This window comes from Lissotriton vulgaris, chromosome 1_1 (assembly GCF_964263255.1).
Source record: "Lissotriton vulgaris chromosome 1_1, aLisVul1.2, whole genome shotgun sequence".
In the NCBI taxonomy this organism is placed as follows: Eukaryota; Metazoa; Chordata; class Amphibia; order Caudata; family Salamandridae; genus Lissotriton; species Lissotriton vulgaris.
Genome location: NC_141685.1, coordinates 27,704,457 through 27,992,814, shown reverse-complemented (window position 1 = coordinate 27,992,814; position 288,358 = coordinate 27,704,457). Strand labels below are relative to the sequence as shown.

The 288,358-nt window shown below is 47.7% G+C and overlaps 1 protein-coding gene across 4 annotated transcripts; it reads left to right on the top strand.

The window, feature by feature from the left end:
• Positions 1-56,844: 56,844 nt before the first annotated feature.
• Positions 56,845-284,111, top strand: LOC147737034 (uncharacterized). Of its 4 annotated transcripts, XR_015309263.1 has the most exons (7): positions 56,850-56,967; positions 90,323-90,392; positions 216,061-216,130; positions 217,392-217,461; positions 251,922-252,093; positions 282,378-282,465; positions 282,972-284,111. XR_015309263.1 is itself a non-coding variant. In XM_086959998.1 (6 exons), the coding sequence occupies exons 5-6, from the start codon at positions 253,263-253,265 to the stop codon at positions 254,556-254,558; spliced, it is 1,221 nt and encodes a 406-aa protein (XP_086816124.1). In that variant the 5' UTR covers positions 56,845-56,967; positions 90,323-90,392; positions 216,061-216,130; positions 217,392-217,461; positions 251,922-253,262. The 4 variants fall into 4 exon arrangements, 2 of the variants coding, with proteins under 2 accessions (XP_086816124.1, XP_086816208.1); XM_086959998.1 differs by lacking the exons at positions 282,378-282,465; positions 282,972-284,111 and adding an exon at positions 254,165-254,558 and having other exon boundaries at positions 56,845-56,967; positions 251,922-254,089; XR_015309259.1 differs by having other exon boundaries at positions 282,378-284,111.
• Positions 284,112-288,358: the final 4,247 nt, after the last annotated feature.

The window sequence follows — 288,358 nt, the reverse complement described above, 5'->3', positions numbered from 1 at the left end:
AATGGCGGCATTCTACATGATAGCAAGGCGGCTACAGGCAACAGGAGAGAGGGTCTGGAGAAGGGAGGGGCAAGTCTAGAGGCAGAGGATAATGCTTTTTCAGCTCACTGAGCCACAGATATTGCAAAGGTAAAGGCTACACCCTCACACCATCCTGGACTTGATCAGGGACCTGCACCCACTTTTGGAGCACCCAACCCCAAGGGCGCATGCCATCCCACCCCATGTGCAGGAGCTCTGTAGCCTACACCGGCTTGCATCTGGGAGTTACCAGGGAGTCATTGCTGTGGCAGGTGGGGTGTCTCAGAGCTGCCTGTCCCATTTCTTCAGGAAGTTCCTAGAGGCCATGATGCAGAAGATGCATCATTACATCTGCTTCCCTGACACACATGCGGAACTGCTGAAGACCAGACTGACTTTTATCAAATTGCACATTTCCCACACGTCATCGGCTGTATTGATGGCACCCACATCCCTATATGCCCACTGTTGGACCTGGGGTCTCCAAGTCACAAAGGGTAGCTTGGCACTAAGTAGAAAGGCCTAACTCAAAGGTACATGTGTTAAATTTGCGTCTCACCCTTACAGTAACACAGTGCCCATCCACTCAAAAAGGACACTACACCGAAATTTTATAAAAGTAGAAAAGTTTATCTTTTCCTCTTTAGAGTTACTTTCATTTATGGTTGTCTTTACAGTTCATAATATCACATGTAACATTCCAGGTATAAACCTCAACCGCAATCCTACAATACTAGGAGTTATTACTTCTACCTGTCATTGATCAATTATCTAGATGTAGGACAACAGCATGACAACACTTCTGGTTACATGTGTATTCAGCTTGAAAGGGTACTTGTGAATACCTGAACCCTAATCTTCTTGGCAATAATTCAATTGTTACGGTTCCGGCTGACACACCGATTTCTTTAACTTTTAAACATGCCACTCCTGTTTATAGCCAACTACAGTGATCATTCCATGCAACTATCATACACACTGTTTACAAGTAAGATCCTGGAACATACATTGTTAGCACTTTTTTTTTTTTGTAAAACAATTTTTATTGCAGAGTTATGCATAACATACAGGTCCACCATTAGCATCATATAATACAGAGTTGCTGTTCCCTAATCATTTTCCTGAGGCAGTGGACGCAGCCATTCAGCCCAAATCCCGGAGGCAGGGCGGCGTCAATTTACCATGCAGCCCTCTCACTGGACCGTCCTGTTCTCTACCGATAACATTTGACGGTTATCATACTCTGCTTTTATTTGGTCAGTGACCCGTATTGTACTGCTGTCCTAGCGGAGATATATGTGTGCCACTGCGGTGTTCCCCCTAATATGTAACTCCCCTCCCTTCCCACCCCTCCCGGTGCCTGCGTCTGCGTTCGGTGCAAGTGGAAATGTCTAACTCGTGGGAATCCGGAGCTATCATGTTTTATTACGTGTGTGTGTCCTGTGGAAGTGTCGTGGGATTGTCCGCTCTCTCTGGGGTCGAACTGTCCGCTGCCCCCACCTCCCCTTCTTCAAGTGTGGTATCTCTGAGGGCTTGTACCAGCATTTCCCAGACCATCGCTGCTTCCTGCGCTCTATCATCCGAGCTGCGGCGGGCCAGTTGGTAACGAATTACGCTCTCCGCAGTCGCCCATTTCAGGAATTCATTTAGCCACCTTCTATGTGTTGGTCCCACCCTTGACTTCCACCCTTTAGTCAGCTCTCTCTTCGCAGTTATCAAGCCCATGTCTATGAATTTACTCGATAACTTATTCTTTTTCGTGTGAGGGAACCAATGCAAAATAGTGACCGCGCTGTCATAGTTTAACTCCCTATCTGTGACTTCGTTCAGGGTCTCTTCAATGGCCATCCAATATTCTTGTAAACTTGGACACCCTCTCAACATATGTACCAGGTCGGCTCCTATGTGGTCGCATCTAGGGCAAGCCGCATCTAGCACCTGAAAGTATGCTGTAATTTTACTCGGGGTGAGGTAGGCCCTATGTAGGATACAGAGGTGTATGAATTGGAAGCGTGCATTCCTGGTGCTCTTTCTAGCTCTCCGTACTAGTTGTGCCCATGTCGTGTCCGGTATGTCTAAGTGCAAGTCCGCCTCCCATTTATTTTTAAGTGGCGTGAGAGGCAGTAATGTGTCCGAGAGCAGTGTACGGTACAGACATGACACGGCCTTAAATGTTCCCGCTGCCATCATTGTATACTGGCATGCCTGAGTTGTTGCAGGTTCCATCAGCCCTCCCCCCCAGTGCAATTGTATGGCCCTCACCGCTGCCGCGTGCAGCAAATACATTGTTAGCACTTATATTGTATCTTTTTCCACATTAATTCAGTATAGTTTTTAGCTAGTTCCTTTGCAGTCTCTTGGCCTGCTGAAATCTCCTCAGAGGAAAAGGGGCAGTCCCCTCTGCTAATTCTGCCACTAGTGAACTCTTCGCCTAGCCCACTGTCTTTTGTCAAGGCCCGGAAGCCTTGTGTTCCGGCAGGCCCAGTAGAGAGTTCTATGGGTTAAATTAGCCTCCTCCAGCCCCCACAGTCGAAACCCCTGCACACGTTACCTTCGAGCACTGTTCGATCAAACCCGGCCGGTGTCTGCTGGCTGGCAGGCCGGGATTTCCCCCACGGAGGTCTGAAGTCTGTCAGAAGCTAGCCTGAGGGTCGGAACCCGACCTTCCTTGGGAGCTCTCAGTCGTCACTCTCCTCCACCGCCCCTCACACCGCAGGAAGAGCGATTTCCTCCCCCGGCCGCCTCCAGTCACGCCTTCCTTCCTCCAGCGCGCTCCTGCAGACAGCGCCGGGGTGGGGCCTTTCCTCGTCTTCCTTCTGCCTTGCGAACAACACCGCAAGGTAGCTCACCACACACCAGGCGTCCCCGCTTTCCGCACCAGCTATCCCCCGCAGGGCTCGGCCGATGAGCGGCCCCGTAACCCATACTCGCAATGGGTGGTCCGACAGGCGGCAGTGGCCGGCTCCGATCCGCGAGCTCTACAGCCCAGAGGCAGCGCACAACAACAGCGCAGGGAGCGGAGGGAGGTCCGGGGTCCCCAGTACAGGAAGCCGGTAAGCTGTTCTTCTACAAAGGCTAGCCCAGGCGGCTTATCGGGTGACTTACTCCTTTTTAGGGAGAGGGCAGGACAGCCAGGCCAGAGCCTTGTTCTGTCAGCGTCTGACGTCAGTCAGGAAACAGTCTCGGACACCCTCACCTCAGTTCTACTCCAACGTTGTCTGGTCTGCTCCACTCACGTCAGTCACACTCTGGCCCGGGATTAAAGGAACCAATCATCAATGTCCCTGCTGGGCCAGGTCAGTAAGGGAGGCACAACATCCGGAGTGGGGGTCAGCAACCCTTAGGGCAATCAGCTCCCCTCTCAGTGCTCAAATCTTCTCGCCCCACAGCCTTCACTCCAGTCAAGTCAGTCGCGTTTATCATCCTAAAATTGCTGCCTAACATTCCGCCTTATATAGGCTGTCCCTGGAGTGTCCAGAGAGGTCCAGAAGGTTCTGGAATGTCCCTATTCTAACCTATGGGTCTTTCTCCTGAGGTGTCTGTTATGGCAGTTACTGTCCACCATTTTAGGCATCAAGGCTTTACCTCAGAAAAGGAGGGATTTCTGGGTCTGAGAGGAACCATGGGGTCAAGGAGCACCTAACCCCCTGGTCCACACCTGAAAAATTCCCAGTGGACATTAAAAAAAATAAAGGTTATGAGGGGCAAAAAGGGGACAAAATAAATAATGACAGGAGGGACCACTCAAAGGGCTGACAGGTCTAACACCCACCTGCTGCCACAGAGTACATTTACAGAAACAGGAAGTCAACCCACTCCATCAATGTACAAGTAATCTGTGATGCCAACAACATAATCACAGACAATGTGGCCAAGTTCCCAGGAAGTACCCACGACTCCTACATCTTTCAGAACAGTGGGATCTACACACACCTGACAGTAGGGGAATTTGGCGAAGGATGCCTGCTAGGTAAAACACTGTAACACACCCTGATAGATATAGCAGATGTATGTGTATGAGTGATGGTTTTCTCATTTACTTATAGGGGACAGTGCATATGCCATCCGCTCATTCATCCTGACACCCTACCTCAACCCTTCAACCCGCAGCCAGAGACGATGCAACGTGGCACACAAATACACCAGGAATGTTGTGGAGCGCACCTTTGGCCTGTTAAAAAGTACTCACCAATAATCTGCTGTAAGATGATTGTAACTTGTGCAATGTTACACAACCTTGCTACAAAGAGGGGCACAGAGGTGGAATTGAGGGACTATGAGGACCACAATGATGAACATACACTGCCTGAACCAAACACAGCAGGAGTTGCGCCACCAACCGATGGCAGACAGAGACGGGCAGGGATCACACAGAACTTTTATTAAGTAAGTAAATACACACAGTAAATACACACAGACAGGTGGAGTATGCACCCAACGTAGTTTAATATTTAGCACTACGCAGGTACTCAAATGCACAAATGTGCAACACAAATGTCATCCATTCAATAATGGTAGTCCTGTCTCACTTCCCCATTTAAGTTCATGGAGAGTGGGCTTTATAAGTCATTTCCGGGGATGCCTACCAGTGCCAGATGAAAGTGGCTGGCTGTCCTCTCTGGGTGTTTGGGGTGTTGTCTCACCATGGCGCCTGCTGCTCCTCCGTGTCTCAACTACAGGGGGGCTTGTCATGCTACTCCTACTGGTGCTCTCCTCTCTTTCCGGTACATCCAGAGCAGCAGTTTGTGCTGTATGTGCATTAAGCGGCACCTCTACAGCACTGGTCACCCTTGCAAGGCCCCTAGACACCTCATTGATGCTGTGTGTGAGTCCCTCTTGCATGTTGATGCATCGTCTGCATAGAAGGGAAGTGGCTGTGGCCAGGCGGCTCATAGCCTTAGTTTGTTGCTGCGCATGTTGTCTGTCCTTGTGCCTTGCTAACCTGTCCTGGTTCAGTTTACTGCACAGGAGCTGCACTGATTGTGTCATGTCCCGCTCACCTGTGGCCATCCCTGCAGCCATCTCCCTCATACCTGATGCCATGTCTTTATTCTCATCTACCAGTGCACTGAAGCCCTTCCCTATGTTTTCCATATGTGTATTCAGGGTCCTCATCTGGCGTTGCACAGACTGGGTGGCCTTCCCCTGCATTCTTTGAATCTTGACCATGCTACCCTCCAGCCCACGGAAGACACTGGGACCCTCCACATGTTGTGCAGCACTGCTATCTCTGGGCCTGCGGCGTCTGATACCTATACGGCCAACCTCTGCACTGGACTGCTGTGTGGCAGTGCTTCCTTCCCCAGCCAAGGTTTGGGTGTCATCCCCCTCCATTTCACCTGCTGAAGTTTCCATTTCTACCAGTGGAGCAACTGCATGCCTCCTGCTCTTTTGAGGTGCAGGTGTTGTTTGCGGCAGTAATGCAGGCAGTTCAGGTGAGGACAGTAGCAGAGGGCATCCTGAACGTTCTGGGGACGCCTGCAGATGTGGAGACATTTCAAGGTTGTGGGATGGTGGCAGTGGTGTTTGTGCATCAGTGTCCTCTGTGACATTCTCTGCACTTTTTTCTGCCTCCTGGCTGTCATCCCTCTGTGGTGCTGTGCTTTCCTTCTCCCTGGTACGCCTGCGAGATGTCTCGCCTGTGGACATAAAAGCGTACATTAGCTCTGTGCTCCTGTCTCACTGCTTCTGCAATTAAATTTTTTTCACGAGTCAGTGCTGCCTGAAAATACATTGTTGCCTGCAATTGTGCTGTGATTTAGCATCGCGCTCGCCTCCACTGTGCCCCTGTGTTGTTTTGCTATTGCCTGCTTACTGCTGCCATTTTGTTTGTTGTTGACTCCACCCCGCCTCCCTGCAGACCCTCCCTCGCCCCTCCCCTTCCGCTATCCACATATGTCAGATGCTTTTGCGCGCAGCGTTTACGCGCAGCGACCGTGCCCAATCCGCGCCGAAGGTGCGCCAAAGGTAAGCCCGTCTACGCCCGTCCGCGCCTGGACCGCGCCCAGCGCCAGAGCCCCTGGTCCTCGCAATGCCCACCCCTCCCGCATTACTTACGATGCCACCATCCTCCTAGCCCTTAACCCTGGCCGCTCCCCCAACTGCGTCCAAGCCGCTCCTGGACACACCCATGGACCCTTTTCCTGCAAATCCTGCAAGTTTGACGGCACCAAGAACAACTCCTCATCTACGAACACACAAAAGATATCCGACCCCACCCACCTAAAATGCATCCTGCTCAACACTCGCTCAGTCCACAGGCACGCCATCGACCTCTGGAATCTACTAGACACCATCTCTCCGGACGTCGCCTTCCTAACAGAAACATGGATGAACGCCACCTCTGCCCCAGACATCACCATTGCCATCCCGGAAGCCTATAAGATCATTCGCAAGGACCGTACCGGCCACACAGGTGGAGGCATCGCTATCGTCCATAAGACATCCATCCACATCTCAACCAGCTCAGACGTCAATCTCGCCAACACTGAACACCTTCACTTCCAGATCCACACCGACCCCAAGACCACACTCAGAGGCACCCTCCTTTACAGGCCACCAGGACCCTGCGCACAATTTAGTGAAGACATCACGGACTTCATCACTCCACACGCGCTCCCCTCCGAGGATTACATCCTTTTGGGAGACCTCAACTTTCACCTTGAAAAGAACAACGACCGCAACACCACCACCCTTTTGGACAACCTCGCCAACCTCGGACTTAAACAACTTGTCACTACCCCCACCCACATCGCAGGTCACACACTCGACCCTATCTTCACCTCCAGCAAACATGTCTCCTTCAGCCACACCACAGCTCTCCTTTGGACTGACCACAGCTGCGTTCACTTTACCTACAACAAGCCCACATCCAACATCCACCCCCAACCCACTCTGCAAAGAAACTGGAACAAAATCACCATCGACCAGATCTCCTCATCGCTCCTTCAAAACCCCCCAGCCCACTCCTCAAACGCAGACCAAGCAGCCACCAACCTCACCCAATGGTTATCCAACAGCGCCGACATCCTAGCACCACTGAAAAAACGACAAATCAAACTAGGCAGCAAGAAGGCCTCCTGGTTCAACGACGATCTCCAAGAAATCCAAGAAACTCTGCCGCTCCCTTGAGAAGGCCTGGAAAAAAGACCCAACTACCAGCACCAAGGACGCCTTCAAAAACGCCACCCGCATACACCACCAACTGATTCGAAATGCCAAGAAAGCCGCTTTCAAGGACCGACTAGACAACAACGCCCACAACAGCAAGGAATTATTCAACATCGTCAAGGAATTTACCAACCCCTCTGCCAACTCCAACGACATCACCCCCTCTCAAGCCCTCTGCGACTCCCTAGACTCATTCTTCCACAACAAAATTGCAGACATCCACAACAGCTTCGACAATCGACCCGAAGACCAACCCCCCGCAGGACCCCCACTCCCCCTGAACATCCTCAATGACTGGAAGCCAATCTCCACTCAGGACACCATCCGGCTGATGAACTCTATCCACTCAGGATCCCCCACAGACCCATGCCCTCACCACATCTTTAACAAAGCAGACTCCATGATAGCACCGCACCTCCGAGACGTCATCAACTGCTCCCTCAACTCCGCAACCTTCCCGGAAAGTTGGAAACACGCCGAACTCAGCGCCCTCCTGAAGAAACCCACAGCTGACCCCACAGAACTCAAAAACTACCGCCCTATCTCACTCCTTCCATTCCCGGCCAAAGTCATCGAGAAAGCGGTCAACAACCAACTCGCCGAATTCCTCGAAACCAACAAATCCCTCGACTCCTCACAATCCGGCTTCCGAGCCAAGCACAGCACTGAAACTGCCCTCATCGCAGCAACAGACGACATTCGAACTCTACTGGACAATGGAGACACAGTCGCCCTCATCCTCCTCGACCTCTCCGCAGCCTTCCACACGGTCTGTCATAGCACCCTTTTACAACGCCTCAGTAACGTCGGAATCCAAGGAAAAGCACTGGAATGGATCACCTCGTTCCTCACCGGAAGAACCCAGAGAGTCCGCCTGCCACCATTCAAGTCAGAGGCCACTGAAGTCATCTGCGGCGTACCACAAGGATCTTCACTCAGCCCCACCCTCTTCAACGTATACATGAGCCCCCTCGCGGCCATCGCACGCCAACATAACCTCAACATCATCTCCTACGCCGACGACACCCAACTGATCCTCTCACTCACCAAAGACCCGAACACTGCCAAAACAAACCTGCATGAAGGAATGAAGGAAGTAGCCGAATGGATGAAGCATAGCCGTCTGAAGCTGAACTCAGACAAAACAGAAGTCCTCATCCTAGGCACCTCCCCCTCCGCCTGGGATGACTCTTGGTGGCCAGAGGCCCTTGGAAAAGCACCCATCCCGACGGACCACGCACGGAACCTGGGCGTCATCCTGGACTCCTCACTCTCGATGAACAGACAAGTCAACGCCGTCTCTTCATCTTGCTTCAACATTCTTCGCATGCTCAAAAAAACATTTAGTTGGATCCCCACTGAAACTAGAAAAACGGTCACCCACGCTCTGGTCACGAGCCGACTGGACTACGGAAACACCCTTTACGCCGGTACCACCGCAAAACTCCAGAAAAAACTCCAACGCATCCAGAACGCTTCAGCCAGGCTTGTATTAGACATCCCGCGTAAAGAACACATCTCCGGTCACCTGAAAAACCTCCACTGGCTCCCCGTCAATAAGAGGATTACCTTCCGGCTCCTAACCCACGCACACAAAGCACTCTACGAAATCGGACCCGAATGCCTCAACACACGACTGTCCTTCTACACCCCCTCCCGCCAGCTACGATCCTCCAACCAAGCCCTTGCCACTGTACCTCGCATTAACAAAACCACCATGGGAGGTAGATCCTTCTCCTACCTGGCAGCTAAAACCTGGAACTCACTTCCCACTCACCTTCGCCTCACTCAGAACCACCTAGCATTCAGAAAGCAACTTAAAACGTGGATATTCGACAAATAATTCCCCACCCTTCTTCAAGCGCCTTGAGACCCTCTGGGTATGTAGTGCGCTATATAAATTTATTGACTTGACTTGACTTGACACTGTACATATTGCCTCAGCCTCATTATGACTGATATGTTTAGCCTAACTTTTTCATTGCTGTGCTGTACGACATGGTAGGTCTTTCAAATACTACATGTCCCATGATCCATTGCTCCTGTCTAATACTACCTCTACTGCAGTGGGATAAACTTTGCCACATAGGGAAAAGGGAAGGTGATGGGATGGGGATGATTGCTGTGCATGCGTCTTACCTTTTCTGGCGGCAGCTCTGGCTGAGCTGTCTGCATCTCCCAGTCCACAGACGCTCTCTGGTTCAATGGTGGACCCCACCAACTCCTCAAGCTCAGTCAGGGGAGGTGCACGGTTCTTCCCTCCTCCATTTTTGTCTGCCCCTTTGTGGAGCTCTGCTATTTTCTTCTTGGTTATGCTCCTGAGGTCATACCACCTCTTTTCAGGTCGTCTATGTCCCTTGGAGTCACTCCTACAGCATTCACCTTTGTCTGTATTTCCAGCCAAATCTTTCTTTTTGCAGATTCAGCCACAGTCAGGGACTGCTTTCCAAACAATTTCTGGTGTTCTTTAACCACCTCCTCCACGAGGACCTGCAGCTCCATGGTTCTAAATGACATTTTTCTATTCCTCTCTGGATGTTCTTTTTCACTGCCACTTGCCATTTTCAAACTTTAAAAGCACAAAAAAAGTTTTCCTCTGGCTCAGTGACTCAGCTCTGCTTGCTCTCCCTCTCCAGAAGCTTCTAATTACTTCCAGCTGTCTGGATTTAGCCACTTCCTGGTTGGGAGGGGTGGGTGGTAGCACCTGATTGGCTGACTCCTAGGTTTCACTTTCTTGGTATTTACCAATTTCCTATGGGCCATGAATGAATGGTAAATACAGAATCGGTAAATACCGATTAGGTAAATTCCGAATGACAGATACCGAATTTTACAGAATCGGTAAAAATGACCAAATGTTTACCTACATCCCAAATACCGATTCTAAAATACCGAATTGGTAAAATACGGTATTTTAGAATCGGTATTTTTAGATTACCTACATCTAGCCCATGGTTCTCTAAACAGTGCTGCAGTTGTATCTTTGGTCAAACAAGTAATTCCTCATTCTTAGTCCTCTAGGCAGTGCTGCAGCTGTGTCTCTGGTCACAGTGGTAATTCCTCATTCTTAGTCCTCTAGCCAGTGCTGTTAGCTGCTTGTCTGGTTCGGTCTGTAATTCCTCATTCCAAGTCCTCTAGGCTGTGATGCAGCTCTGTCTCTCTTCATACACCCACTACACTCCAAACCAAAAAACATAGGTAAAAGACATTGTCATTTTCAACGCCAATAGCTCTAACTCTCAAAAAATGCGAGACCTATTGCATTGTAAATGCTTGTTATGCTTCTATGCGCATTTCTTGTGATCCTTGATCCAGAATTCACATTGGACAGGCAAGCTTCCTGTGACTCCAGATGAGTTGTGATTCATTCACTACAATATTTAATTACGATCATGTCAAACACAGGACTTAAAATATGTATCTTTTGTATTGCACAGGCTGCACTTGTTTTTAGAACTGAGGAAGACCCAATCTGATGTTTTAAGAAAACACTACTAGCAAGGGTCAAAACCTCAACTATATACATATGTTGTGCCCCATATTTACTCTAAACACAACACAAAGTATGCACTCTAAAACTAGCCGTTGTTATTCATAGACTTAGGGAACAAAATAGGCACTATATCGAATGAATTGTCTTATTATATTTTTTGTTGTGTTCAAAGTCAATTGCTCATACTGAATTGAATGATGACTTCCCTTCAATGTCACTTTCAAAGGCAGCCTTGATAAAGTCTTTTCCTGTAAACCTCTGCATATGAATAACAATATAAGTAGGAAACCAGACTCCGGTGTCTTTGAAATTATTTAGTGATAGGTCAAAGTTGTGAAGCAGAATATAAATATTTGGATGCAACATTTCCTTCCTTCTGACAACCGTTGTAGCCACATATTATGAGCTTAAAGCAAGCAAGGACATTAGAAACTGCTGCCAGAGTGTTTGTTAGTTGTGGAAGATGGTGGGCGTGGGGAGGAAGATGGCGCGTTGAACCGCATCGATGGGGGTGTGTTCTCTGCCATGCACCTCACCACGGCTGTTCTTACCAGCCCTTGGCTCAGCCTAGTCATCCAGCTGGGAGACTTGAGCGTGTGAATTCGTGCTGGTGCCCGGCCCCTTCTCTGTATCTACTCCATTATGGATGGCTGCATGATCCCGCGAGGGTGTGCACTACGCTGCGCTCCAGCCCGCTGCAGATAGAACCTTTGTCTATCTGCTGCTTTGCTGGCCCAGCTCGCGCGGTTGGAGACTGACTGACTGGCTGTTCACGAGGATTTGCTGCCTGCTATCTTCTGGAGCTCTAGTTTATCTAACGTTATGGCACAAAAAAGGAAACTGCTGTGTGGGAGGCGATGAGCCCGCTGAGCTACTAAGGGGAGCAATATGGATGCCCCAGAACAGGAGAGCAATAAGGAGGTGTTGCGGAGGTGTTGAGGTAGACTTGGGACCTCAGTGAATTAGGGTGTATCAAAACTCACCTTAGTACCCAGACCCCCTAGACTAGCATCAGTGACTCATTGGCTCTCGTCCTATAGCAAAAACACCAATGATTAATCAACCCAGAACATGCAACATGATATCTCAGAGGTTGTGGAAAACAAGAGCAGTCTTTCGTTACACTCTCATACCAGTCCAAAACAGGGAGTAAATGAGACACGAGCAAGTTTGAAAGGTTTATTTCTGACGCTGTGTTCTCAAGCGAAGCATCTTAGCTAATACAAGCAAACATATTATTATATACAATATTGTCAGCATAGTTACTATTCCATAAAATACAAAGGGAGAAAGCATGTTGAAATGCTAAATGGAAACAGGTTTAAAATATACCTATATTTCACCCTCCCTTGCTAGTACGGTAATTTATAACTACAGAAGGTCTCATGGGATTACATGGTGTTAGGCAGAAGTGGATCACATTGAGTTCTGCACAAGCGCTCAGCATGCAAATGTTCTCCAAGTGTGTGTTATCATGTCTGAACAGTGTATTATTAAACGCGCCAGTATCAGAGGTGGCCCCAGCTGCATGTGTGTTATTTCTAGAACGTGCGCTGATCATTCCGATTAACAGACAGAGTGTCCAAGATAACCTTGACTAGCGCGGCACTCACTGTGCAGACTAAACTCATGAAACAGTGTAAATGTGTAGAAAAGAAGTTATTTTCATGTGAAGCAAAATACTTAGCTTTCGCTAAACAATAGCGCCAGTGCGTGCCGTGTGCAAAGCAGAGCAGGAAAGCAAAATGGCGTTTAAACTTCTAATAAGCTTATGCTAACTTAACACTGTGTGAATACAAAGCTCACCCCACTCTCCCCTCCCTTGATCGGAGCACGTATAAGAACGTGAGCAATTTATGAACGCAGAGTTCAAGTCCGAGAGGCAGAATCAAGTTCAATATGCCGCAATGGAAATACATTTCGAGAGAACTCCGAATTATGAAATAATACAACAAGTCATTATTCACCTCTGATGTGGACAATCACGGCAGGTGAGGGGAAAAAAAATTTAAAAAGTAAGAACTTCGCTGTTCAACACACAACCTCAGCGGTGAAGATTGAGAGAAAAAAAAAACGATATCACTCCAACAGCGTGTAAGCACAATAAGTTGCAACAGCCTCCAACAGAAAGTCATTGTTCTCATCCGAAAACATTTCAGCCATCCAATTCAATAATGGGAATGAACATACATGCTCTTCAATGACCGGAGCCTCTTGCACTATCAGAGGACAACTCGGGTCTTCCTCAATGTAACTGCGTGCCAAGAAGTCGTGCGCCACTGCAAAACCATTCCAACGTCCCAATATTCCATGTTTTGCTGCATAGGCCATAATCCCGCCGCCAGAACAAAACAATTCATGAGCAACTAAGGGGCTCATCAGTTGATCATAATCCGCGTTGGGAGACACCGTACTGCAGAGACACAAATCCAGGGCCCAGTCAAAATCGCATCTCAGGCAGTGAAAGACAGGCTGCACTCATGTGAAAAAGGAGAATCGAAACGATAATCCATAAGCCGCACTCAATGTAGCCAGAGGCAGGGCTCCATAATAACTAAGCATCCGGTTGCGGAGCAGCAACAGCCGGGACATGTTGTCTTGTGGTACAGGATGTGCATCCATTTTTATATAAACAAATCAACAGAAGCACACCGCCGACTAAAGCGAGCATTAAGGGAAAGCCTCTAAAAAGGCTGGAAAAAATCGAATGAAAAAATGCCGGGAACACACCAAATATAGTTTGAAAGGAAGTTACAAGGCCACTACTATCAACTTTAAAGAAGTGAGCCAGGCCTGTCGTTGAGGACACATTAAAGATAGTGTGAATTAACTCCCCAAAATGTAGTGGGAGGTCTGTATTTAATAATGCATGCACCTCTGCAGATGTAAGAGGGACTTCTTTCTGAGACAAAAGAGCCCGTATTCGACTCATCTTGTTGAACTCTGCTTTCAAGGTCGGAATAGACGGCCAGATGGAAACATCCAGCTTCCCATGTGGAGGAGGAAACAGGACATTTTTACAACAAATTACTCTCTGGGAAACGGTAACTACGTAAGGAATTCCACAGAGCATCCCACTGATTATTTAACATTAAATAACTTCAGTTTGCCAGTAATGTAAATGTCGGTGTAATTGCAGCTGTAGGTGTACCTTTCAAAACACAGGCCAAATTCGGTTCATTTTGATTACATGAGCAATGTAATTCGATGTGCCTACACGCTAATGAGTGATCAGGTGTTCACCATCCAAATAAACCTCTTTACCCTCCCTCGGGCACCTATAGGTAAACGTCAGCGACCAAGCTTCATGGAGATAAGCACTGCCTAAAGGTTCATACCTGCGTATAGAATAATATTTCATGCAAGCTTCAAACTTGAACAGAGGGAAAGGGAGCCTTATTAACCCATGGATGAGCCACACAGCAGAATTGAATTCAGCCACAGAAAATGGTAAACGTTCTAACTTTTCAATATGTAACATAGAAAACGTTGCATCTTTCATTTACATAAACTGTTGCTTTTCAGTCAAATTAAATGGTGCAAATAAGGAAGGAGTACTCATGTAGTCCCAAGGCACTAGACCAGCCTTTAACGTTTGCAAAGTCCATGCAAACTGCATGATGGAACGCAGTTGATTTTGACCGTGAAACAAAACAGACATCTACTTGCACAATATCTACAACAGACCAAACAATATTATCTAGTGTGTAAATGCGGGAAGAAAGCGCTTTAATGCTATTGTCTACCAATGCAAGCACTTTTTCTAAATTAGCTTGATCTATAACCCTAATTCGGGAAGCTGCTTCAATTCGAGACAGTTTCCAAACCTCGTTGTAAATAGCATATATCCAGCGTTTAGATCTGCCTGAAGCGGGCCCCTTGACAAAGTCATTCAGATCAACATCGTCAGGCAGTTTAGATAAATGAAGCTTAACTGACGCTGAAATGGAATGTTTGAGCCAATTCTGACATAGCTTACCTACAGAATAGGAAGTGACAGAATGGTCACTCTCAAAAGGGGGATCCACCCTATCCTGTGTATAGCCAGAGGCCAAACCCAGAAAGCGATGCTGGCATGAATCTGCACTTTTGTGCCAGAGCAACCAACCCTTAGGATCCAAACTGGAAAAGTTAAAAGAAGAATTCAGCATTAGGGTCTGTAATTCATTAATCGATTGATTCGTAAAACTATCCCAGCCTGGATATTCCTCTAACTCAGGAAAAGGACCATTTAATTTTTGGTAGTAGCCAATCCAAAGCAGGTTGTTTGTGAAATTGTCGAATTCAAAAACAACATATGGTTCGGGATAAGACATGCACGGTGCAAAGCCTCAGTGCCCTGCACTTGCCAATTTTTTTAACCCCAAACAGATTTAAGATCAATAGTATCTTTCCACAGTTCTTAGCCCCCATTAGCCAATTGGTCTAGAAAGGACTTGGAATATAAGAATTTAGTGTGTGTAAGTCTAACTTTCGAAGAGGACTTTTCTGTCATCTTAAAATAAAATGCATTAGGATTTGACTGATTGCAATCTGTAAAATATGTGAATTTCTTTAAAAGAGAACTCGAGCTCCCTTCAATAGGAGCGGGAAAATGTTCCCATCGAGTATAATTAACTAGATTCCTTCTTGTATTTGCCTTATGCAGGTAGTGATTGCCATAGTGTTGGTAACAAAACAAATCACCATAATTAGCAGAATCTAAATATAAATCCTTAGCATCAAAGGCAGCATTGTATTTCAAATCTGAAAACAAAGCCTCCACTGCCTGGACATCCCAGTAATCAGAACGTATATTTTGTTTAATTACATCACCCATGGAAACTCTCAGTACCTTTGGGACAATAATGACCTATGTGGGACCATGGATCTGAAATCTAACAGCGTCCCATACAATCACATCTAAAACAGGCCAAGCAGTAATATTAACAAAGGCCAGGTCTCTCTTTATTCTGTGGGATGAGAAGAAGGGCTCCAATGTTCCATTGATTGGATGAATAACAGTTCGTTCCTCAACGTAGTGTCCATTCACAAGACAGAAAAAATTAATCACAAATCCAATTGACATAAACAAAATAATTGAAAAAAGCACCAACCAGACGTAAGTCCAAGGGGGAATCAAAAAATGTGTTTTAAACCATGTAGCAAAAAGAGAAATTTTTGAAGGGGTCTTTGATATGGTAGAGTTAGTATCAAAAGAGAATCGGGACTCATTGGCAATGCATGTTTGTTATTCCGGCATCGATAAGTCAGTTGGATAAGTATAGTCCGTATCATCAAGATGAGCAGCAGGTAAGATATTCAATAAAGGACTCGAAACTGCAGGCATTTCCAAAGCAACATCGGCAGGCCTTTTCCTAGGAGCCGGTGCCAAAACAGAATTCCTCAGCATAGCCGCACAAGAGACCGCAGTTGCCACTCTGTGTAGTTTGACATTGTCAATGGAAATTTACCTTTTTTCTTTACGACCTGGAAGCGGAGGTAAAATGACTGTTCTTGTGCCCTGCACTCCAAGTACAGGAACTGGAGCTCGATGCGAGCGACCAAATTCTTTTTTGTTCTCGATCTTCTCTCGGACCAGTTCTCCAACTCGGGGTAGCCAGCCAACTACCGGAATCTGCAACACAGCATCAGACGTGGCGGGCAAGTGTTCCTTTGCAAGACTGTCTCTCGTCTTTTGTAGATTCTGTAAAACTTTACAATGTTCATCTACGTCAAAGGGGGTAGCAGCCGCCACCCGGTCTAGACCTTCAAGGTCCCGGACAAACATTTTGATACCAAAGAGTATTTCGTACGAGGTTCGCCCACCCAGACACCTTCTAGGGAGATTATAAAGTGCAGGTTGTATGCCATTGAGGTGAGCTAACCAGTTCCTGCCTGTTAGAAAGGGGATCTCTGGTTGGCTAAGGCTTGCGCCAAAGCCAGGCAGAGACCACCACTCTAGTCAGGGCAAGGGAGTTACACGCCAAAGATAACCCCCGCTCACCCCCTTTGCAGCTTGGCACGAGCAGTCAGGCTTTTTCCGGAGACAATGTGTAAAGCGTTTGCGCAACACACACACACAGCAGCAACACACTAGGTACACCACAAAAATGAACTCCACACATGGTTATATATAAAAATAGCCTTTGTATTACCATAAACACATTAGATCATAATCACACAGGTACACTGTGCCAAATGGCACTAGACAGTATTTACAGGGGATTATATACACATGACAGGGCCACGTGGGCCACGGTCAGAATCAGCACTTAGTAGAAATAGCACTTCTAGAACATAGAATAATTGTAGCACCAAATAACAAGTGTCGAACACAACCAGAAACCACTGGTAAAAGGTAGGTACACACTACGCAATAGTAATCTCCTTAAGCATAGATCATGCAGGGACACATAAACTGACTAGTATAAACTAGACTAGGCAAAACAACCTCCTAAGCATAAAAACACAGTTAGAGGTATCACAGGCATAAAGGCATTGCACATTACGCAAAAGACACAGTAGGCAATTATCAGCATAAACACCAATCACCAATTATCTTGCACAGAATCACAGTAGGTACTGACCCCTGGCCAACTGGCTGTCCATGGGGCTCCAACGCCCTTTGTTCAACAGTGTCAGGGCTGGCTGCGCACGCAGCCAAAAGAAGAGTGCGCAAATGTTTAGGGCCTAAACGTAGCAGCTGCCCACTACTTGCTGGGCAGCTGGGTAGGCAGAGATGGGGCAAAGGAGTGCATGTTTAAAGCTTACCACCAGTGCGTCTGCATCGTAGATTGTTTTAAAATAGAACCTCTTGAAGGTGGAGTCCGAGGAGCAATCTGCCGCATTCATGATATCCTCTAGTCTGCCGCCTATCTGGACAGCTTTGGAGGCCATAGCTCCCCTGGTGGAGTGAGCTCCAAAACCCGTGTCATCAATGCTGGCCTTTGCCATAATCCATCTCACCCATCGGGCAATGGTCGGCGAGGACACGGCTTACTAAGGCTTTTTGATGGCAATCAAGAGTTGCCGTTCTCCTGGGGGGGCAAACCTCCAGAGTCATGTCCTAGTATTCCTTAAGGCATCTAACCACGGATAGCTTGGTCTTATCCAGGGAAAGCTGGATAAGATACCTACCTGGCACTCTTGTTTGTTCTCCTGGAGATGTTCAAGGTGACCCCTTCTGTGGTAAAAATTCCATCCGACAGATCTAGAACCCGCACATCCGAACCTCTCTTACACAAGATGAGAGAGAGCAGCATTGCCAGCTTCGCTGATATCTCGTTCCTGAAGAGATATTGATTGTCTTGCCAGGATGTCAGAAAACGTAGGGCCAGGTTGACGTCCCACAAGCCTGCATATCAGGTTTCTGGGGGTCGGGGCGTCCTGATACCCTTGAGGAGTTTACTTACCCATGGATGCTCACCCACTGGAACATTGTTCACTGGAATATGGCCCGCTGAGATAGTCGACCTGAATGAGTTGATGGTGCAGTGTGCGAAACCCTCTTGAAAGAGTTCTGCCAGGAAGTTCACGACGTTGGTAATGCTGGTGCCCACGGGATCCAGGTATTTCTCCAATGAACCCATCACCTCCAAGCCAATGTGTACCTCTTTGCAATTCCTGGGGCCCACGCCTGCTGGATGAGGAATTCAGCTCCATGCGAAAGTCTGACGTCCTGGCAGTGTCGCCTGAAATCCACCATGCCATGAGATGAAGATGGCCCTGGAGGACCAGCAGGTGTGGCTGGCCCAGATGATTTGTCAAGATCTCGGCAATGGTTGGAAAACGTACTGGCGCGCCCCATGCAAGCTCCAGAGAGAAGGGAACCATCCTTGTGCACGCCAAATCAAAGTGATCAGAACCAGAGAGGCCCGTTGATGCCTGGCTTGGACCGCCAATCACTGGATAAATAGGAAAGGAGGTAAGGCATAGGCTAGTGTTGTCGACCTGTCTTGCAGGAAGGCATCCTCCGGATCTGGTCTCCAGCGGACATAGTGCACAAGTTGGGTGTTTCATCTGGAGGCAAAGAGGTCCAGCTGGTAAGGACCCCAAAGTGACATGAGAGCCTGAAATACTCTCGGGCAGAGCCTTCTGTTGCTGGTGTCCCTGAGGTATCTGGAGTTCCAGTCTGCCACCAAGTTCATTGCTCCTGGGAGGTATTCCTCCGTCACCGAGATCTGCCGTTGGAGGCAGTAATGCGAGAAGGCCTTGGCTAATTCTGCCAGAGCCTGTGAACAGGGACAGCCTAACCGATTGATGACGTTGTGTTGTCCATCTTCAACACTACGCTATAGGATATCCTGTTCCTCGTGAGGGCTTAAATAGCAAACAAACCTGCCAGAAGCTCGAGGCAATTGTTGTTGAGGATGAGTTCCTCCTCCGTCCATCTGCCTCCCATGGAGATCAAGCCACATCTGGTTCCCCAACCCAGACGGCGGGTGTCCGAGTATATCACCATTTCTGGACGAGATCCGAAGATTGCCCGCCTGTTCCAGGCCTCCATGTGGTCTATCCACCACTGCATCTCCGTCTTGACTTCCATTGTTAAAGTGACCATCTCTGAATAGGTAAGGCCCCTCCGAAGGAGAGCTGCCATTAGACTCTGGAGAGCCCAGTATTGTAATGGGGCCGGGAAGATAGCTTGTATCAAGGACGATAATCAGCCAACAATCCTGGCCTGTTGATGTCCCGAAATCCTGTCCCTCCGGAGGACCTTCCTCAGGTCTTTTTTGATCTTGTTTATCTTCTGTCCCGGTAAGCTCAGGGTCGCCACCCTGGAGTCTATACAGAATCCTAGAAAGGTCATGGTCTGTTGAGGCGTCAGATCCAACTTCTATTGTGTGGCAGGGGGACAGGGCCAGCGGGAGTAGAGTGGTTGATTGCTGACTCGAATGTCCTACCCTCTTTACACCCCAACCAGACCGACTGGAGATCCGTCGCTGAGGAACTCTGGAATGCATACAGTGAGAAATTGGAGGACGGTCCCTTCAACTACAACAAACTGGAGGAGAAAAACACGCCCCCGGATGACGCAGCTCGGCGGCCATTGGAGAAAAGACAGGAAGAGGAGATCTCGGCGTGTGACATCACCGAGGAGCGTTTAGTGTGCCGAGTAGAGTGTGTGGAGACCGGAGGAGAAGACGGTTTACCGAAGACGGCAAAGGAGACGAGAACCGGAGGAATAGAGGCGCCATATCGAGGAGCTGCAGTGCCTGGAGGCCACCGTCCCCACGAGCCGCCCAGCCACACTCACAGAGGAGGAGTGTGGCTCAGTCAGGTATGAGAGCGGGTGTCTGGCTGGTTGGGGAGGCGGTAGTGACTGGGGAAAACAGCCTAGTGAAGCAGTCACTGTTTTTGCGCCGTTTGTGTAAATATCCCGACCTTGTTACTCCTGCCCCCCCCCACCTGAGCTCTGCACTGAATGTACATAGCCACACTGCATATAGACGTGCACCGGTGATCTTTCCACACCCCCGGGTTTCCTTTTTGGGAATTCTTTACAGAAACAAAACCACTGAAAGTGCCATTTTCTTCCTCACATGTTCCACGCTGGAAATACCAAGCAAAAGCCCGCAGCAGGAGGGATCCTTACAACACCCCAGGAACTTGGAAGACCTACATTCAACAAAGCTCCCACGGATCCTGCCATACTAGCCCGGGAGAGACTTACTGTGAGAAAAAAGAAAACATTAATAAAGCTTAAACCTTACATCCCAAGGCCTTGTCTCCGTGCCCTTCCTTCAACCCCGCCACATATTGGTTTATGCCAAATCCCAGTTCTTGCAGGAATTGTATGGTGGTGTTCAGGTGGGCTAGTAGGCCGTTCTGTGATTGGTCCATCAGCAGGATGTCGTCCAGGTAGATCATTAATCTGATACCCAGAGTCCGGAGGTACTCCACTACTGGCTGGAGGAGCTCGAACTCAAATATTTGCCCTCTTCATTCAAATTGGAAATATCTGCAGTCAGGTAGGCGTCTTTTTTTATTAATAACAAAATGCAGCGGTGCAAGGCATTATACAATCATCTTTGGCAACTCTAGACAAGATCTCAGCATTGTTTCACAACATTTTCAGGATCAGGAATACATAAAGCCGCTATCTTCAAAGGTAATTCCTTCCTCAATAGTTACAGAAGTGTACCTGGGTCAAAACTGCGAGAAAACCAGCAACTGGTTCATTTGCTATAGCATCTTATCCTTGGCTGCCCGGTATGGGGGCTACCATCGACTCACCCACTCTATCCAAAAACGTGCGTCTCTCCCACCTCATTTCCACCGTAGGAGAAATGCAAATTTCACCCCTATATTAGTTCCCGTTTTCGAGGGCACCCCCTCCCCTTAAACACCGTTTTTTCAGCAATCATGGCATAGTCCATGTCTTTCGCCCAGTCCCTTACGGGTGGTGTCATATCCACCCCCCATTTCTGGGCAATATTACGTTTGGCGATAGTCCAACCCATTGTGGCCCACGACTGCACCACCTGTGAGAGGTCAGTGGCCTCCCAGATATTGAGGAGGTAAAGTTTGGGAGATAGTTGAATGGGTTTGTCACACATCCTAACCAGTTGTCAGGTAACGTCCTTCCAATACTGTTTTATGTCAGGGTAGGCCAAGAGAATATGTGTGAATGTGCCAATCTGATTGCACCGTCGGAGGCAGAGTGGCATCAAAATAGACCCTGTGGAGAATCTTGAGCTGGACCAGCCGAAGTCGCTTAGGAATCGCCACCTCTCGTGGAGAGGCCCGTGCCCCTCTCCACTCCTCGTCGGCTATCTCCCCCAGATCAGCCTCCCAGCTCAACCGTAGTATCAGCATTGGGTCAGTTCGGTTGTTCACTAATTTCTTATACGTGAGGGAAATGGCTTTGCGGTCCATTGGGTCTAGCAATAGTTTGTCCTCCAACGGTGAGGAATCCGAACGGGGGTATCCTTCAGGAGGGCCGAATCAATGGCATGGCTAATTTGGAGATATCAAAAAGTTCCAAAGATGCAAGTTGATACGTAGTTTGAAGATCCGCAAACGTTGCCTTCCTCCCTTTCACCCACATGTCCCCCACTGTAGATATCCCAATCATGTCCCATTTATCAAAACCTGGACAGGTACCGAGGCGGCCCAAAATGTCTGGTTCCTCAAAGGCGTTGCCCTTGTCAGGCGCCCATGCCACCCCAGCTTACGCTGGACTCCATGCCACACTTTTACCATATGAGCCGCTTGGCCAGTCAATTGTAGCTTCCGATAGATTATACCTATCAGCCAGTGGTCCGTGCGAAAACTAGGATCATCATGCTGTCCGAACACCCATCTGTTAATGGCCGTCAACTGCGATGCCTGATAGTAGAGGCGCATGTCCGGTAACCCTATACCTCCATTGTACCATCCCATGGTAAGTTTCTTTATGGCCATCTTGGAAGGTCAGCCCTCCCACAGCAATTCCCACACCACCCCTTCAATTTGCAAAAAGTAGGAATCAGGAACAGGACTGGGAGTGTTTTGCAGGGCGTAGAGAAAGCGCGGTAGCGCAAGCATTTTAAACAGGGATGCATGCCCCAAGAGAGTAAGGGGCAGCGATCGCCAATGTGTAACATCCAATCTAAAAAAGTGCAGCGGCCCCAGCAGATTCAGTTTGAAGGAGAGTGTAGCATCAGATGTAATAAAAATGCCCAGATATCGGAAACCCTTACTCGCTACTGGAATGTCATAACCTCGAGGACTATATGGGGGCTCTCCCCAGAGTGCGTACATCTGGGATTTGGACCAATTTATCTGATACCGTGAATGCGCTCCAAATATATAAAAAATGTGTAACACCGGTCGTAGTGAGCGCGCTGGAGAGGCCAGATAGAGCAAAATATCATCTGCATAGAGCGACATACGGTCCTCCAGGTCACTCAACCATTTTTTGCCCCTTATGCGCGGATCTCCCCTGCTCAAACAGCGAGTGGCTCCAGCACCATGGCAAAGAGGAGCGGAGACAGCGAGTGTTTACTGAGACATGCACCTTGGGCTGCGTATATAATATTAATCAAACCAACCTGATCCTAATCTGAATAGGCAATATATTCCTTATCTTCCTCTGTTGACTGGTGTGTGTGGTTATACTTAGCCTTACACCCACTTTACAAGTCACAACAGGGTGTGCCTAACTTTTTGTAAAATATCCTCATAAACTCTCTGTGTGTCTCCTCATGTGTGTCTACATTCCATTCTCTCAATCAAGCTTGTACAGGTCCATGCAGAAAGAGAGAAAAACAAGTAAGGAAAAAATGTGTGGATGGCAGGGAGGAACCTCACGGGAGCAACCGCCAGGGAACTACTGACAGGTTCTCGTCAGTGTGTTCCACTTCTCATCCTTGGCTCCTTCCCACCAAAAATAAACAAACCTACAAAGTAGGAAAAATGTGAAAGTAAATCCTAAACAACTCAAAAGTGTGTATCCCTATCACACTCATGTGCATCTACCCCCTGGGTGTCAACACCGCTAGTCAGTGTGGTACCCTATTCTAAAATGGAGTCAGATATCCCTGGCTATTTGAATCACTTTATTCCATGCTGGGTATCTACTCCCATTAAAACCAAAACTCTACAGTTGAGCTTCGTTTAGAAATATATAATAGCCTGATCCATTTAATCAGTTTGGGTCCAAACCCCGTACGAACCAGAACAGCAAACAGATACTCCCATTCTATAGTATCAAATGCCATAGTGGCATTGAGTGACAGTAAGATCCCTTCCTTCTCAAATGTGTCTATTCGCCCCAGTGCTCCATGTACACGTTGCAGATTCCGATCCGTATTTCTACCCGGCATGAAGCTCGATTGGTCTGGATGAATAAAATCATTGAGATACTGGAGCAGTCGATTGGTCAGGAGTTTGGCCAGGATATTTGCTTCCACCGTACTCGGTGAAATAGGGCGAAACGATTTGCAATCTTCAGCTGGCTTACCACGTTTGTGAATAACTATAATGGCAGCCGTGCGAATATCTGCCGGGAGAAGCCCCGATTCATAGCATTCATTACATAAGTTCAGCAAATGGGACATTGACTTTGTTGCCATTGTTTTAAGAAGCTCGATAGGAAGTCCATTAGGACTCATCGCTTTGCCGGCCCGAACATCCTGTATTGCCTTTTGGACCTCTATTTCAGAGATGTTTGCCTCCAATGCTTCTCTATCCTGATGGGGGATGCATACTACCTCTATAGTGGCCAGGAGATCTGCTGCCATCGAGGCTTGTGAAGCCTGTGGGACTCTATACACTTCTTGAAAATGAGACGCAAAGGCATCAGCTATACCCTGAGGGTTAGTTTTCAAATCATCGTCAGGGCCCTTTACAGCTCGCACCCGTTTCGCTGCTTGTTCCTTGCGTTCCAGCCACACCAGAAGTTTACCCGTAAGCTCACCTTGTTCTGTGGTCGACAGGGGAACACCGAACTATATCCTAAAAAAATGGAATGTGAACTGTGACCGAAGTCAGGACTTGGACCAGGAGACTCAATGGAGGACTTCAGAAAAGATACAGCTGGTGAAGGCTTGGCAATAGTCCGGTGGAATCCAAGGATGGAATCTTGAAGAGGAAAACGTGCAAGCAGAGGGGACAGGAGGCACTGTTGTGCAGTACCCACCAATGTCAGAAGGTTTAGGAGTTGTGACAATGACCTTGTCACTGCAGTTGTGAGGACCAGGTGATACCGAGGAAGATCAGGAGCCTTGCACAAGCTGCCCCACGTCAGAAGTCAAGAACCAGGGGGTCAGTGTCTTGCAGTAGCACTAGCAAGCCTTGGCAGGTGCAACATGCATAGAAAGCGAAGAAGGAGCAACGTTTGGGCCAGCAAGGTCCAAGGAACACAACATACGCAGGCGAGTCATAGCTGGTCCAGAGCAAGCAGGGGAGCCCACTGAAGTAGGAGAAGACTCTCGAAAGGAGCCACAGGCCGAAGGCACAGGAGTCCCAAGAGGACCTCGAGCAGCTTACTAAAGATGGAGGACCGCGGTGAAGAGTATTCGGTGAGGACGCTTTTCTTGGATGAGATGCTGGAGGCTGGCGCTTCTTGTAGCCCGAAGATCTCTGGAGTGCTGAGCCAACAAGCCTTTGCTGAGCCTGTCTGACTCCTATGAAATTTCTGAATATGGAAGCAGCTTCCAACTCCCTGGCGAGCCAACCTTGCCTGAGGTCGCTGGGACCTTATATAGTCTGCTGTTGGTTGGTACATGTGTACACTGTGTGGTGTTTGTATCTGTGTTTCTATTGTATTAGGGTTAGTGTCCTCATTGGTTGGATATTTGAGGGTTCTGATTGGTCTGTTACACAATCAATATAGGGTTGGGACTAGGGCTAGGATTAGGATATCGATTTGAAGTACGAACTAGGGCTCCCTGTGTGATTGGTTGTTGGGACTAGGGCTAGGGTTAGGCTTTTTTTTTACATTTTGCATAATTCTCCAATGTTAGAGTATTTTACATGGCATACAGACAGAGATCCAGTGTTACACATATATACAATCTTTTGTGTCTCACAGTTCAAACCCCGCAGTACCTCCCCCTTCGTATACGTGCTTCTAGGTATTGCTGGTCTTGAGGTATCATTCGACATTAATGGTTCATGCACTAATATCAGATTCGGAGTCTTCTATCGGGGGAGGTTCACATATATTGCCCCGATAGGTGTTCCAGCCCCCCGAGACCTTCTCCCATTTTTTCGGACACCCTCTGTGTATATATACTGACTTTTTCGCCATCATTGCCATATCCATGTCTTTGCACCATGTATTGAGAATGGGACTAACCCTGGATCCCTAGCATTGTGCAATATTTCTTTTTGCTATCGTCATGCCCAAAGTTACCCAATCTTGTGCAATTGTAGTTAGATCCGTCAGCTCCCAAATATTAAGCAGACAACATCTTGGATCTTGCAGTATGGTGACGTGTGACCTGGGAGAGGGTCTGTGTCACCGCTTTCCTGTAGTATACCATCTTGGGACATGACCAAATAGTATGGTAGAACGTACCTCTTGCTCCGCATTGGCGGAGACAGAGCGGTGTTTCTGATGGATACATCTGCCAGTGGATTCTTCACCTTGTGAATATCCCCTGCGTCAGCAACATTCGGAAATTCTTTCGTAGCTCTTCACACTAATGTGGACAGAAGCAGGGCATCGCGTGCGGCTCTGCTGACGTCACTGAATCCATAATAGGACCCCGTTGGCGTGACGACATCAGTTCCCTTTTTTCCGCATCGTCGACGCAAACGTTTTTTCTTGGGATTCACAGTAGCTCGTATGATTTCTTGTTACTGTAACTTGTTTCGAGTTAAACCTTGTTTCCTTGCGATATGTCAATCAATCAATCAATCAATCACTGCATTTTTAAAGCGCGATACATACCCATGAGGGTCTCAAGTAACCCTGGGCGCAAGACTACGCTCCACCCACGGAGTGTACGTAGTGTTGCCTGCTTTGTATTTTGCAAAGGAGGCGTAGTAGGCAACACTACGCACGCTCCGTGGACGGAGCGAAGTTGCCCGCCACCCGCCGGCCGCCCGCGCATGCGCATTTCTCACGTGAAATGCGCAGGTGGTTGCGCATGCACATTGGGATGGAAGACGCGGCGCAAAAGAGAAGAGGGAGCCCCGGGACACTGCGGACCAGGTAAGTGCCTTTAATTTACTTTTCTAGTATATTTAGCTGAAATTAGGTATGTAGGAGAGGGCGGGAGGGGGACGGGAGGGAGGCGGGCCGCACGTAGTGGGGCTACGCGAAGTGTGTGGGTGGGCGTAGCTTCATGCCCGCTTCACGTAGCTTCACGTAGCCCCACTACGCATACTACGGCCGCCCTTAGTCTCAAGGCGCTGGGGGGGGGCTTTACTGGTCGAAGAGCCAGGTCTTGAGGAGTCTTCTGAAAGCCAGCAGGTCCTGAGTCTGTTGTAGGCTGGTAGGAAGAGTGTTCCAGGTTTTGGCGGCGAGGTAGGAGAAGGATCTGCTGCCTGCGGTGGTTTTCCGGATACGAGGGACTGTGGCGAGGGCGAGGTTGGCAGAGCGGAGACTTCGGGCGGGGTGTGGAAGCTGAGTCGGTTTTTGAGGTAAGTAGGTCTGGTGTTGTGTAGTGCTTTGTGTGCGTGGATGAGGAGTTTGAAGGTGTGTGGTAAATATAATTTACCGAATACTTATTTTCCGCATAATTACAAGTAAAAGAACAGCTCAATAAAATGAGAGGCAGAGTCCGGGGTGTCTGAGTCTTTAAGGGCTTTAATTCAGAATGACTCGAGCCATGGAAATCAATTCATCAATACAAGGGTTCGGGGGTATATGCAATGATGGCAAAAAGATGTCAACGATTTATTAACAGTACATGACATATATAGTATAACGAGGCAATAGCAATGCATACAGTAGGTGTGTCAAGTGAATGTGCGTAGCAAAAAGGCGTGTACATAGGCGTGCACGAAGGTGTGTGCTGGAAACGTCACAGAAAAGTGTCATAAGTGGGTGGATACTTAGAAAGATCTGCAGAGTCAGCTGAAAACTATAACTTGGGTGCGAGCGCAGCTGGTATGACGTGTGATTGACGTGTATCTGGAGAAAGCTAAGGGTCTGACTTTTAACACTAGTAGAAGAGACAGAAGTCTGGCATGTCAGACCGACCTGTTCCTATAACATGTCTGATATCTTGTATTTGGGGTAGGCGTAATCTGAAGTAAAAGGTCTCTCGGGCAGAGGCTATTCTATACTGGATGCATACGTGTCTAAGTGCAATGCGCGGGGCCATGGGCCTACCAGGGTAACGGGAGCTATGAATTTCATGAAGGAGACAGGGAGGCTTAGCCCTTTGCTCTGCAGCCGGGGAGCTGTTTACCTATATCACTAGACAGGAATGTGTTTTCGAGGAGGCTGAGCTGACTACACTGATAACTTGAAGGCAAAATACTGTTTGGCAGGCAGGCCAGGCCGAGCCAAGCACCGCTTCGCTTGGCAGGAAGTAAGGCAGAGGTCAGGGATGCACCTCATCTCCACGTTGCAGCTTTCGGAGACAGAGACAGAAAGTGGTTCAATGGCAGGAATCAGGGCCTAACTCGGCAGAGCCAGGAAAACGTGAAAGTGCATTATGTAAAGACGGTGGCACGGCATACTTAGGAACTGAATTATCAAACCATTCATGGTGGATCTGATAGAGGACATGTTAACGTTGGACGCAAATGTATTTGCGTCTTCACATTCGGTTGCGGAGGGAAGTTACATGCACTTTTAACTCGTACATGGAGACGATGGGATACTCGTTAGGGGACATACTTGACCATAAAAATTTCAATTACCTCATTCCCTCCTTGTCCCCTACGGACCCATTAGGATATATCTATTTTCATGAGACCATCTATCTGTTCATATAACATCATCTGTTCTTCTTTCTTTAATCGGGAATGGGAACGTGAACTTGAGCGGGGAATACAAGCTGTGGCGCACAAGCCGCAAATCGCTGGCCCACATTGAAGACATAAACAACAACTGAACACTATGGCCAATATAATCCCTAGGAATGACAATAGCTTCCATCCCCAGGCGGTTATTACACTCCAGAGCCAACCGGACCAAGTCCAGGAGCCTGGGTTCTGGTGTATCTGATGGGCAATTTCGTGAAGTCTGGTGATAGCCTTATAGACTGATGGCGCGTTATTAGGAATAAACACGCAACAACTGGATCCGATGACTCTACAAGCTCCGCCCCTATCGGCCAGGATGATGTCAAGGACAAGGCGATTCTGAAGAACAACAAGTCTCATAGCAGACTGCTCCTCGGTTAAGTTGCCCAAAGCTGAAGTAGTCTCATTCACTACTGCTTCGAGAATTCGGGTTAATTTGCGTATCAGTTTACTGTTGGAGACAGTGCCTAAATAGGGAAAGAATCCTTTATTGAAATCTGTATATTGTTCCCATGCGGTTTCAGTAAAATCAACTAATGGAAGATCTCTTTTGTGCCTAACAAGATTGAGGCAGGAATTCCTGTGATAGTCAGATGGGGCTAGAAAAACTGGTGGCAATAGGAATGCAATGAAACAAGTACCATCCCAGTCTAGAGGTAAACGTACATAAGCTGTATGACCACAAATGAAATAGGAGTGTCGGGAAGCTTTGAATGTAGACTTGCTTCATCACTAAATTCGACCACAGTAGTTCAATCACTATGGCCTAGATGTACTGAACCATTCTTTCTGACGCATAATACACCTTTAGCTGGTAAAACTGATATAGATGGCAAGTCTGGACTAGTTTCTGACTGAACATTTAGAATCATGAGGTTGAGTGTAAAATTGCCTAATCCATACACTTCATTTTCTAGATCGGTCCCTGTCATTTGTGGAAGTCCTTCTTCATCTGGGAAACATGCTTTATTCATGACTGTGTTCAGGTTCCCCCATATCCATTTGCCTTGGGAAACCCTTGATTCAGTGTCTAAAGAAGATATTAAACTAAACCATGCACCACAGGAACCATTATGTGTAAACGGGTAAGGAAAAAGGGGCAGAGCTCCCTTGTAGTTCTGATAGGGAGGGAGTCGGCCACATATCCAACAGTTAGTAGCATTGTTGATCTGGTGAGAATGGTGTAACATACGAATGAATGTATTGTTGCGCAGCGCAAGTCGATAAGACAATTCATGTGGGGGTAGTTCACTTAACGTGTGCTCTGCAGTATCATTAGAAAAAGAATGTGCAATCGGAAAATACATGTACAACATCAAACCGATGCAAATTAACGTAAGACTCAGAAAAAACATAATAATCAGGGTGCAGATGCACCTACTACGGAGATTTTTACAGTAATGATTTCTTTTCAGGATCTCCTGTCTATCTCTCTCTCTATTTGGGTCTAACTTGTACATTGTCAGAAACTGCCTAACCGCTTCACCCAGGAGGGGACTTAAACAATTAAACTGTCTGACTTACTAGACCTCAACTTCATGCGGAACTCCTGCTGAGGAGTTTTCTCTACCAGGGGGAGTTTAGCATCAGTCTTTGGAATGAGGCAGGGCTGGGAATCAGTCTTTGGCGGAAGTCCATAGAAGCGTTTCACGTGACTCGAGTGGAGCCAGGTTTTCCTCCCCTCCAACTTAACGGCAGTCCTGGTTGTTAACAAAACGATCTTCGGCTCCTTCCAGCGGGGCTCCAAAGGACTTGACCGGTCAAAATTCCGGACTAATACCACATCACCGGGGACCAGTTTGTGCGGCTTCACCTCGGTGTTGTCTGGAAAGGCTGCTGCAACCTGTGAACGACATGATTGTAGTGCAGACATCAAGGAAGCAAGGTAATCTGTCAGCATAGTACTTTCAACATCAGTGATTTTCCTCGGCAGAGGCGTCCCCCACATATTAGGAGGTCTACCGAAGACCACCTCATACGGGGATAGCCCTGTCCTAGAATGGGCTACCATTCGCATATAAAAAAGAGCAACAGGTAAAGCTACTATCCAATCTACGCCCTTCTCTTTACACACTTTAGCAAGACGTGTTTTCAGAGTCTGGTTATGTCGCTCCACGAGACCTGCTGCCTCGGGATGTCGGACACAGTGGAATTTCCACTGATATCCCAAAAGAAGGGAGACTTGCTTCATGAGTTCGGACGAGAATGGCTGACCATTGTCCGAGTACACGACACGGGGTAAACCGTACCGCGGGAAGAATTCACGAACCAACTGCTTGGCAGTGGTCGGAGCAGTGTAATCTGGGACGGGATATGCTTCTGTCCATCGGGATAGGGCACATACAACCACAAGGACATATTTAAAACCTCTGCATCTGTCCATCTGGATATAATCCATCTGGAGGACTTCAAAAGGATGGTCGGGAGGATGAAATCCACCTTATCCTACGGGAACACCCTTTCCTGGATTGAACTGACAACAGATCATGCAGGTACGCACTTTCTGTTTTGCTGCTGCTCGTAAATGTTTGTTAAACCAGAGGTTCTGTAAACTGTCTAACATGGCTTTTTCACCTAAATGTGCTGGACTGTGTGCAGTGTTGATAATAACTTGAACCATAGAATCGGGGAGAAACCATGTGGTCTTCCCCCTCGTCATCCAACCCTGTTCAGTCTGGACCCCTCCTTGTTCAGCCCATTTCTTGATTTCGTCTGGAGTAGCATGTGTCTGTATGTCAATGACATCTAGTGCGGGGTCCCTGACTGTCATGCTATGTGTCAGTGATGATACGTCAGTCTTTGTCATATCAGTCGTATGAGTATGAGTCTGTGCTGTATGTTTCGCTGTCCGATCTGCAAAGTCGTTACCCTGGGAAATCTTGTCTGTCACCTTTGTATGTGCTTTACACTTCATGATGGCTATGGCTGTAGGCAAATGTATTGCCTCCAACAGTGCTTGAATGAGGGGACGTGCTGGATTTTGGCTCCGTGAGAGGTCAGAAAACCTCTTTCTTGCCAGAGGACACCGAAGTCGTGTACGACTCCGAATGCATAACGTGAATCTGTGTATATGTTTACTTTAAGGTTCTTGGCTCGTATGCAGGCTTGGGTCAGAGCAATGAGCTCTGCTGCTTGGGCTGACAGGGTGTCAATGCGATGTGTTTCTAAGACTTCAGTTTCAGTGGTCACTGCATATGCGGCCACTAGCTCTCCTGTATCTGTTCTCATGCATGAACCATCCACATAAAGTGTCAGGTCTGGATCGGGTAAGGCCACATCTGTCAAGTCTTGTCTGGGTTTCGTGATTGTATCAATAACCTCCACGCAGTCATGTGGAGCAGGATCTGTACTGCTCAATGGTAAAAGTGTAGCAGGATTCAGTGTATTACAACGTCTGATTTCTATGTGTGGTTGGAATAATGTCAGTTCATAACCTGTCAGTCGCGCTATAGTCAAGTGTTGAGTCTGTGTTCTGTTTAGGAGAACTTCCACAGAGTGTGGAACCTGTACTGTCGATTGGTGTCCCAATACAATGGAATCACTTTGTCTGATTGCTAGAGCTGTTGCTGCAACTGATTTCAAGCACGCAGGCAAGGCCTGGGCTACTGGATCTAACGTGCTCGAAAAATAAGCACACGGTCTGTGTTTGTCTGCTTGAAGCTGAGTGAGAACCGACAACGCTGTGCCATCGCGTTCTGTGACAAAAAGTGTAAAAGGTTTACTGTAACATGGTGTCGCTAAAACTGGTGCTTGACATAAGGCTTTCCTTAATTCGTCAAAAGCTTGTGTATGTTCCTGAGTCCATGGGAGGACAGCCGAAGACGCTGCCTCTTGTGTTGTCAACTGTATAAGTGGTTTAGCTAGAAAAGCATATTGTGGAATCCATTGTCTGCAATAAGAAGTGAGTCCAATAAAGGCTCGTACTTCTTTCTGTGTCTTGGGTTGTGGAAGATGTGCAATTAACTGTATACGATCTGGTGTCAGCTGTCTCCCCTCTTTGGACAGCAAGTGCCCAAGGTACACCACTTGCTGGGCACAGAATTGCAGCTTCGAAGGAGACACCTTGTGTCCCTTGTCCGCCAGGAAGAACAAAACTGTCAGAGACGCTTGTTCACATTCTGGTTCACTTCGGGCGGTGATCAATAAATCATCGACGTACTGGAAAAGGGCAGTATTAGGAGGCATGTGAATATTGTCAAGTTGTCGTTTCAATGCTTGGCTGTAGATGCTGGGGCTTTCTGTGAATCCTTGAGGGGCGCGTGCAAATTTGAAGCTTCGGCCATTTAAACAGAATCCGAAAAGATACTGGCTTTCCGGATCAATGGGGACACTAAAGAAGGCGTTCTTAAGATCGATTACAGTAAAGAACGTCGCCTCTGAATCAATAGCTGTCAATAATGAAGAGTTGTCCGGGACCACAGGATACTGTGGTACAATGCATTTATTCAATTCACGTAAATCAATCACCAGTCGATAAACTGGAGGTGCATTTGGATCAGTGCGTTTAAGAATCAGAATGATAGGGGAATTACAAACATTGGAGTCGGTTTCTACAACCACTCCTTGTGTAATGAGCTCGTCAATGATTTTCAGTAAAGCCACTACAGCATCAGGTGGTAACTTGTATTGTCGGATTCGGTGCAGTATTACTCCTGGCTTGAGTGTGACACGGTATGGTGTAATGTGCATACAACCTACATCAGTGGGGCCTTTAGCCCATAAATGTGCAGGAATATTCTGTAACCTGGGATCAAAATCTCTCAACACATAATGGCCCTTGAAGTCACGAAGGAACAGCCTTACTCCTTCCGGAGAACAACAAATTACAGCTCCTAGAGCTTTCAGAGTTTTTATACCAAGCAAGTTTTCTGGACATGATTTCGTAAGTAGCAAATCAGTAGTACGAGATAACGGACCAACTGCAAGGGGAACAGGTTTTGATACTTCGTTAACCATAGGCTTTCCTGAAAATCCAAGGGAAACATTCTGTGAGCCTGAGAGGGGTGCCCCTGGGACCTCGTCGTGACTGATGGTAGTTCTGCTTGCCCCTGTGTCAATCAAAAACTTTCTATCCTTCCCTAATACCTGACTATGTACATAAGGACCCTCTTGATCTACAGCAACTTCAATAAGAGGCAAGCCAACCTCCCTCTCTAGGCTGTTTCATGTGTACTGCTGATAATCGGGGTAATCAGATTGGGCATACTGGTACAACTGTTGTGTGACATGCTGAGTCGCGGCAATGGGTTGGGGCTGTGGTACCGTTACGGTCTGTTGGGGTACATGCATAGGTTGCACATTTTGTGGAACATGTTGTTGGACCTGGTGTTGGACCTGGTCCTGTCTGGGCGGACATGGTCTCTCTTTAGTTTTACCTGTGGCGAAATTGTGTTTCAGAACTGTATATTCATTTACATAGTGACCTGGCTGTTTACAATAGTTGCATGTCCCTTTAACGGGAGCCGCCGAATTGTTTGACTGTGTCGCGCCCTTTTTCTGACCATCTGCTGGAATTGACTGAGCAACTAACATTTTCATTTTCGTGTCTTTCATACGTCTCTGTTCGTGATCATGTTCCTCTCTAATTCTGTTCTGGTGGTATTGTAACATTTGTAACATTTGGGATGGCGTATTTGCTTGCCATGTGCTCTCGACTTTCAATACACGGTTCTTAACCTGGGGCAAAGAATTCTCAACCAATTTGGTTACGAATAGATGCGGATATGACTCGCTACTTGTTTTCAGGCCACTATTAATGATAAAACATTTCTCGAATCTGGAATAAAAATCACTAGTGTCTTCATCATGTTTCTGTTTACAGGCTGAGATTGCATCCCAATCCTCCTTTTTAGTTGTCAACAATCTTGGCAGGACCTGCACTAATAATCCTGGTAACGCTTTAGTCTTATCCCCAAGACCTAAACCTGGGGTTCGACCAGTTTCTTCGGTTTCGAATTTAGTCCAATTGATCTTTTTACCTCCCACCTCCCATTCTTTTTCTTTGAGTTTCTCGTAAGTACCGGCAGGCAATAACACTTTTAGAATTTTCATAATATCGGGATATGTGTAATCTCCCATGAGTAACATGTCTTTTATTTCACGGTGGAACCCAGCTGGATCTTTTTTATGACTAGGCACTATTATCTTCATTTCCAATAATTCCATTTTAGTTATGGGCGTATATACATGCACGCGTTCGAATGTATTGTCTTGTTTCCGGATGGGGTGTACTTCTCGTAAAGGGTTCTGTCTGTCTAGGTGAAAAGGATTGTTTACTGGGGGTGGAACAGGCACAAAACGTGAGGTCAAGAATGTTCTGTATTTATGGCGTTGTTCGAGAATTACATTAATCAAATCAGTACCTAGGCCTCTCCATCTATGCAGGAGTAAGTCTTGTAATAGATTATACAACGGACCTGGATCAGAATGCTGATTTTCGTACTGTACAATAAGATGTTGGGTCATGTAAACACCTGCTAATCGCTGTTCTTCTGGAGTAAGACTTAAAAACATTTGCACCACTAAGTCATCTTTATAGATACTGTCATCCCCGGCCCATTGGACTGCGGACCGGGCTAGTTCTTGGTCACGCAAGGTAGTGAGTTCATGATAACCTATTCTTTCTTTCAGGCTTCTATCAGTGATTTGGAAAACATGTTCAAGGGAACATTGCTCTGGAATCGGGGATAGGTGACGAATGGGTCTGTCAAAGGGATGTGCAGGAGAATACTGTTTAGGGAGTTTCGCCCTACCTACGTAAGCTATCGTGCCTGGGGGCACTTGGGTTGTTGCTGAATCTTCTGGTTCTTCCTCCTCTGAGGAGGCTTTATCGTCTGACTCGAGAGGCTTGTCAGTCTCTCGTCTGGCATGTATTGCTACAATTTCATTACGGATCTTTCTAGTCATGGCCGCTATACATTTCTCTTTGTCATGTTTGCCTTCGGCAATATTCTGACTCCACCTCGACAAACCCTCCATCTCTTCCTGTGAGAAGCCTGGCTGGTCCAGGACCCTTATCAAACTATTAATCAGAAATCGCATTATCAAACCCTTAGTCTCAACTTTCTCGTGTGCCATAGCTTCGCGAACACATTTTTGTCCTTCACCTGTTCTAACAAAATGATATATGTTGTCTAGATGTTCTGGCATGTCTGGTAATAACATCAGATAATCTGTAACACGACGTAGTCGTAGTGAGGCTAACGCCATGGGTCTTGTCCTGCCAGGTACCGGGTCGTATCTGCAATCTGTCATGGGCTCTTTAAGATAATCGGTTAGGCTTACTTTGGGTGTACGCGACATGGCTATTTCTCTCATTGTTACTCGACGTAAGGGTGGCGGAGTATGATAGGGACCTCCTGAAGCGCCTCCTGAGGCACCCCCTGAGGCGGAACCATGAGCATGACTTGATGTCAATGGGTGCGGGTGTGGGATATCTATCGGGGACGACTGACTTCGAGTTGCATCTGTACCAAAAGGGTTATTAGGACCAAGAGTAATGGGACCAGCAGGGGAAGTGACACTAGGTGCGGGAAGTGGATGACGTGGAGGGGTCGTGGACTGCTCAGCAGGGACCAGCAGTGGCAGTTGTCGGGGCATATTGGCGTATGCGGGAGCTTCACCATCTAAATAGGAAGAAAGGAAACTATCTGCTGCGGTCTGTTTAGGACGTACTTTGGTCGGAACTAGTGGAGGGGGCAGATCGTTCGGTATTTCAGAAGTTGCTTTGGGCCCTCGGCCAGAACTGGATATAGTCCTGTTATAAGAGCATTACTCTGTCTTTCTTGTTGTTCGGTTTTGACTCGCTGTCCCTCTTCTAGTAAATCTTTTTCTTTAGCTTTTTCGGAATCTTCTCTACTCTTTTCTGCTTTTCTGAGTGCTTTCTCTGTCCGTCTATGTGATTCTTTACGCCACAATTCAATGGCATCTTTCTGTGATTGTCTGGCTTTCTTTTTCCATAACGCTTCTTCTACTCTCATGATGCACTCGGCATCCCATGTCCCTGTAACGGGCCATCTCTGATTCTCTGCCAGGTCTTTGGTGTAATCCACCCATAAGTCTAAGTACAGTATGGCATCTAAGCCATGCTTGTGGTACATAAAATGTCCAGGAGTATCCCTGGATGGGATGGGAACTGCTTCTTCAAGTATCCCTTTCCTAGTCCCTATCTGTCGTAACTTCGAGAACAAAGGCATTGCTACCTCTAAATTGGACACAAACACAATGAACACAGTAAAATATGCAAACAATCACTCATACCACGACATTAAACACATTGAAACATTTCGAACAGATATTGACTACCCACTAATTCTATAACGAGAACAAAATTGAACCGTTGAATACAAGAATAACTCGATGTACTGCTAAACAGCACAGATACACTGCTAAAACAGTGCAGACCGGATCTGTGTACCCAAACCCGTCTTGACCGGATACAAATAAATGCACCCGTCTTGATGCGTCCCCAGCAACGGTACTCACCGGGAAGCACGGAACGGAAGGCCTCGGAAACTCGACTGGACTGGACCGCTACGACGTCACTGCTGCTGCGCACTGCGCATGCGCCTCGACGCTTCGGACAGGTGGGCCTCTGGACACCTCGGACACTGTTCTCTCGGCTGGGCTCTGGTCGGGATCCTCCACACTCCTCACCGCCTCGTCTGGATGTCGATCGCAGTCTCCGTCACCTCCGTAGGCCTGAGGGAGATACAGGAAATCCTGCAGATGCACATAGATGTCCGTCACGGCTGTGGCAGGGGGCAAGGCCTGCGACGCATCTCCGGCGCGTGGGGTGGGGGAGGGGTCCCTATTCGGGCGCCAAAATATGTGGTAAATATAATTTACCGAATACTTATTTTCCGCATAATTACAAGTAAAAGAATAGCTCAATAAAATGAGAGGCAGAGTCCGGGGTGTCTGAGTCTTTAAGGGCTTTAATTCAGAATGACTCGAGCCATGGAAATCAATTCCATCAATACAAGGGTTCGGGGGTATATGCAATGATGGCAAAAAGATGTCAACGATTTATTAACAGTACATGACATATATAGTATAACGAGGCAATAGCAATGCGTACAGTAGGTGTGTCAAGTGAATGTGCGTAGCAAAAAGGCGTGTACATAGGCGTGCACGAAGGTGTGTGCTGGAAACGTCACAGAAAAGTGTCATAAGTGGGTGGATACTTAGAAAGATCTGCAGAGTCAGCTGAAAACTATAACTTGGGTGCGCGCGCAGCTGGTATGACGTGTGATTGACGTGTATCTGGAGAAAGCTAAGGGTCTGACTTTTAACACTAGTAGAAGAGACAGAAGTCTGGCATGTCAGACCGACCTGTTCCTATAACATGTCTGATATCTTGTATTTGGGGTAGGCGTAATCTGAAGTAAAAGGTCTCTCGGGCAGAGGCTATTCTATACTGGATGCATACGTGTCTAAGTGCAATGCGCGGGGCCATGGGCCTACCAGGGTAACGGGAGCTATGAATTTCATGAAGGAGACAGGGAGGCTTAGCCCTTTGCTCTGCAGCCGGGGAGCTGTTTACCTATATCACTAGACAGGAATGTGTTTTCGAGGAGGCTGAGCTGACTACACTGATAACTTGAAGGCAAATTACTGTTTGGCAGGCAGGCCAGGCCGAGCCAAGCACCGCTTCGCTTGGCAGGAAGTAAGGCAGAGGTCAGGGATGCACCTCATCTCCACGTTGCAGCTTTCGGAGACAGAGACAGAAAGTGGTTCAATGGCAGGAATCAGGGCCTAACTCGGCAGAGCCAGGAAAACGTGAAAGTGCATCATGTAAAGACGGTGGCACGGCATACTTAGGAACTGAATTATCAATCCATTCATGGTGGATCTGATAGAGGACATGTTAACGTTGGACGCAAAGGTATTTGCGTCTTCACATTCGGTTGCGGAGGGAAGTTACATGCACTTTTAACTCGTACATGGAGACGATAGGGTACTCGTTAGGGGACATACTTGACCATAAAAATTTCAATTACCTCAGGTGATCCTCTTGTTGACGGGGAGCCAGTGCAGGTCTCTCAGGTGTCATCGAGGAAATCAGGGTTCAAGCCCTGTGGGGCATGCAGAAAGTTGATGTCAATCACGGATCCGCACAAGGACTGCGTTTGGTGCCTTTCATCTGACCACGACGTCCAAGGATACTCCAGCTGTAATATAATTAACCCGAAGGTGCTGCGAGAGAGAAAGGCGAAGCTGCTCAGAGCGAAAATGAAGAAGAAGAGAGGTAGGAGGCGTTTGAGATCACGCTCGAGGTCGACTTCGGGACATGCTTCTCGTTGTAAGAAGAAGCACAAGAAAAAGCATGGGTCGTGAGTCGCAATGTCACTCTGGAAAACAGTAAGATCCGAAGTCTAAATCTCCGAGGCTTCAACATCGGAAGGACTATGTCTCTCCTTCTCCTGTTCCATCGAATCGGGAGTCGCAAGGCGAGCCTTCTCCTGTGGCTTCCCCGGAGCATTCCCAGGCGCAGGCTTCGAATCCTTCTCCGGTGCCATTGCACTCTCCATCTCGAGAGGAGGTTGAAGTTCCATTGCTTGAAGTTCTACGACTCCGCTGGATTCGCCCTCGGGTCCAGTTGTCCCGAATCCAACTGTACCTCAACAGGGGCAGCCTATGGGTCCATACCTACCATTTCCAAGCCCGGGACATGACCAGACGCATTATTTGAATACGATGTACGGCCTCTTCTCAAGAGCACCATCTGGTCCCATGGCCTACAATCTGGGTGTCCTGCAGCCTTATGTACAGGCACTGTGTTTATGCCTTTTCTGTTGGCGGCGCCGACCTGGAATTTCCCAGCTCCGAAGTCATCGACGCCGATACCATCTTCACTGACTCCGATCCCGTCTCGACCTCGTACGTTCCAAGCTGTACCTCCGTATCCGAGCACGACGCCGGCATCGGCTCTGTCGGAGTCGGTTGTGGCTCCATCGACGCCGACCCCGAGAATGAGGTCTAGGCGGGAGTCTCAAAGGCTACCGGAAGAGCAAACGTATCGAGCTGAGGAGATGGAGAAGGGAGAACTGCAGGAATCTGAGGACCTGTTTGAAGAGCTCAAAGAGGCAAGTGGCCTGGAGTTATCCTCGGAGTGGGAGCTTTCTTCGGCTCCTGATGTCCCTTTAAAGGATGTAGTTCCATACCATATGGTCATTAAAAAGGCGGCTGAGCTCATGGATTTGAATTTGCCTACTGCAGAGTTTAAATCTAATATTTTAACGGAGGTGCTTCATTCTCCCTCTTCAGTCGTGGAGCCAATGCTGCCATTTAATGACGCTATAACCGAGCCGATAATGGAGATGTGTACCGTAAGCCCTTTTTCGTCTCCTGCGGTATCAAAGGCTGTAGCAAGAAGGTATAGGGTTGCTCCTGGAGATCCGGAATTTTTGTCATCACATCCGTCCCCTGAGAGTCTGTTGGTTCAGGCAGCCTGCTCCAAGAAGTCTACCGGAGCCTTCCCTTAAGTGCCAAATGATAGGGAGTCGTAGATATTAGACCAGTTAGCCAAAAAGGTTTTCTCATTGGCCAGCATGGCATTAAAGTCCACGAATGCGACATGCCTTCAAGGGCATTATATTCATGCACTTATGGACTCAGAGAAGCAGTTGGTTCCAAAGATACCTGAGGAGGACAGGCAGAACTTTAGTGAAGTTCTAGCAGATACACCGGCTGCTGCTCACCAAGTAATCCAAAGCGGCTTGGATACAGCTGACTCTGTGGCAAGGGTGATGGGATCATCTGTTGCCACCAGGGGGGCTGCTTGGCTGAAGACTTCTGAGTTTTCACCTGATCTGCAGGCGACTTTGATAGATCTCCCTTTTGATGGTTCAGGTCTGTTTGGCAAGAAACCAGATGCGGCCTTGGAAAGGTTCAAGGAGAGTAAGGCAACGGCTAGGCCTGCAATCCAGAGGTTCTTTGAATAAGAGATTCAGCGGTTTCGGAAGAACTTCCTTTCGCTCATACAAACAACCACAGCAGCAGCAGCAGGAACAGAATTCCCTGTATAAATCCTACAGGGGCAGAAACAGGGGCCGTGCTCGAGCACGTCAAATCTCCACTTCCTCCTCCTCCTCCTCTTACTCTTCCCACCCCCCTACCATAGCAAAGCAGCCCTAGATCCCCCTTTCCGGATCATGTTGGTCCTGTAGGGGGTCAGCTTACTCATTTTCTACAGGATTGGGAATCTGTCACATCAGACCTTTGGGTTCTCAATCTTGTAGAGAATTGGAATGCTCTTCCCTTTTTGGAATTTCCCCCAAATTACCCTCCTTGTCAAGGATTTTGCATGGAAGACCACCTACTTTTCCTGCAGGAGGAAGTCCTGGCATTTCTGAGAAAAGGTTCGATTGAGGTGGTCCCGGAGCAGGAAAGAGAACAGGGATCCTACGCCCGGTATTTCTTGATACCCAAGCAGGATGGCAGGTTTCGTCCAATCCTGGACCTCAGGATCTTGAACCTCTTTTTTAAGCAAGAGAAGTTCAAGATGCTCACCCTTGCGCAGGTTCTTCAAGCGCTGCAGCAACAAAAGGACTGGATGGTGTTGATCGACATGCAGGATGTGTATTTACACATTCCAATCCTAAAGTCGCACAGGAAGTATCTCCGTTTTATGGTAGGATTGCAACATTACCAGTTTGCGGTTCTTTCGTTTGGTCTTACTACTGCACCTCGAGTCTTCACCAAGGTGATGGCGGTGGTGGCAGCCCATCTCAGAAGTTCGGGGATACCAGTATTCCCTTATCTGGACGATTGGCTGATCAAAGCAGAGTCGCCAGAGAATGTGCTCCATCATCTGCAGATTACAACTCAGTTGTTGTACAGGTTGGGTTCTCGATAAACGTGCCCAAATCTCTCCTGGTGCCTCTCAGCGCAACCTGTTCATAGGTGCGGTGCTGGATACCACTGTGTGTTGGGCATTCCCTCCTCCACAAAGGATTATAATAATAATAATAAAGAGTTTGTAGAGCGCTCAGTAACGCCATCGCCGCGTGTCCCCGCGCTGACGCTGTCCCTGGATCAGCAGACAAACTACCAGAATTTATGAAGAGTATAAATGAGTTTTAAGCAAAGCCCTAAACCGCGTTTCACTGCTCTCCAGTCTCAGTGCAGAGGGAAGTTTATTCCACTGTTGAGCTGCTTGGAGTGCAAAGGAGCGTCCGCCCATTCTGGCCTTCTTAATCCTAGGGACTGTCAGCAGTCTGGCGCCCTCCGAGCAGAGGGTTCTAGTTGGTTCGTATCTGCTGACTAAATCCTTTAGGTAAGTCGGTGACCTGTCCCAGACGATACGGTGACAGAAGAGGAGGCACTTATACCGCACACGCTTCTTCACAGGTAGCCAATGAAGCGCATGCAGCTCCCTTTTCGAATTGGCTCTCCTGGGTCTTCTTAGCACCAGTCTGGCGGCGAAGTTCTGTATAACTTGTAGGCGACCTATGCTGCCATCGGTAGCCCCAAGGAATAAGATGTTGCCATAATCTAATCGCGAGGTCACCAGTGCCTGCGTTAGTGTCCTTCTGGCCGATAGGGGGAGGAGGTCTAAGGTTTTGTTTAGAGTTTTTAGTACTCCAAAACATTTGCCCACAAGACGCCTGATGTGGCCATCTGTCATGGCCGGGTTTTCTGATTAGATGGGATCAGCCCCTAGGGGCCCCTCCAACCCAGCCAGAACGTAACCACATCCCTCCTCAGGACCATCTATCCAGGCACCTGGGTACCTACCTGAGGATGGGGAACTCGCAATATACAAGCTCATATTATCAGAAACACCACTAAATCTATAGGGATACTAAGAATACTCACTGATTACTAAGGATATCCATACCCTACACCACACTCATACATCAGTTAGTCTCGCGGCCACTCCGACCCAGACTGATCTACCCCAGGGCAGATATGACACACAATCCGGTGCGTCTACACATGGGCCTGCAGAACCCAATGCTCTCCTCTCCAAACGGTTCACAATCCGGTAAACCTACACGCCAGTCATCCCCCCTGACGCTCTCACTTACGCAAGCCACAATCCTGTGGGTATCCACGCTGGTAATCCAACCCAACGTTCTCACTAACGCCGTATATCAACAACGACCACATTCCTATGAACACCTTCAGTTTTCTGTCTCTTCACTAAGGGTCTGCTACTACAATAATATTATGGGATAGCCGAATTACTTAGTGTCAACAATTCCCTAGCTCAAGGGCTCCCTGTTCTCCCTATTTATTCAGACTTACCGGATCAGGGGCAGCATCTGTTCTGGCTGTAACATCTGACTCGGAGGAAAAAGGTTACCTATGCTTTGGAACAGAAGACGCTGTTTACAGGATTATGGGAGGGTGTACTAACTTGGTCCCTTAGATGCAGGTCTCCTCTCTCCCTAATTATTCACTATTACTTACCTGATCAGGGGTAGCATCTGTTCAAACAGTAATACCTACCAGGAAAGGAGATTACCCTCACTGTATGGGGACAAAGATATACACACTATGTGATTGAGTTATTTCTTGATTTAAGCGCTCCTACTCCCTTCTGATCTAGAAGCCAGGCTAGCTTTATCATAAAAAAACTCATGCACTGTAGTTATGGGGATGTTTATTGTAACAATAATAAAATACACATATACAGATCTGTAACTGACAAAGACTATAGATAGAACACACCGCTGAAAGGGAAAAGATTAGCAATACAAAAGCCTAGGGAATAAAGATAAGATTAAGATGTAAGTGTGATTAGTTCAGACTACCTCACCTATTAGAAGGAAGATTTCTCTCTGCCTCTGGTGGGATTAGGGCTCTCTCTGTCTCTCCCTCCTTCACCACATCATCACGCCTCTGGTTCAATTGCTCCAGCTGACAGCCTTCTTTGATGCTCTCTGCACTCTATTCTCTCTCCTCATCTTCAGCAATTGTCTGCCTTCTTTCTCCTTTCCAGAACTGCACTCTATTCTGCAGCTCCAGCAGACATCCTGTCCTCTCTCTCTCCAAGCTGAACTGAGCTCCAAGCTGTTCTGAGCTCCAGGCTGAACTGCACACACGCTGGAATGAACACAAAACTGAACTGAACACTCCTCCTCTCCTGTAGCTCGCTAATATGGATTCCTCCCCCTTCATGGAAATTTTCAACAGAGGGCTGTCTTCTACCGAATTCCTGTGCCAGCTCCCAGGCTTCCACGCAACTGCAGTGCGCATCTGCATGTTACGTCTGGGCCCAAGAGAAAAACACATTCCTCGGATAAGAAGCAGTCCTAACTGGATTTTCCTCTAGCACACAACAGCCTTAACTATAAACTTTACCTTTACCCTGAAAAGCCTCTCAGCTCCATCAAGATGGAGTCCCTCTAGTTCTAGGCCTGTAGGCCTGAAAGGAATGAAATACCCCTTAGCTCTGTCAGAATACCTACATAAACCATACCAATGTGTAATATAAAGTCAGGACTATAAGCAAGTATGTCAAAGCCAATAGGCAATAGACAGATTAGAGTCAAGAATAAGGGATCTATCATCATATTAAGCAGCTATCCTCTTCTAGGTCTGGAAAAAGGGCTTAAAAGGGCCAACACAAGCTAAGAATACCTATACTAGATGTGAGCAAGACTAAGATCTATATCACTGCTACATAGAGCCAAAAACTCTGCCATAACACCATCATATGAGAGAGTAGGATTCATCCAGATCCCTAAATTCTTAGCCTCCTGACATGGTATTGGGGTAGGGCCCAGACATGAAGGCCACCACTCATCCGACCAGTTTTCACTTTTTCCCCCTACCACCAGCACCTCTGTTTTAGAGCCATTTAGTTTTAAACAGTGGGCATCCATCCATTCTATCCATCTGTATTCTCGACATACAGGAAATAATTCCTTTATTTTACAATGGAGTGGTTGTTCCAGTCCTGAAGGTCCTTCGTCTGCTCGGTCTGATGGCTTCCTGTATTCTGTTGGTCAACCATGCACCCTGGCACATGAGGACACTCCAGTGGTGTCTCCGCAGGCAGTGGTATCAGCACAACGGAGATCTCAGGGAGTCAGTGAGGTTCTCCAGAGAAGCTGCAGTATATCTGTCTTGGTGGAGCGTGGAGGGCAATCTGTCTAAAGGAAAGCCCTTTCATCTGCCTCCATCGGTGGCCACAGTGATAACAAATGCATCCACCCTAGGGTGGGGTGCTCATCTAGGGGATCTGGAGATCAAGGGTCTTTGGTCTCCAGGGGAAAAGTTGCTTCACATCAACCTTCTAGAGTTGCGGGCGATACGTTTAGCGCTCAAGGCCTTTCTCCCTTCCCTTCACTGTCAGTCAGTTCAAGTCCTAACAGACAACACCTTCACAATGTGGTATGTCAACAAACAGGGAGGAGAGGGATCGCATTGCCTTTGCAGAGAGGCTCTGCATCTCTGGTCCTGGGTTCAGGTCCATCAGATTTGTCTGATGGCAAATCATCTGGCCGGAGTTCTGAATGTACTTGCAGACAGTCTCAGTCGGCAGTTCTCAGCCGACCACGAGTGGAGGCTTCATCCAGAGGTAGTTTGTCACGTCTTTCGGTTGTGGGGAACCCCTCAGTTGGACCTGTTCGCCACTCACGAGAACGCTCACTGCCCGTCATTCTGCAGTCTCCAGTATCCGATGCAGGGAGCTTTGGGGGACCCGTTTCAGTTGAGTTGGAGCTCTCAACTCCTTTACGCGTTTCCTCCCATACCCTTGATTCCTCTGGTTCTAAGGAAGTTTTGCCAAGTTTTGACCAAGTCAAACTGATCGCCCCGGATTGGCCAAGAAGGGTAAGGTACACAGATCTTCTCCACCTCTCCTCGTGCCCACCATTCCGTCTCCCTCTCAGGGCAGACCTCCTCTCACAGTTGGAGGGGCAGGTTCTACACCCCCAACTCCAGAGCTTACACCTTCATGCCTGGAGATTGAACGGGGCAACCTGAATTCTTTTTCTCTCCCACCTCACGTGGTGGATGTTATTTTGTCAGCCAGGCAGCACTACATCAAGTCTATCTATTCTTATAGGTGGTCCAAATTTGTCTCATGGTGTAGAGAGAAGTCCATTAACCCCTTGAAAGCTCGCTAGTCCGACATTCTTCAGTTTGCACTCTGTTTGGCTCAGCAAGGATTTGCTGTAGCGACAGTGAAAGGTTATCTTTCGGTCTTGTCGGCATTCCTTTGTCTGCCGGACCAACCGTTCTTATTTAAGTCACCTGTTGTTTTAAGGTTCTTAATGGGTCTAACAAATACATTTCCTCACACTCCTTTTATTGTGCCTCAATGGGACTTAAATCTTGTCCTTACTTTCTTAATGGGTTCACCTTTCGAGCCCTTGCACAGGTGTCCCTTGAGGTGTTATCTTTTAAAATGGTCTTTTTGATTGGCGATTACCTCTAAGCATGGGTGAATTTTGCGAATCTGGCATTCGCAAATTTGCGTATTTGCGAACTCGCAATCCGCAAAATCCGCGAATTCTCGCGAATTTGCGGATTTTAATTTTTTTTGTGTTCGCAAGTGTTTCTGCCAGTTCGCGAGGATTTTGTACCAGTTCGCAATTGCGAACTTACTTGTCGGCTCGCAACGGTCGCAACTATGTTGCTTCTACGTCTGGTTCATCATCACAGGTTCACAGCACCCTCTGTTTCACCACTGCCACCCTGTTTCACCCATGCCACCCTCTGGTACATCAATGCCACCCTCTGGTTCATCACTGTAGATTATGGGGGGGGGAAGCAAGCACACCTGTCCTGCTTCAACTGACATGAATTAATTTGGGGTTGATTTATTAATGTGTCACTGTTTTAAAATTCCAGTCTGGCACCTGCTTCCTTATCTGTAATTTGCTTTCTGTTGCAGTGCAATTTTTTTCCAGGACCTTTGTGGCCTACTTGTAGCTATTCTATGAGCCTGCTGTGAGGGTCAGAGCAGGGTCATAGAATTGTTGCAACTAGCAACTGAACTCTGGAGGGGCCCCAGTCAGGAAGCACTACTGGGAATGGTTACTAATGACGAGTTTGAACTTTTGCACCTGCTGAGTGCTTTCAGTTTTGCAAAACTCGTTTTTCTGCAATTTCGCGGGATTATATGGGGATTATGTCCAGGTCATCTTTTCCAATACGAGATAAGGTGGTGTACTTGATGTCCCAAAGCTATAACCAAACTGGCAAAAGTATATTGAATAATGGCCAATCTTAATATATGTACCCTTAACATTGGGGGTTTAAACAACTGGAATAAAAGGCAAAGGCTGTCACAGTTTGTAAGGTCAACATGGCTAGACGCCTACAGGAGACACACCTACCATGGGGGAAAAGACACTGGCTGAATATTAAAGGGTTAGAGATCTTAGCCTGCTCCTCTCAGACCTTGACAATTAGAGGAGTTGCAAATTTGGGCAAGACCTCACTAGGGGGCATAAAACGGAATAAGGCTGACTCAATTGGGAGGTGGGCTCTGGCAGAGCTTTCCTGTGGGGTTACTATCTGTGGGATCTATGGCTCTAACCAGGATGACCCCGAGGTCTTTAACACACTAGAGAGTGAATTAACCAACTGGCCTACCCCCATTGTTATTTGTGGAGATCTAAATATCTTGGCTGACTTTGTCAGCAATACTCCGTATACAGGTCGGAAATCTAGGGTCTTTAAAGCACTGAGTTCTCTGATCAGCTCACATGGATTAGGGGACGTATGGGGAAATAAAAAGCCTAACAGTCCAGGGTACACCTATTTCTCATGCCCCTATCAAAGGTACACAAAACTGGACTATTTTTTGATATCCCTGCCTGAGATGAGGAAAGTAAGTATAAGTAAACTACCCAAAGTGATCTCGGATCATAGCCTCTTATACTAAGCTACACCAAGGGTATGATGGCGATAAAACAATCTAGATGAACTTTTGACAGAAAGCTGATAGGGGATAATGGGTACTTAGAACACATAAGGGAGTGGACGGTAGCATTTTTTGATATAAACCGATTTAGCACATCGAGAAACTATGTGTGGGATGCCTTTAAGGCTGCCCTGAGAGGGGAAACAGTGAGCTATACTGCCCGTATGAAGAAACAGGAAAAGTTAGAGAACGATAGGATGCTGGGCTTACTGGTGACTGCTGAGGAGGAACATGGGAGTGACATCCTACATGGAAGGGATGGGAAAGGGAGCCACCAGAAAATAATGTCCATTACAGCGGATATTAATAAACATATGTTGCACCGTTCTTTAGATGCCGGCCCTAGGGACGTATCAGGTTTGGAGGTTTGGCGTCTGATGATATTAAAGAGCTCCTTAGGTCTATTATTTGCGCTATCCAGTGCGGATTGAAAATACGTAGATTTTTTGTTCTTGATATGATTGTTGTATTTCTTCCGGACAGTTCTAAGTTGGTCGCGATGAATGGTAGTGGGCATGGTCCTCCAGCGTCTTTCTGTGGCTCTTAGTTGTCTCCTTTCATCATTGATGTCTGAGTCGAACCATGATCTGGACGGAATAGGACAAATTTTTTTTAGTTTCAGGGGAGCAAGTTGGTCAAGCAAGGTTACCATATTCGAGTTATAAAGCGAGGTGAGATGAGTTGTGGAGAGCTCATTGTCACTAGGAAGGAGCAAATTTAGCCACTCTTCTATGACATCCAGGGGAATCTGGGTGATATTTCTGGACCATTTGGGGGGGTCATGAACAGGAGGAAGGATTAAGAGTTTTTGGTTGACGTGGAATAAGATCATGTGGTGATCAGACCAGTCAACTGGAAGAATGTTGTCGATCGTGATTGCATCCCGGTGGGCAATGATGGCATCTAAGGTTGCTCCTTTGTTGTGAGTTTCTTCCGAACAGTGTTGGGAAAGATTATTGTTGGAGAGGAGATTATTGAGAGATTGAATTAGAGAGTTGTTGGTTTCATTCCAGGGTAGGTTGAGAGCACCCAGGATTAGGTAGTTAGTGTCTTTAAGTGAGCAATGGGCAATCAGGTCGGATAAGTGTTCTCCAAATGTGGGGGTGTTGCCTAGAGGGTGATAGAGAAGGTGACAGACTAAAGGGCTGTTGTCCTTTGTCTTAATGATGACAGAAAGACATTCAAAGTAGCTGTACTTGCAGGAGTCAGAGTTATGTCTATGTCATCCTTATGGATGATGACTACACCTCCACCTCGTTGATCTTTTCTATCTTTGGTGACGATGGTGAAACCTGGGGGCACCAGCATATCTAAACAAGGAGGGGAGATCTCATTTAGCCATGTCTCCGTGATGAATGCAATGTCTAGATCATGAGAGAGGATGGCTTCTGCTAATTCCGTTGCATGTTTTGGAGCTGATCTACAGTTAATGAGCAGGCACTTTGAATAGTTTCTTTTTGCTAGGATACTTTCCTGATGGGGCCCTGGGTATGGAGGAGAGGGAGGGCAGGGGTCTTGTGGCTTTTGAGGGGGGTATTCTCTTCTGAATCCTGTAATCACTTGGATATTGGATTTAGGGGACGTTGTGGGAGGAGAGTCGTATGTAGAGGCTAAGTCTGCTGCTTCCTCCGTGGACATTGCTGCTTTGGTCCTTGAAGGTCTTTGCGTTGGTTTACAGAATCCTTAATTGGGGGTCGGTTTTTGTGGGCCTCTGGAGCCGGTTTTCAAGGGCGGAAGAGGGTCCGGAATGGGGTTTTAGGAGGTTAGAGTTGGTCGGTGGAGAGGGACTAGTATGGGATTGCTGGGGAATGGGCCTGGTATGGGATTGTGGTTGAGTCTTGTCTAGATTGATTAGGATTTCGTCAAGGCCTATGAATATTATTTCTAGCTGACTCTCTAATTGGGTCAGCCAGTGCATTATGTTTTCCGGGGCAGGGGGCATGCAGTTGTGGGTAGGGACAGCCCTTGAGGTGGGGGGCAAGATTGAATTGTGGGGTCCACTGCTAATTGGGTCGCCCAAATTGCCACCGTCCACGACCCTCAGTAGGGAATCGAGTGGAGAGCTCTTCCTCAGTGGGTCTACAGGATTTAAAAGGGGGTCAGTAGACCAAGCTCGTGGGATGGTGATGGGGTGTGAGGGAGGGTGAGTCTGAGGGGGTGAAGGGGTCAGATCTATCTCGAGAGATTGACGGACGCAATTAGTAGGAACGGAGGAGTGGGAGGAGCATCTAGCGGGGGCTGAATGGTCTCACCAGGGGAGTGGAAGTGGGTATTTGTGTCACCTAGTGGTGAAGGATGACCGGGGAACGGGGTTGGTGCAGAGCAGATCGAAGGGAGTGAAGCTGGGCAGACCGGAGAGCAGGGAAGAGGGAGTCGAAGGGCTCAAGGTTCTTGTTGTTAGCCTGTATCAACACTGTGCCGTTTGAGTAAATGGTCACTGTTGTGTTCCCATTGCTAGTCGCCTGGTTAGGGAGCGAGGTCGTCCGTTTACAGCTATGTGTGGTGGTCGACGTTTTAGATATGTGAAGTTGTAATCTTAGTCTAGTGATCCAGTTCTTAGGCCTGTCCGTGTGGAAGATGAGATCCATCTTTACCTGCCCTTTGGAGGGGCAGTGGTAGGTATCCACAAACAGAGCTTCAGAGTATTGTCTGATTAGATTGTGTTTGAGGTTTCTTCTTGCTTTGATGGAGAGCTTGGGGGGAAGGTAATTGCAAAGACGTTCACGCCTAGTGGTTTTGGGTGGATCATGGCTGAGTTGACGGAAATTGGGATGCCCGGTGACATTGTTTTAGTTTTGTGTTGTTGGCAGGCACATGGGGCCTTGTAAGTGTAATTATGAGTGACATTCAACGACTATGAGTGACACTTTCTCACGTGCAAAAATGAAGCAACGAAGATGAGGGAAATTACAGCCATTTCAGCAACGAGAAACTGTTCGAAGATCTTAAAACTATTGCAAAGCACCAGAAATGGAAGGGCACTATTCAACATGAAAACAGACTGCCTAGTTGCCACGTTTCAAGAGTGCTTATGTGTGACATTTCTCAAGGTTTCAGAGTACTTATGAATGACATTCAAATGTTAAATATATGACACTAATAGTGACATTTTTGTTGCGAGCAAAAACAAGAAATTAAGTTCATGTAAACAGATAAACATAAGAATTTACACTCATTTAAGCAAGGACAAGCTATGAAAAGAAAATGAAACTGATACTAATCACCTGATCCTACTGACAAACGATTGTATACCCACAATCTAATCCTACATGATTTTACACTTGTGATCACCAATGCTACTTTCAGAACCACAGAGAAATTGCACTGACAGTATAACATTTCCAGATCATGACTGGGTCACAAAGGGCAAATGCTAGCAGCAGTAGAACTTAAGTTTACACAGTGTCTTTTAAGAACAGCCTCACCGTGATAGAAACCAAGTCGATTCGTTTATTTTGCCTATGCCCTCCCTAAAAGGATTGCAGCAATGACATCCTAAGACCCGGCAGGACTTGTAAAAAAAAAATGCCTGATCCTGTCTGGTATTAGACACATGCAGAGTCATGAGAACACTGAAAGGAGCTTGCCCTGCCAACAATTACCGGCCGCATATCAGCGACTGATTTACAAAACAAAAGCAGAGAATATATTACTTCACTTACTATTTGACTGTGGTCAGACTGTGATCTTGCTCCCAACTTGTCCCCAGCCAACCGTTGTCGGGGTTATCGGCCCTGGCTCACCTTGGGACTGATGGTGACCAAGCAGAATATAGCTCACATATGAAAATCCTAATTGAGTTTGCGGGACTAGAAGAACGACATGGATTGGTGCATGCTAGAAGTGAAGGTGGTATATGAGGGAAGGGGGTGCCCAAATAAATGGTCTAAAATATGGGGTCAGTGGAATGAGTATAGGGGAGGCATCTGTGAACCCCTAGATGGGACTGATGATGTCTAGTAATAAGGATGCTATTGCTTTTACCACAGACCTGTGGAGCACTGCTGTAATGGTTCAACTACGCAATGTGGCTGTCCTTCGCTGTCTTTGTTGATGGCTGCTGCTGTGTTTCCTTACTGAGCTGCAATGTCTAATATCACGGCAGTTTACTTTGTTTAACTGTTCAATAAAAATATATATTTTTTAAATCCCAAAACTCCACCGACTAGTAATCAAGGACTTTATAACAAGGCTGTGAATGTGATTACACAGAATTAAATAAAACTCTGATTATCTTTTGGATGAACTAGAACATGTATCAATGCAGTGAAGAAAATGATCTACATTTTGTAATAAATGTGTTTTTTATTTTCGAGAACAGGTGTAGCAGGCGTTCCTGAGGACGGTTGAGATACTGGTAATGTCAAAGCTTGCACACAAAGCCGACCCTCTGCGAACTGTCAGTTCCACACAACTGGTGCACATCGTGCTTTGAATGCATTCCAATGAAAATAGCTTTGTTGTTTCTACAATGACGGCAGACAGACGTGAATGAGTATTAGCCTTAACGCCGTGCCACCAACAAAATTATTTTTGGAACTCAAGTCATCATTCTATGTTTCAGTCACCCACGTTGCCTCATTTGAGGCTAGAACATAGACAACATATGTGCATATATTTCAGTGAAAGGAGTAGACACACAAAGCGGCAAAAGGCGAGGCGCACCAGTATAGTAATTAGAAATACAGCAACAGCCAGGGTTCAGTGAGCCCTCCCGGGCCTCTGGGCCCGGTGCCACTGCACCTGCTGAACCAATGGAAGCAACACCCGTGTAGGTTTGTATAGAAGGGGCAAGGATAAGCATTTATAGAAGATGTCAGAGTACATATGTATGCTGATGTATGTATGCACATTGACACAGAGGCGCAACTAGAGGCACATTTCGGGGGGGGCTGAACCTTTAATTAGTAAGCAGAGTGGAGCTGCCGGGCCTCCAACAAGGTGTGAAACAACAGCAAGGCCTAATTAACATTCAAATGGTCTTTTAAAGACCAGTGAAACGTTCGGGTGCGGCTCTGTGTGTGCCTGGGATCTGTCTCATCCCGGGCTGCCACACACCACGGGGGGGGCTGAAGCCCGGTCCACTCAGGATCCCCAACTGACCCATGCCCTCACCACATCTTCAACAAAGCAGACTCCATCATAGCTCCACACCTCCGAGACATCATCAACTGCTCCCTCAACTCCGCCACCTTCCCGGAAAGCTGGAAACACGCAGAACTCAGCGCCCTTCTGAAACAACCCACAGCTGACCCCACCGAACTCAAAAACTACCGCCCCATCTCGCTTCTTCCTTTCCCGGCCAAAGTCATCGAGAAAGCTGTCAACAACCAGCTCGCCACCTTCCTCGAAAGCAACAAATCCCTCGACCCCTCACAGTCCGGATTCCGAGCCAAACACAGCACTGAGACCGCACTCATCGCAGCAACAGACGACATCCGAACTCTATTGGATAATGGAGACACAGTCGCTCTCATCCTCCTCGACCTCTCCGCAGCCTTCGACACAGTCTGTCATAGCCACCTATTACAGCGCCTCAGAAACATCGGAATCCAAGGAAAAGCACTGGAATGGATCACCTCGTTCCTTACCGGAAGAACTCAGAGAGTCTGGCTCCCTCCATTCAAGTCAGAGGCCTCTGAAGTCATCTGCGGCGTGCCACAAGGATCCTCACTCAGCCCCACCCTCTTCAACGTATACATGAGCCCCCTCGCAGCCATCGCACGCCAACACAACCTCAACATCATCTCCTACGCTGACGACACTCAACTGATCCTCTCACTCACCAAAGACCCTAACACCGCCAAAAACAACTTACACGAAGGAATGAAAGAAGTAGCCGAGTGGATGAAGCACAGCCGTCTGAAACTTAACTCAGACAAAACAGAAGTGCTCATCTTAGGCACCTCCCCCTCCGCCTGGGATGACTCTTGGTGGCCAGAGGCCCTTGGAAAAGCACCCATCCCGTCGGACCACGCACGGAACCTGGGCGTCATCCTGGACTCCTCACTCTCGATGACCAGACAAGTCAACGCCGTCTCATCATCTTGCTTCAACATTCTTCGCATGCTCAAAAAGACATTTCGCTGGATCCCCACCGAAACTAGAAAAACGGTCACTCACGCACTGGTCACGAGCCGCCTGGACTATGGAAACACCTTATACGCCGGCACCTCTGCAAAACTCCAGAAAAAACTCCAACGCATCTAGAACGCTTCAGCCAGGCTCATTCTAGACATCCCGCGTAAAGAACACATCTCTGGTCACCTGAAAAACCTCCACTGGCTCCCCGTAAATAAGAGGATTACTTTCCGCCTCCTAACCCACGCACACAAAGCACTTTACGAACTTGGACCCGAATGCCTCAACACACGACTGTCCTTCTACACCCCCTCCCGTCAGCTACGATCCTCCAATGCAAATAGAAAAAACGAAAACCCTGCCTTAGGATATAAAGGCCCTAACAAAGGGGTCCAACAGATGTAGGTAAAGGGGTGATTAGCCTAGGGGTTGACATAACACATAACAATCACATGGTCAAATCAAGGATAAGCAAAACAATTCATATTTGAAAATATATTTCTTTTTTTATTATAATTTTTTTCCATATAAAGAATAACAGTGATATAAATATAAAGTTTCTTTTAAAGTCTCATGTGTACAAAATAGATCATCAGTAAAATAGACATGGATAAGCAAGCAATAAATAAGAAAAATTCTATCCTACCCAGTAACGGCCACACAACACACATTCAGGCTCACTCACTTCAATCACCAACTAACCTATTCTGTTTGATCTCATTCACCACTCATGCTACATCCATTCATCTAGTCCTGGCGAATACAACACAAAGATGGTTACACGTATTGTACAGGTCGAGATGTTTTAGTCCAGGGGGGTGGTTCTGACTACAAGTCCTGATGTAAAAGGGACAATAGTCATTTTCCTGGGGACATAAGCCGACGCGCGTTTCGGTGGAAGGCCAATGGGGCCACACCTTCGTCAGGGCAAAGGGCAGTATACTGGGAGGGGGCACAGGAGAGAAGACACAATCTGTATATGTGTCTAATTCGGCCAATTAAAGGATGTCAGGAGGAAATCAGGGATAATTTATAGTGGGTGAGCCTTCAAATCGATCCAAGCCTTTTGTTTACCAGCGCTTCAACGTAATGTTTTCTTCTTTCAGGGCTCACAATTCTCAGGCAGGTTTAGAGTAGGGCAGAACATCCCTCTAGCCAGCGCTTCTGGTTAAGGTAGACAGAACTGTCTTTTCATGTCTTTCCCGTTGTTTCCAGAGGTATGTAGATTTTATAAGCTTCAATGTAACCGAAGTAGATCCTAGACTGGGGTTCTAATGCGCAGGTCTCTAGGTATAATGAGGATTCTTCTTCATGGGGTCAAAATCTATGTGCCGTCCTCCATCGGCGGTAAGTGACCCAGGTGGGTGCTGGCTAATCTTAATTCAAAGATGCTGTCTCCGTGGAGCAGGGGTTCCGCCGTCCAGATATCTCGGCCAAATGACTCACTTGGAAACAACGGGAAAGACATGAAAAGACAGTTCTGTCTACCTTAACCAGAAGCGCTGGCTAGAGGGATGTTCTGCCCTACTCTAAACCTGCCTGAGAATTGTGAGCCCTGAAAGAAGAAAACATTACGTTGAAGCGCTGGTAAACAAAAGGCTTGGATCGATTTGAAGGCTCACCCACTATAAATTATCCCTGATTTCCTCCTGACATCCTTTAATTGGCCGAATTAGACACATATACAGATTGTGTCTTCTCTCCTGTGCCCCCTCCCAGTATACTGCCCTTTGCCCTGACGAAGGTGTGGCCCCATTGGCCTTCCACCGAAACGCGCGTCGGCTTATGTCCCCAGGAAAATGACTATTGTCCCTTTTACATCAGGACTTGTAGTCAGAACCACCCCCCTGGACTAAAACATCTCGACCTGTACAATACGTGTAACCATCTTTGTGTTGTATTCGCCAGGACTAGATGAATGGATGTAGCATGAGTGGTGAATGAGATCAAACAGAATAGGTTAGTTGGTGATTGAAGTGAGTGAGCCTGAATGTGTGTTGTGTGGCCGTTACTGGGTAGGATAGAATTTTTCTTATTTATTGCTTGCTTATCCATGTCTATTTTACTGATGATCTATTTTGTACACATGAGACTTTAAAAGAAACTTTATATTTATATCACTGTTATTCTTTATATGGAAAAAAATTATAATAAAAAAAGAAATATATTTTCAAATATGAATTGTTTTGCTTATCCTTGATTTGACCATGTGATTGTTATGTGTTATGTCAACCCCTAGGCTAATCACCCCTTTACCTACATCTGTTGGACCCCTTTGTTAGGGCCTTTATATCCTAAGGCAGGGTTTTCGTTTTTTCTATTTGCATTGGTTTTTCCCCCCATTACCTGCCTATATCCTAAAGATACCCTTGGGGAACCCCCTTCTGTGTCTAGCTACGATCCTCCAACCAAGCCCTTGCCACTTGCCTCGCATCAACAAAGCCACCATGGGAGGTAGATCCTTCTCCTACCTGGCAGCTAAAACCTGGAACTCTCTTCCCACTCACCTACGTCTTACTCAGAACCACCTAGCATTCAGAAAACAACTTAAAACTTGGATATTCGACAAGTAACTCCCCCCCCCCCCCTCCTCAAGCGCCTTGAGACCCTCTGGGTATGTAGCGCGCTATATAAATCCTGACTTGACTTGACTTGACTTGAATGGGTGTTGCGTGCCTGCATTGACATATGTAACACATGACGGTCAGGATCTATGTAAACATTGCAGGTCTCGGTCCACAACATGCGCATTGCTGCACTCCCTAGAAGACCGCGTTGGCGCATATGAAGGTGGCCAGGGTGCACAAAGGCCAGCGCCAGCCGGAGCCCGTGAGTCATGCGAGCAGCACCCAAGACGGCCCGTCCGTCTCCGCGGTGACCCCTGGACCGGCTGCCCATCCGTGCCAATGCCAGGCTCCCGCGTCCTCCGCCTTCCTCCCTGCAGGATCAGGAACAGTCAGTGCCGCACAGGGCTGTCAATCATTGGCAGCGCTTTCGATTGATAGCCCTTGGGACTCATCGGCCCGTCACACTGCTACCAAGCTAGGTGCAGCACGTGTGTTTGGGGGTAGGAGGGGGGGAACACCTCGTGTCTGTGGTTGAGGCTCATTGCTCACGGGTAGGGTAAGGGTCATGCCAGTCAGGGGGCGTCCTCCAATCATTTCAGCGCGCTCTGCCCACTCATTCGCCAGCCATTGGCCGCCAGCACAGACGCGCCACTGTGATAGGCGGACGGTATCTCGCGCCCACTGGCCTTCACACAGCCCAAAAAGTAGTCACCGCCCTTTCCCACACAATCTGGCTACACTTACTCTCTGTCCGCAGCGCATGCGCATTGTGCACCCATCAAGCTATCTTTAACCCGCGCGCCGCGGTTGGAGGTAGTCTCTGTCCGCAGCGCATGCGCAGTTAATCTATCGGCCCTCTAACCTGCGCGCCGCAGCGGGAGGCAGTGTCTGTCCGCAGCACATGCGCAATGTTCACTTATCAAGCTGTCTTTAGCCCGCGCTCCGGTGAAAGTGTCTGTCCTCAACGCATGCGCAGTTGTTAGCCAACAGGGGCTCCTTAACCCGCGCCCGCGGCGGTCTGTCCTCAGCGCATGCGCAATTGTCAACCCATCAAACCCTCTTTAACCCGCGCTCGTAGTTCGGTCCTGGGGCTTTCCCGTGTTGACGGTCCCGGTTGTATCTCCTCTCGTTCATACTGCTCAATACTCGGTGACACAATCTTACAGTTTCATTGGCTTCACTATTCTCCGCGCATGCGCGGCCATCACGAGCGGACATCCTGCGCATGCGCACTAGTGACACACTGAATGATCCATCAGCGCAGCTCTTCTCCCGCGCGCGCTTTGTTGTCACCTCTACCTCAGGCCGCCCCCCCTCGCCGCCTCTCAGAGCGAACGCACGAGGGAGTAAAGGTGAGAAACGGCCTCAAGGCAGCGGGCGAGAGCATTAAAGTATGAGAACTGCGGGGGGCGGGGCCAGTGGGGTCGGGCCTGTCGGGGGCGGGATCTGTGAATGTGGGGGCGGGGCCTGTGGTGTGAATGCTCCTCCCCTGCTGGGGGCGTGGCCTGTGTGCATTATGTGCTTCTTTGGGGGGCGTGGCCTGTGGGTTGGGCGGGGCCTGTGGTGTGAATGCTCCTCCGCTGCTGGGGCGGGGCCTGTGGGGTGGGGGCGGGGCCTGTGGTGTGAATGCTCCTCCTCTGCCGGGGGCGGGGCCTGTGGGTAGGGCGGGGCCTGTGGTGTGAATGCTCCTCTGCCGGGGGCGGGGCCTGTGGGGCGGGGCCTGTGGTGTGAATGCTCCTCCTCTGCCGGGGGTGGGTCCTGTGGGGTGGGCCTGTGGGTGGGGGCGGGGCCTGTGGGTGGGGGCGAGGCCTGTGGTGTGAATATTCCTCCCCTGCTGGGGGCGTGGCCTGTGTGCATCATGTGTTCCTTTGCGGGGGGGCGTGGCCTGTGGGTTGGGCGGGGCCTGTGGTGTGAATGCTCCTGCTCTGCCGGGGGCAGGGCCTGTGTGCATCATGTGCTCCTTTGCTGGGGGCGGGGCCTGTGGGTTGGGCGGGGCCTGTGGTGTGAATGCTCCTCCTCTGCCGGGGCGGGGCCTGTGGGTGGGGCGGGGCCTGTGGTGTGAATGCTCCTCCTCTGCCGGGGGCGGGGCCTGTCGGTGGGGCGGGGCCTGTGGTGTGAATGCTCCTCCTCTGCCGGGGCGGGTCTGGCCGGGCCCAGCTGCGCTCTCGCTGGCGGCGGCACCGCGGTGTCATTCTTACCCCCCACAACGGGTTAGGTTGTGAGTGCGCGGCCGTATGGTTCTCGTGCGCGCCGCCTGTGCGGCCAGAGTTTGGAACTCGCCCCTTCCGCGCCGCCACTTCCTTCTCGCTGGCAGCGGCACTGTGGCGGCATTCTTACCGTCTTAAAACTCTTCTCTTCCAAAGAGATCAATAACTCTGACTGTTTTGTGTTCCTCACTGGAGACTAGTTTGTTCTTAAGCTTCAACTATGGAATGTGTTTTTCTGGAACACAAATCGCTCCACCTTAGTTTGCAGTGTGTAATTTTTATGGATTTATTATACTCTGTAAATATGTTACCATAATATCTAATCCTATATACTTCGCTCTGTTGTAAACCGCTCTGACACCTCTGGGTAAAGTAAGCGCTATCAAAAATGCCAAAATAAATCCTATGCGCTGCGACCAGGCTGATGGACACTCGTCGTGGCCTTGGAGCTCCCAGTCACACGTCCTCAGGCCTATAGACTAAAGACGGTTGTTTTCAATTATCTCGCTCGCGCTTGTGCTGCAAGATAGGTAGCCCTACATGGGCCCATGGCCTGTAAATTAAGGACCAGCACTGAATGAATGAATTCTTTATTTCTGTGGTTACTTTAAACCATTACAAAAATGCAGTTTATGTAAAAACAGTATAAAGTCTAAAAAATCTTTAAAAAGCAATATACGATACAGTGTTAAGATTCTCTCTACTTAGTTGGGTAAAAACAGCCATGTGTTTATATTAAATCAGTCTTTTGTATTAAACAGACCTTCCAGGATATCGCGATTTCGCGTTTGCCGCGAAATCTGGACTTTTGTAAAAATGCCGCGATTTTTACAGAAGTGCCTGCGAAATCGGCACTTTAGTAGAAATCGCGCCGCATTTTTACAAAAGCCGCCGCTATATTATATCCTGGGGGGTCTGGTTAGTGACTAAGCTCCGTGATCGACTTCCTGGAGTGCAGTCTGGACCTATGCATTGTCCACTAGAATGCATTTACCCGCTCTACGGGACGGGCGATTAGACAGTGCTCGCTAGAAACAAAGAGTCACCTTTGACTTACAGAGGGAGATGTGATCGCTGTAAGTGAAGTCATTAGGGCTGACTGAAAGAATGGATTAGTTAAAGAGAAACGCATGTGCGTGCATCAGCAAAGCGCCGGGGCTTATAGAAGTTCCCTGGCTACATGAGCTCTGGCATGCATCGGATGGCGGCTGACGGTAGTGGCAGGCAGTCAGGATCGATCTCGATCTCTCTCTTTCTCTCTCTCCCCCCCTTCCAGATGCCACGTGATACTCTACAAAGTTTAAACCGCTCCCTACACCCACTGAATGACCATCATGTAATGCCTGTGGTGTCTCTGCCAGCCTTCCCATCTGAGAAGCCTGGGTTTGAAACACAGTTCATGACTGTTCCTCTTTGCTGTGGTTCTGAAGTCTATAGATATGCACTCCTCTCTGTGTGGGCACCCATCCTCTGTTGGCTCTATGCTCTTTCACTCTACCACTTACTGACAGCGTCTGTGTCCAGCCCAATTTCTCCTGCTCTCTCTTTCCTTCCCATACTTTGCCTTTTATGGACTACGTTTATTCGAAATGTAGATATTTTATGTTTTTCACAAACCTGCCCTGCTCACTTATTTGTGATAGGACACTACATGCTCTGAAAAATGCCAACTTTTAAGTGTATATTATAATTGTGCTTCTGTCTGACAGTTAACAAATATATTTAATTACATTGTTAATGTTTGTATTCATACAATTTATAGTAGGTTCTCATTTCTCTTGTTCTCCTGTTCATAGGAATTGTCCGTGCTGAATAGATGCAAACACACATTATTCAGGAAGGAGACTCACGACCGTTAAAGCCAAATGTGACTTTATTTCAGTTGTACCCTGCCTAACATTGCCCTCACTTCAATGTAGGTCAATGGGTAAGATACTTCTCCCCATTTCTTTTTCAAAATCTCCCTCTTTCCTGCTTCCAAATAGTGGCATGCATTTTATACTGTAAATGTCAATGCTGCTCAATTTAAATATCATCTCTTCTCCCTCAGCTATGGTCAGATGTATGTTACTACTCTCCCCTTACTACTAATTACTTGAATCTGTCACTCAGCTGCTGTCTGAGAAGGCACTGGCCACGGCACAGAAAGGCTGAACTGCAACAATGACCTCATTAGTCGGACAGAACCCTAGCCTTGTTCTCTATATTACATGAACTACTCGCACCAAGCCATAGTGTCTTTTTATATGTACTTGCCTTTCTGAAAATCTATATACTTCGCTAAAGGTCAATTTGACTTAAACATTGGCAAAGCCATTTTTAGTAGAAAGTGCAGTCTGGACATACCGCGTAAGTTTATGTGCAGTTTGGCTAGCCTCCCAATGGTTTGGGCTCATGGTTTGGTTGCAGGGGCTGGACACAGAACAGGTACTGTGGCCAATGCGTGGTGCATGCTGCCAAAGGCCAAAAGGAGTATGCATAGTTATTGCTTGATGTGCACATACTCTGTATCCCATATGACACTGGTTCATACAATGACGTCAGCAATGATGCCATTGGTGATTTCATATGTGATCTCGGTGAGGTCATCACGTATTATCTGAGATGTTTAGCCTGGAAATAACATGGGATCAGGGGAAGCCCCCTGCCTCGCTCCGATTAGGGTCGGATAAGTTGTTGTTGGTGAAGACGCAGATTCTTGCCTTTCCAGATGAACCAGTTAATGACGAGATGTAGGTTACGGAGGATCGCTGGCAATGGGGTTAATGGTAGGGTCTGAAATCTAAAAAGAATGCGCAGGAGTATTGTCATTTTGACAGCCGCAATACGGCCGGACCATGACAGCCCTGAGCGGTTCCATGCAGGGAGCGTTGTGTTGGTCTGGGCGAGAAGGGGCCTTAGTTGGCTGCAAGTGTCTTCACCGGTGTGGGGGCCAGTAGGATTCCTAGGTATGGTATAGACAATTGGGCGCTCACCAACTCATGTGTTGGTAGACTGGGAGCTGCCATGTTAAAATCACGTAGTGCACCAGACGTAGTGGCTGCAGTACTAGCTGGAAAAACTCCTGTACAGTTTTGATATTTGATATTTATGTGCATTTGTAAAGCGCTAACGTTCGCTCCCGAGGGAGCATCATGGCGCTGGGCAAGCTGCGGAGAATAGCCGAAAGAGTGGGGTGTGATAAAGGAAAAAGCTAAATGGCAGCCAGGACAGAGGAGTCTAGTTGTTGGTAGACCCATGTCTTGAGAAGTTTTCTAAAGTTGTTCTCATTTTCTGTGGATCTGAGGTTAACAGGTAAATTGTTCCAGGCTTTGGCTGCCAGAACATTGAAGGATTTCCCACCCTTGGTCTTATATTTGAATCTGGGGATTAGAACCAGATTTGTCCCAGAAGATCTCAAGCAGCGCGGGGGGTTATAGCGCGTGAAACGATTTGCGAAGTAGCGGGGCCCTGTATTTTGCATGGTTTTGAAAACTGTAAGGAGCAGTTTAAAGAGGATTCTTTTATGTATTGGCATCCAGTGCAGCGAATTTAGGGCTGCAGACGCTGATGACCTTCTGGGGAGTTGTAAGACCAGTCTAGCTGCAGCATGTTGGATGCTCTGCAGCTTTCTGAGAGTAGATTTTTTCACTCCGGCCATAAGGCTATTGCAGTAGTCAAGTCGGGAGAGTATGAGGGCTACCGCGACTGACTTTCTGGCTGCAATTGGGAGGAAATCGAAAAAAAATTTCAGAGATTTTATTAGTCCAAAGCAGCGACCGGCAGTAATCTTAACGTGGTCATCGAAAGAAAGAGATGAATCGAATTGCACGCCTAGGTTTCTGGCTGATGGAACTGCACTTGGAGGGGCCTCTGATCCTAGGGGCCACCAATCTTTCGGACAGAAAGAAAGATTTTTACCTAATGGGATGATTTCCGTCTTAGCACTGTTGCATCTAAGATGGTTAGTATTTAACCACTCAAAGACATCAGAGAGGCAGTTTTTAAACCGGAGATCTGCGTCAGTCCGCTGTTTGTCAATGGTGACGACCAATTGAGTGTCGTCAGCGTAAGACGTGACAAGAATCCCATGTGATTCTATCACAGCTAAGAGGGGTGCCATGTAGATGTTAAAAAATAAAGGGCTCAATATGGACCCCTGGGGCACTCCAGATGCGATGAATTTTTCGCAGGATAGGTGGGGTCCAAGGGACACAGTCTGAGACCTATTTGATAGAAACGATGAGATCCAGGCCAAGGCTGTGTCTGTCACGCCAATCTCTCGCATTCGGTTAATTAGGATGGCATGCGAGATAGTGTCGAACGCTGCTGTGAGATCCAGCAGGATGAGCACTGCTTGCTTGCCCTCATCCTGCAGGAATTTGATGGAATCAGCAAGTTCGATCAAAGCTGTTTCGGTGGAGTGACCGGAGCGGAAGCCCGATTGCTGAGGGTGTAGGATGTTGTGGGCTTCTACAAAAGTTTTAAGCTCCTCATGCACTAAATGCTCCGTGACTTTGCCAAGAATGGGAAGTAAGGAGATGGGACGCATGTTAGTCAAGTCTGTTGGCGATTTGTTCTGTTTTTTCAACAGGGGTTTTACAGTGGCCTTCTTCCATTCAGCAGGTACAAGTCCGGATTCAAGGGATTCATTAATAATGGCATTAATGTAGGGATTGACTGTGTCGATCAGATGATGTAGAATGATGGGGGGACAGGAATCGGTAGGCGCTCCTGATTTACAGGCCCGGATTGCCTTACTTGTCTGTTGCAGGGAGACAGATTTGAAACTGGAAAGAAGAGGGTAGTTGACTGTTACCTCTAAGGGGGTTGTCAAAGGAAGGGGAAAATCTTTCTGAATGATGACAATTTTGTCAACGAAGAAATCTGCAATTTGATTGCAAAGACTCTCTGAGGGAGGTATATCGGTAGTGAGGGCTTTCGGGTGAGTGAAAGACTTAACTATGGTAAAGATAGTTTTTTGGTTTTGGTGTGCTTCCATTATAAGCTTGGTGTAATATTCCTTTTTTGCTGTTTTTATGTCAGAGAGATATAATTTCCTCTGTTGGACATAACATGTTCTGGAGACTGTATCATATGCTTGTCTCCAGTGTCTTTCTAGTCTCCGACATAGAAGATGACTATCTGCTAGGGTCTGAGTGTACCAGGGGGCATTTGGTTTTTTCTTCTTAGGGCCCTTTTCTTGATGGTTTTTGGGCTCAGTATTAGCCGTGACTATTTGGTTCATCCAGATATGGAAGTTGCAGGAGTCAATTTCGACATCTCCAGTTACAGTGGGGGGTGGGGGCAATGGTTTTGACTCCAGCTTGATTCGTTCGGCCACTTTCTTCCAGTTGACTGTAAAGGTGGCTTGGGCATGCCTAGAACTGGATAGGGTGGGAAGAGGTGTCATAATGTCAAAAGGGATGAAATAATGATCAGTCCAAATTTGGGGTAGCGGAGGGGAAGTGGAGAGGGTTGAGAGATTGGAGCATATGCCATCAATAGTGTGTCCAGCACTGTGAGTGGCAGTGTTGATACGTTGGGAAAGTCCAAAGATGTTCAAGGACTGTAGGAAGGAGATGGTATGGGGGTCTACAAGTGATTCCATATGTAGGTTCATATCGCCAATGAGCGTGAAGTTAGGGTATTGTAACATGAGCGCTCCGAGGGCCTCATCCAAAGAATTAAGGAAGGAAGTAGGATTGCCCGGAGGACGATATAGGAGCCCTCCCGAGAGGGAGAACGAGGCGTGGATTTTAATGGAAAAACCCAAGCTTTCAGTGTCCTTAAGGTGACATAGGTCAAATGTGTGACAGGGAAAAGTTTCCTTAATGATAAGTGCTACCCCGCCACCTCGACCGGAAGGTTTATCCCTTCTGAAGATGGTGAAGCCAGGGGGGAGGGCAATAGCCAAATCAGGGTTGGAGGAGTCATTGAGCCAACTTTCAGTAATGAACAGGGCATCTAGTTCTTGGCTTAATATTAAGTCGTGCACGTCTTGGCAATGGCAGGCTAAGGACCTGGCATTCACAAGACCTCCCTTGAAGTGGGTGGAGCGAATTTTCGAGGAGGCATGCGTGTCGGCGACGTTATTTATAGGCAGAGAGGGAGTCCATTCACAACGAGGGCATACAAGGGGGCAGGAAAGGGGGTCAATATGGGGGCAGTCAGAACAGAGGGGATCGGGCGGGGGGCGTAGGGACAGTAAGTAGTTGGTGTCGTACCTGATGGTGGGTTTCAACCCGACAGCGTGCCCTGCGCCCGGCGCAGTCCGGTCGCGGACGGGTGCAGACGGGCTTGGCTTAGGCGCGGCTTCGGCTTCAGTGAGGAGGTGTTGTTGCAACAACAGGGGAAGGATGGGACGGGGAGCAAGATACAATAAAATATGGACAGGAAAGAAATATTCCTTCCTAGTTGTAGATTTGCTGTGAAACTGCAGCAGCCCATAATTGTGAAGCACACGCTCGAGGGAGACCAAGTGTCTACATTGTAAGTAAACCAAATATACATAGCTTAATGTTGTTAAATAACTAAAAAAACTAAGATATCTGTGTTTGTTGTAGGAAAAATGAGCACATAAAATGCCGCAAAATTGCCGCTAAATTTCCATATTTGTGCCGCTAAATTTCAATTTTTGTGCCGCTAAATTTGCGAATCCATGCCGCTATATCCTGGGGGGTCTGATTAAATCAGTCTATTTTAAGAAGAGGGCCGAGCAGCAGTCCCAGCAGTGCCTACCTAGCAGGCTAGGGCGAAGTGGCCATCAGTTTTAGGCGAGTGAGGTGGACACATTTGCCAAAGTTGGCCATGTGCTTCACTGTGTCCAACGTGTAAAGGCAAAGGACTGCCTCCTGTACAGTGCGAGTGCCCAGTTGGAGCAGAATTGGTCTAAGGTAGAGTCTGCGGGCTAGACGCAGGGCCGGGCAGCAGAGTAGAATATGGCCCAAAGACTCGCGTTTGCAGTTACAAAGGCGGCACTCCGTAATGGCTAGCCTTACTTTCCCAGTTGGATATAGATCTTTGAGAGGGAGGGGATGTAGTCTCGCAGCTAGAATTCTGTTTAGGGCTTCTTTCCCCACAGCCTGCGTAAGATGGAGTTTGAGGCTGGTCAATGTGTGGGGGAGACTTTGAATCTCGTGAAAACCTCTTGCTACTAAGGATTCCATATCCAAGGTCCAAGACCGTAGACATACTTGCATTTTTATTGTTTTTTTAATACTGGAGTATTTGATTATGCTTGGGTCCCAATTCTCTGTTGCAAGTTGAAGCAGATCTTTAGCAGAGGCGAGACAAGCGGACCAAGGATTGCCAGGTTGTTGAAAGATGTGCTTTATGAAGGCTTTCATTGAGTTCTCCGGGGCCGCCATTGTTTGGTAGAAGTATTTACTCAGAGCCGCCATCTCTTCTAGTTTTTGTTGGTTGAGGTTAAACTCTAGACGGATTAAGTTTTTCCTGGTGTAAGCGGTTAGGCAAAATAGCTTTTTGTAGGCAGGACAGTGTATTTTTTCTAGATCATTCCCAAATTTCCCTGGAAAGGCCTGTTGGGCATAATTAACAGATGGTAGTAGTTTCGCCCTCCGTACTCTTTGAATGGCGGTTGTTGTTGGGCTATCTAGGGTGGCGTGTAATTTGCAGAGAGCGTAGGTGACCCTTTTCCCTTTCTCCTGCAGTTTGTTAAGATGAATCCGTGGGCGTCCCGTTTCGCTAAGCCATGCCCCTAGATAGTTATAATGTTGTACACGGTCCAAGGTCAACGGACCCAGCCTCCACATGGCCCCCTTTTTTTCGGATAGTGGCCAAAAATCACAATTTTAGATTTGGTTGGGTTAGCAGCCAACTTGTTTTTGTCATTATAGACTGCGAGGGCTGTAAGTGCTTTTTGTAATCCAATTTTGGTATGATCCAAAAGAGCCAGGTCGTCTGCGTATTGCATCAGTTGGATCTTTGTGTGCCCGATCCTGGGGGTGGCTACAGTGGCTCCATACAGGGCTTGAACCATGTCACCTGTATATAAATTGAATAGCATCTGGGCCAGGACGAAGCCCTGTTTTAGCCCACAATCTGTGGAGATTTTCTCTGTGGCGAACTCACTCGCGAGTTTGACTGTAACCCAACTTTGTGAATACAGTGATCTAATTGCTTGTAGTAAAGGCGGACTGATGTTCCAACCTGCCAATTTCTGCCAGAGGATGGTATGATCTACCCCATCGAAGGCTGCTGAATAGTCGATGAAGCAGGGAAAGAGTGGCAGGGTTCGATGGGTCACCGCTTGTTGGGCTAGCTATGACAGGGCAATGATGTTATCCACAGTGGAGCACCCTGGTCTGAACCCGGTCTGAAAAAAGGGCAGAAGGCCTTCATTGCCAGCCCAGTCTGCTAGTTCCGCTAGGAGAGTGCTTGCATAAGCTTTGCCCTCAATGTCCAGCAGGGCGATCAGGCGGTAGTTCTTTGGATCGGTGCTGAGCCCTTTTTTAAATATTGGGTGCAGCAATGATCCCCTTCACGAATCTGGAACATCCCTCAAGAGCCTGCATTCGGCATATAGCTGTGTGAAATTTTCCGTCCAGAAGATTATGTCTTCCCTGAAGAGGGAGCCGGGCGGCCCGTTGGGGCCAGGTACTCCGTTCTGTTGAATCTTCTTTAGGGTAGTGCAGACTAATCCTTTACTTGGGAGGGTTGAATCATCAAGCGAAAGAGTATATTCAGGGGTAAAATTGCCTGTTCCCTCCCCTGGTGTTAATAGGCTGGTTGGAGGAGTTGAGTTAGAATCGTCCAAGTACAAGCTTTTCACATTTGCTACCCAAGTGCTTGCGTCAATTAGATTCTCTCTATTAGTGGCCTCGTGGGTAAGGTTGTTGAAGTAATGCCAACATTCTTGGGATTTACTCGGTGCCAACAGCTCAAAGATCTTAAGCCATTTTGCCTCAGTGCATTCTCGTCTTGTTTTCCAGACCAGTTTTGAGTGAATTTTTGCAGCTGATTTAAATTGCATTTTGGCAGACTCTGATCCGGTTTTCTGGTAAGCTCTGCGTTTAGTATTTAATTGTTTGCCACTTTCCTTGATTGGTGGGACGTGTCCTAGGGAGTGTGCTGGGTCTGTGGGAGTTCTGTGTGTGGTGCTCCCCAAAACAATGAGGCTAGTTCGTAGGCGAGAGACTCCCATTCGCCTATGATGTCCCCATTGATTGAGCTGGTTTGCCAGCCTACAAACGTTTGTTTCCAAGAATCAAATGTATTTATTGGCATCGGCCCCATTTGATTCTTTTAAGAAGTTTATGCTGTTCTTTCCCTTTGGATGCCCCAATGCAACGCAGAGAGTGGCAAATGTCTGCTGTGATGGTTAACTGGACAGTTAAGGCGGCATGGTTGCTTTCTGTCCATGGGTGCACACTATAGTTTGACATGAGTTTTCTTATTTTCTCACTTAAAAAATATAATCTATTGTGGTTTGATGATTATAAGTGGGTGCAAAAAAGGCCCCAGGGTTATGTTTTGTGAATAAAGAGTGCACTGTTGCCAGATTGTACACCCGTATAAGGGCGTTGAAGATCCTGGTGCTCCCTGAGTTGTGATTTTGTGGTGCATGGTCCCCTATTTTGTGAGTATTGAAATCTTCTAGAATAATGGGCCTTGTTACAAGAGGAGAAACCAATTAAATTGAAATATTTGATCTTACAACTTCTTGAATTCTGTTTGGAAAACAGTTACTGCATGTGGCAGAATGTTTTTTACCTCCAACTGAATGGTACAGCTAAGGGGTTTCCAGGAGCATGCGTATACGCCAATATCTTCATGGCCAAGTTTGAGAATAGCTATATTATGACAGATCCAACAGGGCAAGAAGGCCTTATTTACTACAAAAGATACATCGATGACGTATTCCTAATTTGGAACAAGACTGAAGTGTCACTCATTGGCCTCATCAAAACCTTGAATCAGGTGGACCCAAGAATTCAGTTTACTTTTCATATGGACACACGGGAGTGGCCATTTTTGGATGTAATGGTCTCGCTAAAAAACAACACAATCCACACAAAAGTATTCAGAAAACCAACGGACAGAAACACAGCTTTACTAGACACTAGCTTTCATCCAATGTCTCTAATCAACAATCTACCTATATCTCAGTTCATGAGAATTAAAAGAATCTCTACAGATCCAACCGCTTGCAATGAGGCACTTGATGAGCAAAGACAAAGATACATTGAGAGAGGATATTATCCCGAACGCCTTGATGCACAAATCAAAAAAGTCAAGGAAATGTCAAGACCAGTTCTCTTACAGAAAAAAACCAAGACATCAAATAAGCGTATGGTCTTTGTGTCTAAATACTCTTCAGCTTCATGTGACATCAAAAAAATCATTCTGAAACGTTGGGAGATACTAGAAATTGAAGAAGACAAACCCATTTTTGCCTATAAACGGGCGCAGAACCTAAAAGAACTTCTGACAAAAAACACTAGAACACAAATCGATGCAGGTCAAAAGGTACACAAAGGTACAGGCAAATGTTGGAATTGTAAGAATTGCAATAATGCAATCATTGGAAATATTTTGCTGCACCCCAGGACAGGTGAGAAGATCAAACTAAGGCACACATCTACATGGGATTCCGAACATCTAATTTACATGATTAAATGCCCATGTGGACTTCTATACGTGGGAAAAACCGAGCGTAAACTCAAGATCAGGTTATCTGAACACAAGAGCAGGATAAGGAATAAATCTGTAACCTCACCGTTAGCCCTTCACTGGATGGAACATCGTCATACGATAGGGCAGATCAAATTTCAAATCATTGAAGAGGTACCACAGAAACTTGGCCAAGACAATTTAAAGATTTTACTACAAAGGGAAGTCTTCTGGATAAGAAAATTGCAAACTCTGACTCCTTTTGGTCTTAATAACAAACTTGAGATGGCATGCTTTCTCTAAGTTAGGCCCATGTCGCATTGTTTATAACATCACTGAGCACAGCACAACATGGACAAAGTTGTTAATCAATCATGTTATAATTTGCCATAGGTTAGACAATGATGGATTGTTTATATCTTGTTACCAAGTAAATGACGGTTTGTTGATATTCAGCATGCACTGATCTAGGCAATGTATTATGTGATTTAGATCCCGTGAGATTACAAACACATTTCTATATATCGAATGCAAATATTGAGATCTCTGCCGTTTTTACACGCAAAATTTAAACCACACACGTTACATCTGTCTACATCCTAGAGTATTTAGTTAAACTCCCTCGCCCCCTTCTTCTCGCCACCAATATCCTTTTTATTCTTGAGATATTCATTTTTGAGATACTTATTCTCAATATACTATTTAAACTATCCTTGATAATTGTCTATCTTTTACCTCTACGTAAGGAATCAATATTCGTATTTTGAATATCAAGCACATTACAATATGCCGTATTTTTGCAGTCCAATAAGCTGACTAATAGTCCCCTTTTGAGCTCGGTGATTTGAGCACGTATTAACATAGCAGACGGACTTTTCGTCAAGGCATCGTCTTGGCGTGAGGAATCCTGTTTTGTTGGAATTTCAAAAACGAGCGGGTAAGATAAACCGGACTCACTAACTAAAAGTATCGCTGTTAGAACAAATTGATACGCATTAGTGAATATGCTTTTGTTTTATTCGCAGTTCACTGCTCGGGAGTTACATCAGAATATATTGTGCGGCTCGACTAAGCATCCCGCACTCGCGGGTAAGTTTGAACGCCATAGGTTGTTTTCACGGATTTATTAAACGCAAAGTCATAGATCGTAATTATTTCAAATATATTCTTCACTTGCAGCCATCGTTTGGACTGAGTTCCAAGCGCTTAAATCCTACACCCTTCTCCAGTTATACGCAGGTCAGTCACATATTGATATAGAAAAGGTTTTTTCCTTTAATATTGAATATCTCTAAAGGCCTCATTTTTGCAAGCCTGAATAGGTTTCATTTATATTCTTAGGTTGCCAATGCCCTTACCCAACCAGCTGTGGATAGAGGTAAGCTAGATACATTCTGGCAGTATACCGAGAGTTAATCATGGTTTTATACAGTCCACAAAAAACTATTTCTCATGTCTTTTATATGTAGATCCCAGCAATTAGCAGTGGCATTTCGTGTACCTTAGCGTTCTCAATACTTTACAAATCGGTAAGACTGCGTCATCTCTCATTTATTCCAAGTGTTGACCGACACAACATTGTGCTAAAGTTATAACAAATACAGGATAGGCATCAATAGTAATATGTTTCCTTTATTTTTGTGTTTCAACAGAACCCCCGACGAAGGAACACATAGTTCCGAAATGTATTGGGTTATGATTTGAAGTGCATTGTTTAAATTTATGTACATCATTTGTAATTTTGAACTAACAGTGTTTATGAACTGTATGGAATGTAAATGCAAATTTGTTCAAAAGAAAATGTTTATCATTGATTAAAGCAAATAATGGAATACCGCTTTAAGTTGTTGCATGTCAGAGTCCTAGCTGCTCATAGGGTCTAGGCCATTTTCAGATATTTTCACGTATGTTAGCAGACATCAATCTGACATTGCACACATATCACACCATTGTACTAAGCAGCGATTACTGAGTGCGATTTTTACACACATTCATACATTCTGAAAAGGAGCATCCAGTTATAACTAGATTCCTTCATGAATTATGCTCAAGCATGTAATTAAACCTAATTTCATTTGCAAACTATACAAAATATTATAAGATCTACCAAATCAGAAAATACAGCGCAAAGCGTCTTGAGATTTCTTTTTTCAATGTATTCTTTATTAGCAGTCAAATGCATCAGCCCGGTTAAAGCGTTTCGTCCAACATGGACTTCATCAGGTTTGGAATAGTCTTTTATCTTTTATAGCAGCTCACCAAGGTGCTATTTCTGTAGTCACATACACACAACCACACACACAACCACGCATAAGATGAAATGAAGAGCTTACCACCTTCCTGAGTGGCTAAAGACTGCTGTGTGCAGAACCTATAGCTGGCAGCACCCTGGAGTATGTATGTATGTATAAATCAGATTATGTTGGATGTAACTTGCAATATTGTGGCAGGCAGCACCCTGCCAACAAGTAGGATTTCTCATAGTATTCTATTTCCTGGCGAATTAATGGCGATAGTCTTTTAACTGGCAGAAGAACAACACTGACCATACATTTTCCAAGGTTTGTCTTTAAAATGACGTACACATTAGGAATGGCATTTCGTTCTGCTGGAATAATAACACAAGTTATCTTGCACTCTGCTATGATGTTGCATAGATTGTTGGCTGCAATGCATTCCATGTTTCATTCAAACGTGCTTTCTACAGGGCACATACATGATTTGCTGCTGTAGAGAAATAATGCTCCTGTGTGCTGTGGCAGACTCCGAAATATTGAAAAACATCATGATTTCTCTTTCAGCATTTCCTAGTAAAATCTTTCACTTTTTGAATCCTACATTTAGCAGAAACATAACTTAGTACCATTAAAATAGTTGTGATGGGGAACATTCATATGGGGTTAGGACTGGCTCGACCAGAGTGCTTGCTGACTTGGAGGAGTATGGAGTTGACCACCTTGCCTGGTCCGGTGTGGAACCAAGCCAGCAATGCTTTGCTACAGGCTCATTTGCCCTGATAGCTGGTCAACAGTTTGAGGAGGAGGAGGTGAAGAGCTGGCTAAGTGTTCCATGAACCTGGCAGTTCAGTACATCCCTGAGAAGTGAGCTTTAAGTCATGTAGTGTTCCTCTTATACCACGTGCAATTCATCCTCTCCAAAGCCTCAAGAATTCCTGGGTGTGAAGGGGGCTGATTCTGATTGGGTGCTTGATAGTTTTCCAGAAACTCATGTTCTTGATTGTTCATGTTTGTCAGTAGTTGATTAAACACGCCCAGGGATTTTATCTCTTCAGTTGACACAAGCTGCAATAAAAGTTTATTTCTCGTTTCAAAGAAATATGAACGGCTGCTGAGCCTCTGTCTGTCAAAGAATGGAAGGGCCGAGGAACTGTCATTCATCTCACTGCTAAGCAGAGCAGTGTCATGCTTCACCCTTACTCAGGCCTCTGATTTTAACTAACATCGCTTAGCACACTGGACTTTAGAGCCCATCCTTTTAATGAGAAAAACAAAACTACAAGTCCGATAAGCAATAGTGGTGGAGGGTGTCACGCATGACCTGGGGCAACATCAATTCAAAACATCCAGTTCCATTTTTTAAGTATTTGATATAATATTGAATTTATAACCTTTGTTTTTATGGTCATAAGTCAATAGAATACTAACAAGCATTTACAATGCAATGGTCTTGGCATTATTAAAGGTAGAGCTATTGGCATTGTTGATGCCTTTAAAAAAAAAATGTAATCATAAATAAATGGCATTGTCATTTACATTGCCAATAACTTAATCGTTTGCATATGCGAGACCTATTGCATTAGCACCCACACACAGAGTAAGTAGGAGAGTAGTAGAGTGAGTAGTTGATAGTGAGTAGGAGAGAGTTATTAGTAAAGAGAGTATTAGAGAGCGAGTAGGACAAAGTGAAAGAGTGAGTAGTATATAGTGTGAGAGTGAGTAGTAAAGAGTCCTAGAGCCACACACATTTACATGCACAGCCACACCCGTACATATACAAAGTGTATTTTTAGTTTCAGTAGTAAAGAGTGAGTAGTATAGTGACTAATTATTAGTGAGTAATGTTGAGTAGTAGAGAGTGTAGCAGAGTGTGTAGTACAGTATTACAGTAAGTACTATACACTAGATGTTATTAATTCAGTGAGTAGTAGCGAGTAGTTGATATTGAGTATTACAGTGAGTAGAGAGTGTTATGGAGTCGTATAGTAAGTATTCGAGTGAGTATTGATAATATTTGATAGTGAGTATTATAGAGTGAGTATTTGTGAGTAGTATAGAGTGTAGTTTAGAGTGTGTAGTAGAGTGTGTAATAGAGCGTTATAGTGAGCACTGTAGAGTATTTATTTGTGTACTAAAGTGAGTAGGGAGTATTACAGAGTTGCTGAGTAAGTACTTTAGTAGTAGAGTGAGTAGTAGTGAGTAGATGATATTGAGTAGTACAGTGAGTATAGAGTATTAGATATTTGTCGTGTAACTAGTACAGTGAGTAGTGAGAATATTAGAGAGTGAGTAGTAAAGAGTGAGTAGTAGTGTGTAGTAAGTTGTGTGTAGTAGACAGTTTATTGTAGAGTATTAGAGTTAGTACCTTACTGCATTTCTTCTCATTACTAAATAGTACAGTACTAGAGTGAGTAGTAGAGAGTGATTAGTAGAGAGTATTAGATAGCGAATAGTCTAAAGTGTAATATTTAGTATTAAGGAGTGAAAGAGTAAGTAGTAAAGAGTCTTAGAGTTACAAACATTTACATGCACAGCCACACTCTTACATATACAAAGTGTGTTTTTTCTTTTAGTAGTAAAGAGTGAGTAGTATATAGTGACTAATTATGAGTGAGTAACGTTCAGTAGTAGAGAGTGTAGCAGAGTGTGTAGTACAGTCTCAAAGTAAGTACTATACATTAGATGCTATTTAGTAGAGTGCGTAGTAGTGAGTAGTTGATATTGAGTATTACAGTGAGTAGAGTGTTATGAAGTTGTATAGTAAGTATGTAGTGATAATATTTGAGAGTGAGTAGTAAAGAGTCAGTGAGTATTTGTGAGTTGTATAGAGTGTAGTAAAGGGTGTTATAGTAGAGTGTGTAAGAGTGTGTAATAGAGTATTATAGTGAGTACTGTAGAGTATTTTTTGTGTAGTAAAGTCAGTAGGGAGTATTAGAGAGTTGTAGAGTAAGTATTTTAGTAGTAGAGTGAGTAGTAGTGAGTAGTTGATATTTAGTAGTAGTACAGTGAGTATAGAGTATTAGATATTTGTAGAGTAAGTAGTAGAGTGAGTAGTGAGAATATCGGAGTGAGTAGTAAAGAGTGATTAGTAGCGCGTTGTAAATTGTGTGTAGTAGAGTGTTTTGCAGAGTATTATAGTGAGTACCTCAGAGTATTTTTTTCATTACTAAATCCATTAGGTAGTATCAAAGAGTTGTAGAGTAAGTAGTAAAGTATTAGAGTGAGTAGTAGAGAGTGTTTAGTAGCTCATGACATTATTTTTATTTATGTTTTTGTTTTTAAAACATATAAACAAATGGCATTGTCATTTACAATGCCAATAGCTTAATCGCTCGCAAATGAGAGACCTATTGCATTTGCACCCATACACAGAGCCACACACACAAAGCCGCACACACACACAGAGCCACGCACACACACAGACAGATCCGCGCACACACACACACAGACAGAGCCACGCACACACAGACAGAGCCATGCACACACACACAGATAGAGCCACGCACACACAGACAGAGCCATGCACACACACACAGAGCCACGCACACACACAGAGCCACCCACACACACACACAGAGCCCCACACACACTCACACCAAGCCCCACACACACACACACATACACCAAGCCCCCCTCACACACACACAGAGCCACACATACACACACAGAGCCACACACACACACAGAGCCACACACACACACACACACACACACAGCCTCACACACACACACACATAGCCTCACACACACAGAGCCACACACACAATGCCACACACACACAGAGCCACACACACACAGAGCCACACACACACACAGAACCACACACACACACACACACAGAGCCACACACACACACACACACAGGCAGGCGAGCATGCATTTTATTTGGCAAAAATTACACTTTCACTAGCACTCTTTAATGCCTACCCAAACAACTTCGATTTAATTGAAAATATATCAGTGACATTAAGGTGACAGGTCGCATCCTACCATGTGGACTTAAAGGGAATTGTAAAAAAAAAATTATATCCTTCAGCTCATTAAAAAGAATATATCACATAAAAATTCAAAGCAGTGAGAGCTGGGACACGTGGGCACACTTACAGGTAGTAAACACAATACATGCATTCCTAAGCGCTAGATGGTCCAAGAGAAACTCACACAAACAAACAGTACCAAGTGTGAGTAAAGATGCTCCAGCAATGCTCTGTTTCAGGCACTTTCTGATAATAGTATACTTGAAGTATGCAGTAACACAAAAGCACTGTTTTAAAATGCAGACTGGAAAAAAATGTCACACGGTGTCTGTGTGATGGGAGCCAAAATCGTGTCCCGGTCTCCCGGTGAGGAGCCGATATCACACGGTGGGGAAAACGAGCTGAGAACCACTGTGCCACTGTGAATAGTGGCTTTCCCTAGCTTTGAACTGCAGACGCCCATTAAGGGGTGTGAAAACACCCCAAAACGTCGGCACCAGCAAGCGTTTTTCTTTTGGGAGGGGGGGCGGGGTTTAAAGTGCCTCGCATCTACTTCTCGGCACAAGTCCTGCAGACATACCTGCCAACTCAAAGAAGGAAAAACTGAACTGAAATAAAGCGTCAGAAAGGTAGAATCATTTGGTTACCATAACTTACTAAACCACTTATTATTAAAAAAGGCAAAGGGGTTGCAATATGCAGAGTACAAATTGCCTAAGACACAAACGCAACGCAAAGAGGGCAAAAACGATACATATCGCAGGGCATGGTTTAGGGGCTAGCAGTAAGAGACTGCCGAGTTACAGTACGGCAAGAAAGATTACATAAAACACTCGCCCAGTACAACCGGGCGAAAAACCATAGCGCCACACACACAAGGAGCAGATATAGGCACAAGTAGGAAACAAGAGTACATGGTAGGGTGCACATACGCAAGCATAAGTATGGGCACCTGCTAATGCATATGTGTCTGTCACACGGGTACCAACCTCGCTTGACCCCGGGGTTCTTGCCCTTCTTGTTCTGTCTAGAAGGCATGGTCTGCTTTGCTCGCTTGCTCCTCTGCTTTGTGGGATCCGTAGTCGGTGCAACCTTCATGCTGCCTGTGGAGGTCTCGTAGCATGGTGGACAGTCTTAATGGATATGTGGAAAGGAAACCACTGTGCCTAGCTGTGCCCCTTGCTGCTACTTCCCCTGGTTTAATGCCAGGTACGGTGGTTGGCACTCCTCGTCTGCGCATGCTCAGTCGTGTCACGCCGCTCCCAATCCAAGGTGGAGGCAATCCTCCTACCGCCCCGTTCCAGGACTGGGTAGCTTCGCCACGCAGCAAGGCCTCCTATCCCCGCCCCCAACTGACCGCGACCAATCGGGAGAGATAGTGGGTCTGGGACGCAGTCCGCGAAGGAAAGTAAATCCAGGTTTTGAAAGCCCTGTGCTGCCTGTCAGAACATTGAGCCCTCTGTGATTGGTCAACTATCCCCCTCGCCCCCCCTTCTCCTCTCCATTCTCTTTCTCCATTGTGTTTATTTTCTTCCCAGACGCCGAAGCTGTAGAGAACTTTTTGAACGTGGCACAATCAAACCGCGCAGCCTCTCGCAAGCTTTCAATGAGCTTTGGGAGGGGGCGAGAGGCGTAAAACCCCCAGTTTCAAAAGGAGAGCGCTAAGAGCTGGTTTCTCCTGAAAATAGTGGTTACTCCCCATAGTTTTATAACGAAGTACCCTGCCAACGCGTTGTATTGCAGCATTTTATATAACTATTACTACTCATACTTGGGGGTACTGAAGCGCTTGCCAACATGGGCAGATAGCTGCGTTTTGTAGGTGGTGTGGGTGGGAGTGTGCTTGCTTTGCGTTTTGATCCTATGTGGAAAGTGTCGTATGTGAAAAGTGTTTCAATGTTGTGCGTTTTGACTCCAAAAGTGCGGGTTATTCTTTTAGGCGACACAGCACATAGCAGTGTGGTGGATCGCTAACATTAATTCAAAAGAAAAGAACAAAAATACATCAATAATAAATCCTGTGGCTGAGAGGCGGGCGGGAAACCAAGCAGCACGACCATGTTTCTCCGAGGCGAGGAAGAAATGCCTCGGACAAAGCATCGTCATTTTGGGATTCTGGCGCAGTTTTCGTTCTCTCCTCTTCCCATTGGCTGGAAGGTAAAATTCCAGCCAATGGGAGGAGGAGAGAACGAAAACAAGAAAGAAGAAAAAAAACACGTCCCCGAATCTGGAAAAGACGGGGCTTGAACCGAGTGACGCCCCTCTCCTCCAATGGCTGGCCTCCATTTAGGAAGTCAGCCAATGGAGAAGAGGGGCGGGTTCAAGCCCCCATACTAAAAAACATTAAATGTCGGCTGCGCGCTAGTCCGAGACCTAAAAACGTCTTTTATTTTCAGGGTCAATTAAGTAATGGTCTCCAGCTTAGAAGGTCTGTTCATTCTTCAGTATTTGTCATTGATCTCCATGTGTGGCTGGTTTGGGTCTGCCCCCTGCATCGTTCCCGATAACTCACACAGGTAAAGAACTTGTAGCAGCAACATGATAACCCCATACTCGTCTGTAATGAGCCTCACAATTTGTGACCCCAACCTAGTGTTGGTAGACAGCAGCAACCATCGCTCGCTACCGTGGTGGAACCCTCAAACCTTAGCAAAAGGGCGGCCTTTCATAGACCCGATTCCACAGTAACCGGTTGGGGTGCCCATCTTTAAACTTACAAAGTCCAAGGGATGCGGTCGGACAAACACAAACGTCTCCACATCAACTACCTGGAACTTCTAGCAGTGTTCCTAGCACTCAGCTTTTCTCACCCAACTTGTAGGCAAGACTGTCTTAGTTCGCACGGACAACATGACAGCAATGTACTACCTACAGAAATAGGGAGGGACTCACTCTCTCCAGCTGTCGCACTGTGAAAAGCGATTTACAAAAGGGGGTGGTGATGAACAGAGTGTCTGAATTGAGCAGACCACTCTTACCCAGTCCAAAGATCAGGGCTTGATCCATCACCGTTATTTATCTCACTGCCCCATCCCAGCTCAGAACCTGGCTATATGCAAATCAGTCTGTCCCTGGCCCAGTGCATCATGGGAACAGGGCAGACTAAACTACCAAGCCAATTCTTTACCAGAAAGGAGACAAGCTACCGGGGACCGGTTTCTGGCATTTCAGCCGTCTTCGGCCCGGCTTGCTTGAATCCTGATGGAGCAGTGAGAAAGGGACTCATGTCTGAGTATACCCTGCCACACCTATAGTGGCCAAAATCGATTCACAAAAGGGGGTGGTGATGAACAGAGTGTCTGAATTGAGCAGACCACTCTTACCCAGTCCAAAGATCAGGGCTTGATCCATCACCGTTATTTATCTCACTGCCCCATCCCAGCTCAGAACCTGGCTATATGCAAATCAGTCTGTCCCTGGCCCAGTGCATCATGGGAACAGGGCAGACTAAACTACCAAGCCAATTCTTTACCAGAAAGGAGACAAGCTACCGGGGACCGGTTTCTGGCATTTCAGCCGTCTTCGGCCCGGCTTGCTTGAATCCTGATGGAGCAGTGAGAAAGGGACTCATGTCTGAGTATACCCTGCCACACCTATAGTGGCCAAAATCGATTCACAAAAGGGGGTGGTGATGAACAGAGTGTCTGAATTGAGCAGACCACTCTTACCCAGTCCAAAGATCAGGGCTTGATCCATCACCGTTATTTATCTCACTGCCCCATCCCAGCTCAGAACCTGGCTATATGCAAATCAGTCTGTCCCTGGCCCAGTGCATCATGGGAACAGGGCAGACTAAACTACCATCATGCACTGGGACAGGAACAGACTAATTTGCATACAGCCAGGTTCTGAAACTGGAATGGTGCAGTGAGCTAAAAAACGGTGTTGGATCTAGCCCTGATCTTTTGACTGGGTGAGAGCTTTCTGCTTAATTCAGAGACTCTGTCCCTCACCACCCCTTGTTGTAAATATTTTTGTCCACCCTAAGCGTGGAAGGGTATTCTCAGATGTGAGACCCTTGCTCATTGCACCATCAGGATTCAAGCAAACCGGGCCGAAGACGGCTGTAATGCCAGAAACCGGTCCCCGGGAGCTTGTTTCCTTCCCAGTGAAAGAATTGGCTTTTGTAGTTTGGTTTGCCCTGTTCCCATCATGCACTGGGACAGGAACAGACTAATTTGCATACAGCCAGGTTCTGAAACTGGGATGGTGCAGTGAGCTAAAAAACGGTGTTGGATCTAGCCCTGATCTCTTGACTGGGTGAGAGCTTTCTGCTTAATTCAGAGACTCTGTCCCTCACCACCCCTTGTTGTAAATATTTTTGTCCACCCTAAGCGTGGAAGGGTATTCTCAGATGTGAGACCCTTGCTCATTGCACCATCAGGATTCAAGCAAACCGGGCCGAAGACGGCTGTAATGCCAGAAACCGGTCCCCGGGAGCTTGTTTCCTTCCCAGTGTAAGAATTGGCTTTTGTAGTTTGGTTTGCCCTGTTCCCATCATGCACTGGGACAGGAACAGACTAATTTGCATACAGCCAGGTTCTGAAACTGGGATGGTGCAGTGAGCTAAAAAACGGTGTTGGATCTAGCCCTGATCTTTTGACTGGGTGAGAGCTTTCTGCTTAATTCAGAGACTCTGTCCCTCACCACCCCTTGTTGTAAATATCTTTGTCCACCCTAAGCGTGGAAGGGTATTCTCAGATGTGAGACCCTTGCTCATTGCACCATCAGGATTCAAGCAAACCGGGCCGAAGACGGCTGTAATGCCAGAAACCGGTCCCCGGGAGCTTGTTTCCTTCCCAGTGTAAGAATTGGCTTTTGTAGTTTGGTTTGCCCTGTTCCCATCATGCACTGGGACAGGAACAGACTAATTTGCATACAGCCAGGTTCTGAAACTGGGATGGTGCAGTGAGCTAAAAAACGGTGTTGGATCTAGCCCTGATCTTTTGACTGGGTGAGAGCTTTCTGCTTAATTCAGAGACTCTGTCCCTCACCACCCCTTGTTGTAAATATTTTTGTCCACCCTAAGCGTGGAAGGGTATTCTCAGATGTGAGACCCTTGCTCATTGCACCATCAGGATTCAAGCAAACCGGGCCGAAGACGGCTGTAATGCCAGAAACCGGTCCCCGGGAGCTTGTTTCCTTCCCAGTGTAAGAATTGGCTTTTGTAGTTTGGTTTGCCCTGTTCCCATCATGCACTGGGACAGGAACAGACTAATTTGCATACAGCCAGGTTCTGAAACTGGGATGGTGCAGTGAGCTAAAAAACGGTGTTGGATCTAGCCCTGATCTTTTGACTGGGTGAGCGCTTTCTGCTTAATTCAGAGACTCTGTCCCTCACCACCCCTTGTTGTAAATATATAGCACTGTGAAAAGCAGCAACTCTCCTAAGGCCACCAAAGCTGCTCGGCGCAAAACACTGATTCACTATCTTTCTCTATCCAAATAACGAGGCAGGTGCTGGAACTTGGAAGGCAAGAAACAGGTTTATTTCTCCAGAGGAGAGCACATCAACTCGGACACCAGAATGTCTTTGGGAGGTGCTCTAACTGCATCTCCGTGGCTCGGCCTTTTATACACACTTACATCAGTTTATTGGTAGGTCAAACATCCTTGGAATTCCCACCGCCCCAAAAATGTTCCCCTTTAAACCCAGCAGCAATCGTCACCCACCCAGATCTAACAGTTGATCGCTATCTCGCAGCTGGATATGTCGGCAGGATCAAAATGAATGTGGGATCGGTCAGGTCTAAGGGTTCGCGCCATTGATTAAATCAGGCCTCTTTGTCAGTGCAACAAGTCCTGCTGTGTGTGGGCAATAAACTATGTCTGCAAGGGTCGGTTAGGGACTGAGACCGGATTGAGCAGCCAAGTGCGGTGAGGGAGGTTATCAGAAGGGCCTGCCCGTGTACGGAGGATGAAAGGACGGACAGGTGTAGGGCGGAAAGGGGAAACATCCTTTACAACGCAACTTTTACCACGCAGTGCTTTTACATCGCAACTTTTACAATGCAAACCATTACAACGCATTGCGCTGGGGGGCGCTCTAGGATAGGGAATAGATTTAATTTACTATCAAACACCTTCCCGATTATCCACGGGTAGTATATAGTGACTAATTATGAGTGAGTAACGTTCAGTAGTAGAGAGTGTAGCAGAGTGTGTAGTACAGTCTCAAAGTAAGTACTATACATTAGATGCTATTTAGTAGAGTGCGTAGTAGTGAGTAGTTGATATTGAGTATTACAGTGAGTAGAGTGTTATGAAGTTGTATAGTAAGTATGTAGTGATAATATTTGAGAGTGAGTAGTAAAGAGTCAGTGAGTATTTGTGAGTTGTATAGAGTGTAGTAAAGGGTGTTATAGTAGAGTGTGTAAGAGTGTGTAATAGAGTATTATAGTGAGTACTGTAGAGTATTTTTTGTGTAGTAAAGTCAGTAGGGAGTATTAGAGAGTTGTAGAGTAAGTATTTTAGTAGTAGAGTGAGTAGTAGTGAGTAGTTGATATTTAGTAGTAGTACAGTGAGTATAGAGTATTAGATATTTGTAGAGTAAGTAGTAGAGTGAGTAGTGAGAATATCGGAGTGAGTAGTAAAGAGTGATTAGTAGCGCGTTGTAAATTGTGTGTAGTAGAGTGTTTTGCAGAGTATTATAGTGAGTACCTCAGAGTATTTTTTTCATTACTAAATCCATTAGGTAGTATCAAAGAGTTGTAGAGTAAGTAGTAAAGTATTAGAGTGAGTAGTAGAGAGTGTTTAGTAGCTCATGACATTATTTTTATTTATGTTTTTGTTTTTAAAACATATAAACAAATGGCATTGTCATTTACAATGCCAATAGCTTAATCGCTCGCAAATGAGAGACCTATTGCATTTGCACCCATACACAGAGCCACACACACAAAGCCGCACACACACACAGAGCCACGCACACACACAGACAGATCCGCGCACACACACACACAGACAGAGCCACGCACACACAGACAGAGCCATGCACACACACACAGATAGAGCCACGCACACACAGACAGAGCCATGCACACACACACAGAGCCACGCACACACACAGAGCCACCCACACACACACACAGAGCCCCACACACACTCACACCAAGCCCCACACACACACACACATACACCAAGCCCCCCTCACACACACACAGAGCCACACATACACACACAGAGCCACACACACACACAGAGCCACACACACACACACACACACACACAGCCTCACACACACACACACATAGCCTCACACACACAGAGCCACACACACAATGCCACACACACACAGAGCCACACACACACAGAGCCACACACACACACAGAACCACACACACACACACACACAGAGCCACACACACACACACACACAGGCAGGCGAGCATGCATTTTATTTGGCAAAAATTACACTTTCACTAGCACTCTTTAATGCCTACCCAAACAACTTCGATTTAATTGAAAATATATCAGTGACATTAAGGTGACAGGTCGCATCCTACCATGTGGACTTAAAGGGAATTGTAAAAAAAAAATTATATCCTTCAGCTCATTAAAAAGAATATATCACATAAAAATTCAAAGCAGTGAGAGCTGGGACACGTGGGCACACTTACAGGTAGTAAACACAATACATGCATTCCTAAGCGCTAGATGGTCCAAGAGAAACTCACACAAACAAACAGTACCAAGTGTGAGTAAAGATGCTCCAGCAATGCTCTGTTTCAGGCACTTTCTGATAATAGTATACTTGAAGTATGCAGTAACACAAAAGCACTGTTTTAAAATGCAGACTGGAAAAAAATGTCACACGGTGTCTGTGTGATGGGAGCCAAAATCGTGTCCCGGTCTCCCGGTGAGGAGCCGATATCACACGGTGGGGAAAACGAGCTGAGAACCACTGTGCCACTGTGAATAGTGGCTTTCCCTAGCTTTGAACTGCAGACGCCCATTAAGGGGTGTGAAAACACCCCAAAACGTCGGCACCAGCAAGCGTTTTTCTTTTGGGAGGGGGGGCGGGGTTTAAAGTGCCTCGCATCTACTTCTCGGCACAAGTCCTGCAGACATACCTGCCAACTCAAAGAAGGAAAAACTGAACTGAAATAAAGCGTCAGAAAGGTAGAATCATTTGGTTACCATAACTTACTAAACCACTTATTATTAAAAAAGGCAAAGGGGTTGCAATATGCAGAGTACAAATTGCCTAAGACACAAACGCAACGCAAAGAGGGCAAAAACGATACATATCGCAGGGCATGGTTTAGGGGCTAGCAGTAAGAGACTGCCGAGTTACAGTACGGCAAGAAAGATTACATAAAACACTCGCCCAGTACAACCGGGCGAAAAACCATAGCGCCACACACACAAGGAGCAGATATAGGCACAAGTAGGAAACAAGAGTACATGGTAGGGTGCACATACGCAAGCATAAGTATGGGCACCTGCTAATGCATATGTGTCTGTCACACGGGTACCAACCTCGCTTGACCCCGGGGTTCTTGCCCTTCTTGTTCTGTCTAGAAGGCATGGTCTGCTTTGCTCGCTTGCTCCTCTGCTTTGTGGGATCCGTAGTCGGTGCAACCTTCATGCTGCCTGTGGAGGTCTCGTAGCATGGTGGACAGTCTTAATGGATATGTGGAAAGGAAACCACTGTGCCTAGCTGTGCCCCTTGCTGCTACTTCCCCTGGTTTAATGCCAGGTACGGTGGTTGGCACTCCTCGTCTGCGCATGCTCAGTCGTGTCACGCCGCTCCCAATCCAAGGTGGAGGCAATCCTCCTACCGCCCCGTTCCAGGACTGGGTAGCTTCGCCACGCAGCAAGGCCTCCTATCCCCGCCCCCAACTGACCGCGACCAATCGGGAGAGATAGTGGGTCTGGGACGCAGTCCGCGAAGGAAAGTAAATCCAGGTTTTGAAAGCCCTGTGCTGCCTGTCAGAACATTGAGCCCTCTGTGATTGGTCAACTATCCCCCTGGCCCCCCCTTCTCCTCTCCATTCTCTTTCTCCATTGTGTTTATTTTCTTCCCAGACGCCGAAGCTGTAGAGAACTTTTTGAACGTGGCACAATCAAACCGCGCAGCCTCTCGCAAGCTTTCAATGAGCTTTGGGAGGGGGCGAGAGGCGTAAAACCCCCAGTTTCAAAAGGAGAGCGCTAAGAGCTGGTTTCTCCTGAAAATAGTGGTTACTCCCCATAGTTTTATAACGAAGTACCCTGCCAACGCGTTGTATTGCAGCATTTTATATAACTATTACTACTCATACTTGGGGGTACTGAAGCGCTTGCCAACATGGGCAGATAGCTGCGTTTTGTAGGTGGTGTGGGTGGGAGTGTGCTTGCTTTGCGTTTTGATCCTATGTGGAAAGTGTCGTATGTGAAAAGTGTTTCAATGTTGTGCGTTTTGACTCCAAAAGTGCGGGTTATTCTTTTAGGCGACACAGCACATAGCAGTGTGGTGGATCGCTAACATTAATTCAAAAGAAAAGAACAAAAATACATCAATAATAAATCCTGTGGCTGAGAGGCGGGCGGGAAACCAAGCAGCACGACCATGTTTCTCCGAGGCGAGGAAGAAATGCCTCGGACAAAGCATCGTCATTTTGGGATTCTGGCGCAGTTTTCGTTCTCTCCTCTTCCCATTGGCTGGAAGGTAAAATTCCAGCCAATGGGAGGAGGAGAGAACGAAAACAAGAAAGAAGAAAAAAAACACGTCCCCGAATCTGGAAAAGACGGGGCTTGAACCGAGTGACGCCCCTCTCCTCCAATGGCTGGCCTCCATTTAGGAAGTCAGCCAATGGAGAAGAGGGGCGGGTTCAAGCCCCCATACTAAAAAACATTAAATGTCGGCTGCGCGCTAGTCCGAGACCTAAAAACGTCTTTTATTTTCAGGGTCAATTAAGTAATGGTCTCCAGCTTAGAAGGTCTGTTCATTCTTCAGTATTTGTCATTGATCTCCATGTGTGGCTGGTTTGGGTCTGCCCCCTGCATCGTTCCCGATAACTCACACAGGTAAAGAACTTGTAGCAGCAACATGATAACCCCATACTCGTCTGTAATGAGCCTCACAATTTGTGACCCCAACCTAGTGTTGGTAGACAGCAGCAACCATCGCTCGCTACCGTGGTGGAACCCTCAAACCTTAGCAAAAGGGCGGCCTTTCATAGACCCGATTCCACAGTAACCGGTTGGGGTGCCCATCTTTAAACTTACAAAGTCCAAGGGATGCGGTCGGACAAACACAAACGTCTCCACATCAACTACCTGGAACTTCTAGCAGTGTTCCTAGCACTCAGCTTTTCTCACCCAACTTGTAGGCAAGACTGTCTTAGTTCGCACGGACAACATGACAGCAATGTACTACCTACAGAAATAGGGAGGGACTCACTCTCTCCAGCTGTCGCACTGTGAAAAGCGATTTACAAAAGGGGGTGGTGATGAACAGAGTGTCTGAATTGAGCAGACCACTCTTACCCAGTCCAAAGATCAGGGCTTGATCCATCACCGTTATTTATCTCACTGCCCCATCCCAGCTCAGAACCTGGCTATATGCAAATCAGTCTGTCCCTGGCCCAGTGCATCATGGGAACAGGGCAGACTAAACTACCAAGCCAATTCTTTACCAGAAAGGAGACAAGCTACCGGGGACCGGTTTCTGGCATTTCAGCCGTCTTCGGCCCGGCTTGCTTGAATCCTGATGGAGCAGTGAGAAAGGGACTCATGTCTGAGTATACCCTGCCACACCTATAGTGGCCAAAATCGATTCACAAAAGGGGGTGGTGATGAACAGAGTGTCTGAATTGAGCAGACCACTCTTACCCAGTCCAAAGATCAGGGCTTGATCCATCACCGTTATTTATCTCACTGCCCCATCCCAGCTCAGAACCTGGCTATATGCAAATCAGTCTGTCCTTGGCCCAGTGCATCATGGGAACAGGGCAGACTAAACTACCAAGCCAATTCTTTACCAGAAAGGAGACAAGCTACCGGGGACCGGTTTCTGGCATTTCAGCCGTCTTCGGCCCGGCTTGCTTGAATCCTGATGGAGCAGTGAGAAAGGGACTCATGTCTGAGTATACCCTGCCACACCTATAGTGGCCAAAATCGATTCACAAAAGGGGGTGGTGATGAACAGAGTGTCTGAATTGAGCAGACCACTCTTACCCAGTCCAAAGATCAGGGCTTGATCCATCACCGTTATTTATCTCACTGCCCCATCCCAGCTCAGAACCTGGCTATATGCAAATCAGTCTGTCCCTGGCCCAGTGCATCATGGGAACAGGGCAGACTAAACTACCATCATGCACTGGGACAGGAACAGACTAATTTGCATACAGCCAGGTTCTGAAACTGGAATGGTGCAGTGAGCTAAAAAACGGTGTTGGATCTAGCCCTGATCTTTTGACTGGGTGAGAGCTTTCTGCTTAATTCAGAGACTCTGTCCCTCACCACCCCTTGTTGTAAATATTTTTGTCCACCCTAAGCGTGGAAGGGTATTCTCAGATGTGAGACCCTTGCTCATTGCACCATCAGGATTCAAGCAAACCGGGCCGAAGACGGCTGTAATGCCAGAAACCGGTCCCCGGGAGCTTGTTTCCTTCCCAGTGAAAGAATTGGCTTTTGTAGTTTGGTTTGCCCTGTTCCCATCATGCACTGGGACAGGAACAGACTAATTTGCATACAGCCAGGTTCTGAAACTGGGATGGTGCAGTGAGCTAAAAAACGGTGTTGGATCTAGCCCTGATCTCTTGACTGGGTGAGAGCTTTCTGCTTAATTCAGAGACTCTGTCCCTCACCACCCCTTGTTGTAAATATTTTTGTCCACCCTAAGCGTGGAAGGGTATTCTCAGATGTGAGACCCTTGCTCATTGCACCATCAGGATTCAAGCAAACCGGGCCGAAGACGGCTGTAATGCCAGAAACCGGTCCCCGGGAGCTTGTTTCCTTCCCAGTGTAAGAATTGGCTTTTGTAGTTTGGTTTGCCCTGTTCCCATCATGCACTGGGACAGGAACAGACTAATTTGCATACAGCCAGGTTCTGAAACTGGGATGGTGCAGTGAGCTAAAAAACGGTGTTGGATCTAGCCCTGATCTTTTGACTGGGTGAGAGCTTTCTGCTTAATTCAGAGACTCTGTCCCTCACCACCCCTTGTTGTAAATATCTTTGTCCACCCTAAGCGTGGAAGGGTATTCTCAGATGTGAGACCCTTGCTCATTGCACCATCAGGATTCAAGCAAACCGGGCCGAAGACGGCTGTAATGCCAGAAACCGGTCCCCGGGAGCTTGTTTCCTTCCCAGTGTAAGAATTGGCTTTTGTAGTTTGGTTTGCCCTGTTCCCATCATGCACTGGGACAGGAACAGACTAATTTGCATACAGCCAGGTTCTGAAACTGGGATGGTGCAGTGAGCTAAAAAACGGTGTTGGATCTAGCCCTGATCTTTTGACTGGGTGAGAGCTTTCTGCTTAATTCAGAGACTCTGTCCCTCACCACCCCTTGTTGTAAATATTTTTGTCCACCCTAAGCGTGGAAGGGTATTCTCAGATGTGAGACCCTTGCTCATTGCACCATCAGGATTCAAGCAAACCGGGCCGAAGACGGCTGTAATGCCAGAAACCGGTCCCCGGGAGCTTGTTTCCTTCCCAGTGTAAGAATTGGCTTTTGTAGTTTGGTTTGCCCTGTTCCCATCATGCACTGGGACAGGAACAGACTAATTTGCATACAGCCAGGTTCTGAAACTGGGATGGTGCAGTGAGCTAAAAAACGGTGTTGGATCTAGCCCTGATCTTTTGACTGGGTGAGAGCTTTCTGCTTAATTCAGAGACTCTGTCCCTCACCACCCCTTGTTGTAAATATATAGCACTGTGAAAAGCAGCAACTCTCCTAAGGCCACCAAAGCTGCTCGGCGCAAAACACTGATTCACTATCTTTCTCTATCCAAATAACGAGGCAGGTGCTGGAACTTGGAAGGCAAGAAACAGGTTTATTTCTCCAGAGGAGAGCACATCAACTCGGACACCAGAATGTCTTTGGGAGGTGCTCTAACTGCATCTCCGTGGCTCGGCCTTTTATACACACTTACATCAGTTTATTGGTAGGTCAAACATCCTTGGAATTCCCACCGCCCCAAAAATGTTCCCCTTTAAACCCAGCAGCAATCGTCACCCACCCAGATCTAACAGTTGATCGCTATCTCGCAGCTGGATATGTCGGCAGGATCAAAATGAATGTGGGATCGGTCAGGTCTAAGGGTTCGCGCCATTGATTAAATCAGGCCTCTTTGTCAGTGCAACAAGTCCTGCTGTGTGTGGGCAATAAACTATGTCTGCAAGGGTCGGTTAGGGACTGAGACCGGATTGAGCAGCCAAGTGCGGTGAGGGAGGTTATCAGAAGGGCCTGCCCGTGTACGGAGGATGAAAGGACGGACAGGTGTAGGGCGGAAAGGGGAAACATCCTTTACAACGCAACTTTTACCACGCAGTGCTTTTACATCGCAACTTTTACAATGCAAACCATTACAACGCATTGCGCTGGGGGGCGCTCTAGGATAGGGAATAGATTTAATTTACTATCAAACACCTTCCCGATTATCCACGGGGACTGGAGTTGGAATAGTAAATTAAACTATTCACTATCCAGCAGCCCTCAACACAATGCGTTGTAAAGGCATGCGTTGTAAAACTTGCGATGTAAAAGCATGCGTTGTGATGTCATACATCCACGGAAAGTGACTACGGGACCATGTCATGATAACAAAGTTTTACAACCCCAGTACATTTGCGCGCGCTTAGTCAGGGTGTAGGGGATGACAGCGAGGTCGGGGTGAAACATAGGTGACCAGCAGAGTATGAAATGGCCGCGATGTCTAAGATGGTTGCCGCTAATGCGCACGCAGAGGCTCTCGCTAAGCAAGATGGCGCTGGTAATGTTCATGTATGAAGTTTTACATTTTCACAGCACCTTGCACAAAGCATTTGGGATTGGGCGATTCGCCAGAAAATCTATCTCCTAGCAGAACACCTCCCAGGAGTAGACCATCAGATTGCAGACCTGCTCAGCAGACACAGGTAGCATGTACACGAGTGGGAACTTCATCCCCAAGTTCTTCTTCCCTACGTTCAAAACTGAGGTTTTCCACAGATAGATCTGTTTGCCACAGTGCACAGCGCAAAATGCCCAAACTCTGCATCCAGGTTCCCAAACCCAGCATCCGAAGGCAATGCCCTATGGATGATTTGGTCAGGGATATTTGGTTACGCTTTTCCGCCTCTCCTGCTAATTCCATTACTAGTTCAGAAGTTCAGACAAATGTCCCTCACTGTTCCTAATAGCCCCCACATGTTTTCGTCAACCGTGGTACTCTCAACCTTAGAACTCTGGTTCCACATCAAAAGCTACATCTCACACCTTGTCTCCTCACTCAGAGCCATTGAGAAATCAGACATCCAATTCACAGAGAACTCAACCTAGCGATTGGGCTCCTGAAGTCATAGAGTTTGGTTATTTACAACTACAACCAGACTGTATGAGTATTCTCAAGGAAGCTCGAAAGCCTACTACTAGAGCATGTTATGCAGCAAATGGAAACGTTTTGTTACCTATTGTAACAACAACATCAATCATCTTGATGCGTTTGTGCAGAACATCATTTGTTATCTGTTGCATTTACAGCAATGTGGATTCACTTACACATTCATTTGTTTACACCTGGGAGTCGTAGCTGCATACTTGCAAAATAGACAACACCTATCTCTCTTCAGAGTACCAGTGATGTAAGTCTTCATGGAAGGATTTAAAAGGGTTATACCGCCAAGTATTCCCCTGCTCCAGAGTGGAACTTAAACATAGTTCTTCCAAGGCTAATGGGCCCGCCTTTTGAACCAATGCACAAATGTCCGTTACAATTCTTATCATGGAAAGTTGCTTTCCCCATAACGATAACCTCACTAAAAAGAGTTGATGAACTTCAGGCATTACCTATACAAGAGCCTTTCTTTTAACTTCACAAAGATAGAGTGGTTCTACGTACTAATCCTAAATTTCTCCTTAAAGTAGTTTCTGCTTAGGGGTAATTCATGTGCAATATCAAATTAAAATAACGTATCATTAGTATTTTCATTATTAATTTAACCATCGTAATTCTTGTATAGAATTAATGTGCTGCAATGAAAATAGAGCAAAAGACACACAATTGATGGATGGAATGCAGAACAAATCAAAACATTCACCCCCAGTCAAGAGATCTGGGTTTAATCCATCATTATTTTGCTCACCATGCCACCCCAGTTTAGACGTGGCCATATGCAAATCATTCTTGACCCTGTGCCTCATGGGAACAGTCCAGCCCAAACTGCAATGATAATAGAAGCAGATAAAAGTAATTAGCAAAATAAGCACATTGACCAGAATAAATAGTTCCACCATCTTTCTAAAACAATGTACATATGCAAGCTTATAAAAACTGTATATAGCACTTTCCTACTATGCTTTCCCGTGTGTGTGTGTCTGTGTGTCTGTCTCCCATTCCCTGTAGGGAGAGTATGTAGCTCCCCGTTGTAGAAGAGTCGGTCAAGAAGGAGCACAATGCATTGAATAGTTTCTTGGTATGCACTTTTTATTAGTATTGCAGGAAATCACAGTGATTGATTGTCTCTTTTATATTCTTCTTTCCCACAGGGTCTTCCACTTCAGTCCCTTAGGTGAGCCTCGGCCGCCGTCGTCCCTCGGACAGAAGGAAAAGACTCAGGTAAGTGTTTTTGCTTCATGGTTTAGTCAAGGGAGGATGTGAGGGATAAATAATAGCTATGCATAAATGTAAAGGGAGGGTGTAGAGGTTGGAGCAACCAAAAGAAAAAGAGTAGCCGATGATTTTTGCTCTTGTCTTTCTTTTCCGTCTCACTTATTTCCTTTTCCCTGGGTCCCTTGCACCCCTCAGCCTCCCCTCCCGTCCCTCTCTGACTCAGCCCCTTTCCAAAAGCCCCATAGACGCCCACGCACCTGGAAGAGCCACGTCCCTCCAGGGCCATGGCGTGGTGACTCCGCGTCCTTCAGTGAGGTCTGGTCATCTGCTTTGGCTTTCCCTCCTCCGCCAGGTTCGGGTGTTCTGCTTGTCGACAAGCTGTGACCTCCCCTGGGCTCCGGTTCTCTCTCTCGTAAGGCTGTTAGTCCTTCTCTGTCTTTCCGGTCATCCCCCGCTGGTTTCTCCGCCTCGCGTTCCCATGCAGCGTGTAGCTGTACCAACTACTGACCAACCTGACGTGCTCTCTGCCCCCGCCTTCTTCAAGTGTGTATCCTCTGATGTCCATCCTCAGCTCCGGCTTAAAGGGGCCACCTGCCGATTCCCCTCTCTCCACTTCTTGATGACAGCAAAGCGGACAAGTGGTAAAAGGGGACTGTGTCTACTACTGCTATTACCTCACCAATCCTGTCAACTAGGATTTCTATCGTCACTACAAAGACCATCGTCGACGAGTCATCGACGAGAACATCGTTGTCAAAGCATTCATCGAAGAGAGCACCGTTGACGACAACCGTCGAGCCCTCCGTCGACGACGATCCTGTCGACGATGCCTCCGTCGACGTCGAGTCCATCGACGATGCCTTAGTCGACGATGCCTCCGTCGACGGTGCCGTCGACGACGAAAAAGAAGAGTCCAGTACCATCCACAGCATTGGCAACAGTTTCAACAGCGTCTACACCAGCAATGCAGGCATTTTCAACGCCTATTGCCTCCAAGAGCTTTCAACTTCGCTCTTTCCAGAGAGAGGAGTATTCTTATATTTCGCCACTTACACCTTCTCACCTCCTCAATACTTATGATCCGGACGAGGAAGGAGACTATGAGGATGATGACAATGAGGGAGCCTTCGGAGTTGCCCGCCATCCTTCTGACTTGATTATAAAATGTCAGGATGACGATGAAGAGGATTATGTTACACACTACTATCAGGAGGATATTATGGTTCCTCATCATGCAAGTTATCCAAGGACATCAGATACAAGCCACTTACCTCCTACCCTCATTCAAGACCTGCAAGCCATGTTAGCTGACTACAGACAGCGATTTCCATCGCAGGAGGTCATTACTCCACCGGCTTCTGCAGCAGGAACAGAACCTGTATCACAGCCTCAGCCTTCCATACCCAGGTCTCCAATCATAGATCGGCCTGCACCACCTCCTCGTACTCCTGATACGTCCTCGGACAAAGAGGTAGAAGAAGGAGAGCTTCCTGAAAATCCTCCTTCTGATCCGTGGGATTCATATATAATTCCATTGCCTTCTCCGCCAACTCCGCAACCATCTGATTCTCCACCTGAAGATATAGATAGATTTCACAATCTCATCCAAAGAGCTTCCACCAGATTCAAACTTCCGGTCACTGTGGAGCAGTCTGAGTGTTTTCTCCATGTCTTTAAAGAAGGCACCAGAAACATTTCTAGAGCAATCCCGATAATTGACTACATCTGGAAGGAAGGCATAAAGATCATGAAGAATCCTGCTTCGGTGCCAGCCGTCCTGCCAAGGATTGACAAGAAGTACCGAGCTACATCTGACAGTCCATCCTGCCTTATAGGTCACCCGAGGCCAGACTCTTTTATTTCTCAGGCGGCACAACAACGCTCAAAGAACCCAGCTACGCCCGTCACGACTCCTCCGGATAAAGAGGGACGTCGCCTTGACCTTATTGGGAAACAATTCTCAACTATGGCTGCCGCCTCTATCAGAGTGGCCAATTCGTTGGCGATCATAGGGCGCTATGATCGCCAAATGAGGTTGGATATGTCAGCTTTCATCGAGTTCATACCAGAAGACCACAGAGCAGAAGCTTGTAAGATCCTGACAGAAGGTGAACGTGCAGCCTCAGAAATGATTGACTGTGCCCTGGATATGGCCAACACAAATTTCAGGCAATTGGCTGGAGCAGCCGTCCTCAGGCGGCAAGGCTGGCTTAAAGCCACCCCCTTCAGACCAGAGGTTCAATTAAAGATTTTAGATATGACTTATGACGGCGAGTCATTATTCGGCAAACACATTGATGATGCTTTAAAAGCTATCAAGACTGACACAGATACCGCTAGATCGCTTGGCTCCCTGAAATTCAAGCGAGGTTCTTACCGAGGCTCTAGAGGACGTGGAGGAGGTTACCAACAGCAGGGCAGGCAGTATCAATCCCACTATCGTCAGGACTACAACTCATCTTACCGTCAATCAAACACGGCTGGTTTCTCTCGCCAAGGAGGCCGCAGACGCTCCAATAATCAAGGGCGAGATACTCGCAAAAACAAGTGAGATCAACCGGGCGCCATCCGCATCCTTACACCTTCCCGTGGGCGCGAAGATATCTGTATTCCATCAACAGTGGCAAAAAATTACCACCGACCAGTGGGTGTTAGATTTGGTACAACATGGTCACACCCTGGAATTCTTTACCAAACCGCCAACTGTTCCGCCCAAGGGACCCCCTCCCCCTCGTCTTCACTTATTGTTCAAGGAGGTTCAAATAATTCTCCTCAAGAATGCCATAGAAAAAGTCCCGTTTCAACAAAGAGGACAAGGGTTCTACTCCTGTTTCTTCCTTATAAAAAAGAAATCGGGAGAGTGGCGGCCAATTTTAGATCTGCGCAGCCTCAACAAATTCCTCAAGAAGCAGGGCTTTTGCATGGTCACTCTTTCAGAAATCCTAAACTGCCTGATGAAGGAGATTTTTTAGCTTCCTTAGACATTGAGGACGCATACGTCCACATCCCCATCCATCCCAAACATCGCAAATATCTCAGGTTCAGTGTGGCTGGCGCCCATTATCAGTTCAAAGTTCTACCGTTCAGCCTCAAGTCGGCACCAAGGATATTCACAAAGTGCATGGCCCCGATAGCAGCAACACTACGATCTTGGGGAATCCAAGTTTTCCCGTACTTGGACGATTGGTTGCTCAAGGGCCCTTCAACAAACAGGGTACAGGACGCCATGACAAGTTGTCGTGCGCTCTTTGCTTCTCTGGGCCTGACGGTAAATCTAAGCAAATCCCAACTGCAAGTCCTACCCTTCTCAAGTGCACGCCTGGACACTATCCAATGCAAAGTGTTCCTATCACAAGAGAGGCAATTCCGGTTACAGCAATTGGCAATTCAAATCTCAAAAAGAAAGTCACTTTCGGTCCGACTATTTGCTTCCCTCCTGGGAATGTGTTAGTCAGCCATAAATCTCATCCCATTGGCACGCCTCAAGATGCGACCTCTGCAAGAGGAACTGCATCAGCGATGGACACAGGCAACAGGTTCCTTCGAGGACATTATCAAAGTCACTCCGCACATGGTAAATGCTCTGCGGTGGTGGTCACAGTTGCACAATCTAAAGCAGGGACTGTCATTCATACAAACGCCTCCAGACTTTATACTTACAACGGATGCGTCCATGGAAGGATGGGGAGGCCATCTTCAAGATCTGCAAGTCCAGGGCAGGTGGACTCAAGATTACAGAAAGCGACACATCAACAGTCTGGAGTTGAGAGCCATCTTCCTCTCATTACAAGCATTTCTCCCCAGAATAGCGGGATCTTCAGTGTTGGTACGAACCGACAATACCACCAGCATGTTCTATGTGAACAAACAAGGAGGAACAAGATCTGTGACGTTGTCACAGGAAGCTCAAGAGCTATGGGACTGGGTCACACTTCACAACATAACTCTCAGAGCGGAGCATGTCAAGGGCCTCCAGAATACGCAAGCAGACAAGCTCAGCAGATCCCTGTCAGACTGCCACGAGTGGGAGTTAGATCAAGCTCAATTGCGCAAGGTCTTTCAGACTTGGGGCAAACCACAGTTGGATTTGTTCGCAACACAGCAGAACAAAACATGCCGGTTTTACGCCAGCAGATACCCTCAACAGGGGTCAAGGGGGAATGCCCTGTCCATGCGATGGTCAGGGATTTATGCTTACGCTTTTCCCCCGATTCCGTTGATACCGAAGGTATTGCGCAAGACGAAGGTCGAGAGTTGCCGCTTGATTCTAATTGCTCCAAGATGGCCACGCCAGTATTGGTTTCAAGAGCTCATGTTGTTGTCTCAGGATCACCCAATTCGCCTCCTTCCGTCTCCAACACTACTGTCACGGAATGAGGGACAGATTCTTCACCCAGATCCTCAATCTCTAAAATTGCACGCATGGCTCCTGATTTCCTAGAGTTTGAATACCTTAAAATTCCGCAGGACTGCAGAGATATTTTAAAGAGGTCTCGAGCTCAGAGTACTTCGAAAACTTACAGCCTAAAATGGAAAAGATTCTGGTACTGGTGTGCATCCAACAATGTCCACCCGATTAGTGCACCGGCAGAAGAAGTTCTTCTCTACCTGTTACACTTAGCTCGCTCTGGCCTCTCTTTTCCATCAATAAAAATTCACCTAGCAGCTCTGTCCAGATTCAGGAAGGTGTCTAATGTTCCTTCACTGTGTTCGTCATCCTTAATCAAACAGTTCATGAAAGGACTCTCTTGAGTTTTTCCTCCAGTTAGGCATCCCCCACCGGAGTGGGAACTTAATACAGTTCTTTCCCAACTTATGAATACCCATTCGAGCCTATTCATAAGTCTGAGACCAAATACCTTACATGGAAGGTTGCCTTAATCCTAGCTTTGACATCAGCTAGAAGAGTGAGTGAGATACAAGCGTTCACCATAAAGGAACCCTTTCTGCATTTCTCACAGGATTGCGTTACTTTCAGAATGAACCCTTCATTTATACCCAAGGTGCCATCTCAGTTTCATTTAAATGAACCAGTTCGACTTAAATTTTTCTTTCCAAATCCGGCTACACCGGCAGAAAAGACACTGCATTCCTTAGACATCAAAAGATGTCTGAAATTTTACTTACAAAGGACAAAGAACTTCAGAAAATCTGATCAACTGTTTGTAGCTTATGGGCAGACCATGTTGGGAACAGCTGTCACCAAGGCGACAATTTCCAGATGGATAGCTTCAGCGATCCAGTTCTGCCATACCAAAGCCAACAGACCACTGACCAGAAATGTCAGAGCGCATTCTACACGCTATTCGCAGGGGTGAAGATCGAGGACATCTGTCGTGCTGCGACATGGAAAAATGTCCACACATTCACCAGACACTACTGCCTGCAATCAGCAAGTCAGCGAGATGCAGCAGTTGGATAAGCTGTCTTACGACACCTGTTTGTTTAAAGAAAATCTCAGGTAACAGATATATTGTTTTCATTGGTATTCTTTTGCAAAAAGTGCTATTAATATGATTACAGTAAGATTCATATTATGTATGTATGTACTAATGTTTCAAATGCATTTTACAAGCTTTGTCTTCATCTTTCTATGACATTAAGATGTAGAACATTGGTGGTTTGTTTAATAATTGTTTATTGGGAGTGTCTTAGTACATGTCTCCCACCATCCGCAACCGACTATTACGTAGGTTTACTGCTTGCTATTCTGATTCAGGCATGTGAATCTATGAAAGATACCCCAATACTGGATAAGAAAACAAGTTACTTACCTGTAACTTCAGTTATCCAGTATTGGTATCTTTCATAGATTCAAATGCACCCACCATCCTCCCCGGAGAGTCAGTTCTTATAGATTTGGGGTTACTTATTTCCCACTTGTGCTACGAAAATCTGAGGAGAACTGGCTCTGCAGAGAGGGTTCTAGAGGGTGCTAACAGCTGATTGGCTGTGACAAAGACTTGGGTCTTTTCAGCATAATGAGGTAGATAGGCTACTGCAATATAGGCCTCGCCTGTATTTAGGGCCTACTACTGTAATTTACTTTTGGCACTGCTTTTTTATGTACCGTGGGACTCCCACCTCGGCGACTGGGAATGATTCAGGCATGTGAATCTATGAAAGATACCAATACTGGATAACTGAAGTTACAGGTAAGTAACTTGTTTTCTTCTCGCTCCCAACGTCTCTGACCCGCAGAGCGTGAGGTAGGAGGGGGGGGGGCTAAGCATTTTGTATAGGTCTGTGATCGCCTGCCTGTCTGTCTTTTTCGTGACAAGCCATTTCTCATACGCCGTGAGGTGCCATTGGTAACATATCCCTACTTGTAAGCCAGTGACAAATCTGGAAATATTGAAAACGCTGTGGCTTTTCTAGGGTATACAGCTCCTGCATGGTGTTTAATTGCAGAAAGCCCTCCGAATCAAAGAGGTGACCAGCCGACCTACACTCTGAAGGCCGTCATTGAGGAAACGATCCGGGAATCATCCCCGGTGCAAAGACCAGATTGTCGAGCAGAGGTGTCATTGGCGACAGGAATGTAGTGAGGCCTCTGGAGACCGCTACCGCTTCCCACACGTGAAGCAACGTGCGGGTGATAGGTGATTTCTTGATGTAGGCTGGTCTGTCAGGGCGTTTCAAGAAGGGGACCCTCCACATGACATTTGGGCCATTGCGCGGTCTTGAAATAACCAACGTTTTTCTGATTCCCGGCGGTTCCATTCCAGGATATCGGAGCTGGGACGCTTGGAAGTATCTAAGAAGGTCTGGATGCCCAGGCCGCCCTCTGCAGGAGCCCGTCTAGCCAGGTCTCTGCGAAGTCGCGGACGTTTTCCAGCCCAGATAAACTGCCGTATTGCGTCCTGTAATTTCTTAAGCATCCCTATCTGTGGTGTTACCGGGATGGTCTGGAATAAGTGCAAAACTTAAGGCAGCAGGGACATCTTTATCACTGCTATGCGCCCTAACCAGGAGAGTGGTTGTTGTCGCCACCTCTTCAGGTCCCCTTGGAGTTGAGTAAGGAGGGCTGTGTAGTTCTGTTCGATTGTTTGGGTGGTATTGTGTGTCAGGGTAATACCTAGGTTTGGCAGTGACATGCTAGAGGATAGACCCCCAAATTGTCACGGCCCTCCGCCGGTTTAGCGAGCGTTACACCCCAGAGGCAGAATCAAGGACTTCCCAACGTTCGTCTTAAATCCAGACACTTTCCCGAATGTCTCCATTTCCGCTAGGAACGCCGGTATTGACCTCGTGGGGTCATCTACGGCCGCGAGAATGTCATCTGTGTAGAGACTTATGGTCTGTGGCTCTCCTCCGAATTTGACTCTGGTAATAACCGGGTTGTCCCGGATCCTTTGCGCAAATGGCTCTATGTAGAGGACGAACAACAGGGGCGAGAGTGGGCACCCCTGTCTGGTGCCACGTTGGATGTCAAAGGGCAGCGAGCCCACTCCATTAACCCAAATTATCACCCGAGGGGCATCATAGCAACTAGCGACCCATGTTCGGAATCGCTCCCCTATGCCAAACCGCGCCAGGGTTTTATCTAAATACCTCCAATCCACCCTGTTGAACGCTTTTTTTGGCGTCGACTGATAGGAGGGCCGCGTCCGAGTCATTAAAGTGGGCTTTGTCAATGACATGTAGCAATCGCTTGGTATTATCGCTACATTGCCTATTAGGGATAAAGCCCGCTTGGTCAGGCTCTATAATACCCGGTAGGCAGGGTCCCAGTCGCACCGCCAATATCCCAATGAATAATTTGAGGTCCAAGTTGAGCAGGGAAATAGGGCGGTATGCAGCACACTGTGAGGTGTCTTTGCCTGGCTTGGGCAGGACAATAATATCCACCACCAACATGTCCTGAGGAATGCTGCCCGGTCCTTGGAAGGAATTGAATAGTCTGGCAAGTATCTGTGCCAGCAGGGGGCAACACGTTTTATAAAAGCCCACCGAAAAGCCGTCGGGCCCTGGTGCTTTCAGAGGCTTAAGTCGTGCTATCGCCGAGGCCACCTTCTCCGTCCGTATCGGGGCCTCTAGAGAGAGCGCGTTGGCCTCGTTAAAGGCCGTGATCGACGTCTCATTTAGGTAGGCATCTCCAGCCCCCGGGTCGAGGATTGAGTCCGCCAAGTAGAGTGAGGCGTAAAATGCCCTAAAGTCTTCTGCAATCTGCTCATCCTCCCGGAAGTCCAGGCTCGCAATTGGGCCCTGACCGCTTTGAGCTTACGCCATATTCTGGGGGCCCCTGTTCTGCGATGGACCTGTTCAAGTTCTAGCACCTGATCAGATAGCGTCTGACGTCTATCCCTCCGTTCCCGGGCTTCCGCTGCAGCTATCGCGATCAGTTCCCCGCATACCACCGCTTTAAGCGCCCCCCAAACCGCTGTCATCGGAACGCCTGTGGTGTCATTAATGCTCAAGTATTCTGTGATGCGTGTGGTGAGCTATTGCACAACCCCTTTGCGTTGTAATAGTGTTTCTCGTAGGTGCCATCTGAATGAATGAATGACTACTCATTTATATAGCGCATGGTTACCCGGAGGCATCCCAGCGCTGCAGTGGTCCCATTCATCCCCAGAGAGATTACGGAAATAAGAAGGTTTTTAGCATATTCCTAAACCTAGGATGGTTCTCCTCCATCCGAATAGGGTCCGGCAGGTTGTTCCAAAGTTTGGCTGACTGAACAGAAAAACTTCTGCCACCCATGCGGCTTCTCCTTATTCGTGGGACTGCCAGAAAGTTCTTACTGCTAGATCTAAGGGTCCTATTGGTTTGGTAATGGCAGAACAAAGGTTGAATTAGATCAGGTCCTGTCTTAGTTAAGGCTTTATGGACAATAGTCATAGCCTTGAATTCGACCCTTTGTTGTATCGGCAGCCAATGAAGTTGCCGGAGAGCTGGTTTGGCAGAAGTTCTACGTGATGTCTGTAAAAGCATCCGGGCTGCACAATTCTGTACAGTCTTTAGAACCCTGAGTGTCCCTAGTGGTGCCCCTAAATATACTGCGTTTGAATAGTCCAGGCGCGTTAAAATCAGGGCCTGGGCTAATATCCGCCTTGCTTCAAACGGAAGCAGTCCAATGATTTTTCTAAGAGATCTCATCAGGGCGTAACAGGTCACTGCTACCTTCTGCGCTTCCACCAAAAAATTAAGTGCTGGGTCCAGCCAAACCCCTAGACTTTTAATTTTCTCTTTGGGGGAAGGAGGATGACCCAAAGTAGTAGGCCACTATCCGTCCACCGCGAAGGGAGCATCATGCCCAAGCATCATGATCTCCGTCTTTGTTCCGTTAAGTTTCAGGAAAGAATCATCCATCCACTCACGAACCTTACTAAGGCAGGAGGAAAGTTTGTCATAAGTTGACATCTGGCCAGAGAGGGTGATGATAAGCTGCGAATCATCAGCATACGTCACTAGTTGCACCCCCCAAGGTAACACCACCTCAGCCAGAGGCCTCATATAAATATTAAATAAGGTCGGGCTGAGGGATGACCCCTGGGGAACGCCACAGTGAAGATGTAAAGGTGGGGAGGAGATGTCGTCCTCAAATACTGTGAAAGTCCGATTGGAGAGGAAGGATTGCAGCCATTTCAATGCGGTCCCAGTGACACCCACATCACCCATCCTTTGAATCAGAATAGAGTGATTAACGGTGTCAAAGGCCGCACTGAGATCTAATAACGGTATGGCTGCACAACTACCTCCATCCACAATCTTTCTTGCTTCCTCAATAACTGCTACCAGGGCCATTTCAGTGCCTTGTTTGCACCTGAATCCGGTCTGGGTTGGATGTAATAAGTTCTGGGTTTCTAGATGTCTGGAAATCAGAGAATTTACATATTTTTCAGTAAGTTTACTAATTGTAGGCAGCAAAGAGATAGGGCGATAGTTAGCCCAATCGTCAGGGTTGAGATTGGGCTTCTTCAATAGCACCTTTACTCTTGCCTGTTTCCAATGGAGAGGGACTGCCCCAGCTGAGAGAGAGGTATTAATAACCTCCTTGATCACTGGGGCCACAATATCTGAGACCAGATTGAGAATGGTGGAAGGTGCTACATCAGCCGGTGAACCTGATTTAAGGTTACTCAGAAGTGATTGAACCTTAAGGCAGTCAAGAAGGGGAAATGTCTCAAGGAGAGTCAGTTCTGAACTAGGGGGCGAGGATTGCCAACGAAGTACCCCGTAAAGTGGAGTAAATATGTTATTTTTGATACAAAAAAATTAGCTAATTCCCTACATCGTGTGTAAGCAAGACAAGGGTCAGCGGTGGGGGTAGGGGGAGTGACTAAGGACTTAAATATTTTAAAGATTTCCCTGGAAGAGCTGGAGGCAGAGGTAGTTTTTTATTGATAATAATTGGACTGAGTAGTTTTTATGGCCTTTTTGTAATTAGGTAGAGCAGTCCTATAGATATCTTTACTGGCTTTAAGGTAGTCTTTTCTCCAGAGCCTCTCTTTCTGTTTACAGAGTTGTTTAAGGGTTCTAAGCTCTGGAGTATACCAGGCTTTTTTGTTTGCCCCAGTACGATGGGAGAGTTCAACCTTAGGTAGAATCAAGTCCAGTGATTCCTTTAGCCAATGGTTATAACGATCGTTCGCATCTGAGGGTTCATTACTAATTTCAGGAAGAGTTTCTAAAAGATTGAGTGTCCATTTCTCAATTGCTAATTTAGACCATGGTCGCATAGTTTTTTTTAAAAAACAAGCCTGGCCTGTCTGTTCCTGGCGAGTAAGGGAAAAAGACAGAAGAGAAAGATCAGACCAGGGAATTAAAGTAGAATTTGTGAACTCGAGCGTGCTTAGATTAGTGTAGCAATGATCCAGTGTATGTCCTGCTTTGTGTGTGGGCCCTTTGATAATTTGTCTAAGTTGAACTGTGTTTAACGCCGTCAACAGACTCTGACAAATCGGGGTGTCGGATTTATCTAACTGGATATTGAAGTCTCCCAATACCGTAAAATTGGGGGCGTTACAGGATAGATTAATAACTGAACTTAACAGATCTTCACAAAACTGTCCGGTCGCCCCTGGAGGCCTATATACCAAAAGCCCCGAAAGCGAGCATGTAGGGGAAAGAGTAGCTGAGAACATCATACACTCCGCCCCAGGGATGAGGACTTTCTCTATTCTACAGCTTGTAGATTTATGCACTATGGCAATCCCACCTCCTCGTCCATCCGTCCGATCTTGCCTTAAAATAACATAATTCGAGGGGAGGGCCCGGACAATATCAGGGTTGGAACCGTCATTAGTCCAAGTTTCTGTGAGGAAAAGAACCTCAATGTCCGATTCCTCCAGTAACAGGGAAATCTCTAGGGCATGTTTAGGTAGGGAATGACAGTTAAGCAAAGCAAATGAGAAAGGATGTTGCTCAGGGGCCATTATATCTGGGGTGAAGTGATATTGACAGCCCGAACAGGACTCATGATCCTTATAAGTATCTAACAGGATACAGTTCGGTCCGACCTTACCTCTTAGTTGCAGGAGTAGATTCCTGTCATATGAAATCAGAGGTATGTTAGCAGGCAGAGGAGCAGGGGGACTGGCCCCTGGACCCGGCGTGGCCCGGACGGGCCCAGAGGGGCTTGCCTTTGGCGCGCCCGCTTCGCCCGCCCGTTGCGCGGACGAGATCCTCCGTTCATTTTATAAGGAATAAAAGGGCGGGAGGGTGGCCTGGCAGCTGGTGCGGTGAGCTAACTTCCCTCACTTAAGATGGTGTGACTCTGTCTTTTTACCGCCCCAGAACCTCAATCGTTCTGGGCGGGGACCAGAGTTCGAGCCCAGTAAGTGCCAGTAAAATTCCTTAGTTCTAAAAACAAATTATATCACACAGTAAAAGTCACTAAGGATTTGTGAGTATTTCAAGCAGATTTTTAAGCATCTAACCCCCGGCTTTCCGCCTCAGGGGACATGAATAAAAGCGCACTTGTCTGTACTGGCGCGCAGGCGAGGCTTAAATACCCCGACCAGGAAGGCGGCCCGACAGCTGGTGCGGTGAGCTAACTTCCCTCACCTAAGATGGCGTGACTCCGTCTTTTTACCGCCCCAGAACGTCAATCGTTCTGGGCGGGGACCAGAGTTCGAGCCCAGTAAGTGCCAGGAAAATTCCTTAGTTCTAAAAACAAATTATATCACACAGTAAAAGTCACTAAGGATTTGTGAGTATTTCAAGCAGATTTTTAAGCATCTAACCCACGGCTTTCCGCCTCAGGGGACATGAATAAAAGCGCACAGACATTGAGGTTCTCCCAGCAGCACTTTGCTTTTGTGTGCAGTCGTGCGTGGGACCGCCAGATGAATTTTGACTGCGTCATGGTCTGAAAGTGCTGCTGGGAGAACCTCAATGTCTTTGACCAAGGGGGCCAGATCAGAAGACCCAAAAACGTGATGTGCAGTGTACATGAGAGTAAAATCTATATCCCGGGGTGTTAGGGTGAGCACCCCTACATAGATCCAAAAATCCCCTGCTTGCCAGCCACTGCCTGCCTTCCCTGGAAATCGCCCCCGTAAAGCCAAACCGCTGACCTGTCCTTTTAGGGGTCTATCACTAAGTTAGTATCACCCCCCACCAGTGTGTACTTTGTGTGGGACGCTAGAACATCCGCCAGAGCACCTGTGAGAAAGGATTCCTGTTTAGAGTTAGGAGCGTATATTGACCCTATAACCACCGACATCCCCCCTATCTGGACATTGTACGCTAGGAGCCTGCCCTTGGTTTCTGCAATCTTATCCCCCACCTGGCCTTTAAAGTGCCTAGCAAAAAGAAAAGCGACCCAAGCCTTTTTCTCCGTAGTGGAGGAAAAGTATTGTAATGGGAAAGCCCTGGAGCGCATGCGATGCCAGTCCTTGGAGAGTAAATGTGTTTCTTGTAACAGGCATATAGCGGCCCCGGAATGCTCTAGGTAGGACAGGACAGCCCTCCGCTTGATGGGGTTGTTAAGCCCCTTTACATTTAAGGTGAGAACCTTTAGAGCAGCGTCAGCCATGGGTGGAGTCAGTTTGTGTCTCGCCTTGCACTGTGCAGTCACAGTCCCCCAGTGCCCTGCTCGTGGCTCCGTTTGGTAGAACACACCGGAGCCCACCCCCCTTGCCCTGTGCCCGCCCTCCCGGAACCCATCCACCAACCAACTCCCCCCTTGAGCCCCAACTCCCACCACCCCTCCACCCCCCTCCCTAACCCCAACTCCCATACCCCAACCAACGAGCATTGTCCCAGTCCTGCCATCCCTTGCACAGGTCTGTGGTAGTGGTACCTGGTGGAGCGATCTCCCGTGGCGACCTCCGTGGCCCCCCGCCCTCACCCCCGTCTTGGAATGCAAGGTTGCTGTGTTGTCCCCCCCCCCGCGCATTTAGGACGCATTCGGAAGGTGTAGTGTCTCTGGCAACCTCCTGGATGGCGTTGGTCCTTTCCTGCGTGATGGTATGGGCATCCGGTTTCGAATGCACCGTGGGGGAGCGTTTTCGTTTGACCCGTTGGCAGCCTCCCCTGGACGAGCCCTGGGAATGTTTCGGTGGTGTGGACTCCTCCATCCTTTCTATGCCTAGCAATGCACAGGTGTCTTGGAGTGACCGTAGTTGGTGCAGGGCCCCGTTCCACTTAAAGATCAGGCGAAATGGGTGGCCCCAAGAATAAGGTATCTCTTTCTCACGTAGGAAGTCTGTGGCCACCTTAAATGCCTTCCTTTTTTGGAGTGTAATAGCTGAGAGGTCTTGGTATAGGGCTATGGGTTGGCCTCGAAATTGGGGGGGGTTGCTTACGTCGAGCCTCTCGGAGGATTCGTTCTTTTAGCAGAAAGTCAGGCAGAAATGCTAGAATGTCTGGGGGGTAGGTGAGCGCCTCCGGAGCCCCACCCTGTGGACCCTGTCAATTCTGATATCAAAGTCCGCCGCCTCCCCCAGGATCTCCGGAAACAGGGCCTGCAGGTATCCTGTGATGTCCGCCCCTTCTTCCTTAAGAGGGACCCCTCGGATCCTAACATTGTTCCGTCAGGACCTGTTTTCTAAGTCCTCCGCATGTGTCTGCAGGTCCAGTTGCTGATCCTTCAGGCGTATGACCTCTTGTTGGAGCTGTTCAATCTCGTCGCTCCTGGCCTGATCTACCTCTTCAATAGAGACAACCCGCTCTCCCAGGCCGTCCACTGCCCTTCTGATCTCTCTGACCTCCCCTGCAACCTCCTGCTTCAGCGTCTGGAAATCTTCCCGGAGGGAGTTAAACAGGGTCTCCAGGAAGGATTTGGTAATGGGCACCTCGCCTCCGGTGGAGTCAGTGTTTGGTTTCAACGCTTTTTGGCGGGCCCTTAGTGAGCATCTCAGGGAGTGTACAATCCCCTTTCCTCCGCTGGCTGGCCATTTTGCGCCCCTCGGGGACGTAAGTGTGTCCCACGCTTCAGTCACTGCCCAGTTTTGGGCGCCCGGTGGTCCCCTTGTGCAGTCGGGGGGGAGCGTGTCTCTTCTTTGGCCGTGGGGGCCACCGCGGCCCGATCACCCATCTAGGGTCCCCTCCTCCTTTGTCTTGGATCCAAGGGCTCCTCTGCCTCTCCCCCTCAAGTGTGGGTCCGTGGGCGTCCCGGGTAGCCTGTTCCTCACCCCCTAGGGAGGCCTAATCAAGAGTACTTGTCCTTCTGGGCTTCCGCGCCTCGGCCTCCGCCGCTCCTACCTCCTCCTGGGGTGTTATGACTGTGGCCCCTAGGTCAATACTCGGGCCGCCAGGCGCCCGCGGGGAATGCCAGATATATAGTCCGATCGCTGGAGTGCACCGCGACCCCAAGGCCCCGCAGGTCTTGCTCGAGGTCTGCTTCTCTATCGCTGCACAAGATGGTGCCTATCACCGTGTCTGGGGCTTCCTCCCCTCCTCGGGCGCCCCCTCGGCTCCTCACCTCGTCGTTGGGCACAGTGTGCTGCCAGGGAGGGGGTGCTCCACTTCTCAAGGGTGCTGGAGGGGGAGAGCGCCCTGGGTGTAGGCCTCTTGACCCTGCTCTGAATTTTGGCAGTTCTATCTTTGGTGTGAAGCTTCAAATTTAAATTCTTCAGTTTAACTCTGAGAAGACAGAGATTCTACACTATGCAGTAGGTAGAATCCCTCCTAAACTTCCGCTTGAGTTTTGGCCAACATCCCCTGCTACTCCATTGGCTCCCAGTAGCGTGGTACGTAATTTGGGAGTCATGGTTGGCAAATTGACATTAGAAAACTGTCAACAAAACAGCTGGAAGTTGTTTTACTCTGATCAGAGCATTTCGAAGAGTCCTTCCGATGTTATCTTAACAGGACAGAGCGCTAATAGTCCGGAGCACCATCCTCAGTAAGCTGGACTAGTGTAATGCCCTGTTACTAGAATCCCCGCAATATCTGATTGAGAGATTGCAGAGAGTACAGACCATTGTGGCCAAACTGGTACTAGTGCAACTACGCCGCTCCTCCGCCTCCCCGGCACTCTCACATTTACACTGGCTGCCAGTCTCTCAGAGGATACGATTTAAGGCACTATGTATGGTATTTAAGGCTCCACATGGTCACGGGCCCAAATCTCTGCAGGAGAAACTGACATGGTATGTCCCTCCACGAGCACTGCGCTTCTCATCGGTTAATATGGTGAGGGTGCCTAGAGTTAGGAAAGTCAAATCAGGAGGTAGGGCCTTCAGTGCCGCAGCGTCCCGCCTTTGGAATACTCTTCCATTTGATACGAGACAAATAGACAACATCCTGCCGTTTAGAAAAAGGTCAAAAACCTGGCTCTACCCTTGAGTATGCTCTTTGGCATCCTGCTAACTTCTTCCTTGCAAGGGACACAGTCTCTCGCCCCTAAGCTAGTCGCCTGTATCACAGCGCCAGGTTACCCGTCAGTTGCGCTTTACAAATAATGATAAATTAAATAAATAAATAAATGTTCACCCTGTTCACTCTACGCCAGAGCAGCTTCTGTTTCTTTCTTACAATTAGCAAAATCCGGCCTCTCTCACTCTACCCTTAAGGTTTTTCTGGCTGCAATTTCCAGATTCCGGCAGGATGGCGCCAATTCTTTTTATTCTTCAAGAATTATTCAACAATTTTTCAAAGGCTTATTTCAGATGTTCCCTCCAATTCGACGCCCGCCTCCTCCTTGGCATCTGGACATTGTGTTGGCACAACTCTTGAAGTCCCCATTTGAGCCCATTCGTAGGGTTGATCTTAAATTCATCTCCTGGCTCTTACTTCGAGTCAGCGAGATACAAGCTTTTACTATCAAACCACCTTTTCTTCAATTCACCATAGACGCTGTGGTGCTCCGCACTAATCCGGCCTTAATTCCTAAAGTTCCATCTGATTTCCACCTGAATGAGCCTGTCATCTTGAAGACTTTTTTCCCTAATACACAGTTGCCAGCAGAAAAGACTTTACATTCTCTAGATGTTAAGAGATGTTTGACATTTTATTTGCAAAGAACAACCAGTATCCGTAAAACTGATCAGCTCTTCATAGCCTACGGCAGGATGCGTAAAGAACCTCCAGTTGCTAAACGGACTATTGCACGTTGGATATCTAGAGCAATTTCCTTTTGCAATCAGCAAGCAGGCAAGACACTTCATGCAAAGATTAAAGCACACTCTACTAGAGCAGTCTCCTCTTCTACTTCTCTCTTTGCTGGTCTGCCTCTTCAACAGATTTGCAGAGTTGCGACCAAGCACTACTGTCTGGAAGCTGCCAACAATGCTGACACAACTGTGGGGCAAGCAGTGCTACGTAATCTTTTTAAGTAAGTTGATCCTCTGTTTCTTACCTCCTCCTGCACACATTGTATATATGTATATATATTTTCGAGGCATATGAGCTGCAGAATACACACTGTGCATAGATGGCCACTTAGTGTTGGGCCTGGATGTTTGCAGTTTGTTTTTGTTGTAGAAATGTCTGTGGAAGTCACGGGATAGGTGACTCCTCCTTAGGATCATACTGCGCATGGGCATCGGCTCCATCCCCAGATTGTTTTTTTCCACCACCGGGCTCGAATGTATTTCGAGCGCTCCGTCTTGTAACCGATTTCCTTCGGCGCGCAATCCTCACCGATTTCCGGAATCTAGTTTTGAACGCTTTTCCAGTCGACGCTCCTCTTCTACACCGAAGATTCCGATTCCGCACGTCGTCGTCGGCCTTCGGGCCTAACTAGGCCTCGACTCCAGCTGATGGAAAGGACGCCATTTAAAAAGTGTCCTCAATGTGGGTCGAAGTTTCCCCACACCGACCTTCATTAGGTGTGTAACCTTTGCCTCTCTCCAGAGCACGAGGACAGAGACTGTTCAGCTTGTGCCTCTTTCCGCTCCAAAAAGACTATCCGGGACCGAAGAGCGAGGAGAACTATGGCTCGATCTTCAGCTCCGATTCCGAACGACATTTTTGAAGAAGGCGTCGACGTCCCAGAACAACATGGCGTCGACAGCGACCTCGAGGAAGAAGATTCCGATGTCGAGGACATCACTCCAGCGCAGCGGGTCGTAAGTAAGACCGTCGACCCCGACCCTTCCTCGACACACCCAAAGAAGGCCCCGGTAACACCCTCGCCCTCGGGTGCACACCGACACACAGCTTCTACTGCCTCACCTTTGGGCCCGGCTAAGAAGCCAACTAAGCCTTCGGACGACTCAAGCTCAAGTCGACCCTCTCACGGTGCCGGCGCACAACCATCAGCACCGAAAAAGACAATGTTACCGGCCACGCCCACGTCCAAACCTTCGGCACCGAAGCATACCATTACTCCTTCGGCACCGAAACACAGGTCGGAACCGAGCAAACCCGCTTCGGATTCCAAAAAGACACTGAAACCGAAGAAACCATCGGATCCAACAAATTTACCAGACCCGAAAAACCTCTCGGAGCCGAAAAAGACTCCTTCTCTGATTAAAGACATTGCCATCAAAGCAAAAGACACTACTTCGGTACCGAGACCTTCCTCCGCGCCAAAAGATTGGCCTCCTGCAGAGGGTTTATTTCAGCCAAACCCTGCACAAAAGACTCTAGCTAAAGATCCAATTACAAAAAGAGACCCCTGGATACACCAGCTGCAGCACCTCAAGCAAAGAAAAAGGACATAGCTACCTCTCCTTTAAGACTTCCTTTCCCTTCTTATCCGACCTATGCCATCACCACCAACTCCCCAGCCACAACATTCCCCTGCATCCTCTATCATACCAGATGATGACAACAGGGATGATAGCTCTGATGATATAGGGGGTAACATAGACGATCCATCTATTCCCCCAGGCTCACCTGACCTGTGGGATGATTATAACACCCCAGATGTCCCAAATGTCCCTCAGGATGAGATATACCCCTCAAGGCCTTCCCCACCAGAAGACACTATGGGCTGGGGCGAGGCCTCCGACTGAAGCTCCGCTGATCGGGCTGCCAATAATCAATTTTTAATGCAATAACGCAACTTTTAGCCCTGCAGCACACTTCCATCCTGCAGCTGAGGCGGCTCGCTGCCATCCGGTGCCCGAGCGGTGATTGGGGAAGGCACGAGTGACAAGATCGGCGGAGGGGATCGAGGGCCTCGCTTCCCTCCTCGGTGAGAACCCTTACTGCGCCCGGCCGACTGGTGAGTGCTGCGGCTGCGGGCCCCTGCTTTGTACCGCGCTCGCTTGTGGTGCCCGGTGCGCCCTCCCTTGCTCCCCGGTCCTGTTTGGGGTGGGGCTGAGCTGGTCCCGGTCTCTGGGGCGCGCTTGCGGCTCTAGGGCCTGGGGCGTGGTCCCGGGCCGGGTCCTTGATTTGCGGCCCTGCCCGGCGGGCTGGGGGGTTTGTGCTGGGTGTTCTGGGGGCCGCGGTGGGGCGTGTTGGCGGCGGTGGGCGCTGCGAGCGTGTGTGCCCCCCCACCTAGTGGCGGCCCCGCCCTATCTCGAAGTTTTCACCCTGACTGCGGTTAGGGACTACTTTCAGACCATCACAGGCCTTCCCCACCCCATATTATCTGACGGTGCCTGGGGGCAATATCGGACAGGCGTGACGACCGAGCCTGCTACTCTCCCAGATCATACCACCCTGGCAGCCTTGGAACAGTAACACTGCCTTTGGCCAATACCCATTACTGGTGGTGCCTGGTTTGGGGCCAATTTGGGTTGGGCGGGTGCCCCTCCCCCACCGGTGTGCCATTTTAGAGACACGTGCTGTTTCACCGCTGGGTCTGACACAAATTCAATCTGCCATCCTTAGCCCTCTGACCCTGGGGCCCTATGCCATAGCACATTCCGGCCAGATTGGAGGTTGGATCACAGATTTTGGTACGATTCTGGTGTGCCTGGGCGCTGGTGCCCCTTGATGCCTTGCTGCTCGCCTATGCCTCTGTCTATGCCTCTGCCAACTCGTTCATAGGGGTAGTGGGAGATCCCTCGCTGGCCGCGGCCTTCCCTCTGTTGTACCCGATCGTCGTCCCTCGCTGCATTGCTGTCTTGTCGCTGCTCCCTGCCCTCCAACTTCCATCATGGGGAAGAGGGACCCGAATCAACGAAAGCTCGGCTTTAATAAGGCCTCTCTGCTAACTACTGATGCCCCTCCTGGCTCTTCCACAGGCGCAATGGAGTCCTCTGATCGTGAAGATACTACCTCTCTGGTCACTGCCATGATGAGTGAGATGAGGGCCGGCTTCAAGTCGCTAGACAGCCGATTTGATAGTCTCGAGCAAAAACTGGCCGACATGGGGTCTAAGGTGCAGGCTCATGACCGGCGTTTGGACGTTGTGGAGTCCTGGGTTTCGGACATAGAAGATAGCGCAACCAAATCATTGAAACGACTAGAACGTGCCGAAAAAATCCTCAAGGAAGTAGCCATCAAGAACGAGGACCTTGAAGTGCGTGGTAGACGCAACAACATCTGCATTATGGCCGTGGCGGAGTCTACACCAACCGGACGTATGGATATTTTCGTTGAAAACCTCCTTATCGAACTGTTCGGCAGAGAGTCATTCACACAGGGATTTGAGGTGGAGCGTGCCCATAGATCCTTGGGGCCCCGTCTTCGTCCTGGCCTGCCCCCACGCCCCATAATGGCGAGACTTATGAACTTCCTCAACCGCGACGCGGCTCTTCGTGCTGCACGTGAAAAAGGAGAGGTCCGGTGGCAGGGTAGCGCATTGTCTTTCTTTCCGGACTTCACCCTCATGGTCCAGGAAGCACAACGTAAATATAACGGTGTCAAGGCAACCCTCAGGAACCTGGGCCTTAAATACGGTATGTAAATGTAAATGTAAATGTGGCGTATTTGTATAGCGCGAACAGTGACCCGGAGGCATCCCGGCGCTTGTACTCCTACCACAAGGGAACCCCTCCTGGCTTTTCCTTGTGGGGTGTCCACTCCTGGGCATCCCATGGTGAAACCAGGCATCGCTTGTGTATCAGGGGGCCTTTGTGGAGACTAAGCAAGCTATTGCCCAGAGTTGCAGCGTGGGACCCATGCTTAGAATCGGCACTGAGGCGAGAATATCCGGTCAGAGGAATTTAAGCCCGAAACCCGCCGAGGCGGGAATCGAACCCTGGTCCCTGGCCAGCGTCTGCCGCTCCAAGCATTGAGCCACACTTCTCCACTCAGCACGCCTCAAGGTTGAAGTTGCCGGCAGGTTCCGCATTTTTTACACCCCCACAGAGACGCAGGAGTTCTGCCAGAACTACAAAAAACATGGGTCTCCTTCAAGTGCCGCTTCCAGATTGCCTTCCCCGGAGCAAAGTGATTCACAAAACAGCGTTGAACTGTTTACGGACCCGGTAACTGGCTGACAGACCACCATGTCCTATTCTTTTCTTACGATGGTGTTGCTTGATTAAGTACAGTACTTATTATTTCATGCTTAGTCACATTGGTTTGCCCGATTGTCGAGGCGTTGCTGCCCCCCATAGCAGATGCCTCCGTCTTCTTGTTTTTTGCAGGAATTTTTGATATAGTGGATTGTTTTCATTGTATTTCAATGCCATGTATCCTGTTACGTTCCACTAAAAGATTGCAATGGGTATGCCTCTTGGGGGTCAACACGAGGCTGGGTGGTGGGTGGGTTTTGTTTTGTTCTGTTTCATTTTTGATTGTTGCATTATTTATCATGTCGTTGAGCGGGAAGAGAGCTACGCACAGTTCAAATTATTTTTGACATTGACGTCCAAATGGCCAAGTTAGGTCTTCAACTCAGTCATTCCGAGTTATCGTTGATATCCTGGAATGTTCGGGGGCTGAATAATTCTAAAAAATGTAAGCAGGTCCTCAACTATATAACTAGGCACAAGGTTGACATTGCCTTTTTGCAGGAGACGTATTTGTCTCCCTCTGACTCCTCACATATTGCCAGAAGCTGGGGCCTTCTCCGGTTTTTCTCCTATTACAGCAGATATTCCAGAGGGGTAGCCATACTTATTCATAAACGTGTACCGTTTGCTCTCTCCAATAGCATCATTGACAAGGAGGGCAGATTATATGTCACAGGGACCCTTATGGGACACAAGGTCAAATTAGTTGGGATTTATGGTCCTAATGCAGACTCCCCTTCTTTCTTCCTAGATTTACAGGTGCATCTTTTTAAGCTTGAACCAGGATTGTTAATTGTTGGAGGGGACTTTAATTTGTTATTGAATCCCACTAGGGACAGCACGTTCTCTTTCCCAGATTCTAAAGCCCGATCACGCCCGGTGCTGCTTGACATATGCTCACACTTCTCCTTAATTGACATCGAAGCAACCATACACTTGTTATCGCCTGCTTATACCCATTATTCCGGGTATCACAATACCTGGACCAGTGTTCCCTCTAACGCGCGCGCTTGCGCGGCCGCCCACTTAGTGACCCCCTAGCGCGCAGTGTCCCTATTGAAGCGCGCACACATCACAGGAGAATGTTCGCGCCGCCCGTTTTTAATGGCGAGTGGCGCGAAAAATGCTACTTTCCTGATTTCGGGGACGACCTCAATAGAAAGTGGCTCTTGCTACATTTGTTCCTCAATAGGAAACGGCTGCAGGCTGTTTATGGGTCTTTGTGGAAATATGTGTTAATTGCAGCACGGTCATGCGCTGCAATTAACATAAATATTTTCACACTGGCCACTCAGTCACAATCAGCCCCCAGCCGCGCTCTAACAAAAGATAGCATCAAGGTAATAAAAACGGTCATTGGAAGGGTTGGGGGGGGGGGTGTTCTATAGGTGTTGCAATCATTCAGTTGCCTCCTGACGATTGCCCTGGTACTGTTTTGTGTGCAAAATAAGCACTGCGTGCTCAATTGTGCGCTCTTTTTATAGTGGGCTGGGGCATTTCTTGCCTTAATCGGACTGAGTACATACTGTTTTGGCTATTCATGTTGGCATGCTTTCAATCAATCTATGCAAATGGAATGGGCGAGTCACAATCAGCCCCTAGCCTCGCTCAAACAAAAGACAGTATCTAGGTAAAAACTTTAATTTGCTCCGTGATAGAAGTAAAAATGTAAATGTAAAATGTCTTGCTGTAGTGCTCATCCTGTGTCTTTCCCTGTAGTGTACATCCTGTGTCTCTATCGGTAGGGCACTCCTGTGTCTTGCTCTACTGTAAGTGCAAAAGCACTCGATTGCACTGCATTAAAGGAGTATCGACATTACTTGTGTAATTAGACACATATGATGCCAGAAGGGCTTCTAACCCAGGCCCCTCTAATCCAGATGGGAGCATGCCCCCCTTAGAGGGAACCCTTGGTGATCTTGACCTTAACCTCCATGGAGCAGAGAGTGAAGAGGAGGAAGAGGAGGAGGAATTATCAGGGGATGAGGCAGTCAAAGGTCCAGTAGTAGTCAGTAGGCTCACCAGGACCAACTTAAGCATACATGAGAATGGAGCTGGGGGACCCCCAGGCCCACTCTCAGGCAGGCTTAACCTTGGGAATAGACAAGTTAGGTCTCACCCCACAGGCCCTAACAGATCTATTCACACCCATGTGTCACGACTGTAGCCACATAGAGCACTACATATCTCAGAATGCCTGACGTAGTCCCTTGTCTCTGTCCTTGCCTGCTGAAGTCCGTTTTCTATATACTTTCTTTCCGCGTTTGCAATGGTGCTTGTCACCTGAATTTCCTCGTATCTTGTATCGAGCCTTGGATCTGTGCTTGCCGTGGATTGTGTTTTTCTGATGCGGAAACCTTTTTCCGCGCTCGTGTTACAGTTTATTTGGAGCACACTGGGATCAGTGGAGAGCAGCGTCGGGGAGCCGCGCTGAGAGCTGGAGAGAGACAGGAGCCGCGCTGAGAGCTGGAGAGAGACGGGAGCCGCGCTGTCAGGAACCGCGCTGGAAGTAAGGAACGCGGTATACGGACATCGGCTGCTGAGCCGTGGGGTGAGCTGGGGTTCCAGTGGAGCCTTGATTAGACATTAAATTGACTCAGCAGTTTGACAATTGAACAGTTACTAGCAGTTGCTAGATAGAAGAGTGTTGTTGTAACTCTTCCTCTTATTTTTTTTGCGCAAACATTTATGGACGTTCTTTTTGTGGCAAAGGTACCTTGCTGAACATTTTGTGGATTCACAGTGAGCTGTTGAGTGGCTCGGATTCTGGATTTTGTAACCTTGTGTTTACTTGAACCTTCCTTTTTGAAACTGCTTTGGATCCATGTGATCTGTTTGGTGTTATTCACCGGCTGGTGACATTACTGAAGAGAACTGTAGAAGTCGTGTACTTCTTACCTGATATAAGGATTCTGGGCAAATCCTTTCTTCTTTTCTTTTCTTTATTTTTACCATTTTGCCTTCTTTTCTGTTTGGTTGAGTGGAAGCCTCATCGAGTAAGTGCCCTTTCCTACTATCTCATACACAATAAGACAGGGAGTGGGAGGGCCAAGGGTAACTGTCTTGCTCTTGTGTTCCTCTGCAGGTCCTTATTTACAACCTCTACGTTTGGCGTTTCTCCTGCTGTCAAGTCCGGTAGATGGTTTCTGGCTGCCACAACTTTATATTTTATTTATCCATTTTTTCCCCTTCCCGGGGTGGGGTCCTATATGCGAGTGCACGTTTGCATTCGACTGTAGTACCGTATCCAGGGAGGAAGGAAGTTTGCTTCGACCTCGCTCCTGCTGTACCGGATATCCAGGTTAGTCAATCTGGCTGATCGTGACAGAGTGACAAGCCCACGTTGGAGTACAGCCTGAGCGATGGAGACTGAGAATATTCTAGCTTCTATGTTAGAGACCCTTAACGCTCTACGGGTGGAAGTAAATGCCGTTAGAGGAGAAAACCAGGAACTTAGAAAGGAGATGGGTACCCTACGTCAGGAGGTAGCAGGAATGGCACGTACCAGTCCTACTGGTTTAAGAGGAGCCCATTACATTAAAGAAGCTACTTTCCAACCTCCGACACACACTCAGAACCCCACTATCCAGGGAGCAGGGCAAGGGTCTCCCACTATTCAAGTAGTACAACCGATTCAGCTGCCTCTTGCGCCTCCAGAAAGGTTTATGGGGGACCCTAAGAAATTCGGTACCTTCCTGGGTCAGTGTAGGTTACATTTTTTATGTAAGCCAACGGTATTCCCTGATGACCACTCAAAAACAGCCTTTATGTTGTCCTATTTGGGGGGTAACGCAGCTAGTTGGTCGTTCCCGCTCATTGAAAAGAAGGATCCCGTATTAGACGACTTTGAGGGGTTTTGTGACGAGATGCGTAAACTGTTTGATCGTAAGGCACATATGTTGACTTTAGATAGGGAACTGATTACCCTAAAACAAGGATCTCAAGACTTGCTGTCTTATATAACCAATTTTAACCGTCTTGTTGTTGAAACTGATTGGCCAACCTCAAAGAGAATCTCCTTGTTCTATCAAGGGTTGCGAGGTGAATTAAAGGATGTGTTGGCGCAGGTAGTCACATTGCCTCCCACCTGCGAAGAATTAATTGACCTCACAGTACAGCTTGACCATCGATTACAAGAACGCAGGGGCGACAAACATCGTTATGATTTCCGGTTCCCCATGGTAAAACCTAAGGCCGTTGCAGAAAGCGTTTCAACCTCCGATACCCCTGAACCCATGCAAATCGGAGGTGTAAGAGGACCATTATCTCCAGATGAACGTAATCGAAGACGCAATCTCAAACTCTGCATGTACTGTGGGAAATCTGGACACTTCATTAGAGAATGCAGAGCAAAGACTAAAGGTACCCGTTCTCTTTCCGTGGTGGAACATCCTCTCAATGTGGCGGGAAACGAGAATGCTCAAGCGAGTCACAGACCCCTTGCTTGAGCTTAGACACCGAATCAGAGGTCTACCATGCCATCGCCAATACGATGCAACCAGCCGTACCCCACATGAATGTCTGTGTTACAATACAATGGCCAGGGGGTCAACCTGTGATGGTACATGCCATGTTGGACAGTGGAGCAACAGGAAACTTCATCGATCTGCAATACGCCAAAAGACTTGGAATTCCTTGTATCCAAAAAGAGACCCCTGAAGCTGTGAAGGCCGTGGATGGGTCTGACTTAACTTCCGGGCCAGTGTGTTATCATACAAGTCAGTTGGTGATGCAAGTAGGACAAAACCATCATGAATATATATCATTCGATTTAATTGATGCCCCGCAGTTCAAACTAATTTTGGGAATGCCCTGGTTGACTTTGCATGATCCTGTTGTTAAGTGGGCTGATCGAACTATCACCTTGAGTTCTGCGTACTGCAAGGATCATTGTTCCCTCCCTTGTATCCATGAGACCATCCGCGTAGAATCTCCAGCAAGCACTCTGGCAGGAGTAGGAATACATCTCGAGGTGAATGCCATCTCTTTTCTTCCTGAGGTGTATAGCCAATACCGTGACGTCTTCGATGAAAAAGAAGCCAGCAAACTACCCCCTCATCGGGATTACGATTGTGTGATCGAGTTAGAGCCTGGGGCCAACATTCCATGTAGCAGAATATATGCTCTCACAGAATCAGAAAATGTTTACCTTCAAGAGTACCTGAAGAAACTCCTAGCCTCAGGTTTCATACGACCCTCCACTTCTCCAGCCTCATCTCCTCTGTTTTTTATTCCTAAAAAGGAAGGGGGTTTGCGAACCTGTATTGACTACAGAGCCATCAACAGAGTAACCAGGAAGAACAGATATCCTCTTCCTTTAATACCTGTGCTATTGGATCAGCTGAAGGATGCGACGATCTTCACTAAACTTGATTTGCGGGGGGCATACCATTTAGTGCGGGTTCGTCGCGGAGACGAATGGAAGACTGCTTTCCGCACTAAATACGGGCTCTACGAATATCAAGTGATGCCCTTTGGCCTGTGCAATGCCCCGGCGGCTTTTCAATACTTTATGGATGAGGTGCTGAGGGGATTATTGGACGTATCCTGCATAGTTTACATCAACGACATCCTTATCTACTCCGCCACACAGGAGGAACACGTTACGCATGTAATGGAAGTACTGGAAAGGCTCCAAAGGCATGAACTATACGCCAAACTAGAGAAATGCTTGTTCCATGCCACTGAGGTAGAATTCCTCGGGTACATCATCGGCCCTAAGGGATTACAAATGGATCATAAAAAGATTCAAGCCATCACCCAATGGGAGTCACCAGGGACTGTAAAAGCTTTGCAGAGCTTCATCGGTTTTGCCAATTTTTATCGGCGATTTATACAAGGATTCTCCATGATTATCCAGCCGTTAACTCACCTTTTGAAGAAAGGAGCTACGTTCAAATGGACTGAGGCTGCTGAACAGGCTTTCCAAACCCTGAAGACGTGTTTCATTACGGCACCCATCTTACGCCATCCAGATGCCAGACAGCCTTTCGTATTGGAAACTGATGCATCGCATTTTGCTATCGGAGGTGTACTATCCCAGCGGAATCCAGATACCGGCCAGCTGCACCCAGTGGCCTATTTCTCCAGAAAACTGTCTGCTAGCGAGGTGAATTATAGCATAACTGATAAGGAGTTATTGGCTATCAAGCGAGCGTGCGAAGAATGGAGACATCATTTGTTGGGGGCAAGACATACCGTGGAAATCTTTACAGACCATAGAAACCTTCTTTTCCTGAAGAGTGCAAAGGCTTTAACACCTCGTCAATTGCGGTGGTCGTTATTTTTCTCCGATTTTGATTTCGTAATCAAGTATCGTCCGGGCACACAAAATGGCAAAGCAGATGCCTTATCCAGACCGGAATCAGTACTCAAGAATCAGTCTACTGCGATGGAAGATCCCCCCTTCCTTCTTCACAGAGCATCTTTCCATCAAACAGTAGCGGCAGTGGTTGGTCCTGCAGACTTCTTGAAACTAGTAAAGGACAAAAGCAGCCTTGTAGATACACAAGCCTGGGTAACCAAGGAGCCTCTGCAAAGGCAGAAGAAAGATGGACTTCTCTTCAGAAACAATCAGTTGTTCCTACCGGACCATGAAGTACAGGAGTTAGTTCTTCAATGGACCCATGACTCATCTTTGAGTGGGCATCCAGGTATCCTCAAGACTTTCCAGTCCACCTCCCGGTATTTTTGGTGGGAAACCATGAGAAAAGACATTGAAGAATATGTTACTAAGTGTCCCATATGTATCCAGGCTAAAGCACAACATCAAAGAGGTACTGGATTGTTGCGTCCTATCCCTGTCCCTCCCTATCCATGGCATACAGTTTCTATGGACTTTATAGTGGAGATGCCTATCAGTTTCGGCAACAACACCATTTTAGTAGTGGTCGACCACCTCACCAAAATGGGTCATTTTATTGCTTTACCCAAATTGCCCACCTCTGGTGAATTAGCTATAGTTTTTCTGCAGAATGTTGTGCGGTTGCATGGGCTTCCTTCTGTTCTAATAACGGATAGAGGCACTCAGTTCACTTCAAAGTTTTGGAAAGCGCTATGTGAAGTGATGAAAATAGATGCCAGACTATCCACAAGTTACCATCCTCAGACGGATGGTAAAACAGAAAGACTGAATCAAACATTAGAGCAGTATTTGAGGTGCTTTACATTACAACAGGAGGAAGAGTGGAGGACGTTGTTGTGGATGGCTGAGTTCGCCTATAATAACACCACTCACTCATCATTAGGGTGTTCTCCTTTCTTTTGCCTCACTGGATATCACCCCAATTCCTTGCCGTTTGACCAGTTATGCCCTTCTTCTCATCCCTCCATACAACAACATCATGCCCATCTTCAATCTGTTTTGAAGTCAGCTAAAGAACAATTGGAGGCAGCCAGAAACCGTGACAAACTGCAGACAGACAGAAAGAGAACCCCAGAACCTTGTTATGTAGTGGGAGACAAGGTATGGTTGAGTACGAAACACTTGAGAGTGAAAGGCAACACCCGTTTACAACCTAAGTTTGTGGGTCCCTATCCCATTGTGGCTGTGATTAATCCAGTAGCCATGAAATTAAAGCTTCCTTCTTCCTGGCACATACATCCCGTATTCCATGTGTCCTTGCTGAAACCCTATATCCAAGGGACAAGAGCTGTAGGGAAACCCCAGCCAGTTAGGGTGGAAGGGGATGTGGAATATGAAGTTAAGGCTGTGCTGGATTCTAGAAGGGTGAGGGGGGCCTTGCAGTATCTGATTGATTGGAAGGGGTATGGTCCTGAGGAGCGTTCTTGGGAACCTCTCGGTAACTTACACTGTCCTGGTTTGTTACGGCGGTTTCACGCTACGTTCCCAACGAAGCCTGGTGGACCGCCGAGACGTCGGTCATTGAGAGGGGGTTCTGTCACGACTGTAGCCACATAGAGCACTACATATCCCAGAATGCCTGATGTAGTCCCTTGTCTCTGTCCTTGCCTGCTGAAGTCCGTTTTCTATATACTTTCTTTCCGCGTTTGCAATGGTGCTTGTCACCTGAATTTCCTCGTATCTTGTATCGAGCCTTGGATCTGTGCTTGCCGTGGATTGTGTTTTTCTGATGCGGAAACCTTTTTCCGCGCTCGTGTTACAGTTTATTTGGAGCACACTGGGATCAGTGGAGAGCAGCGTCGGGGAGCCGCGCTGAGAGCTGGAGAGAGACAGGAGCCGCGCTGAGAGCTGGAGAGAGACGGGAGCCGCGCTGTCAGGAACCGCACTGGAAGTAAGGAACGCGGTATACGGACATCGGCTGCTGAGCCGTGGGGTGAGCTGGGGTTCCAGTGGAGCCTTGATTAGACATTAAATTGACTCAGCAGTTTGACAATTGAACAGTTACTAGCAGTTGCTAGATAGAAGAGTGTTGTTGTAACTCTTCCTCTTATTTTTTTTGCGCAAACATTTATGGACGTTCTTTTTGTGGCAAAGGTACCTTGCTGAACATTTTGTGGATTCACAGTGAGCTGTTGAGTGGCTCGGATTCTGGATTTTGTAACCTTGCGTTTACTTGAACCTTCCTTTTTGAAACTGCTTTGGATCCATGTGATCTGTTTGGTGTTATTCACCGGCTGGTGACATTACTGAAGAGAACTGTAGAAGTCGTGTACTTCTTACCTGATATAAGGATTCTGGGCAAATCCTTTCTTCTTTTCTTTTCTTTATTTTTACCATTTTGCCTTCTTTTCTGTTTGGTTGAGTGGAAGCCTCATCGAGTAAGTGCCCTTTCCTACTATCTCATACACAATAAGACAGGGAGTGGGAGGGCCAAGGGTAACTGTCTTGCTCTTGTGTTCCTCTGCAGGTCCTTATTTACAACCTCTACATTTGGCGTTTCTCCTGCTGTCAAGTCCGGTAGATGGTTTCTGGCTGCCACAACTTTATATTTTATTTATCCATTTTTTCCCCTTCCCGGGGTGGGGTCCTATATGCGAGTGCACGTTTGCATTCGACTGTAGTACCGTATCCAGGGAGGAAGGAAGTTTGCTTCGACCTCGCTCCTGCTGTACCGGATATCCAGGTTAGTCAATCTGGCTGATCGTGACACCATGTCTCTCAGGCATCTTCTCAGAGAGGGATGACATCCCCTCAGAGAAGAGAACATGAAGCTAAGATGAGGGAAATCAATCTGAGGATTGAGAGGGAAGAACTTGCCCTTGCCAAAGAAAGACTTGCCTTTGCCAGAGAGCAGAAATTGAGTGGGGCAGACCCCACTTGTGGCAGCATTATCCCTAGAGATAAAGACAGGAGTTTTGATACTAGACACCTGAGTAAAATAGTGCCCCCCTTTAAACAAGGGGATGACATCCACAAATCGATGACTGCTTTGGAGAGGGCCTGCACTGTCCAGTGCATCCCCCAGAGTCAGTGGGCAGCTATATTGTGGCTCTCCTTTGAAGGTAAAGGTAGAGATGAGCTCCTCACTACTAGAGCTGAGGATGCTAACAATTACCAAGTCCTGAAGAATACACTGATTGATGGGTTTGGCTTAACAACTGAGCAGTACAGGTTGCTGTTCAGAGACACCCAGAAAACTCAGTCTCAGGATTGGACTGACTTTGTTGATTGTGCCACTAAGGCTCTAGAAGGCTGGCTACTGGGTAGTAAAGTTACTGACTTCACAGGATTGTATAATCTTATTATGAGAGAGCAAGTCTTAAATAATTGTCAGAACCAGTTATTACACCAGCACCTGGTAGACTCTGATCTGACCTCTCCACAAGAATTGGGTAAGAGGGCAGACAAATGGGTCAGAACCAGGATTAGGCCTAAGAACCAGGGTGGTGCTGTGTTTGGCTCGGAAGCCGGACTGTGAGGGGTCGAGGGATTTGTTGGTTTCGAGGAAGGCAGCGAGCTGGCTGTTGACGGCTTTCTCAATGACTTTGGCAGGGAATGGGAGGAGCGAGATGGGGCGGTAGTTTTTGAGTTCGGTGGGGTCTGCTGTTGGTTTTTTCAGAAGGGCGGTGAGTTCGGCGTGTTTCCAGCTTTCCGGGAAGGTGGCGGAGTTGAGGGAGCAGTTGATGACGTTTCGGAGATGGGATGCGATAATGGAGTCTGCTTTGTTGAAGATGTGGTGGGGACATGGGTCTGTTGGGGATCCTGAGTGGATTGAGTTCATCAGGCGAATGGTGTCATCAGTGGTGATTGGGTCCCAGTTGTAGAGGTTGTTCGGGGGGGATTTTGGTTCGGAGGTGGGAGGGGTGGACTGGTCTCTGGGTTGGTTGCCAAAGCTGTTATGAATGTCGGCGATTTTGTCGTGGAAGAAAGAGGCTAGGGAGTCGCAGAGGGCTTGGGAGGGAGTGATGTCGTTAGTGCCGGCGGTGGGGTTGGTAAATTCTTTGACGATGTTGAATAGTTCCTTGCTGTTGTGGGCGTTGTTGTCTAGTCGGTCTTTGAATGCTGATTTCTTGGTTGTCCGGATTAGTTGGTGGTGTTTGCGGGTGGCGTTTTTGATAGTGTTTGGGTCTTTTTTCCAGGCTTTCTCAAGGGTACGACAAAGCTTCTTGGATTTCTTAAGGTCATCGTTGAACCAGGGGGCGTTTTTGCTGCCTTGCTTGATTTGATGGTTCTTCAAGGGTGCTAATTCGTCGGCGCTGTGGGTGATCCATTGTGTGAGGTTGATGGCTGCTTGGTTTGGGTCCGATGAATTGGCTGGAGGGTTTTGAAGAAGCGATGTGAAGATCTGGTCGGTGGTGATTTTGTTCCAGTTTCTTCGCAGAATTCGTTGAGGGTGGTTTTGGATCGTGGTCTTTTTGTAGTTGAAGTGAACGCAGCTGTGGTCCGTCCAATGGAGAGCTGTGGTATGATTGAAGGAGATGTGCTTGCTGGAGGTGAAGATAGGGTCGAGCGTGTGTCCTGCATAGTGGGTGGGGGTGTTTACAAGTTGTTTGAGTCCGAGATTGGCGAGATTGTCCAGAAGGGCGGTTGTGTTGCTGTCATTGCTCTTTTCCAGGTGGAAATTGAGGTCTCCCAGTAGAATGTAGTCCTCGGAGAGGAGGGCGTGTGGGGTGATGAAGTCAGTGATGTCTTCGCTGAATTGTGTGCGGGGTCCTGGTGGCCTGTAGAGGAGGGTGCCTCTGAGTGTGGTCTTGGGGTCTGTGTGGATCTGGAAGGGAAGGTGTTCGGCGATAGCGAGGTTATCGTCTGAACTGGTCGTGACGCGGATGGAGTTCTTGTGGACGATGGCGATTCCTCCGGTCGCTCTGACACCGGGGAATAGACTGCCTGGAAGTGCTCCGCAAAACATTGGGCGATCTCATCAGGGTTGGTCACCCGTTCACCACTTACTCTCTCGATCACCGGCACAACACGACTCACCCTATCTCTTTTATCCAGCCATGCAATCAATTTACCAGCCTTGTCTCCAACATCGTACAAACGACCCTGCTGCTCCCTATTCATATTCTTAGCCGCATCCGTAACCAATGCCTTGTATTCCAATTGCTTAAGATGCAAAACATGCAGCTTCGCACGGGTGATCCCTCGCTCGAGGTCACACTCTAGATCCACAATCTCAGACTCAATCTTTACAACTTCTTCATTTCTTCATTTTTTCGCACCCGCAATCAAAGACAACGCCTGGCCTCTAATGACAGTCTTGAACGCCTCCCAAAGCGTCACAGCGGACGATACAGACCCCTCATTTTCCATGAAATACTGGTCAAGAGACTTAACCAGGGTAGCACGGGTTATAGGATTCCGAAAGTACCAGGGGTTGATTGGGGCCACCCGGCCCTCAGCACCCGCCTGTAACTCCATCTGAAGCCACACTGGGAAGTGGTCGGATACACCCCGCGCCAGATGCCTAACCTCCGTGACAGAGATGGCCTGTGCAGCGGGCATTAGCACATAATCGATCCTGGAAAGGCTACCATTTTTTTGGGAAAATATATTTCTATTGCAGGTGGCCGTTACACTTTGAATCCGGTCAAGAATTATACAATTATCATTTAGGTTCAATGACATGAAGAAGTTTGGTATACACAGCATTTAGCCCACACCCCGGAGGACGGGCGGCAGCAATCATAGTCGCAGTAAGTATGTGCACTTCATAATATCATATCCACATCTGGCCAACGATGGTCCCACATCTGCTTTTCTTTTTCTCCCAATACCCCAACAAACAAGCTGAACTAACCCCCGGGACTATCAACAAAGTATCTACTTAGCGGTATCCACTATCTCCCCGTCCCACTCAATGCCCACTAAAAGCTAGTTGTTGATGTCAGAAGAGATCTCGGTCAGCGGGATGCTATTCCGTAAAGGGCTGTCTCATCTAGGCCACTGTGCCCTTAGTGAATAGAGGAATAGAATAGTCCCCGCCATCGGTGCAGCGTCGTTAGTATAGTCAATGTTGGATTGGAACATTGGGGTCGCCTGATGGGAAACATGCATTAAACCTGTCGTGGTGCGGGGGAAATAGTCCGGTCATTGCATTAGTCTTCTGAGTCGCTCCTCATGTCCTCATGTCATAATCGCGCAAAGCTTGCACCAAGGCCTCCCACGCCTACGCAGTCTCTAAAGCTCTGTCGTTCTGTTGCCGCCGTGCTAGTTGGAATCTCAATGTGCTCTCCCCCCCAGCCCATTTAAGGAATTCATTGCGCCACTTAGCATCTACTGGACCCGTTCGTGCTTTCCAGTGCCGTGTGATTTCACGTTTCGCTAGGATGAGTCCCATATCTATAAATTTGCTAGAGACTTTGTTTTTGGGGGTATGTGGGAACCAGTGGAGTACCCCAACAGCCATGTCAAACTGTAACGCACGCTCTGTTACTCTATTAAGAGTATCTCCCACCGATTGCCAGTAGAAGGTCAAGCTGGGGCAGGTCCATAACATGTGGTCAAGCTCCGCTCCAGGTGCCTGACATCTAGGGCAAGCCGCGTTGTCCATAGCAAAGTATTGTCGTATCTTCCCCGGGGTCAAGTATGCCCGGTGCAGAATATAAAAGTGGACTAATTGGAACCGCGCATTACGCGTACTCTTCCAGGCCCGGCGCATCAACTGAGCCCATGTTGTCTCAGGGATTTCCTTCCCTATGTCCGCTTCCCATTTACCTCTAAGCGCTTCCAGCGGAGGAAGTCCCTCGTTAAGCATTCTAGTGTATTAGCATGTGACTGCTTTAACCGTCCCAGCTGCCATCATGGTATATTGGCATGCCATTGTTGTCTTTGGTTCTTCAAGCCCCCCTTCCAGTGCGCTTGTATCGCTCGCGTGAGCTCCGCGTGCAGTAGGAAGTCACCTCTAGGTATGTCAAAGCGATCTAAGAGCGCCGGGAACGATAATAACATCCAGTCCTCATAGAGGTCACCCAGGACCTGGATCCCCGCCTCCTCCCAGTTCTGCAGCTGCGACCAGTCTCCCCCATGCGGCAATGCTGTGAGCATTCCCAGCGGGATTTCAGGGGCATAGGGGTGGTTCACTCCCGCTTTGCGCTGTGATCAGTTCCAGCAGAGCCGAATCGTACGCTCTTCTTGAGTGAGGTCCTTAAGAACCAATCTCTGCTGCATTGCTATGTAGGAGAGCACGTGTCTAGGTATTCCCAGGCCCCGTGTTTCCTCTGGACCTCGGAACTCTCTCGCTATTTCCTGAGTGTATGTCTGCAATTGAGCTGCTAAGTAATACGTTTCGAAATCGGGTACAGCTAGCCCCCCCCTCTGATTTAGGTCTCATCAGAGTTGCAAGTGCCACCCTGTGTCGGCCCGTTCCCCAAAGGAAGGACACGATCAATGTTTTCAGATGTGGAAATACAGCTGGCGGAATCCAAATCGGGAGCGTCCTAAAATAGTACAGCAGTCGAGGTAGCGCCACCATCTTGAGCAGCGCTATACGACCCGCCACCGACATTGCGAGGGTGGCCCAAAAGGTCATACTACCCTTAAGCGCTCTGATGCTGCGAGAGATCACCTGATCTCTCGCTTCTCCAGTATTAGGGGTGTCTTTCATAGATTCACATGCTTGAATATTCCCCGTCGTCGAAGTGGGAATCCCACGGTACATAAAAATAGCAATAATGCTAAAATATATATGTAATAACATAATACATAATAAAAATAGAGATAATACACACTGAAAAACCTCTACAATGGTTCCCTCATAGGAATGCATTATAAAGAGAAAAACTCATTTGTAACATATCAGTGTCATTATGTTAGTCCAAACTGCAGCCAATCAGGCTCAAGCACCCTCTAGAACCTTCTCCTCAGAAGCTCCAGTCCTCAGATTTTCTACCGCACGTCGTGTGAAGGGAGTCTCCCTTAGCTCTGCTCAGTTTTCTCCATTCAACTCTTCTACTTCTGTTGTTTCTCAAGATGTCATGTAAGAAGTCTTTGTTTAGGCCTTGCTCTTCCTGTGGGAAACTGCGTTTGTTTGAGAAGGACCCCCACCATAAGTGTATTTACTGTCTATATCCAGAGCACAAGGTGGCTGACTGCAAGTTCTGTAGAACTTTTCCTGCTAAGACTCTCAGAGACAGGGAGGGTCGTCTTCTTCTGTGGTTGAAGCGCCTTCAGGACAAAGAAGCAGTTTTGTCAAACGCAGAGAGTTTCCAGTCAGGTCCTTCTACTGCTGCTTCCAAGCGTGGCAGTGTTCAGGAGTTACCATCTCCTTTTCTGAAGAAGAAAAAGCTGGCCTTAACTGTAGCCCAAGTAAAACCTGCTGCTACTATGACTTCTGTGTCTACGCCCATGAGACCTGGCTCTCAGGCGTCTTTCCCAGCCTCTATAAGTGTTGTTACACTTCTGACACCGAGGTCGTCGACGGGCTCGTCGACTACCATTCCAACGACGAAATTAGCTGCTGTGGCTTCGTCGATGATTACAGTGACGACTATGTCTGCTTCTTCGTCGTCGACGATTGTCTCGTCGACGGCTCTCACATTGACGAGAGCCTCAATCTCCTCAATCTCGTCGACGATCCCTATTATCTCGTCGGCGAAGAAGCTTCCGTCGACGAGAAAATCTCCGTAGACGCTACATGTCCCGTCGACGAGTTCAACGACGACGAAGGTCCCGTCGACGATAAAAGTTCCATCGACCAGCTCGTCGACGACTATTATCCCGTCGACAAAGAAAATAACACCCAAGGATTCGTCGACGAAGCTCCCGTCGACGAAGGCTCCGTCGACGGCTGTGGCAAGACACTCGTCGACGAATACATCTAAAAAATCACCGTCTCCGACAGTTGTGTCTACTTCAACATCGTCGACGGCTGCTCCAGGTAAAACATCTGCGTCGACTAAGTCATCGACGGCAACGGCTACGTCGACAGCAGCTTTGCCTTTAGATTCTGCAGCGCAGCAGGATGACGCAGCATCAACTTCAGGATCAATGTCTTTCGCCACTATGCCTCTAGTGCCTTTGGACACTTCAAGTACTCCGGTCATTACTGAGCCTTCCATGGGCAATTTCAAGGAATCTACACTCCAGTTGCCACCTCCTACTCTCCCGCCTCCCTCACCAATGTTGGCTAATGACCAGGAAACAGAGTCCGTTGCGGATGACAATGTTTTTGGTGATGCCCACAGTCCATCGGACTTGATTATTAAGTGTCAGGACACAAGTTCTGAGGACTGTAGGAAGGTGGATACCTGAGTATGGTTGCCCCCAACTTTTTGCCTGGTGTTTTGCTGGTTTTCCGACTTAGTTGACCTGGGGCCCTGCCAATCAGGACCCCAGGCCTACTGCTCTCTCTCTAAAATGGATTCCAGGTACCTTAGGTATATTTCCAATTGGTACTGGGCCCCCTTATCAGACCCTGTAACTCAGGGCATAGGTGTACCCAGGGCCTACCAGGGGCTGAAGCATGTATTATGCCACCCTGGATGGCCATCTAAATCTGACACAACTGGCTGCACGACAGCTGGGGCAAGGTGGTGTAATCACCCTTTGCTTTAGATATAGTATACCTATATCTAACCCTAAAAATGGACACACAGATTCCTATCAGTCACTCCTATGGCAGGCCTTGACAATCCTGAAGGCAGAGTGCTTGGAATCGTGTGAGATGGTGCTCTGGCATGAGCTGAGCCCGTTTGCAGCTTGCGGAACCAAGTCCTAATAGCTGTTCCATGATAACGCATACCATATACTCTTAAGTGCATTATAATCCTCGCGGTTAAATGCTATCTTTGGTATCGCTTTATCAAAACATGTCGAGTAAGGTGTCATACGAATTGGAATACTAACCCCTCGCCAATTCTGGCGACGGGGTTAGCATTCCACCCTTCTAGAGGGACACGACATGTACGTAACTGTGAACCCCGGTTAAAGTTAACTGAAGCCTCAGCTCCACAAAATGGATGCTGCCACCACAGACACGAGTCTGACCTCCTGCTGCTGGGAGTCCTTCCAGCGAGGAGAGCTTGGACAAAGGGTTTCCTGTCCGGGGCGGTGCTAGCACCATCCCAGACAGGGTTTTGTGTATCCTGGGTAGGCAGGGCTTTACAGGAAGGTGACTGCGGAGTGGCACCCCGGTGCTCACTACGCATCTGCCGGCTAGAACCAGTTCCAGGGGCACACCAGCCCCTAGCCTGGGGAAAGCCCGGCATGGGAGAGGGGTGTAACCACCCCCCTTCCTGGTCCCACCCCTAGGGCAGGACCTAGTCGCGTACCCACCCCTTTCTTTAGGATAAAGGCAGGAGCGGGGACCCTTCCAAATTAGATCATCTTTGAATCAAGAAACTACTTTCTACGAAAGGATCTCTCGACTCTTCTCAAGATTTCTCCCTTGTGACTAAGGAGTAGTCACCCTGCATCCGCAGGCACCATCTAAGAACTCTGCGGTTTGCTGCACGTCCTTCCTCCGGAATCCGACTGCCCAGCTCAACGAGACCCGGCTTCCCTGGCACCTCTGACCTCTACCTACCTCTACAGCTAAGCTGAGAACCGTAGGTGCGACGAGACCTCGAGGGACCGGCCATCATCAGAACTGCACGACTTCTATCCAGCACGACCGCCGAGGGATCCTCTGGTGAGTGCTTTGGGGTCCGAGAAGCCCCGACCCTGAGCAGCTCCAGCACCGAAGTCCAGCCTCCCAGCATCTCCACGATCTGCGTGGGGCCCTTCTGCTTTTTTGCTGCTCACCGCGTTGTCTGGCTACTAGCCCGCTGGCTTGTGGCCTTCTCGACGACGCCCGACGACAACAACGCTGCTGGTCTGGTTGCTCCAGACTGGCCCTTGCTCCCTTCCAAAAGAGGAGTACCCCGGACCCTCCTGGTCCACTCAAGACGCCATTTTAGGTCCACCACGTGGGCCTGAATTTGCCAAGGCTTGTTGCCCCAATCCTGGGCCCAGCGACGCCGACAGCATCAACCTTCGTGGGACAGCTCGCACCTCCATCCTGGTCGCCGACAACGCCTCCTGGTCCGTGAGACTGCAGAGCCTAGCGTCGCCTACTCACCTAGTCGAGGTGACTACCATCCGGTGCCCTCCTGGTGCCCTCTGACTACTGGCTAGTAGTTACGAACTTGGTCCCCTCTGCTTTCAGGTGTCATCCATCTTCGATCCAGGCTTGGATCTCTTCGAACTATCTTCACTGGTCGCCTACCAGCAACTCCTTTCTTCAGGCTCCCGGTTCGTCAGCGAGGATTCCTGACGTCTGTAAAAGACCTATGCAGCCGCAGCCCCTGGGCTAGGTAACTTCGGCATTTCGGTGCCCCAGCATAGCCTCATTATCTAAGGGTCCAGAGTCACTGTCGTTTTCGACTTACCTTATCGGGTTCGCCCGAGAACACTAACTTTCCGTGCCATCGGGCATTTGTGTAGATTGTGCACTTGAAGTATTTTCATAAGAGTTTTGTTGTGTGCTTAGTACCCTGTCCTCATAAAGAGTACAGGGCTGTTGTGATCTAAATAAATACACTGTTTATTTTCATAACACTTGTGTGGTGTCCTTTCACTTGGTGTTCAAGGGGTATATGTGATGGTATAACAGCTGGCTTAACACGCCCTCTAGAGTTTAGCCCGAAGACTGCTCGTATCCACGCTACTAGGATAGCTGGTCTAAGGTTGACTTACAACCAATCACCATAAGGGTCGTTTGGACTGATGCATAGTGATCACTAGAATAGTGAGCACTGCATATCGGGCCAACTTCTCACATTGGTGAGCAGCGGTTGGGATTTGAGCTTGCTGTTGTTTTACCACACGTATCCTAAGAATATCTTGTGAAAGATCACATAAGTACTCCAGGTACATATAACTTAGCTTAGAATACTCTGAGTTCTACTGAACCAGCTGTTGTAGCTCCTCAAGGCTTAGCACACCTTGGCTACAACTCTTAGCAAGGGATCAGTAGGTAAACAAATAGTGTAGGTAGGTGCATCACTTACACCACACTAGCATGTCAGACAAAGGAGGAAACTCTGAGTCTCCCCTTGTGTCAGTCGACCCTCCACAGGTCATGTCCAGATATGCTGCACTTAGCTTCCAGGAGATGAGACAAATCTGTACATCCAGGAAGCTAAAACAGGGTGCAAACCCTACGATTCCTTTTCTGATTGGTCTCTTAGAGACTTATGATGCTAGGAGGGCTGGTAACACAGAACCTTCCCATCCAGATGGGAATATGCCTCCCCTCGAGGGAACCTTGGGTGACCCTGACCTTATCCATCTCTCTGCAGAAGGTGAAGAGGAGGATGAGGATCTAGAGCCATCTGAGGATGAGGCAGACAAAGGTCCAGAAGTAGTTAGCCAGCTAACTAGGGACAACTTAAGCAGGCACGTGAATGGTACTAGGAGACCCCTGGGGCCCCTCTCCGGCCAGCTTAACATTGGGAATGGACGAGTTAGGTCTCTATCGAGAGGCTCTAACAGATCCGTTCGAACCAATGGCTCTCAGGGCTCTTCTCAAAGAGGGATGACATCCCCTCAGAGGAGAGTGTACAAAGCCAAAGTAAGGGAAGTCAATCTGAGGATTAAAAGGGAAGAACTTGCCCTGGCCAAAGAAAGACTTGCCTTTGCTAGAGAGCAAAAGTTAAGTGGGTTAGATCTCACTGGTGGCAGCATTCCCCCGAGGGAAAACAGGAGTTTAGATACTAGACACCTGAGTAAGATAGTGCCCCCCTTTAAACAAGGGGATGATATCCACAAATGGATCACTGCTTTGGAGAGGGCCTGCACTGTACAGTGTGTCCCCCAGAGTCAGTGGGCAGCTATCTTGTGGCTCTCCTTTGAAGGCAAAGGTAGAGATAAGCTCCTCACTACTAGAGCTGAGGATGCTAACAATTACCAAGTCCTGAAGAATACACTGGTTGATGGGTTTGGTTTAACCACTGAACAGTACAGGTTGATGTTCAGAGATACCCAGAAAACTCAGTCTCAGGATTGGACTGACTTTGTTGATTGTGCCACTAAGGCTTTTGAAGGCTGGCTACTGGGAAGTAAGGTTACTGATTTTAAAGGATTGTACAATCTAATTATGAGAGAGCAAATCTTAAGTAATTGTCAGAACCAGTTATTACACCAACACCTGGTAGACTCTGATCTGACCTCTCCACAAGAATTGGGTAAGAGGGCAGACAAATGGGTCAGAACCAGGGTCAGGCCTAAGAACCAGGGTGGTGACCAAAAGAAGGAATCAACCAAGCCTCAAGAGAAGGGTGGGAATAAATCCTCTGATCAAACCACAGGGCCCCAAAATTCCTCTGAAAAGGGTGGGTCCCAAACTTCTCCCAAAACCCAAAAGAAACCTTATTGTCATACCTGCAAACAGGTAGGCCATTACAAAAGTGACAACAGTTGTCCCAAGGCCAACAACAATAAGGAGAACATACCCCCAAATAAAGCTTCCCAGCCTCCTGTTACTACTAGTCGTAATCCCCCAGGTGGTGGGAGTGCCCCCAAGAATCTGGGTGCATTTTCTTTGGGGATGCCTGGGGACTCTGGCCTAACCAGGTCCCCTGACTTAGATACTCTTGTCTGTGAGACTGGCATGGGGTTTGCCAACTTCACAACCTGTCCCAACACTTTGGGCAGGTACAGACAGGAGCCCCTCATCAATGGTTCAAAAGTTGAGGCCTACAGAGACACAGGGGCTAGCATCACCATGGTGGCTGAGAGCCTGGTCCCCTCAAGGCAACTTATGCCTGGTGCCACATACCAGGTAGTGAACATTGATGGAGTGCAGAGAGATCATCCCATAGCAGTGGTAAATCTCAGCTGGGGAGGTGCCACTGGTCACAAGAGAGTGGCAGTGTCACCAAACTTACCTGTAGATTGCCTACTGGGGAATGATTTAGAGACCTCGGCCTGGGCTGAGGTAGAGCAAGAAACCCATTTTAAAATGGTAAACCTCCATGGTAAGGTTAGTGGGGCAGTGATAGCCACAGCCCCAGTCCAAGATGTCCTCCCTGAACAGGTCAGGAGGGCTGTGCCAGTCACAGCCCTATCCCAGAAAGATGCCTTTCCTGAACAGGTTGGCAAGGCTGTGATGGTCACAGCCCAAACCCAAACTGAGTCCCTTCCTGAAAAGGTTGGTGGAGTTGTGATGGCCACAGCTCAAACTCAGACAGATAATAGTGTTGTGAAGCCTGAGACAATGGATCACTCCACTCAAACTGAGAGCATTGAGGAGGAAGAAAAGTCTTCCCCCTCCCAGACACTAGGTGAGAGCCAACCTCCTCAGGGAACTGACTCTACCCCTGGTGAAGGAACTGCCCCAGAGGAAGTCAGGCCTAGCCTGGCAGAGCCCCTGATGGCAGTGGACCCTTCCCAGGTGGGACCCAGTCTGGAGCAGGTAACCTGCCCCTCTCTACCATGCCTCATTCAGCCCAGGACTGTAGAGGTCAGGGAGGCCAGTGGTGGACCCCAAAGGGCCCCTGTCCAAAAATCCCCAATCAGCAGATTAGGTTCACTGAAGCTAGTAGTCCTAGCCAAGTGAAAATAAAACAAACTCCTGAGGGATCCCCCTTAAACTTAGTTATGGAACTCCCACAGCTGGACACTGTTGGGCACAGCCAAACCTGGGGCCTAAAAACCCCAAACCTGACCTGTCCCTCCAGTAAGCCAAACAGAGGGACTCAGCCTCCAGCTTTAGGTAGCCAGAGGTTGACCCTGAGAGCTCATAGCAACTCAGTACTGGAAAGAAAGGCACATATGGTGGATAGTGATTGGAGGAAGTTGAGCCCAACAGTAGTGGAGTCTCACTTCAGTACTCCATTCCCACACCAGCCTTTTACTTTGCCAAAGCACACCACAGGTAGTGATTCCCTATGGTGGAGACCCTCAGATACCCTTAGGGTGAGGGGTTGCTTAGTGGACCATGATACAGGGGGTAACCATGCCAGGGCATGTACCACCTCATATGGCCACTCAGGCAATATAGGCTTACCTGGTCAAGGATAGCCTTATCTCCTTTCGTTTGGGGGGGGGGTTGTGTAGGAAGGTGGATACCTGACTATGGTTGCCCCCAACTTTTTGCCTGGTGTTTTGCTGGTTTTCCGACTTAGTTGACCTGGGGTCCTGCCAATCAGGACCCCAGGCCTACTGCTCTCTCTCTAAAATGGATTCCATGTACCTTAGGTACATTTCCAATTGGTACTGGACCCCCTTATCAGACCCTGTAACTCAGGGCATAGGTGTACCCAGGGCCTACCAGGGGCTGAAGCATGTATTATGCCACCCCTGGATGGCCATCTAAATCTGACACAACTGGCTGCACGACAGCTGGGGCAAGGTGGTGTAATCACCCTTTGCTTTAGATGTAGTATACCTATATCTAACCCTAAAAATGGACACACAGATTCCTATCAGTTACTCCTATGGCAGGCCTTGACAATCCTGAAGGCAGAGTGCTTGGAATCGTGTGAGATGGTGTTCTGGCATGAGCTGAGCCCGTTTGCAGCTTGCGGAACCAAGTCCTAATAGCTGTTCCATGATAACGCATACCATATACTCTTAAGTGCATTATAATCCTCGCGGATCTTTGGTATCGCTTTATCAAAACATGTCGAGTAAGGTGTCATACGAATTGGAATACTAACCCCTCGCCAATTCTGGCGACGGGGTTAGCATTCCACCCTTCTAGAGGGACACGACATGTACGTAACTGTGAACCCCGGTTAAAGTTAACTGAAGCCTCAGCTCCACAAAATGGATGCTGCCACCACAGACACGAGTCTGACCTCCTGCTGCTGGGAGTCCTTCCAGCGAGGAGAGCTTGGACAAAGGGTTTCCTGTCCGGGGCGGTGCTAGCACCATCCCAGACAGGGTTTTGTGTATCCTGGGTAGGCAGGGCTTTACAGGAAGGTGACTGCGGAGTGGCACCCCGGTGCTCACTACGCATCTGCCGGCTAGAACCAGTTCCAGGGGCACACCAATCCCTAGCCTGGGGAAAGCCCGGCATGGGAGAGGGGTGTAACCACCCCCCTTCCTGGTCCCACCCCTAGGGCAGGACCTAGTCGCGTACCCACCCCTTTCTTTAGGATAAAGGCAGGAGCGGGGACCCTTCCAAATTAGGTCATCTTTGAATCAAGAAACTACTTTCTACGAAAGGAACTCTCGACTCTTCTCAAGATTTCTCCCTTGTGACTAAGGAGTAGTCACCCTGCATCCGCAGGCACCATCTAAGAACTCTGCGGTTTGCTGCACGTCCTTCCTCCGGAATCCGACTGCCCAGCTCGACGAGACCCGGCTTCCCTGGCACCTCTGACCTCTACCTACCTCTACAGCTAAGCTGAGAACCGTAGGTGCGACGAGACCTCGAGGGACCGGCCATCATCAGAACTGCACGACTTCTATCCAGCACGACCGCCGAGGGATCCTCTGGTGAGTGCTTTGGGGTCCGAGAAGCCCCGACCCTGAGCAGCTCCAGCACCGAAGTCCAGCCTCCCAGCATCTCCACGATCTGCGTGGGGCCCTTCTGCTTTTTGCTGCTCACCGCGTTGTCTGGCTACTAGCCCGCTGGCTTGTGGCCTTCTCGACGACGCCCGACGACAACAACGCTGCTGGTCTGGTTGCTCCAAACTGTCCCTTGCTCCCTTCCAAAAGAGGAGTACCCAGGACCCTCCTGGTCCACTCAAGACGCCATTTTAGGTCCACCACGTGGGCCTGAATTTGCCAAGGCTTGTTGCCCCAATCCTGGGCCCAGCGACGCCGACAGCATCAACCCTCGTGGGACAGCTCGCACCTCCATCCTGGTCGCCGACAACGCCTCCTGGTCCGTGAGACTGCAGAGCCTAGCGTCGGCTACTCACCTAGTCGAGGTGACTACCATCCGGTGCCCTCCTGGTGCCCTCTGACTACTGGCTAGTTGTTACGAACTTGGTCCCCTCTGCTTTCAGGTGTCATCCATCTTCGATCCAGGCTTGGATCTCTTCGAACTATCTTCACTGGTCGCCTACCAGCAACTCCTTTCTTCAGGCTCCCGGTTCGTCAGCGAGGATTCCCGACGTCTGTAAAAGACCTATGCAGCCGCAGCCCCTGGGCTAGGTAACTTCGGCATTTTGGTGCCCCAGCATGGCCTCATTATCTAAGGGTCCAGAGTCACTGTTGTTTTTGACTTACCTTATCGGGTTCGCCCGAGAACACTAACTTTCCGTGCCCTCGGGCATTTGTGTATTTATTTATTTATTTATTTTTTACACTTATAGAGCGCACTGATACCAGTCGGCGTCCTGGCGCTGAAGTGATAGTTCCAGAGAAGCGAAAGTCTAGGTACTTATTGGGAGAAAAGCCATGTTTTTAGATCCTTCCTGAATGCCAGGAGATTTGTATTGAGTTTGAGGGAGAGAGGGAGGGAGTTCCACGCCATCGCAGCTCCCCTGACAAAGCTCCTTCCACCCCAGCGTGCCCTCTTGATTCGGGTGGTTTTAACCAGCCCCAGACTGGTGTAGATTGTGCACTTGAAGTATTTTCATAAGAGTTTTGTTGTGTGCTTAGTACCCTGTCCTCATAAAGAGTACAGGGCTGTTGTGATCTAAATAAATACACTGTTTATTTTCATAACACTTGTGTGGTGTCCTTTCACTTGGTGTTCAAGGGGTATATGTGATGGTATAACAGCTGGCTTAACACGCCCTCTAGAGTTTAGCCCGAAGACTGCTCGTATCCACGCTACTAGGATAGCTGGTCTAAGGTTGACTTACAACCAATCACCATAAGGGTCGTTTGGACTGATGCATAGTGATCACTAGAATAGTGAGCACTGCATATCGGGCCAACTTCTCACAAGGACGACGAGGAGGAGGACGATGACCAGCAGGGGGAACAATATGTACAGGTTCCAATGGCAACATTTCCAGTATCTCTGTTTTCCAACCTCCAGCATCTGCTGGATGATTACAACAGGAGATTTCCACCAACACCTCCGGGTACTCCGAGCCATGCTACAGCTGAGATAACGGAGCCTACTCAACATCAGCAGCAGCCTTCAAAGCAGGCTGCTCTTCCAGAAAGGCCCCGTCAAGCTATCCCCACTAATTCTCAACAAGAGGTAGTGGATGTGACAGAGCCGGAAAGGGAGGAAGGAGAAGTTCCTCAGGATACGGATGATGAACAAGTCCCGTATATGGCAGAATTCGATGACTATCGAATGCAAACGCCCTCTCCTCAGCCGGGCGACTCCGGTGATTCACCTCCGATTGATATTGCTAGCTTCCATATATTGATGGATAAGACGGCAGACCGCTTCAAATTACCAAGAGCGCAGCGAGAGGAAGACTGCTTTCTCTATGACTTTAAGAACCAGCCTTACAAACAGGTCCACACCATACCTATTATCAAATTTGTGTGGAAGGAGGGAATAAAAATCATGCAGGCTCCTAACTCCTTACCTGCTCAACTCCCTCGGCTGGAGAAGAAATATAGGGCCCTGACTTGGTCGCCCGCTTGCTTGATCTCGCATCCTAAGCCGGATTCAGTTGTGACCCAGGCAGCGCAACGAAGAGCACGTAACCCTGCAACTCCTATCACTACTCCTGCGCTAGTCTCGTTGATTCCGGAGACATCCAGAGCGGAAGCGTACCAGATCCTTCAAGATGGCATGAGGGCATCAGAAGAGATAATTGACTGTGCTGTGGACGTTGCGGGTACTGGTTTTCGTATCCTTGCCAGTGCTGCGGCTCTCCGGCGTCAGGGTTGGCTAAAATCCACATAGTTTCGCGAGGAGGTCCAGTCGAAGATACTTAACATGCCGTATGACGGTGAATCTCTCTTCAGCTCTCAGATCGATGAGGCACTAGAATCGATAAAAAAGGATACCGATACGGCAAAGTCGCTTGGATCCTTACAATTCAAGAAGCAGCCCTTTCCTGGTGCGCGTGGACGAGGCACATCTTCAAGCACTTTTCGAGGAGGGCAGTCCCAGTACCGCCAGTACAATCAAGGAAACCAGCGTTACTCCACCCAGCAGTCCAATCGTCAGCAGCAGCCAAAGCCCTATAGAGGAAAATCTAACTATAGGGGTGCCAACAACAAACGTCAATGACTTTCTAGTTCCACAGAGTTGGAGGGCGAATCTCGCAGTTTTATTCCCAGTGGTCTATGATAACATCGGACCAATGGGTATTAGACATTGTACACAGGGGTCATCCCTTGGAGTTCACAGAGATTCCTCCAACTTCTCCACCATCAGGCCCGCCACCTTCCCATCTCGAGGAGCTACAACATCAGGTTCGTCTTCTGATAGAAAAGGGTGCAGTCGAAGTGGTTCCTGTATCTCAGCGAGGGAAAGGTTTCTAGTCACGGTTTTTCCTCATTCTCAAAAAGACGGGGGAGTGGCGGCCCATTCTGGATTTGAGAGCTCTCAATTTGTTCCTAAAACAACAATCTTTCCGCATGCTGACATTATCGGAAGTCTTGCGACTTCTCTGCAGCGGAGATTTTCTAACAACAATAGACCTGCAAGACGCCTATTTTCATGTGCCAATACTCCATCTGCATCGCCAGTTCTTGAGGTTCAAAGTAGGTCCAATACACTATCAGTTCAAGGTGCTACCTTTTGGCCTACGTTCAGCACCTCGTGTCTTCACGAAAGTTTTGGCTCCGGTCATGGCTCATCTGCGTCTTCAGGGAGTTCAGATTTTTCCTTATCTGGACGATTGTCTTCTAAAATCCCAATCTCCTCAACAGCTGATTCACGACGCACGTCTATGTCAGCAGACGTTCGAATCACTGGGGTTAACCATCAATATGGAGAAGTCACACTTTGCACCGCTGCAACGAAGAAACTTCCTGGGAGCAATTCTAGACACGGACCTGTCAAAAGCCTTCATCTCCCTCGAACGTCTTCAAAAGATAATTCGTCTGGTCTCTCTCATCCGGTCAAAGCAGTCAGTTTCTGTGCGGATGTTAAAGTCGTTTCTGGGGATGGCATCGTCCTGTATCGCACTGATCCCAAATTGCAGGTTGCGCACTCGTCCTATACAGGAAGAATTAGACCTGCAATGGCGCCAGGTGTCGGGGTCTTTCAACGACCTGGTGAGGGTAACATCCCGCATGAAGAACAGTTTGCTTTGGTGGGAACAACCATCCAATCTGGACGAAGGAACTTCGTTTCTAGCCCAGGCTCCGGATCTGACGTTGACTACAGATGCGTCCATGGAGGGTTGGGGCGCTCATCTCCAGGACCTTTCCATCAAAGGCAAATGAACGGCGACCCAACGAACCTGGCATATCAACCGGCTGGAGTTGATGGCGATCTTTCTAGCGCTCAGATCATTCTTGTCCGTAGTGCAAGGGGAGTCGGTGCTGGTTCAGACGGACAACACCACCAGCATGCACTACATGAACAAACAGGGTGGCACAATATCTCAGCCACTGTCTCGACTGGCTCAAAGGATTTGGGACTGGGCTCTTCGTCATCAAATTTCTTTAACTGCGGTCCATCTGCCGGGGGTATCCAACATCCTTGCGAACTCCCTGAGCAGGTCCACGTCATCCACTCACCAGTGGGAGTTACATCAGCCGACTCTAGACCTGGTGTTCCGCCGTTGGGGTCGTCCCATGATAGACCTCTTTGCAACCCCAGTAAATCGGAAGTGCCGATCCTTCGCAAGCTGGCATCCCCACCCAGAATCCAGCGGGAATGCCCTCCTCATGGATTGGAATGGGCTGTTTGCTTATGCGTTTCCACCGATCCCGTTGGTGCCAAGGACATTGTGGAAGATGCGCAGGCACCCCTGCCACTTGATACTGATCGCCCCTCGTTGGCCCAGACAGGCATGGTTCTCAGAACTGCTTCTGTTATCCCAATGCACACCCATTCATCTGCATCCACGTCCAGACCTCCTGATGATGGACGAAGGTCAAATTTGCCATCCAGACCCATCCACGCTTCAATTATCAGCATGGAACCTGAATACGTTGAATTTGCAAATTTAGATATGCCCCAAGAATGCAGAGACATTCTAGCATCTGCTAGAGCTCCATCAACCGTCAAGACATACAAATTAAAATGGAAACGTTTTTGTCATTGGTGCGCTGCATCCAATATCCATCCAGTCAATTCCACTCCGGAACAGCTCTTGCCTTTCTTTCTGAGCCTCGCTCAATCTGGTCTCTCTCATGCCACCTTGAGAGTTTTTCTGGCAGCTATTTCACGCTTTCGACACGATGGTTCAACGTCTCTCTGCTCATCCAGAATAATCCGACAATTCTTTAAAGGTCTCTTCAGGAAGTTTCCTCCTATTAGGCGCCCTCCTCCAGCATGGCACCTCAACGTGGTGTTGTCACAGTTTATGAAGCCTCCTTTTGAGCCAATTCACAGAGCAGACATCAAGTACCTTACCTGGAAGGTTGCATTACTTTTGGCCTTAACATCTTCTTGTCGTGTAAGTGACCTTCACGCTTTCACGATCAAGCCTCCGTATTTGCAATTTAAGCCCGATGGAGTGTCACTTCATACCAATCCTTCTTTTTTACCTAAAGTACCTACTGATTTCCATTTGAACTAACCTGTCTTCTTAAAGACTTTTTTCCCGGATCCAAGATCTCCGGCAGAACAACAATTACATTCTTTAGACATCAAACGTTGCCTAAAATTTTACATTTCAAGGACTACCCCTTTCCATAAATCCGATCAGCTGTTTGTAGCATATGGACGGATGCGGAGGGGACATTCAGTGACAAAACAAACAGTTGCAAGATGGCTCTCAGCAGCCATATCTTTTTGTCACCAGCAGGCTGGCAAGCCTTTACAGTGTTCAGTGAAGGCACATTCGACAAGAGCGATGGCATCTTCCACCGCTTTGTTTGCTGGGGTGCCTCTACACCAGATTTGCCGGGCAGCGACATGGTCCATCAGGCACACCTTTACCAGACATTACTGTTTGGAGGCCATCAACAAAGCAGATACCGCAGTGGGGCAAGCAGTGCTTCGTCATCTTTTTAAATAAGGTGAGCCTCTGTTCCCTCCTCCATTTCTTTCTGTGATTGCTATATGCTTTTAAGCTGTATAATATTGTCTTCAAGTTTGGAGAATGTATTTAGCAATCCCAGCTCTAAGGAGGTTTACTGCTATCTATTCTATTCAAGCATGTGAATCTATGAAAGACACCCCTAATACTGGAGAAGAACAATTGTTACTGTTACCTGTTGTAGTTCAGGGCGTCCAGGCCGCAAGATCTCCATCTCTCGGAGTTTCTTATCTGCTTTGCTGAGGTCGTCCAACAGCACCCTACGCATCCCTACCTTTTTAGCTATACAGTATCCTCTTACAACTACCTTAAAGGCATCCCATTCCGTCGCTTTCTACCTAGCCGTGCCCTCATTCACTGCAAAGTAGTCAGTGATCTTCTCTCCCAGATCTTTGAGGAAAAGTGGGTCCTCTAGCATCTCAGGGCGTAATCTCCAGGTGGGGACACAGGAAGCACCCGGAAACCACCGCACGTCAGCTAGTAGAGGATTGTGATCTGAGATCGTCCTCGTCAGATATTCAGTGCTGGTAATTATGGGTGCTAGCAATGTAGAACACAGGAGCGCATGCAGCCTCACATGGAGCTCGTGCATACCCGAGAAGTAGGATTAATCCCGGGTATGCGGGTGTTGGGCTCGCCAAATGTCAGTCAGGCCCCACTTTGCCTGCCACTCTAGTCTACCCTTTGCTATTCGGTATGTTGGAGAGTCCGCCAATGGGGGGGTGGGATCGATCTAGGGCGACGTCTACCACCGAGTTAAAGTCACCTCCCATCAGTAGTGGTCCCACTAAGTAGTGGGCCAGGGAGCCCGACAGTGTCGCGAAAAAGGTCAACTGGTCCACGTTAGGTGCGTAGATGCTGCAAATGTTTATATCTCTGCCACCCAATTTACCGGCTATGGCCACAAACCGCCCCTCAGGGTCCACTATGTGTCTAGTCATCTGCAAAGGGACTCCAGCCCTAATCCAAATCAGCGCGCCCCTAGCATAAGCTGAATATGTGGTGTTGTAAACTTGACCTCTCCACCTGCGTTGTAATGCTAACCCTTCCGTCTTAGTTAAATGTGTTTCCTGCAGTAACGCTATCTGAACTCCTCTGCGTATTAAGTAAGCATGCACTTTGTGTCGTCTTGTCATAGTGTGTAATCCCCACACGTTCCAGATAAAACATTTCAAGTTAGATACTTCACCCATTATCCCACAATGCCCTGTGCTCCCTCCAGAACTCACATTCCACTTGGTATAAACATACAAATCCCCTTGCACCGATGGCCTACCACCCCTTAACAAAATACCATTCCCAAACCCCTCCTCCCCCCCCAGAACAGGACCCAAAGATCGCAATCTAGTTCTCATCCAAACTCACCCAGAGAACAAACAGATAAACCCGACGGTAGTCACCGCAGGTGTGCCTTAGGGGCAATGTGGGGGGTCGAGCGCCGACGGGAAGCCGCCCTCTGCCCGAACTTGTTGAATTGTAACATCCACCTTGTAGGTACTGCTATTTGTATCAGGTCCATATTGTAGGCAGACTCAAACGCCGAAATTGTGCACTATTTATATTAAGTATAATGTAGGTGAGCAGATGACCGTATCCACTGTACAAACTGTATTAGTAGAGTGACATAGAGGGCAATAAACACTCCACTAACTCTGTCACTCGCTTAGTGCACCCTCTTTCTGCGTCCCATGGGCATTTTGGCTTTTGTTCTACAGAAGAGGTTGCAGACACTTCCATAGCCCTTTATGTAGTGTGGATCACGTAGGAGAGATACTAAGCGGGCATGCTTTCCTTTGTATTGTGTGAGAAGGTGGCCTGATATGCAGTGCTCACTATTCTAGTGAACACTATCTATCAGTCCAGCAACCCTTATTGATGATTGGTTGTAAGTCAACCTTATAGACCAGCTATCCTAGTAGCGTGGATACGAGCAGTCTTCGGGCTAATCTCTAGAGGGCGTGTTAAGCCAGCTGTTATACCACACATATACCCCTTGAACACCAAGTGAAAGGACACCACACAAGTGTTATGAAAATAAACAGTGTATTTATTAGAATCACAACAGCCCTGTACTCTTTATGAGGACAGGGTACTAAGCACAAAACAAAACTCTTACGAAAATACTTAAGTTAGCACAGTATATACAAATGCCCGAGGGGCACGGAAAACCATATACTCTGAAAGTGGAATGCGAAATTACTAGCAGGTAAGTACAGTACTAATAGGCTTTGGAATCGCTAGGACTTGACTATAGAATCGGTAGATTACTTCTAGGAGGCCCAGGGGACTCGGGTGCAGAGTGTGCACTCTCACGCGTGATGCGGGACAAAGTCTATGGTAGCTAGTAAAGACAAAGTTAGTGTTCTCGGGCGAACCCGACCTGGTAGGAGGAAAACGAAAGTGGATTCTGACCCTTGGATAGTGAGGCTATGCTGGGGCACCGAAATGCTGAAGTTACCTAGCCCAGGGGCTGCAGCTGCATAGGTCTCAAAAGACGTCGGGAATCCTCGTAGCCGGACCAGGAGCCTGGAAGAAAGATGCTGGCAGGCGACCAGTGAAGAGAGTTCGAAGTGATCCAAGCCTGGATCTTGAAGATGGATGACACCTGAAAGCAGAGGGGACCAAGTTCGTGACTACTAGCCAGTAGTCAGGTGGCACCAGGAGGGCACCGGATGGTAGTCACCTCGGCTAGGTGAGTGGGCAACGCTGTGCTCTGCAGATCTCACGGACCAGGAGGCGTTGTCGGCGACCAGGATGGAGGAGCGAGCTGTCCCACGATGGATGAAGCTGTCGGCGTCGCTGGACCCAGGATTGGGCAACAAGGCCTTGGCTAATTCAAGCCCACGCGGTGGACCTAAAATGGCGTCTTGAGTGGACCAGGAGGGTCCGGGGTGCTCCTCTTTTGGAAGGGAGCAAGGGCCAGTCTGGAGCAACCAGACCAGCAGCAGTGATGTCGTCGGGCGTCGTTAGGAAGGCCACAAGCCAGCGGGCTAGTAGCCAAACAACGCGGTGAGCAGCAAAAAGCAGAAGGGCCCCACGCAGATCGTGGAGATGCTGGGAGGCTGAACTTCGGTGCTGCAGCTGCTCAGGGTCGGGGCTTCTCGGACCCCAAAGCACTCACCAGAGGATCCCTCGGCGGTCGTGCTGGAAAGAAGTCGTGCAGTCTTGAAGATGGCCGGTCCCTCGAGGTCTCGTCGCACTCACGGTTCTCAGCTTTGCTGTAGAGGTGAGTAGAGGTCAGAGGTGCCAGGGAAGCCGGTTCTCGTCGAGCTGGGCAGTCGGATTCCGGAGGAAGGACTTGCAGCAGACCGCAGTGTTCTTAAGATGGTGCCTGCGGATGTAGGGTGACTACTCCTTAGTCACAAGGGAGAATCTTGAAGAAGAAATCTTGAAGTCCTTTCGCAGAAAGTCGTGTCTTGATTCCAAAGATGATCTAATTTGGAAGGGGGCCCGCTCCTAACTTTATACTAGGAAAAGGGGCTGACCCGGTGACTAGGTCCTGCCTATGGGTGGGACCAGGAGGGGGGTGGTTACACCCCTCTCCCATGCCGGACTTTCCCCAGGCCAGGGGCTGGTGTGCCCCTGGAACTGGTTCTGACCGGCCTATGCGTAGTGAGCACCGGGGTGCCACTCAGCAGTCACCTTTCTGTAAAGCCCTGCCTACCCAGGATACACAAAACCCTGTCTGGGATGGTGCTAGCACCGCCCCGGACAGGAAACCCTTTGTCCAAGCTCTCCTCGCTGGAAGGACTCCCAGCAGCAGGAGGTCAGACTCGTGTCTGTGGTGGCAGCATCCATTTTGTGGAGCTGAGGCTTCGTTTAACTTTAACCGGGGTTCACAGTTACATACATGTCGTGTCCCTCTAGAAGGGTGGAATGCTAACCCCGTCGCCAGAATTGGCGAGGGGTTAGTATTCCAATTCGAATGACACCTTACTCGACATGTTTTGATAAAGCAATACCAGAGATAGCATTTAACCGCGAGAATTATAATGCACTTAAGAGTATATGGTATGCGTTATCATGGAACAGCTATTAGGACTTGGTTTCGCAAGCTGCAAACGGGCTCAGCTCATGCCAGAGCACCATTTCACACGATTCCATGCACTCTGCCTTCAGGATTGTTAAGGCCTGCCATAGGAGTGACTGATAGGAATCTGTGTGTCCATTTTTAGGGTTAGATATAGGTATACTATATCTACAGCAAAGGGTGATTACACGACTTTGCACCAGCTGTCATGCAGCCAGTTGTGTCAGATTTAGGAGGCCAGCCAGGGGTGGCATAATACATGCTTCAGCCCCTGGTAGGCCCTGGGTACACCTATGCCCTGAGTTACAGGGTCTGACAAGGTGACCCAGTACCAATTGGTAAATGCACCTAGGGTACATGTCGTAATTTAGAGAGAGAACAGCTAGGCTGTGGGTCTGATTGGCAGGCCCACAGCCAGAGAAAGTCGTAAACCAGTGAAACAAAAGCAAAAAATCTGGGTGATCATAGGATTGCAGACCCTACTCTCCTACATGACCCCCCCCCCAAACTTTGGGACAATAAACTAACCTTGACCAGGTGAGTCTTCTTGTTCTAAGTGGAAATATCTGGAGAGCCCATCGGCATTGCCATGATCAGTACCAGGTATATGTTCCACTGTAAAGTCCATCCCCTGTAGGGAAATGGACCACCTAAGCAGTTTGGGGTTTTCACCCTTCATCTGATTTAGCCACAAGAGGGGCTTATGGTCGGTCTGAATCTTGAAGTGAGTGCCAAACAAGTATGGCCTCAGCTTCTTCAGGGCCCAAACCACAGCAAAGGCCTCCCTCTCAATAGCTGACCAATTCTTCTCTCTGGGGGTCAGCCTTCTGCTTATAAAAGCAATGGGCTGGTCTTGACCATCAAAATTCAGTTGAGATAGAACAGCTCCCACACCCAACTCAGAAGCATCTGTTTGGACAATGAATGGTTTGGAGTAGTCTGGACTCTTGAGGATAGGTGCTGTGCACATGGCCTGCTTTAGGTCATCGAATGCTTTTTGACAGCCTGCTGTCCGCTGAACCTTTTTTGGCATTTTCTTACTTGTCAGTTCATTTAATGGAGTCACAATTGATCCATAGTTCCTGACAAACTTTCTGTAGTAACCAGTCAGGCCCAAGAAAGCTCGAACCTGAGTCTGGGTGGTTGGAGGAGCCCAGTCCCTGATTGACTGTATTTTGCTCTCCAGTGGTTGAACTTGGCCTCCACCTACAAGGTGGCCCAAGTACACAACCTGTGTCTGTCCTATCTGGCACTTGGTGGCCTTGATAGTGAGGCCTGCTGCTTGCAGAGCCTCTAACACTTTCCTCAGGTGGACCAGGTGATCCTCCCAGGTGGAGCTAAAGACAGCAATATCATCAAGATATGCTGCACAGAAGTCATCCAGCCCAGTGAGAACATGATTCACCAACCTTTGGAAGGTGGCAGGTGCATTTTTCAGACCAAAGGGCATTACCACAAACTGATAATGTCCACCAGGGGTTGAAAATGCTGTCTTGGGCTTGGCATCCTCAGCTAACCTGATTTGCCAATACCCAGCTGTCAGGTCAAATGTACTTAAGTAGTTGGCAGAAGCCAATCTATCTATAAGCTCATCTGCCCTTGGTATTGGGTGGGCATCAGTCTTAGTGACTGCATTGAGACCCCTGTAGTCTACGCAGAACCTCATCTCTTTCTTACCACCCTGGGTGTGAGGTTTTGGCACTAGAACTACTGGACTAGCCCAAGGGCTATCTGAGGGTTCAATTACTCCCAACTCCAACATTTTCTGCACTTCAGTTTTGATGCAGTCTCTAACATGATCAGGCTGCCTGTAGATTTTACTCTTGACTGGCAAGCTGTCACCAGTGTCAACCTCATGGGTACACCAATTGGTCTGACTGGGTGTCAGAGAGAACATATGTCTGAAAGACTGAAGAACCTGTTTACAGTCTTTCTGTTGATGTTCAGAGAGGCTGCCACAAAAGACAACACCATATACTGATCCATCATCAGGATTCTGAGTGAGCAGGTCTGGGAGAGGGTCACTCTCTTCCTCCTGTCCCTCATCTATGGCCATGAGCAAGCTCATGTCCTTCCTGTCGACATATGCTTTGAGCCTGTTGACATGGAGCACCCTGTGGGGGCTCCTGGGAGTTCCAAGGTCCACCAGGTAGGTGACCTCTCCCTTTTGCTCAAGAATTGTGTGGGGCCCAGACCATTTGTCTGTGAGTGCTGCTGGGGCCACTGGCTCCAACACCCACACCTTCTGTCCAGGCTGATAAACAGTCAGGACAGCCTTTTGGTCATGCCAAGCTTTTTGGAGTTCTTGACTGGCCTTAAGGTTTTCAGATGCCTTCTCCATATACTCAGCCATCCTGGAGCGGAGACCAAGTACATAGTCCACTATGCTGGTTGCAGGCTTTTTGAGAGGTCTCTCCCATCCTTCCTTCACCAAGCACAGGGGTCCTCTTATAGGATGCCCATACAAAAGTTCAAAAGGGCTGAAGCCAACCCCCTTCTGTGGGACCTCTCTGTAAGCAAACAGAAGGCAGGGAATCAGGACATCCCATCTACGCCTGAGCTTTTCAGGTAGTCCATGAATCATCCCTTTTAGGGTCCTGTTGAACCTTTCAACAAGCCCATTGCACTGTGGGTGATAGGGTGTGGTGAACTTGTAGTTGACACCACATTCCTTCCACATAGCAGTTAAGTAGCTTGACATGAAGTTTGCACCTCTGTCAGAGACAACCTCCTTAGGGAAGCCCACTCTGGAGAACACTCCAACTAGGGCCCTTGCCACTACAGGTGCTGTAGTGGTCCTAAGTGGAATAGCTTCAGGATACCATGTGGCATGATCCACTACCACCAGTATAAACTTGTGCCCTGATGCTGTCTGGGGTTCCATTGGACCAACAATGTCAATCCCCACTCTTTCAAAGGGCACCCCCACCACAGGCATTGGTATAAGGGGGGCCTTTGTTGTGCCACCTGACTTACCACTGGCTTGGCAAGTGACACCGGAGCGACAAAACTCCTTGGTATCCTCATTCATGTGAGGCCAGTGAAAGTGTGAGACAAGCCTGTCCCAAGTCTTTGTCTGGCCTAAGTGACCTGCTAAGGGAATCTCATGGGCCAAAGTAAGAAGGAAACCTCTCTGAGACAAGGGGATAACCAGCCTCCTGGTCATGCCAGGCTTGGGGTCTCTTGCCTCAGTGTACAGGAGTCCATCTTCCCAGTATACCTTGTGGGTACCTGTGGCGTTCCTAGCAGCCTCAGCAGCAGCCTGCTGTCTGAGGGGTTCAAGGGAAGGGCAGTCTAACTGGTCCTTCCCCAGGTCTTCCCTTGAGGGGCCACCTGAACCCAGAAATTCAACTTGATCAAGTTCGAACTCTTTAGGCTCAGTTTCCCTCAATTCCTGTAGGTCAGCCTCCTCTGAGACTTGATCCACAACCTGGGGCAAGGGGGAAGGCAATGCCTTAACCCTACTGCTCTTCTTCTTGGAAGGTGTCTGGTCCATTGTTCCAGGATCCAGCACCTGTTCAGTGGGGCATCTTCTGGCCTGTGACCTAGTCACAGCAAGCACATCTGCTGGCAAGCCTAACATCTCCATGTGAGTCCTATGCTCCACTTCTGTCCACTGTGATGACTCCAAATCATTGCCCAACAAACAATCCACTGGGAGGTCTGAACTAATTACAACCTTCTTTTGGCCAGTTACCCCTCCCCAGGAGAAAGCTACAATTGCCATACTATGACTGGTAGTGACATTGCTTGCATTGGTCACCAGGAAATCTGTACCTGGCATGATCTGTCCAGGGTCCACAAAGTTAGGTGTCACCATTGTGACACTGGCACTAGTGTCCCTATAGGCCTGAGCCATTTTTCCATTTATTAAAGGCGTCTGTCTGTATTTGCCCAAAGTATTGGGACTGACATCAGGGGATATATCCACATCCCCTGTACAGACAAGGACAGCCTGAGTGAGTGTGCCAACTAAGTTGTCATACCCCTCAGAACCCAAGGTTAACCCAACTAAACCCTTGGGAGGTGCACTACCACTGCTGACTGTACTAGGGGGCACAGGTGCCTTAGGGGCTGCAGTGGCAGGAGTCTGCCCTCCTCCTTTCTTGGTGCACTCACTAAACCAGTGAGTTTTACTTTTGCAGTATTGGCACCACCTTTTAGATTGGCCTTCTTGATTCTTCTTTTTCTGGGAAGCCTGACCCCCACCCTCTTTGGGTTGTTGGGGACCTGTTGAAGACTTCTGGTCATTTTCACCTTTAGAATCTTTACCCTTCTGGTCTGCTTTCTTCTGACCACCCTGGTTCTGGCCCTGGTTTTGCTTAACTCTTGTTCTGACCCATCTGTCTGCCTTCTTTCCCAATTCTTGGGGAGAGGTCAGATCTGAGTCAACAAGATGCTGATGCAACAACTGGTTCTGACAATTGTTTAAAATTTGTTCTCTCATGATCAAATTGTACAATCCTGTATAATCAGTAACCTTACTGCCCAGCAACCAGCCCTCCAAAGCCTTAGTGGCACAATCTACAAAATCAGACCAATCCTGAGACTGAGTTTTCTGGGTATCCCTGAACAGCACCCTGTACTGCTCAGTGGTTAGGCCAAACCCATCAATCAGTGTGTTCTTCAGGACTTGGTAATTGTTAGCATCCTCAGCCCTTGTGGTGAGGAGCTTATCTCTACCTTTACCTTCAAAGGAGAGCCACAAGATAGCTGCCCACTGACTTTGGGGAACACCCTGCACAGTGCAGGCCCTCTCCAAAGCAGTAATCCATTTGTGGATGTCATCCCCTTGTTTAAAGGGGGGCACTATCTTACTTAGGTGTCTTGTATCAAAACTCCTGTCCCTATTGCTAGGTATAATGCTGCCACCAGTGGGTTTTGACCCACTCAATTCTTGCTCTCTAGCAAAGGCAAGTCTTTCTTTGACCAGGGCAAGTTCTTCCCTTTCAATCCTCAGATTGACTTCCCTTTCCTTGGCTTCATATACTCTCCTCTGAGGGGAGGTCATCCTCCTCAGAGCAGAGCCCTGAGAGCCATTGGTTTGAATGGATCTGTTAGAGCCTCTTGATAGAGACCTAACTCGTCCACTCCCAATGTTAAGCTGGCCTGAGAGGGGTCCCAGGGGTCTCCTAGTACCATTCTCATGCCTGCTTAAGTTGTCCCTAGTTAGCTGGCTAACTATTTCTGGACCTTTGTCTGCCTCATTATCAGATGGCTCCAGATCCTCATCCTCCTCTTCACCTTCTGCAGAGAGATGGATAAGGTCTGGGTCACCTGAGGTTCCCTCTAGGGGAGGCATGTTCCCATCTGGATTAGAAGGGTCTGGGTTACCAGCCCTCCTGGCATCATAAGTCTCTAAGAGACCAATCAGAAAGGGAATTGTGGGGTTAGACCCCTGTTTTAGTTTCCTGGAGGTACACACTTGTCTCATCTCCTGGAAGCTAAGAGCAGCATATCTGGAAGTAGTGACCTGTGGAGGGTCCACTGACACAAGGGGAGACTCAGATTTTCCACCTTTGTCTGACATGCTGATTCTAGTGTGGTGTAAGTGATGCACCTACCTTCCCTATGTGTTTGCCTACTGATCCCTTGCTAAGAGTTGCAGCTAAGGTGTGCTAAGCCTTGAGGAGCTACAACAGCTGGTTCAGTAGAACTCAGAGTATTCTAAGCTAAGTTATATGTACCTGAAGTACTTATGTGATCTTTCACAAGATATTCTTAGTATACGTGTGGTAAAACAACAGCAAGCTCAAATCCCAACCGCTGCTCACCAATGTGAGAAGGTGGCCTGATATGCAGTGCTCACTATTCTAGTGATCACTATGTATCAGTCCAACAACCCTTATTGATGATTGGTTGTAAGTCAACCTTATAGACCAGCTATCCTAGTAGCGTGGATACGAGCAGTCTAAGGCTAAAGACTCGAGAGGGCGTGTTAAGCCAGCTGTTATACCACACATATACCCCTTGAACACCAAGTGAAAGGACACCACACAAGTGTTATGAAAATAAACAGTGTATTTATTAGAATCACAACAGCCCTGTACTCTTTATGAGGACAGGGTACTAAGCACAAAACAAAACTCTTACGAAAATACTTAAGTTAGCACAGTATATACAAATGCCCGAGGGGCACGGAAAACATATACTCTGAAAGTGGAATGCGAAATTACTAGCAGGTAAGTACAGTACTAATAGGCTTTGGAATCGCTAGGACTTGACTATAGAATCGGTAGATTACTTCTAGGAGGCCCAGGGGACTCGGGTGCAGAGTGTGCACTCTCACGCGTGATGCGGGACAAAGTCTATGGTAGCTAGTAAAGACAAAGTTAGTGTTCTTGGGCGAACCCGACCTGGTAGGAGGAAAACGAAAGTGGATTCTGACCCTTGGATAGTGAGGCTATGCTGGGGCACCGAAATGCCGAAGTTACCTAGCCCAGGGCCTGCAGCTGCATAGGTCTCAAAAGACGTCGGGAATCCTCGTAGCCGGACCAGGAGCCTGGAAGAAAGATGCTGGCAGGCGGCCAGTGAAGAGAGTTCGAAGTGATCCAAGCCTGGATCTTGAAGATGGATGACACCTGAAAGCAGAGGGGACCAAGTTTGTGACTACTAGCCAGTAGTCAGGTGGCACCAGGAGGGCACCGGATGGTAGTCACCTCGGCTAGGTGAGTGGGCGACGCTGCGCTCTGCAGATCTCACGGACCAGGAGGCGTTGTCGGCGCCCAGGATGGAGGAGCGAGCTGTCCCACGATGGATGAAGCTGTCGGCGTCGCTGGACCCAGGATTGGGCAACAAAGCCTTGGCTAATTCAAGCCCACGCGGTGGACCTAAAATGGCGTCTTGAGTGGACCAGGAGGGTCCGGGGTGCTCCTCTTTTGGAAGGGAGCAAGGGCCAGTCTGGAGCAACCAGACCAGCAGCAGTGATGTCGTCGGGTGTCGTTAAGAAGGCCACAAGCCAGCGGGCTAGTAGCCAAACAACGCGGTGAGCAGCAAAAAGCAGAAGGGCCCCACGCAGATCGTGGAGATGCTGGGAGGCTTAACTTCGGTGCTGGAGCTGCTCAGGGTCGGGGCTTCTCGGACCCCAAAGCACTCACCAGAGGATCCCTCGGCGGTCGTGCTGGAAAAAAGTCGTGCAGTCTTGAAGATGGCCGGTCCCTCTAGGTCTCGTCGCACTCACGGTTCTCAGCTTTGCTGTAGAGGTGAGTAGAGGTCAGAGGTGCCAGGGAAGCCGGTTCTCGTCGAGCTGGGCAGTCAGATTCCGGAGGAAGGACTTGCAGCAGACCGCAGTGTTCTTAAGATGGTGCCTGCGGATGCAGGGTGACTACTCCTTAGTCACAAGGGAGAATCTTGAAGAAGAAATCTTGAAGTCCTTTCGCAGAAAGTCATGTCTTGACTCCAAAGATGATCTAATTTGGAAGGGGGCCCGCTCCTAACTTTATACTAGGAAAGGGGGATGACCCGGTGACTAGGTCCTGCCTATGGGTGGGACCAGGAGGGGGGTGGTTAGACCCCTCTCCCATGCCGAACTTTCCCCAGGCCAGGGGCTGGTGTGCCCCTGGAACTGGTTCTGACCGGCCTATGCGTAGTGAGCACTGGGGTGCCACTCAGCAGTCACCTTTCTGTAAAGCCCTGCCTACCCAGGATACACAAAACCCTGTCTGGGATGGTGCTAGCACCGCCCCGGACAGGAAACCCTTTGTCCAAGCTCTCCTCGCTGGAAGGACTCCCAGCAGCAGGAGGTCAGACTCGTGTCTGTGGTGGCAGCATCCATTTTGTGGAGCTGAGGCTTCGTTTAACTTTAAACGGGGTTCACAGTTACATACATGTCGTGTCCCTCTAGAAGGGTGGAATGCTAACCCCGTCGCCAGAATTGGCGAGGGGTTAGTATTCCAATTCGTATGACACCTTACTCGACATGTTTTGATAAAGCAATACCAGAGATAGCATTTAACCGCGAGGATTATAATGCACTTAAGAGTATATGGTATGCGTTATCATGGAACAGCTATTAGGACTTGGTTCCGCAAGCTGCAAACGGGCTCAGCTCATGCCAGAGCACCATTTCACACGATTCCATGCACTCTGCCTTCAGGATTGTTAAGGCCTGCCATAGGAGTGACTGATAGGAATCTGTGTGTCCATTTTTAGGGTTAGATATAGGTATACTATATCTACAGCAAAGGGTGATTACACGACTTTGCCCCAGCTGTCATGCAGCCAGTTGTGTCAGATTTAGGAGGCCAGCCAGGGGTGGCATAATACATGCTTCAGCCCCTGGTAGGCCCTGGGTACACCTATGCCCTGAGTTACAGGGTCTGACAAGGTGACCCAGTACCAATTGGTAAATGCACCTAGGGTACATGTCGTAATTTAGAGAGAGAACAGCTAGGCTGTGGGTCTGATTGGTAGGCCAACTGCCAGAGAAAGTCGTAAACCAGTGAAACAAAAGCAAAAAATCTGGGTGATCATAGGATTGCAGACCCTACTCTCCTACATATTGGGCATGGCCACGTTCAAATGTGGGAAAACCTTTTGTCTTGCAACTGCACTGTATTATTGACACGGGTGAAAGGGCAAACAAGCAGTCAGGAGGTGCACTGATTGTATACCCCGACCTGACAGGATGGTGACAGACCCCACCCACCTGCAGGGGAAACAGGCCACCTCGTTTAATAGCTCCCAAACGCTTTACTTTGTAAGCAGACTGGTGGTGTACAACTGTACCTTTGTTGGGGCACATCATGCTTTTTCCAGCATCATTTGGTGTACTCCCGCTGTGTGGGATGATAGCACCCACTAAAGACTGCCCCGTTGTTTAGTCTTGGACATTGCACCTTCCCTGTAATTCTGAACTGGGCCTTTTAATACGGTACTATTTTGTGTGCCTATTTAATTCAGGTATACAAAGAATGTGGTACTACTTGTATACTAAGGTACATAATGAGATTACGTAGATTACACCCCTGTGTGCCTAATGCTGCCATTTGCATTTCAAGACCAGTGATTAATGTGGCTTTATGAAGTTCAACGCCATTGGGCGTTCCCGACCTGTCTGATACTTGCATATGGAAAAGATGGGCCATTTCGAACCTAAAGATAGATAAACATATTCATAGGTCACGATTTAAATCTGCATCTAAAATAAAACTGTAAATTAGGAGAGGTGATAAGTGAGATGTTAAAAGGCAGCCATGTATCGAGCTACATTTGTAAGTAGGCCTCCCTATATTATGAGCTCTATTCCTGCTTCAGTCCTTAATTGCAATGAATACTTTAATACCCAGGCATGAAGTCATTGACGAGCTGTTTAAATAATCCACTTGTCTCCCCACCTCTTCCCCAATGCATCCTTAACCAGTGGCCTAGCCAGTGTGGCCTGGGCCCTAAGGCAGGAAAGGAAATGTGACCCCTGCCCTCTGTTTGGACTGTGGAAAACAGCAATAATCATTGTTCTGTGGGCCCCTCAGGCCTCTGTTTGAACTGTGACAAACAGCAGTTATCAGGGTTTAGTGGGCCTTTAAGGCATCTGGGACCTGGTGCCACTGCACCTGCTGCTCCAATGGGAAGCTAAGCCCCTGCCCTTAACAGCTTCTATTCTAGCCCCACTGGAGAACCGAAACAGCCAAGTACTGATCTGGCCATATATGCAGGCATGCAGCCGCCTCTTCCACTGAAGGGATTTAAGTCGCATGAAAGCAGCATGCGGGAAACAACTATTTTCTGAGGCAAAGCCAACCAACACCTCGTCTGTTCCAACCTGAATCCATTTAAAACCAGGGATGAAAAAACGGTTTATCGTCAACTCTTGCTTATCAAAAGGGTAAAACAGATTCATCTAACATTACAGTGTACAACATACAAAAATTGTGATTCTGTGTACAAATTAAAACTAGCATGCATGTAGAAAGGGGAGCCTTTGGCCAAAATAGCCATTTTCCCTACCCATAATTCTAACACATCTTATACATAAAAATGCTAACTACATTGTCATCCGGAAATAGTCATTAGCACCTACTCATAAGCAAATGACATTTAGAATTCTCTTTCACTTCAAGCTTTCAAAAGTAAATTGATATAAAATCAGTATTGAATTTTGACATTGTGTACTCTTACCAAAATTTAGAGCATCAATTTCATATGACATGCCATAAAAAAAGGAGTTCTTTATATATACTAAACCTCCAGAAACATTCGGTTAACCCGTTATAAAGTCACATCTAGCTTAGTTAGTTTATAGTCTTCTTTTTTAAGAGAAATTATTTCACATTGTTACTGGATCTGCATGGCTAAACCCTTATAAGGTCCCAAAGGCGAGACCTATTGGCTATGCCAATGCTTGTTATTGATTGAATACAATGAGTAGCAGCACTCTTGATTAGGTCCTAAAGAAATCCGCAATCACCTCTTTGAAGGGTTAATAGGCTGAAACATGTTGACCTCTTAGTAACTTTCACTCTTTTGCCCCCACTACCCTGAGCTCATTTTTGTGGTATTCAGTATACCGTTCTCTATAACAAAACATGCCTGAACTCCTCCCTCTCAGTGAGGGGGCTGTACCCCGTACCATGACTAGGTATAACGGTGGGAGGAGATTCTGAATGAGGAAGCATGCCAACTATGGTGGGCGAGGGAAATCTTCCTTTTAAAGGGATATTTTTTCTTAGCTAAGTCTTCATGTGCAACAGTAATCCTCATAGACCCAAGGGTTTTTTGATTGTGGTAGAAATACATTTTTACCCCTTCATTGTACGTTTAAGCACAGACCATTGCTTGAAATGTTGTGATCAATGTAGGAAAAATACTCTGTGCACTGAGATAATGTGTTAAAATATCGGAAAGTTGATAATCACATTTAATACCTTCTCATACCTGGATTTATCTAGAAGAGAAGTCTGTTAATTCTAGCAGATTTTTGATACCACAAGGTATAAGAAATTAGGGGATCTCTATCTGAAATCTTTATCAATAAATTATCTGAAATTATTGAACATAAACGTTTGCAAGTATTATTTCTAAAGATAAAGGAAGTGCTATATTAGTCTTTTCTAAGCTAACCCCAGTGCGTATGACTACAATAACCATCTCTCTCAAATAAATATTGTGCTTGGTTTAGTGAGAAAGCTAAATGATCTAGGAGAAACCAGGACTGCGCGTCAGTATTGTTCTTAGGAAGCTTTAAGTTAAAGAGTGAAAACACTTTTTAAAATGCCCCAAAAATTGTGATAAAGATATTTCAATATGTTTGACAAAAAGAATAGGTACATTTCATGACAATATTGAAATGGGAAATAAAATAACAGAAACAAATATTTACACCACATGACAAAAATATTAGAGACTACATTTCAGCAATATAGGAAATACTGAGGTTCATGTATTAATAATCCATTTGGTAAAAAGTGGTTGCTTGTGGAGTCAGCACACTACTGTGTCTGTGATTGCTTTTAAATAAAGGCATTTTTAATGCACCCCATTTTACTTTCAGATTCACAAATGCCCCTTTGGGTTACTACCTCCTGTTACTGTTTTTCAGCCCAAGTATGGGTTCACAGCTTAATACATACCTTAAGGATGTATTACGTATTCAGAAGGGACACTATTAACATTCCCTTTCCAAATTCTTAATTGTTAAATGGGCTTAGTACATTTCAAAAAGGGGATTAGCATTTGCACTCTGTGAATTACCGAACCAGTGGATTTTTGAACAATAAAACCCTTGGTACATGAGGCAATTTTTCTCAATTCCCTCCAAATTAAGTTTGCTAATAATGTTAGTTGAATGATAACATGTGCATGTACCTATTTAGTGTTAGTGTTGCTTCAGATCAAATAAAAACCATCACACATAACTCTTAAACAATACTTAAAGTCAGAATTTCTGACATCCAGCTTTAATGTTTTGTTAAATATATTTGCAAATGTTGTCACTTAAACAGGACCCTTCCTGCAAAGAAGCGCTGTTCCTGTGTTGTTGCTGTCTGGCCACTTCGCCACTTCGCTCGTAGGCTTAGACTCTCTCTGGGGAACACTTCGCCACTTCGCTCGTAGGCTTAGACTCTCTCTGGGGAACATCCTTTCTGCCTCCCTTCACGTGCTTTGAGCACCAACGCGCCCCTTGCAAGCTGTCATCTGGTCAACAGGGGTAGAGGCGGGACTGCGAGGACCAGCATTCCTAGCGGCGTGGATCGGCCGCAGCTGGTCCTCTTCCCGCCCCCTCCTCCTCCTCTTTAAAATCTGTGTGGAGTGAGTGAGCCTTGGGACCCTTCCTGCAAAGAAGCGCTGTTCCTGTGTTGTTGCTGTCTGGCCACTTCGCCACGCCTCGCGGCCCCCGCTTCGCGGGAGCCGCTCGTAGGCTTAGACTCTCTCTGGGGAACATCCTTTCTGCCTCCCTTCACGTGCTTTGAGCACCAACGCGCCCCTTGCAAGCTGTCATCTGGTCAACAGGGGTAGAGGCGGGACTGCGAGGACCAGCATTCCTAGCGGCGTGGATCGGCCGCAGCTGGTCCTCTTCCCGCCCCCTCCTCCTCCTCTTTAAAATCTGTGTGGAGTGAGTGAGCCTTGGGACCCTTCCTGCAAAGAAGCGCTGTTCCTGTGTTGTTGCTGTCTGGCCACTTCGCCACGCCTCGCGGCCCCCGCTTCGCGGGAGCCGCTCGTAGGCTTAGACTCTCTCTGGGGAACATCCTTTCTGCCTCCCTTCACGTGCTTTGAGCACCAACGCGCCCCTTGCAAGCTGTCATCTGGTCAACAGGGGTAGAGGCGGGACTGCGAGGACCAGCATTCCTAGCGGCGTGGATCGGCCGCAGCTGGTCCTCTTCCCGCCCCTTCCTCTTGTTTTTCCTTCATAGCTTGTGTGGACAACGCGCACGCGGGACGCGCGCGGGGCAACGGCCGGGGCGAAGACCGGGCTAAGAGCGGGCCGTTTGAGGCCGTTCGAGGACGGCAGAGGACGGCCCTGGCCCACCCCCCTTATTGCTCCTAACCTGCTTGTTATTGTATCATCGTGCTGAGACAGGTTAGCTTAAACTGAAGCTCCCTAGTTAGTAAGTCGAGTGACGACCCTGATCTCATCGTAAGCACCATGGGTACTAGGATGACACGTAGCAAAGCCTCCAAAGGTGGTTCACAAATCTGTGGCCCTATGGACGACTTCATCACCCGCACAAATATAGCCATCGATGAAGAAATATCTAAACTTCAAACCCGGGTATCCCTAGAATTGGTAGCTGCACGTAGGCTGTCCGAGGTAATTGCCCTCTCGAAAAAATCATCCCTAGGCCATATAGCCTCTGCTGTCACGCCAGCACGCCCCGCCCGTCCAAATAGTATTACCACCCAGGTTGATTTACACCAGCCCCCGATTACTTTCACCCTCACTCCGCCCTTAGAACAATCACGCATTACAGAAGAGCTAAGTTTCGCTGCACCTTCTCACGCCCAGACCCCCACCCCTAATCCCCTTCCCCAAGTCCCAATTACTTTCCGTGTTAGTTGTGCACAACCCAAAAGAAAACGCCAATCACGCTCAGCCTATTCTCGTAAAAAGGCAAAGGTCGCAGTCTCCCACCAGCTCACAATGACCAACGCTCAGGCATGTAATGCTTTACCTGAGGGTTCCTCAAGCACACAGTCAGTATGCCAAAGTATGGGAGAGGGTCCAGCCAACACCACCCCAGTAGACGAGGGGGCGCAGGTACAAGACCAGGGAAGGAATGATAAGGAATTTATAGATCAAGTCTGGGAAACATTAAAAAAACTTCTCTCACCACTCGACTTAAGATTGTCTAGGATAGAAAACAATCTACTCGAGATGGAGAAGAGCATTATTGCTCTGGCCACTCTTGGCCTGAGAAGTCTCGAAAACCAGGGCGTGTCCTTATCTGACCCACTTTCGCCAGCCCCTGTTTTGCAAGCTGAGCAGCACCCCCCACCAGTACCTGTTGCTGTAAGGCCTGTTCCTAAGCCGAGGACTGTGGCTGTGGATCAAGTTTCCATAACCGCTAAACCTCAGGCTACCAAACCGCAGATTCCCACACGGAACTCTAAGCCTGGAAAAGTAAATCCAAACCTGGTAGCATCCGCCAGACCCCAGCCTGCCGAAACCCAGGGTCCTCGTCCAAAAGAAAATTTTAGAGGAGGCTATATAGACCTTCCACCAGAGGCCAATGACTATGTGGTCGTGTTGACAGGCGTCCCTGTGATTGGCACTGACCAACACGAAAACCACTGGTCATTGAAAAATAAAACTATGCACTGGCTTAACGTCAACAGACCGATTCCCAATGGCAAAAGAAGCCGAGTAATGATGGTCCGTAGAATACCCTGGGTGGGCCCAACCAAGAAATCTAAGCAAGGGGACTGTGTAGTTGTAACTTTTGAAGACCCACATACGGCGCACCATATCTGTTCCTGGCCAACTAGTGAAGATTCTTTAGTCATACCAAGGCCGCTATCCTATTTTTACCCCCCACGCCAAGTGCATACCCAAGCGGATAACTGGTCCTTGGTGCAGCACCACCCATGGAACACCCATCACATGAGGCAAAAGAATACTCTTTTACACTGGAATGGCCTTTCAACCTACAATAGATTTGGAGGCCTGGAGGAGGTCGATTGACTTTTTATGTTCCCAGCATGCCCACAACTAGAAAAAGCATCGTCTCCACATGTTACAGACATAATTGGAAACCCAACCAACGGCCCTCCAACTAGCCAAGCCGGGCTTCTGACTCTCTTGCCCCGGGCCATGGAACCGATCAAAATGGCCATTTTAGATTGCAAAAGAGTGGAAACGAGGCCAGACAGCCCCTGTCCGATCCCCCCTCCTCCAGTACAATCTAATCCAATGGAGATCGACCTGCCTGATAGAGTTGCCTCCCCAGGCGATTCTTCACTGAGGGTCTTAAGCTGGAATGTGGCTGGCCTTGCACGTAATTTTGATAACCCGGAATGGAACACCTTCCTGGCACCCTATGACATTTGCTTGCTACAGGAAACATGGTGCCAGGAACCTAGACATAGAGTGGGGTTTTCGACCTTCTATGTTCCGGCTGTATGTCACCAAGGTTCTAAAGGACGCCCATCCGGTGGTCTTCTCATCTGGATCAACATAGCACTAGACCTCAGTGTTTCTCAAAGGACCACCGAAACACCTGACCTTCAATGGCTAACAGTTCACTACAAAGGGGGAAGGAAACTAGAACTATTTAATCTCTACTTAAGGGGCAATAGGAACGGAGGATCTCTAAACTCTTTAGGCTTAAGTAACTACCTGTCTGCCTGTGACGCCGACTCTCTCGTCCTGCTGGCAGGCGATTTTAATTGCTGTTTTGAGCCTTTAGCCAAAGAAGATATTCTGGATACCAACGATGAGGATAACAGGAGGGGCATCCCTATTTTGAACCTCGAACCGATCCCTAAATGGACACAAAAGGCGATCGATATAAATGCTCTTTGCATGGAGTATAACTTGAGAGCAACGAATGGGCGTTCTAAATCAGATCCCATGGGTGCCCATACATACAATAGGACGGGCCACTCATCCAGAATTGACTTTGTTATGCTCAACTATAACCTCTGGCCATATCATCAAGACATAGAGGTTATAGAGACCTGTGACAGCGACCACAACCCTCTCGCTTTAACCATTTCTGTCCCCTGGCAAACTGGGTCTCAAGAAACCACTAATCAGTTATGGAAAGCTTCACATGAGATTCTTCCCTCAAACTGTGGCAGACGTCTTAAATGGGCAAGAGTCTCAGCGGATGAGGCTAGGATGTCACAAGCTGAAACCATCTTACTAGAGGCTGAATCTAGGCTTGATAGCACGAATAGCGATAGCAAGATGTTTTTATCGTTATTTACGGAGACTGTAACGGCACTAAGTGGGCTGTTCATCATTCCCAAACCCAGCTCCAGAACTGCTTCAAAGGGGGCCCTGAGAACAAGTGAAAAGTGGTTCACAGCCAAGTTTCGACTTGCTAAGGGTGATCTTGTTGCTGCAGTAAAAGGAAAAGACCAAGCTACCATCAGGTCTGCAAGGAAACTTTATAGGAAAACTGTGACTGAGGCCAAGCGGACATATGATTTCAACTTTTGGCGTGACCTAACGGAGGCGAGCACAAGGAAAGATGCTAAGGGGTTCTGGGACTTGCTAAGATCAAGAGACAAGCCCATTGATCAACAACTGACTTGTAATATCCCTGGTGTTGCCTGGTTTGCCCACTTTTCGAAATTGTATTCGGCTCAGACAGGGCCTCCGCAACCAGACCCGCTCCCAAGGCTCAGTTCCACAGATCTCCCACCAAATGAAGTCCTATTTACCACCTTGGAAGTAGAGAAGGCAATCAGGTGTACTGTTTCTAACAAAGCGGCAGGACCTGATGGGATCCCGGGCGACCTGATAAAAAATAATCCCCCATTTTGGAGCAGATTAATTGCTGCTCTTCTTAATGAGGTTATGTTGGGGGGGTCTTTCCCTGACTCTTGGAGGGGCGCTGAAGTAGTCCCCATTTTCAAGAAGGGTAGCAGGGAAGACCCAGCCAATTACCGCCCCATCAGTTTGCTGGATTCGACGCAAAAGGTAGCGGGGAAAGTGGTATTGGGCAGGATTCTGGAGTGGGTGGATGAAAATCAGATATTGTCTGATTTCCAAGCGGGTTTTAGATCAGGGACAGGCACCGTCGAGCAGACATTCCGCCTTTTAATGCTCTATTGGAAGGTAGTGGTGCTAGGAGGGGGCAGCTTATACTTAGTCTTCATAGACTTAAAAACAGCCTTCGACCTGGTTCCAAGAGCATTATTGTGGAAGGTCCTTGACGAGTTAGGTCTACCTCCCTATTTGTTGGCCTTGCTGATAAAATTCCACGAAAACAACTTTGCCCAAATCAGATGGGGTGCCCAGGGAGAAAAAACCCAGTGTATTCCAGTAGACAGGGGCGTCCGCCAGGGGTGTGTGCTTGCCCCCACTCTGTTTTCGCTTTACGTCAATGGAGTGGTCGAGCACCTTCTTCAACATCCTGCAGATGCACCATCCCTGGCTGGAAGGAAAATCCCGACGCTCCTGTTTGCGGACGACACCCTCCTGATTTCGAAATCACCTGCAGGCATACAGTCACTACTTTCTAGCTTCAAGGCCTTCTGTGACACCAAGGGACTGGCCATAAATATTGGCAAGACCAAATTTCTTGTCCTCAACCCCCCTAAGAAATCTGTTAAACCCCCCACTCTAGACTCTGTCACATTGGAACGGGTCAAAGAATTTGACTATCTAGGCATACGTCTTTGTGATAGTATGAGCTGGAAGGCCCATCACCAAAAAGTGTTTCTAACCCATAAGAGGGTTGTTGGTGCTTTACTTAAAGAGCAGCGTGCTTCCTCCATAAAACCTATTGGGGCACTTCTTGATATTTATAGGGGTAGGGTTGTGAGTGCAGCACTGTATGGCGCAGAACTTTGGGGTACCCAGAGAGTGGATACTTTGGCCCACCTAGAAAATAAATTTCACAAAGATCTGATGAGGCTACCCCAGAGCACCCCCACAATCCCCCTCTTGCTGGACGCAGGTACTCGTCCAATCTGCGAGCAAGCTAAATTACGCCCCTTACTACTATGGTCTAGAATTTGGAACGTCCCCGAACTCCACAGCTATGCAGACGCCCTAAAAGATGTACTGTCCTTACCTGGCTGGCATAAGATCGCCTGGCTCAGAGAGGTCAAGAGGGCATTATACAAGCTCGGTCTGGGAGCTGCGTGGGAAAATAAAACAGCACCTCCTAAACAAGAACTGAAGAAGGCTTACTGGTCTTGGGTGGATAACGAGAGACTTGGTAAATCAAATCACCCAAGATCTGTTGCCAACTTCTTGATGGTTAAAGATATCCCCTCCAGAGAACCATATTTGGACTTGATTCACAGTTCACATGATAGGGCATTATATTTTAAATTCAGGGTTGGGGTCTTACCTTTATGTCAGTTTACCTCTACCTGGAAACCACCACTGCAAACTGTACCCTATTGCCCATTCTGCGAGCTAAAAATTGAATCTGTCGCACACTTTCTATTTGAGTGTCGAGTCTATATGGCCCCTAGACGGAGGTGGTTGAAGCCTCTTTGTAGGAGCCTGGGAACTCGCTCACATCTGGAAGCTATAAGAATATTGCTCTCAGATACAAGACCCTTTTTTGCCATTTGTTTGGCTAAATTCCTAGGCTGGGCTTGGCGCATAAGATCTGCTAAACAACTGACGATACAGTAAAGTGTCCCTTTTTCATTTTTTCATAAATTTTAAGATTATCTCGTGTAAATATGAAATGTTTTTAATGGTAATATGAATTGTAAATTGCTTTGTTTCGACCATTGTTTTTATGCTGTCATGTTTTGCTTTTATGATATGTTTCTATATCGAAATAAAGCTTTACTACTACTACTTAAACAGGAACGCATTCAAACCGGTTCCCTGGACATAAATAGGATGTAATCATAATCTTTAGATACATTTTCTGAGTTTCAGGAACAATTTGTGTCATCTGGGTTTACTCTAAACCCCTATAATAAACATATTCATTCCTTTTAGATTTGATCTGTTTGTACGGGTTTCTATTACAGACAGTAATCTAGATTTAGACCAAGGATCAATTCCACCCATGGCTTTTAAAACCTATTTATCATTGATCTCTTTTAGTGTTATCGCAAATAAAACTGTAATAGAACTGATCTGAGAGATGGACTTTCAAGTATTATGCCTAGTCACTTTATTGAACGAACTATGGAGTTAAAATCTGAATAGATTAGATCCACAAGCATTGCCTGACCACTGTATTTTACATCAATAGATTTTTTTATCAGCACATTTTCTTTAAGTACAATTCACTCATCTTCAATTTTTCACTTAAATGTCATTTCATTTAAATGTCCAAATGTTCAGGAATTCTAGTTTCAAGCCTGGTTAAACCTTAATGAATGCTATACCTAAAGATACCCTTCTGTTCCTACATTTTCATGTGTACCATGATTCAGAAATGGCATGTTTTTGCTTTTGGAGCTAAAATTCTAAACATATTTATTGTTGTTGCCAGCTGAAACATTATCACTAATTGGGAAGATAACCACAAGTGGTCCTGTGATGCTTGCTGGAATGGGAAGTGTTTAATCAAAAGGTGGATTGAATTCAAGTTTCGGTGACAATTTTGCAAAAGTGAATGGATTTTGTATATATTTAAAATTGTTGATCTCCAAAAAGGCCTAAATCAATAAATGGAATTGAAATTCAAGATTATCATTTTAATCCTATTGGAAAAGATGTGATTTTGAACCCCATAAGGCGGTTCTTTTCCCGAAAGCATTCAGGTTGTAATCATGAATCAAATAATACTGAGGAGGTTAAAATATTCAAATTGAATTCTAATTACATATGAAATGTTCATTGTTCAATATATTTCTCTTAGAATTGTAGTGTGAGAAATGTATTGCTTAAGGAAAATAATTAGTATTTGTTTTTCTATATGTAGGAAGCATTCCATTAATGAAATCACTGTATCCCACCTTCTTTCTTTCCTTTCCTGTTCTTTATGAACATTTCTATTGTTGAACTTTAAAGATTCCCGAAATTAAGAATTGTGCTCTACATAACTTTACTTTGTTACAGTATGTTGATTTTTATGTACAACTTTTGTCTCTTATGTGTATGGCAAATTATTTTTTGTTTTGCTTTAATTATCAGCTTATGTTTATTAGGTTTTATTATTCAATAAAATGTTTCAAACACAAGAAATGGTAGTGATATGTATTTACAACTGCAGCATTTTTATTGTATGGGCACTTTCAAAGGGGCCAAAAATATGGTCTGCGGGTTGACGGAGTACCACATTGGCATCAGCAGGGAGAGGTTTGGGCAGGTGATTGGGGATACATGTAAGGTTGGAAGTAGGGGGAACAAAGCATGTACATTGTGTGGACTGTGACTCCTGGAGTTAGTGTGAGGGATACTATGCTACCCTGTAAATGATTTTCCTACTGATTATTATCATCAAACTTTATTCGCTTTTATAAAAGAAAACCATAAAAGTCATACATAAAATGATAAAACATTTTCCAAGTTACAGATTGACAAATATAATATGTTCAAGTTAATCAAAACACAAGATAAATATTCATGAATTACAGTACAGAAGTTAATCGCAGCTTGACCTGAGTCTATCAGCGAACCGTAAAAAGTAAAGCGTATGCAAAACAGTGTCTTTAGACACCTTTTTGGTATGCGTGCGCTTTTATAAATTTTATTAACATAACATTAACAGAGAGGAGTTGCAAAAAGATAAGAGCAGTCTCACCCTCCTAAAACCTGCTTTTTTGAGAATGGGAATAATAAATAACTTTCTAGGGACAGCAAAAAAACTACAAAACATTATAAAGTGCATCATGTCCTGAGGAGACTCACTGTTGCAGCTACATTGCATGAGGCACTGGCCTCTGTGGAAGCCGTGAGGGTGTGCCATGAGGTAATGGAAGAGGTTGAGCCGAAACTGGGTCATTGAAAATGATTATGGATGCTTTTAAGCCCTAGAAGATAAGGTTCGCTGGTTGGTACGGTTTTTAACACAATGTACATACGCACACTAGGCTTACACAGCTCATTTCCCTCTCTATCACAGTGGCTCATTCCTAAAAAACACTCTTTGACCAGAAAATGGTCACTCTTACATCTGCGCTCAGGGTTAGCGAATAGTTCCTCCCTACCCTGGAGAGGCCAACACCTATATACTGGAGCCATCAGATGCGTGAGACACAGTCAAGTGAAAGGCATTCCCGTAGGATGTCTTTGCTAAGTGTATTTTCTTGCTTAGCCCAAATATTAAGCCACAAATCCAGGGGACGGAAAGCCAGTACATCTGAGAGGAAAGGCATTCCCAACTCTTCATGCACGACATGAAACGAAGTGCTTTGTGGGACAGAAAGGGCCCTTCGCAGGAAAGAGTTTTTAGCACTTTGCACTGCTCCTACCCCAATGTCACCCAAAATCTCACTCCCATAACTAACCTTTGAGATATATTTGTCTTCATATGTCTTCAAAAGAGCCCCTATTGGCTTCCCTCTCACTCTGCTGGCAAAGTTAAAACAGCTGCAAAAGCTTTCCCTAGGTCCCCTTTCTTCCAAGTAAGTAAAGGGCACCAACTCAAGAAATCGTCAAACACAACTCCCACATAGGAGAAAAGATTGGTCTTCAGCATTGACGAAAGTCCGAGTTTAAAAGTGAACTGCTTAGCTTTACGACGTCCCACCTGCATAATGAACAACTTGGAATGATGAAACAACGGGTCCAAGTCCTCCATAAAAAGGGCAAAAGAATTCAGAAGAAGTTGTTGGCCCCTAGCTGTCCTCTCCAAGAGGACTGCGTCGTCCATGTATAGGAGGACTGGCAGGCTATGCTTGCCTACCTGGGGACAATCCGCATTTGTAGTCAAAAGGGCCTTCTCTAAGGAATTAATATATAGGTTAAAAAGAAAGGGTGCTAAAATGCACCCCTCTCTTGATGTCAAGCTGACTGGACACTTTCTGGTCCTTTGAATAGCGGACAACCGCGGTTGAATCACGGTGAAGATCCCTCAGAAATAAAAGGATGTTACTGTCAATGCCAATGGAGGACATCAACTGCCACAGCTTGGACCTATTAACACAGTTGAATGCTGAGGACAGGTCCATGAAGGCTAGGTACATGGGGCTGGAGCGAGCCGCAGTGTATTTGTTCAGAAACATGTACAGGTTTAAATACTGTTCCACAGTGGAACGACCTGGGCGAATGCCGTTTTGGATATCGGATGAAAAGTTGTTATCATCAACCCATGATACAAGTGTGTCAAGTACCATGCGGCCCACCACCTTCACAACAGAGTCCAGCAGAGAAATGGGCCTATAACAATAGGTACTGTCCCGTTATGCCTTTTTAAATACCAGGACTATAATCGATAAAGCCCAAGAATCTGTGCGGCCAATCTGGACTGCAGCATTGATGACAGCTGTGAGGTCAGGCACCCAGGTTTTAAGTGGGCGATGTAGAAATCTGGTGGGATCCCATCTGGTGTGGGGTCGTTTTTTTTAGATAGACCCAGAATACCGGCACTCACCTCTTGCGTGGTGAAAATAAGTTCCGACCTGCCTTCCACCCTTTCCTGCCCCTCAGTTGGCGGGGTACCCGACTGGAAGATACCCCCGAAATGATGTACCTAATCGTCCTCTGTGATTTTGGGCATCCAGTAAATTAACATTATTTCCAGATAAAAATGGGCTGTTAATAATGCCCCAGAACTTTCAATCAATCAATCAATCAAAGACATTTATAGAGCGCACTACTTACCCGTAGGGTCTCAAGGCGCTGGGGGGAGAGGGGTGCCGTTACTGCTCGAACAGCCAGGTCTTCAGCTTCTTCCTGAAGGAGAGGTGGTCTTGGGTCAGGCGCAGGTCGGTCGGGAGGGAGTTCCAGGTCTTGGCGGCCAGGTAGGAGAAGGACCTTCCACCTGTTGTCGCTCTTCGGATGCGGGGGACGGCGGCGAGGGCGTGGTTGGCTGATCGGAGGTGGCGTTTGGGAGCGTAGAAGTTGATTTGGTTGTTGAGGTAGCTCGGGCCTTGGTCGTGTAGGGCTTTGTGTGCGTGGGTGAGGAGGCGGAAGGTGATTCTTTTGTTGACGGGGAGCCAATGCAGGTCTCTCAGATGTCCGGAGATGTGGCTGGTTCGTGGGATGTCGAGGATGAGTCTGGCTGAGGCGTTCTGGATCCGCTGGAGTCTCTTCTGGAGCTTGGCGGTGGTACCGGCGTAGAGGGCGTTGCCGTAGTCCAGTCGGCTGGTGATGAGGACCTGGGTGACGGTCTTCCTGGTCTCGGTGGGGATCCACCAGAAGATCTTCCGTAGCATGCGTAGGATGTTGAAGCATGCAGAGGAGACGTTGTTGACTTGCCTGGTCATGGAGAGGGAGGAGTCCAGGATGAAGCCCAGGTTGCGTGCATGGTCTGTCGGTTTGGGTGCGGTGCCCAGGGCTGGAGGCCACCAGGAGTCGTCCCAGGCGGAGGGGGAAGAGCCCAGAATGAGGACCTCCGTCTTGTCTGAGTTCAGTTTCAGGCGGCTGGTCGTCATCCACTCGGCTACCTCTTTCATCCCTTCGTGCAGGTTGGCTCTGGCGGCGGCGGGGTCGTTGGTCAGGGAGAGGATCAGCTGGGTGTCGTCGGCGTAGGAGATTATGTTCAGGTTGTGTTGGCGTGCGATGGCCGCGAGGGGGCTCATGTAGACGTTGAAGAGGGTGGGGCTCAGCGAGGATCCTTGAGGGACGCCGCAGATGACTTCGGTGGCCTCTGACTTGTACGGTGGTAGGCGGACTCTCTGTGTTCTTCCGTCGAGGAAGGAGATGATCCATTCCAGAGCCTTCTCCTGGATTCCGACGTTGCTGAGGCGCTGTACCAGGGTGCAGTGGCAGACAGTGTCGAATGCCGCGGAGAGGTCTAGGAGGATGAGGGCCGCTGTTTCTCCGTTGTCCATCAGGGCTCGGATGTCATCGGTGGCGGCGATGAGGGCGGTCTCGGTGCTGTGGTTGGCTCGGAAGCCAGACTGTGAGGGGTCGAGGGATCCATTCGTCTCAAGGAAGGCGGCCAGCTGCTTGTTGACGGTCTTCTCGATGACTTTGGCTGGATACGGGAGGAGCGAGATGGGGCGGTAATTCTTGAGTTCGGTGGGGTCCGCTGTGGGTTTCTTGAGTAGAGCGCTGAGTTCGGCGTGCTTCCAGCTCTCAGGGAAGGTGGCGGTGTCGAAGGAGGTGTTGATGATGTCTCGCAGGTGGGGTGCGATGACAGCGTCGGCCTTGTTGAAGACGTGGTGAGGGCAGGGGTCGGTCGGAGATCCGGAGTGGACGGGGTTCATCGTGCGGATGGTGTCTTCGGTGCTGATCGGAGTCCAGGCGCGGAGGGTGGTGGTGGGGGGTGGTGGTACGGTTGTGGTGTGCGTTGGTTGGTTGTTGAAGCTGTTGTGTATGTCCGCGATCTTGTTGTGGAAGTATGAGGCGAGGGAGTTGCAGAGGTCTTGCGATGGGGTGATGTCGTTGTTTCCTGCGCTGGGGTTGGATAGCTCTTTCACGATGTTGAAGAGTTCCTTGCAGTTGTGTGCGTTGTTGTCCAGCCGGTTCTTGAATGCAGTTTTCTTGGCGGCGCGGATCAGCTGGTGGTGCTTCCGGGTGGCAAGCTTGAAGGTGGTCATGTTGTCCGGTGTTGGTTCCCTTCTCCAGACTTTCTCGAGGGCTCGGCAGTTCTTCTTGGAGCTCTTGAGTTCGTCGGTGAACCATGGAGCTTTCTTGCTGCCGGGTCTGCTGGGCGGGGTCCTCAGTGGGGCAAGCTCATCCGCGCAGTTGCTGATCCACTTCGTGAGGTTGTCGGCGGCCTGGCTGGGGTTCGCTGAGCTGGCAGGAGGGTGCTGGCTCAGGGAGGTGGCGAGCTGGTCGGCTGTGATCTTGTTCCAGCTTCTGCGGGCAGCCTGTTGCTGGTGGTGGTGGGTCGTCGTTCTTTTGAAGGTGAAGTGGACGCAGCTGTGGTCCGTCCATTGAAGCTCTGTGGCGTGGCTGAAGGCGATGTCTGTGCTGGATGAGAAGACTGCGTCGAGTGTGTGTCCGGCGAGGTGGGTGGTGGTGGACACCAGCTGCTTGAGTCCAAGATTGGCGAGGTTGTCGAGCAGGGTGCTGGTGTTGCGGTCGTTGTTGTTCTCCAGGTGGAAGTTGAGGTCTCCCAGGAGGATGTAGTCAGCGGAGGGGAGGGCATGCGGGCTGACGAAGTCGGCGATGTCCTCGCTGAATTGGGTGCGTGGTCCCGGAGGTCGGTAGATCAGAGTGCCTCTGAGGGTGGTCTTCGGGTCGGTGTGGATCTGGAAGTGCAGGTGTTCGGCGGTGGTAAGGGTGTTGTCGGTGCTGGTCGTGATACGGATGGTGTTCCTGTGGACGATGGCGATGCCTCCTCCCATCTGGTTGGCGGTGCGGTCCCTCCGGGTGATCTTGTAGCCCTCTGGGATGGCGATGGCGATGTCGGGAGCTGAAGAGGCGTTCATCCAGGTCTCCGTGAGGAAGGCAACGTCAGGGGCTGTGGTGTCGAGGAGGTTCCAGAGTTCGATGGCGTGTCTGTGGACGGAGCGGGTGTTGAGCAGGATGCACTTGAGGTGGGAGCTGCTGGGGTTCGACTTGGCGGGTGCTGGTGCGATGCAGGTCCGGATGCAGGTGAACTTGCAGGCGTGGCAGCTGAAGGGTCCGTGGGTGCGTCGTGGTGTGGCGTGGTAGCACCCTGGGAGTCGACCGGCGTTGAGTGGGCTGAGGTTGGCGGCGGTGTACGTCAGGCGGGTCGGCCGGGGTCTTCGGGGGCCAGGGGTCCTGGCACTAGGCGCGGTCCAGGCGCAGACGGGCTTACCTTTGGCGCGCCTTCGGCGCACAATCGTTCGCACGGTCGCCATATATGGCCAAGTGCGCGGGGGGCGGAGCAGCTGGGAGGCGGGAGCGGGGAGGGTACAGAAGGCAAAAGGGGCGGGGTTAGCGGCGGTGGCGGGAAGCGGGGAGCGGGGAGGGATACAGAGGGACGAAAATACAATTATATGCCAATCTAAACAAAAATGACAATAATACAAAATAATACAATAATACAATTCTAAGCAAAGCTAACAATACTGACAGCAGGGCACAGGGAGAGAAGCGGCGCCCAGGAGCGAGCACGGACCACGCCGCTCGAAGGAGGGGGCGTGGTCACGCGGCGGCAGCCGGACAGCGAGGCAGTAAGGCAGAGGGGGCACACGCAGCAGCTGGTGGCCGTGCGGCGCGGGGGTGTCCTACAAGTAGGTAGCTATTACGCAGTTTACAAGTCTTCACAAAATCGTTCTAGGCCTCCTCCTTCAGGGCAGACTTGCGAGTTGTCTAGAGCAGCCTTATATGCTCTTCGTAGGCCTTTGACCGCCACCCAGTCTCGGGGCTTAACACCCAAGGCCTGTCTCAAGTTTCTGGAAGCCTGGGAGCACGCCGAGTCAAACCATTGTGGACCTGGTTGCTAACGGCCCCTCCCGGGGGCCCGTAGTAACTTCCTTATGACAGTAGACATGGATCCAAATGCACCCTTGATGTCCGGAGCACTTGCCTCATCGTCGAGACAGGTGGCAAACTCGCTGCGACACTGAGTTAAAAGGGACTCGTGGAGTAGCTCTGGGACAATACACTCCCACTTTACCCTCCTTCCCGCTTCCACCACTTTAAGGGGAACACCATCCCCCCAGCCCACCTTGGTGTGTCCGAGTGTTCGGGTCCAGCCTGTTAAGACACAAATGGGGTTGTGGTCACTACATTCACTCGCCGAAACAGAGAAATCGGGTAAATACAAAGGTGAAATCACTAAAGGTCTCACATCCTCTACCAATAAAGGTGGGAGTAATGTATTTTTTCCCTGGAGGCAGCGTATTCATTACAGATGCTAGATCAAATTCAAGCAAGATGGAGTTAAGCTCAATACCCTGGGGAGTATGTTCCATGTGTAAGCCTGCTTGTCGTGCACAGCCCATAGCTTCCACTCCTCCTTGCCTTATGTCCCCACACATATGAGTGTTAAAATCCCCTGCTAAAAATGTTTTGTTATAACTCTGACCTTTCAAGATACTATGCTGAAGTACAGACCCCAGCAGAGTTATATTGCCCTCATCTGGGTGTGTAACTCCTGCATTGTAAATGTTTAGCAGAAGTAGCTTGCTCTTTCCACTGGACAATAACATCACATGTAAATAAACAAAGATGATAAGCCCCCCCTTAGCTCTCCCTGACTTGGACGGGGTAGCTGGAACAAAGAGGGTTTTATAGCCATCCGGGTGGTAATTATTGTCTATGGCCCATGTTTCCTGGAGGCATATCACATCAAAACTCTTAACAAGGGCCTACCATTAGTTGTTCTCGATCTTGCTCTCCAGCCCATTATATTCCAAGAAAGAAATGTACACCCTTTGTTCACACTCAATACCTGTTCCGGGGGTGATACATTTCCCTGGGATGCGGGTGCCACAGGTTCTGAGGGACCCACACATTGTCAATCGCAATCTTCCACTGAGCTCAGAGGAGTAAACCTATTTGCTGTTCTTACCCCTATCACCCCCTCTGCACAACTCTTATGGCCCATCTCTTTTTTTTTTAAATATATTTTTATTGCGAAAATATAAAGGAGGCACAAAGTATATGGTCAGCAAGAACGCTTACAAGCAATCGGTGATAACACGCTGTTCTAAGGATAATACACAGCCATATACGGCCCACATCCCGGAGGCTGGGCGGTGTAGGAGGAAAGCATGTATAAGAGAAGAGGAAATTGCATTCATGCTCTAAGGATATGAAACTATCAGTACATTCACTAGTTTTCTTATATTGCACTCGTATTCTACGTAACAATTTAACAATAACCAACTACCCCATGAATGGCATCACTAGTACAGATCCGAACGAAGTAGGACATTTACGTGAGGGCCAGCTAAGGCACAGCCATTATAATGTAGTATGGACCCATGGGAATCACAGCTATGTACAGGCATACATATCAAGGAATTTCGGCGTGGCTACGTGGGGCCCCTACACCGGACCCAGCCTCCCCACACCAGCCTCCTCCCCAGCACAGTCAGACTCTGAGTCAGCGGGAGTAAATAGCTCAGCGCTGGTGGCATCTTAATCATCCTCTGCCAGCGCCTCCATGCACAACGTCCTCCAAGCAAGCAAATCATCCTGCAGCTTCCCATCTCTGCCAGTGCGTTGCATGTGCGTCTCTTCAGCTAAGGCCCATTCCCTTGCATCTCTCAACCAAGGAGAAATCTCGGGCGCTCTGTGACCCATCCAAGTGATAGCCACGCGCCTCCGCGCTAGAACTAGCAGGAGTTGCAGGAATTTATAAGACAGCTTCTTTTTTCTGGGCTTGGGCACCAGCGCCAGTAGACAGTGGAGTGGGTCTAAAAGAAGCTCAATTTGTGTGGCTCGAGCAATATGGGCCACCACTCCCCGCCAAAAGTCCTGAACCTGAGGGCATACCCACGCCAAGTGCAGGAAACCCGCCCTCTGTGCCCCACACCTAGGACAATTTTGACGTCTATCCGCTGATATACGATGTAGGGAGACAGGTGTCATATAGGTTCGATGGACAAAGTTAAAATGTATAAGTTTAAAACGTGCGTTGCAGGAGACCTTACGGGTCAAAAGCCCGATCCGTTTCCGTTGATCAGGTTCCAGTTCCACCCCCAAGTCTGCCTCCCAAGCCGCCCAAGCCGGTGCCATCGGGGGGGTCGAGTCTCGGCGCATGGCCGAATAGAGAAGGGAGATCCACCGTTTGCCTCTCCCACAGGATAAGATGATGTCGAGAGTGTTGGTGAGAGGAGGCGCCGCTGGATATTGGGGCCACGTTTTCCTGGCCACGTCTTGAAGACTTCTGTAGTGGAGGTATTGCCCCACGCCTAGCTCAAAGGACTCCATGGCATGTTCAAAGGACACGAAGGAGTCGTTCGGGTAGAGGTCCGCAAGAGTCTCGCATCCGCCAGAACGCCACTCCCGATAGGACATATGCTCTTCCAACCGGAGTACCAGGGCCAAGATCCAAAGTGGGAGCTCCCTATGAAACGGCGCGCGTCTCAACAGCCTTTCGACAAACCGCTGCCAAACTCCGGCTGTGTGACGCACCACATATGGTAGAGTGTTATCGGCGCCTTGACCCTGCATCAAGGCCTCTTGTAGGTCCTTGTCATTCGCCGTACCAGCCAGCAGTGCCAGTTCCCAATTCTCATCCTCGGCGAACCATCTTACGGCCGGGAGGAGCTGCGCTGCATAATAATACAGGTCATATCTCGGGGCCTCGAGGCCTCCTTCGTCCCAACACCTCGTGACGGTGCGTAAAGCTATCCTGCTGCGCCCACCTGCCCAAAGTAGGGAGGTGAGGAGCGAGTCCAACGTGCGAAACACTCGGGTAGGTATCGGACAGAGGGTGTTCTGTAAGACATATAGGATCCTAGGGAGCATCACCATTTTGGCAATTGCCAATCGCCCCATGAGAGAGAGAGAAAGCGTGTTCCAGAAGGTAACAGATTTGTGGAGGGCTTTGAGTATTCTGTCAACATTACGAGTCAGTAGAGTCTCTTCAGATGTAGCCACCTGAACGCCAAGATATCGGAACGCCACTCGCTCACAACGGAGGCCCAAATAGTGGAGATCCGTGTCTGGGACGGAGCCCGTCAGTGGGAAAACCAGAGATTTGTTAAGATTAATACGCAACCCAGAGGCTGCACCAAATCGGTCCAGGAGCCGCAACAAGGCGGGGAGGGCCTCAGAGGGGGAGGTCAGATAGAAGAGCGCATCATCTGCGTAGAGGGAGACTACATAGGTAGTGTCACCCACCACTATTCCCCATTCCTGTAGTTCAGTGCGGGCGGAGATGGCAAGGGGCTCAATTGCAAGAGCAATCAGGAGAGGGGGGAGAGGACAACCCTGGCGGGTGCCTCTCTCCAGCGACCACTCCTCCGAGCGGGCCGATCCTAAGCGCACTCTGGCCCAGGGCGCTCCATAGAGCACCCGGATCCAACTGCGAAATCCAGGTCCAAACCCCATCTTCTGAAGCACCTGCATTAAATTTCCCCAATGTACCGTATCGAAGGCTTTACCCAAATCAACTGACACCAACACCTGAGGACCCTCTCTTCCCTGTACCTCATGCAGGACATGATTTAGGCGGCGCAAATTCATCGCCGTGTTACGACCCGGGATAAATCCGCACTGGTCGGAGTGGATCAGCCGAGACATGAGAGGGGCCAGGCGAGTGGCCAACAACTTAGTAAGGATTTTAGCATCCGTATTAATCAAGGTGATAGGGCGGTATGCAGCGGAATAAGTACCATCACCGCCTGGCTTCAAAATCATGCACACCTCTCCCTGACTCATGGTGGGTGGAAGGGCGCCAGTATGCAGAGCCTCAGTGTAAACTTGCAACAGGAGGGGAGCCAGGACGTGCCCGAAGGAATGATAGAACTCGGCTGGATATCCGTCCCCACCAGGGGTCTTAGCACGAGGGAGGGCAGCTATCGCCGCACTAATTTCACCCAGCGTCAGCTTCGTATCAAGTTCTTTTACCGCAGCCTCCGGCAGAGTCTGGAGGTTCAGGCCCTCAAGGTACGAGTGATAGGCATCCTCCGTAATCAATGGGTCAGCCTCATACACAGCCTGTAGATGGCACCGGAGATCCTCAAGGATATCGGACTCAGAGTGGACCATAATACCATTAGAGCCTCGCAGGGCAACTATCCTGTCAGGTGCGAATTCACGGCGAAGTATCCAGGCCAACAAGCGGCCAGATTTATCCCCCTCTCGGTGAAGACGTTGCCTGTACTGGCCCAACATATATTTGTCAAGCCGGGTGAGTATGTCGTGTATCGACACCAAAGCATCCTTCTCCGCTTGCTGATCCAATGCATCCGGATCAGGGCGAGATTGGGCGCGTTTAAGCACGACTTCTGCATCCTGCAACTCAGACAACAATTGTTTCCGGACCCCATATGTAAGGCCCATAAACGCGCCACGCACCACTGCCTTCAAGGCTTCCCACTTAGTAGAGTAGGGTAGCTCATCTCCCCCCCACTTGAGTTCCAGATAATCTGACAGCGATGTCGCCACATGTTCTCTGCCCACCTGATCCTGGAGGAGGTCAGCGGGCAGTCTCCACGTTCGTGGACGTGCAGTTCGATCAGGCCACTGCGCCATGCATGTCACTGGGGCATGGTCCGAAAGGTATCGGGCCTGATGAGTAACTGTCAAGGTGAGAGACGGAGTGAGGTTAGCCGCAAGAACGCGGTCTAGCCTGCTATGGGTACCGTGTGTTGGAGTGTAGCACGTGTAGAGCTTCTGGGCAGGGTAACAAGTTCGCCATACGTCTATTGCCCCAAGATTGTGCATCACTTCCCGCAAGAGCGCCGTCATACGGGGCTTAGTGCCCGACCTGGGTGGATGACGGTCCAATTCAGGGTGCAACACACAATTAAAATCCCCAAACCAAAGGAGAGGTGCATCTAAATCTGAAGCCGCAAGATCTTGGATTCGAGAGAAGGCCGGATCATCAGTGTTCGGGGCATAAGTGTTAAGGAGCATGAGTTCCTTGTCATCCAATCTAAGCCTCACTAATAAATACCTGCCGTCCACATCCGCATCAATATACTGGACAGCGCAAGGTATCCCCGGGGCCACCCAAATGAGAACCCCCCTAGCATATGTGGAGAAGGAGGAATGGAAAACCCGGCCCCTCCACTTCATGGACAGCCGCTGTGCGCCGTCGTCGTTTAGATGGGTCTCCTGTAGACAAGCAACCGAGACCCCATGTCGTTTAAGGAAGGTGAGGACTCTGTGTCTCTTGGTGCAAGTACCCAAACCACGCACATTCCACGTTAAAAATTTGAAACCCATGGCCAATGATTACGCCCATTCAGGCCACAGTATAGGTACAATACGACCTGCCACAACGTGCCCCCCACTGAAGTTAAATTTGGAGGAGTAGCCCTGTCAGTGAGCCACCCACAAATCGGAATCGATGTACATGATGCCAGTAATACCTTTTTCACGAACCCCAACCCACCCCCCATAAACCCCAAAACACGGAACTTTTGCAAAAACAGGTTCCCCACCCCCACCCACGAGCAAGAGGATAGCAACAAATGAAAACGCCACCCCGCCCTTCCCCTGCCAGTGCCAGGACGTACTCAGCCACCCCATACAACACACCCAACACACACTCACCCACAACAAGTCAACTCCACCCACCCTCCCCCCAGCTCCCTGAAAGCCCCAACAATCCTAAGACATTACCAGGGCACGTCTTCTCACCCCCATCAGTAGTGTGGACACGTTGTTATCCAAGTCGAAATCCGGCCCCACCCTCCCCCCACGCACCCCAAGCCCTAAGGGCGCCATTCCTCTGGTATGATCCATTATCCAACAGTTCCAACTACAGAGAGGAGCCGCGGTATCCTACCAAAGTGTCAGTATGAGGTCCCCCAATCGGAGGACATCCGCATCGAGAGGAATATTCAACCCAAGTCAAAAGTTTATTCCAACCTTGGCTCAGAGAGGGCCGTCTCCGGGACCACTGGGGCTGTAGAGTCTGTGACCAGTGGTGTGTCCTGGAGAGTGTCCGGTACCAAAATGTCACCAGGGGCAGGAGCCACGGCTGAACTCGGACCCGCTCTCATCGGTGAGGTTTCCATATGAATAGCTCCATCCGCCCCCACTGTACGGCGAGTCTCAGGAGATCCACGGGAGCCAGAACGGCGTCCTCTTCTACCTCGGCGCTTCTTCTGTGGTCTGGTCCCCCAAGTTTCACGTGAGCGACCCCGCTCACCCGGGGGCAGGTCATCTCCCCTGATCTCAAGCCACTCCCACACCTCCGCCGGTGTCTCAAAGAAGTGCGCACGGCCCTGGGAGAGCACCTTGAGTTTGGCAGGATATAAAAGCATCTACTGAAGCTTCATTTCACAGAGTTTTTGTTTAACTCCCAAGTAGGATTTCCTTTGTTCCTGCACTTGTTGGGTGTAGTCAGGGTAAATTGACACACGGCTGTTCTCAATCATGAGGGACCCCGTCTCCCTTGCAGCCCTTAAAATACAGTCACGGTCCTTATAGTTCAGAATCTTTGCGATGAGGGCTTTAGCAGCTTCGCCCGCTCCACAATGAATACGCTGAACAAACCAGTCGGGCACAGATGCGTGCGGATCCAAGTTTCTAGGAAGCGTTCAGAGTTTCCCGCCTCCAATCGTTCCGGCACTCTAAGGACCCTTATGTTGCTTCGACGGGCCCTCCCTTCCGCGTCCTCGGCACGTCTCTCCAATGCGCGGGTGGTGGACGTAAGCTGGGCCACTGATTTTTGTAGAGAGGCCACCTCACCTTGTAACTGTGTAATATTGCCCTCCGCATCCAAAACTTTGTCTGCCACTTTGCGGAGATCGGTCCTGAGTAGGTTCACATCTATGGAAACAGTCTCTATCTGTCGCTCCAGGGCAGAGTGGGAACCCTGTATAGCTTTCAATATTTCGTCCCTAGATGGTTCCGCAGGGCTCTCACCACCGTCCTCGGTCCCTGTCTGACGCGTGATCCTCAGCGATGGCAGTCGTGGGGTAGTATATTGCATAATAGTGTTAGGCTGGGAGCCCTTTGAGGACCGACCACCACGAGCCGCCATCTTACAAGGTAGATGTTGCACCAATCCAGCGTGTGCTATAGGGCACTCCCCAGGTCCCACCGATCCAAGAAAGCAAGTGCAAGGAGGCCAGGCCAGGGCCAGGCAGCAATATGGGCGCGATAAGACTCACGACAATCAGATCATGGGCAGCGTTCAATGCAAGCCAGGCGATCCCACAGCCAGGATAGCACGGTGGTAGAGGACTTCCCACTTCCTCACAATGTGAAGAGTCCAGCAGTGACCAGAGACCAGCGCCTGTCAAAGGAGCGAAGAGGGGGCGGCCGATCTGCCCATTACGCCACTCCAAGAAGATCCCCACACCGGCAGTCTGCAATAGGCTGGTCACCGGGGCTCCAGGGGTACCCCCCCGGACGGGCACTTAGCTGCCACACAAGCTGTGACGGATGTATGACGTTACAACGCATACTTTTACTCCGTATACCATTACAACGCGGTATTCAGAACGCATACCATTACAACGCATAGCGCTTTGGGGTGCTGGATAGTGGTAAGTATAATTTACTATTCTAACTCCAGTCCCCATGGACCCTAGGGAAGGTGTTGGATAGTAAATTAAACTTACCTCTTATCCTAGAGCGCCCCCCAGCGCAATGCGTTGTAATGGTATGCGTTGTAATGCCTGCGTTGTAGTGGTAGTGCGTTGTAAAAAATGCGTTGTAACAGGTGCATACCGCTGTGACAAGGAGCTCCCCTCCTGTAGGTACCTCACAGCATCATCCAGGAAGCGCCTAATCATGCGGGGAAAGATGGCGGACAAATGCGGGCCTGATGTCAATGCTACCGCCACTCCCAAGGTGCCTCGTCTCACGTCCCCCCCCCCCCCCCCCCCCGGGAACCGGAGCACCAGTAACGCTCAGCGGGGGGGGCAGAGTTCAGTCTTCAGCGCGGGAGGGGGGGAGCAGGGCTGCAGCTCCCACGTGGCTCAGCCAAGGGGTAGGATAAAGCAGGCCGTGCAACAGTCCAGGAGGCGCTGCGTGCGATGTATAGACCCAGCAGGGGTCAGGGCCAGAGCACTCACAGTTTCCTCTGCATCCAGTAGGGCCTCCTGGGCCTCCGGGGACAGGCAGCCGATCTCCGGCAGTATGAGCGCTCGGTCAGGAGCTCCGCAGCCGGGGCAGCGCCTGGGAAGGCCGGCGCCGAGATCTCCTCACTCCGGCCAGCGGATTTCTCCGGGGTCCCGTGGGCGCCGATCGCCACCTCCAGGAGCACCCCCGTGGTGTAATGTAAAGCGCTGGGGTTTGCTGAGGAGTCGCCTGACTCAGGATCTTCCGCGCACCTCTACCGGGCGGGCCGCTCGCAGTCTGGCCCACGTCTCAGGCCCAGACCGCGGCGTCGCGTAGTTTAAAGCGGCGCCGCAGACGCCTACAGTGCCATCGCCTCCGCCCACGGCAGAGCTCCGAGTCTCTCTTCCGGTTCAGGAATCCCACTCGAGTCGGGAAGGCGTCCGGGACCGTTTTCAAGGACTCAGACAGCCCGGGCAGGATGTTTAAACAGGATTCGTGGGTCTTCGGGACGGAGCTGGGGGAGCTCACGTCCTGTCGGCCATGCTGCTTGGCCCCTATGGCCCATCTCTTGGAGCCGCTAGCGCTTGGACCGTAGTTGTTCATAATTGGGTCTGTAGAAGTATCCCGGCTGGAGTGTCGAGATTGCTGAGTTCCAACACCTGCAGTTAGACTGGGCAACCGTGCTTAAGATTAGGTTTACCATGACTGGATTGTTAAAATTGATGATAAAGCAGTCCCCTAGCCTTGATTTCATGGCGCTACCAACCCACTGTGTCTGGCGCACCAGGGGCAATGTTGGAATTGAGCCAGTGCACCACCTTATTGTTCAGCTGGTAAAAGTCTTCCTTGCTCCCGGGGTTGAGGCATGTTACTCTAGCTAACACCACAACAAACGGAGTGGACTCAGGTAGGAGATGAAGAGAGCCCAAACTAGGAGAATAGTTATTCAAGTCCCCGGGGGCATGGCTTCCAGCCCTTCCCACCTATCATCAGAACTGTACAACCGGCCACTTTGAAACCCTTAGATTGCCGAGACTTAGGAGAAACTGGGTTCAGGGTCCACCCCCCCTCCGGTTAGCTGGACGGTGCTGAGGGTCAGTCCTGGGCATAATAGGTGCCGTTGTATCTCCTATCATCTGACTAGGCTTTTTCTTGATAGACACTGCTCTGTCTCCTGCCCCAGTGCCACTACCACTGGGACTGGAAATGGTGGTCGACATCGTAGGCCTTGTAGGAGGGATGCTTGTGGCTAGAAGGGCACGATCCCCCTGCAAGTAGCTATCAGTTCAGAAAGGTTGCTTTCCAATGCAGAAAGTCTGAGTTAGATGGGGTCCATTTTAGTTCCAAATGCTGACAGCAAGGCTGCTTTACGCATGTCTAACCAAATAGCATCAAGGTTAGGCACTACTGGGTGGACTGCTGAAGATGACTGTGATCCAATGTACCTTCTGCGTTTACAAGGGCCCCCAACCGAGAGGCGCTTCCTCTTAGTGCCTCCTGGGCCCAACCCATTGCCAGGGGTTATGTCAGGGGCTGACCTAAAAATTGGCGACTGGGCATCCCATGCATGACTTTTATGGTTTATTTCTTTTATGAAACCAAATAAAGCTTGTTGAATCCCCTAGTATTTAGAAGAAACATGGATTAGACAGTACTGGACCTTAAAGTAACACGGGTAACACAGGAAGTAACTTGATTGGTATGAAATGTCTCTTATCTGTAAACACTTTGTGTGCTTGTTAACGGCCTCTGTTAAAGTACAGAGTGCTTTAAAAAATCCTTGTGAACCCCCCAACAAGGTGTTTAGTTCACTGAGTTGGGCAGCCACAAACCTCGCTCCTTTATTCCTGGCTTGACCTCTGTGCCAAAATATTGTGGTTGAGAACACTCTATTAAAGGTCTGGGCAGCTCGCACTCAGTGGCATTTCCAAGATAAGAACAGTCCCGGTTTCACCATCACAGACAGTGACATCCGCGTTGTGTAACAAACAAGATGGAAGCTATAAAACCAGGAGATTTGTTTTTCTTAATTCTCAGCCTCCCCTTGTGATAAAGTCTGTTCTCAAGATCTATCTCTTCATTTTTAACAGTTACAGGAATAACTTAAATCAAACTAAACATTTGAAGTAAGTTTGTAATAGAAAAACAGGACTGTAACCTTGGGTAGTCTAAAATGCATACTCTGTATCATCCCACTTCTACCATACAGTTAGCAGCAGCTAAATCGCCACCCAACTGATTGGCCATCTTACACGAGGCCTTTGAACACTGTACAAACGTGCATGTACACTCTGCGGCTGCAGCTGCATCCCGCTTATGTTGTAGGTCTTCTCTGCCGTGTTCCGTTAACCAGAAGCGCGGAGAGAAGCCACAATGATTTCATTGTTCTTCAGAAATCGAACGTGGAGCATTTACATTTCAAATGAATATATGAATCTTTTACTTATACTTTAAGATCTTTGACTCTAAGTTCCCTGACTGATTGTAACAAAATGTACATTTTAGCAAGGACAAGTGGATACTGTCCTTATAGAATCCCTTTGGGATAGTAAAGAAGTGCCACACTCAGCGCAACTTCCGGCAAAATTGTTTTTCTACTGCCCTGCACTGAAAAACTAGAAAAGATTGCATCAAAGATGGCATTATAAACTTTGGCACCATATCTTGTATAGCGATCCTAATCTAATTAATTTTTCTAATTCGGTTACCTTGCCCCGTGGACAGAACATTGATCCACAGTTTTCATCTTATCCCGGCTGGGAAGTGCGTCTTAACATGCTTTCTACATTTGACTAGACTCCAGATTTAGATAACATTAGGCTAACAAGGGCTTTTATTCCCATTCAGGGGCCTTTTTAGGTCTCACCTAGGTAGCGCTTGTGCTGTGCTTTTGAGACATGCTGTATTCAGGATATGGGAGTGAAGCTCCACCCACTTTCTGCCCATCTTTTTAATTGTCTCCTGTTACTGTCATTTGTAAATGGTGGCTTTTCATTGGTCAGTAGAATGCACCCGGTATATGGAATGCACTCCCTAGAGACCTCCGATGCCACCGCTCCTTCTACTGCTTCAAAGGGAACCTGAAACTCCTCTTCAACAAATACCTCACCACAAACGCCAACTGAACTAGGCTCCAATAGCTCACTCTCTCCATGACTCGACCGTTTGGGATAGTTAGTTATTTGATTGTTTCAGGTGTCTTGTATGCCATTCACTTCTATAATTTATGATCTTCTAATTAGTCTGCACACTGTAAACACACCTTTTTTTTGCCTGATTCTCTTTATCTCTATTCATGCTTGGTCGTTAATCTAAGTGTATGGCATCCTACGCAGAACTACATTATTCTATTTCTCATTTTATGCATCCTATGTAAAGCTGCGTTAGGCTATTTCTTTTTATGTAAAGCGCTCTGATACCTTTGCGTCTAGCTTATGCTATATAAAATCTATAAATAAATAGGCTTAGTTCTCCCTTAGAGCCACCTTTTCTCATGTTGTAACCTCCCATTGTAATTGCCTCCTTACATGTGTTGCTGCGCTGTATGTTTTATTTACAATCTGGAGCACTATTTTCTTAAAAGACTTTCCCCAACCTGGTGTTGCAGGTACGACACGCTCACCCACAACGTAATGACTTTTTTTTTTGGCAATGCAGCATGCCCTGTTTGGACTTCAATAATGGGCTCTCGACTTTTCTTTTGTTGTGCGTGTCTCGTCCAACTTTATTTTTGAAACATTGTGTGTTTTTTTCTCCCAGCGTGACATGATGCTAATGGAGCCCGTGTGTCTTCTTTTTAAAATGTGCATCTCTATTGACTTGCCCTTCTCATGAAACATGATACTTGTATAAATTTCCAAATGCATGTGACGCTCTGAGGATGTCCTGTCTGGTGGACCAGGGCTCTTTACGCGGGCGTCGTCCGTATCATATATTCCAAAAGCGACAGCCTCTGCTCCTCGAGGCAAATAGAGCCCACCAGCAGGTGTAGTTGTTTAAAATCCTTTATTAATTCGTTGGAAGGTTCAGCATAACACATTTCATATGCATCATGTGATGTGGTCAGTTGATCTGTTGTTAAACCCCACAGGTCAACACTAAAGATGGACAACGAGTGAAATTTGTTTAAATTCTAAAGTAGTAGCTTTAGTGGTACTCGGGTACAATTTTGAAAAGTAAGAATATTTATATCTTATATCCAAGCCAATAGTTGGCATCTAAATCAAGGCTTATTAGCAAACCATGTGTCAGTTTGTTTTGTCAAAACAACAGTAATTCATCAATTTCCACATTATTACTGGTCTGTTCTATCACTTTCTTATGGTAGCCTCTTTCTCTGAATCTCACTTTCATCTTATTCATTTCATCGTAGAAGGCTTCCTCGGAGCTACAGTTCTTTCTTGCCCAAAGAAGTTCTACGTATGGTATGCCGTTAATTAAATTCTTGGGGTGGCAGCTATCAGCATGCAGGAAACTGTTACCAGAAGTGTTATTGCGAAATAATGTGCTTTCCAATTTGTTGATAACAACCCTTATTTTTACTTCTAGAAATTCAATTTCATTTGCATGTACTTCGCTAGTAAATCAAAGATTAAGTTCATTCCTATTCAGGGTTTCCACAAAGTCATTAGCATCCATTTCTGTTCCCCTCCAAATACAAAATATATCATCGATATACCTTACCCAGAGGATGACATGTTGGTCAAAGGCCTTGATGTTATTGGCCACCTGCTCTTCCCACCAGCCAAGGTACAACCCTGCATTTGTTGTCGTGTAGTTCCTTAATTGCCTTCTGCTGTTCTAAAGTTAGGTTATTGTATTTAAAGTTTTTACATTTGTCCAGTTTTTTAAATTAATTTTATACACCTCTTTCAAAAACTTCTATTGCATCATTGTGTATTTGGGGTAAAAAAGATTGGATATACACTGGCTCGATCTATTTCAAGATCTTCTCTTGCTTGACTTAACATAGGGTTATCAATCCAATCCCTCACTGCCTTCTAATTCTTTCATTGTATGGCAAATTTCTATATCACCTATTGTAAGATTGAATGCATCACTGCTTATTGATGGTCCAGCTGTCTGCCCTCTGTGCCAGGCCACCCCTTCTCTCCAGGTGTCTACACTCTGTGCCAGGCCACCCCTCCCCTCCTTTCAGGCTGTCTACCCTCTGTGCCAGGCTGCCCCTCCCTCCTTTAGGTTGTCTACCCTCTGTGCCAGGCTGTTCCTCCATCTCCATGTTGAAAGTGAGCCCATATTGCTATCGATATCCGGGCGGCTGGCGCAAGACGCCTCTTAGTTCCCATTCTGAATAGTTACCAAATAAAGAGACGGGCGCTGGGAGCAGGAATCACAAGAACAGGATTTATTACTCATGAGGAGAGCCTGTCATTTCGGACACGAAACACAGTGTCTTTCGGGAGGTGCTCTAACAAGTTCTCTGACACATCGTCTTTTATACCTTACAAAACACTCCTTATTACAATAACGACATTGTGAAACAAGGAAAAGACATCCCCGTAATCCTCGTGTCAATCCCACCCCACATATATCCACAATAGAGGCCCTTAACCTTCCGATAAGAGGAGGGGGCAATCACGCAGCTGAGTGTTCCGCCGATTCTTAGGATGTGTGCGCCTGATCGTACCCCAGGGGGTGGGGAGGCCAGGATCAATAGTGGGTCCTTTGAAGAGGAGTGACTCCATACAATAAAGGGCAGTAAACAGTATCTCCTGGCTTAGGCGATGGCCTCGGACCTGTGTGGACAGTCAATCGCGGAGGGAGGGTTTACCAACAGAGGGGTTATTCATGAAAGGAAAGGAGGTGTTGGTCAGGCGCGGCCGTGACTCCCAAGGACAGGGTCATGCGGACCTGTGCATGTGAGGGAGGGGCAGCCAGGGTGCGCGGAGGGAGAGGGTCATTTGAGAGTGGGGGGGGGTGTTCAAATGCGCGCAGGAGGGAAGCCGGGGATTTCAATGAGCGGGCAAAGAGGCCATGGTGTCTAAAATGGCTGTCAGGTACATGCGGGCATGGGCCTTTACTGGCGGAGTGATGCGGTCAACGTCTCACGACATTCGTGGTGCGTAGGGAGGGGAATGGGAAAAGACAAATGAACGCGCTTATGTACATCAATTTTGTGAATTTCCACAGTCGCCGCTTTTTACATAACAAAGTTCATTTCCTAATTGATGGGCGTACATATAAACATGTGTGGTTGATGAAATAGCATTTGTCAATACTAACATATTGCATATAACCATGAACAGTCGATGCGATTGGCAGAATGCAGCACATAGGAAATTGCATTTGTTGGGTTCCTAACGTTCAAACGTACTACATAGCATAAACGCTTCTGACTTTCTCAAAAAGGTGACCAATGAACATTTTGACCAAGCAGTTGAGGGCGGAATTCAGTCCAATACATAAGATCTCTTCGTCACAGTGTCTTTTTAGCAGTGAGCCATCACTGGTAGGCTCTAGTCCGTGTCCTTTCGTTGGCGCTGTTGAGCACCGGCGGTGGAGCTATAGGTCCAGCTCGGATTTAACCTTTCGCGTGGCAAGGTGCGGTCTGTCCTCTGCTGTTAGACCACAGTCCTGTTCCCTAACCAATCCTTTTAGTGATGCCTTATGCTCGGCACCTATATTTCCGGGGCATAACCCCATTTCCACCTAAATGCTGTCCTTCCTTTCGGCAAAAAGTCACGTGGAAAAGAGGGTGTGTGGTTCAATAGTCGATGGGAGAGAGAGCGGAGTGGGGTCAGATTTCCTGGGACACACCAAAGGGACCAAGGGAGCAACGAATAACAAGCAAGCAGGCCCATCAATCGGGCTTGAAAAAGGGGGGACGGAGGCTTCAGGCACACCTGGGTTAGCGGACAGAGAGCTTCAGGACAGCCCTTCATCCTTTCGTTTACCGCGTTTGAGAGTGCTGCCTCGTCCCGTATCTTGTTGCGCTGCGGCTCCTCCTTTGGTCGAGGTCGCATGTGTCTCATGATCTGCAGCCAGGCTGTGCGTCACGTCCGACCCTTCTCCTCCGGTGATCATATATCTTTGAATGGGTAAAAACAAGTTTTAGAGAACTGACAGGAGAAGAGATTTTTGCATTTGAATTCCACTCGCAAACCTAGCACCTGGGGGTTATGCTCATTGGTCATAGTCAGAAGTCTATTACCATGAAGTAAGTATGTGGGTATTTCTACTGTGTTCGCACCAAGTCTAATCGGCGTTCATTCATGACACATAGGGATAGAGGTCAGACTCCTATCACTTGCGTATTTCATAAAAAACTCCAAAATTGGCAACATTCAGGGGAGACTCGTCCTTCTAACCCGAGCCTTAACAGTCTTACATTTCCCTTCAGGGCTGGCTAACTCTTTCAAACAGAGCGGGGGTGCAATCATCGAAAGATAGGGTTAAACAGGTTTTTCTCGAGGGGCGACAGTTACTCATGGTCATCATATATATCGGGGACAGCAGCTGGGGTCAATCAAGTGGGGCGGGGACGCTTCGGGCATTCGCGCTTGAGTGCAAAGGGGGTGGGACAATCTGGGCATTGGGGGTCAATCTGGACGTTGGCGCTTGTCTCTAACGAACTGAAAAATAGGGTGCCATTGACATATAGTTCCCCTATAAAAGGCCAGATTAGGGGACCTTAGTCGTCTTACCTGTCCTTTCTTTCTTAGCCAATTCGAGTTCATTCATTTTGCAGAAAGGAGAGGTAGTAATATGGCGAGTTACAATCGTTTTAGTTTCTGTCAATTTCGCTGAACACCTTCGTGTTCAATAAGTATCCAATCAGGCTGGTGCCAGCGGGGCACAATTTTACCACAAAAAGGAAGATGGAACAGGGGGACTCTCGTAGAGAGTGAGAGTCGTCCGCAACCTAAACAAGCCATTCGGTACACGTATGACATGTAGAGAGAGAGAGAGACAGAGAGATAGATAGAGGGGGAGAGAGAGAGAAAGAGAAAGAGAGACGTGTACGAAAATAGGTCATTTAGTGCGCTCACAACACAGAACAGCAGGGGTCAGGTAACAAAGAGACGCGAACAGAGGGGAGACATAAACCCATACAGTACATACGCACAAAGGAAGACAGTACATGTATTACATACAAAGATATTCACGACAAAACATAGAACAGTTATTGGCCAAAAAAGATCTCTGTTTGCATGCTGCGTATCTTTAATATCCTATTTATCTACGGGCTGAGCTCTTTTTACCTTTTTCCTCCTTTTTCCTCTCGCTTGCTATCTTTTCGAGCGTTCTCGATGGCTAATACTTACACCTCGGTCAGCCGGTCAGAAATTAACCCGGTCGGGCTATTGCCCACGGTTGGATCCTAAATCACTTTTGAGTTTCTTCTTTTGGTGAGAAGTTCTCCAGGCTGAGGCAACGGAGGGTATTGATCGGGAGAACAGTCGGACAGCTTGGTTATATCTATAAGAGTGCGAGAAGGAGGTGGTACATTTTGAACATCAACAACATTCCTACTTTCCCAGACGGGTGGTACCTAGGTAAACTTTACCCCGGGACTTTTCCTTGTCCTTTCCCTATCTAGTTAAAACGTCATAGTTGCACTATCTGGCGTGCTGGTTCGAGTCAAATTCCGTCATACAGTACTAACCCGTCAAGTTTCTATGTCAGTCCATCCTCCCAGTCGCTACGTTCTAAGGAGGAATAGTCATATCTAAGTCTATGTCTTTAAAAAACTTGTCAGCATACGTACTATGCTCAGATCCCCTCCTTCCCCTTTCGTCGGTCGTTCGATCATCACTCCTCCATACTTCAGCCGATGTTCCGGCGCAACCTGCAGAAGGGAGGAGAAAGAAGGGGGTGGGGGCAGCATTCAGAACACATCAACGCGCATAAATCCGAAAATGTTTTTACCTACCACATACTCGACCTATCTTCCACGCGCTGCATTCTCTACCATCTCGGCGTTTAAGCCCAGAGGGACCAGTAGCGTTAGATAGATAATCGTCGATGGTCTGCGTATCTACATAAATCACTTGATCGTGCCCTTTTAGGTCAGGTGCAAAGGTGGTGGTCAAGTGGCATTTCTTTGGTATCGCTTAGGGGCGTCTAAAACACTTCTCCGGCTGCCTGTGACACATAATGTAGCTGCTAAGTATCGGGCCTTTTTACCCTTCAACCTTAATGAGGCTGCTTATTTTTCGCTTATGTTAGAGACAGTAGTAACACATTCGAGACTTATTAATGCAATCGCTACAATTATACTATCCTTTTCAATAAACTTTTAATTAAAAAAAATGTTGGCGCACAAATACGGGCCTACAACCCAGTGGGCCGGCCACGGAGCAGACTGGAACCGTGCGTAAGAGGAACAAAGTCGGTGACCATTCATTTCATAAAGTGCAGCAGTGCAATAAAATCATATCGAACTTTCTTAAGGGGCGAGTATAATGCGTGTCCAACTATTTACTCAAGACCTAACGTCTATCAATTCATTGTCCAAATGCTCAATCGGTGCTTATTTCATACCAATTCATTGCTTCCAACACATAATTAGTACCCACCCTAAATCAGTTCACTGTCCCAACACTTAATCAATATCCATCTTATATCGCTTTCTTTTCCAAGCACATAATCAATATCCATCTTATCTACTTTCATTATCCAAAACTGCATACATATCTCGGAGCATCAAGGTTGAGCAATCAGGGTGCAACAAGGAGTTTGAAAGTTTCATTTTGTATCGGCGCCATTTTGGGCGAGGTCAGGCAGGTCCCAGTATAGTCAGAATGCCTCCACTGACTCGTGGTTGGACCAGAACCTCTTTTGGCAGTTCAAAAAGTTTTTCGCAATAGGGTAACAGACTAGCAATATGGACCATCAGTCAAAAGTGGGGAGGGAGGCAACAATCTTTCCTACCGGGTCATTCTGGTGTTCCACCGGAACTGAACAAATCTGTATCTTTGCAGGATTTTAGTCATTTCCAAACTGAGGCTGGCGCTGGCAGGAGTGCGCCGATGTCTCGTGGCTCCATCGGAGGACGGGGGCGGGGGGCGCCTTGTGGAGAGGTCGGCCCCCCCGGCTCTTTTAGAATCTTCAAGGTTGAGGAGCACAGGGCGTGTGCCCGTCCGGGGCAAGAAAACACGCTTTTTGATACGGACCCTCTTCAAGCAGGAGCGTTGGGGTGTCGCTGGAAGCCTCCACCTGGAGGGAGGTGGGGGAGGCTTGTTCGCGCCGCCTCCCCCTTCCAGCGACCCCGCGCCGTTCTTCGGCTCCAGCGCTTTGGTATGGCCGTGCCAGGCAATGAAGATGGGGGGGGGGGTCGGAGGCAGCAAGACATCCCCCCCCCCGTCATGTGGCGGGACTACCTGCAACTCAAGTGTTGCCGCTGAAGGGGCTACCTGCAACTGTCTTGTGTTATCGACGCAGGGCGCTGCCAACCTCGGCTCCGGTTTCGTTTTTCTGACGGCCGGAGCAGGCGATAGAGAGGGGGGGGGGGGTCGGAGGCTGAGGCAAGACATCCCCCCCCCCCGTGGCCCGCAGGGCAGAAGGAAAGAAGGGAATGGGGAGACCATAACAACCTTCGGGCCGTCCGCCCCACGGTCTCCCCTTCCGATGGCGGCCAGCCGAGCCCTGCTCTGCACGCATCGAGGCCTCGCCTTCCGGATGGGCGTAACCGCGGACCTGTTGCACTTCGGGAGCTTCCGGAATGGGGGTAGGTGTCTATTGATTTGTATCTATTTCATGTTACCGTTATTTGGGCGTGGTGGGCAATGAGGCAGACATGTTTGGAGCAGGAATAGGCAGCGGAGCCTAGCTACCTCGTGGCTGTCTTGCTGTCAAGCTTTCGCCTTTTTATATTTCTTATTACGAACTATTCCTAATGTTTCTTATTTTTAGTGAAGTCGAAAACTCATCAGGGGGTTACTGACTTAGCCCGATTTCTTTTATTTTTCCTTCCTTTCCTTAGCGTGTTTCAAGCTAAAGTTTCTGTTAACAGGGTACGGTGATCACTTCATATTTTTATATGTCCTTTTCATTAGGGGTACTCCTGGACGGACCAGATGAGTTACCTCCAATAAATGGTCCGGGGTGGAACTAGATTATCAATCAGTGGGGAACACATGTCCCTTCATTAGGGTATCATCCTGGACGGACCAAATGATGTACCTCCAATTACTAGGGTAGCCTCCTGGACGGACCAGATGGCCTACCTCTAATAAATGGTCAATGAGTGGGGAGCATATGTCCCTCCTTTAGGGTAGCCTCCTGGGCGGACCAGGTGAGCTACCCCCAATAAATAGTCAATCAGTGGGGAGTGGGTAGGCCTGACGAATCATAAAGGGGCATAACCTACCCTTTACTACTTGCAAAGACTAGACAGAATATTTCTATTCCACGTTATTTGCAAACAGAAAATACCTCAAACAAACAATTCCTTGGACAACAATGTCCAGTCAATCAATCAATCAGTGGGGAGAAAAACAGGCATGACGGATTACAACGGGGACAAACGTCTGCATTACCTGCCCTTCGCTATCTGCAAAGGGAGACAGAATATTCCTATTCGTCTCTGTTTGTGGACAGGGAAGATCTCAAAGAGCAACAATCGATTATTAATCGATATCAAACAATCAGTGGGGAGAAAGGTAGGCATGACGAATCATAAAGGGGCATTACCTACCCTTCTCTGCTTGCAAAGGGAGATGGAATATTCCTATTCCTCTTTGTTTGCAGACAGAGAATATCTCAAAGAGCAACAATCGATGAAAATCGATAACAAACAATCAGTGGGGAGAAAGGTAGGCATGACGAATCATAAAGGGGCATTACCTACCCTTCTCCATCTGCAAAGAGAGACGAACGTTCCTATTCGCCGCTGTTTGCAAACAGAGAATGTCTCGTTCTCAAGAAGAGAAACAATATTTCAAGAAGCAACCAAAGCTAAATGAACCAATAACAACAATATCAGTATTTAAATACCGATTCCAATACAATCAATCAATCAATCAGATGGAAAAAAAAACCATCCTACCAATCAGGCGTAAAAACGCCCTACTTAATCTTACCCGGACCGGACCATGCGGACAGTTCTTCGTCTTCCCCCTCCAGCGCCCGATCGTTCTCTTACTCTGTGCAGCATTCCTGTGGGATTCCAGTCAGGACAATAGGTCACTCGAGAGAGGTCCGTTCAGAATCGGTGAAGTTCATTCGATCGGCAGCCGGACGAGGGCCCTCTCAAGGCAGGTATACTCCAATCATTTAGATGTTCACCTCATCGTCTGGATCTCTCTTACTGGACCTGAAGAAAAGTAGGAAATGACTCACTCTCCCCACCAGGGATCTATCCAGCAGTTTGCATAATAAAGCAGCAAAGGAATTAACAGCCAATCTGTAAAATTAAAAGACATCTTTATTATAATTAATTATGAGGCTTCGTCGTCCAACCGTAGTTTTACAATTGAAAGAGGGAGCCTGCCTGAGCTTTCTCAGGCAGGCCTTTTATACAAAAAGTTTGGCCCTAGGCTCACATTCTTGTTGTGACACACATCATTGTAGGTCGCTCCCATGGTACCATAACAAAGCAGGCTATAATTATGAATTCCATTCTACTTGCCCAAACTGACCAACCCATCTTCCATCATGAACATATGTCAAACTTCACATATTTTCCTGTGCAGGCCGGAGAAGCTTACAATAGAACTGGTTTCCTCCCCATCATATAAACAGTCACCTCCCCATTGTAAAAGCCCAGAAGCAGAGAAACAGAGCCAGGTGTGGAAGATAGAAATGTAGGATAAGGGATGCTTGTGGGTCATAAACAGGCATGGCTACTGTATTCGGCCTTCTAATCTTGCTCAGGCCAATGTACACAACAAGTTGCTCAGATCTTTAATATAGATTGACTAGAGGGCATGGACTGGTTTGGTGAGGCCAACATCACGTAGGCAGATTCAGCCTGTTCAGGTCATGGAGAAGTCAGAGAAAGGTGGACGTGTCCTTTGGATCAATATTCAGCCTTTAATCAATTGACTATTATGAGGGCAAGACACAAGATGGATGCCGTGGGCTCAGGACAAGAACAGTGATTTAAGGGTGATAGCATCACTCAATCGTGACGAAAATACACAGGCATAATGTCCTGATCATTACCGGTCTATTGATACCAAATTCGTCGTGGTATGATGATATTTTCTGCACGAGTGTTTAGGCCTTGGTACACCATTATGGCAGGGTCCGGAATTTTCAGAACCACAGACGCCCCTTTTGCCCTTATATAGGCAATAACCTAAACCCATGTCAGTCTGAATCTAGGTCTATACTTATCAGATCATCAAAGGGGTTGCTGTAGTATTATCTTACTACTTAGCAACTCTCTCGGGACAAGTCTTCATACACACGTAGTGGTACAAAGGCCATATCTGGCAGGACCAAATAGTGAACACCTCTATCTGTAGTATGTGGTATAAGATCACCCACCCAACAATTAGTGATGTTCTAGTGTTGATGTAGAAGCTGTACAGAAGGGTCTATCAGTAAACTCTGTCCTAACCAATGTATGTTCAGGTAAAATATGAAAGTCATGTGAAGAAACAGTAAAGAAAGAAAGAGTATGTTGGGAAGTTGGTGCAGACGTCAATTGTGTAGGAGAAATAAACCAGAATATAGTAACCAATAGAATACATAAAAGTATTAAAAAGATAAAGCTATACCACACTTAGAGAACAATATTCTATAATTTCGGTTTTTCATCTCTTGCGTTTTTATCGTCATTCCTCAATACAATCTCCATTTTCTAATGTCGCTCACGCGATCTTGATAGAGTACTTCAGCTGTGATTATTAGCAGGTCATAGGGACACTGCAAGTCCTGCAGGCCTACTGCCACTACTCAGGTCACAAACTGAACCGTTGGTACTCCTACGTGACCCTGCAACTGGCAAATGGTAACCAATCAAAAATTTAACAAAAAACCATAATACAATTTTAGAAAAAGCAAGAGAAAAGGAAAAGCAAAAGTCAAATGCAAAGAAGTAATAGTAGGAAGAGACATAGGTTGGAAGGTGGGTACAGATGTCAATTTGGGTAGCAACAAGAACAATCCCACCCACAAAAGACAATGTCATTTTAGAATGACACTAGTAAACACGTTGTTGAGAACATATAGACCACGGGAGGATGTAGTGACCATTATTACGAATGAAATCATAATTTTCCACAATCCTAAACAGAGGGCAAATCCTAGAATTATCTAATAACATTCTATATAGCTTCCTATGCATTTCAGTAATCTATTATATGTTCAAGTGAAACAGTGGCGTTCCTGATCAATGCTCTCAGATGAAAAAGGGATACACTTCCACAGAGAGACTTCATTCTGCTTTTACTAAACAGAATAGTACTTTAAAACAAATGCCAGCAAAGCAGCAAAAATTAGTTTCCAAACTCCAATTCTATGCAAGCTCACAGAAAATACCCAGAGTCCGTCAAAGCCTCTCCTGGCAGGCTTCTATTATCCATCAAATCCGCTTCCAGTGTCTTCTTCGCGTTGGGCCTCTTCAATTCAGGCTTTTCATGAGAAAACAATACTGTTTAGTTGGAGTGCTCTCCGGGCAGAACACTCACAGCTCACTCGAAAGTCTCAATGTCTTAAAACAAACGCACCAGTGTCTCTTCTCTGTGACACCTCAGAAAATGTGCTCTTCATTGATCAAGGGCACAAAACATCTTGTGCAGAAACAAGCACCACTGAGAATCAACCTCTCAAGATCAGTAGCTCCTTTCAGACTCCAACACTCATCATTTAGTGTCAGAGGACGATCAAGCTGCTCTTCTCATGGGCACCGGAATGTAGTGCCTTTTCCAAACTTGGATTCTCAGGTGCACTGCCTTTCTGCTGGAGCAAAGGGAAAAGAGGTGTGTGTGGGGAAAGGCCAAAAACTCAGGCCAAGGGGGTCAGGGGACCGCGCGCTGCCAGAGGTTCAAGCACATGACAGTTTGAACAAATTGCACAAAGTGGATGACAGTCCTGCCATCAAAAGCAGGGATCCTTCGCATCTTTGCACTGAACTTCTGAGGCAAAACAGAAAATCAGCTCCTTTTTTCTTTTCTTTTCACAACGCCTTCTGATGAAACAAATGGCTTGCTTAGGAGGTACCACTGGAGGCACGCTGATGATCGCTGTCCATGCTGATGACCGCTGCCCACGCTGCTGATTGCTGTTCACGCTGCTGATTGCTGTTCACGCTGCTGATTGCTGTTCATGCTGCTGATTGCTGTCAGGAATTGCAAGGCCAAGAAGTCTGTAGTCGTCTGCCATGTTTACTGATGGGGACCAGGCTTTTTTGATTACCGGTCTGCAGGGTAACATTCTTCCTTTTTTGACTCTGGAAGATTCCCGCAGAATCTAGTGGTATAGGAAGTGTAACACAATTGTTAGTTTCCTTCAAGTCAGATATAAAAACAGTTCATGGGTTGGCTTTTTGACAAGAGGGCTGCAAGCAAGTGGCCTGCAATCTGCAAAGGAGTGGCAATTCGTCATGGGAACCTAAATGGATGCCCTCATACAGTGGCATTATCTAATAGGATACATTATTTAATGGGGTAAATACATATTCTCCTTAATGATGAAGCCTAGGTGTTCCTAAACTCCTTATCTAGAACATCTCAAATAGAGCAATGGCATAATACACATTATCAAGGACATGAAGAAAAGTCCCTTTTTAAAACAATGTGCATCAAGTGCGCTATGTAATACAAAGGCTAATGATCAACTGTGCAGACAAGAGGACAAGAACTAGAGAGTCCTGGTATCTGCATGATTAGAACACATCTTATTAAAAAATTGAAACAGCAGAAACAGAAGGGAACTGAAAAATTAAAAATAGACATAAAAATATGCCGTACTAAAAAGAATGTAAACTTGAGATATCTCCTATTGAGATGGAAAATCTCCTATTGAGATGGAAAACTTGTATTGGGTCAATTTAACCAGGCTATCACTATCCTGACAGTCAGTCTGAAAAGACATTTGAAGTGGGCCTAAGGAAAATTCTTGAGAACCAGTCTGGTCACACAAAAGGGAATGGTATGTAGCATAAGGGAGGTTCCTAATACCTCACTGCAGTCTAAAAGTGTGAACATGAACAATACACCCATAATAATAAATGGGCTGACTGGTGAAAGGAAGATGGAGAAGGGAAAATGGAAGTAGGACACAACTAAAATCTTCAACAACTAAACATGATGCAACATTGGTCAGGGAAGGAGCAAAAAGAAAAATCTATAGGAAGGACAAGAGTTCGCTTGGGTGGCCTAAAGCATGTGACAGAGTACCAAGAGCACGGGGATACATGAAAGACCAATGTTACAGAAATTTAGCTCTACCGCTGACAATCTGTACCCTACACGGTAATTCTAACTAATGTTCAGTTGTCTCTTCAGGGAAAAAAATGAATCAATAAACTTATTCAGGAATCAAAAAATGCGATCAAAAAAATGCGATATTGAAATTAGGCCACCTTTAGTCACGGATTTATAATTCCATCCTTAGGCCCAATCAAGTATACATAAATGCAGAGCTGCCTGTCCTTAAGGAAAAAGGCAGTTAAGTGACTAACAACGGATGGCAATCTATGATCCAGTATATCATTTTAGTTTTCTTAAAAAAATGATTACAGCCAAATTTAGGCGTGCACTGGAAAAACTGCTGCCTTACTGCTCACAGTATGAGATCCATATCTGTGAAATTTATCTTAATACAAATTCATCCAATTTATTGTGAAACAGTGCATATCGTCATATGCGTTCCTTCACAACACAGGGGAACTTGTAATTCAAAGTAGCACCATAGAACAGAACATACACACAAAAATTAAAAAAAATACACATATCAGGCCATCTCAAGCCATAAGATATACTTGCTGTATATCAGACACAAGGAAAAACAGCCCAGACAAACAAACAGCATATATGAATAAACGGTCATGCATAATACCATGGCACATGCCCTTCTTTTGACAGCAGGGCATCAGGTAATTGATACCCTGCAGTCAACTATAATGTCGCTGTGTCAAATAACGCGTTTCAGTGGACCAAATGTACAAATGAAACATAAACACACACATTTTTTCTTAAAGAAATTACGCAAAAAAAACATTTCTCTTCAACCAGCCAACTCACGTGTCTTGTGAATTAATCCATGAATTATCTGTAGGAAGAAGCAGAAAAGATACACAACACACACATTTCTCATAATACAACATAAATTTTAACCCTTTTTATCAGACTACAGAACATGGCACAACGTGACATACAAAAACTTTTCATTACTTACCTGTAACCTATTTTCCATGTACCTTGCAAAAACGCCCATTCTCACTCAGGCCTAAGGCCTTTAAGTTGCAGAATTTTGGGGAAGGGCTTCTACTTATTGCCTATCTAAAACTCAATGTAACACTTCGTTTTTCTTTTTGTCAAATAAACTTAACTAAAAAAAATTCGTTCCTAGCATGGAGACACACATATACCAGTTCTACAGATCATTTAGCAGAATGTTTTATATTTGTCTTCTCAAAGAAATCACTTTTGCATTTGCCCTTTTTAAATCATGTTCCTTCATTTTACACAGTGCTTAATTTGTAAGACATGAAGTGCAGGTGCTACAATTTTGCATGAGGAATACCTTTCCTATTTGTTTATTATCTCAGATGTGCGCTTTTAACGCAGATGTAATGTGAATGCGGCAAATGAGAACAAGCCAGCCTGCAATGAATGAAGGTTACAGATTTAAATCATATACAATCAACTACATCTCATATAAAGCGCTTGTGTGCAGCATTTTGAAAGCAACTGGGAGCTATGCAAACCACGTGTGGTGTTCCTTTTATTATTATTAGCGGGATGCAATGCTGTGTCAGCACATATCTAATTGAAAATGAATGTGTTGGTGACATAATTTACCAAACAACAAGCGTTTTGTGGGAACATGCTGGAGCTATTATTTATTCTTTGGCTAAAATGCAATCATCATTGCTGTACATATGCCTTGCATCCTCTGCTCATTTTAGTTAAAAAAAAACAAAAACCCCAACCCAGCTAATGTCAAATTTGTAACGCTTTAAGAAGATACTTTTAAATTATGTCAGGCTTGTGACCTCAGGTCAGGACCGTGGCAGGGGCAGGGATTTAAATATAAAGAGGCAGCTGAAGTTAGCATCAGATGCACGTTTAACCATGTCATGCTGCATTCCACAGGCGAGGCCCTAATTAAAAGGTCACAAATGTCAACAAGACAGCCTTGCAAGATAACATCTCGGCCGCTACTGCTAGAACACATTATACAGGTTCTGCCAGTCCCCTGCTTGTGGTAACTGAAGCTGACAAGGCCAGTAGGTTTAACCACTTCCACATAACCTGCAATATTTCACTATATTTAAAACAATTTCTATGACACATTGACTCGCTGAATCATAAGAAGGCACAACCTGCAAACATATATATTAAGATCTAAATGTATGCATTTACTAAAGAGACACTTTAAACAGGGGCCCTGAAACCATTTAAAACAGTCTATTTATCTGAAAATCGACTTTTGCATTCTAGATACTAAGAAATAAAAAATCCTACAATTTATTGCACAATGGGTATTACTAGAATGTCTAATACCTAATTTATGAATCATACTTTTGAAAATACTAAGTTATACCTTATAGAAATGAGCTTGTTTGCGCCTAGGGTAAGGGAAATTGCGCACAGAGGTGTTTGGTCATTTTCGTGGTACAACATAACTTAAATCAAACATTTTAATGCTAGGGGGTCATAGTATGAGTGTTAAGCTTCACAAATATTAAAAAACGATTTTTGTAGCACTTTGTTTTTAATAATTATTTTTCATAATTAATAATTTTTTTTCTCCTAATGAAGCCTAATTATTGCTATTTGTGACTGTTCTACATGTAAAACGCTCACTACATCCCTAGCCTATTATTTAGATACATATTAACACACAAGCCTAGGCGCAGCGGCCTAACTGGGAATGCGTGAGATTACTGCGCCACAATTTTTTAAAAAGGACTGTTTGCAAAATTCCACCACCCGTGTTTAACTAGAGAGGTGCTAGCTGAAAGAACATTCTTATTAGATATACTACAGCTGAAAAGACTTGGCTGCGAACATCTAACACCGTGCGTCTAAAGAACACACAATTTCGTTTTTTCATTTTTTTTTTCTTGGAGCTTTATTTACATCTATTGAACGTGACCCATACACATACATACATTGAGCTCATTCCAGACACAAAACAGAAGGGGGGTCAAACACTCAGGACACACAAAACAGCGCACTCTAACCATTTCTTGTACATAGCGCCGTTCTTGTACATAGCGCCGTCGCAATTTACAACAAAACCCACAAACAACATAGACATTTAAACACACATTTTAACCCATAGGTCAACACTTAGGACAGGAACAAGGAACAGCCTACAGACTGTCTTAAAAAATAACCTGCCAAAACTAGTTGTAAACCATATTTACAACAAAAACGTTTTAGTTCCTATTTTTCTTGTTTTTTTTTAATTCTTCAACAGATTTCCAGAAGGCTGCAAAAGAGACAGCCTCACAAACCTTTAAAGAGAGCTCATAAATTGGAGTTCCAACCGGAGGTATCAGACGCGAATCCTCCAACCGGGAATCCTTTGTTGCAACCTAGTCAATACTAATACAAAACCAAAATACCGCGACCAGGCATCTGCGCTCACTAGTCGGGTTTCAAACTTCATGGGGCTATCTCCAACGATATACACGCAAATGTACGTGACCCACGGTTTTTGAATACTGCAGTGTTCAAATAAAACTAAGGAACCAATACTGAGGAAGATTATCCAACGATAATCTGAACCACAGCAACCAAAGGCCTACCAAATGAACCAAATGTACCGGTACCCAAACCAAAACGTCACATTTCTGCGACCAATAAATAACCAAGGACTGCGTCACATTTCTGCGACCAATAAATAACCAAGGACTGGGAGCGACCCATTTTTATTCTTCAACTAAAACAGATGGAGAAAATATCTCTTCAACTGCCTATACAAATTGCAATTTGCATATACACAAATATTTGTCCAGATTATAACTGTCAATTCCCCATTGCACTAACAGTCTGTTAAAAAATACTGACAGCAAAAAAAAAGAATGGGTTCCTTAGTCAGGAGTGACATCTTTAGGAGAGTTTTAAGTCATAAAAATCGAAAAACATACTGGGCCACAAAGACAGATAATCCCCCAGAAAACCCTGTGCCCAGAGTACCTCTTTTTGGTAGAATTCTGTCTTGTATTCCCCAGCAGTTCCTCCATCCTTTGACAAAATACTCCTGTAGATAACCACTCCATGATAAGGCCCCGAGTTGGGCAGCCAACTGAAGAAAAGTAGGAAATGACTCACTCTCCCCACCAGGGATCTATCCAGCAGTTTGCATAATAAAGCAGCAAAGGAATTAACAGCCAATCTGTAAAATTAAAAGACATCTTTATTATAATTAATTATGAGGCTTCGTCGTCCAACCGTAGTTTTACAATTGAAAGAGGGAGCCTGCCTGAGCTTTCTCAGGCAGGCCTTTTATACAAAAAGTTTGGCCCTAGGCTCACATTCTTGTTGTGACACACATCATTGTAGGTCGCTCCCATGGTACCATAACAAAGCAGGCTATAATTATGAATTCCATTCTACTTGCCCAAACTGACCAACCCATCTTCCATCATGAACATATGTCAAACTTCACATATTTTCCTGTGCAGGCCGGAGAAGCTTACAATAGAACTGGTTTCCTCCCCATCATATAAACAGTCACCTCCCCATTGTAAAAGCCCAGAAGCATAGAAACAGAGCCAGGTGTGGAAGATAGAAATGTAGGATAAGGGATGCTTGTGGGTCATAAACAGGCATGGCTACTGTATTCGGCCTTCTAATCTTGCTCAGGCCAATGTACACAACAAGTTGCTCAGATCTTTAATATAGATTGACTAGAGGGCATGGACTGGTTTGGTGAGGCCAACATCACGTAGGCAGATTCAGCCTGTTCAGGTCATGGAGAAGTCAGAGAAAGGTGGACGTGTCCTTTGGATCAATATTCAGCCTTTAATCAATTGACTATTATGAGGGCAAGACACAAGATGGATGCCGTGGGCTCAGGACAAGAACAGTGATTTAAGGGTGATAGCATCACTCAATCGTGACGAAAATACACAGGCATAATGTCCTGATCATTACCGGTCTATTGATACCAAATTCGTCGTGGTATGATGATATTTTCTGCACGAGTGTTTAGGCCTTGGTACACCATTATGGCAGGGTCCGGAATTTTCAGAACCACAGACCTTATGTCACTGATGGACCCCGCGTTGGGACGCCAATTGTTGAAAGTGAGCCCATATTGCTATCGATGCCTGGGCGGCTGGCGCAAGACGCCTCTTAGTTCCCATTCTGAATAGTTACCAAATAAAGAGACGGGCGCTGGAAGCAGGAATCACAAGAACAGGATTTATTACTCATGAGGAGAGCCTGTCATTTCGTACACGAAACACAGTGTCTTTCGGGAGGTGCTCTAACAAGTTCTCTGAGACATCGTCTTTTATACCTTACAAAACACTCCTTATTACAATAACGACATTGTGAAACAAGGAAAAGACATCCCCGTAATCCTCGTGTCAATCCCACCCCACATATATCCACAATAGAGGCCCTTAACCTTCCGATAAGAGGAGGGGGCAATCGCGCAGCTGAGTGTTCCGCCGATTCTTAGGATGTGTGCGCCTGATCGTACCCCAGGGGGTGGGGAGGCCAGGATCAATAGTGGGTCCTTTGAAGAGGAGTGACTCCATACAATAAAGGGCAGTAAACAGTATCTCCCGGCTTAGGCGATGGCCTCGGACCTGTGTGGACAGTCAATCGCGGAGGGAGGGTTTACCAACAGAGGGGTTATTCATGAAAGGAAATGAGGTGTTGGTCAGGCGCGGCCGTGACTCCCAAGGACAGGGTCATGCGGACCTGTGCATGTGAGGGAGGGGCAGCCAGGGTGCGCGGAGGGAGAGGGTCATTTGAGAGTGGGGGGGTGTTCAAATGCGCGCAGGAGGGAAGCCGGGGATTTCAATGAGCGGGCAAAGAGGCCATGGTGTCTAAAATGGCTGTCAGGTACATGCGGGCATGGGCCTTTACTGGCGGAGTGATGCGGTCAACGTCTCACGACATTCGTGGTGCGTAGGGAGGGGAATGGGAAAAGACAAATGAACGCGCTTATGTACATCAATTTTGTGAATTTCCACATCCACCCGCTGTTCACCATCACTCTCTGCCTCTCACAAACCGGATGCACAAGGAGAGCAACCCTTGTGGTGATTTTAGTGGTCTAAGACAACCACGGAAAGCTCTCTTAAGTGGTAGCTGTGGAGAGCAGCCTTCAGGCCTATCGTGAAGGAGTGTTAAGAAGCTTATTTTGCCAGATCTAATCATGTAGTGTAGGTTAAATGAAAAATAACCACAAAGTGTATATATAAAAGTGTTTATTTACCACACAACACTAACTAACACTAACTACCCACAAATGCACAACAATACTTTATTGCAAATAAGGTAAGTAGCACAAAATACAGTGGTCTCCAGGGGAACACCGAACCATATCCTAAAAAAGTGGGATGCAAACTGTGACCGAAATCCGGACTTGGACCAGGATACTCAATGGAGGACTTCAGAAAAGATGCCGCTGGCGAAGGCTTGGCAATAGTCCGATGGAATCCAAGGGTGGGTTCTTGAAGAGGAGAACTTGCAAGCAGAGGGGACAGGAGCAGTAGCGGCCGGTGGTGGGAGTGCTGCTGGGCGCTGACGTGGGGTTGGGAAGGGGCAGATTGGGCTCCCTGACACGTGCTCAGGCCGGGCTCAGAAAGTTCCCATGACCCTCATTGCAGCCTTCGTGCACATTGCGAACTCTGATTCAGTGCACGTTCTGAAACTTTCGGGTTTCCCCAGAGGCTATTTTTTTCCTCATAAAGAGAAACCGTGGTAGTCACAAGAACAGCATAGCGCAGAACTGATGCCTCATATGCCCCCTGGCCATTGCTCATACATCCTATAATCAGTCTTTTTCTTTTCTCTCCTCTTTCAGCTGCCTGCTTTTTTCCCCGCCATTTCTTGCTTTTTCCTCTTGTTCACCCCTTTTCCTCCAGTTCATCCCCTTCTTACTGCTCTATTATTATTTACCCTTATCCAAGCCTCTACATTCTTTCATTTCATTTACAGCCCCCCTGTCTCCTTATCCTGTGCTTACTTTGTTGTACATATTTGTTGCCAATGCTTGTTACTTTGTGCTGCGTCAGTCCCTCCTAAGTATCCCCTCCCTATTTTGTTCCATCACTCCATCCCACGTTTCCTCTGGTTGCCTCAGTCCCTCCCACTGTTGCCCGTCGAACCGTCTGAAATGAATCACAAAACAGGGTGCCAGAATTTTCGGCTGAGCGACTATCCTGGGCTCTGCAGTGAGAACTGCGTAACTCACACCTCTGTCACACGTTAATGGCCTAGGGAGTTTGGTGGCAAACATACAGGAGGAGTGTCCTGATGGCTCAGCATCCGTGCCAGCAGCCTCTCCGGCCAACGCCGTTCCCTGTACCGCTCCCCGACCCATCTGGGCTCCCCCAGGATAGCAGTGACAAAAGGAAGCACCAACGAGGCAGCCGGGATCTGCCATTCCAAGATGTCTGTCCGGTTAGCTATCTGCAGTAGTTGTGCTGTATTATTGTCCTGCTTCCCTTTCCATGCTGTGGGTACCCGGTGTGGCCTGGGAGAGAAGGGTGGAACATCAGCTGTATCCAGCCGTAGCCTCTCTACCTTAGCAGCATGTATTACTGCAATGGGGACAACTGTAACCAAACTGACAACGCCAAGGTAGGAGACCCTGGATGCAAAATGCTTCACTGGCTTTCTCTGAACCATGCATGGTTGCTCTACACGACCCACTGGTGGGTCAGTAGGAAGTTGGTGTGGAGAGCTTGGACTGGGTGTCGTATTCTCAGGGTGATGATATGCTGAGCCTTAAAGTCCCTTTCATGTTAATGCCACACGTATCCACTGCTTCAATGGAGAGGCGATACGGGGCACACGTTTTCCATTGACCCTGATTTTGCAGTGAAACTCCAGCCAAAATACTTATAAAGGCGGCTGTGTGTTAAGTGGAAGTTATTTGTGGAGCTCTGTGTGTGTGTGTGACTCTGTGTATGTGTGTGATCCGGTTTTTTGTGCCTCTGTTCCCTGCTTGTGATCCAGTTTTCGTGCCTCTGTTCCCGGTTTTCGTGCCTCTGTTCCCTGTTTGTGATCCGGTTTTCGTGCCTCTGTTTCATGCTTGTGATCCGGTTTTCGTGCCTCTGTTCCCTGCTTGTGCCTCTGTTCCCTGCTTGTGATCCGGTTTTCGTGCCTCTGTTCCCTGCTTGTGATCCTGTTTTCGTGCTTGTGATCCGGTTTTCGTGCTTGTGATCCGGTTTTTGTGCCTCTGTTCCTTGCTTGTGCCTCTGTTCCCTGCTTGTGATCCGGTTTTCGTGCTTGTAATCTGGTTTTTGTGCCTCTGTTCCCTGCTTGTGCCTCTGTTCCCTGCTTGTGATCCGGTTTTTGTGCCTCTGTTCCCTGCTTGTGCCTCTGTTCCCTGCTTGTGATCCGGTTTTTGTGCCTCTGTTCCCTGCTTGTGCCTCTGTTCACTGCTTGTGATCCGGTTTTCGTGCCTCTGTTCCCTGCTTGTGATCCGGTTTTTGTTCTTGTGATCCGGTTTTCGTGCCTCTGTTCCCTGATTGTGCCTCTGTTCCCTGATTGTGCCTCTGTTCCCTGCTTGTGCCTCTGTTACCTGTTTGTGATCCAGTTTTTGTTCCTCTGTTCCCTGCTGGTGCCTCTGTTCCCTGCTTGTGCCTTTGTTCCCAGCTTGTGATCCGGTTTTCGTGCCGCTGTTCCCTGCTTGTGATCTGGTTTTCGTGCTTGTGATCCGGTTTTCATGCCTCTGTTCCCTGCTTGTGGCTCTGTTCCCTGCTTGTGCCTCTGTTCCCTGCTTGTGATCTGGTTTTCATGCCTCTGTTCCCTGCTTGTGATCCGGTTTTCGTGCCTCTGTTCCCTAATTGTGCCTCTGTTCCCTGCTTGTGATCCGCTTTTTGTGCCTCTGTTCCCAGCTTGTGATCCGCTTTTTGTGCCTCTGTTCCCTGCTTGTGATCCGCTTTTTGTGCCTCTGTTCCCTGCTTGTGATCCGCTTTTTTGTGCCTCTGTTCCCTGGGGCGTTACTGGGCAGAGACCTGTGTGTATGTGTGGCTCTCTGTGTGTGTGTGTGTGTGTGTGTGTGTGTGACTGACTCTGTGGGGCTCTGTGTGTGTGACTCTGTGTGTGGGACTCTGTGTGTGTGTGTGGCTCTGTGTGTGTGTGGCTCTGTCTGTGTGTGTGTGTGGCTCTGTCTGTGTGTGTGTGGCTCTGTCTGTGTGTGTGTGTGGCTTGTCGTGTTCTAATCTAGGACCCCGATCAATATTGTGACCTTATGCCCCTATACGGCTATAATCAATTCATACCCCAATAATGGCAAACGATCAGAGCCATATTTCAGACATATTTTAGAAACTCGCCTCTGCAGCTCATTACAGTACATGACACAGCAGAAGCCACTATCTTAGATTCCTAGATTACACTCTGAGTTCTTCAACAGATAAAACTTCCAGCAACCTGGGAAATCCCCGCTTGCTTTGTTTTTATTAGTAATAGAACTCTAATGAGCACTGTAAGAACGACCAGTTCTTAGTGACATCTTTATTGACGTCTTATGTCCAAAAACTTACGTCAAACAAGGCACCTTTCAGGTATAAATAATACCAACGTTGCCTTAAGCAAGGTCGATGGTGGTGGTGAATACAGGAGCAGATCAGCTGTCCCTTGCAGAGCCCAGCAGATGCGAGAAGCCCACGGACGCTGCCCCTCCTCCTCCTTGATGCGCTGAGAGAGATGCTGTCTTTTCTCCTGCCGAGAAAATCCAGCTCCGGCGTTTCCAGCCTACCCTTGCGGGTGACTGGAATATCGAGTCCTGAGAGGAGATACCAGCCCTCCAACATTCTATTCCAGAGGTATGGTGTTGACTAAACCCTTAGAGAGAATTCTTGAAGCAAATCCTTGGCAAAACCAACTTAACTTAAACTGCTACTTACTCCCTCCCAAGTATTAGGCTTAGGTCAGGTTTCCGGGGTAGGCGTAGTTAGAAGCACCAGTTGAGGACGTTAGCCAAATGTATATATGAATGTATACATTTTATTCATTTTAACTATCGTATGGCTAAGAAACCATATCAATGCTTTTACAGTATTATTTCACAATACTCCTTTTACTGTACGCACTTTTTATAATAACGAGTCTTGCAATTGTGGCAATTCATTTCTCTTGTATGAGAAGAAAGACTGTTCAATAAATAATACCTTTTATTGAAAACGCCCGTCTCTCTATTCTCTGCATCCTGGTGAAAGTAATTCTTGCACAACTGACTGAGTGAAATAGCTGTCTATTGTTTCACACGACTCTAGAGATTGACTCTTATTCTAAGGAGCAAAGTTGTCATGTTTATGTGGTTGTTGGAAAACTGAATCCCTTCTTGTCTGAGCCAGGGAAGCTGATCACTTCCTATTCAGTCAAGAAAGTTTCCAGTGACCTCTGAGCTAGTTGGTACAAACCCAATTAAGTCTAACATAGTCAGTAGAGACCTGGAAGACCGCACTTCTTCGTCTACTGCTGTTTATGTTATTCCAATGCGCAGGGCCTATAGGGAAAATCGGAACTACACTACATGGCGCCCAACGTTTGGTAAGGCGATAAAACTAATGCAAGACGTTAGAGTAACTCAGTCGTGCTTTTTCACACAGACCCTTTCTCCCGTAAATACTCCAATAGACGTCTGGAGTGGGTGAAAGTTTAAAATCCGCACAAACTTAGTAGGAAGAGATTCCTATGTAAAGCTCTGGTTTATTCAACGTTGAAGGATACTGTGTTCCAAAATATTGTGCACCTAATCTTTGTCTCCTTGGAGACCTGCTCTGTGTAAAACTTTCATTTATACAATGTCAGACTTGGAAAACAACGGAACCACTGACACCGCAGTAAATGCAACTCAGCAAGGTCCCGATGTTACAGGGATTAATGAACCGGGTGCGATTATCATCCCGGTCAACATAAGAAAAACTATAACGTTAAAACTTATAGAAAACGGACTGACCACACAAGGTGGCACAGTCGTCTTCGTGATAGAGGCACACGAATATCGGCAGACAGAGGTATTCTATTCATGGATAAAATTTCCAGCGGCAAACGCTGCAACAAACGAGTTCCACTATTACAAAATAGAGGATCCACCGGATGAGTACGCTCCTTTCGAGGAGATTGACATCCCATTAAAATACCAAGAGCGTTTGCTCTGGTTTAAAGGCGCCTTAAAACACAATGATTACATCACCAGGCTCGGTCCACTAGGTAGACCAGGAGCAACGTGGCCGGTTCTAGCCAGCTACACACCACATCCGGACATTGCAAAAATGTCTCACAAAAAACTTTTAGCACAGCTAAAAACGTTAATTAAAATATATAGACAATTAGTCCAATATGTAATGCGGACTGCAACAGTCCAAACAGGTGTTAATGTTCCACAGCTGACCCCTCATCAGGGGAACACAAATAAAATTACACCACAGAACATACAATCATGTCTTGGTAAAACACCTGTAAAACGGGAACAAATTCCTTTCTGGTTAGCGCAGAATATTACTCAGAGGCAGTATTCCCGAATACTACCCCTATTGAGAAACACAGAATTCTGACAATCTGCCTTCCAATGGGGGTCGCACCACATGTGGAGGACTGTGACACTTGGGGTACAGTTTTTGCTTCCATTTACACAAAAACACATGGTGTTCCGTATCTGGCGGTAATACCAGATGTGCTAAAACAGATTCAGAATGAATACGGTCCAGAACCTGCTTTAACTCTTGGTATGAAATTACTGAAAGACTTCAAGCAGGTCTCGGCTATATTACTAGCCAATATAAAAGGAGAAGCAGCATCTGTGGCGATCCGCCAGAAATTGAAGGAAACAGATATAACAGATCAACCAATTGAGCTTGCCAGAATCATAGAAAAATCTTATGAAGAATTAGGTAGAGACAGTTTGGGTGGGAAACCAGTAAAACCCTAACTACTTGAAAATCCTGAAAAATTATTTATTAGAAATAATTCAAACGCTCCTAAAAAGAACTGGGATGGAAATAAACAATCCACTCCCAAGGAAAAAGTTTTCCAGTCCAGAGAAAGGTCTCCTCGACGGAGGGAAAGAACTCCGACTCGAGAATACCAGTCTCCCCAGAGGGAGCCCTCTGAGAAAAGATACAACCTTAGAAATAGGGATAACTTGAAGAAGCCTGATAGATATCAAAGTATTGATACACGTCCCTCTCGATCTTTTTCTCAGAAATCGGAAAGAAGAGGACGGTCAGACCCAGGAGAGCACACCAAGTCCAAAGACAAGGAACCTGCTCAAAGTAAAAAATTACAATTTCCAAAAAAGAAGGTAGCCAGTATTAGAGTAATTGAACATGCCGAGAATACTGAGGACACAACTGAAAAACGGGGAGTGGACACAGACAATGCTAGACAGTGCAGCAGAAATCACCATAGCTCGCAAGATCCTGATGAGTCATCTGGAGACAGTGGACACGAATGAATACATTCAAGTAGAAACTGCCGACACCAGAGTTAGCAAACCTCATAAGATATACGAAATAACACTGCGTATAGAGGGAGATAAGACTAGGAAAATAAGGGATCTATTTTGGGATAACCTCTCAAAAGGCTATGACATCCTGTTAGCTGAGAAAGATTGGCCCCCAGAGTTTGTCAGGGAGTGCCCTCATGGCGAAGAAATGATTATGCCTGCCTTCTCAAATCACATTCCAATTTACACAAAATATATATATGCGAGGAAATGGGCAGTAGCCCAGGCACCAGCATTATATAAAAATCATTTAGAATGGGATGAGGACTCTCCTCCTCACAAAATCCAGTTAAAAAGCCAACCGACTGCACAATGGCAGTATCCAATTAAGCAAGAAGCTAAAAAACAGGTCAGGGAGATTTTAGATCAACTTGAATGTGAATGTACAGGAATTTAAATGTACAGGAATTTATATAGCGCAAATCACCAAGCGGTTTCTATGCGCTTGCTTAGGGAACCCGTCCTGGTATTCCCCTGTGAGATAACCACCGCGGGGAATCCACAAGGTGAAAGCCAGGCATCCCGCCGCGAGGGGCCATTGTGGAGATTAAGCAAGCTATTGCCCAGAGTCGCAGAGTGTGAACCCGTGAATCGAGTAGGCACCGAAGCGAGAATAGTCGAGTCCATGGACATTTTAGGACTCAAGACCCCGCCGAGCCGGGAATTGAACCCTGGTCCCGGGCTGACCTCTGCTTCTAGGTCTGCCTCCTCTGCCTCCTCTAACCAGTGAGCCACACTTCTCTGAATATCAGGGGGTGATTGAAACATGCACCTCTCAAATGTACAATCCTTTGTTTCCTGTTTCCAAACCGGACGACTCATATTGTCTAGTCTTGGACTACAGACACCTTAACTCATGTTGCAAAACATTTGCAGTACAAAATTCGCATAGTGCTGCACTAATGAATAACATAGTTCGCAAAAAATATAAAACAACATTAGACATATCTAATGGGTTCTTTTGTCAAAATATTGCAGAAGAAAGCAGATACTTGAACGCTTTCTCAGTAATGGGGTCACAGAAAAATTTCTGTAGGCTCCCACAGGGATTCAAGAACAGCCCAGGTCTATTCTCAGCCAGAGTAACAGAGTTACTACAAATATTTGATGATGAAGCATTATCTTATGTCGATGACATCTATCTAACAGACGATGACTTGGATACTCACTTGAAAAGGGTGAACACCATAATACTTGGGTTCGCTGCAGAGGGTTACAAATTCAACTTTAAAAAGTCAAGAATTGCCCATCTGACAGTATTATTTTTAGGATACGAATTATCAAGTGAAGGAAAAAGCCTAGCGGACAACTTCTTAGAGAAGTGCGCTGTACTCCAAGCACCAAAAACTCTGAAAAACTTACAATCGATTCTAGGTTTCCTGAATTTCGGAAAAACTTACATACTAAATTATGCGGAGAGGGTTAAACCTCTCTACGAATTAATTAAACCTGATTTTAAACCAATCAACTGGACTCAAAAACACACAGAAATTTTGAGATCACTACAAACAGACATGTTAGGAAAAACAAAATTAGACACACGTGACAATACACGAAATCTTGTAATCCGAGTCATCCCAGGAAGATGCGGATTCACGTACCTGACTTCTAATGAGGCGGAAACGGTACCAATAGCTTACAAATCACATTTGTACACACAAGCAGAAAAAACATTCAGTCTCACAGAAAATACTGTGAAAGCAGTGCAAACTGCAATAGCTAATGAACGAGAAATAGCACACGGCAAAAGGATCACTGTTCTCACAGCGGGATCGGCATTTGAGGCACTATTTAGCCCAGTAAACCTGCCCACAGTGTCACTGGATCCGAAATGGATACAGTGGGTAAATTATCTTGCTGCAGAAGACGTGAAATACTATTTCGCTCCGCGCATGAAAAAACTGAATGATTTAACATATGAAAAAGAATATCCTCTGCCAATCGAAATTCTTCCTCTACAACAGTACTCCTGTATAATATATACAGATAGATTTGTACAGCACTACAATGTAGAAAACAAATCCTACGATGCAGCCTGCGCGATTGTTAAAGGTCGCTGGCTCTGCGGTAAATTCAGACCGAAAATAACAAAAACTGAATCACTGAGAAAATGTTCGGCTCAGCGAGCTGAAATTAGATCTTTAAAGATGGCGCTGGAAAATGCAGAACGTGAATTCCCGACACTAATCTGTGCGATTCGCATTTTTGCGTCAACTCTTACAATAATGAGTTGCAGAGCTGGGTTCAAAATGATTACAAAGATGACACAGGTGCCACAATTAAGCATAACATGCTTTGGAAACAAGTAGTTCTTTTTCAGAAAGAACTACAAAAGACTCACGTGATACACGCACAGAGTCTTCAACATGTTGGCGTTCACGTTGCAGGGAATTCATTGGCTATTACAGCCACAGCGGAAGCAACTAAACCGGCTTCCGTAGCCACAAAAAAGCGTTCAGAAAAATACATCGACGGGGAAACCATGCTGGCAGTATAAACGTCTTTAATAGGCAACTGTGCAGCACTACCCGTGAACTATCCACTCAATTATGCATACGTAATTGATGCAAACTCCGTTCCTTTTGCTTGAATCCCTGGAGTGGGGGATAGGGTAATTCCAAGCATGAACCGGAGAAAGTTATTAATAGCAGACGCACACTTTGGAGAAGGTGCAAGGCACAACCAGATGAAAGATTCTCTGAAAGAATTACAGTCAGAGTACTGGTGGCCAGGAATGAGCATACAACATTACAAATTTGTAAAGAACTGTCCGGACTGCGACAGAGATCGCAGTAGTGAACCGGTCCAGTCTGTTGCCCAGTTACCGTTTGTGGACAGGGTAATGCTGTCTATATGCAATCCAGCGTCCTATTAATTGTTAAAGGCTAAATTCACTTAAAAAATGTGGCCCCAACGCTCGGCTGACGCCAATACTGTTGTGAAAGATCTGCGACTCTTTATCGGCACATACGCAATTGCCATGTTCCATTCTGACCAGGGTCCTGCTTTCAGCTCTCGAGCTTATAAGGAGGCCATGGCCAGTATGGGTGTTGGGTTGCAATACTCTTGTCCATTTCACCCCGAAGGGAAAAGTGTAGTGGAAAGAAAAAACCGAGACATAAAGCAATCTATAACGGCAAAGGTATTAGGTTCGGGTGATGGGTGGGTCAAACATTTAATAAGTGTCCAACTTAGTCTAAATAATTTGCCAATAAATTCTCTAAAAGATTTCAGCCCGTACGAACTATTGTTCGGAACTAGAATCCATATTCAGGATCTTGATAGTCAGGCTTCAGTGGTAAAAGATAAGAATAAAGACTATGACATCAAAGATCGTTTGGCTGTTTTACAGGACTTGAATGAAACAAGAAAATTCTTAAGCAACATAAAAATAAAGCAACAGCCAACTACCACTGAAGACACATCACCAGCCCCAGCAAGACCTGTCTGGATTCCAAGGATTGGGGATCTGGTCAGAGAGAAAATAGCGGTGAAGAAGGAATTTGGGCCTTCTTACAGAAAAGCAGTACCTGTCTTAGCAATCAACGGAACAAGATCAGTAGTACTACCGCCTCTTGCTGGTAAAAAGGAGAACAGAGTTGTATCAATCGACCTGGTAAAACCACAATCATGTGGCCTATAATCAACAGTAGGCCAAGTGGACTCCCAAGAAACAACAGAATACCCAAATTTGCAACAATCCAAGAGGTGCAAACTGAAAGACTAATCACATTTGATAAACCTGCAGTGCGCAGAGAGGGACTATGCAATAATTCCATGGAACTCGTGCCTCTTGAAACACAGATTGAAACAGTTCGTCATGAAACACCAGTCTACAATGATGTAGCATCAGAATGTGCTAATGAAAGACAAATTGAGAAAACAATTCCAACAATTGACAGAACTGCCTCTGGCTACTTCATCAACTTCGATAACTTTTCTGAAGATCAAAACGACCCTGAAGTGATGCCAGAAATAAAGACTCTTAAAGAAAAGGCAACAGAACTCTTTCATCAACTCAAGGAAACTTATCTTATTTCTCCATGGTTAGAGTTCTGGTTTGGGCTAGGTGTATTTTTTCTCCTACTTTGGCTCATCATGATACTTTGTTTGGGAAAATTCATTGAGGGGAAATACAGTTCAATGGACACAGCAAGTCAGAACATCAACTTAGTCCTGAAACCACACTAATCATCTCACGTCAAGAAAAGAGGACTATCATCAGTAAATGTCACAGCCATTCCAATACCCGGCGGGGTAGTATGGGACAAGTATAAATAATATGATGTCAGATTTAGTGTTGTCAGCAAAATTTACAGAACATGATTATTTACAAGGTTCATCTAATTATGAACAGATGTATTGCTTCTCGCATTTTGGGTACCATTACTTGCATAAATCTGCACAACCTAGAAATGTTTTTAAATATAATCAATGGGAACATTGTGCTACTCCACCTAAAAGTAGTTCGAAAACATTCCATGAGAGATTCCAATACTTCTCAGGGTTTAACACCAGTGATGCAGAAACGTTTTATTATAAACTTTTGGATAAAACAGGGTCGAAAACAATGCTGACAAATACTAAATTGATATATTCGGAAGCATTTTATGAAAAAATGAACACATTTGGTTTTGATTTTTGGAAAAACAACATTGAAACAAAAACCATCTGGGGTATAAAAGACTGGCAGGTACAAGGCCTAGAAGCATTATTTCGAGCCTGCATGATTCCAGAACAAATAATGATCTTAAATGACACAATACACCAAACATCCTGTCTTGGCCTAGCTAAGATTAAAGACCTTAACAAACCGTCTATTCCAAAGCCAATACCTGATAATGCAACCACAGATATTGAAATAGACGTATCAAAAATTTTACATCTAAACAGAACACATCCTGATTGGAAAAAGTGGTTAATCTGGCCTACTGACACGAATAACTGTCAAGATAGATTCCTGAACAAAACACAGGGGTTAAAAATGACCAGACCAGACCCTAGATATTCCCAGAGACAACATCCAGGGATAGTAACAACATACAGTGTAGGGAAACTGTGCCTTGAATGGCTAGAAACATCCACACTGGCAGAAATTAAGCAACACTTATCTTTACTTAAAGATGGTGCTGATTTGCGCGATTTCATTATGGGACCACGCAAACAGCGTCAAAAACGTTTCATAGCGGCAAGTGTATATGCGGCTTACAACGAGGCATGGAAAGTAATGCAAATTGAAACAGCTGAAAAATACGAGTAATTGATCGTATTAATTTGGAAAAATCACTTTCTGTTGTGGACAATGGGTTAATGACTCTGTCCTTCAGAATATATTCACTGGACAGTATTGTATCATCTGCCATAGATATAATAGACAAAGACTTGCTAATGTTACAGCATGGCCAGTCGCAATTACGTTCTATTGTACAGCTAGGCTGGACGCTGCAAAATCTTCGTTCAGGTTATGTGCCATGGCGTTTAATAAACACAACGTCATTGTTTTCCATCTTTAACCTTACTGATAAACAAATCAGCTTGGCACAGAAAGGAGCAGACTATACAGACTATACAATCCTGAGCATCGAAAAACTAGAAAGATTACCATTGACAATGTCAGAAAGACCTGTCATTGAATGGATAATACACGGGATTATCACAATTCCGATAACGACTTTCCGATTTAAAAATTGCCTTGAGTATATACTGACTGGTGAAAATTGCAAACATTCACTAAGCGGTATACTTTTGTGCCAGGGTATTAATTTACACGGGGCCTGTGAAGGAACTTCAAATAACCTTTCATGGCACCAACATGTAACACCTGCAACACAGATAGAGCCTATCTCGTAAGCGTAACTTCCACGGTCACTTGCTGTATGCAAGTATTGTTTCCAAACGGCCCTGGAGGCTCCGAGACTCCCATTTGGCCTCGTTTGAATGTCTCTTGTATACGAATTGATACTTTAAGCAGAATGAAGTCTGTGCTTTTACAGACAACAGTGCCCATCACGTCATCAAAAGAGACGTATGATCTCCAAGTTGCAAGGACAGCTTCAGAGATACATGACCTTTTATCAACAAATTGCCCTGTGCATTTCACAGAAATGCTTAGCCAAATCCTAAATATGTCGGATGCCGTAGGTATCTCAAACGTATTTAAGACCATTTTTTCGGGACTGTTAACACCATTCAAAAGAATCCTGGGAATTATTCCTAATTTTGTCCATTCAGTCTTTGGCAGCATACCCCTGATTTTGGGACTTGTAGCAGGCATTTTATTTTTGACCCTCCTGCTCCGATATGGCAAGCCAAAACACAGACATGACTCCGGCAAGGATGGAAGAAACGATCCTAGCAGTACGCTACCGGGACCGCATAACTAGAGTCCTTGGATTGGCCAGGCTGAGAGATCTGAACATGACCTGGTTTCTTTCATTCAGACCTATATGACCTATATGGCAGACCTGCATCTTACCTGTGCTTCGATGTATGCTATGCGTAGAAGAATGCGTGTTAGACACCTGTCTTGCACTACCATCAGCAGTACCAATGGATATCGATACTTTGCTAAGTCCTGTAACGTCTCATGCATTGTGTTGTCCCCAGCGGCTACCAATCCTGATGACGGCATTCGTTGAGACTCCTGTGCTACGACTAGGTGGCGACAGTAGAGCGAGAAATAAAAGCAACATCACCCAGGTACGACTTTCTGTGAGCATTGCTGATCCAGACACCGATGATAGCAATCATTCTCACACCTGCCAAGTTACAGCATTATCGAACTTGGTCGAACTGTCATCTGATTTTGTAGACCAATTCTTTGAGAGCCTGTCTGATATGATGTTCTCCCCTGAACAGAAACAATAATTTTTGAAAAGCATTCCGGCGCACAGCGTTCCCATGAACTCTAAATTCGGCCTTCAGTTTTGATCAACAAAAACTACTGAAAAGCGTTGGAACTCTATTCCCCTGTTCACCATGAACATTTTTTTTTTTTTTTTTTTAATTGAACATTTTTTCAAAATATTTACCTTTTTCTGGCACAAATACTCTTGCTTAAAGTAGAACTATTCATACAGAACAGAACATCTATTTTTAGTAGATCTAGAGTAGATAACTTTATCTCAGCCTCTAGCACATTTTACAGCAAAGGCATTTTTATGTGATGAAATAGTCTCGCCCTTCTTTTCTGTACTAAGAGACATTTCATGTGTAATTTTTTAGCAAAATCGTTCAACTGATTATATATGTAATAATTTTGAATGATTTCTATGCTTAATGACGTACAGTACTATATTTTCATGTATTTCAAATACGCCATTTCAAACACGCAAACACACGCATCTTATTGCTTTCGTTTTTAGTAATTTGATGGACATAAATTTGTGGAGTGGGTGTCATGTTCTAATCTAGGACCCCAATCAATATTGTGACCTTATGCCCCTATATGGCTATAATCAATTCATATCCCTATAATTGCAAACGATCAGAGCCATATTTCAGCCATATTTTAGGAACTCTCCTCTGCAGCTCATTACAGTACATGACATAGCAGAAACCACTATCTTAGATTCCTAGATTACACTCCGAGTTCTTCAACAGATAAAACTTCCAGCATCCTGGGAAATCCCCGCTTGCTTTGTTTTGATTAGTAATAGAACTCTAATGAGCACTGTAAGAACGACCAGTTCTTAGTGACATCTTTATTGACGTCTTATGTCCAAAAACTTACGTCAAACAAGGCACCTTTCAGGTATAAATAATACCAACGTTGCCTTAAGCAAGCACGATGGTGGTGGTGAATACAGGAGCAGATCTGCTGTCCCTTGCAGAGCCCAGCAGATGCGAGAAGCCCATGGATGCTGCCCCTCCTCCTCCTTGACGCGCTGAGAGAGACGCTGTCTTTTCTCCTGCCGAGAAAATCCAGCTCCGGCGTTTCCAGCCTACCCTTGCGGGTGACTGGAATATCGAGCCCTGAGAGGAGATACCAGCCCTCCAACATTCTATTCCAGAGGTATGGTGTTGACTAAACCCTTAGAGAGAATTCTTGAAGCAAACCCTTGGCAAAACCAACTTAACTTAAACTGCTACTTACTCCCTCCCAAGTATTAGGCTTAGGTCAGGTACACCGGGGTAGGCGTAGTTAGAAGCACCAGTTGAGGACGTTAGCCAAATGTATATATGAATGTATATATCTTTTTCATTTTTATTTTATGGCTAAGAAACCATATCAATGCTTTTACAGTATTATTTCACAATACTCCTTTTACTGTACGCACTTTTTATAATTACGAGTCTTGCAATTGTGGAAATTCATTTCTCTTGCATGAGAAGAAAGACTGTTCAATAAATAATACCTTTTATTGAAAACGCCGTCTCTCTATTCTCTGCATCCTGGTGAAAGTAATTCTTGCACAACTGACTGAGTGAAATAGCGGTCTATTGTTTCACACGACTCTAGAGATTGACTCTTATTCTAAGGAGCAAAGTTGTCATGTTTATGCGGTTGTTGGAAAACTGAATCCCTTCTTGCCTGAGCCAGGAAAGCTGATCACTTCCTATTCGGTCAAGAAAGTTTCCAGTGACCTCTGAGCTAGTTGGTACACACCCAATTAAGTCTAACACAGTCAGTAGAGACCTGGAAGACCGCACTTCTACGTCTATACTGCTGTTTATGTTATTCCAATGCGCAGGGCCTATAGGGAAAATAGGAACTACACTACAGGCTCTGTCTGTGTGTTTGTGGCTCTGTCTGTGTGTGTGTGGCTCTGTGTGTGTGTGGTCTGGCTGTGTGTGTGTGGCTATGTCTGTGTGTCTGTGGCTCTGTCTGTGTGTGTGGCTCTGTCTGTGTGTGTGTGGCTCTGTCTGTGTGTGTGTGTGTGTGGCTCTGTCTGTGTGTGTGTGTGTGTGTGGCTCTGTCTGTGTGTGGCTCTGTCTGTGTGTGTGTGGCTCTGTGTGTGTGTGTGTGTGTGTGTGTGGCTCTGTGTGTGTATGTGTGTGTGGCTCTGTGTGTGTGTGGCTCTGTGTGTGTGTGGCTCTGTGTGTGTGGCTCTGTCTGTGTGTGTGTGTGACTGTCTGTGTGTGTGTGGCTCTGTCTGTGTGTGTAAGTGTGGCTCTGTGTGTGTGGCTCTGTGTGTGTGGCTCTGTGTGTGTGGCTCTGTGTGTGTGGCTCTCTGTGTGTGGCTCTCTGTGTGTGTGTGTGTGGCTCTCTGTGTGTGTGTGGCTCTCTGTGTGTGTGGCCCTTGTGTCTCGCTCTGGGTCCGCTAATACTCTACTACTCTCTAATGCTCACCTATTGCCATTGTAAATTACAATACCATTTATTTCTGTTTTAAAAAAAAAATGCCATTTGCAATGCCAATTGCTCTAACTTTAACAAAGCCGAGACCATTGCATTGTAAATGCTTGTTTATTAGTATTACAGGAAATCACAATGATTGATTGTCTCAGTTATATTCTTCTTTCCCACAGGGTCTTCCTCTTCAGTCCCTTAGGTGAGCCTCGGCCTCCGTCGTCTTTCGGATAGAAGTAAAAGACTCAGGTAAGTGTTTTTGCTTTATGGATTAGTCAAGGGAGGATGTGAGGGATCAATAATAGCTAATCATAAATGTGAAGGGAGGGGGTAGAGGTTGGAGCACCCAAAAGATAAAGAGTAGGCGATGATTTCTGCTCTTGTCTTTCTTTTCCGTCTCACTTATTTCCTTTTCCCTGGGTCCATTTCACCCCTCAGCCTCCCCTCCCGTCCCTCTCTGACTCAGCCCCTTTCCAAAAGCCCCATATACGCACAGGCACCTGGAAGAGCCACGTCCCTCCGGGGCCGTGGCGTGGTGACTCTGCGTCCTTCAGTGAGGTCTGGTCTCCTTCTGTTTCGGCTTTCCCTCCTCCGCCATGTTCGGGTGTTCTGCTCACCGAAAAGCTGTGACCTCCCCTGGGCTCCGGTTTTCTCTCTCGGAAGGCTATTAGGTCTTCTCCGTCTTTCCGGTCTTCCCCTGCTGGTTTCTCCACCTCGCGTTCCCGTGGTGTTTGTAGCTGGACCAACTACTGACCAACCTGACGCACTCTCCACCCCGCCTTCTTGAAGCGTGTATCCTCTGATGTCCGTCCTCAGCTTCGGCTTTAAGGGGCCGCCTGCCGATTCCCCTCTCTCCACTTCTTGATGACAGCAAGGCTAATGGGTCCGCCTTTTCATCAATGCACAAATGTCAGTTACAATTCCTATCATGAAAAGTTGCTTTCCCCATAACGATAACCTCACTAAGGAGAGTTGATGAACTTCAGGCATTAACTATACAAGAGCCTTTCTTTCAATTTCACAAAGATAGAGTGGTACTACATACCAATCCTAAATTTCTCCTTGATGTAGTTTCTGCTTAGGCGTAATTCTTGTGCAATATCAAATTAAAATAATATAACATTAGCATTTTCATTATTTAATGAACGATCGTAATTCTTGTATAGAATTTATGTGCCGCAATGATAATAGAATCAGATAAAAGTAATTAGCAGTATAAGCACATTGAACAAAATAAATAGTTCCCCCATATTTCTAAAACAATGTACATATGCAAGCATATAAAAACAGTATGTAGCGTTTTCCTACTATGCTTTCCGGTGTGTGTCTCTGTTGGTCTCTGTGTGTCTGTCTCCCATTCCCTGCAGGCAAAGTATGTAGCTCTCCGTTGTAGAAAAGTCGGTCAAGAAGGAGCACACTGCATTGAATAATTTCTTGGTATGCACTTTTTATTAGTATTACAGGAAATCACAGTGATTGATGGTCTCTGTTATATTCGTCTTTCCCACAGGGTCTTCCTCTTCAGTCCCTTAGGTGAGCCTCGGCCACCGTCGACCCTCGGACGGAAGGAAAAGACTCAGGTAAGTGTTTTTGCTTTATGGTTTAGTCAAGGAAGGATGTGAGGGATAAATAATAGCTATGCATAAATGTCAAGGGAGGGGGTAGAGGTTGGAGCAACCAAAAGAAAAAGAGTAGCCGATGATTTCTGCTCTTGTCTTTCTTTTCCGTCTCACTTATTTCCTTTTCCCTGGATCCTTTCCCCCCCCCAGCCTCCCCTCCCTCTTTGATCAGCCCCTTTCCAAAAGCCCCGTAGACGCACACGCACCTGGAAGAACCACGTCCCTCCGGGGCCATGGCGTGGCACGAGATCCACTTTGCTATCCCTACAAGCTCAAGAAATTTGCGATTGGGCGATTCAACATCAGATCACTTTAACAGCAGTCCATGTTCCGGGGGTGTCCAACCTTCTAGCGGACTCCCTGAGCAGGTCGGTCTCGTCAAAGCACAAGTGGGAAATTCATCTGCCGATGCTGGACCGCATCTTTCAGCTTTGCGGACACCCCAATCTGGATTTTTTTTTTTTGTTAAATTTGTACTTTATTACACCTTCAAAATATGCACACAGCCGTTATCGCCTACAACCCGGAGGCCGGCGGCATCAGTAGTTCAAACCCAGATCCCTGAGTAGAGGTCACACACACAGCCACTACGCCAACATCCCGGAGGCCTGGCGGCGCACCGAAAGGAAAGAAAGAAATGTGAGACAATATCGAAGTATGAAAGCAGCTGATGCCTGACCTCAGGATAGCAAAAAAAGAAAAAGAAAAAAAAAAAAAGAAAAGGAAACCCAGCTAGCAGCGTTGGTGGTGACACTCCATATCGCAATTCGGTGTGCAAAGGAAATGCAGTCTGTATACATATATTAAACCAACTTCTCGAAAACCTGAGGATAAAGTCTCCTGGTGGGGAGAAATGGAAAGGTGTAGTAAACCACAAAAAACCCACCCAAAAAAACAAAACCCCACCCTACTAACTAGCCAGCCTACCTATACCCGTGTCCACTCGCCCATCCGCACCAACTACCACGTCTATAGTCGAACTCAGGACCCATAGCAACTGACCCAAGGGCCCAATGGAACGGAGCAAAGTCCGAGAGGGACCATGCGAACCACCACCCAATACAGCCGTCACAGGTGTCCACCCAGCACACTGCACATGCAAGACTCAGGCGGGATCCCCCACCCACCGTCAGCCTGGAAACACTCAACCACAATTCTCATCAAAGTCGACCATCGCCACCCCACCTTCCTGCAGGTCATCCAACTCCACCCCCTCAGGATCTGACTCACTGTCCCCTTGCGCGCTCTGGAATTCCTTAAATAACCCCCAGAAGTTCTTGGGGCGGCTTTTAGGGGGAAGCAGTTCACTGTACACCTCCGACTGCGTGCAGCAGAAAAGCAAATCCGCCTCCCAGCGCTTCTTAGTAGGGACTGGCCCCTCATCCAGCACAACGCAACCAAACGCTTGGCCGTCAGCAACGCCATGTCAGCAAGTCGCCTCAATGCCACTGGCAACAGTTTAGAGAAACCCAGCAGTGCCAGCGCCGGGCAGGGCAAAATCTCCACACCCAGGATAGAGCTAAGTGCCGTGAAGACCTCTCCCCAAAACTTATGGATAACAGGGCAAGTCCAGGACATATGTAGAAAATCAGCCACAGGGAAATGGCAACGTTCGCACTCCGCTGACTCCCGCAGCCCATACCTGTGTAGCCTATCCGGCGTGTAATATACCCGCTGCAGGTACTTAAAGTGAATTAGGCGGTGCCTGCTATTAAGAGAAATTTTCCTAGTGTTCGCGCAGCAATAATGCCACATCTCGTCCGAGATGGGAGACTGAAGGTCGGCCTGCCAGGCCAATCGGGCCTTGGAGGGGGGGCACTGCCGGTGCCCATCACCAAGTTTCTTAAGAGCAGTGATCAATTTACGGGAAGAGGGGGTCTTAATGACATACGTGAGCTCAGGCACTTCCTGCGGCTCTGCCAATTCCGGGCCCAGTGATACCAGCGCCGCTTTACGAACCCTATGGTATTGAAGCTATGCAATAGCGTCGCCCCAGGGTAGGACTGGAGAGCCTGCTGCGACGTCTTCATAGTGCCATTTAAGAAGAGATCCCCCATCGTGACGATGCCCAACTCCCGCAACGCCTTCAGTACGCCCTTTTCCGTTAGCGGGGCCAACCATACTGCCCACTCCACTCGCAGTAGGGGAGAGTACAACAGCTCACTCTCTCGGGAGCGGACCATTGCATGCCAAGCGTGGTTTGTGGCAGCAATGGAATCCAGGTTACCGACCCTTCGATCGGCTGGATGGCATATCGTGGCCGGGAGAGGTGTAGGGTCAGCAAAGAGGCGTTCCAATTTCACATGTGGGATGCCTGGATCCCCGTGGATCCATGTATGAAGATGTGCCCCCTGCGCTATCCTATAGTACCGTTCCAGGTCCGGTGCCCCAAGACCCCCATGTTCATAGGGAAGAAGGAGCGTTTGCCATTGAACCCTTGGCTGTTTGCCCCCCCACGCCAGTCGTGTAAGCGTTTGGGTAAGCTGCCGGAAAAAGGCCTTAGAAAGGACCACAGGAATATTTGTGAAGAGAAAGAGGAATCTGGGGAGCCCCACCATTTTCATGAGCGCTATCCTACCCATAAGGGCCACCGTGCCACGACAGCCCCCGAGGCGTCCCAGGTGGAGGCGTCCGCCAACAAATGTCTTCGGGAGGATATAGCTTCCCGCCGAGGGGTTTCCGCGCCTCGCCGGCGCACCTCCAGGCAACAGCAGTTAGGCCACGGCTAACGCACCCCTGTGGGCAGTGCGACCAAGCCCACTCTCCAAAGCGCAGGTTAATGTCACCCAGAAGAAACCACAGGATAGTCGCCAGCCCGGTAGACCGAGTCCACTTCGGCACCTCACGCCGCACGCAGCGTGACGCAGGCCAGGCAGCCCCTCTGGATAGTCCGTGGATTGAGGCCTAGTCCGCCACCTCGCCCTCCGCCGACCAGCAGAGCGAAACCACAACCGATTTCGACCGGGGAAGGTGCCCCCACTAGCACCGGGGGCAACTGAAGCGATACCCACAGTTTCTAGGGCCAGCTAGGTGCCAAAAGGATAGCTTTGTCGGATATTAAAGGGGCGCAGGCGAGGAGCTCAGCGCTCACACAACTTTCATGGACGCCGGCAAGCTCCGCCCCTCCCAATCTGGATTTATTTGCGACCAACCTGAACCGCAAATGCCATTCTATGCAAGTTGGCTTCCCCACCCAGAATCGTTTTTGATGAACTGGTCAAAAATGTATGCTTACGCTTTTCCACCGATTCCTCTAGTCCCAAGGGTACTTTTGAAAATGTGGAAAGAACCCTGCTGCATTCTTCTCATAGCCCCCAGATGGCTTCACTAGTTCTGGTTTACAGAGCTCCTCCTTCTGTCAGAGTGCAATCTAATTTGGCTGCGCCCAATTTCCAATCTCCTTACTATGAACCACAGCCTGATCTGCCATCCGGATCCAACTTCTCTGCGATTGGCAGCCTCGCGCCTGAACACTATGAGTTTGCTAATTTGATTATTCCTCCGGACTGCAGGGAGGTCCTCACTAACGCTAGAGCACCCTCCACTATCAAAACCTACAAACTCAAGTGGAAACGGTTCTATCTTTGGTGTGAACCTTCAAATTCTTCAGTTTAACTCTGATGAGAAGATAGAGATTCTACACTGTGCAGTAGGTAAAATCCCTCCTACACTTCCGGTTGAGTTTTGGCCAACATCCCCTACTACTCCATTGGCTCCCAGTTGCGTGGTACATAATCTGGGAGTCATGGTTGACAATAAATCGACATTAGAAAACTGTCAACAAAACAGCTGGAAGTTGTTTTACTCTGATCAGAGCATCTCCGAAAATCCTTCCGATGTTCTCTTAATAGAACAGAGCGCAGATAGTCCGGAGCACCCTGTTACTAGAATCCCCGCAATATATGATTGAGAAATTGGAGAGAGTACAGACCATGGCAGCCAAACTGGTACTAGTGCAACCATGCCGCTCCTCCGCCTCCCAGGCACTCTCAGATTTACACTGGCTGCCAGTCTCGCAGAGGATACCTCTGGCAGCACCCTGCAGCTGGTGATCACCCCATACTCTGAGGTGAGTCCCAGGAGATCCCCCTTCCATCCCAGTCTACTTCTGGCAGCACCCTGCAGCTGGTGATCACCCATACTCTGAGGTGAACCCCAGGAGATCCCCCTTCCATCCGAGTCTACCTCTGGCAGCACCCTGCAGCTGGTGATCACCCCATACTCTGAGGTGAGTCCCAGGAGATCCCCCTTCCATCCCAGTCTACCTCAGGCAGCACCCTGCAGCTGGTGATCACCCATACTCTGAGGTGAACCCCAGGAGATCCCCCTTCCATCCCAGTCTACCTCTGGCAGCACCCTGCAGCTGGTGATCACCCCATACTCTGAGGTGAGTCCCAGGAGATCCCCCTTCCATCCCAGTCTACCTCTGACAGCACCCTGCAGCTGGTGATCACCCCATACTCTGAGGTGAGTCCCAGGAGATCCCCCTTCTATCCCAGTCTACTTCAGGCAGCACCTGCAGCTGGTGATCACCCCATACTCTGAGGTGAGTCCCAGGAGATCCCCCTTCCATCCCAGTCTACCTCAGACAGCACCCTGCAGCTGGTGATCACCCCATACTTTGAGGTGAGTCCCAGGAGATCCCCCTTCCATCCCAGTCTACCTCTGGCAGCACCCTGCAGCTGGTGATCACCCATACTCTGAGGTGAACCCCAGGAGATCCCCCTTCCATCCCAGTTTACCTCAGGCAGCATCCTGCAGCTGGTGATCACCCCATACTCTGAGGTGAACCCCAGGAGATCCCCTTTCCATCCCAGTCTACCTCTGGCAGCACCCTGCAGCTGGTGATCACCCCATACACTCTGAGGTGAGTCCCAGGAGATCCCCCTTCCATCCCATTCTACCTCTGGCAGCACCCTGCAGCTGGTGATCACCCCATACTCTGAGGTGAACCCGAGGAGATCCCCCTTCCATCCCAGTCTACTTCAGGCAGCACCCTGCAGCTGGTGATCACCCCATACTCTGAGGTGAGTCCCAGGAGATCCCCCTTCCATCTCAGTCTACCTCAGGCAGCACCCTGCAGCTGGTGATCACCCCATACTCTGAGGTGAGTCCCAGGAGATCCCCCTTCCATCTCAGTCTACCTCTGGCAGCACCCTGCAGCTGGTGATCACCCCATACTCTGAGGTGAGTCCCAGGAGATCTCCCTTCCATCCCAGTCTACCTCAGGCAGCACCCTGCAGCTGGTGATCACCCATACTCTGAGGTGAACCCCAGGAGATCCCCCTTCCATCCCAGTCTACCTCTGGCAGCACCCTGCAGCTGGTGATCACCCCATACTCTGAGGTGAGTCCCAGGAGATCCCCCTTCCATCCCAGTCTACCTCTGGCAGCACCCTGCAGCTGGTGATCACCCCATACTCTGAGATGAGTCCCAGGAGATCCCCCTTCCATCCCAGTCTACCTCTGGCAGCACCCTGCAGCTGGTGATCACCCCATATTCTGAGGTGAGTCCCAGGAGATCCCCCTTCCATCCCAGTCTAGCTCAGGCAGCACCCTGCAGCTGGTGATCACCCCATACTCTGAGGTGAGTCCCAGGAGATCCCCCTTCTATCCCAGTCTACTTCAGGCAGCACCTGCAGCTGGTGATCACCCCATACTCTGAGGTGAGTCCCAGGAGATCCCCCTTCCATCCCAGTCTACCTCAGGCAGCACCCTGCAGCTGGTGATCACCCCATACTCTGAGGTGAGTCCCAGGAGATCCCCCTTCCATCCCAGTCTACCTCTGGCAGCACCCTGCAGCTGGTGATCACCCCATACTCTGAGGTGAGTCCCAGGAGATCCCCCTTCCATCCCAGTCTACCTCAGGCAGCACCCTGCAGCTGGTGATCACCCCATACTCTGAGGTGAGTCCCAGGAGATCCCCCTTCCATCCCAGTCTACCTCAGGCAGCACCCTGCAGCTGGTGATCACCCCATACTCTGAGGTGAACCCGAGGAGATCCCCCTTCCATCCCAGTATACCTCCGGCAGCACCCTGCAGCTGGTGATCAACCCATACTCTGAGGTGAGTCCCAGGAGATCCCCCTTCCATCCCAGTCTACTTCAGGCAGCACCCTGCAGCTGGTGATCGCCCCATACTCTGAGGTGAACCCCAGGAGATCCCCCTTCCATCCCAGTCTACCTCAGGCAGCACCCTGCAGCTGGTGATCACCCCATACTCTGAGGTGAGTCCCAGGAGATCACCCTTCAATCCCAGTCTACCTCAGGCAGCACCCTGCAGCTGGTGATCACCCATACTCTGAGGTGAACCCCAGGAGATCCCCCTTCCATCCCAGTCTACCTCAGGCAGCACCCTGCAGCTTGTGATCACCCCATACTCTGAGGTGAGTCCCAGGAGATCCCCCTTCCATCCCAGTCTACCTCAGGCAGCACCCTGCAGCTGGTGATCACCCCATACTCTGAGGTGAGTCCCAGGAGAACCCCCTTCCATTCCTGTCTACTTTAGGCAGCACCCTGCAGCTGGTGATCACCCCATACTCTGAGGTGAACCCGAGGAGATCCCCCTTCCATCCCAGTCTACCTCAGGCAGCACCCTGCAGCTGGTGATCACCCCATACTCTGAGGTGAGTCCCAGGAGATCACCCTTCCATCCCAGTCTACCTCAGGCAGCACCCTGCAGCTGGTGATCACCCCATACTCTAAGGTGAGTCCCAGGAGATCCCCCTTCCATCCCAGTCTACCTCTGGCAGCACCCTGCAGCTGGTGATCACCCCATACTCTGAGGTGAGTCCCAGGAGATCCCCCTTCTATCCCAGTCTACTTCAGGCAGCACCTGCAGCTGGTGATCACCCCATACTCTGAGGTGAGTCCCAGGAGATCCCCCTTCCATCCCAGTCTACCTCTGGCAGCACCCTGCAGCTGGTGATTACCAATACACTGAGGTGAACCCCAGGAGATCCCCCTTCCATCCCAGTCTACCTCAGGCAGCACCCTGCAGCTGGTGATCACCCCATACTCTGAGGTGAACCCCAGGAGATCCCCCTTCCATCCCAGTCTACCTCAGGCAGCACCCTGCAGCTGGTGATCACCCCATACTCTGAGGTGAGTCCCAGGAGATCCCCCTTCCATCCCAGTCTACCTCTGGCAGCACCCTGCAGCTTGTGATCGCCCCATACTCTGAGGTGAACCCCAGGAGATCCCCCTTCCATCCCAGTCTACCTCAGGCAGCACCCTGCAGCTGGTGATCACCCCATACTCTGAGGTGAGTCCCAGGAGATCCCCCTTCCATCCCAGTCTACCTCTGGCAGCACCCTCCAACTGATGATCACCCCATACTCTGAGGTGAGTCCCAGGAGATCCCCCTTCCATCCCAGTCTACCTCAGGCAGCACCCTGCAGCTGGTGATCACCCCATACTCTGAGGTGAGTCCCAGGAGATCCCCCTTCCATCCCAGTCTACCTCTGGCAGCACCCTGCAGCTGGTGATCACCCATGCTCTGAGGTGAGTCCCAGGAGATCCCCCTTCCATCCCAGTCTACCTCAGGCAGCACCCTCCAACTGATGATCACCCCATACTCTGAGGTGAGTCCCAGGAGATCCCCCTTCCATCCCAGTCTACCTCAGGCAGCACCCTGCAGCTGGTGATCACCCCATACTCTGAGGTGAGTCCCAGGAGATCCCCCTTCCATCCCAGTCTACCTCTGGCAGCACCCTGCAGCTGGTGATCACCCCATACTCTGAGGTGAGTCCCAGGAGATCCCCCTTCCATCCCAGTCTACCTCTGGCAGCACCCTCCAACTGATGATCACCCCATACTCTGAGGTGAGTCCCAGGAGATCCCCCTTCCATCCCAGTCTACCTCAGGCAGCACCCTGCAGCTGGTGATCACCCCATACTCTGAGGTGAGTCCCAGGAGATCCCCCTTCCATCCCAGTCTACCTCTGACAGCACCCTGCAGCTGGTGATCACCCCATACTCTGAGGTGAACCCCAGGAGATCCCCCTTCCATCCCAGTCTACCTCTGGCAGCACCCTCCAACTGGTGATCACCCCATACTCTGAGGTGAGTCCCAGGAGATCCCCCTACCATCCCAGTATACCTCAGGCAGCAACCTGCAGCTGGTGATCACCCCATACTCTGAGGTGAACCCCAGGAGATCCCCCTTCCATCCCAGTCTACCTCTGGCAGCACCCTGCAGCTGGTGATCACCCCATACTCTGAGGTGAGTCCCAGGAGATCCCCCTTCCATCCCAGTCTACCTCTGGCAGCACCCTGCAGCTGGTGATCACCCCATACTCTGAGGTGAGTCCCAGGAGATCCCCCTTCCATCCCAGTCTACGTCAGGCAGCACCCTCCAACTGGTGATCACCCCATACTCTGAGGTGAGTCCCAGGAGATCCCCCTTCTATCCCAGTCTACTTCAGGCAGCACCTGCAGCTGGTGATCACCCCATACTCTAAGGTGAGTCCCAGGAGATCCCCCTTCCATCCCAGTCTACCTCAGGCAGCACCCTGCAGCTGGTGATCGCCCCATACTCTGAGATGAGTCCCAGGAGATCCCCCTTCCATCCCTGTCTACTTTAGGCAGCACCCTGCAGCTGGTGATCACCCCATACTCTGAGGTGAGTCCCAGGAGATCCCCCTTCCATCCCAGTCTACCTCTGGCAGCACCCTGCAGCTGGTGATCACCCCATACTCTAAGGTGAGTCCCAGGAGATCCCCCTTCCATCCCAGTCTACCTCAGGCAGCACCCTGCAGCTGGTGATTGCCCCATACTCTGAGGTGAGTCCCAGGAGATCCCCCTTCCATCCCAGTCTACCTCTGGCAGCACCCTGCAGCTGGTGATCACCCCATACTCTAAGGTGAGTCCCAGGAGATCCCCCTTCCATCCCAGTCTACCTCAGGCAGCACCCTGCAGCTGGTGATTGCCCCATACTCTGAGGTGAGTCCCAGGAGATCCCCCTTCCATCCCAGTCTACCTCTGGCAGCACCCTCCAACTGATGATCACCCCATACTCTGAGGTGAGTCCCAGGAGATCCCCCTTCCATCCCAGTCTACCTCAGGCAGCACCCTGCAGCTGGTGATCACCCCATACTCTGAGGTGAACCCCAGGAGATCCCCCTTCCATCCCAGTCTACCTCTGGCAGCACCCTCCAACTGGTGATCACCCCATACTCTGAGGTGAGTCCCAGGAGATCCCCCTTCCATCCCAGTCTACCTCTGGCTGCACCCTGCAGGTGGTGATCACCCCATACTCTGAGGTGAGTCCCAGGAGATCCCCCTTCCATCCCAGTCGACCTCAGGCAGCACCCTGCAGCTGGTGATCACCCCATACTCTGAGGTGAACCCCAGGAGATCCCCCTTCCATCCTAGTCTACCTCTGGCAGCGCCCTGCAGCTGGTGATCACCCATACTCTGAGGTGAGTCCCAGGAGATCCCTCTTCCATCTCAGTCTACCTCTGGCAGCACCCTTCAGCTTGTGATCACCCCATACTCTGAGGTGAGTCCCAGGAGATACCCCTTCCATCCCAGTCTACCTCAGGCAGCACCCTGCAGCTGGTGATCACCCCATACTCTGAGGTGAGTCCCAGGAGATCCCCCTTCCATCCCAGTCTACCTCTGGCAGCACCCTGCAGCTGGTGATCACCCATACTCTGAGGTGAACCCCAGGAGATCCCCCTTCCATCCCAGTCTACCTCTGGCAGCGCCCTGCAGCTGGTGATCACCCCATACTCTGAAGTGAGTCCCAGGAGATCCCCCTTCCATCCCAGTCTACCTCTGGCAGCCCCTTCCAACTGGTGATCACCCCATACTCTGAGGTGAGTCCCAGGAGATCCCCCTTCCATCCCAGTCTACCTCAGGCAGCACCCTGCAGCTGGTGATCACCCATACTCTGAGGTGAACCCCAGGAGATCCCCCTTCTATCCCAGTCTACCTCAGGCAGCACCCTGCAGCTGGTGATCACCCCATACTCTGAGATGAGTCCCATGAGATCCCCCTTCCATTCCAGTCTACCTCAGGCAGCACCCTGCAGCTGGTGATCACCCCATACTCTGAGGTGAACCCCAGGAGATCCCCCTTCAATCCCAGTCTACCTCTGGCAGCACCCTGCAGCTGGTGATCACCCCATTCTCTGAGGTGAGTCCCAGGAGATCTATTCTCCATCCCAACCGACCTTTGTCAGCATCCCATAGCTGGAGGTCACTCCTTACCCCAGAAAATCTCTTTTCTATCCCAACCTAGCTGTGGTAGTGTCCCACAGCTGGTGGTCACCTCATACTCTGAGGTGTACCTCAGGAGATCCCCCTTCCATCCATACTACCTCTGGCAGCACCCCGCAGCTGGTGGTCACCCCATACTCTGAGGTGAACCCCAGGAGATCCCCCTTCCATTCCAGCTTACCTCTGGCAGCGTCCCACAGCTGGAGGTCACTCCATACTCAATGACTGCCACTTGCTGGCGCTGCTCGTCGCGGCCGGCCTTGGTGGAGCACAGCGTCCTGGCCTTCTCCAGCTGGCATCCACCTGCTCCAGGCTGAAGGCGCACATGGCCGTGTCCTGGGTGGCGCTTGGCGTGGAGGCCACCCCAGCGGCGAAGAGCGTGGCTGCCCCCCCCCTCCTGGGCTTGCAGATGGCCGGCCTGCGCCAGGTTGTAGTTCTTGCCGTTGGAGTCCTGACAGACCAGCTGCATCGCCACGTATGAGTAAAGCCGCAGGTCCTGGTCGCACACTCTGGCCACGTAGCTAGCGTACTTCAGCTGCGTCTTAGGCCCGCGCCTGAAGAAGAGGAAGTAGACGTGGCCGGCGTGGCCGAAGGCCCCCATGAAGTGGTTGTTGTAGTCTGAGAAGTCGCTGACCACCAGCTTACCCAGGCCCTCGTTGGAGAAGACAGGCGCTCGGTTGAGCTGGCGCACGGTGATGGGAGGGATGCCGGCGGACAGCCTGGCAGTCAGGCCGCGCCCCACGAACATCAGCTGGGGTCCATCCGTGGTGCTGCCCGCCAGGCCACCGTCGTCACCCGCGCGTCATTGGCGGCCACAAACTGGTTGTCCCCGGGGTCCACCGGGTAGTAGAGCACCTCGGCCACCGAGTCCAGGCTGCGCTTCTCACAGATGCCCTGGAAGACCTGTCTGCACACGACCAGCTCCCGGCCGCGCCCGTTTACCACCAGCAGCTTGTTTGCGTTGCCGGGCCTGCGGCACTCTCGCACGTCCTTGAAGGGCAGGCAGTCGGGGCTGTCATCCACCGGGCCGGTCTTGTCCTCGCCCACCAGCTCCAGGTCTGGCTAGAGCTGGAAGAGGCGGTTCACAGCGCCGACATACAGCGTGCTGGATGGTAGGGTGGGCCGTGGCATGCCAGGGGCACAGCAGGAGTGCCAGCAGGGTGATGGGCGGCAGGGCTCTAATCACGCACACCTGAGGAGAGAAAGACGGGGTTATTAGGTGGGTCTGAAATGGACCGTTGTGACGCGCGCACACACACACACACACACACACACACGCACTCAGAGCTGTACACGCACACTCCTCAGAGCTGGACACACACACACAGAGTGGGACACACACACACTCCTCAGAGCTGGACACGCGCACACACACTCAGAGCTGGACACGCGCACACACACTCAGAGCTGTACACGCGCACACACAGAGCTGGACACGCGCACACTCAGAGCTGGACACGCGCACACTCAGAGCTGGAGGCGCGCACACTTAGAGCTGGACACGCGCACACTCAGAGCTGGACACGCGCACACTCAGAGCTGGACACGTGCACTCTCAGAGCTGGACACGTGCACTCTCAGAGCTGGACACGTGCACACTCAGAGCTGGACACGTGCACACTCAGAGCTGGACATGTGCACACTCTGAGCGGGACATACGCACACTCAGGGCTGGACACACACACACTCAGAGCTGGACACAGGCACACTCAGAGCTGGACACATGAACACTCAGAGCTGGACACACGCACACTCAGAGCTGGACAGCCAAAAACTCAGAGCTGGATACACACACACACTCCGAGCTGGACACACACACACTCAGAGCTGGGCACACTCAGACCTGGACACACGCACACTCAGAGCTGGACACACACACACTCAGAGCTGTGCACACTCAGAGCTGGACACACACACTCAGAGCTGGACACAGAAGCAGAACTAACAAAAGACTCATATAACTGCGTTACAAATACAGCTGCTTGTGTCTAATGCTTGCATGTTACAGGTACATGAGACACTGCAGGCGCGCAACTGTAGTGCAAGCAGATGTATGTTTGTGACAGATAACGTCAAGATGCAATGATAGTGACTGCGGACACCTGCCTTTTAAATGCACACAAAACTTTACTCGTTTCCATAAAAATGTAATACAGATAACTTTATTACAAAGACACACAAGTAAGCTGTAACAAACACACAGGTCAGCTGTCGCAGACACACAGATCAGCTGTCACAGACACACAGACAAGCTGTGGCAGACACACAGATAAGCTGTCGCAGACACACAGACAAGCTGTTGCCTGTCGCAGACACACAGACAAGCTGTCGCAGACACACAGACAAGCTGTCGCAGACACACAGATCAGCTGTCGCAGACACACAGACAAGCTGTCACAGACACACAGACAAGTTGTCACAGACACACAGACAAGCTGTCGCAGAAACACAGACAAGCTGTCGCAGGCAAACGGACAAGCTGTCGCAGACAAACAGACAAGCTGTTGCCTGTCGCAGACACACAGACAAGCTGTCCCAGACACAAAGACAAGCTGTCGCCAACCGAGGGGCGAGACCAGCTCTGGGGAGGACAGTGCACCCAGGGAGGACAGTGCGCCCAGCAGAGGGCTGACAAATACAGAGGCAGTGCCCACAGTGCCAACCGAGGGGCGAGACCAGCTCTGGGGAGGACAGTGTGCCCAGCAGAGGGCTGCCAACCACAGAGGCAGGGCCCACAGTGCCAACCAAGGGGTGAAACCAGCTCTGGGGAGGACAGTGCGCCCAGCAGAGGGCTGCCAACCACAGAGGCAGTGCCCACAGTGCCAACCGAGGGGTGAGACCAGCTCTGGGGAGGTCAATGCGCCCAGCAGAGGGCTGCCAACCACAGAGGCAGTGCCCTCAGTGCCAACCAAGGGGTGAGACCAGCTCTGGGGAGGACAGTGCGCCCAGCAGAGGGCTGCCAACGACAACCAACGGGTGAGATCAGCTCTGGGGAGGACAGTGCGCCCGGCACAGGGCTGCCAACCACAGAGGCAGTGCCCACAGTGCCAACCAAGGGGTGAGACCAGCTCTGGGGAAGACAGTGCGCCCAGCAGAGGGCTGCCAACCACAGAGGCAGTGCCCACAGTGCCAACCAACGGGTGAGACCAGCTCTGGGGAGGACAGTGCACCCAGCAGAGGGCTGCCAACCACAGAGGCAGTGTCCACAGTGCCAACCGAGGGTTGAGACCAGCTCTGTGGCTGGCAGTGTCCCCAGCAGAGTGCTGTCAACCACAGAGGCAGTGCCCACAGTGCCAACCGAGGGGTGAGACCACCTCTGGGGAGGACAGTGCGCCCAGCAAAGGGCTGCCAACCACAGAGGCAGTGCCCACAGTGCCAACCGAGGGGTGAGACAAGCTCTGGGGAGGACAGTGCGCCCAGCAGACGGCTGGAACAGTGACTGAGAGCCATAATTACGAGGGGGCGCCACCACAGGAGGGTGGTAAGAGATAATGGGTATGGAAAGCCTTGCTCCGGGAGGGGGTGGGCAGTGCGGTGCTGCAGCGCAGGAAGCGATAGGCACCTGTGGGATTGGGCGGCAGGGCACAGCTGGTGCGCCCCCCCACCCCCTAGATTAAACCCGGCTAACTGCGTTATCCAAGGGAAAGTAGGGTTCGAGGCATGTGGGCTGCTAAATTCATATCTTAGCATTAGATCGCCGCCTAGTGTTGGGTCCGGATGATCGCACATTGTTGTCCTGGAAGAGTCTTCGAAGTGTCCTGAGATAGGTGGCTCCTCCCCTGGACTACAGTGCGCATGGGCATCGGCTCCATCCCCAGATTGTTTTTTTCCGCCATTGGGTTCGGATGCGGTCTCGACGTCTCTCTGTCGGAACCGAGAAAACATAACTTTATTCGGCCAAAAGGCCTTGTATTTCTTACGTCAGTATTGTTTGCGTGCGGTCTCGAGTTCTTCCGTCTCTCGGAGCCGGAATCAGCGGAGTTTTTGCTCTTCGGACTTCGAGGCCTTCTCATCGCGACTCGACAGCAACTTTTCCGGCATGGAGCGGAGTCCTTTTAAACTCTGTCCGCTCTGTGGGGCCAAATACCCACATATAGACGCGCACCCGGTCTGTAACAAATGCCTTTCACCAGACCATAACGAAGGAAACTGCAGAGCCTGTGCAAGTTTCAGGTCCAAGAAGACACTCAAGATTCGGCGCGCAGTGCGCCTGGAGGCCCACCAAACGGCCCCGGAACCGGACGACATCTTCGACGACCAAGAAGAAGAGGACCTGAGCCGTCATCTTCAAATCTCCCCGCCCGAGACGGAGGTCGAGGCGGATCCGGAGGACGACGACGGAGTCGTGGATCAAGGCCTTGAAAACGTCGACGAGGTAGGGGACGTCGAACAAGTTTATGGGGCCGTGGAAGATAGCTCAGGGGATGAGCTATGCCCCGAAGTTTACGGACATATGGAACGGGTCACGGGATCGCCGGTCGGCCTTACCCAAGACCCCGTCGCGCAAGCCACGGCCCCGCCTTTAGGCCCGGCCACGGACTTACTTGCTGCACAGACGGTATCGAAACCGAAACTGAAACATACGGTATCGACTACACCTAAGATGGCCGAACCGAAACCGAAACTGAAACTTAAGGACTCCAGCGTCCCTAAGATGGCGGCCGTACCACCTAAATCAAATAAAAACGCTGCCTCATCGACTCCCTCGACCTCCGGTCCACAGAGATCGAAGAAATCTGTCGATTCCACCGTGTCAAAATCGGTGCCAGAGGAGGGATCCTCTAAAAAGGGCGGAACGCACAGGTCAACCGCTACGACGCCGGCAAAGCCCGCCAAGGACAGCGGCACGGCTCCGAAGCCAACTGGGACGTTGGTCGGACGCGTGGTAGAAACGGACCCATCGAAATCGCACGGATCCAAAGCTGCCACATCTGCGCATCGATCCAGGGCCTCTGGGGCGGCGGACGCAGCATCATCGTCCAAGACTCAAAAGGGCCAACAGAACGTCGGATCCGAAGACAAGATCAAGGATTCCTCGTCGGTGCCAAAGGCAACTGCGAATCAAACGTCCCTCGTCGCTGCTTCACTACAGAGAATTAGGGAGAAAGCCGCTGCTTCGTCGGCGCCGACGCCATCGCCACAGAAGGCGATAGACGTTCCGGTCAAATCTGCCAGTAAACTCCTCTACCTTCTGCTGCCAAAAGAGGCGCCGAAGGCCTTCGCAACAAAATCGGCACCGAAGAAGTCGGATTCTTCAACGGCGGGGGCACTTTCAGGTCGAGTAATCGACTCAGAAGAGGATTCGGAGTGTTTTATCGACGCTAATACAGGCAAATTGACCCTTTACAAAAGGAAGATAACTTCGCAGCCGGTGGACTCCTATGTCATCCCCCTGAAGAAGAAAAAGTATCCACAGGACGCCTCAGGCCTCATGGAACCTATCCAGTCCCCTCCAAGAGGGAGCCCAACTCCGTCTCCAGACCCCTCTGACGTTGAGGGATATGGTGAAGATGACCAATACACTTTCCCAGCTAATGAACCAGATGCACAGCCGGATTCATTTGATGACTTTGGGGACCAAGACACCCATAATGTGGGACAAGACCCACAGCCTTTCAGTATACGTGCATCCCCAACTGAGGATTCTGCAGGTTTCCATGCACTCATTGAAAGGGCAGCTGCTAATCATGATGTGGACATGCATGCTGACCCTATTGAAGAGGATTTTCTATTTGACACTTTTGCAGTTTCAGAGAGAAATGTAAAGACACTGCCTATGCTCAAGGGGGTCCTCAAGCATGCGGCGGACATCTTTAAAGAACCTACCAGGGCGAGGGTGGTCAATCCACGTATTGAAAAAAAGTACAGACCAGCACCTGCAGACCCTGCATACATTCGGGGACAGTTGCCTCTTGACTCCCTGGTGGTCGCAAATGCCCGAAAGAGGGCCAACTCCCAAACAACGGGTGAAGCTCCTCCCCCGGATAAAGAGTCCAAGGTGCTAGAGGCAGGAGGCAAAAGGGTAGCTGCGCAGGCTGCCAATTTCTGGCGTATTGCAAATACACAGGCACTATTGGCACGTTATGATAGGTCGCATTACGACACCCTAGAGCAAATTGTGCAACACCTGCCTCCACAGTTTCAAGAGGGCACCAAAATGATTATACAGGAGGGACAACTGATCTCCAACGCAGCCATAAAGTGTGCACTGGATGCCGCGGACACAGCCGCTAGGACCATTAACACTAGCGTCATGCTGAGACGACAGGCGTGGCTCCGCATATCGGGGTTTAAACCTGACATTCAGACAACCATACTTAATCAACCAGCCAATCCTGATAGACTGTTTGGTCCAGATGTTGACACCACCTTAGAAAAAATTAAAAAAGACACCGAAACTGCCAAATCTATGGGGGCCCTTCAATCACAACAGTTTCGTGGCAATACTTTTCGTCGCTCAGGTGCACGTGGAGTCACCAGAGGACAAATGGGTCAGCAGTCACAATTCTCTAGAGGTGGAGCACAATCCTCGTACCCCAAACAGAACAAGGGGGGCTACAGAGGAAACAGCACCAGAGGACGCGGCAGAGGGAACAACAACTCACGCGCCTCTACCCCAAGCAAACAGTGACTCTCTGTCACTGCCCCCCGACCACTTAACACCTGTCGGGGGGAGACTACAACAGTTCCTGCCCGTCTGGTTCAACATCACCACAGATAGGTGGGTGCGACATCTTGTTCAGTACGGTTATTGTCTAGAGTTAAAATCCACTCCACCCAACATTCCACCAAGGCAAAGGCCTATGTCCACAGAGCACTTGCACTTATTGCAGCAGGAAGTGGTAGTGATGCTGCAAAAAGGAGCAATCGAGCTCGTACCAGTGGGGGAGGAAGGCACATGGGTATATTCCCTGTACTTCCTTATTCCAAAGAAGGACGGTTCTCTCAGACCAATTCTGGATCTCCGTCCCCTCAATCTCTATATACTGTCCGAACATTTCCATATGCTTACACTGCAACAGATTCTTCCCTTGTTAAACCAAGGGGACTTCTTAGCAACCTTAGACCTCAAGGATGCTTATTTCCACATTCCACTTCACCCGTCCCACAGAAAATACCTCAGATTCACAATCCAAGGCAGGCATTATCAGTTCAAGGTCCTACCCTTCGGAGTCACCACGGCCCCAAGGGTGTTTACCAAGTGCCTGGCGACAGTGGCAGCGCACCTCAGGAGGCAGAACATCCATGTCTACCCCTACCTGGACGACTGGCTCGTTCAAGCCAAGTCGGAACAGCAGTGCGCCGCAAACATGTCAACCACCATTCACATACTTCACGACTTGGGTTTCTCGTTGAATTACCCAAAGTCGCATCTTCAGCCGGCACATGTCCGGCAGTTTCTAGGTGCGACAATCAATACCCTGACGGCCACAGCTCAACCAAACCAAGTCAGGATAGAGAGCATGCAATCTCTAATCCGAAAGTTCAGACCACAACACTCACTTCCAGCGAGAGTGTTCATGCAGTTGATAGGCATGATGGCCTCCTGCATCTTCATAGTCCCTCACGCACGGTTGCATATGCGCCCGCTCCAGGAGTGCTTAGCGAATCAGTGGACACAGGCTCAGGGACAATTAACAGACCTAGTGTTGGTTACCAGTCGGGCATACGACTCTCTGCATTGGTGGACTCCACACAACCTTTGCAAGGGCCGACTGTTCCAGGAGCCAGTGCCACAGATTGTCCTAACAACGGACGCATCTCTCCAGGGATGGGGAGCTCATCTGCTCAATTTCACAGTGCAGGGACTATGGACAACGCAGCAACAGAAGATGCACATCAACTATCTAGAACTGATGGCGATCTTCATGGCGCTCAAGTCCTTCATTGTACATCTGTGCAACAAAGTGGTGTTAGTCCGGACGGACAACATGACCGCGATGTACTACATACAGAAGCAGGGGGGCACCCACTCACCGCAGCTGTCTCATCTGGCTCAGAGCATGTGGAAGTGGGCCATTCAGAGGAACATCTTCCTCATGGCGGAGCACCTCCCAGGGAAGGACAATCAGATGGCGGATCTGCTCAGCAGATACAGCCATCAAATGCACGAGTGGGAGATACATCCATCAGTACTCCAGCCGTACTTCCAAAGGTGGGGTCATCCAGAGATAGACCTGTTCGCCACAAAGGAGAACGCAAAATGCCAAAGCTTCGCCGCCAGGTTCCCACACCCGCAATCGCAGGGCAATGCGATATGGATGAACTGGTCAGGCAAATTTGCGTACGCTTTTCCGCCGACACCTCTGATACCACTGGTGGCGAAAAAACTAAGGCAGCACTCGATGACACTCATCCTAGTTGCTCCAACGTGGGCGCGCCAGGCCTGGTACACCACGTTCCTCGAACTCTCAGTGGTTCCGCATCAAAGACTGCGCCTCACGCCCAGGCTTTTGACGCAGAACCATGGAGAAATTCAGCATCCAGATCCGCAACAGCTCAACCTGGCGATCTGGCTCCTGAAGTCTTAGAGTTTGGGTACCTCAACCTACCTCCTGAATGCATGGACATCATCAAGGAGGCAAGGAAACCAACAACCAGAGCATGCTATGCGGCAAAATGGAAGCGTTTTGTCATTTACTGCACCACCAATGACATCAACCCGCTAGATGCATCTATCCCTAACATCATTTGCTACCTGTTGCATCTTTACAAGTGCAAGCTAGCGTTCACTTCGATTCGGATACATCTATCCGCCATCGCAGGTTACCTTCAAAATAGGCAGCATCTCTCTATCTTCAGAGTGCCTGCCATTAAAGCTTTCCTTGAAGGTCTGAAACGAGTCATTCCCCCAAGAACACCGCCAGCTCCGGTGTGGAACCTCCATGTGGTCCTCACCAGACTGATGGGACCACCATTTGAGCCACTACACTCGTGTGAACTACAATTCCTAACGTGGAAAGTAGCTTTCCTGATTGCTATTACGTCACTGAGACGTGTTAGTGAGCTACAAGCGCTCACAATACAAGAGCCATTCATTCAAATTCATCCAAATAGGGTAGTGCTACGTACTAACCCCAAATTCCTTCCAAAGGTGGTGTCACAGTTTCATCTCAACCAAACTATAGACTTGCCGGCATTCTTCCAAAACCCGCAAACGGTAGCGGAAAGAATGCTCCATACGTTAGACGTACGGAGGGCGTTGATGTACTACATAGCCAGGACACAACACTTTAGGAAAACAATACAGCTTTTTGTTGCCTTCTCACCACAACACAAAGGCAACCCAATTTCCAAAGCAGGAATAGCCAGATGGATCGTTAAGTGCATCCAAATTTGTTATCACAAGGCCAAGCGCACTTTAACAATACCCCCAAGGGCGCACTCCACACGCAAATTGGGGGCATCCATGGCTTTCCTAGGGAACATTCCTTTAGAGGACATTTGCAGAGCAGCCACGTGGATTACACCACATACCTTTACAAAACACTACTGTGTTGACGTGCATTCCAAGCAGCAAGCTGCTGTAGGACAGGCTGTTCTCAAAACACTTTTTCAGGTTTCTGCAGCTGGCACGGGCAACCGCCGCTGATGGAGGGACTGCTATATATTCTATGCTAAGATATGAATTTAGCAGCCCACATGCCTCGAACTGAATATGCTACTTACCAGTATGCATCTGTTCTTGGCATGTAGGGCTGCTAACATTCATATCGCCCACCCTCCTCCCCGGTGCCTGTCGCAGCTGCAGATATACTATTGTATTCAATCATTAGAATGGACATCATTTACACTTTACACTCCATCTTCTGCCACAATGGCGAAAAACAATCTGGGGATGGAGCCGATGCCCATGCGCACTGTAGTCCAGGGGAGGAGCCACCTATCTCAGGACACTTCGAAGACTCTTCCAGGACAACAATGTGCGATCATCCGGACCCAACACTAGGCGGCGATCTAATGCTAAGATATGAATGTTAGCAGCCCTACATGCCAAGAACAGATGCATACTGGTAAGTAGCATATTCATTAGGCGACGGGGGGAGGGGCAGCGCGTTTAGACACGAGCATCCATCAGGCCCCGCAGCTCAAGACCTCTAGTCAGACCCCCCCACAAGACCTCTCCCGAGCCCGCCTTTGGACAGGCACGCCCCTCCCCTTTTAATAGACAATATATAAAACCAATAACTGGTCATCACTCACGAGATAGCCCAGTGAGTCAACGCTCGCACTGAGATCCCACTGACCTACAAGTCACTAATTCAGGCATGGCTGGATCGGACTGCCATCTTTCTGAAGTCGGTAAATTGAGTAGCATAAGCTAAAGTAACACATCCGGCGGCTCATTACAGCGCTCAGAAATGGCATGTGCCGTGTGAAGCACTACATAATGTTTTATTAAATATGTTCCGAACACATCCTTCAATCCCCTAGAGCAGCGAGGCAAGATCAGAAGACACCCCCACCCCCTAAAAAAAATTAAACACACATCAATAACACATAAGAACATAGTAGCTCTGCCTCGTTCAGTCACCTCCCGCTCCCTCCACCACCACCCTGAAAGCGAAAAGCCTCTGCCACCACCTTACCAAGAAAAGAAAACAAGTACTGGTAAAGCCAACAGGTCTAGCCTCTGGGTCCCATTGACTTTGCCAAGGCTTCTGGGGGATGCTGTGCAAAAAAACATTTTTTGCTGATCCTATGCACGCCTGATGGCAGATGCCAGTCTATAAAATGATGCGGGCGCTATTCCTTTTTAGGTCTCTTCTAAGCCTTCCCGTAGGGATGATGGGCGAGATTATAGTAAGGCTTTCGAAAAGTCTCCCCAAACTGCGGATTAGGTACAGTTCATGTGAGCTGGGCGCGTGCACATCCCCAGCATCATCGCACACCCACACCATTTGTCTGAGCCTCGGCATCAGACTTCAAAGGAAGCCGCTCCCCCGCCCCCACCACGCAATGCCGAGAGCTTGTTTTTCTCCTTATTACTGTTTTGCCTACTGTCTTTCAGTATGTGGAAAACCTCTGTAAACCACAGTGAAACTGTGCCATGGAAATAGTACATATACTCCCCCTTCTCCATAAATTAAAGACTAATAGTGGCAGATACAGTCCGACTAATAGGTTTCGGGAATTTAATATTAACTACGGCCTGCAAAAAAGAAGAGTTTAAAGCTTGCTATAATGAGCTTTAAATTTCCACATTTTTTTGGTAACTGAACATATTAAATCGACCGTCATCCCCGCCCCTCCTTCTAAGCGTGGCTTTGCCAACAGCCAGATACTCTTGATGACTAGAGCCCTTTAGCTTTAATCCCCATGCTTTCGCCCTATGTTGAGTTTCTCTCCCTCAGTACTACAGAAGAAATGTCACTACTTTGCAAATTGTCCTATGCAATGATGTTCCCTTTGATGTGGCTTGTGTGTGATTTACATATTGGAGACTCGGGGCTGAAGCAGGCGCCTGCCTCAAGACTCCGCTTGCCTCACCTCTCCGTGTTAATTTGTTGACTCACCACCTCTCAGCATCCTCCTCGCCGTGCCACAGCTCGCCAACATTCACCCCCTTCCCTCGCTCGCTCTTTCCCTATTCAGCGCCTCACCTTTGCTTTCTCCCTCCTCTCACTTCCCCTTTCATCCTCCACAATCTCAGCTTAATCACGGCGTCTCTGCTTCTTCACTGTGTGATTTGGGGCATATTGAACTGCAGCATGAAAATAGAAAATCCAAGCTTAATCACGGCCACAACCCCACACACACACAACCACACATACAACCACACAAACAACCACACACACAACCACACACAAAGCCACACACACAACCACAACCACACACACACACAACCACTAGGCACAGACACCATCAGTCATCAGCGCACGCTTTTACTAGGCACAAACACCACTAGCCGTCAGTGCACACTTCCACCAGGCACACACACCACCAGCCATCAGTGCATAATTTCTACAGGCACAAACACACCACCAGCCTTCAGTGCACACATCAATTGTTAACGCATCCACAATTAACTATTGTAGCAATCGCAGTATGGCACACTTTACTTTTAAACATATTCATGTAAAGCGCAGCATGCCACCATTGCTACAAAAATAAATAACTTTTTTTGGCCTACAATTTATCGACTTTTGTTTCAATTGGTGTTGCAATATTTAGCAATGCCAATAGCTCACACTTAATTAATGCGAGACCTATTGCATTGCAAATGCTTGTTCTCTTATTCAGGACCACCAGGGAATACCTGGCAGTCGTGATGAGAATTTGTTTTTAAATGAATCCCACTTCCTGGGAGTAAATTAATCAGGGAGAAAGTTCCAAGGGTGTCAGTGTGATTAGTTATTGGTTTTTTAAAACCAACTCCAGCTTTGAAAGCGTGTTTTTGAAAAACATAAAAGTTGGTGAATGTCCGCCAGAAACATCCCCAAGGGATCCAGAGAATTGTAGATCAACTTCCTATAGATGGTTAAGATTGCTTTTTCCGTCATGGGATTAGTTAGCATCTGGTCCTCCAGTGGGGATGCATCAGGATACTTCCCCCCTTCCCAGATGTGACCTTGCAGAGCGTGACCCACCTACAAATGTCAGAACCGTTTTTAGTCACCTAATTCATACCTTTGTTGTAGGATCGTGAAGGACACAAGTGCCTGTCCCCTCCACACATCGCCCGGCCGTTCTAAGCTAATCAATCCCCATTTTGTGAAGCCCTGCAATCCTCCCACTGCACTTAAGAGATCACCATCATACCGTGAAGTAATTTCAGTCAGCTTAACTTCTCAGCCTAAACACTTGGTAGCCTCTCTTCACACCCTTACCACTGTTTGGGTATGAGTAGGTATGGTGCACTCATACTTTCTTCAATACAGCACTGGGGTGAGGTAACCTCTCTTGCCATGGCCAATCGATCTACCCGGTAAACAGGATCCTCACGGTCCGCAAAAACCCAGTTGTTGACTGCCACCAGCTGCGTGACCCAGTTATACTTGATATACTTGAGAATGCTCCGGACCGCCAGTCCATCTTAATCTCCCCTATACACCTTACTAAGCACGAAGTGCAACCATCCCACAACAGGAGCCAAAGTTCCAAGTCTACCTTTTGAAAGAAAATGTCTGGTGGGATCATAAAAGGACATTTTTTGAGCGTCATAGTTTAAGTAGGGCAACGCGGCCCAGTAAGGAGAGCGGAAGCGCCCGCAAGTGTGGGGCATCCCAGCGAAGCCGGTCTAATTTCTGGAGTATGTTCCTGCCTGTGGCTCCCTTGTAATAAACACGACCAAATATTTATGGTTTAAATCTTTTTAAAACATTTTTAGACAGAAGAAAAACAGGACCCTCAGCTCCCACAACAGAATGCAAAGGAGACCACAAGGTCGCAATGTATAACATTACCACAGGCAAGAAGCATGGAGCGGGTCGACAGAATGAACAAGAGAAGAACAAATAAAGAATTTCCCAAACTAACCCCCCACACGCCCCACCCGTCCCTTGTCCACCGAAAAACGTAAAATTGGAAGGGAAGAGGGAAAAAGGGGAAGGCTACGCCCTGATCAGCGTCGTCTTGTATGACTTTTCGTGGAACTGTCACTAGGAATCTGCTTGTCTGGGAGACGCAGTAGTCGAAGATATCTGGGGCATGTCAACTCTCAAAATTCGGACACCAGGAGGGTCAAGAAGAGTCGCCACAACTCCTGGAACTCTGACCCCCTACCAGCCAGTGTGAGTGTGAGTTTCTCCATACCCAGTATCATCCAAAGCCGTTGAAGCCAGCCAGAGAGTGTAGGGATTCTGGCGGTGCACAAGGGAATGAAGATGTTCTTCAAGGCCGCTCCTATGGCAATCGCTATTAGTCGTTCCCTTCGGGATTTAAGTGGATACATCAATGGATTAGATAGGCCCAGGAGGATATAGGAGGGAAAACGAGGGAGCCGAGTTTCTAAGTGAAGATCTATTTCATCCAGTACTTGGGACCAGTATGGCTGTATGTGGGTGCAACTCCAGAGGATGTGTTCCAATGTTGCTTTCTCCCCGCACTCCCTCCAGCAACAGATCACTACGTCGAGGGTCAAAGCGATGCACGCGCTCCGGCGTATAGTACCAGTTAGTAACTATCTTGGTCAAGGTCTCCGTGAGACCCATATGGTACGCAGAGTGCCGTGCCCTGTGATAAATACCCTCCCATTCCGTATGACTGAAGGTTATCCCCAGGTCCCTCTCCCATCGGGCACGGCATGCATTATAGGTATGATTGGTGGGTCCCAGAAGCATCTTATAGACATCAAAATATGATACACTTATCAGAGGTGCGAGTTATCAGCCATTTTTCGTAAGGGGATAATAGCTATTGCGCTTGTGGCCTAATGTGAGGATGTGGTGCCCAGTGTCAGAAATGAAGGTATGACAGGCGTTCTGTTTCGGGGAGGCCATAGTTTTCCCTAAGCTGTGGAAACTGAATACTACCCTTTAAGTCAAACAGGTGTCCCATGGCTCTGCAAGGGGAGGAATGCCAGGCTCGAAAAGCTCGGGCTTCAGTACCAGGTCGAAACTCTGGGTTGCCGAATAACGGTGTGAGAGGTGATGGGAACGTGGTCAATTGTGCATGAGTATTGGCATGATCCCAGGATTCCAAAATGGTGCTTGTGATGTATGATGCCTAAAGATTGGCTGGCCGGTGAGTCTTGTGTAGAAAGGGGATCTCTTGTAGCGGTCTGCCAGCCACTGCCTGGTCATGAAACAGCCAATGCTTTCCTTTTTTTAATTTTTTTATTTTTGGAAGACCTTTATTTAGAAAAGGGTGCACACAGCTATTCAGCCAAACATCCCGGAGGCATGGCAGCAAATTTAGAGCATCGAACTAGCCAATGCTTTCCTCATTCCAAAGGTTTCGCAATTCTTAAACTCCTGGCAAAAATCTTCCCCTGGATACCTCTGGACTGCCGACGCACAGTCACCCAAGCCCTACTGGTCAGCCGCTTGGATTATGACAATGCCCTGTTCGAAGGGATGAACGAACAACTGTTCTCCCGACTACAGGTCTTACAAAACCAGGCAGCTAAACTGGTTTGCAACAAAGGCAAGCGAGATTCAGCATCCGCATGCCTTAGGAAACTCCACTGGTTACCAATACGCCAAAGGGCTACCTTCAAATTACTCTGCCACGCGCACAGAGCTCTTAACAAAACTGGCCCCACCATCCTCCAAGGGAAAATCGAATTCTATACCCCCAACAGGAATTTAAGATCGAACCAACTGGCCCTGGCTAAACCCAAGCGCATTTACAAAGCAAGGACCGGCGGACGCGCCTTCTCTTATCTAGCCGCAAAAAGGTGGAATGAGTTACCGGTAGAACTCAGACACACCACAAACTACCTTCAATTCAGGAAACAACTAAAAACTCACCTGTTCCCTAAAAAATAACTCCCAGCACAGTCCTCAGCAGTCTCTTCTGTTTACAGCGCCGTGATATCCCCTGGGATGAGTGTCGCGCTTTATAAATACCAGAAATAAATAAATAAATAATAATAATTCCAGCTGCTACCACTCTACCAGGTGGCTCTGAGCTGAGCGGCATAAAAATATGTCTGAAGGTCGGGCACCCCTACTCCTCCCTTTTCCGGACGTAGAATTGCGAACTGGTGGCGGAAGCGCGGCTTGCGGCCGTGCCATATAAAACGTGAGAGGTCTGCATGTGTTTTCTGGATCCAACCAGACGGTGGTCGGAGGGGAAGGGTCTGAAATATGCATATAATTTGGGGGAGGCCAGTCATTTTGATAGCTGCTATCCTACCCAGCCTAGATATTGTGCAGTGTTTCCACCTATTCAATTCCTTTCTGACGCATGTGTCGAAGGTTGGAGTAATTAATGTCGGAAGTGGCCTGAGTGGTGGGAGCAAGCTGGATGCCTAGGTATGGAATTGCTTCATTTGACCACTGCATCAGGTGTTCCTCTTGGAGGTGGGCAAGGACATGTGGAGAAAGGGAGAGATTAAAGGCCAGAGATTTAGCCATGTTAATTTTAAAGCCTGACGCCTGGGTAAAATTGTGTAGTTCTATGAAGAGGGCTCGCACGGACGTGATCGGGTCGGAAAGGGATAGTAGGACATTGTCAGCATAAAGGCTGATGGTATGGGTATCCCCTCCAATAATTAGGGGATGGCGACGGATTTTGATTGCTTGGGGTTCCATATAAAGTGTGGATAGAAGGGGAGACAGGGGGCAACCCTGTCTAGTGCCCCTCCCTATAGAGAACCGGGAAGACGTGTGGCCGTTAACGCGGACTGTCGCCATTGGCGACCTGTAGCAGTTTAGGATGCGGGTGCGGAGCTTTTTACCAAAGCCAGCTACGATCAATACCATCTCCAGATAGGGCCAGTGCACCCGATCAAAGGCCTTCTCTGCATCAATGGGCAGAAGCATATATTCGCCTTTGGTGCGGGATGCTTTCTCTATTAGGTGTTATATGTGCTTAGTGTTGCCGCTGGTCTGCCTCTGTGAAATAAATCCGACCTGGTCAGGTTCGACCAATTGCATCATGTAAGGCGCCAATCAGGTCGCCAGGATGCCGGTGTAAAGTTTAATATCGATATTAAGCAGTTAGGTAGGTCTTTATGCGCTACAGGTTGTCTTGTCTTTTCCGGGTTTCGAGATTACGACCGCTGCCGCCTCCAGCATCTCCACTGGGATCGCGCCAGTGTGTTCGAAAGAGTTGAACAGTTGTGTTAGAGTGGGAGCCAATTGGGTGCAGAAGGTCTTGTAGAAGGTGGCAGTATAGCCATCTGGGCCTGGCGATTTACCCACTTTGAGGCAGGAAATTGCCGAGCTGACCTCCTCCACCTGTATGGGCCTGTCAAGATACTCAGCCTGCGCTGAGGAAAGGGAGGGCATGCTAGATCCAGCGATGTAGTCTGCACTACATTGGGGATCAAGCGGGTCTCCGGTGTAGAGTTCCGTGTAGAAATCCCGAAAGATTTCAGCTATAGTCACATCATCTGTCACTGGCTCGCTCCCTGGCGTATGTATGGTCTGGACCCCTTGTTGCTGTCTAGCCTCGCGGAGTTTGTTGGCAAGAAGGCAACTGCGCCTGTCCCCCCCGGTGTAGTAAGAGTGGCGCAGCCGAAGGGCTGCATATTCCGCTTTATCTTGATCTAGGGCTGCAAGTTGTTTTCTCTCTAGGCAAAGCTGGCGCCATGCTCTGGCCGCCCCGTCCTCTCATGTAGCTGCTCATGGTCTGAGACCCTCTGGGTGAGTTCTGCTCTCTTACGTTCCCTATCTCGATTTTGAGCCGAAGAGATGGCTATGAATTCCCCCCGGAGGACTGTCTTTAAGGCCGCCCACTGCTTAGCTAGGGAAGTGTCCGGAGTAGCGTTGACGGAATGAAAATCTGTGATGGCTTTCTGGATTTGAGTCAGTACAGGTGGGAGCTGCAGCAGCGTGTCACGCAAGCGCCAGTGTCTGAGGGGGCGCGGTGTGCAATGGAGGTGAAAATTAGCCAGGACAGGGGAATGATCCAAGAGAGAGGCCGTCAAAATATCAATGTTGGTCATATGGGTCAGGAGGGAGAAGGAGCCTATAAGATAGTCCAGGCTTGCATAGGTTTTGTGTGCCACTGAGTAAAAGGTGTTGCTACGAGTGCAGGGTGGGAATGTCACCAAAGGTCAGATAATTCCAGCTCCTGAAGCAATGCTTGCCCTGAAGGCGGGAAGACCCCGGCTTGGGTCGTCCTCTGGCAGGAGCAATCTAGGTCATTGTCAAAAACAACATTGAAGTCTCCCCCAATCGGTAAATGCCTATTCGCGGCAGCAGCGGCCACCCTTATAGCCTTGAGAAGGAACATCATCTGCCCCTCGTTAGGTGCATAAATAGATCCTATGACAAAGGTTGTGTCCCCCAACAAAAACTGGGATGTCAGTAAGCGACCCCTGAGCTCTGCTTGCTTCTGTAGCACACTTCCCTAGAAGGATCGTGAGACTAGAATGGCCACCCCTGCTGATTTTGTGGTGTTGGAGGAGAACAACTGGATGGGGAATGCCCTATCCTTCAATTTGTGATGATTGTTGGAGAGGAGGTGGGTCTCTTGGAGTAAGCATATGTCCGCCTTAGAATGCTCAAGGTAATGTAGTATAGCCCTGCGTTTGATTGGGTTGTTCAGGCCACGCACGTTAAGGGTAAGGACTTTGAAAAAATTGTGCGCCATAAGAGATCTGGGATCGAGGAAAAACGCAATGCATGGCGCTGGTCATGTTGTGCAGCCACTAACCTATTAAGGTGGAAGGGAACGTAAAGTGGCCAGCGGTATAGAACAGGACAGTTCGTTAAGGGCACCCAGGGGAGGTGGACGAGGAAACCCAAACCCAACATAAAAAAAAACAGTTCCTGTAGCACTAATGTCTCAGCCAACAACAAAAAGTTCAAAAATGCTGAAAAAGCCCAGTCTCTAGGGTATAGTCCACCAACCCGGAGGAGCCGGGCGGTCGTTGAGTGAGGGCTCATAAAGTGACCAAGGGGAGAGGACCATGTCCACCCGCCATCCGCCAGAAATCAGAGTATCACAGCAAGGGTGCATAATGGCAAGTGTCTCACTCGGTGCCGGGTTTCGTTCTGGCCAGGGCATCGGCTGCGGAGGCGAGGGCCTCCTGTTGCCCCCTCACAACATCTGCCTTATTCGGCTTCGGACACGCCGCCTCCTACTCTAGTTCTGCCATCCTGAGGGTGTGATCTCGGGCCCAGGGCTGCCGTTGTGGCGATCATCGTCCTCATCATCCGGCACTGTCAGGCCCAGCAGCTGACAGGACTCTGTGAGAGAGCGCATCTGGTGAAGCTTGCCATCAAAGCGGAAGATGAGACTGAATGGGTGCCCCCAGGAGTAGGTGATGTTGTGTTGTCTAAGGTGGTCGGTCACCGGGCGGAATTGCCTACGGCGCTGTAGGGTGACTAGGGCTAGGTCCTGGTACAGCACAGGAGAGTGACCTTGATAGGAGAGAGGGTGGAGGGTTCTCGCCTTTGTCAGAGAGGCTTCCTTGGTTTTTAAGTCCTGCAGGCATACTAAAATGTCCGCCGGGGGTTGTTGGGCGTCCTCGGGAGTCCGACTCTGTGTGCTCCATCCAAGACAATGTCCACATCCTGAGCAACAGCCAAGATATGGCGGAAGAGGCCCTGTGTGAAGGCAAAGAGATCTTTGGTATCCTCCATCATCTTTACCCCTTGGATCCGGATGTTGTGTCGACGCAATCTATTCTCGAGGTCCTCCACGTGTGTTTGGAGATCCAGCTGTTGATCTTGGAGCCTCAGTATCTCCTTTTGGAGCATTATCACCTCAATCGTGGTGGAGTCGTGCTTGGTCTCCAGCGTTGCGACCCGCTCCCCCACCTCATCTACGTCTCTGAGTATTTCCCGCATCTCGGCCTTCAGATCCGTCTTCACTGTCAGTATGTCAGCCCTGAGAGTGTTGAAGAGCGATTCTAGGAATTCTTTTGTGATAGGCTCCTCTCCGGCCCAACTCCACAGGTCCAGGAGTCGCAAGGGGTGTTGTGCTCCCAATCTCCGGTTCCACGGGCCCTTGACCAGGAATGCGGCCCCCGCCGTGCAGCAGATGTCGAGGCGGGCAGAGGCCGCGGTGTTGAGAGCTGGCCTCGGCGGTCTCCGTCACGGGCTGCCCCTGTTGTTAGGCCTCTGCCACGTTGGTGATGCAGCCGCTGGACTCGCATTTCTTCGGCCCGTATTCGGCGACCGCTGCGGGTCATCAGTCCACCGACGGTAGGTAGGGACAGAGGGGTCTCCGCCACCGATTTTGGCGCTTCCCAGCTGTTGTAGGAGCGATTAGGTGCTATAAACGGCGGATGGCGAGCAGGCGCTCAGAAGAACACGTCCTGCCTCGGAATCATCTTGGCCACGCCCACGCCCAAATATTTAAAGCCATGTAGTGACACAAGAACTGTGCACCTAAAGTGCAGCCGCAGGGTCCCTGATTCCAGCAGGAATATTAAGGACTTCTTCCAATTGATCTTCTGTCCTAAATAATCTCTAAATATGTGAAAAATGTGTAGGATTCATTCACTCGAGAAGGCTGATTACGTGTCTTACAGCAAAACGTCAGCGTAGAGGGAGATTCTCTCATCCCACTCAGGGCTCGAACATTTCACTCGACCGCTCGCATAGTTGAGTTAAATTTAACAATGCCGAGCTGTTTTTAGGTCCTACTCGCCCTTCCTGGCAAGTAGGAAAACAAACCAACTTTTGTCCTTTGTCTGTGAAAACGGAGCAAATGTGACAAGATAACAAGATTTAAAGGCATTTTTATTGCTCACAAAGTTAATGAGCAATAAAGATGCCTTTAAATCTTGTTATCTTGTCACATTTGCTCCGCTTTCAGAGACGGAGGTTAAGTAGGTTGCAGTTAGGTCGAGGACATTTTTTAAGGTACTAGTCCTGCAGGACTAGTACCATTTTTTTTATTTTTCGAACCCTGCCACTCCTGATCAACTGTAATACCCCATATGAGAGGTCCTGGCGAACCCACGCACGTGTGAAGAGCATAGGAGACAAGGAGCATCCCTGTTGGACGGCAAAGACTCGGGAGACTGTATTATTGACGCCCATGCACGCTAGAAGGGCCACATACAAGAGCGTAACAGCAGCGCCACTGATTCAGCAAAGGAATCCCCTGTTGCATGTGGTACTCCATTAAGGTGTATGAGATATAAGCACCTTCCCTGGTGTGACATAAAGACCGGTTGATCAGGATGAACCACTGTTGAAATTACTATCCGCAGGCAGATCGCCAGGGCCTACGCAAGGACCTTAGTCTCAAAATTAACCAGGGAGATAGGTCTATAAGACCCACACTCAGTTGCTGGTTCGTCCATTGTTAGGATGACCACCACCTCAGACATTCTTTGACCTCTGGGAGACACCCTTATTTTCAGGCAGGCTACTCTGGAGGCACTCCCTGATTTTATCCATCATGCTTTTATATAATTCTAAGGGGAGCTCATTAGGCCCTGTTGCTTGCCCTGTTTGCAAGGTTCTTATTGTCTTATATATTTAGTCTACTGTCAGGTCTTGCTCTAGTGCGTCTCGGTCCTCATTCGTTAGCATTGGCAGGGTCAGGACTTTCAGGAAGTCTCTCCCAGTATTTCTGTCCCCTTGATGTCAGTGTCCTCAAGGATCACTGGCTTGAATTCATCCTATAGCACGCAAGCTGATTCAACAGGCCGCCCGTTCTCCTTAAAATAGAAGTCTGCTCGATCTCTCATACGAGCTTTGAGCGTCTTGTCTTTTAAATATCACGGATCAACCCTTGGGGGTAGGATGAAGTCCACAACCGGACCATCGAGTTGCACCTCCACCAGTGAATGGTCTGAGATTCCCCCTGCTATGTGCGTAGCGGCTCTAAAATCATCTTTATGGACAGTCTGGGTGAAAAGATAGTGCAGGCATGCCAGACTACCATGTGCTGCAGACAGGTGCGTCCGGTTCTGATCCCCTCTTCCCCTCTAGGGGCATTTAGGAGTATCATGAATATAGTATAGGTGCAGTTCTGTCACTCTAGTCACCCCAATGCGTATATGCTCTGTCGTAAGCGTCTTACCCTTTCACAGGTTGAGTCAGTCTGGGAGAAGGAGAAGTGTGGCTCAAGTGGTTGGAGCGGCAGACCCTGATGCAGAGGTCCGGCCCGGACCAGGGTTCAATTCCTCGCCTCGGCTGGTCTTGGGCTCAAATTTCCCCGGACCTGACAATTCTCGCCTCGGTGCCTATTCCAATCATGTAGTCCCACTCTGTAACTCTGGGCAATAGCTTGCTTAATCTCCACAACGGCCCCTCGCAGCGGGATGCTTGGCTTTCACCTTGGGGATGCCCAGTAATGGGCTATCTCGCAGGGGAATACCAGGACGGGTTCCCTAAGCAAGCGCTGGGACGCTTTCGGGCAGCCATGTGCTCTACAAATCAAATTTCATTTCATTTCATTTCATTTCTGGGTCTCTTTCCTGTTTCCCAACACTTGAATGGCACGCCCGAAGACTCGAGAGAGCAGTGACCCACCAGCAGGCTTTTGTGGAGCGCTTTTTCCTGGATATGGTGCTGCATTCAGTAGGGCACCCACTCTGTCTTTTCTGTGCAGTTGCCTGAAGATCAGCAGTCCCAAGGTAGCAGTCACGCCTGGCCTGTCGGTAAGTGCAAACCCTCTGGAGGCCCAACCGTCAGCAATTGAGCCCACACTGTGGCCGGTTGGACCACAGGCGTAAGCTGAGACAGGGTGTTCGACACTGGAGTAGTTGTAGTCCCTCATGGACCTCTGACACAAAGTAGTCAGAAATTCAGCAGCTAAAAGCTCAACACTGGTTCTACAGGAAGTCAGTAGATTCAGACCCTGTTGTGTTAGGAATTTGACAAGTGCAACCTTGAACGGGCCTGTTGGCAGCACACAATCGTCCTACTGGGCCTCAACAATCATGTTGTTGTAAAGTTTTATTTTCTGCCTTGAACTGTTGAGTCCCTCAGACTAGCTGGTCCTGCTTGATGGCTTTCCGGCCCGCCCTACAGATAACGGGGATGTGTTGGACCTTGCTTCTCCCAGGACAGCCTTGTCCTCCTGCTGGATAGTCAAACTTCCTTCCCTTTCACACCAGAAAGGCAGGCTTCTGGGCAGAGTTCTAGGCTCTGCAGGACAGGTACACAGCTTCTCCATTGAGTAATTCAGCCTGCAGGTGATGTCCCTTCAACTTAGATAAACTGTCATGATCTCACCATCGCTGGTGGTACAGCAGGTACCTGAGTACTTTGTAGAGCACATTATTCCTTGGTAACAGAGGACTTTGAACTAGAGTATAAAAGAGGGTTAGATTGTCCCACTTGTATACACAACTGGCAGGCAGGAGATGCTGTTTACTCTGTCGCACTCTCACATTGCATTTATGCTACGCACACCAATACCATAAACATGCACTTGATGTTAGCGCAAAGTCTGGGCACAGGCATAGAAATAGATCATTACATGGGTGTGTCAGTAGAAAGCCACTCCACTGACCATGATTCAAAGATCTCATCAGGCTATTGATCCTTACAACAGGGTGCATTGCCACCACCGCTCTATCTGGGAAAACCATGACGGTCCTTCGCCTTAAATAAGGACACACTTGGTGTGACCCTCCAGGTCACAGGACCGGTCCAAGACCTCTTATAGTCCCTTGTTAGAAGTTGCACAGTACTGGGGTGGCAGAAAAATCTCATGTAATTGTTTTGTGGTAGATTTATCCCAGTAACGTGCAGTTACTCGTTTGACGCCATTGACTGGGGAGTTGCCACGACGAACAGATTCTTCTGCCTGTCATACCACATGCCATTCACTATTTCATAGTGTTTTTCTGCTTTTATTTACCACTTGTTTTAAGCAGGTGATAGATATATGCAGGTGGTTGGTTGGGGGGATAAGGGTGAAGCAGGGGAGGGATGAGGAAAGCATTTTCTAACAGGGAAGAATTGTGTGTTTCCCCCAGTTAGTAAAAAAAAACAGCATAAGTCTTGGCTGAGTCTTGTGCGTCTTTTCAGTCTAATTTTTCTGTCTGGAAAAAAATGGTGTCCTGTTTTTCTGCACCCGGTTCATCCAGGTGCAGAAAAACCTAACAACTGATAATCAAGTGGAATAAAATGAACACATGAAAGTACGCCTTAATTTCATTGCCCTTGATTCATACTCTGGACCATAGTTGAGGGATAGAACTAGGCATAGTCCTTGCAACACACAATAGATTTGTGTGCGGCAGAGGCCAGAACTCAAAAGTCAGGATACCAGATACAAGTAGGTGGTAACTCATGGCAGCGGAAAATACCTGTTGTCCGTGGAGGGGAAATTCCCATTTCAAAAATCTACATTAAAATTAATTAATAGTATTCTTTTTTAAATATCTGTTTGGTGTCAGTCCGTATGACTTTAATATCTGCCTTTGGGGTTCTATGTTACAAGTCCATAGGGTACATGTATCCTTTGTGAGCTTAATACAATGTTGGAAATTTCTCCAAATCCTCACTCCTACATCCAAGCACTCTCAGGCTACCATTCTACACTCTGCTCTGTCTGAAAAACAGCTCAACATTTTCAAAATTCTGCAATTCTGCACTGATATGGCTTGTAAATAATTTTTGGGGAAATTTACATGTATTATGTATTAACTATTTAATTTTAATACTATAGGTGATTGAAATTACGGACGAAGAAAGCAAGATTTAGCACCAGGCAACTGAATGTTAGTGCCATAAGAAGGATTATTTTTGGAAAACTGAAGGACATCCAGCATTCTAAGTTTAAACAATTTCCAGAAACTAGGTGTGGCGAGGAAGTGGGAGCTGAGGAAAGTACTATACCTGTAAGTGAAGTCTCTAATTTTGCATTTCGTTAACCCAGAACAAAGTCATATCTGTCCACACAGCATCAGAAATAGTACCAGAAAGACCAATCACAACATCCTCATCTGAAATATTATCAGAAAGACAAATTGCCTCAGCATGACAAAATAACGTTCATCTAAAGCATCATGTAATTTCAGAGAGGAAGCACACACTGCATAAAATAAAGATATAACAAAAGGTTTCTCCTGCATACCATCAAAGAAAAGACTCTGAAAGAAGACTCCGAAGCTGACACGTTAACAACCAAAAGATTGTTCAACAACCGTTTTTAACCAGTTACACAAGTTTGAGACTATCTGCCTTGGGATATAACACCTCGACCCACTCTGCTCACTCTGGCGAAAACCTTAAAAATCCACCACTTGTTTTCATGACCATCTCAAATTATTTCCTTTTTAATGTGTACTGTTCTGTAATTCTATGTAAATCACTTCAACATTATCTGTTGTGCAAGAGTGATATGTAAAAACTGATTAAATGAGCACCGTTGCGCTATAGCTAATGTAAATAAATCCTCGTCTTCAGAACTACACCTTACACCAAACATAGAAAGGGTAAAATTAACTGATGTTCTGTGACTGGTGAGCCACAATAGTACTGTGCATGTTCTAATGTTCTCAGTTGCTGCCATTATGTCGGTGCAAAAAGGTGCTCATCAGTTTAATCATTAAATATCAGACTAACACCTTATCACTGCATTGTTAAGAACCTATACAAATAGATTTGAGAAAAACTTCAGTCACAAAATAAGTTGCTGCCGGAGAGGCTATAACCAAAAGACTTTTATCTGCTAGAAACATTTCGACAGGTGTTACAGGGCTGCTTCTAGACATATTTTGCTCAATTCAAGTGTTAAGAAGATTAGACACAATTTCTTTTAGAGATAAATACTGAACATTATCTAAACAAGCCCGACTCTAAAATCGGGTTCACTAGTACCGTGGCATATAAGCAAGAGAAAACTAAATGTAACTCTAGGAATACACCTTATAAAAACACGTGCTGTGAGAACAAATTCAGTGTTTAAACCTGCCTCAATCCAAGCAAAATAACCCAAGTTGGGGAAATAAGTTACCTGTGCCAAAAAAGATTCAGCCATCAATCTCATCTCACTGAATTTGAAAGAATGCACACTGAGAAAAACCTCTCTCAGTGCTCAGAGTGCCACAAAAGTTTCAGCAGTAAATATTATCTCACTGAGCATATGAGAATCCACACTGGGGAAAAACCTTATCAGTGCTCTGAATGCCAGAAAAGGTTTAGTATCAAAGCGAGTCTATATCAACATGCATTAACCCACTCTGGGGAAAAACCTTACCAGTGCTCTGAATGCCAAAAAAGTTTCAGCTGTAAATCTTATCTCACTGAACATATGAGAATCCACACTGGGGAAAAACCTTATCAGTGCTCTGAATGCCTGAAAAGGTTTAGTATCAAACCGCTTCTTTATCGACATGCATTAACCCACTCTGTGGAAAAACCTTACCAGTGCTCTGAATGCCCAAAAAGTTTCAGCCGTAAACCTTATCTCACTGAACATATGAGAATCCACACTGGGAAAAACCTCTCTCAGTGCTCAGTGTGCCAAAAAAGTTTCAGCAGTAAATCTTATCTCACTGAGCATATGAGAATCCACACTGGTGAAAAACCTTATCAGTGCTCTGAATGCCAGAAAAGGTTTAGTATCAAACGGAGTCTATATCGACATGCATTAACCCACTCTGTGGAAAACCCTTATCAGTGCTCTGAATGCCCAAAACGTTTCAAACTTAAATCACTTCTAATTGCACATTTGAGATTCCACACTGGGGAAAAACCTTATCAGTGCTCTGAATGCGAGAAATGTTTCATTGACAAAAACAGGCTCACACGGCATACAAGAACCCACACTGGGGAAAAACCTTATCAGTGCTCGGAATGCCAGAAATATTTCAATGAAAAATGCCATCTCACGCTGCATATAAAAACCCACACTGGGGAAAAACCTTATCAGTGCTCTGAATGCCAGAAATGTTTCTCTGACAAAAGAAGACTTACTAAACATACTAGGACCCACACTGGGGAAAAACCTTATCAGTGCATTGAATGCGACAAATGTTTCAGTGACAAATGCAATCTCACTCATCATGTAAGAACCCACACTGGGGAAAAACCTTATCAGTGCTCTGAATGCCAGAAATGTTTCTGTGACAAAAGAAGACTCACTAAACATACTAGGACCCACACTGGGGAAAAACCTTATCAGTGCATTGAATGCGCCAAATGTTTCAGTGACAAATGCAATCTCACTCATCATATAAGAACCCACACTGGGGAAAAACCTTATCAGTGCTCTGAATGCCAAAAATGTTTCCGCCTTAAATCTAGTCTCACTGAACATGTGAGAATCCACACTGGGGAAAAAAAATTATCAGTGCTCTAAATGTCAGAAAAGATTCAGAGGTAGAGATGGTTACATACACCATAGGAAAACTCACTATCAACAATGATTTAGTGCTCCAAATGCCAGAAAAGCATCAATTTTAAACGCAATCTCACACTACATGAGCAGACGCACACAGGGGAAAAACATTACCAATGTTGGGAATGACAGAAATTCCTATTTAATAGGCACAGCTTCACTAACCATAAGCGACTGCATACTGATGAAAAACCTCATGAGTGCTCTGAATGCCAGAAAAGCTGCAGAGAAAAACGGTATCTCACCATGAGAAACTCCACACTGGAGAAAATCCTTATGCCATAAAAGCTTGAATCTGAAAGACAGTGTTATGCTTCATGAGAGATCCCACTCTGGGGAAAAACCTTATGAGTGCCCGAAATTTAAGCAAAGTTTTGGTTACAAATGACTTCTCACTTGTCATGAGCGAACTCACACGGGAGAAAAAAGCCTTATGTGTGTTCTGAATGTCAGATAAAGTTTAGTCTTGAATACAATGTCACTTCACATGAGAGAATTCACACTGGACTAAAGCCTAATACAGGAGGAGAAAGCCAGAAACATTATACTCAGAAAGGAGATATCACTAAACATGAGAAATGCATCCACAGCAGGTGAAAAGTAAGGCGTATCTTGAGTTGCAGAAAAGCTTCCAACAACCTGACTTTACATGAGAGAGCACATATTGTAGTTGCAATAGGATTCATCAAGAAACTCTTGCAGGATAACTTAGGCTGCCCGCATGCAACCTCCAAAGAAATTTCAGATTTTGAAAATGTTTTAATTGCAACAAAATCTACAATTTAAGTATCTGACAGTTACAAAACTCTCAAGGTCTTTACTTGACACAGAGAAGTGTTAGTACTTGCAAAAATCAACCAATTACCCAAAAATTCACAATATTAATGTCTTAAATTTTCTCCACCCAAAAGGTGTCTACTCACCCTTGTTTCTTAACATATGACTGAAATCTAGATTTTCATGATAAGATTAAGCCTAGGCGGTGTTCCTCAATAAAGAATTCCGCGAAGTGTCAAAAAAAACTCTGGCGGTCTACGTGGAGTTCTACGAGCAACGGAGTGTGTTAGGGTCATGCCGTTCGTGGTGATTTTGATCTCTGATTGTTGTCACGCGATGTAAAGTTCATCGTGAATGGCACCATGTTCAGCGCAGGATGGTGCAACTGCTTCTACTCGAGTGGCAGCTTTGTCAACGTGAGTGGTAGTGACCTGCCACGACCACCCGCATTGAGAAATCCGACAACAATCTCACCAGGAAGTTGATTTTGCTCGCCAACTAGACCATGGTGAGCGCGAGCAAGGAAATCTCATCAGGAGGTGAATTTTCCTTGCTCCAGTACATGACGTTGAAGAGCGCGAGCTTGAAAAAGAAGCTTGCATCGCTCCACGGTGCAGAGTTTTTAGGAACTCTGTGAGCTCCGTGGAGTACGGGAAACTCTGCAAGCAGAGTTTACCATCCGGAATTAGATAATATACAACAGCAGAAAAACATAACAAACCAGTTACTTGCCTCCGATACCGCTCTTTCCGGTGGATACTCCTTTACCTACAGATTCCTTACTGTGTGAATACTTCCCACACGCCAGACTGGATCCTCAAACTTTAAAGCAGTCCTGCTGCCCGCAGTAGGAGACATCATGCAGCTCATTGTCGACGTCATTCTGCTCCAGAAGTGACAAGCGTAGACGCATAGAAGCAGTTCCCATGCGCACTGTGAACAACTACAGAAGTCGATGAGTTCATTATCTCACAGGTCTGTATCACATATGCAGGCCCTGGGCAGATATTAATTAACCATTTTTATCATGATTAAAATTCAGACAAGGCCTTTTCATTTCCAAAAATTCTAATTGTATTCTCAGCAGCAAGGGTATATATAAAGCATTGAGTGATGACTGCGCAGTGCTCAAGATGAAAGTGATATGATGATAAAACAGTCCGATCCACATTTTGTACACAAAAACAGGGCTGAAAATACTTTCGTACAATACAAGTTAAGCAAAGGCAATTCTTAGAAGACATAATTTATATGAAATAGCCCCTGTATAGTCAATGTTTCGACCGTTCCAGTTAATTACCTTGGTCTCAACAGGACGGTAGATCGCCGCCTCTCCAATATGCTTCTCAACTATATTCAATACAACCCAGCAAGGATTCTTCTGTATCTCAGGGCACTGTACCTGGGAGGAAGTCACATTCAACTAAGCAGATCCAGCGCCCGTTCGTCGGACCAAACAACTGCAGCCAGTGAATCCTCGGCTCGCTGTCAAAGAAATGCAAGTGTGACTTGTTGTGGCGTTGGGTCTCTGCCGGTGATGAGGGTTCCCTAGTCTCTATCTCCCATATGGCCTTCCCATCCCAGAAGTAGTACATCTGTCGCCACTGTTAAGTCTGGGTGGAATAGGGAGAGGGGTCTGCCACTGGCATAATCTAATTCACTGGAGAAAATGTTGGATACTGTCTACAATAGGGTGAGTCAGTGTCTGGAGGGACACAAAGAGGTTTTGCAGCTGCACCAGTTGTAGCAGCAGGTCCCTCAGTGGCAATGATGTCCCGGACTTCGGCTTTATGTGCTATGGCTTTGAAAGAACTGGGAGACCTGTTGGGTATGCAGCAGGGTCTGGCGCTGGCAGTATTGAAAAACCCTACAGTAACCAAAAGGGGACGAGATTTGTGATGAAATTGCGTGACGGAGGTAGACAGACCAAAGGAATCTGCCTGGGGCCTAGTCCACTTTCTTGCTTAAAAGGCGAGAGCCATCGAATAGCTTGTCCATTAACGATGCTCGGGTATCTTTAGAGAAGCATATAGACCTAATCCAGGCAATGCACCGAAGTTCCACACTCATGTCAATCACCTGGCCCAAGCAATTGACTGTGTCCAAGTCACAACATATTACAAACTTTACTGCAACACATCTATCCTGAATAGCTTGTGTTTACCAGCAGAGTTTAGGCCACTGTTTCCCACAGGGCATGATTATATTTGGGAGCATTGTCATTGAGACCCCTCAGGATTTAGCGATGTGCAAAAAAATCGCCAGTTTTGTAACAAATCCGCATTTTTCATAAAAATTCCAGTGAATGCTACCTCGTCCTTGCATTGATCCAGTGCTCGCCAATGGGCCAATAAAAGGAGGAGTCTCAGCAGCAGGCAAGTGATGTGTTCTTTGTTTATTTACTCCTCACCGGCCTGCCTGCTGTTTTGCATTCATCTGGAGGGCTTCGGACTCCCCCACCAGACAGTAGGACCTCATCTTGCACATTGTTACCAGTCAGTTTGTCAATTAGGGCCTTTTAGATTGAAGACTAACCATCTGTCTGCGCCTTCCGCGCCATGGTACTCCTATGATCTCAAGAAATGCAAAAGAAAATGTAGGCACCAATAGCAATTTTGGAGGAAGAATTGCAGCCTATTGTTCAACACAGTTAAATCACTTTCATCCTTTGGTTATAAAAATGTAGCCAGTCCCAGCCGAAAGGCTGTGATGAACTAGGCAAATTCTTTTTTCCAAAGTAAATAAAATATTCCTGAATTTTAAGATAACACCAGATAATCTTTAGGGACAGATACAGTGGAGTAACGTACGGTGAATAAACTAACTTACCATTTTCTGGTAATGAGTACATTCACCGCACTTTCTGAAGAGAAAGTCTCTAATCTTATTAACACTATGAAATGCGGAGCCCTGCAGATTCTTGACCTCCATTCAGTTTCAGCTACCGTTTCTGCTCATCTCACTTTGTTATTACAATGGTGCTCAAGTCCGTCTTTTTTCCAGATGCTTGGAAAAAGGCATTGATTTTGCCACTTCTAAAGACTCCTTCCCTCGATCCCTCAGATGTAAAGAGCTACAGATCCAAATTGGTCCTTCCACTTCCTGCTAACATTTTAGAAAAGGCCATGAATCAGGAGATCACCGCCTTCTTTGAAAATACTGACTGTCCGGATCCTGTTCAACATGGGTTTAGACCCTACTACTTCACAGACTTAACCTTATCAGCTGTAACTGAAGAGATCAGATCCATTGTGGATAGAGGAGATTAATGCGGCCTTGATATTATTGGATCTTTCAGCCACATTTGATACAGTTAACCATTTCTCTTTGGTAAGCCGTTTAAAAAGTATAAGCATTAGGGTACTGCTCTCAAACTGACCAGGTTCTTTTTGTCAAACAGCGAGCAATTGGTACCTTTAGAAGATTTTACCTCTGCCCCATTATCACTTCCTTGTGGGGTCTCGGGGATCTTCAATACGTCTGACTTTGCCTAATGCCTACAGCACTCCATTAATTGGACTAGTTTGATCCTGTTGCTCCTCTACATTCTTTTATGCCAGTGATACCCAAATAGTGGTATCGGTGACTGCCGAACCTGAAAAAGTGGCAAAAGATTTTAGAACGAGTATGACTAGCAAACTCACTTTTATTGACCACTCCAATCAGGTAACTTCTTCCAGTTTCCTTATGTTAAAACATTCAAAGAAAATCTTGCCCTTCCTTACATGGAGCTTAGGAAAAATGTTATCCTGGCTTTTGTCGTATCTAAAATGTATTATTTTATTGAACTTTATATGGGCTCCCAGTTGTCTTCTCAATAATTTGCAAGCAGTCTAAAATGTGGCAGCAAGAGTGCTGAAGAACCTCCCCAAATTCCGCTCCGCCTTTAAAGCCATTTAAGACCTCCATCGGCTGTTTATTAGGGAAAGAATTAAATTCAAAGCCTTATGCTGTGCCCATAAGGCACTGCATCAGGTTGGCCCTCGCTTCCTACAAGATGTTCAAATGATATTCCCCTTCTCGTACTCTATGGTCCAGCAATACTAGGCAGGTATGTTTACCCAGAATAAAAAATGTCCATTGGAAGGGAGATGTTTCTCCTACTCCACCTCCAAATGGTGAAACTCTATCCAATCATTCGAGGTCAGCCTCAACTATTGAAGTTCAGGAAGGAACTTAAGACGTTTCTTTTCAGCCCATAGTTTAATGTTCGCACCTAACTGCTAGGCAAATGATTAGGTATTTTATATCCCGTACTGTCAGGTTTCACTTGACACGAGTGCCAGGATGCCGCTTTGGTAATCGTGCGCTTGATAAAAAAATTAACATTAACAATATCAGACTCTGCTAGCTGCTGTTTGATGATAATAATATAACATAAACACAGCCTTCCCTTAACTTTAAAAGGAAAATATGACCTTGTTCTTATTTAAAAATTAACTCAAAGCTGTGAGATAATCCAGTGGTGTCTGGGAGCTACTGGTAGCTCGCGATCGACTGGTTGGAGACACCTGTTCTACATTTTATCAAATTCGGCCAAAAGCCATTCCAAATATTTAGGTGTTTGATGTTTTGGGGTGAGGGCTCTGTTGTGATTTTGAGCCCATACATTGATGTTTCATCCTTTTTACATCATGAGTTCTTATGCGTCCACTATATTCCTGCTTAAACTGTATTCCTCTTTTTTGGTGTTTTTGAAAACATTTTCTAAGAACGTGAATTGACGAGGTTTCATTTTTTTCTCTCAGTTGATATGTTTTCACCCTCCTTTGTGGAATTTTTGCAAACTGTTCAATTTTTTCCATTCTTTGGCACTACCAGTGTTGCATAGTGCATAGGTTTCCGTATTTATTTTCCTTTTTTGCTGAGGGTGATTTTGGTATGATTTCGGATTTTCCTTACGCACTTTTACTCTCACCTTTTCCTAATCACGTTGGGTTACCGTACAGCAGAGGATGTATTTGAAATTCATCCTCCCCCTGTCACCTGATCTTATCCTGTTTTTTTCCCTGACTGCAATGGACTTCTATGCACCTATATTTAAACTTGGTTTGTACAAATTTGCTTCAAATATTTTTGGTTTCCCTTTCTTTGCAGGTGTTTGATCTTGCCCTTTTTTTCATTTCTCTGTGTTCATGCAACCTCATTTGAAAAAATTTAAAGTTTTCCATTGTGATTTCATTTCTGTTGCTTTTTATTTTTTGTAGTTACACTTACTTTAGAGCAGACTTGGTTGCTTTTTGAAATAAGTTTTACCAGCAAACACAAGGAGATGATGGACAGAGCGCTGAAACTTTTCAGACACTCACCCCCAGTCACAGATCTTTGTTGAATCCATTATCGTTCTTTAGCTCACTTCGCCACCCCAGTTCAGACCTAGCCATATGAAAATCAGTCTTGACCCTGTGCCTCATGGGAACAGTCCAGACCGTACTGCCAAACCAGGTCGTCCTTGGACCAGAAACAAGCATCCTGGGACTGGTAACAGGGTTTCATCCCTCAGCGAGGATGCTTGTTTCCGGTCCAGTTGAGACCTGACTTGGCAGTTCTGTCTGGACTGTTTCCATGAGGCACAGGGTCAAGACTGATTTGCATATTGCTGGGCCTGAACTGGGGTGGCGAAGTGAGCTAAAGAACGATGATGGATTAGATTCAGATCTGTGACTCGGGGTGAGTGTCTGAAAAGTTTCAGTGGTCCATCCATCATCTCCTTGTGTTTGCTTTGTTTGCTCAAAGGTGGCAGGGTACGCCCAGACATGGGTCCCTTGCTTACTTTGCAATTGGATTCAAGCTAGCCTGGCTGATGAGGGGTGTTACCCCGAAACCTGTCCCAAAATGCTTGTATCTGAAAGAGAAGATTAGTTATAGATTCCTTACCTTAGAATTACCCCCAGGCTTCAGACTGGATCCAGAGAAATGTTTTCTTAGCAGTACCCCTGCGCTTCAGTAGGTGGGGTCGGTCGACTCCGTATCCGGCGTTGTAGTCGCCGGGATGATGTTGCGGTGTCTGACGCCGCACTTGCGCACTGACATCAGTTCTTTCTTTTTCTGCGCCAGCCAGCACAGATCCGGAGAGAGCCTGCCTCTTAGTCAGTTTTTGACTAAACCCTTTTTTAAACTTTTGTCAACCTCTTTTTTTGAGTCTTCGACTTCTGGTAGCATGAGGTATGTCCCATCGTCGGACCGGCTTCAAGCCCTGTGACTCCTATCACAAGTTGATGTTGGTCACCGCTCCGCATGTCGTGTGCCTTTGGTGCCTGGAGCGCGACCACGATGCGAAGTCGTGCTTGACTGCCCAGCCATGAACCTGAAGTCTTTGCGGGAGCGGTCCCGAAAGCTTTTGGAGGCCTGGCAGTCCGATCTGCGCTGCTCGAGGTCCCCGTCGTCACGGAGTCATCACCATTCCTCTTCGAAGTCTTCGCACTCCTCAAGTAAGTCAATGCACAAAAAGAAGACAAAGAAGCATTGTGGCTCATCGCCTTCTCTCTGTCCTTCGGCCAACGCAACGCAGGACCCGGATCACTGTCGCTTTCCAGCTCCTTCCTCAGAGCACGCTGGGGCGGCTCTGCGCTTCCCTACCTTTCCCGGAGCCAAAGCGTTCCCTGCCCAGCTTCGTCAATTTAACAAAGCACTGCACAGCATCTTTGGGCAGCACCACTCCGCAGGTGTGCCTTCGGGCCCCACAGACTCGAGGTGGGCTATGGCCCTGGCGCTGCAGGGTCCCGAAAGATCCAGGCCTGGATCCGGATTGGTGCCGGTCACCTCACAGTACCTTCCCTGGTGCCGATTCCAGTAGCGAAGAAAGGTGAGGAGGACTGGGAGGGGTCTTCTGACCCTCTAGAAGACCAACTTGAGGAGCCGGACTGGCGAGAGGAGTTGGGTGATGCGAGTAGTCTGGATACCTCCCCAGACCTTGGTATGCTTTCTCCCTCTACCGTGGCTACGGAGGAGGGAGCCTCCTACGCTGTGGTGTTGCGTAGGGCGGCTGAGGCCTTGGGCCTCTGGCTTCCTACATTGGCTGTCAGGACTACCCTTCTGACTGAGGTGCTTCAGCCAGCAGCAGCCTCTTCAGAGCCCCTGCTGTATTTTAATGAGGCCCTCACTGACATCCTTCTAGGTACTTGGTCCAAGGCCAGCAGCTTCTGTGGACAGGATGATTACCGCCGCCACCACTCGCCTTGGGCGACCCATTATTCCTCTCACAACACCCTACCCCTGAGAGTTTGGTGGTCAAAGCCTCATCCTCAAGAGACGCATTCCCTACTGCTCTGCCAGATAGGAAATTCAAGAAGCTGGACCATCTTGGGAAGAAGTTTTCTGCCGCCAGCTTAGGACTGCGGTCGGTGAACACCCCATGTCTCTTGGGACGTTACACATACACTTGTAGGATACGGTTGCTCAGGTGCTACCGCAGTGCATGGAGGAGCCCCAGGCCGTGCTCACCCGCGCTGTTGCCGAGGGTCGAAACGCAGCAAAGTCTCCCATCCGGTGTAGGCTGGATACCGCCGACTAGCTAGATAGAACAGTTTCCACATCGGTAGCCCTGAGGCGCTACGCCTGGCTAAGAACATCTGGCTTCTCTACGGATGTCCAATCTAACCTTTTGGACATGCCCTTTGATGGCTGTCGCCTGTTTGGTGACAAGGCACTCGAGTGTTTCAAGAACTCTAGGGCTACGGCCAGATCCTTGGGCCTCGTGACAACTTCAAACCCCATGCAGTCTGCACCACAGCGCTCCACCCAGAGCCACAGGGTTGTGCAAGCTACCTAGCCCCTGCATGGTCGGGACGTCGGACCCAGCGTCGTGGGTCTGGGGGCCAGGGGGCGGGCCAGTCCACCAAACCCCCCCCTGCAGCAGCCTCGAAACCTTCCTAGTCAGACCTTCCAGGGCCACCAGTTGCCAGTGGGTGGGTGGCAGGATCTGCCATCACCTCCCCCAACGTCACGTCAGACAGGTCGGTTTTGCAGATAGTCCGAAAGGGCTACTCCCGCCCCTTCAAGATTACCCCTCCTTCCATGCCACCAACCACCTAGCGTTCAGAAAGCAGCTTAAAACGTGGATATTTGACAAATAATCCTCCTCCCCTTCGTAAGCGCCTTGAAACCCTCTGGGTATGTAGTGCGCTATACAAATTTTATGACTTGACTTGACTTGACCAACACCCCATCCCATGTCAGAGGATCATATGGCCCTTCTCTGCCAGGAAGTTATGGATCTCATGCCCAGGGAGCTATCGAACGCGAGGCTGTGCCATAAGTAGGTTGTGGTTGCTACTCCAACTACTTCTTGGTACCTAAGAAGGACAAAGGCCTGCGTCCTACCTTAGACCTCAGGGACATCAACCGCTTTCTCCGGAAGGAGAAGTTCAAGATGTTAACCTTGGCTCAGGTCTTGTCTGCCCTTGACCTTGGAGATTTGATGTAGTGTTGTACTTGGAGGACGCTTACTTTCACATCCCCGTCTTGCCTGCCCACCGGCGCTACCTACGGCTCACAGTAGGCTACAAGCATTTTCAGTTTACCACGCTACCCTTTGGCCTTACCAGCGCCCCTCGGGTGTTCACGAAAGTGATGGCGGTGTCGCAGCTCATTTGCGCAGATCAGGGGTTCCAATCTTCCCCTATCTCAACGACTGGCTGTTGAAGGCAGGCTCGCCCAGGCTGTTTTCTCCCACCTCCAGACTACGACGGACTTCCTGCATTCGCTGGGGTTCACAGTTAATGTGCTGGAGTCGCACCTGATTCCCTCCCATAAGCTCCTTTTCATCGGAGCGGTTCTGGACACAGCGCAGTTTCGGGTCTATCCTCCCGAGCAGTGAGTCCAGGATATTCGGGCTATGATACCGATGTGTCAACATCCATCCCGGTTTTCGGTGAGAATGACTCTGAGGCTGTTGGGCCTCATGGCCTCCTGCATCCTTCTGTTGGAAAATACCAGATGGCATATACGGGCTCTGCAGTGGGACCTGAAGTTCCAGTGGGCGCAGCACAAGGAGTATCTTTCCGATGACGTTCAGAACTCGGAGGGGACTGCAAGTCAGTTGCAGTATTGGCTCACGAACCATGATTTGGTCAATGGCAGATCCCTCTCCCTTCCCCAACCTGAGTTCACTGTAGTGACGTATGCGTCACTCCTGGGATGGGGCGGCCATATGGGAGAGGCGGAGATCAGAGGCCTCTGGTCTCTGGCACCACATCAACCAGTCAAAGGAAGAGTTGTGCAGGTGTTAACATACAACACCACCACGATGTGGTACTGCAACAAACAGGGCAGGGTGGGGTTGTGGATCCTATGTCAAGAGGCTCTTTGCCTTTGGACATAGCTGGAACATCAGGGCATATCTCTGGTGGTTCAACACCTAACAGGTTCACTGTACGCCAGGACGGACAAACTCAGCTGCTGATGCATAAGGGATTACAAATGGCATCTTCTCTCGAAGGTGGTGCAAGGTCTCTTTCAGCAGTGGGGAGAGCCTTGGTTAGATCTATTCACCACCGAAGAGAACGCTTAATGTCAGCAGTTCTGCGTGTTAGAGTTTCCAAGGCGGCTCTCGCTCAGCGACCCTTTTTGTTGCAAGTGGAGTTGCGGCCTCATGTACGCCTTTCCGCCTGTACCACTTCTGCCATAATTGCTGAAGAAGATCAAACGCGACCAGTCCCAAGTCATTCTTGTGGCTCCTGACTGGGCACGAAGAGTCTGGTACTCTGAGCTCTTGAGCATGGCCATCGATCCTATTGTTAACAGATTTCTGAAGTGCATTACTCATCTCTTTCCTCCTTCTCCTTTCGTAATGCCCCAGTAGGATTTTAATCTTGTCCTCACTTATCTTATGTGTGCTCCCTCTGAGCGCCTACATAATTGTCCTATTTGCTTCCTTTGAAGACTGCTTTTTTGCTTGCCTTCACCTCTGCTTGCATTTTAAAAAATCCACCAGGTCAGACAGTGCGATTGTCTGCAACATAATAGCGCTTTTAACTTAACTTTTGATTATGGTATCTAGCGCTGCTTACCTGCCTTGTACGTGTTCCCCCTGGTCCGCCGCGGCTTGTGCCATTTGTGCGGAGGGGATCAACACGGCCATCTTTGCTCCCTTGCTTCCCTGGACGCTAGATCAGTGTTGCATGCGCTGGTGTAGTCCCACCCACTTCCTCTAGCTAAAAGGAGGTGCGCCGAGCGGACACACAGCTGAACATTTTAAAAAATCCACCAGGTCTGACAGAGCGATTGTCTGCAACGCAATAGCGCTTTTAACTTCACTTTTAAAAATTGTACCTTGCGCCGCTTACCTGCCTTGTACGTGTTCTCCCTGGTCCGCCACGGCTTGTGCCGTTTGTGCGGAGGGGATCAACACACCCATCTTTGCTCCCTTTCCTCCCTGGACACTAGGTCAGCGGTCCATGCGCTGGTGTATTCCCACCCACTTCTGATAGCTAAATGGTGCGCCGAGCGGACACACAGCTAAACATTTTAAAAAATCCACCAGGTCAGACAGAGCGATTACCTGCAACGCAAAAGCGCTTTTAACTTCACTTTTAAAAATTGTATCTTGCGCCACTTTCCTACCTTGTACGTGTTCCCCCTGGTCCGCCGCGGCCTGTGCCGTTTGTGCAGAGGGGATCAACACGGCCATCTTTGCTCCCTTGCCTCCCTGGACGCTAGGTCAGCGGTCCATGCGCTGGTGTAGTTCCGCCCACTTCTTCTAGCTAAAAGGAGGTGCGCTGAGCGGACACACAGCTGAAGATTTTAAAAAATCCACCAGGTCAGACAGAGCGATTGTCTGCAACGCAATAGCGCTTTCAAATTTACTTTTAAAAATGGTATCTTGCGCTGCTTACCTGCCTTGTGGATCACTGACAGAATATCGACTTGCCAAAATATCGAGGTAAAAATATAGAATGCCAGAATATCGACTTCCTATCTACAAACAGGTAAGTACAAAAATATTGACTCCAAAATATCGATAGGAAAAAATATAGACAGTCAAAATATCGATTTTTTTAAATATCTTAAAAGTAATTTAAAACTAATATAATAATAAATATAATTAATTTAAACATACTTAAACTTAAAATTAATAAATAATTAATGTAACTTAAAAAAATATATATAATTTTAAAACATATATATATATATATATATATATATATATATATATATATATATATATATATATATATATACACATATTATTAACAAAACATATGCAATATTTTTTCCGTCGGATAGCAAGGGGGTTAAATTTACTATTCACACTCCAGAGAGTGCAACAGTAGGGAAAGTGTTGGATAGCGTAGGGGTAAAAATTACTATTCCCACTCCAGAGAACGCAACAGTAGGGAAAGCATTGGATAGCGTAAGGTTAAAAATTACTATTCCCACTCCAGTGAGCGCAACAGTAGGGAAAGCGTTGGATAGCGTAGGGGTAAAAATTACTATTCCCACTCCAGTGAGTACAACAGTAGGGAAAGCGTTGGATAGTGTAGGGGTAAAAATTACTATTCCAACTCCAGAGAGTGCAACAGTAGGGCAAGCGTTGGATAGTGAGAGGGTAAAAATTACTATTACCACTCCAGAGAGAGCAACAGTAGGGAAAGCGTTGGACAGCGTAGTGGTAAAAATTACTATTCCCACTCCAGAGAGCGCAACAGTAGGGAAAGCATTGGATAGCGTAGGGGTAAAAATAACTATTCCCGCTCCTGAGAGTGCAACAGTAGGGAAAGCGTTGGATAGCCTAGGGATAAAAATTACTATTCCCACTCCAGTGAGTGCAACAGTAGGGAAAGCGTTGGATAGCGTAGGGTAAAAATTACTATTCCAACTCCAGAGAGTGCATCAGTAGGGAAAGCGTTGGATAGCGTAGGGGTAAAAATTACTATTCCCACTCCAGTGAGTGCAACAGTAGGAAAAGTGTTGGATAGCGTAGGGGTAAAAATTACTATTCCCACTCCAGTGAGTGCAACAGTAGGGAAAGCGTTGGATAGCGTAGGGGTACAAATTACTATTCCCACTCCAGTGAGTGCAACAGTAAGGAAAGCGTTGGATAGCGTAGGGGTAAAAATTACTATACCAACTCCAGAGAGTGCAACAGTAGGGAAAGCGTTGGATAGCGTAGGGGTAAAAATTACTATTCCTACTCCAGTGAGTGCAACAGTAGGGAAAGCATTGGATAGCGTAGGGATAAAAATTACTATTCCCACTCCAGTGAGTGCAACAGTAGGGAAAGCGTTGGATAGCGTAGGGGTACAAATTACTATTCCCACTCCAGTGAGTGCAAGAGTAGGGAAAGTGTTGGATAGCGTAGGGGTAAAAATTACTATACCAACTCCAGAGAGTGCAACAGTAGGGAAAGCGTTGGATAGCGTAGGGGTAAAAATTACTATTCCGACTCCAGTGAGTGCAACAGTAGGGAAAGCGTTGGATAGCGTAGGGGTAAAAATTACTATTCCTACTTCAGAGAGTGCAACAGTAGGGAAAGCATTGGATAGCGTAGGGGTAAAAATTACTATTCCAACTCCAGAGAGTGCAGCAGTAGGGAAAGCGTTGGATAGCCTAGGGGTAAAAATTACTATTCCCACTCCAGTGAGTGCAACAGTAGGGAAAGCGTTGGATAGCGTAGGGGTAAAAATTACTATTCCCACTCCAGAGAACGCAACAGTAGGGAAAGCATTGGATAGCGTAAGGTTAAAAATTACTATTCCCACTCCAGTGAGCGCAACAGTAGGGAAAGCGTTGGATAGCGTAGGGGTAAAAATTACTATTCCCACTCCAGTGAGTACAACAGTAGGGAAAGCGTTGGATAGTGTAGGGGTAAAAATTACTATTCCAACTCCAGAGAGTGCAACAGTAGGGCAAGCGTTGGATAGTGAGAGGGTAAAAATTACTATTACCACTCCAGAGAGAGCAACAGTAGGGAAAGCGTTGGACAGCGTAGTGGTAAAAATTACTATTCCCACTCCAGAGAGCGCAACAGTAGGGAAAGCATTGGATAGCGTAGGGGTAAAAATAACTATTCCCGCTCCTGAGAGTGCAACAGTAGGGAAAGCGTTGGATAGCCTAGGAATAAAAATTACTATTCCCACTCCAGTGAGTGCAACAGTAGGGAAAGCGTTGGATAGCGTAGGGTAAAAATTACTATTCCAACTCCAGAGAGTGCATCAGTAGGGAAAGCGTTGGATAGCGTAGGGGTAAAAATTACTATTCCCACTCCAGTGAGTGCAACAGTAGGAAAAGTGTTGGATAGCGTAGGGGTAAAAATTACTATTCCCACTCCAGTGAGTGCAACAGTAGGGAAAGCGTTGGATAGCGTAGGGGTACAAATTACTATTCCCACTCCAGTGAGTGCAACAGTAGGGAAAGCGTTGGATAGCGTAGGGGTAAAAATTACTATACCAACTCCAGAGAGTGCAACAGTAGGGAAAGCGTTGGATAGCGTAGGGGTAAAAATTACTATTCCTACTCCAGTGAGTGCAACAGTAGGGAAAGCATTGGATAGCGTAGGGATAAAAATTACTATTCCCACTCCAGTGAGTGCAACAGTAGGGAAAGCGTTGGATAGCGTAGGGGTACAAATTACTATTCCCACTCCAGTGAGTGCAAGAGTAGGGAAGTGTTGGATAGCGTAGGGGTAAAAATTACTATACCAACTCCAGAGAGTGCAACAGTAGGGAAAGCGTTGGATAGCGTAGGGGTAAAAATTACTATTCCGACTCCAGTGAGTGCAACAGTAGGGAAAGCGTTGGATAGCGTAGGGGTAAAAATTACTATTCCTACTTCAGAGAGTGCAACAGTAGGGAAAGCATTGGATAGCGTAGGGGTAAAAATTACTATTCCAACTCCAGAGAGTGCAGCAGTAGGGAAAGCGTTGGATAGCCTAGGGGTAAAAATTACTATTCCCACTCCAGTGAGTGCAACAGTAGGGAAAGCGTTGGATAGCGTAGGGGTAAAAATTAATATTCCAACTCCAGAGAGTGCAAAGTAGATCAAGCGTTGGATAGTGAGAGGGTAAAAATGACTATTACCACTCCAGAGAGAGCAACAGTAGGGAAAGCGTTGGATAGCGTAGGGGTAAAAATTACTATTCCCACTCCAGAGAGCGCAACAGTAGGGAAAGCATTGGATAGCGTAGGGGTAAAAATAACTATTCCCACTCCAGAGAGTGCAACAGTAGGGAAAGCATTGGATAGCGTAGGGGTAAAAATAACTATTCCAACTCCAGAGAGTGCAACAGTAGGGAAAGCGTTGGATAGCCTAGGGATAAAAATTACTATTCCCACTCCAGTGAGTGCAACAGTAGGGAAAGCGTTGGATAGCGTAGGGGTAAAAATTACTATTCCAGCTCCAGAGAGTGCATCAGTAGGGAAAGCGTTGGATAGCGTAGGGGTAAAAATTACTATTCCAACTCCAGAGAGTGCATCAGTAGGGAAAGCGTTGGATAGTGTAGGGGTAAAAATTACTTTTCCCACTCCAGTGAGTGCAACAGTAGGGAAAGCGTTGGATAGCGTAGGGGTAAAAATTACTATACCAACTCCAGAGAGTGCAACAGTAGGGAAAGCGTTGGATAGCGTAGGGGTAAAAATTACTATTCCCACTCCAGTGAGTGCAGCAGTAGGGAAAGCGTTGGATAGCGTAGGGGTAAAAATTACTATTCCTACTCCAGAGAGTGCAACAGTAGGGAAAGCGTTGGATAGCGTAGGGGTAAAAATTACTATTCCAACTCCAGAGAGTGCAACAGTAGGGAAAGCGTTGGATAGCGTAGGGGTAAAAATTACTATTCCCACTTCAGTGAGTGCAATAGTAGGGAAAGTAAATACTTCATACATAAATATAAATAACATAAATATTAATACCAATTACAAAATAATTAAAATAGTTTACTATTTTATAAAATATATTAATTAATCAATTAAAATTACAAATAAAAATTAACTACTAATTAAAATTACCTACTAATACTAATTATTTACCAATTACCAATAAATTAATTTACAATATAAAAATAAATAAAAATTAGACACAAACAAATATTTAAAAAATTTAATTACTTACAATTAAATTACTTCCCAAGCTATTCCCCTATAAACACACAACCCACTACAGAAACTAATGTAATAAAAGTAACATATTTATCAATTACAATAAATTACACATTATATTTTAATTAATTACCAATTAATAATTAATTAACAATTAATTCTAGATAAATAACAATAAATAAAATAACATATTTAATAATTATAATTAAATTACTTCCCACCCTATTCCCCTATAAACCCACAACCCGCTACAGAAAATAAATTACTAAAATAACATATTAATCAATTAATCAATTAAAATTAATTATCAATTCTATTTTAATTATGTACAAAGTAATAATTAATTGACAATTTTAAATACTTACCAATAAATAAAATAACATCTTTAATTAATTATAATTAAATTACTTCTCACCCTATTCCCCTATAAACCCACAACCCGCTACAGAAAATAAAATACTAAAATTAACATATTGATCAATTTATCAATTAAAATTAATTACCAATTATATTTTAATTAATTACCAATTAACAATTAATTAACAATTAATTCTAAATAAATACCAATAAATAAAATAACATATTGAATTAATTATAATTAAATTATTTCCCACCCTATTCCCCTATAATCCCACAACCCGCTACAGAAATATATTACACAAAAATTTTAAATTAATATTAACTTACCTTAAATTCGATATTTTAGTTGTCTATATTTTGTCTAGTCGATATTATGTCCATTCTATATTTTTATTCGCTATTATGTCCATTCTATTTGCTATTAAAATTTCCTGGTAGTCTATATTATGTCTAGTCGATATTATGTCTTTTCTATATTTTTTACTCGATATTATGTCTAGTCGATAATAAAAACTCGATATTTTGACTCTATACCCGGCCTTGTATGTGTTCCCCCATATCTGCCGCGGCTTGGGACGTTTGTGCGGAGGAAATCAACATGGCCATCTTTGCTCCCTTGCCTCCCTGGACGCTAGATCAGCGGTCCATGCGCTGGTGTAGTCCCGCCCACTTCCTTTAGCTAAAAAGAGGTGCGCCGAGCGGAAGCGCAGCGGCGCGCCAAAGGCAAGCCCGTCTGCGTCCGCCGCGCCAGACCGACACCAAACGCCAGACACCCTGCCCATTTTCATCCACAACTCCCTCTTAATTCTCCCGTACCATTAACAATGACTCTGATTCACTATACCAGCAAGGAGCTTCTCTCACTTAACAAAGCCTACACTTTGGTAGCTGGCCCCAATCCCTCTTATATCATCAGGGCACCCTCTATTCAAAAACATCCTCCTATCAAAGGACAAGCCAAACAAATAAAAACCAAAATTAAACCTCCGCTACTCAGTCCAGAACAACCAGAACATAAACAACGAATTGGTCTATACTGTAACGCACGATCTCTCGCTAAACACGCACTTGAGATCTGGTCTTTTCTAGACACAGAAAAGCCTGACCTCTTCTTTATCACCGAGACATGGCTTCACAAACTCTTGCAACCCGACCTCTCCGTGGCTCTCCCACCTGACTACCAAATAATTAGACTGGGCAGAAAAACTAGAAAGGCGACGGCATAGTTATTGCCTTCAGAACCACTACCATAATAATATGGTAGAGGCCGTGCAGGCCACTTGGGGTGAAATCTGCATTTTCTCCATGGAGAACGCAAAAGGGGGAACCTGGAAAGGTGCCCTTCTCTATAGGCCACCCGGAAATAAAACCCATTTCCCCAGTAACCTTACCGAGACGATAGCACCACATGTCCTAGATGCCGATAATTTTCTGCTACTAGGCGACTTGAATTTTCATTCCGAGCTTAATACAGACCCTCATACCCATGACCTTATCAACAGTCTTGAAACCCTAGGTCTAAAACAGATGGTGACCGGCCCCACGCACGTCGCAGGCCACACCCTAGAGGTGTGGCGCCGCGGCCAGGGCGACTGACACTGGAATCTGGGGATCACGGTTCGATCCCTGGTGCCGGCGGCAGATTAGCCCAGCACCATGTGACTGGGCAATAGCTCGCTTAATCTTCCCAACGGCCCCCAGCGCCTGGAGACCCTTACGGGTGATTGTTCGCGCTTTATAAATGTGGATTATTATTATTATTGTTATTATTATTATTATTATTTACCAACTCCCCGAATGCAAATATAGATCAACCTACTCCCATCCTATGGTCCGACCACTATGTAATAAAGTTTCATTTGAATGGGTTATTAACACAATCTCACCCCACGAAAGAATATAAACTAAGCAGATCCTGGAATAAAATTAACCTAGATTCCTTCGCTGCCAATCACATTCTGAAGAAAGCTTGGACTCTTGGTCCATATAAGCTGAAACATGTCGACCTCTATGCACTGCGCCGTTATGTAGTCATTCTTTAAGACTATTGGGCGCCACTTTTAACCTTGACCCTGAGATAATACTGAATAAACATATTTTTTGTCTCAGGAGCCAATTTTATGTATATTTCACCTTTCTTTTTCACGAGCACTGCACTCCATCAGTCCTTCCTTTGAAATACTGTGGTTCGGAAAAGTAATTTTCAAAATCCATCTCCGCATCATTATCAGGTGCGCTGGGAGAGATCTGGGTTTATGACATGTATCCCACATGACGATACTCCACCATAAAGGGTGAGCTGATGGGAATTTTTTCCAACCCAGCATTATCATTGTGATGACATGTTGGTCTAGCGGTCTTTTGGCGCGACACAACACACAGGCAATCATTTGGACCAGGTAACTCTTGTTTGTTTTTTCAACTAATTATAAATCGCCTAGACTATGGAAATGCTCTGTTTGCATCCATAAATGATAAGCTCCTATCTAAACTCCAAGACTCTTCACTGGCTCCCTATCAGAAAGAGGATTAATTTCAAGATATGCCGTCTAGTTAATAAAACAATCAACAACAATGGCCCAACCTATTTAGCATAGAAACTGACTAAATATCAGCTAGAAAGAACGCTCCGATCGATCAGCAAGCACCTTTTGACCATCCCAAAGGTCCGCACTGTGAAAAACAGTTGTAGGTCTTTCTCCAGAACCACACCTGAGCAATGGAATGCATTGCCCCTACAGCTCCGTCTTTAAACCAACCACAAGTCATTTCCGAAAGCCCTAAAAACGTGGTTTTTCTAAACACTCTGTCCTGATCTGTCTTTCAGCTAGCGCTATGAGACCTGCGGGTGACATAGGCGCTTAACAAAAACCAATACATACAGGGTGAGTGAGCTTCAGGCTTATCTTCCAGATCTCCCTTTCTTGCTGTCCATCCGGACAAAGTAGTCCTCCGTATAAGCCATCTTTTCTGCCCAAAGTGATTGCCTCTTTACACATAGGTCTGACCATCACATTGCCTACCTTCTTCCCACCTCTGCACCCTTCCAAAGAGGAGGGGAGATTCCACTGTCTGCACCCAAAACGTGCACTTTCTTTCTACCTTGACCGCACTAAAGACTTCCGGGGGGATGATCAACTCTTTGCGGATTTTGTTGGCACCAAGGAAGGTCGGGCAGTGCACAAAGGTACCATCTCTCGATGGGTCGTCACTATGCATTAAGATCTGTTATTCTTTGGGTAAATAGGAACCTCCAGTAGAACTGCGGACCGACTCTACCAGGGCGACGGCAGCCACTACTGCTTTGGGACGTGGAGTTCTGCTGGTTTACATCTGTCACACAGCTACGTGGGCATCCCTGCACACGTTAACTACCCAATTATTGCCTGGATAGCCAAAGTCCGTAGAGATGGCTTTTTCAGCCGTTCTGTTCTCCAGGACTTCTTGGTGTGAACCTAATTCGCAGACCCTCCTCTGGGGTTGGTATTGCTGGGGTATCTGTTCTAGGGTAAGGAATCTATAACTAATAGTCTCTTTCAGATGAACAAGTTACTTACCTTCCGTAACGATGTATCTGTAAGAGATATATATTTGTTATAGATTCCTTACCGCCCCACCCATCCTCCCCATTCTGCACACTGACTTCTAGGGATTGGGACTCCCTTGCAGGGCCCTAGATTTGTGCACCAATGGTCAGTGTCTTGCATGGCTCTGCGCTTCTGTCATTGAACGTTGTGTCAGAACTGATGTTAGTGCTCAAGAGCAGAGTCTAAGTAGACACAGCGGCGTCATCCCAACGACCACGACGCCAATGACGGACGCATAGTCGACCGATGCCTCCTACCGACACGCAGAGGTACTGCTAAGAAAAAATTCCTTGGATCCTGTCTGAAGCCTGGGGGTCATTCTAAGGAATCTATAACTAACATATTTTTCTTACAGATACATCGTTACTGAAGGTAAGTAACTTGTTCGTTTTGTGCCTGCCAGGTATGGTGCATCAATTGAGGGGAGATAATGAACAACATTAAGATATAAAGAAAACTGAGTGGGTTCCAGTGCACAGCCTTGGCGGACACCTTAATTGATAGGAAATCATTCAGTTACCTGGCCCTGGGTTCTCCAGCGAACCTGGGCATAATCGTGGATATCTTCTTCGGAAAGCCTGTCTGAAAGGGGGATACAATACGATGGCTTTAGCAGCAGTCCATTCCTCAATCTTGCTCAAGACCAATTGGGCAGAAATTTTCTTCGCACAGTTGATCAAGCTGATCAGCCTGTAATTGGCTGGATGGAATCTATCTCCCTTCTTATATATCGGGACGACGTCTGCTCCCTTCCAAGAGTCCAGTACTGGGGCACCACTGATAATGGCATTAGTTAAGGAAAGGTTATACTAAGACAATTTATCTCTTTCTAGCAGAAGGATATATGCTGCAATGCTGTCTAATCCTGAAGCTCTACCTCTGGTCATTGCATCCAGAGCTGAGGATGTCAGCTAGGTCAAGGCAAGGGCTAGGTAGAGTTGTCTGTTTACACAGTCCCTAGCACAGTGTCCTGCTCAATAAATGGAGTTACTGAATAAAGATTGTAGAAATGATTAACCCAGGTCTGGGGATAAATGTTATTTTGCAGAGGTGAAGCAGATACCTCTCTCCCCTCCAATTTACAAGTGCCCAAAACCTGGTGGAGTTCTTAAGAGACCCAGCCAATTTGAGGTCCTGCCGTCTTTCGTCCCCCCATTCTTTCTTAGCCTGAGCCTGGGCCCTTTTGTACCTTTATCCACCCAGACTGATTTCTGAGATGTCCTTTGTGCAAAGTGCCTTACCCAGATATCTACGTGAAAGTCTTAATTCCTTATTAAACCAATTGTTTACTTTATGGAAATGCTGTTTGTGGCCGTTAATAGGGACTATAAGGTAGGGCAATATCTTCTTGAAGTTGTTGTGGAAGCAGTCATTGGCATGCCACACTCTTAGTTCTTGCAAATCGATTTCCCGAAGGTAGTGATAGATTGATCTTCACCTCGCCAGATGACCAAAATATCATTGATACACACATTTAAATGAAATCCCAATTGGCACAGACAAACCATGGGAACAAAAGCAGTGATTGGGATCGGACCCGGCCTGAACACCACTTTCCCTTGTCCATGTAGAATAGTCCCAAATCTCCATTGGTTGCAACAGGAACAGGGGAGTTGTCCCTTCTCTGACGGAGGGGGCCCCATTAGACTTTACCTTTTCCACGTGAGCGATATTTCAGGGTGTCTGGTGAAGTGCCACCGGTGACCTAACATACAAGAGAATACGTATGGCTAACCATATAGAACTATGGCTCCTGACAACCATGTGCCTTGGAATATGTGTGAGGGACACTGCCTGTTCTTTTCTATATTTTCATATATATATATTTTTTTTATTGTCCTCTCATAAGCTCAGAAGAAGATTACCACCACCAGATACCTGTGACAGACTGTCCATTGGACATGGTCCAAACATCCTACACTTAACCATCCAAGATTGGGCACTCTGATTCGGGTGCACTGACATCTCTATACCCTTAAACATATGGGGCTGACTGCTTGCAACAGGATACATGCCTAGTACTGTAGCAGGGTTTCCGTTCTCCCACAGAACTGTGCACAGAGATCTAGAACCCGGGTGAGTTAGGGTGACCCAAAACTCACCTTAGTTTCAGAAATCCCCTTACCAAGCTAGCTACAGTGTCTCATCGGTAGTAATAACTCACCAATGACTAAGACAATCCAGAACATGAACTTAGGGTACCTCGGGTATCGTGGAACACATGAACACTCTTTCGTTATATAATCATTACAAACCGAAACTGGGAGGCAAAGAACACACGTGCAAGTTTGAAATGTTTATTTTTCAATGCAAAGTTCTCAAACGCAGTATCTTGTATAATATCAACATACATATTATAAAAATCAGAGTTAGCAGCATAGTCACTAATCCATAATAAGCAAAAGGTGATAGCATGTTATGATGTAAAAATCTATAGAATTCTGTATCACCTATATTTCGCGCACCCTATTTAGCATATTATATTATATCTAAGAAGGTCTCATTTGGGTTCTAGCAGGGCGGGCCCATACCTCTAAATTTCAGTAGGAGTAGATCACATCAACAGCTACCAGCTCTCTGCATGCGAAGCATCAAGTGTGTTGATTCATTCCCTGTAACTCTATCTTAAACTCGCGTAGAGCCCAATGTTGGCAGCAACATTATTTGTGTTATGTCTAATGTGGTGCGAGGATCAGGCCTTCAGCAACCTTGTGTTAGGTTATTCTTAGAGGGTGCAGTTCTCAGTGTGCAGACATTTGTACCAAGTGTACCAAGCACGACTGATAACAGAGCAATAACATACTATTCTCAAATAAATCACATCTTTCGTCTAGGTTGAAAGCTACCATAACAATTAGGTGTCGTGTGCAAACTGAAGCCGAAAGAAAATATGGCGTTTAAACTTTTAATAAACTCATGCTAACTTAACACAATATATAGAAACGCAGTAACCATATGACAGTACAAGGGACATGGTTTACAAACCTATCACTCATTTCTGCTATGAGCAATCTGGTTTTAGGGTGTGCTCATTTTCCTAATGGGTCTTCAGCCCGCGGGTATACGGCGCTGACCCTTTAAAAACACATGCCATTACATTGTGGTATTTGCATTTAACTTCGATGGAGGTCCGTCTTTAGTGATTCTATTCCACGTGAAGAAGCGGCTGTGTGTGACAGAGGCACGAAAGCCTTCAGCATTTAGTGCACGTTGATAAGATTCATGATGCCGGCATGGGACTACATTTCCCAAGTACGCATGCTCACGCGACTGCATCAGAGTGATGCAACTATACAACCTGAGTGAGTGCCACACACCAAATTCGGCTCCTGGTCCTCTATTCAAGCAATTACCCTGGACACCGTCCTCCATCTGCTGTGGTATAGCGGATTGCTGGCTCCCCATATATAGGTATGGGTCTGTGACCCTACGTTTGTTATATCTTGAATTTTTTGTGCCTTGAGACGTCTTTTCTTTTTTTTTTTCTTGCAATGAAAACGTAAAGAACGTAAAGAATGTTGCATTCGTGTTAAAGATATGGACGTTTCAAAGCACACTCTTTCATGTCGTAGGAAAGTTCTCAGTGCACATGTGGCAGGTGTTTTGCCTTGAAAACAAAGCACGCTGCACCCATTCTGAGGTCAACTATTTTAAGTGCATTTCCTCCATTGCATCGCAGCCTTGTTATTGCAGTGCACATCAAACACTTAGCTGTTTTCAACTTGAAGAATGCTGCATGTATGTTTAAACTAGGCAGTGTCATCATGTGCCTTACCGCTGCATATTTTGATGGGGAAGTTGGTTCTGAAATCTAAGCATATTGTACTTGTGTGTTAGGCCAACTAGCTCTAAGAGTCTTGCTTTTCCCCATAACACCACATGTTTGCTCTGGAAGTTACTGCACTAGGTTCTGCCTTTGTTCACCCTGTGCTGCCTTAACACACGCCTGTTATGAGGTACGAGCCATCAAATGCATTGCTACACAAACTTCAAGGCAGACACACGACTGCCTCTACGGTCTTGGCGTGTCTCCCCCTAGTGTTAAACACCATTACGCTGCCCACTTGTCTCGATAGACCTTAGTGACATCTGAATACATGCTTGGGGAACCTATTAGGAACCTATTGTGGTTTGCTGTCTTACTGCTGGCCTACTACACAGCCATACGAAAATACCTCAATCGCTATTGCAGAAACTGCCTATAAGTATTTGGACGGTTTTTAATCTACATGGGCACACTTTATCGTTACACTTGTTTGTGAAATGCCTAGAACTGTAACAGCCTTCCAGAAGACTTATTTTCTTACCATGTTCCCCTTCCTATAATTATTTTATAGGGCAGAGAGTCACCCTGAGCCGCATGCCACGGTGAGTTGAGGAACATTTCCCAACATTAGCGGATTAACCCTTCTATAGTATATTGTTATTGTAGTGAATCTTGTTGTCTAAAAAATATTTTATTTTTCTCCTATACTAAGAATAACAGACATTGGTCTGACCACTCGCCAGTGCTGCTGGTGCTGGACATTCCGGGGAAGGCCATCCCACCTTTCACGTGGAGGTGGCCCCCGTATTCCCTCCTAGACCCGACATTTAGAGGAGAGCTAGCGGAGGCCATTGACACTTTTTTGAGACCAACATAGGCTCTGGAGATAGCTTCCAGGTTGTATGGGAGGCATTCAAAGTATATATAAGGGGCATAGCGATGTGGAAACACTCGGGAGTACTCAAGTCCATTAGACAAAGACTTGCAGACCTGGAGCGACAATTAGCTACCCTAGAGGAAAGACAGCGCAGACACTCGGACAGCGCACTAGGGGATGAGATCAAGGCACTCCTGGCTGAATACCATGAAGATGCGGATAGGGAATTGAAACACCTGTGAAAATACGCAATGGCTCGGACGTATGGGGAGGGAGAGAGACCTAGTTCAGTCCTAGCCAGAATCCTGAGTGGGAAAAGGGGACGACAACAAGTCACGGAAATAAAGACGGGGGACGGTGCAATATTAACGGAAGAAACAGATATAGCGCAAGCATTTAAGGCCTTCAACACTGAGCGGTACTCGTCCAAAAGTGGAGACCTCAAGGACGATATTACCGACTACCTAGACCACATTAATATACCCTCATTGACTAACACACACAGGGAATTCCTGATGCTCCCGATAGAGAAGGATGAAATCGCTGAAGCCCTGGCGGGCATGCGGGCCGGCAGCGCCCCGGGAGCAGATGGCCTCACGGTGGGGTTCTATAAGGCGTTTCAGGATAAACTACTCCCACACCTCTCGGCTAAAGTACTGGCGAACCGCCTGGCGCTTTTGGCGCCTCAGTTAGTCGCACCCGAGCAGGCTGGCTTCATCCCAAACAAGAACTTGATTTACAACATCCGCACAGTCTTAGGCACGATACAACATGTCCGGCAGGACCGGAAGGCACTGGCGGTGTTCCTCGACATGGAAAAGGCCTTTGACTCAGTGGAGTGGCCATTTATGCGACTGGTACTACAGAGGATGGGCCTGGGGCTGCCATTCTTCCAAATGATAGGGGCCCTATACAACTGGTCGCGGGCCAGACTCCGACTTGGTAATGTTAATGTTATGTTAAGTGATTTTGTATAGCGCATGGCTACCCCAGCAACGGGGCGTCCCAGCGCTCGCGGACATGTGTGATATGGCGGACACGTATAGAGAGAGTAGAGAGGTGGAGGGTAACCGATGCTAGGGCTGCTTAGATGGAAGAAAATAACCAGGTTTTAATTAATTTGCGGAAAAGCTGATGATTCGTAATCTGGTCACCAACTCCTTCCCCATCAGCAGAGGCACCAGACAAGGGTGCCCGCTGTTGCCGCTTCTGTACGCCCTGGTGGCTGAACCATTAGCCTGTGCGCTACGAGAATACCATGGCAATGAAGTCATTGGTTTCCCTACATACAAGATACTGGTTTCCATGTATGCGGACGACACTTTACTATACGTTCGCGCCCCAGATAACAATTTAGCCTCGGTATTGAGAGAGGTGGTCCGATACGGCGCCCTATTGGGCCTGAAGGTTAACTGGACGAAGTCACTGGCCTTCCCTTTAACCCCGATGACGCAGAAGTTCGATATGGAATACCCACTGCAGTGGACCACAGACACAGTTAGATACCTGGGTATACAGTTACATACCGATGCTGAGATCCTGTTCAGAGCAAACTATGGCACTGCCTTCAGCAAGCTGGAAGATGATGTTGAGGCCTGGTGCAGACTCCCACTTTCACTTATAGGACGGATATCCATAATGGAAATGGTTGTGTTGCCTAGACTATAGTTCTTATTCACGACAATCCCGATAGTACTTTCCAAGTCCTTTTTTCAATGACTAATGCAACTCATGATTAAACTGGCATGGGCAGGGAAACAACCCCGAGCCAAGTAGACGCTATTCACACTACCTTATAGCATGGATGGGCTCGGTGCCCCAGACTTGGAGCTTTATTTCAGAGTACCTCAAGTGGCTCATTTGCACACCTGGCTCCACGGGGATGGCTGTATCCCACATGTCTGTATGGAAACACTCTTTGCTGACACGCTCTCGCTCCCGACCACTATTTTCCAACCAGTAGATCGTAGGACTGGCTTCCTGGACTCGATCGCAGCAACTAATCATGCGTGGCATAGTCTTCTGCAGCTGCAGGGAGGGGCATTACTATATTCACCCATAATGCCTGTCGATTGGACACAGTGGTTGCCTCCCAGCAAATAGCTTAACATTATAGTGGCTGGAGACCTGTTTCAGGATGGAGTGGCCAAAACATGGGAGCAGGCGACAACAAACAGTGAGGACACTCCCCTGTTGACTCGCTTCCAATTCCACAGGGTATGTAGCGCTCTCAATGAACTGCTGGGGGAAGATATTGCTGAACCACCGGAAGTCCCGGAACTCACGTATGTAATAAAGGCAGAAGCCCCCCAGAAACTACTGTCTAACCTATACAAGCTATACAAGCTGTCCCAGGCGCATAGGGAGCACAAATACACGAAAGCGCGATTGGCATCGCCAGACATAGACTAGTGCACTTCAAGTTTCTCAACAGGGTGTACTACACACCAGCACGGCTACATGGTTATGGCCTTCATGACACTGAGTGTGAGAGATGTCACGCACCTGATGCAGATTTCCTCCACCTGGCATGGCAATGCCCAAGTGTATGGGATTTTTTGGAGAAGATCTTCACGGACATAAGTAACACAGTAGAAATAGATCTCGCACCAGATCCCACTCTGGCACTTCTGGGATACTCTAAAAAGCTACCTAGAGCTACTCGGCGATTGGTGGACATGGGGCTCCTAATAGCCGGAAGGGTAGTAGCCTGTTGTTGGATGAGAGGCCCCGCACCTACACCTAAACGCTGGGCACACAATATGTTATATAGCAGTACACAGTCGGAGAACTACAGCGAGTTACTGCCTCCCACTAGTCGTCCTAAAAACTTTTGGGGATTATACCAGTCATACCTACATAGTAAGGAAGACACTCACACAGCAGTAGAGGACTAGGGACACAAGATTGCTATCGGACGGTGTGTCAGCATGTATAGTAGGGATTGAATATCACACTATGAGATACAGAGGGGGAATGTGCGAGGAGAGAGGTGCAATTCATTTGTGATCAAATCAGCAGATATTTCCAAGATCGCCGCCTGCCCTGCTATGGGTTGTTGGCTAAATGGCTGTGTACAAACCTAAGAGGGGAATGTCTCATCGTTGTCCTGAATTGCTTTGCGACAAAAGACAGATAAGCGGGAGGGGGGTTTGTTTGCTTGTTACGATTTATGTATTACAAACTCAATAAAAATATTTAACATTTAAAAAAAAAGAATAACAGACATTGACTATACAGTATATGGTAGTGTCCCATTCAGACGGTTTTGTATGTCCTGGACTGAATAGCTTTGAAATGTAACACAAGCACAGTTGTTCAAATGTCTGAACTAGATTTTTTCAAACGATTCTTATATTTCCTATGTATGTATTCTTTTAGGTACCACCAGTGAATTCACCACTCTATGAAGAATAATATGATCTCTGGATGGTTTTGTATATTAAAACCCTTCTGTATATTTATATTGGTTCGTACACCATTTTTAGGTCTCGCCTGCAAGGCTTTTAGTAAGGGCTTTAAACTCTGCACACACGCTTGTGCGTGTCCTTTTTTTTCTCATCACCAGCTATTAGCCTTTGCATTTGTCTTTCTAAGAAAGACAGCATGCAATTGGCCAAAGGCAGGTGCATGTCCCGCCTTCTCTCTCCCCTGGCCTAGGGAACTCAGGAGCGCCATCTGTTTTCAGTTATCACACCCGCGTCTCGCTGTCGCGTTAATTGGAAACAGATGGCGGTCGCACTGGCCCTGTTGCACTTGCGCTCCAAATGCAGCGCTTTCACTTTCGCCGCCGACCTGGCGCACACGGCCACGCTTGTTCATCCTTGCTGTCTCTCTTTATCACCTTTCCCTTTTCTGCGCTTCCCTCTCTTGGTTTGGGACCTTTTTAATGGTTAACATGAAGCTGTAAAACCTGCTAACCGATCGTTGTTCTTTTAATAAGGTGTTTTTTTTTTATCACCCTGTGCCTGGAAGCTATGGCAGATTGGAGTATGATGAACCCATGAGAAATGGACCTCGTCTGCCGGATTCTGAGCATTAACCAAGGAGAAATGAATTGCGTAATAGCTTGGAGAGATGAACTGACACGTCAGAGATCCTGCTGCAGCCCTGTGGAGACTCAAATTCTTAAGCTCCTTCTTGCAAGGAGTTCTGGGAACCAAATCATGCACACTCCGGAGCATGTTGTGCCCTCTGACCTTTTGCAGGCGACCTAGTTAATTTTAAACACTAAGAAGCTCCAACTCACTCCTTCTTATTCCTCTGAAATTGAAAAAAAAACTCCCTAATACCGATTGTTTTCTGGCAACCCTCCCAGGATATGGAACGCTCTCCCTGGAGTCCTCAGATGCAACCCCTCCTTCTCCTGTTTAAAAAGGGACCTGAAACTCCTTCTCCTAAACAAATACTTTCATGACCAACGTCCACTAACCTAGTCTTCTTTATCCGATTTGTTTCCTCTCTCTCTGAACATTCAAGGATAGTGGGTGACCGGACTATGTCACTCTCGCCTTTACTTTTATTGCTCTCTCCCCCTCTGCTGCACTGCATATTTATTTATTTTCTGTGGTTTGCTGTCTTACTGCTGGCCTACTATGTGATATAATGTCCTTCTGCTGTTTACTGTGTATTTGTAAAGCGCTCTGATACCTACCGGTCAAGCTAGCGCTATATCAAACTTTTAAAATAAAAATAAAATAAATAAATAGTGCATCATTTCAGGAATCCGACCCAGAGCTGGAGGCTCCCACCACATTCTTGTGCTTTGGTAGCCTGGTTCATCGAATTGTTGCCTTCTGAAACATTTAACCCTGGTTTGTCCAAAATGCCTTCAGTATTGATACAATGACTATTTATTGCTTTACATTTACTTTCCAGTTGGCCCAGTAACATTTTCTTTTTGGGAGGAGGTATGTTTTTGATAATTCAAATGTAACTCCTGTAAAGGCGCACATTTCCACAGAGGATATTGCATTCACAGTGTATCCTTCCTCCTATATGGGAGATGAGTGTGGGCCGGAACGCTTTTCAAACTCCTTCAATTTTCCTTTGTGTATTTAGAAAGCTTTTTTCCAATCCTTGTGCTTGTGAACATGAATTGTATTAAAAATAGAATCCTTGACTGAGCCAATAGACTCTTCAATAAATATTGTATGCTGTGTTTTTCTCTGCTAGGCGCACAACATATAGAATGATCTCACACTTTCTGTAGTATGCTTCGTTCTGTGCAGATAAACTCTAAGGCCCACTCTACTTCTATCCTCGCCTTAGTGCAGCCCAATGTAAACAGTAATTGTAATGTATTTAGATTTATATAACGCTTACTACCCCTGATGAACTATGAAGCGCTTTTTCGGCGAATAGCACGCTACTCCAGGATCCAAAATTGATTAGTGGTGAATTAGTGAAGGGAAATATAAAATGTATTTGAGAGCTGGACATGTTGGTCTGTTGGTTGGGTTAAAAAAGATAGTGGAGGGATAGAAGAGGGAAGGTTTTGCATTTATATAGCGCTTGCTACCCCTGATGAAGTGTTGAAGTGCTTTTCGGCGAGTAGCATGCTACTCCAGAACCCAAAAAGATGAATAGACAGATCAATTATGGTGGGTAGGTTGTTTTATTATATACACACAACTGTACGAAAATTAATAAAATTCAGTTGTAAAGTTGTATCCAAGAGGCAAGTATATAGTCTCTGATAATAATGTATACTTAATAAAAATATATATTTTTATTTGCATTTATAATCAACATAAACACAGTTGGCAAGTCACAGTTAGTTATCGACACTCCCAGGCGTCCCCCCGCCCCTCCACCCACCATCCGTAGTGACAACGTCATGTACAGCAAGTCAACAAGATCCAGCCCTCTCCCACAATACATAATTCTGTCACACTGTGTCATCCCCCAAGAATGCTCCATAGGTCTAGGTCCCACAGCCCGCCTTCCAGCAATATGAAACATAGCCTCAAGCAGCAGGACTCTTAGTGCGTCAATCTGGTTCCAGACCCCCATCGAAACTATAGTACTTTTTCCATTTTTCTCATACTCTGCGGAATTTCCGGGGACAACCCCTGGCTTTGTAGGTGACCCTTTCAGCCACCATGTACATATCCATCCCCCTCCTCCAGTCTCCCACTAGGGGAGGCGATGGTGCACCCACGCTCGTGCTAGCTCCCTTTTCGCCACCACCAGGGTCAGCATCGCAAAGGTCAGATGTGGGCGGCTCAAATCCACATCAGTAGTTATCCCAAATAAAACAAATTTTGGGTTCACTGCGAGCGTTGCCTCTAACACCCTACTCAGTTCTCCCAGTATCTTCATCCAATAAGTGTGAAAAATGGGGCAGTCCCAGATGATATGATACAAGGTGCCCTGTAGGTGTCCACATCTGAGACAACAGGGGTCACTGGATCTGCCCATGCGATGCAACCTGGTCCTGTTGCAGTTGACCCTGTGGAGTATCTTTTGTTGGATGAGGCGCAGCCGGAATTTAATTGCGACTTCTCTATGGTGCATCAGTCCAATCTATTGTGTCCATATCGCCCATGTCCTGTTCACATACTGCTCTCAGTTTTCCTAATCTATCCGGCGTGTTATTATTCAGGGTCTTATATGTCAAAGATACTAATTTATTGGGTACCTGTTCTTGTAACAAACGACCCTCTAACGGGGTATATTCTGGCAATGGGGAGGTGAGCGATGCCTCATCCCTCCAGGCATGGCGCAGCTGCGCATATTTGAGGAACTGCGCAGGACGTAGTCCATACTTCACCGCCAGGGTCCCATATGTTTAAAGCTCTCCCCTTGCCACTAGGTCCCCCAACGTTGAGATCCCGATAACATCCCACCCTCTAAAACCTGTGAGTTTGTGCAGTTCCTTCGACCACGTGCAGGTCCATATTGGCGTCTGCTTGGTCGGCTTATGTGACCACCCCATCATCCTCGTCACCCTATCCCAGACCTCTATAGTTGTCTGCGTGGCTGGGAGTAACCTTCTCTTTCCGACCCCCCATATAAATAGTGTAGGCTGGTACGGTGTGCCATGGTGGCCCTTTCCAGTCTATACGTCGGGTGATCCGCAGGCGCATGGAGCCACTCCTTTATCGGCGCCAAGTGTTCAGCCCAATAATATGCCTCAACATCCGGCAGGGAGATCCCTCCATTGTATTGATTTCTCTGAAGCGTATCCAGAGCTATTCTTGGTTGTTTCCCTAACCAAAGCAAAGTGCGTAGTTCTGCATTGATTACCTTAAACGTCTGTTTGGGAAGGGGGAAGTATTCATTCTGTAGGGCGTACAGGAAGCAGGGCAATGTGATCATCTTAAACATTGTGGCTCGGCCTAATATCGTGAGGGGGAGGGTCTTTCATCTAAGGGCATCATCTATAAAATTCCCTAGCACTTGTTGGATGTTTGTTAGATAGGAAATGTGTTCTTCTGTAGTCAGGTAGATTCCCAGGTATGTGAACCCCGTCTGAGTGACCTGGAGGGCGCCCAGTGGGGGGGGCCATTTCTCCTCCTGACGTGGGCTATATAGGACCGATTTATGCTAGTTGTTCATGTACCCCAAGAAGGAGCCATACCTGTCCAGGAGTTTGAAGAGTGCAGGGACTGTAGTGGCTGGTTGGGCCACATACAGCAGGATATCATCTGCATAGAGCGAAATTTTCTCCTCCTGCAAGTCGGCCTGTGATATATGAAATCCCTGTATCTCGTCTGTCTGGCGGACCTCACAAGCCACAATTTGAATAGTGACGGCAAATAGCAGTGGGGACAGGGGGCATCCCTGCTGGGTCCCTCTCCTCATGGGAAAGTCTTCAGATAGTATCCCGTTCACCTTAACCTGGGCTCCGCATATAGAAGTCCCACCCATTTCCTAAACTTGGGGCCGACACCGTATTTAACCAGGGCCGCCTCCAGAAAGGCCCAGTGGACTGCGTCAAACGCTTTTTCAGCGTCGAGAGAAAGGAACATGTGCAGATCCTCCCGTCGCTGCACCTCCATGAGCCAGTTATGTGTCTGTCTTAGATTTTGCCTAGTCACCCTGTCTCGCAGGAAACCCGTCTGGTCCTGGTGTACCAGGCTGGAAATCACCTGGCGCAGGCGAAGGGCCAAGATCGTCGCCAGAAGCTTAGCCTCCACATTTAGGAGGGAGATCGGTCTGTAAGATCCGGAGTCCTCAGGGGGCCTGCCCTGTTTATATATAGGCAAGATCGTGGCCATCCGCAGGTCAGATGGGAAGTTACCATCTTGGGCTGCATCCTTAAAGAGAGCCAGAAGGTGGGCCGTCAACAGATTAGCACCTTTTTTTTAAAATTCCGCCAGGAGTCCATTTTGACCCGGGGACTTCCCTGGCCGGAGCCTGGTTATCGCCCCTCTAATTTTCGTGGCCGATATGTCAGCCGCAACGGTCTCCTTGTCTTCGTACGTTAAGGACGGGGCGTGAACATTAGACAAGTAGGTGGCAATTTCGGCCAAGCCGCCCAGTTCTCTGGCTTTATAGAATTCCTGAAAGTAGGAAGCAAACGCTTGGACGATCTGGAGGTCCCCCCCTCTGCAACCGTCCCTGTCCATCAACCACACCTTCTACCCATCTGGCGTCCCTTTCCTTACGGCTCAACCACGCCAAGAGCTTTCTGGACTTGTCCTCATCATCATTCAACCTACGCAGGGTCGCAAGTGCCAGACAAGCATTTCAATAACTCAATTCTCTTCATTTATTTATTTATTTATTTATGGGATTTTTAGTGCGCAACTAATACCCTAAGGTGTCTAGGCGCAGCAAATACTCAGAATTACAACACCAATCAGAGTACGTTCTCATTGATTGAAAAGCCAAGTCTTCAGTGATTTGCGGAAATTAATAAGGGTGGGAGCAGTTTTAATGTGCAAAGGAAGTGAGTTCCAAAGCATGGGAGTTGTTACCAAGAATCGTCTGTCACCCCATGTAGCCGTTCTTGTCCGGGGGACGGTCAAAAGATAGCTAGCTGCTGACCTTAGATTCTTTTTGGGGATGTACACCTGAAAAGCCTCTTTTAAAAACTTCGGTCCTGTCTGGTGAATGGCCTTATAGGCTATGCAAAGAGCTTTAAATTTGATCCTGCTATCGACCCTTAACCAATGGAGATGGCGAATGGCTGCAGAAGTGGAATGTCGCCTAGGGATGTTAAGCAGGATCCGTGCTGCCATGTTTTGGACGGACTGAAGTTTGTTTAAGATATATTTGTGTGTACCAAGAAAGAGAGCATTTCCATAATCTAATTTTGAAAATACTAGGGTGGTAACTAGCGTTTTTCCTGCAGATACTGGTAGATACGGCAATAGTTTTTTTATTTTCTTCAGTACAAAGAAAGCAGCCGT

Excerpts from the sequence above, each read along its gene's own strand:
- LOC147737034 (XM_086959998.1), top strand. The coding sequence starts at position 253,263 with ATGCACACTGAGAAAAACCTCTCTCAGTGCTCAGAGTGCCACAAAAGT. Across the intron at positions 254,090-254,164 it reads AATGAAAAATGCCATCTCAC|AAGACTTACTAAACATACTA; the intron begins GCTGCATATAAA and ends CTCTGACAAAAG.